Below are 260,000 nucleotides of genomic sequence, written 5' to 3' on the forward strand. Positions count from 1 at the left end.
AAAATATCCTCGTCCGTACCACAGCCTGTGAACCAGCGAGCTCGCTACACATCTACACCACCATCTTTCTCTGAATCAGTAACAAGTTTGATGTGCTTTTCACATTTCTACTGATTTCAACTAAGATCATTATGAGGCAATATGCAAAACCTCAAGATTCAACCTGTGGTTTTTATAGCAAGCTGGTTGGTCACAAATCTTGATGGGGAGTTGTGTCATTTTCAAGGCCTGGCAAAGACGACATTCTTCTGGCTGGTAGTGTTTGTTGGTTATGACCGAGGCAACCTTGGCATCACAGCAACTGCTATACGTAGCGATTATGCCATAAGTCATACCAGCCTTCTGGGAAGATTTTTGGAGCCCAATGAATACGGTTACATGGTATTTTTTAATTCTGAATGAATAATTCTGAATTAAATAATTCTCTAACGAGTTTACATGAAAATAATAATTCCAAATGAACGTTTACATGAAACATGTTCTCACTTAATTCCTCTTTAGAGCGGCGAGTTGGGAAGGGTTCTGATTGGACAGAAGGTGCATGTGACGTATGACGTATACCAAATACCAATAAACAAAGTTGGCTCCCTGCTTCTCGTCTTGTCAGTTGTAACTTGTAAAAACTACATAAGTACCATTTTTGCCGCGATTTTTATTATAATTTTAAGTACCAGCTCAACACGAGCAAACACTTCACTTTTTGCAGCAACTGAGAAGAAGAAGAAGATAAGATAGACCACCGAACAAGGGAGGCAAAAAAATGCGCGTCATCGGGACAGGACAAGGTAACGAGCATGTGCAGACTGGAATTAACTTAGAGCGGAATGAAGGTTTACATGACAGAGGAATTAAATAGATCGAAATTAGCCACCAGCCACTTACATTGGAATTGAGTTTAATTCCGAATAGAAATAAGCATTAGAAATTAAGTGTTTAAATGGTCGTTTTTCAACAATTTAAAGCGGAATTAACTTTTATTCTGAATTAAACAGGAAATAAAACTCCCATGTAAACACACGCATTCATGAGCATAAGACATCTTCTTCCATAAGGATCGTTTTGTTTTCTCTACCCGTAGAAATACAGAAACTGCTCTTTTTAAACTCAAGGTTCAACATTTGATGTCCTTTTGTATGTTTTCCATTGAATAATTAAAACAAAATATACAAATAATTCAATTAACATCAGGGTTGGGAGAGTTTGGCTGTTGAGCCTTATTTTAGTGTGTATAGTGGCTACAAGATAAGGACTATATATGTAAAAATAAATACTAATTTTGAATTTTACAATTTTATTTTTCAGTTTTTTAACTTGGTAGTTTTGGGAATCGTTGATTTAAAAAAAAAAAAAAAAAAAAAAAAAAAAGTATAAGGTTCATCCAATCCTGTGTGGGAATAGTATGATGTATATGAATGATGAATATGTATTAATATTATATAAGTAAAATAAAATTAGGGTTAAATTATTTTCAAAACCCTCATTTACTGTAAGTCAATTGAAGTGTTAAAGACTTAAGAAACTTTAATACTGAATGAATGTTCTGTAGTTTTCCACTGCAAGAGACAAGGACATTTCAGTTGTGGGTGAATTTATGTTTATGGGCACTCTCTAAGGATGCATACAGGCATAACGGTTTATTTTAGTATATTCTCTTGGGGTAACTTCAAACCTCTTGCTCAGACAGACATAAATCTAATGTGACTACACAGTGTGTATGCATTGCACATAGTACAAGAAAACAAACAAGTCATTTAGCATAAGGTATGCAAGTGCTAAACATCAGTGAGTCAATCAGCCCAACAGGATGCCATCCATTTTTATGCCCAAGCGTTCCAAAGAATAAAAGCTCGCTGTTCAACAAGGTATTCAAAACTTCAAGTCAAGCATGTTTCTCACATTATTAAATGAGGCTTTAAAAAAAAAAAAAAAAAGCAGACAGTAATAAAGAAAGACTGAGAAAGGTCTGACTTCTAACACAGAGCTATATTCAGTCTGATTCAAATGAGTATTTCAGATTGACCAGGTGACGTCTAGTTTTGAGATGACTTTCTTTAAAGCTGACAACAGCAGGAGCTCTGTTGGCGCTACAGCAGGAACACAAGTCTGGATAGGCCTGTTCTTGATTCCCAACCACATGAAACTTGAGGGGAGAGAACAGGAAAGCCTTGAGGAAAGTCCTTGAAATGACCATGTTCTCACAGTCAATGATGAAGGGCATCTGTCCCTCACCTACCCTTAAGTTTACCCCTAAGGTCAGTTCCACATTTGGATGCCAAAAACTCTGGCAACAGACTAGCTAATTAGCATTTTATGGCTGTGGGTCGTAAGAAAGGACAACAGAGAACAAGCTTGGAGGTGGAGAAGAAGGCAGGAAAGAGGAAGTTAAGGTAGTGGCTTGGATGTCTTTCACATGGTTGTAAAAGTGTAACTAAATATAAATGATTGGAAGTGGATGTAAAGGAACCGTTTCTCAATAAGTTCAATGGCAGTCATCCAAGGAAATAGTATAAAAAGGAAAGATAAAAACTAGCTTTTCAAGGAAACAATTTCTAAAACAATAAGTTTGATTAACATCCAGCGAGGGTTTACTCACTGCTGCTTTAGACTTTTGATTACTTTCAAATCCATCCAAAAGCCTGCAATTGAGAAAACAAGCTTCCTTTAAAATCACAACTTCCAATGGTTAATAAAGTATGAGTATTACATTCTTACCAGCTGATTACACAAGGCATTCATGAAAGATGCCAGTCTACAATGAGAATCTCAAACAGAAGTGTGGGTAAATTAAAACAAAGCTCCTCATCCATGCATACAGTGCACTCCTGCTGCGGTGCTGCTAAGACTACCTGCCAACTTCTCCCAGAGCTGTAGAAAACAAAACAGAACGAAGCTGATAAATAGAAATCTTTCCATCTGAGGTTTCAGGTCAAAGATGACCAGAGGATGCACAAGTAAAAAAATGTGCCTTCATATTTACAAAAAAGGAAGATGATTGGGAGTATACACGTGCACTTTTTCTAAAACCACAAGCTGTGGCTGAAGATGAATGTAAGCAGCACACATTTGTTTTCAATCAATTACCAAATAGAGAGGAAAAGGTACAATACAGTAATCTCCTGTTATTCCTCATTTAAAATGCAAAACTGAAATAAAGTATGTTTTTATGTCATCAAATTTGCCATCAAATTGAAAATGAGCTAATGCTTTCTATCAAAATGGAAAATGCCTTTGTTTCAATAACTGATTTATTGAAGCTCTATTTGGAACAAAATATAAAGCTTTTAAGATTTGTTAACCATTGTTTTGTGTTTTTATCTCCATTTTACACAGGGGGCCATCATCACTGGTAATTACAATGAAAAGCTCTTAATTAGCAAGTTGTGAGAACAGTGGTGTTAAAGAGACTTTAAACTAGTTAACCTTTTCATGAGCAGCAAGGACAACGCTAGACTGAGGGCATCTCCTGGCCATATGGAAGTAATGACATTAATATAATGGGTTAAAAACAGCAGGTCAGCTGATGTTGTGGAACCTAAACAATAAATACTTTGTGAAGATTCCCAAGCAAGCTAAAACAAAACTTTGATGATGGTCAGACAGGAAATACAAAAGAATCACACCTGAGTGTGGAGTCATTAGGTTAGATGTAATGGTTTAACATCTAAATGCTTTTAGCTAACACCTAAAGTTAGGTAATGTTGGAGAGCTAGCAAGATTTGAAAGTGGCGCCCTGTCTTGGTTCCCCCCTCACTGGTTTTGCACGTTGCATGATCCATGGCTTTTTTATTCGCAGCTTTTTCCACCAACAATTCTCTCTCTCTTGGCTGTTTAGAGGGAGGAGGCAAATAAACTGAGCCAGATCGGGGAAATCCCATGTTTGCCTTCTGAGTTTCTTCTTCACTACATTGTATTTTCATCCTAATGCGCCATTTATATGCAGGGTGTGGCTATCAGGTATGCGCTGCAGGCAGGGGAAGAGGGGAACCAGAAGAAGGAGCTCACGAAATATAAGAAATGAAAAACTTCCATTCGGCCTGAACGCTTTGATTGGTCAGAGTTTTACAGATTTACAATAAACAGAGGGGTCTAACTATATTTCTTATTGTTCATGATTACAAAATGTATAGACTACTATCAGAATGAGGAACCACTTCGATCAGAGTAAAAAAAAATGTCTCTGAGCAAGATTATCTACCCCAGCTTTAAGTAAGAGCTAATTATTTTTAGTCCTCCTGTAAGAATGACCAAAAGATGATTGATTAACTCTTGACCATTTGGTAAAAACTGTACATATTTAATTAGAGAGTTTGCACAAAGTGATGAAATAGCCATCCAAAAAGATGTCACCTCACAACCCTATACTGCAATCGCTACTTAATTCCCTTTTCTTCCATGCAACTGATACCTGGAGAAATATCTGACATTCTGCAGAGCTGCATTTTTAAGTGATATACATTTCCTATGTACTCTGACCCAGTTCAGGAGATGGTGGGGGTAAGCTGAGGTATGTTTAGGTCAGTCCACAGTAGCTACTTGGCTGTCACTTTTCAAAGCTGTTCTTTTAGCTCAAAAGGCCTCACACATTCAAAGCTGCAAAAAGACTTGTTTCAGCTTTAACTATGATTACTTCAAAACAAATCAGATAATTAACTAAACATATGACAGAATGAACAGGAGGGAAAGTAGATAAAAAAAAAACAGGCAGAGGAGCCACTGCTAACTGTTGTGTAAGCTGGCTTGGAAAAGCATCCTGTATAAATGAAGTCACTTTATAAAACCGGTATTCCTGTAGAGCAAGCACACGTCACAAAGCAAAATGAAACAGCATTGTTAAATTAACACAGATAATTCTAACAGTGTTTAATTAGAGTGACAATGTGATTATCACAGAATACGTCGTTGCAAACAGTAAAACAAAAAAAAAAAAAACTGTTTCCTGCTAGGCAGGATACAAGCTCTCAACTGAGATTACACACACACACACACACACACACACACACACACACACACACACACACACACACACACACACACTGCCACAGATAAGCATGCTTCACTGTCATCATATTCACACTGTTTAGAACCAGAAACTGATAGTTATCAAGTTGGTAACCTTGAGTAGCTGGTCATTTGGCTAACTGAACGTAGCAGATTTAGCAACACTGCCACAGGTAGTGTTTGTAAACAATTTCGACTTTCAAATTTCACAATAAAACTTTCAGCATCCCAGCAGTTCACAGAAAGAAGGGAAAATAATGAAAAAAAAAAATTACTTGGCAGTATTATCAGTGATGTGCGAGATGTCTCATCAGCAACAGTAAGGTTACTTTCATAGTGGAGCACATTTTTGTTGACACAAGTGAGGTAATATTTTCTTCAGTTGTTTCAAAGGGGTCATTTAAAAAAATAAAGGGCAAAAATGAATAAACATATGAATTAAGTTATAAATGACTTTTGAAAGCTAAACTTAAAGATGTAAATGCAAGACTTGCTTGTAAAATGACCAGCTGTTACATAAAACTATCAATACATCTGTTCCATTTCTAAAATAACTTGTCAAATATATTTAGAAAGTACAATAAGTCTTTTGAAACCAGCAAAAACAGTTGTTAAACTGGGACCCTTACTTCCTTTTCCATTACTACCACCTGTGCATACACAGATCAGCGCACGCTGACAGAGCAAACTCTCAGCCAATCTGAGGAGATGGTTTTGTATAAATGTAGGAGGACAAGTCCCTGTTGATCCCACCGTGCCCGTACTGGGATCCCCTCTTAAAGTCCTGGAAGCTAAGTAACTGAAGTACAAAGCTCATTTGGACTGCACTGCACCTTGACGACTGATGCAAACACAAAAGCCTGACATGCTGTACATCTACCCACTCCTTCCCTCATCCTCTGCTATCCTCATCACCTTCCCCCGCACAATCTGACTCCTTCCATTTCGTAAGCCTTATAAACAAACACTCCAAAAGCTAACACTGGATAACACGAGCTGCAAGCCAAGCCAAATGTCACCCCATTCACACACACATCACCACTCTGGGAGGAAAGATGTGTAAACGCTCTACAAACACAAATTCCAACAGCCACCAATTTGCTTATCATTTAATGTATCTGTTTGTGATTCCATCCACCCCCTCCCGCCTTGCCTTCATTTGCATCTTTCACTTTCTTGGCCAACATGTCCTTCCATCTGTTCGCCAGCTGGTGGATGTGGAGGAAGGGGGTGAAGGGGAGTGCTTGCTCCACCTGTATTTTTGCGACTCTCAGCGGTCAAACTTTCTCCCAATGACTGTAATGACTTTTCTATGGGTCTCATTAGGGACTGACCCAGCACCAGTTTCACCTCCCTGCATGGTGTCACATCCAGGCCATGGACACAGACCCATTCAAGACCCACCACTGTAGTTTAATGAATATGCAGAAATAATAACACCACTTTTTTTATTTAACTGGTGCTTTAGCTGGAGGCTGTCAAAAGATTAAGTACACAGGCAACTTGGTTCATTTTTTGTGCAATAAAATTATTATATTGTAATAGCGGATCAGCTCGGACTCGCCTGTCCTACATGCCCAAAGCGGGTAGCAGTGAATGGAGGCCTTTGAGCAAAGCCTGTGTGTCGAAACATGTCATTCATCAATCTTTTCTTCATTCTCCTACTCGTCGTTCTCTCTGACAGACTGGTTCGGGGCAGGTCTGGGGTTGACAGCTTGTAACTCAACCCTGCCCAATGCGCCCTCTCTCACTCTAATGATCTTGGCTCACTCCCATTCCCAATGTTGGTTTAACCTGATGTTAATGTGGCCCTTCTGTGCTTCTGAAGCAAAGTTCTGTTCCACCAGGTCTAACGTATGTCTAGCCTCTGACACCTCTGCTGTCACATGTAGTTTTTAAGTAGCACCATCTAAAACAAGACTAAATGTATTTGTACATCTGTAGTCATGTGTTATCACTTATCACAGCAGGAGGAAAACATGCGTGACTAGTTCTGGTGATAAAGTGGCAACCTGAGAATCGTCTTTTTTTTGTTTAAAAAAACAGACCCTACTTTTCACACTTTTTTCCCCACTCCCCCCCCCCCCCCCCCCCCCCCCATATCTCTCTTCAAGAGGTGGCAATCATTGAAGCTCAGTTACATTCAAGTGTATCATTAATTCAAAATTAATTCCCTGTTCTTAATTAAGTGATAGGAATGAGGGACATTTTTCCCACATTCTTTAATTCAGTGTCTAAAACACTCAGTCAAGTCGCACAAGAGCAAATTCCTCTTCTACCCCCAAAAGTCATTTAGCGTCATAAGCTTGACATATGACATAGATAAAAATATTTTTGTTATTGAAACTTGTTTTATTGGGCCTTTAAATGAAAATCAAACCTTTTTCTTTATGGATAACTATTTCCATGACAGATGCAGGCAAGCTTTTTAAAAATGACTGCCAAAGAAGTGCTTTTAAGTGCAGAACATCAGTAAATCCAGTGTGGGGAAGAAAATGTGTCCAGTTGCTGAGAACAGGATTTTAACTTTGTTTTACTGATAATGTGAATGGTGCAAGGGTCCTAAACTTGTGTATCAAATATGATATGATGTCATAGGGTTTACTCCATTTACTTTAATATGTCAGTCGTATTCAGTTTAGTAATTACATTTTTAGAGCTGAGTGTGTGTGTGTGTGTGTGCTAAAGCATTAGGGTTAACCATGTTTATGGACAAAGTGACACAAACATCTCCTAGTTTTAATTGTTGCAACTGGTTGTTTTCTTTAATTGTCAGAAAAAGAAATCAAATAAGTCCATGAAATAAGATTCATTTTACAAACAGAAATAATAGGACTTATAAAATGAACTTTTAAGACTTTTCTTTACATAATGTGTATAGTCAGTTTCCATTTTCTTTGTTACATTGGTGGCAGTTTAATATTGGCATCGATGGCAATAAAATATTGGTTTAAGGATCTTACAGTGTCAATTTGGGAATCAGAGTTGCAGATACTGTGGACAAATACAAGAAAAATAAGATGTCCTTCTGGATTTTTTTTTTTTATTGGGTACATGGCTATCAATCTTTCATGCAGCAAGTATTGACCAAGCGCATTTTCCACAGACGCACAGAACAGATTTATTATGCAATCAGTTGTGTGTGAAAGTTCAGGATTCATTAGTAATATACATTTCCATTTCCCTCAAGTGCACCAATGCATTCTCTGAAACAGACAAAAACAAAATCAAGTGAGCTTAAAAAACTGAACGTGTAGATATTTCATTTTTACATTCACAATGTGTGAAACAAGGGACAGCAATAGTCATGGAACCCCCCTTTCCCCTTCAAAACATAAGATTTGCTTCACCTGCTATTAAACACATCCAGTGAATATAAAGTTCCATCTATTTCCACTGAAACAGTTTTTTACTTACATAAAAACCAAGTCTGCTGACACTCATAAGTAAATACTATGGGGGGGGGATAATCTCCTCTCAAAAACCTTTTCAGATTTCCTAACCTTATCACAGTAAAGGCAACCCTCTGCCCTGTGACCCTTGGAGCAGGGCTGTCTGGAGCACTTAGCTTCTGGTAGGGTCTCAAATAGCAAAATCAACTCAGGCATGAGGCCAGACAACAAGCAAATGACAAGTTATGTGCGACTAAGACAAATGTCCTGGAGGTAACTTGGTGAATGACAAACTTTAGATGCCCATTCTGCCAAACTATATAGTGAAACAATAACTGGGACTATTTCGGCACATGATAACACGCTGGGAGACGTCAGCCAAACAGTTGTGGAACATGTGTTTCAGCGCCGCTGCTCCAAATGCAGCATATTGGTACTAAATTGTGATACCAAGTTTGCATTTCACATTAAAGCAGAGAATTGTTTCTCTTGGCTTTAATTCTCGATATGCTCTTTGTTTTTCTTTCAAAATGTGCTGCTGTTCTGCGAATCCCTAAACGACTCTTCAGAGGAAAGCAGAAGTACTCGGCGTGGAAAGAAACAAACCCAGATGATTTTTTAAGTCCAGCCTTTGAAGTTTTATGGTACTTTCACACTGAGGATCCTAAGAGAACAAGTCCCAGCTTGCTCGAGTTCTAATAACACGATTATGATACACACCAATATTTCCTTTCAATATCTCACATGCTCTGCATACAATACTAATCAGCTTAATAGTGGTGTGTGTCCTTGGTCATGAGAGAGAGAACAATTGGAGACAGAATAGACCAGTCACTTCACACTGACCTCATCTCAACCACCCTTGTCAACCTCTGTTGCCTGTCTCTCACATTCTATTCAGACAGTCTTGGGTGAAAGCCTTAAGTCGTCCCTCATTCAATAAGATGCCTGTCCATTCTAGTCGAGGTTTCCATGTCTCTCCAAACACAGGTCTGAAGAAAAGTCCACCACAGAGAAATCCCATCTGTGTCCTCATCTATTCTGCAGGTCTGGACATGTGCAAACAGAATGCTTTCACCACCTTGGCAACCCTTGTCACTTCACATGGGTGAACCACTGAAGCCTGCACATGAATCAAGGTTCCTGACAGCAGACCCAACACCCTCTCATGGACTGAAAGGCAAACATTTTGGTAGTCACACACAGAATGAGACTTTGTGACACTGGAGGCGAAGCTGCCTGAAAAGCCTCCATACAAACAGGATAAAATCCTGCCTTTTGAATAGAGGGGAGATCTAAGACCACAGCTTTATGAAATCTATTTCAACTATGACCAACTGAGGGCATATTTTCTTGTTTGCATATGGTAGTCATTGTCTGGACATAAAGATGCTCAAACTCTTTAATGTAATGTCTTAAAACAATAGCTTTTAATGCAATTAAGTACAATCAAAAAGCAAAATCTTTTCATCCTTAATACCCCTCCCATAAGTCTGAACATGCAAAAGAAAAGGGGAGCTTTGAAAACTCTGCCAAGACCATGTTTAGTCTAAACAACATCATTATATGAAAAAAACTAAATATAATTCATGTGTTGAATTTTGACCAAGTCAAAAATTTAATGGCGCAAGTGTATTATTTGTCAGCGTTCATTACACTTTACAACGGTTTGTAAACTCAAACGCTGCCTCCTACCCAGTTCAAAGCATTATTCCCCTTTCGATCACATGTCACACAGGCACAGAGCAATGTGATGGGAAAGTTCACTCCTCAATCGGGGTGTTTGCTTGGCCAGACTGGACAAATATTTCTTTTGTGTGGTTGTATCCTTGCCTCAGTTCGGTTCTGACAGCCACTGAAGAGGGAGTGAACAATTCAAACTGCACTATATTATGGGCTGGGTGGCTGCTCTTTCCAAGACACATGCCGTTCTCACCAGCTGTCCATTTTACACTGCACCACTAGCGCTCATATCAATCAGGTTTATGGGGAAACTGAAGCCAGACGTACAGTAGCGACATAATTCATGTTTCTAATGACAATATTTTATGCAAAAGCAGAGTTCTTTTTGGCTTCCCAGGACTAGAAACGGAATCATAAATAACATGCTGAGCTGAAAACATGAATTGTCATTGAAAGGTCATTTAAAAAGGACGTAATTTAAAACAAATTGCACAAAAGGATTATTGTTCATTGATGTCAGCAAGGAAGAAATGCATTTAAATAGCAAGTCAATGAAAATAATTCCCATCTCTAAAACAAACTATCATACTCACATGTCATTGTAAACTAAACTGCAGACACAGAAAGACAACTTTGCATGTCTTTTGCACCATATGGGGCTGTTTTAAGAGTCAAAGGTTCTGTAATAGCACACCAACTGCAGGGACAAACAGCCCTGACCACATGTTCCTGTAAATCAAACCCTGACTGCTCTTCCGTGTCTTCATCCGACAACCAGCACGGAATAGCCGGTTAGTGCATTATGATCACTTCATAGTCCTGGTTCACAGCCTACTCAAGGAAGCAGAGCTTGCACCTGTGTGCCTGGAAAGGCCGGAAGCATTTTAGATCCGTCAAACCTCATTTAGTCTCATTTCCTAAATAAATAAATATCCATGAAATACACACAAAACCAGTCTTCTCAGGCACACCGAGGAACTATAAAAAATAATCAGTTTATTAACTACCATGGCAATTTCAGCAAAAAAAATTTAAAAAAAAAAAATGGCTTCCTAAACTATAAAAGAACATTTATGGCCAGTTAACTAATACTGGCCATAAACACAAATAAACAAACAATACTTCACATAAAGGGTCCAGCAAAAATAAGTATCTTTAACATTCCAGACTTATTGGCCATCTTAGCAGCATCATCTGTGCCCTCTTGTGGAGGGATGCCACCGTTCGCCTCCCTAATAGCTCTCCGCTCCATGCTGATCTGATGAGACAATAAAAAGGCAGGAAGAAGACCACAGCTGCAAGTGGAACATGTTAAATAAACATTTTAAGCACCTTTTCTTTTCTCTTTACTCAAACCCTCTTTTTTTCTTCCCCAAAGCTCCAGGAATCCCCACACACCTTTCAGCTTTATGGAAACCCATCAAAAGTAGACAGCATCTGCCCAAACCTACATTGTTTGGCCTTGACTTGAAAGACCATAAAACTTCAGCATGCTATTATTCATATATGCAAGTCCAACTATGAGCTAACTCGTCACGACTTCATGGAGAAATGTTAACATTTCTTGGTTTTTTTTTTTTTTTTTTTTTTAAATTGTAATTCACTTATTTTTAACATGCCAATGTTTGACAAAATATCTAAATCAGCTTAAAAGGGGAATTCTTCAGGAAATGTCTATCTCTTTTCCAAAGACATGATCAAGCAGGAGGATGATTTAAAAAGGTAATGAAACTGTTGGAAAAGAGAACCCAACAATCTATGTTTTACACTTCATTTGTTAAATATTGAACAATTCTAAAAAGAAAAAAAAAAGAAATAAATATATTCTTTTCCATTCCAGATTGATAGAATTTTCACTTTTAAGAACTGTTCCAAGTTCCCAAATGTAAAATCTTCATCAGATGTTGGCCTGTACGACACTCTCAGTTATCTTTGTGGATCTCATCTCAAACTCATGTCATGCATTGCATTTACCTAGTGATGATGTATTTACCAATAAACCCAAAACTGCTTTGGATACCAAAAAAAATCTGTTTCCTCCTCATCCAATAAATCGATTTTTATTGTCATGTTTACTATTGTGTCGACACTAATGAGATCATTTAATATTGCGGCTGCCAGGTTTCCTACGTGCAGATCACACTTGGGGTTACATAATTTTACAAGACTGTATCATTTTATTTACCTTCACATCATGGATGTGCTGCTGCAAGGTTGTTTCAAACCCAGTAGTTGAGGCGTCCTAGCTGCTGTGAAATGTGCTGATCCTAAAATCTTATTTTAACTCCATCCCGCAGTACTGAAACTGAGGTTTCAGAAGAACTCGGTTTGCGTAAACATTACATTTACAACCTTAAGATGAAAACAGCTGAACATAAAAATGTCTTCAGGGTGGGTTGAGGGAGGATAAAAAAATTCTTTATTCTGGGACATCTGTAAGGACATCCAATCATTCTTTGTTCAAAATAATAAAACTAAAACCCAGAAAATGGAAAGTATGAGTCACAGTCGCAGAAGTTCAGAGAATTCATCTTCTATCTTCATTCTATCAACATTTAAAACAGCTCATGACAAACTCCCTCACAACAAATGTGTTCTGTTAAAGTCCCAGTCTCCTCATTATGCTCTAATACAAGCAAACCTACGCTAACATCATAATCCCTAAATAATTCCCCCTTAGATTTCAGTGCATTACTGGGAAACTGACATCAGACTCTTGGCAGCATCAGGGTTGGATGAGGGGAACCGGCGTCATCCTGGCAACTGGGACAGAAGAGAATCAAACTTTTCTAATATCATCCACTCTGACAATTAATCAATCTTTTACAATGTGCTGCGCTACAAGCTACAAAAAGCATTTTTTTTCCCCCCAACTTAAGGACATGATAATTTAGGAGAAAGGCAATAGGAGTGAAAAAGAAAATAAAGCTGCAGGTGTGAAACAGTTGAAAGCTGTCAAACTTTTCAGGCAGTGCTGCAGACAATATTTGGCCTCTTGTGCTAAGAAATCCATTTGAGATTAACAGTGAGCGGATTGCGCAGCCATTCCCATCCCAAAAGGTCGGTAACAACATCTTTCAGTCCTACTCCACCCTTTTCCTGTATGCTGTCCCTTGGAGATCTGATAAAATAACAAGAACACAATAAAAAGAGCCTTTAGTGCCAAATGAAATGAGTCAGTATTATTTGTACTGCTCAACTCGTTTTTGTATTATGACGAAAAGAGCATTAGATTACATGGATCTGGCAACTCTATTGGCTTAAGCATTCAGACGTTATTGCAGACAGGAAGGAAAACCTAAATCTAATAGACACTTGCGAAGGCTTCACCAAAATTTGTCATCATAAATGTCAGAAGCCCCTTCATACCAACTACTTAAGCACAGGCACTGGGTACCACATGTTGCACATGAGAGTAATTTTTATACTTGGTTAATAATCATGTACTCAATATGCCAGTAGATATCATTAGTAAAGTAAAAAGTCAATGTCATGGCTGGGAATTCTCCTTTGGAACCTCTCCGATTTCCTTTATAACAAAGTTTGACTTTGTCACAACTACCAAGAGACCAAGTCCACCTATCAAAGTTCAAAATGTCACAAACTTAAAAAAAACAAATACCTGCTTTCAAGAAGGAGGACAAATTATCAGGTGAAAGATTTATCCAGCACCATTTTTAGCAACACGTTAACTTTGTGCCAACAATGCAAAAAGCTACATTATCAATGTGACCTTGATTCACATCAGCTCAATGTCAAAGCCTCAGTGTGGAAGCCTTGGACCAGTCCCAGTTCCTCACTTTGGACCAGTCCCATTCTTCATCTTGGCGCTTCCACTTTCATTTAGACTGAGGTAAGGTGACCTTCAAACAGGGCTTGATAGCTAGACGACCAGTACTCCTTACTGTGCCCTATGTCAAAGGATCACCTTGCCTTTCCAAAATGGAGAGTTGAGAGTCAAATCAAATAGTTTTTTTGTTTTTTTTTTTAAATTTACTAGTGCCTCTTCATTCATAAACAGTCACTTTAACTCAGTGACCTAAAGTATCTGCTGTTGATACTGAGCATAATTACATCAAATTGTAATCGAGCACAGTATTGAGGAACGGTGCACATTACTGCGGCTCAGTTGAAGGATCATGTTCTTATGAATGAAAAATTTCCAAAACATGGTTTCTGCCAACCTGTCCAGGATGTAACCTGCCTGTTGCCCAATGATAGCTGGGATAGACTCCAGATTCCCCGGGACCCTTAATTGGAACAAGCAGTTAGGAAAATGGATGGATGGATGGTTTCTGTTGTAAGGCAGTCGACTCACAACAGGGGACACACTCTGGATCTGGTCATCACACATGGCCTGCACACCACTGTGTCCTCTGTTGTCGACTTGGCTGTCTCTGACCACTGCTGTGTTTTTTTAACATCACCGGTGTAATCCAACGGGAGACCTCAGTGAGAACGATGTGGAAGCGTCATCCTGAAGCGTCACCCCTGAAGTGGTTGCAAAGTTTCTTGATGTCGTAGAGAAATGTCCTCCTGTTTTAACTGCCTCCTGTGACTCTATTGTCAATCATTTTAACAGTAGACTTCAGTCAGCCCTTAATGTTCTTGCCCCACCCAAACTAAAAACCATCCCAACTAAACTCACTGCCCCTTGGAGAAATTATGAGCTGAAGCAAATCAAAAGGAAATGTAGGATGGCAGAAAGGCGATGGAAATAAAACAAAATAATCGTAAATCATATCATTTTCAGAGACCAACAAAAAATATACAATGATGCATTAAGGAAAGCACGAAATAACTACTTTTCAAAAATAATCAGCAGCCATAAAAACAACCCAAAAGTTTTCTTCTCAACAATAGACAAAATTTTAAAACCTAATCTAAATAAAACTACTTTTAAGCAAACAGTCACTCGTGAGGCATTTGCAGACCACTTCATGGGGAAGGTAGACACCATAAGACGTAATATTTTATCGTACCAAAGCAACATTATTTTAATGACATCTGGGTGTCTGCCTTTTCCAGAGGAAACACTGGACAATTTTGACCTGGTTAATGCTGGGATACTTGACAAGGTTTTCTCATCAGTGAGGCCTACCACATGCATTTTAGACCCAATCCCAACTTCATTTTTTAAGTCCTTCTATGAATATTTTAGAGACGAACTTTTAATCATGATGAATAGCTCTCTTCAGACTGGGGTCTTCCCTGCCGCCTTTAAGGGGGCAGTGGTGAGGCCCCTGCTGAAGGGGAGCAAATTAGACTATAATGACATGAACAACTTTAGACCGATATCTAATCTACCATTAAGTAAAGTTTTAGAAAAGCTTGCTTTTATTCACCTCACTGATTTTTTAAACAGAGAGAGTGTTCTTGAGAAATTTCAATCTGGCTTTAGGGTGAACCACAGCACAGAGACAGCCCTTTTAAAGATTTTAAACGATCTTAGATTAAATTACAACTTAAAAAAGATTACAGTGTTGGTCCTGCTGGATCTAAGTGCTGCCTTTGATACAGTTGATCACACTATTCTTTTATACCGTTTATAGTACATCGGCCTTTCTGGTACTGTTCACAGAGGGTTCACCTCTTACCTCACAGATTGAACATTTATGGTGGGTCTGGATACTTGCTGCTCCAAGGTCCATAAAATCACATGTGGTGTGCCCCAGGGATCCATTTTGGGCCCAGTGCTTTTTAACCTGTACATGCTCCCTCTTGGCGGGGTCATCAGGAGACATGGGGTCAACTTCCACAGTTATGCTAATGATACACAGCTGTACATCTCCGTGTCTCCTGATGACACCAGGCCAATGGACGCACTTTTTAACTGTATTTTAGACATCAGATCCTGGATGACAGAGAACTTTCTTCAGCTTAACCAGGCCAAAACTGAGGTTTTAGTTATTGGTCCTGAAGCCCAGAGAGAGAAACTTTTACCTAAGCTACTATCCTTGTCTCTCAATCCTTCCCTACAAGTTAAAAATCTGGGCGTGATTTTTGACTGAGCTGACTTTTATCCTACATATTAAGAACATCACAAAAATAGGGTTTTATCATTTAAAAAACATAGCCAGAGTCCGCCCCATTCTCTCTCAGGCTAACACAGAGATGCTAATGCATGCTTTTATTACAAGCCGTATTTACTATTGTAATGCCCTGCTTTCTGGTCTTTCCAAAAAGAGTATCTCAGGTTTACAACTCTTACAAAACTCAGCAGCTCGTGTCCTGACAAAGATCAGGAGGCGGGCCCATATTACACCAATCTTAAAATTACTGCATTGGCTCCCTGTGTGTTTCAGGATCGATTTTAAGGTTCTTTAAACGGTTTTTAAATGTCTTAATGGCCTTGGGCCCTCTTATCTCTCAGAACTGCTTTTACCTTACGAGCCCTCGCGATCCCTGCGCTCCTCTGCAGAGAATGTTCATGTTTTTAAGAGCAGGCTCAAGATCCACTTTTTTAGTTTGGCCTTTATTTGATTTCTTATTAAGTTTTAATTGGTTAACTTATCCACCACTTACCGCTGGATTGGCAGACTGGGGTGGTGGTCCCCCTTTTTAAGAAGGGGGACCGGAGGGTGTGTTCCAATTACAGGGGAATCACACTCCTCAGCCTCCCTGGTAAGGTCTATTCAGGGGTCCTGGAGAGGAGGGTCCGCCGGATAGTTGAATCCCGGATTGAGGAGGAGCAGTGTGGTTTTCGTCCTGGTCGCGGAACAGTGGACCAGCTCTATACCCTCTTTGGGGTCCTGGAGGGGGCATGGGAGTTTGCCCAACCAGTCTACATGTGTTTTGTGGACCTGGAGAAGGCATTCGACCGTGTCCCCCGGGGGCTCCTGTGGGGGGTACTCCGGGAGTATGGGGTACCGGACCCCCTTGTAAGGGCTGTCCGGTCCCTGTACGACAGGTGTCAGAGCTTGGTCCGCATTGCCGGTAGTAAGTCGGATTCGTTTCCGGTGAGGGTTGGACTCCGCCAAGGCTGCCCTTTATCACCGATTCTGTTCATAACTTATATGAACAGAATTTCTAGGCGCAGCCGAGGTGTTGAGGGGATCCGACTTGGTGGCCTCAGGATTGAGTCTCTGCTTTTTGCGGATGACGTGGTCCTGTTGGCTTCATCTGGTCGTGATCTTCAGCTCTCGCTTGAGCGATTCGCGGCCGAGTGTGAAGCGGCTGGGATGGGAATCCGCACCTCCAAATCTGAGACCATGGTCCTAAGCCGGAATAGGGTGGATTGCCCTCTCCGGGTCGGGAGTGAGATCCTGCCTCAAGTGGAGGAGTTTAAATATCTCGGGGTCTTGTTCACGAGTGAGGGAAGGATGGAGCGCGAGATCGACAGACGGATCGGTGCGGTGTCTGCAGTAATGCGGGCTCTGCGCCGGTCTGTCATGGTGAAGAAGGAGCTGAGCCAGAAGGCGAAGCTCTCGATTTATCAGTCGATCTACGTTCCTACCCTCACCTATGGTCATGAGCTGTGGGTCGTGACCGAAAGAACGAGATCTCGTATACAGGCGGCTGAAATGGGTTTCCTCCGCAGGGTGGCCGGGCTCACCCTTAGAGATAGGGTGAGGAGCTCGGTCATCCGGGAGGGGCTCAGAGTAGAGCCGCTGCTACTTCGCATCGAGAGGAACCAGTTGAGGTGGCTCGGGCATCTGGTCAGGATGCCTCCTGGACGCCTCCCTGGTGAGGTGTTCCAGGCACGTCCCTCTGGGAGGAGACCCCGGGGAAGACCCAGGACACGCTGGAGGGATTATATCTCTCGGCTGGCCTGGGAACGCCTCAGGATCCCCCCCGCAGAGTTGGCAAATGTGGCTGGGGAGAGGGAAGTCTGGGCTTCCCTGCTTAGGCTGCTGCCCCCGCGACCCGACTCCGGATAAGCGGCAGAAGATGGATGGATGGATGGATGGATGGTTAACTTATTCCATTTTGATTTTCTTATAAGTGATTATTCTTATTTCATTTTTATATTTGTGTGTGTATATATATATATATATATATATATATATATACACACACCGTATTTTCACGACCGTAAGGCGCACATAAAAGTCTTAGATTTTCGTCAAAATGTGCGCCGTGCCCTATAGTGCAGTGCGCCCTTTGTGTGCGTGTTGTTGTTGTAATCGGACGTAGTAAAGAACACCATGAGAACGTTAAAGGGTGAAGCGTGGGCGTTGATCGCATATAAAAGAACAGGTATGTGCGTTATGCAGAACACCTTTTTCTAACAACCCTGAAAATGGCAAAAAGACACGCTTATGAAGCACAGTTTAAACTGAAGGCCATCAACTACACCAAGCAACATGGAAATCGAGCAGCGGAGAGAGAATTTAAGATTAATGAATCGATGGTTCGCAAGTGGAGGAAGATTGAAAACGAGCTCTGACAGGCAAAGAAAACGCAGCTGAGTTTCAGTGGACATAAGGCAAGGTGGCCCGAGTTGGAGGAAAGACGCTTGGGCTAACATGTCTGCTGGCACTGTTGTCCGCGCTTTCGCAAAAGCCGGCATCATTTCAGAGGAGCCGCACGGCACGGAAAGTGACTGACATTGAAGAAAGTGAACCTCGCATGTTTGCTGGAGATTTAGCGCAGCTGTTCAATACAGAAACAGAGGATGAGGACTTTGATGGGTTTGACTGATGACGATTACCGGTAAAAAAAAAAAATGTGAGTACCAAACTCAGTTTTGGTCCCGGTCTATTTTTAAATACGCACACTTGTGTGCTTGTTTTATCCGTGTGTTTTACCATGCCCACGCCTATTGATGATTGATTGATGATTAAAAAATGTTAGTACTTAAGTTAGTATTTAAGTAATCAATACTTAAATAAAGCACAACCAAACTCGGTTTTGCTCCCACTCTATTTTTAAAAAGGCATACTTGTATGCTTTTGTGCATTGAGAATGTTAAAGGGGGAAGTGTGGGCGTGGATTGTACCGGTATATAAAACCCGCGCCCTATGGTCAGGTGCGCCTTATGTATGTGTTAAATACAGAAAGGACGCACATAACTGAGACTGCCCCTTTTAGTACAGTGCGCCTTATGGTCGTGAAAATACGGTATATGTGTGTGTGTATATATATATATATATACACACACACACACACACATATATATTTTAGGTTTATTTTTTAATTTTATTTTTTCATTTAAGGTTTTGTCTTAATACATTTTGTATGTTTTAAATGGTGTTTCCAGTGTTTCCTTTGTGGGAGCTGTCTGCAACCGGGGTGGCGGTGGTGGATAGGGTACAGTGCTACTGGTGCCTGCCATTGTGCTACCCCGGTGCAAACGGCTCCTCGGATGGGGTTTCCATGACTAGTCCATCTGCACTTAGCCTTCTCATTTAGATGTATCTAAAAAAGGGGGGTTGGAGGTATCTTTTTATATAATGTGTCTGTCTGTGTATTCCCTTAATGTCCGATTTTAAACTGTTAAGCGGTTTGAGTTACATATTTTATGTTGGAAAAGTGCTTCATAAATAAAGTTTGATTGATTGATTGACTGTTATTCCGAGAGGTGTTAATCCGTCTAAATAAACTGGCAACGGAAAGAAGTGTGATTAATTTATATAGACAAATCAAACTTTATTTATAAAGCACTTTTCCTACAATGACATGTAACAAAGTGCTATACACATTATAAAAGCAAAACAAAGAAAAATCTATCATTCCTGCCCTTTCCACACACTAATAGTATGAATGTGATTGTTTTCCTGTTTTTCTCTTTTGGCACTTAACTCCTCTTTAAAGGTTTGTGCCACTTCAGCAATTCAAATATTAAACTCTTTGGTACATTCATAAGCATTCTGCTATGACTTTTGTCATGGCAAACTTTTGTGGTTTTTGAAATATTTAGCATTTCGTAAAAAGAAAAAAACCTTGTGACTGGATGACAAGCCTTCAAAGCAAATGCAGATTGGACACGAAGAAATTTAGCTCAGCCATTGGTCAGTTTTTGCATAATGAGCTGCAAAGTGCTTCAATAGGGTTTAGAGTTCTGCACCAGTTTCTGGTACTGACAACCTTCTGTCTGTACCTTTGTGGAAGTGTCTCATAACAGCCATGTACACATGGAGAAGTTCCTACATATCTTTGGACAGCTCACTATAAGAGTTTTGTCTTTTCCCATTCATATATGCACGTTATAGTAGGTGGCCTAGTGTTAATGAGAAAGGTGTATGGCTTTGGAACTAATGGGTTCAAATTCCACAGGTGACATTTACCCAATATGTCTGCTCAAAACACTTTCCCACCTCCTTTCTCTTTTTAATCTTTAAGAAAGCATTTCTCACTCTGCATTTTTTATCACTTCATTTTTTCCATTCTTTCAATTTATTTCATACTTTATCAGATTTGAAAGATTACTGTACATCTGCTAGCTGCTGGAATGGGCTGCTGCAGTGTCCTCTGTCAGAAGGAGATACATCCAGAGATGCTTTATATATACAGTGATTTATTCACCATACAATGGTGGTGATAAGATTATGTTGTGCTTTCTATACACCACAAACAATCATACCATAATGAAATTAAAATTTCAATAAGCTGCACTAATGCTCTATGAGCAGTTCAAAAAGTTAAAAGTGCTTAAAAGTACTCCCTTAAATTTCCACTAGATCACCCGAAAACTATCACAACATCATGCCTCTCACTAATCCATGTGATTAGTGAGAGGCATGAGGATTAGGATGAATCCAAATTTATCTTAGTTTTCACTACTTGAAAATTAACAGGCTTTTCCCTAACTTCAGTGAGATCTTTTTTTTTTTTTTTTGCATTATACATCAGTAATTACAAATTATCACATTCACACTTGCAATTATGTAATAACAGCAATATTCTAGTTATATGTTGCTGAGCACAGAGGAACCCAGGAAGGAAAGACTAACACGGGAGGCGTCTGCACCAGGAGTCGACCAGACTACAGCAGCAAGGAACCAGCAGGGGCACTAGTCCAAACACCAAGGACATGAAAGCAGCCACAGCAAAATGACACCTGGCGCAGAGGGCTCCCTCTGAGGAACACTGGAAAATATGTTAAAATGATTAAAAAAAAAAAAAAACATTAAAATAATAAAACATTAAGTACTTAAAAAAAGAAAGATTTCAGCATGATGAATCATACAAAAGTGTTTTTATATCTCTCGACATAAAAGGGGAAAAAAATACAATCTTTTGTGAAAAAAAATGGTCAGTTTTGGGGAATATATTCAATGCCTTTACACCACTGTCAGATTCAGCCAGTGGATCACTTGTTTTTGGCTTCAAATGTTTTCTGAAAACATTTATGCAAGCCATTTTTTAAAATTATATAGCAGAAAGTTTCCAAACTATTTGCCATGTTGGCCAAGGTTTTAAATCTATGAGAGGACAGCCCATAAGAGAAAACATTTGTTCAGTTAGGTGTGGCCCACACTGGATTTGTTCAAAGGCTAGAGGATATCTGTATATCATCAACTGCAGAACTGCCTGGTTCCATCATGTTAAATTCAGAGAAACCGCATAACTTTATGTCAAAAATGTCCATGCAGAAAAACACTATTGATCTTCTTACAGTTTCAACTAAATCTCTGTAATAAATTGTCCTAGCAAAAATGTGAACAGAACTTGTTTGTGAATATACTAGTAATTTCAGGACTGTGATAGAAATGATCATTAAAAAGGGAATGTTTTTGTGGTGGTATGCCACTAAAATACAACAAAAGAATACAACGTATTTGCTACACAATGTTACTCCACTAAGAAGGCTCAAATTATAGAAGCATCTTCTCCAGCCATGCACCAAAAGCCTTCAGCACGACGCTTTGACAAATGGGTGAAAACAAACACATACAAAAAGAACACTGGTGGCGAGTTAGTATGAAGCAACGCGATAATGTGTTATAAATCACAGTTGTGTAGACTCAATAAATTCACTGCAACTTTATGTGTAAATGAAAACACAAAAGAGCAGGGTTCAGGATGGATTGTTGATGCTTTTTGTGAAAAAAGGACAGTGAAACAAAACCCATGACAGGAGAAATGTTCTATGCGACTGCGAAGAACCTTTGGAGGATACAAAGAAGTTTGACAACAGGTATAAATATGATCAGGCTAACCAGTTTGTTGTGTCTCTGTTTTGTTTCCATCTACTCCAGACTTGGATAACAACATCCACTCAAGCAAACGCAAACATTTCCAACACATGGTACACCACTAAACCAAGGTTAGATCCCTGCATTTGAAGGATTAATAACAATACGCATTCAGAGATTCCCTGGACCCGAAGACAGACACCAAGTTTGGGTGAGTCATCTGATCCAGGTCTAAGCATCACCAACTGCAAGGCCTTCTTTGAAATGATCCCCAAACGTCTGGGATACTGACCACATCATGGTGAGGGAGAAGAACCATAAATTAGTCTGTGTGGGACAAAAAGGGAGATGCAGACAAGACAGCTCAGACAGCCATTCACACAGGATGAACTCTCACAAGTTAACCTTAAAATGAAGAGCAACGCCAAGACTCAGAGTACTCTGGAGTCTGTTAAGATTTGACAGAAATGCCTCACAATCAACAGAGATCACAACAGGATTTATGATCATCCATCCACTATATAATCCCTCTGGATCTTTTTTGAAACGACATCACATACTTGCTGATTAAGTTGTTCCAAAGGCTCGGAAAAGAATCTGCATGTCGTGATTGTGATCCCTTTTCACTTAAAACACAACTCACAGAAGAGAATGAGTCACTTCCATGTTGTTTATCAGAAAAATTGCTACTGACTCCTTGATCGGCATGGAAAAACATTAAAATGAGAGTCAGAATAAATATCATTAGTGTAAAAGCAAAAGGCCAACAAGCTGCTGCAACAAAACAACTGAAAATCTTTGGAAGACTACTGACCTAAAAACAGCAAAACACTTGTTTAAAAACAGATAATATGTCTCTGCAGAAGTCTGGCCAAACTCAACAGTCTCAATTCCTCCCACAGCAATGATGCATTTCTTCTGGTTTACATTGGAGTCAAAGATGGCCAAACACTGGTTTAACTCAGCTGCCTGGTGTAACAGTTCACACTGAATACTGAACTGTTTTAAGATCTGTTCATGAAGCAAATGAAATATTTAAACCTGTATTACTCGGTTTTTCCCCATTTCACTGTGGTTAAATCTTACATGTTAAAACCTCTAACCAGACTTAAAGTAAATCTAAAACTAATACAGGGTATGCCCAAAGACAACTAAGTCCAAGGTCTGGAAATAAACCAATGCAATATATGTGAAAGATAATATCGCTTTAGAAAATAAGCTTTAAATAAGCAAACATGATGTGGCAGAACTCACCTTGGGATTAGCTTCATCTTGGACGCCACTGCGTCTCCTCTGGAATTACGCATCCATTTTTCCTTCTTATTTAAGTATAATAACAAATCTGACTTCCGATATAAGTCTCGTGGTGTAGGCTATGTAACACTGTGTATGGGCCAGCTGGTTATTTTTCCCCAGGTGCAAAATAAAAAGGAAACAGGAACAACAAAGCGCGTGCCGCTCGTCGCTTCGCTCGCGCTGAAATTACAGCAGGTGGAAATAATTGCTCGTTAAATTGTCATTCATCCCGGTAGCCACGGATTAAAACATTTTTTAAATGTCTCAGTTAGATTGTAGTTAGACAAAGTTGAAAATAAAGACGTTATTGTGAGGCTTTGGGATTTCCTCAAACACACATCAGACTGCTGTTTGGAGTCTAAACGCAACGTAAGACCACTTCAGTCAGATTTGTTTGAAAGGTGTTCAGTCAGAGGCTTCCTCGCGTTAGCTATTTAAGGTACTTTATACTAACAAACCCTCCACTGACTAAAAATAAATAGAGCTAAAAATAGAAAAAAAAAAGAACTTTAAAAAAAAAACATTTTCACTTTTATCACATTACTCTCTTTATTTATGTGGATCAAAATTCGGTCTGAAACAAGGGAGATGTTTGTATAATTAAAAATGAAAGACCTTAACAATTTTGACCAGTTTACTCAGGTAAAATTACTTCTCGGACCAACACTATTAGTATAATAACCTGTTGTGAACCTAACTATTATATTCCACTATGCTTAATTATTTGATGATTATTTCAAATTGATTAATTTTCTGATATATATTTGGTCTAAAAGTGGTCACATTTGAACAAGTGATGCCATACTGGTTAAACCCCTTTAAATTATTGATAAGCTGTAAACTGAGCTGGCCTCTCGGTGACTGAACATGAAGTTGTCTCTGTAGACATCAGTATGCTCTGGATCTGCTCTACAATCAGTCCCACAGACCAGACTCACTGCAACAATATCAACCAGTTTCTACATATTTTTGTGATTGAGGCCTACGAGTAGTTAAGAGTACAGCACAAAGCAACACTTAGACTCACACTGATTAAAGACTTGGAGAAGCAAACAGGAATGGGAGAGGTTGACTTTGTTCGTTCAGTGACAACAGGCAGTTCACTTCACAAAAACACACTAAAGAAAAAAAAACCCTGAGTAGTGATTTTATCTTTAATAACTGTTGCAATAAAAAAAAAAAAAATAAAAAAAAAAAGAGACCAGACAAACATCCCCAGGTCATTCTGCCGCAAAGGCGTTCATATAACATTTTTACATAATGATGCAAAGTGTTGTAGTCGTGTAGCTTGAAGTACAAACTCATATCTTCTTTCTTTTCTGATGAAAATGAATAGTTTGGACAAGTTGGTCACAGAGTATCAGAGGTTGCAGCATATCTGGGGAAAATAGAAAATGTTCAAAGTCATAAAAACATTTAACCTCCAACACCAAATCTAAACCTTAAGAGGCCCGTTCTTACCCTAAAGCAACAATTTCCATCCACAAACACCGTCCACAAAATCTTTCTGTCACCCACACACAGACTGCTACATTTCCACATACACACTCAACAAACTGGAACATTTCAAGCTATAAATGATACTAACTGTATATTCCCCCAAAGTGTACCCTCCATCCACCATAGAATTATTTGTGCTGTATGTCAGGATAAATCTCAGGGTGTTCAGTTGTAAATCAAGACCTGGGTCAGTCTGCTGACCATTGACGGTGGTCTAGAACTCCCAGTAAGTAAAGCAATGTCTGTCCCTCCTCCTGGGTGGCCCCCACAGATGCTTAAACGGGCCCAGTGTGTAAAGTCTCCACAATTCTTAGGACAATACAGACAAATCTGATTCTTAACATATGCAACTGTCATCCAGCTAAAACTAGTTGATTTGTGCAGCATTTGAGCAACAATAATTTTTGTAATAATCATAATGAAGTTATGGAGCAACAATCTGAGATGTGATTATGTGACTCTTCCAACATTTCATTTGTATAACCAATGACATATGGAGACATTTGGAGGAACAAAAAAAAGAAAGAAGCATCAGATTACTGCTTTTGTGTGGCATCTGTGGCAGTAACTGAAGTCTTCTTCTGTCGTATTGTCTTGCCTTGCTCCAGGTCGCTCTCCGCTTTCATATTTAGCTGACACTACGAACGGAAAACTGGAAGTGACATATGAACTCAGAGAAAATATTGATTGTAAAACAGAATTAACATGCTGATGATCCGTGGAACAAGAACAGATGGCAACCTCACTCCCCAATGCCTTCTAACGCGGGGAAAGGAGAAAATGTAAACTCCAACATGCAACACAAGACATTTCCTTTTTCTAACAGGAAAATATTGTTCATAGTGTTTTTAAAAGATTGTATCAGTGACTCAGTTTTGCCATGCCCTGCAATTCTTCCACATATCTTCTAACCACATCCTTTTCCAATGAGAGCACAATGTGCTTAAATACATGAGGCATTAATCCACATAGCATGTTTTACAGGATGGGGTTTTAAAGTGATTAGTCCTCTCACACATCCTTTTACAGGAATCATGAAATAAGACTGGAGATCTGAGCAGTGTGTTGACCACATCTAGAGTGACGGTCTCAGAAAAGCTGGCACCGTTTCGATTCATGTTACCACAAAACTCAGTAGGGTTTGAATGCAGGGATCAGACTGTATCCGTGATGTGTGTGTGTGTGTGTGTGTGTCTGTAGAGCTGACGTTGCCTGTGTAACCCTCAGACAACCACAGTATAACTGACACGTGCCCAGGCAAACACACAAGAGCACTGTAGTCATGGCCCAACAGATTTCTATGTCTCTGTCAGCGCCTCAGTGTGAGTCAGAAACAAAAGGTTTGATGGATGGTGCATGTGGGCAAAGTCCAGTTAGAGCCTAATGGAAAAACAGTTTTTTGGTCATTTTCAATTATGTGAATAAACCCAAAATGGAATCTGTTCAATTAAAGTAAATTTTATGTTAAAGTTAAAGTAGTTTTGGTTGTTTGGCTAATCTTTGGTTTAAGTTCTAAAACTAAACCTGAAAGCCAAACACACTGAGGTAGCGCCAGGCAAGTGTTAGAGGTTTGTAATGTACACCAAAGTCAAATTAGATTTAAAATTTTAAATAAATACTAAATTTGATCAACTATTCACCATTTTAAAATAGCTTAAGATAATTGCACATCCCAACCTTGTCTGATAACATTCAGCTTTTTGACAGTGAGATTTATGTTCTGAAATGCATTTTCTTTGTGTTGCATTGTCATTTACAACTCCTGCAGTTAAGGGGTGAGGCTCCTTGTACACAGCTGGGGGAGCAAGTTAGGAGCTGCAGTTCTGCCTTGTTCAACTGGCTGAAGAAAAGCAAGAAGCAGTACATTTTTAATACATCTCAGAAAATGATAGAAAATGAATAAATTAGCATATTGGTACTTTGTACAACCTCTTTAGACTAAGCTCATCTTCTTGGGAACTTCGTCTATTGTCAGGAGATGTGAGAGTGATGCCTGATTGAGGTTTTGAGTCAAACCAAAGTCATCATAGAACGACCTCTCAGGGAATCTGTAACTACTAGAGTGAGACTTTCAGTGTTTTTACATGTAGAAATTCTATACAAAGAATATTTAACAGAGACAATATATGGTGTGACACAGTACACGAGAGTCAAAAACAGAAAAATGCACCAAATCATTTTAATTAAAATAACAGCATTCCATGTTTTCCCTCCAACAACTTGCTTATTTGCTGACTGAAAAAACACAAACTTTTTAACAGTGCGTTTCAATACTACGTTCTTAATATAAGTGTGCTGTTCTCACAATGTGAATATGCATTAGGCCTAGAAAAAGAGTCCATGAACAACATAATGCATCTGTTTTTTGGACTCTATATTGAGGTGTAACAGCATGCTATAATAGCAAACAAAAATAAATGATATATTCTATAGTCTCAAGTAATAGTTTTCTCATTTTATCATAGTTACAGTACAATGTCTATGAAATATCTGTGAAAAAGTGTACAATCTTTTTTTTCATTTATATGATTTATAAAAATAATCGTCTCTGTACACATATTCAAAATGTCCAGTGGTTTGCATAATAGTTTGATTGGATCAGTGTCTCTGGTCTTCATCACTATAGGCCTGTGAAAAATGAAAGACAAAAACATTAGTCACCTAGAAACCAGAATCAGACACATTGAACCGCTAATAGGAATAATAACTGAGGCAATTACTGTGAAATAGCCTTTTAATATTTGAGCATGTCATGGACAAACAACATGAGGTGGAAAATGGGGGTTGGTGCTGCCCAGTAGAGGTTCCAATCACCATATTTCACAATACACTGAAGTTATGGGACAGCAGCCATGGGCTTTGAGTTTTGTTGCCATGGCAATGCTCTAGCCTCTCTGATAGACAAGCAACAGCAGCAGCCTGCTCTCAGATCTCAGTCCAGACTGGCACACTGACACTGGGAACTGTGGGCACCTTCTGAGCCACAAGAAGGGGAACCGCAGACAACCTCAAACCAGACAGACTTTCTCCTTCTAAATGTTGATGCTGTGAAGTGACGCTGTCTGCTGCATGTAAACTCAGAACCCAAGTGACTTAATGGAACTGGGCAACGGTGTTCCCGTCTCCACACACAGGCAGCCTCAAACCAATCAGCTCTCAGAGCTGCTGTGCCCTCCATTTAGCCTGTGACGGTAATTGAATGGCCCATAAATGAAGGTGGAGGCTTCTACAGCAAGTCAACCATTGGTGGTTATGTGGCTTACAAGCTGTGGCTCTACAAATGAGATCACTGACAGACACCGAGTCTCTTTCAGTCTGAAGTAGTTGCTTACTATAGCGAAGCAGCATTGCAGGCTTTTTGTGGCTCAGATGAAACAACAAATTAGGAGCTGAGCCCTTTAGGTCATGACACTTCAAACTGTTCAGAATCTTACCTGAAAACACTGATCTCATGTTGGCATCTCGTGAACCACCTAAAAGACATGAATTTAGAGTATTAGTCATAATCTTCCTTAGAAAATCATCAAGTTTTAGGAAATGCCTTGTTTGCAGTCTCACAAACAATTATGTTAACTGTAAATTACTGTCATAGTTTATCTAAATCGTTTAGCTAGACTAGAATCTGGAAGTTTTTCTGCTGCTTCAGAAATACAAAATACAGAACTAAAGAAGCAGAGTGGTCCCATTTTCTCATGCATCTCACAACAGGAAGGAAAATAAGCTCAATCTCATGGTGAGGGTATGTTTGTTACTGTTTGTGCCTTCCATACACTCACACGGGCTGTACATTTTTCAGCGTTTCTTTCAGGGACTGTATATTAGTGCACATGCTCAAAAGGTTCATGTCCAAAACACATTTTTCTGATTACTGGTGTATGAACAATATAATGGTCCTGTGAAGTATATAAATCCTCAAAACCATAAAGACTTGTAGCAGATTTATGATATTGACAGTAAATTTCTTCTAGGTGGACACGTCAGGCGCGTTGAATTCCTGAACATGCTGCGCGGACTTGCCAGGATTTAGACATGGCAAGTGGGGAAAAGGGGGCAACTTTCATCTGTATGGGGGAATGTGTGGCAGACACATTGTGGAAGTTTATGGAATAACAGGAAATAGCTACGGATTTTCCCCTATTATTTAGCTCTCAGTTAAGACACATCGGCTGAGATTCTGTGTAGACAGTTTACCGCACTAATGATGTGGACCTCAAACTTACTGACGCACAACAGCATACCAGTACATGCAAAAGCATTTACTTCTCATTTTCTTGCCAAATGGGGGTAATCAAGTGGTTTATCTTCAATTTGTTGGGATTTTCTATTGATTTTAAATAACAAAACATAAAGCAATGTGTCTTTTTTTTTTTTTTTTTTTTTTTTTTTTTACATTGTTGCAATTTATTTATGTTTGGCTCATTACATCATCGAATAATTTGAAGGAGTCACTAAATAGTTGCTCTATTTGATAGATTAAGCTAAATTTCTAGCTTTTATCCAAATTTCTCTCAAAGTTTACCGAAGTCATAGTCTTGGTTCTCTCTAGTGAGGCTGACCTTTGTCCTTAGCGATATAAAATGCTATCACATCATAAGTTATTCTGTTAGGCATCTGTGTGACCTGAAAACATGCCCCCCTGTAAACACCCCACACACCAAAAAATCTGATTAAAGGGGCAAACGTGACGTCTGAAAACAATTTTCATGTCTTGCCCTGACTAATACTATTCTCATGCACTCACACTGAAACATACGAAGCAGATTTCAGCGCTCAGTCCTGCGGGCCTTCTCTCACGCCAGAAGGTGCTTTGTCACGTCTTGTGGCTGTTTGGTCTCTGTCAGTGTCTCTCTCCGCTCTCTGAGCCACGTCTAATTCAATCTGTGCTTCATATCCCCTCTCAGCTTGCCATTACCGTTGCCAAGGCTTTAGAGCAGGCCCCCAGGGGCTATTAGGAAATCGTATCCATTCATTGCAAAAGATACAGATTTGGCAAAACAACGACCCTCCGGAGGAACATGTCAGGGGGTTATATTTCCATGTGACAACCATTCGCCTGCTTGATCTTTTCTTTGACTGGAATTCTTGTTTCATAACATCAAGGAAGTCTGTCTCTTTTTTTTTTTAAATCCCACATGCAGATAATTTTCAGTTTGGGAAGTTGATGAGGACTCTCATCTAATTCTTTGCACGCATCTTTCATTACGATCTAGATGCAAAACACTGGTGCGTAACTAGAGGTGCTGACAACTACAGCACGAATGTGAGTTTTGGAATTTAGTGTACTTGTGATTCCCCTTTGAAAAAACATGTAGATACATAAAATTAAGGAGCAGAATCCTGAGAATTTTGTGCAGAGCTCAAGAAAAATCTGATATAAGACCTTACATGGGCTACAATACATGGGTATTTTTATTTTCCACCCAGCAGGTCTGTAGAAATACGTAATGTTTACCCAAGTCATTCTTCATTTAAAGCAGTAAATTCTTCCCTAAATCTCAAAGGATCTGAAACATTTAGCTATATGTTAACTAATGCTAAAAAAGCATAAATCTGACAGTTCCTTTGTGCATCACAATGTATTGAGAAGTACTTAGTTTCAGTCTGGGGAGGCTTTGACTATAGGGCCTTACTGCCACATGCCCTCATGCAATTTATGGACCAGAACCTTCCAGGAGGTCTAATCTAATTCCGTCATGTTCGAAGCGAGTTTAATGTGCTTCACTGTATTAGAGCCAGTTCCTTACTGTGACTGGATTTATGACGTTCAGCTAGAGCCATTCAAGTCTATCGACTAGATCTTGATAGAGATAAATCTCTCGTATGATTCCAGAAAAGGACAATTTACATGGCAACTTTCCCCCCACTTAAATCCCTGACAGTGAAATTTTCAGCCTTCGTGTTCCATCTACAACTTTCACAAGGACTATTTTACTTTTGTCTCTTTAATGCAGTCATATTTCATTGCAGCAAAATGACATAATGAAATAAATCTCACATCTGACAGCGAGTGAAAAAAGCAGCTGTGAGAAGGTAAAGTCATTAAAGGGGCAGGTTTGAGAACTATGGATTCGCCTGAGACCAACAACTTAACTAGGCTGTGAATAATTACTTTCTCCTGTTACAGGAGTCTGGATCGACACATGATAAACAATCAAATGGAGAAAAAAAAAACATAGGGAGCAAGAGCAAGGTTGGTTCACTCACTCTTATCCTGTTCAGGAGGCTCCAGTATGTCACTGTCCGTATCACTGGGAATATGCCAAGGCTGACGGATGGCCATTAACTGCTGGTAAAATTCATCCTGAAATACAAAAGGAAAACAACACTAGTAATGAAATATGGGAATCATTCAGACTTGCTTAAACAAAATAAAATAGATGAAATGAAATAGTTTACAGCCAGCACATCTTCTTTGGCTAGAATCAAATTCAAATGAATCCATATTGGATGAAGGTAATAAACGGAAAATGTCTCTGTTTGCTTTGTCAAATGCAAAAAAAACCCCAAAACATATAAACTTGGAAAACTGAGCAACAGAGCTCATTCGGCTGGTCTCTTCAGTTTTTAGATTTCCTGTTCAAAGAAGGAAGGTTGGTCCACAGCTGTTATCATGACCACATCTCTACATTGCTGAAACACATAACTTCCATCAAATTTAATACAAATACAAAACATCCAACACTTTATATTGTTGCATTCTGTCTCCAAATTTATAAATTTACAAAAATCTCAACTGAACTCAAAGTTTAAGACTGATCAAGACTTAAAACATGCAAAAATATTAATATCAGTTTCATCAAGGCATAGCATGAATACTCGTTGGTCCAAAGTTTTATGACCACATATCTGGAAAAATATGTTTAATTTAATTACTGATTCAGTTTCTTTTTCTTTTCACTTCCGCACTAAGTTGTATGTATAGTTTTGTAAATGAACCAAGAGGCACTCACTGTGTGTATACTATGAAAGCAGCCTTTAAATGTACTGCATTCTTTAACTTAGATGTGGGAACTTACTATACTTACGGTACATTGTGAGAAGGTTCCCAAGACAGCAGCACTGATTTTCCAGAGGGTGAAGAAGGCTTGTTTTATTTTATTTAATTTATCTTTTAATAACAAAAATCAGTTTTAAACAAACTATACAAGTAGAAAAATAACACCATTATTTTTCCTTTAATTTCTGTTCACCAGTATTCGTGCTTTCAGGATTCTGCCTCTTTTTAACCAGACTTCAGTCTTTCTACAAGAGACCAGGTGGCCTCAATAAAAGCAGACTGGCTGCACTGAAGTAGGGTTTTGGATAATGTCACTAGGTGTCAACTGGTGTAACTGTCAAAAAGTATACAAAGGGACTGTAAAACTCCTGCCCACTTTTAAGAAAGCCTTCAAAAAAGGCTCATATTTAACAGTGCTGCTGTTAAGTAGATCATGAAAGAATTATAAGAAAGAAATCCCACTGAAACTACCTCTTTAATACCAGGCTCATTTTTCCACAGTAAAATGACATCCTACTGTACAGACCTCCATGGCTTGCCACCAAACCCCACACGAAGTGTGTGTGTGAGTGTGTTTGGCTGATCATGCATGTGTGTAAAGGCTCTCGTGTTTTATACTCATTTTAATTCTCTTCACATGCAGCGCACAGACTCATTGTCATCCTACTGAAACTTTATCATAAAATACCATGACCCAAAGTTTTCTCCCATGTTTTACGTATGTACGTACGTACACTTGATCTATTTCACTGTAACATGTAGAAAGTGATGGCCATGGGAGATACCAATCCCATCTGAAAATATCTGAATCTGCTTATTTGCTTTCATTTCTCTTCCATTTGCTGACAGTTGATCCCACGTGCAGCTACAGCCAGCAGACAGCGAGCTCAGCATCACGTAGACTGGTGAAGCAGCAGGAGTAAACAGTCAGGCTTACTGTCTAGTGGTTAAGCAAATATACAAAAACATAAGAGCAAAAATAACAATTTTGTGGTTTGGTGCGCAGGACTTTCTTTTCCTGACCTGTAATTTTTGCAGTCTGGTCATGACCATCTCCAGGAAGTCAGAAACGATCCTGTCCCTCTCACTTTTACATCTAACAGAGTCAGGCTCACCTTTTCAGATAAAATAACTTAACTGCTGGTAGTCTTTTAACTGACAGACATGAGAGTCGTACTTAATCTCTCATCTGAGTCCTGAAAGGTTAGGGCTCCTCCAGATGTGTTTGTATTGGAAGTATTTGAGTCTTTAAAGTGAATGTAGCCACAGTGCAACACAATCTCCTCTTCAGTGGTCATATGTTTTAAACACGACTGACATTAATAACTGCCTATATGAGCTCTCAACAAAGAGGGAAAATGTGGAGGTTTCAGCTTGGGGGTCTTACCTCTGACAGATATGCCCGAAGGCTGGCACCGAGGCTGTCTGTAGTGCTTAGCCCTGGAGGGGTGAGCAGCGGCCGGGGATGTGTTGGCTGACTCGTGGGAGTCACAGGGCGGCTCCGCGACCTCCTGAATGTCACCTCTTTGTGAGATCCAGAGTTGAAAGTGGAGCGTGTCAGCAAGCTATTTGGGGTCAGGGGTCTGCTGGGTGTTCTAGGGGTTTGAGTCCTGCTCCCAGGGTTGCTGGGAGATTGAGTCCGACCCATGACCAGGGTGGTGGGCTTGGGGTTTAGCAGAGGTAGGCCGATGCTACAAGGCTTGCCTGACAGGCTGCCAGCTGGAGACTGGGGTCTGGAAACAAGGCTGGGAAGAGGAAGTGTGTCAGGTAGCGTCCTGTGGCGCAGAGGAGTGTGAAGTAGACTACCATGTGGATTATTGGAGCTGCGAGTGGTCATCTTTCCTACTTCTGCGAGTTTGGCCAAGTCCTTTTCAACCTCTGTTGAAGAGAGGGAGAATGAGTAAAATATGTTAACAACTTCAGGTAAAACTTTCCCAAAAAATTAAATGAAAATACTTGAAGTGATTTTAATTGTAAGTATGATGGAGCCTGCAACACAATGTAAGAATCCCAGTTAAACGCTGTTAAATGAACTTGGAAGATTCCAGCGTGACATCAGGCTTGTTTGGATCACTATGCAGAGGCTGTGCAGTGAAGCTGGTTTACGTCCCACCGGACAGATGATTCACAAATTTTACTGAGCATTAAAGTGGGCGAGACTGCTTGCTTTAATCCTACTTCTGGGTAATGATGACAATATTTATAGACCTTGTAAACTGTGGTGAATCCGGCTTCCTCTGTTAGAAAAAGTCCCAAGCTGATATACAGTAAGTACAATATGTCTTTTTTCCGCCTTTCCCTGACAAAAACACATTTGTTTGCTTCTATTCGAATTCAGTTACTTTTCTTTTTTTTTTTTTTTTGCAAAAGAAGCGATGCTGCCAAGTCCTGTGATCAACATCTGGCTTATTTTTCTCCATGTCCGATGCTTTTATTCCAAACTTTGGCAATCTTTAATCAACAAAGCAGTCTGGGAGTTATCATCTGAGAGGCATACCTTCAGGAAAGACTCACCAGGAGTGAACATTTCTGGAAAACTGTCTACCTTAGACATTAAATAAACAGCTATAGCAAGCATGTCAACTATTTCACAAACCTTGACTTCCTTGTTTTTGAACAAATGATGTTTTGCTCCTACACAAACAACATTTTTCTACAGTAATATGCAACACATGTGTCTGCTCACTGACAAATACCATTTAGCATGCAAAGCAGAAAACGTCTGCAATACAACCCTGGGTTCACATTTGGGAAAATTCAATTTGGAGTGTGTTTACATGTGTATTCAAAATGGTTTACAGCAGCATCCTTTGGGGATCAAATTAATTTATTTATTTGACAGCAGATTACTGTTTACATGCTTTAGCAGCTCTGATTGCTTTTCTAATGTGCTCATGTGTGCTGAATGACTTTCATTTTGTAAGGGTTTGGTTTAAACACGTAAATTAAAAGGTTTAAGTTGGGATTTCTTGTTCATTTTTGCCCAAAAGCTACAAGATTGTTTAATTTGTTTTTGAATAATCATCTTAATGTGACAAGAAACCTCAGGGCAGTATTTCAAATCTATCTCTGGTTTACAAAACATCACCATGTCAGCTTAACCCAGTCCTGGCCATGGCAATGAAATCAATACTACATGATGTAAAAATGAAGTTCCACATAGAATATCCAATTCTTGAGTTTTTTCCCACCCACAAAAATGTCTGGTGTTATTATTATATCATGCTGTAAACAGGAAAAAACTAGTAAATCTCTTTCCGTAAGCCTGATATTTCCAGCTCAAGATATTTACCCTCCTAATGATAACACTCAATGTTTTAGATGGTGAAAATCTTCCTCCTTCCCTTAAATGGTCACTCCACTTATCATCCAGTGTAAACCAGTACTTCTGACTTCCTGACATTAAAGAAAGGCCCATCAAAAGCATTTTTACTGTGAAGTTTTGCACATTTCAGTATATTTTCTTGACTATATTTCTTACAAAGAAACTGTCACTGACATTGATTCAAAATTACAACTCCGGCTGATCAAAAACAGAACATCAAAAATACATCTGGAATGACAAGACTTGATCCAAAACTCAAGCAGAGCAAAGGAAAAGAAGAAAGCAGGGTGGAAAATGAGACGGCGAAAGAGACAAGAAGAAAAAGAAACAGATTGAATCTATTAAAGCCTTTGATCAAGAAGCAGTTGCACGTGGTGAGAGAGTACACAGCCACAGCACACTATAAAAGCATTCAGAACTCATGCAATCTTTATTGGGTCCCTCCTCTAAAAATAAACAAGCGTGCTAATGACATATCATTTGCCTGCAGCTATAGAGAATACTGCTTGCTTCAATGAATTAGAACACCACCCACTGTCCCTGTTTGGATGAGAAAAAAGTACGCTTTCATTTTGCAGAACTTCAATACTTTTTGTACCAAAATGCAATACCAAAAAGACTACCAAAATGCAAATCAAAACATGGCATTCAAGCTTTTGAGCTTAGAAAATATTAAAAATGGATGCAGTCATCAGACACATCAGGAAACTAACCATATTTGCACTTTAAATGGAGACACAAGCCTCGTTTCCGCTGAGGTAGGGTATTTCACTGCTCCAAAAATGAGGGTTTTCAGTATACCCCCTTTCCTACTTTTCCAAACTAAAAGTAAAAAACAAATTAACAGGTTTCCTGAATTATCTTCTTCATATTTACTAAGTATGGCAATTAAAATAAACTTTGTGAGAGTTCTTATAACCCATTAACATCTAAGTTTTTATTTAAAACAATCTTTGAAAGCTTTAAACTGTCCAAAGTGGTACCAAGCAACGAAACTGGTGAGCAGCCCAGTTTCAAGAATGACAAATGTATTTTTAAAAAGCTGCATATTTATTATGAAGCATCTGTTGTCAGACACATTCTCCTCAGAAATAATGGAAAGTTTTTATTTTTAAACTAAACGTCCAATGAGTGTTTATTTATATTTACACTGTGTACATTAGCCCAAAACAGGTGATGCAATAGCTACTTAAATGGGGTAACATTTTAAAAAATGAAACATGAGGGTCAGGTTCATGACATGGAACAGATTAGCTGCTACTGCAGGTCTGAAATATTTGGAATAACTTGCTGAAAGACATCAATGGGACATTTGCACGGCACTCTCAGTCTGAGCTTACAGTAAGTCTTTGTAGAACAATCAGAAATCAAAGCAATCTGATAATCTCTGAGGCCCAAGTTGGTCTACGCTTCACACAAATAGTCCTCTTTTGGTGGCTTTGTAAAGAACCACACTGTTTTGTTTTGATGGCAGGTAGTCCATTCACAGTATATGAGCAGAAGAGGTCACAGCAGCTCCACATGTGACTCAGCGGGACCAATATGCTTCGCATAACCCTGGTGTGTCACAGTGTGATGCTGTCAAACAGAATGGGAGGACATTCATAAACAAACAAGTGTGTGACACATGACACTAAATGGCAGCATTCCCCCTGGCCTCCACTTCAGACTTTCATGTGATTCATAAATGAGGAATTACTTGATCTTCGTGACAACAAAAGCAGACTCTGACTCACGCAGATGTCACATGTGTCAAAGACGATGCGTAAACTACATGAGGAATGATATATTTCCAAACTGCTGCACTTTGTTGGGAAAATCGGTCAGCAGCACAGACATGCTGAAGAACTAAGCTAAGTTTAAGAGTGTAACCGAGGAACCTGTTATTACTGGAACTATGATGAAATCCCACCATGACAAAATGACTTACTTTTAGAATGAAGACTAGTTTTTAATTAAGCAAAACAATCTTTTAGCCAAAAGTGGCTCATGCTTTAGCTGGATTCTCTCCTCAAGTGCTATCTAAACCTCTTTCAACTGCGTAAGTCATGATTAAAATGTGTCTGCAAAGTATTTAAATAAAGCATTTGACCACAAATAATTATTACAGCTTCTACCTCACACAGATAAACTCAGTTCCTCTGAAAGGCACACCACAGGCACATGTTTATCACACAAACATACACGCAAGTGCCTACCAGCGAGCTGTTTGCCCATGTTCTCCAGCTCTTTGGAAAAGAGGGAGTCACCCAGTAGCAGGCCCGTTGGCCCAGCAGAGCTCCCACCTCTCACAGCCTTCAGATCAGCCTCCCAGACAGCCTGACGCTAGTTAGCAAGAAGAACAGGGGAAAAAAAAAAAAGGGTAAGTTTCATTACAAGAAAGACCCTTCAATTAACTCTTTATGTAATTTTCAGCTATTGCTGGAAATATCTGAGCCATATCTGCTGGGAGGAAAAAAAATGAGCCAATTATTGTTTTATGGGCTTTAGAAAAACACAAGAAACCACAGCAAGTGTAGATGAAAGCATACAGCACGGAGTGAACTCTGTTAAGTGAATGTGGGGCGCTAGACAGTCAGTAGTGGTTCAAGACATTTTTGTGTAACTATCAATAAATCTGTAGGAGCCAGTATGCATACTGGTGCGTTGGCATCGAGCCTGGATGCAGCTGACCCACCAACACTTAAAGAACAATATAAACGGAACTGCTCCCTGCTGCACAAAATATATCTTTCTCTTTTTATTTTACAAATATAAAAATGATCATATTGCAAAGTTAAATGAAATCCAGCTTGGATCATATGAAAAGGTCAAATTTTGGGCAGTTTTTTTTTTTTTGCTCACACCATTTCTGGCCAAGTGTACAATTTGGAAAGGAAATTGTTAGATAGATTAAGCTTTGCCAAGTCCTGTATGGCAGCTAGCTGAGTCCTGCTTTTTTATTTTTTATTTTTCATTTGATAGCACAAGTGGCCATATGATTTGTAGAGTTAATGGACCAAGTGCACAAGAGCCCCAAGCACAGGTGAGAAATAAAACTAGATGGTCATAATTCCACCACATGCAAGTTCAGTTACACAGGATAAGTTATGATACCTCTCATGCCAGCACTGACATCATTTGATGTGCTAAGGTCTTAATGAAAGACAGAACTGGCCTGACAAAGTGCTGATACAGAGGAGGATTCTGGGACATCTGGTGGTGTATGTATGGCGTAGTCTCCCAGCAATATTTAGGAACCATGCAGTGAATAGCAAATAGTAAAACCAAAATATAAGCAATATCTTGGGTATTTGATCTTGTCCAGGACAGTTAAACAGATACATACTGCACAATGAAAATGGAGAACAAAACAAATTTTGTAAGTCCACAAGTTCAAGCTGCAACAAGCCTGTTAAAGAAACCTGCAAACATTTCAGCTCCCCCAGGTCTTGCATTGTGGTATTTAACTTAATGTGGACTGAACCAGCTGAAAGACGGGAGGTAAAATAAGAGTCATTCACATTGGTGAGATCAGAATTTCAGTATAAAATATCACTAGGGAAAATTAAAAAAAAAAAAAAAAGAATGCAACAGAAGCAGTGATGGAAATAATTTCACTGATGTGGTTCAGCATGCTTAGAACAGATATAACCAGCCAGGGAATGCTTTACTGGTTTTCACCAGCAAAAACCAGGTGCTGGTTCTGGGATGGTGCTGACGCTGGCTTAAAAACGGTTAACTTTTATGTAAGGTAGCAAGCTATAGATACACATCATTAGTTCAATGTAAACATATCTTTTTACATTTCTGAATGGATGACGCACGGCTTTCAGCAAAGACCCCAGTGCAATAAAAGCTTTGTCCCCCCCATTGTTCACTTCCTTTTCCTCACTGTACTGGGTTTTAATGTCACCAGTTATTGTTGAGGTTTTGTGGGCTTTTTCCTGTGTGGGTTTTGTGTCTTGCTCCTCTTTCTTGGGTGTGGCTTCCAGTGCTGATCTGATGGTTCATGCAGCTAGGTGGGTCTACTGACTGCTGCTTCCTTAAAGGCCTGGATCTGCTCTTCAGCCAGTGCCAGTTCATCTGCTTTCCAGTAGGACTGTATGGCCAAGTCTGTTACATTTCAATGTCTGAAAGATGTTTTTTGCCTGATACAGCTTACAGAATGTTTATTAAATATGACTAGATGAATGATGGGGTTTTCTCAGCTAAAGTTTTGTAGATGAATATTAACTATTGAGCTTGTCTGTGAGACTGGAGTGAAGGCCAGTTTAACAGTGGTGGGTACTAAAAGAAGCTCCAGTCATGAAACAGATAGCATCATGGTGACATCTACTTTGTAAAGAGTATTTCAAGGCAAACTTGTAGACATCACCATAGACCAGGATAGGGAGCAGTGTCATTTTTCCAGGCATTGTTTTGTGGAATGTGTCAAAGAGGATTTGTCATGGGAGAGAAAACCAATGGGGGATTTGACCTTACTGAGCTGCACATTTGCATGTATTTCAGGAGATTTTGTTGCCAAGCCAGATTCCAAGATACTTAAAGTACTAAAAAAAATCTATCTCACAGCCATGCTGGGACAGATACATACATTACAGGACAAACAAAGTTTAAACCAGAACCTGGCCAAGCACGTCTCCTGATACATGTTTATCAAAAAAGAAAAAACTTCCATGGCAATTTGAAGTTCAATGTAAAGAAACAAGAACTCTCAAGCAAAAAGCAGCAGGAAGGAATCTATGTCTGTGAAAATGGTAATATAAAGATGAACATATTGAAAAGCAGGGGAATGTGTTTGTGCTGTTAATGTGGTCAACATGATGTGCTCATCTTTAATTGCATATGAGAGCAAAAATCCTACATCACTGTGAAATTAAATGTTTATGGCAATGTGACATAATTTACCATCTCTCAGAAAAGTGTGTTCAGTTTTGCTCTGTAACGCAGTGTGTTATCGTTCTAAGCTTTCCACAATTCAAGACTGAATTTTTTTTTCCCCCGTGGAGGTAAAGTCTGGTGAAAAACAAGAGAAGATGCTATTCTCTGATAAATGACTGACCATGAAACTCTGGGTCTACGGCATTGATCTCTGTGCCTGTCAGATACATGAGGCATTTTGTGGCTGCAGAACCACAACTCCACAAGCCAATCCTTAATTACAGCCCTCATAAAGCACCAAGTGGAGTTGAACATTACAAGTGGATCAACTCCCCAGCTTTATTTCTTTTTCTGTGGTGGTATCTCCCCAAATCCAACTGCATGACATCACCTACTCCTCCTCTCGCTCTGGGTCTTCTCAGATCTGGCAAACAAGGCCACCAACAGATCCCCACTTTTTAATTTACCATACGTTTTATAATCATTATTGAAGTCTTAAGTCATTAAATTTGAAGGCGTTGCAGGGAAAATTCTTTGAGAAAACCAGATCCAGATCTCTGGATTATATTGAAGATCAAGTTTATTACAGTGCTTTAGAAACCATTCTTTGTTCAAAGCAGCAACTGATATAGATTTACTATTATAAACATTATAACATCTGCACTAACTCTAAAGCTTCTTGTTCTGTCCACACTAATTAGGACCATGCAGTAGGTCCTGGAGACAGCAGACTTAGCAGCGCTATGACCAGTGGTACTGCATGGTCCCCGAAGTCTGACAAACAAACCAAATTTACTGAGGCTGTAAACAAGTCACATCCACAGAGCACATCAACACAGAAATAAACATGTTACCAAATATGTAAGAGCAGTTTTGATGTGTTTGGTGAAGTCATACATATTTAAAAGGTTAAAAGGAATATATCAATGTGTAAAATCTAACATTACAATGCAGAAAGAAAAGCTAGACGGTAGATAGGAGCAAGAAGCAGACTGGCTTGATTAGAGTCCCAGAAAGGTTATAATGAAGCAAAAAAAAAATCCCCCCCCCCCCCCAAAAAAAAAAAAACCTCCACTCACTGACAGTTATTGTTCTTATCAGACAATATATGACATAAGCACATACGGGTTGAACTTTGTTTCCCTTTGTTTTGTTGCTTAGATTGGATGCTTTAATCTACACAGGAAAAGAGACGAGAAGGAATGTCTTTTCATCTCCAAAATAAAGAGTGCCTATGATTTTCCAATGACTTATGGGTATATTAATGTCAGTGGGGCAAAACCCAACTTTTATAATCCCCCTCCCACTGTTGCAAAAGTTTTTTTAAAAAAAACTGAAAGAAAAAGGAGGAGAGCCCTCTAGTGATCAGCCCAAAATGACAAATATGGATCTTGTTTTTCACTAAATTAGTTCCACATTTTAAGCAAAGAAGACAGAAAGGGATGTTGGGAGTCTAATGTTAAATATTTTATAGTCTGCATGTGTGCAGCTGTACGTGTGTGGTCAGCTGTAATAATCACCGCAATCTAGGGTTCGGTCCAATATTATCCTCCACACAAGGACTGTTTGGTATGTGTGCGTGCGGGAGAAGATCTAAAACATGGTCAGTCCAAGACACGCAACAATGAGCAACGCAGACATCTGAGCTCATTTTTGTAATTGTTTTTCAGTTTTTATCTAGGTTTTACGGTTTGTTTTTTCACCGTCTGAAGCTCCCTTTGGTTGATACGTCAACTGATAATGATCAGAGGATCATTAGTTTTCTAAGAGCGTGTGAACAGTGTTTAGTTAAGAGTCCACAATACTGCATACACTTGAGGTACTGTCTCTGACTGGTACATGGATATTACTACTAAATTAACATTTTCAGGTATGAGCTGTTAAGATGAAAAACAGCAACAATGCACAACTAGAAAAAGGTTCATTGTTCCTTTTTGATAAGGTTACTGATTTCAGTTCCAACATATATATGTGGAAATCAGGGGCGAAGATCAGCAAGAACCCAGCCAGAAATACTTCTGGGAAAAATACAAAATCCTAACATTGTTGCAAATGAGAGACTGCTAACACAAGATTTGCACAGATTTTTTCTGAACAAACATTTTTCACATATGCTGTCATTAAAGCACATGATCATGGGCCAGTTGCATCAAATCTTCTTGTTCAGCTCTAAGCCTGACAAGCTGGATTATTGGGTAAAACAGTTTTAATAGAAGTATAATGGTAAAGAAACAAAAATATGATGGCTTAGATTTCCTGTCATACAGATTCATAACATGACCGATCTTCCAACCTTCACTGTGAGAAAGATGAGTGTATGTGTTCCTGATACCTCTCAATTTGTTTTTGTAGCCCCCCGCTGGCATGCATAGCTATGGGAGCATGTTGAATATGAGAGTTTACGCTCCACTTTTAATGAATTCCTGTTGTTTTGGCTCACTGTGGAATCACCTAATGGATTTTATGGACTTGTGTACAAGGCTCATAGGCTTACAAGCCCCACTGCAGCAAAAAGCAAACAGGATATTGACAATAACACGGTTAGATTTTCATTCAAGCATTCCAAAGACACTTATATGACAATCTGCGTGTTTCTCCGTCAAGGAGGATCAGCTGGTAGAGAAAGCTGCATGTCAATAAGTTGCAAAAGACATGAGATAAACCTAAAAATAGAGGAGCAAATTATCCGTGTATCTGGTACCAAAACTGTGTTTAACACATTTGATTTTTATGATAAAGTTCGTTCATCTTCATGTAGATATTCCCAAAGGAGTTGTGTGAAGCTTTCAAACTTCCCCAGCATATTAAACATGAACGACTAGGAGTTTATGCAATATTGTATAATTAAAATGTTATTTAATAACCTGGTTATACCTGTAAATCATGTATATAATAAATGAATGATTATATTTAGATTACGTAGAATTACTAACTTTTGTGTAACAAACATACACTTACTCCTCATTCTTCAACTGATGTTTGTCATTTTTAGTTGATCATTTAATTTTTGTTGTAAAAACTGTTAATCCACATTTGATTATCTGGAAATGCTCAATATAAAGAGTGACAGATGGTAGAAATCAAGCATGTATATACATCTCATCTATAAGGCTATGCTGCAAGATGTTCTCAGAGGACAACCATGCATGCACAACTGTGCAGAGGTGAGGGGAGTAGACCATGCCAAACATAAAAAGCCATGCAGCGTATCAACTCGGACTCTGCCAAAATCCCCCTGGAAACCAAAATAAACCATCATAACAACTCTGCTTTGTATCATGACTTGAATCGTAATCATTTTTTTATTTCGACCAGAGAAGTGAGCAGTTTCCCCTGACAGGTTTTACGACAGTAACAGCCGTACTACTCAGAGCTAAATGTGATTAAAATGTATCACTCAAAGAAGGCCGTAGAAGAATTTCTTTCTTGGGGAATTCGCTCTGGCTATCGCTCCAGGAAAGTTTTGGTCTTTATGGGGCAATTATCACCTAAAGGAGCTGGCAGAAGCAGGGGGTCTGTCAGACTAATAATAATAACCATTAACAGTGTTTACTTTCCAACATGGTTGGGTATTTACAGCCCCAAACTAGTGCAGACTACAATACACCCCATGTTTTATTTATGGACAGTCATAAACATACTAAAAATAAACATCTCCCCTAAACTTCCTAAAGAAAAGACGCATGCCAATTTCTCTGTAGATGGAGCAAATAATGAGATATTTCTTCAAAAGAAAATACATTGAAAATGCATTGGTACTTATAAATGATAATTATACGACATTTGGGGCTACAACACATAAATTGAGTTTACCAAATAAATACTCAACTAATGTTTTTGCCCCCACCAAACTCATAAAAGCATTATAGTGTTTCCGTACTGTTTAGAGACTTTGGCCCATGAGCCCCTGAAGGGCCAGTTAAACACTTACAAGCTATTACAAATTACGTTTTCAAAAAACAGCCAAACATGTGCAATTAAGCACAAAGCGATCACATTAGTAACAGTAGGTGACAGGAGATGTGTGCACTTTCAGTTCCCATATGGTACACATTTAGTACATTGTTCTTGAGTGCACCAGACAAGGCTTAATCTGTGAAGCTGTAACATTGGAAAGAAACTGTGTTTAATCTCTTAGTATAAACAGCTACAAATAAGTAGAGGCTGAGGGGATCAGCTTAAATCTCTGAGTATTATAAGATATTTAGTATTGGTTGCAGCCTACAATCACAAATCTGTTACAACAGTGGTTTTCTGATGCAAAGGCCATGGTGTTTTTAAGTTCAGGGTGGTGGGTGTTGCGTTTGGCCTAATGTATCAGACCTCAGTTTTGCTCTTTCAATTTCTAAAAGTCTGCTCCCAGTTAGTGTGGAGACTCTCTGCATCTGCTCCACACACGGAGCGCAGCCTCGGCTCCAAACCCCTTTCTTTAAAAAAAAAAAAAAAAAAAAAAAAAAAAAAAAATTAAGTTGTAAAAAACACATCTAACACTTAGATTGGGCAATTATGAAAAAGGTATTGGCTTTTTTTTTTTTTTTTTTTTTTTTTTTTTGTCATTATACAAAAGGTACTGCCGTGCGCTTTATTAACAGCATGTGAATGTCTGCCTTCATCTGAGTCTGGTGTGTGCCACATTAGGCCACTATGGATTTCTTCCCTCCAGCATGTGAGGTTTATCCCACAATCCTTCTGTTAAGTGAAACTTAGTGCTCTCCTACTGCCCATAAATATTTAGCTCTATAACATAAAAGACACTTTCCATTTATTCTTTTCAAGACATGACACAAGTGCCCTGAGAGTTTAGCAAAGTGATACAGATAGATTTCTTATCAAGGTATCATTTGTGTACTGCAGTCAGTTGTGTGGGCTGAAATGCGTACATAAAGATGGATTGTATGCTTGGGTCTTGTCTTTTCAAACTAGAAGATTCAGGTGGCTTTCGCTCAGTTTCAGACAATAGAGGCTGCGGACGGGAAAGCGACGAGGTAATTGATGGCTGTAAAGTGATCTTAATTGTTTGGTGATGGATGCAGGGAGGATACTTACAGAGCCTGACACTTGAGATAAAGCCTCGCATTCCTGCAGTCGAGCTGCCACTGCGTCCACCCCGGGCAACAACGCTGCTCCAGACAATACACACAAAATGCAGGAACATGAAGGACAGAGAAGAGGAAGGGCAACAAGACAGAAAAAAAACAACTTGTAGATATGTGAAAGAACAACAATATTCTGGGATTAAACTTTTCTGAAACTTACAGGAGATGTCAGGAACAGCTTGTTCAGATATGTTAGGCTTGTGCTCCTCTTCTGATCGGCTGTCTGATAGAGAGTCCCCCTGCAACCTAGAAACAACACGTAACACATATACAAAGTGGTACACACTGGTGACGAACTACATGTGCACCTCAGTGTCTGGAAGCTGAATCTCAGAAAACACGTCATGCAAGTCTTTATCAGTCTGAGGTGATGAGACAAAGAGGAAATGTTTGACAAGTTTCTAATCTCTTCTGCAAACCTTGGGATGGTAAGAGAGAAGACCTATGAGGGTCAGTTTGAGTACAACAACACACAGTTTTTTGTTTTTTTTTATCTAAGCTTATCATATTTCTAAAATCCTATCTGAAATAGTGCTTTCTTTTACATAAAATCTGAATAATGCACTTGCAGAACTATAAAGAAAGGTTTTCCATGTATCATTCTTTAGCTGTTCTTTATCAACATATGTTCTAAGCCCCCATTGTTTTGGTTTTTTTTAAGGTCTGTAATAGAAGCGGGTCTGAGAGATTTGGCTGTGTCCCTAAGATACTAAAAGATTTATGTTTCCCGGAGATAGCAAAGTAAACTGTGGGTGAAAGAAAAACAGCAACTGCTTTGTTAGTGAGAAGGTAAAGATGCTCATCATGGCTTCTCCCTGCATTCATAATTCATCCACAAACTATTTCACGCACTACAACTGAAGTACAGAATCAAAGATGATCCTTTTTGTTCCCCCCTCGAGACATCATTTTAACTGTAAGTCGTACAACATATTAACTGTAATTACACACTACTCCAGCTCCAGTCTTTTGCTGCATGCCATTTTCATGTCATCAGCCCAGCTATTAAGCCGAAGACAAAGGAAAGCAATCCCTTTGCTTTTTATTGCGCAGCTGCATTCCCAGCCGTAGGGTCTCTCCGTTCCTACCTGTGCAATGATGGTTCAAAACTTTTTAAAACGTATTCTGTTTCTTCCCTTCTTTATACATCCCTCTCCTTGTCTTCTTCTCTTTTTAATGATTCTTAGAAAACCATTAACTGCACCCAAGATGACAATCGTATGGCCTTCTCATTCTCTGAAAAAAAGCCGCTCATAGCCGCAAGCCCTGACTACTATTCCCTCACCACATTCCTGATATGAAAGCAATTAATTTAATGAGAACTACAAGTCCAAATTAAGGCTTGTGTATATTTATTCGTTTCCTAGAACCACACTGCCAATACCCTCCAGAATAGGACTTAAATCCTGGATGCGTTTGCACGCAGGTTTGGCGGCAGGAAAGGAGCTGATTGGGCACATGATGGAGGTGGATGAAACACTGGTATGGCCACAGCTAAAGACCGAAAGACAGACATGGTAGGCCTCCACAACACTTTACATGGGAAGCAGCCAGCAGAGAGCAGGAGGAAGCAGAGCATTTTCTGACCTATGGCTGCTAGTTAGAAGCCACACAGGCTGACTGGACGTTCTACTGTGAACAGTGTCTGGATAGAAAGGAAGGAAGAGGGCAAGAGGTCTAACAAGGCTGGGGTCAGGTTCATTAGGGGGTCAGTCGGTTCAAGAAGATAAGAGATTCTGCCAAGAAGTGTCTGCATTAAGTTTTAGTTGTGGTTTCCTAAATATCTAAATATAAATATAAATATAAATATAAAAGTAGATGTTTCCCTTTAATCGATTTTAATCGGTGTGGCTGTTTAGTCTCTTTATAACAGAATTAATTAATTATCTCATAAACACGCAGTCATGCTCAGTGCTTGTAGAAATTAAAAGAGCTATTCAGGAGACTGAATTTGACTGAATCGGATTCATCGGCTTCATGGTGCGGGTGGGAAAGTAAGTGTCACCTTTTCTTGGCTTTGGATCAAGCCAAATTGGGTGGTACATGGCAACCCTAAGTGGTCCAGTCTTGTTTGCCTAGGCGACCAGATGGCGTAAATGTGGTGTACATATGTTTTAACAGTGTAACGCACTGAATCGTTGACCTGTAAGAGCTCATAGGTAAAAACACAGAAAAGGAGAAGAATTCTTGTGGGTTTTTTGGGGCTGGCAGGTATGTGAGGAATGCTTGTCCAGTTAGGGCCAGCATTCACAGCTCCATGCAGAGCCAAGCCAACTCTCTATTGTCTTTGTGGCACTTCCATTATACAGGGAAGATGAAGTATTTTTGTGTTTTATTCTTAACTAAATTAACTTAAAATATACATTTTAAGTTAAACATTTCATCATCAGGGTGAAGTGATCTGCTGAATGTAAAATGTTTCTGCAGGGGCACAAAGTAAGCATCAAGACTGGCCCCATACTGAATGGTGTTTCAGGTAGTCCAGTAAAACCAACAGAATGGAAAGGCACATATTGATATAACTCCCCTAATAAAATCTTATGAAGCTAAATTAAGGGGCATTCACACCAGGATAGTTCGGGAAACTGATTGGGCAGCGATTTTCAAAATGTTTCACACCTTCACTTTCACCACTTAGATTTAGTTTGTGTTCAGATTGCACAGAGCAAACTGCTTGGTCTGTCTCACATATATTAAACACATGCTGTTGGTTCTGCTTTTCCTCCTCCTCAAACAATCTACATCACTTATTTCTTCTTCTTCATGCTTTATTGCAGTTGGCAGGTATGACTCTTTTTGGTGGCTGGATAGTCTGTTTGTAAGCTAATCGAGACCCCCAACCTTTAAGTAACCCTGATTTTACTTTTTCAGTGAGCACCAGGGTGCAGTTGGCGTTCATACTGTGCCAAATAAGTTGTACTATCCCTTAAGTGGACCATGGTGCGTTTAAAGCAGACCAAACAGCCACAGTGTGAATATACCCTTTTTGCCATGAAGGCCAAAAATGTTCATTCTAAAAAGTGGAATGAACACTTCTGAGGACTTCCCATGAAAATAACTCTGGATACTTGTAAATGCATGTTCAAACACATACAACCATGTACATGTGGCGTGTCAGGAATCTTTTTACACTCAGCTTTTTACCCATCTACAAATTCATTGTGTGTTAAAACTGCTGTAGGAAGGAATGACTTGAGACATTACAATTGAGCTGAAGAAGCCTCTGACTGAAAAAAGTACATTATCCAAGATCTATGTTGTGCAGTGTTGTCCTTTATGTTGAGCAGCATATGAAGTATTTTTTGTTGCAAAATTAGCTTGAGGGGGAGCAGTACAGAACCAGCTATAATGTTGCTTCTGCATGTCCTTCACAGACTCGTAGAAGGAAGACCTCTGCCTCGACTGTCCTCTGTTCACAGCTCTCTGCATGTACGATTTTAAGGACAATCATACGTTGCTATCTATGTTGGTGGACAAAAGATGCCATGCTAACATCATTTTTCCCTCTGACTGACTATGACTGCCATTTTTTCTCAGAAATTCCTGACAAATACTACATATCCTTGGCTAATAAAACGAGACAAAGATGTAGTTATAGAAACAGAAATAATGAATGAGGAATTTTATCTGAACCAGCAGAAGAGAGGAAGACAGAAGAAAAACAGAAAAAAAAGAAAGTAAAGTTTGCTTAGTAACATCAAGTCAATAAACTACCAAAAAGAACCCAGAGATAGCATTCATCCTCTTGCAAAACCTGCAACAATATCCCAGAGCGTGTGTGTGGAACAAAACTGATAAGCTGCATGAATGAAAGAAGATTGGGAAACAAACCCCAAACAGTGATGGCTACACCGGCAGATGTGTGCTTGGTGTCTCATAATGGAAGATACTCGTTTATCTTCGACTGGCATCAAGAAAAAGTTCTGCCCATACTTGCCTGTGGTATTACAACCAAACCTTAGAAATCTGAGCACTACACTATAGCTGTAGATCATGAAGGGGATCAGGAAATGTGTCAGAAGAAAAAGGAAGATAAAGGGAGACATGATGATAATGGAGACGATTATCCGTGTAAGAACTGTGAAAACAAGCAACACTGGAATGGACTAGAGACATGACACTGTTCTTCTTTACCTGGGATACAAGTGCAGATTGAGGGGAAATGGAGGGTGGGGACTTGGAGAGGTCATGACCCAGAAAAGAGAAGAAATAAAGGGTTGGGAAAAAAATCAAAACAGTAATAGCATCACCTTATCAGAAGAGAAAGTGTCTCATAATTGTTTTATTCAGGAATTCTAATGTTGCAGGCATGTCTATTAAACCATGACTGTTTTCTGAAACCAAGCAGTTTTGGTGCCTAAAGTTAACCAAATACACGAATGTGAAAGTCCTGTATCTAAGCCATTCATCCAGTGACTTGATGCAGGGGACAAATGGTGGTACAAAGGAAAGCTTTCACTAACTGTTTATATAAACAAAATTGTTTCTGCTAAACTGAGGGAACATGCAGAGAATATGCAAAGATTAACCACATTAATGTTTCAAAGTAGGGAGTTAATGAAATGTGTGATGTTTATTTGAAATGTCTTTATATTAAAATGACAAGAATATCCAAGTTTAACTGTAGTTATACCAGGAAAGGACCAAGAGAATGTTGACACAGTAATTATCAATTAGTGCTGTACAGCTTGCTTAACATGCAGTCACACAGACGTGGAACCATTTGTTAAATGCAAGTTGCACATGCAGCTTGAATGTGTCTGTCACAAGTCTGTCATTTTTTCCCATTTTCATGATGCCTCAAGAGCATTACGGCAAGTTTTTCATCTCAACTGCTGTCAAGACTTTACACCCGTGTGACATTAGGCTGGGACTGTTTTACTACCCTTTTGTGCTCATTCCTATATCATTCAACAGTATAACTTGCAATCGTATGAACAACAGCATGATTTGTTGCTGACATCTGCATTTTTATCTTCTTGTATGTCATGTGCATATTTGTGCTTGATTCATTAATCTATCTTTTTTTTTATTTTTTATTTTTTTTATCTATTTAACATTTTATTGTTTATCTATTGAGCATTGCTTCTCCTGCTTAAATTGACAAGCCACATTTTTAGCTCCCCATACTGGGACATAAATGTGTTTTGATTCTTGCAGAGTTTTTGATGGTGAGGACATTTACAGGTCTGGTAAACACGACATGTTGCAGTTCTACATGGGTATATAAACTGAACTGTTTCTTGGCCAAGTGCAGTAAAAGAACTCAACCCTCTGTAAAACAGCTGCTTGTTTTGTTTATGCCTCCCTCCAATCTTAATACAAAGCAGAGTGGACAGCTATGCGAGTGGTATTGATCCGTTTGTCTGACTCTTGGCAAGAAATCAAACAGGAGTATTTTTGTAAATGTCAAACCACTTCTTCTAAATCTTCGCAAGAGGTGATCAATTCTGCTGCAAAGCTACAGAGAAGGGGGAAACATTTACCTGGCACACCTAGAGCAGATGTTGAGTGTAACTTTGGCCTGTGGTTCCGACTGATAGGAGCTGCGTCCCTGGCTGAACTTGCTGCCAGATGGAGCCAGCCCTGTCACACCCTCCATTCGCAGGTCATCCAGGTCCTCTGAGAGCAGAGGGAGTAACACACAGAAAAACAAGAGGGAGAAGCAAAACAAGGAAGGTGGAGAGAAAGCATGAGACAGAGAGGACAGCCATTAATCATACTTTGATTGCCTGTGCTGACAATCAGCTAAGAGCCAAAGAAGCAAACAGGGCCATCTTAGTAGGTAAACATTATCGCTCTGGCCAAAACGGAGGTGTTCTCTCATATGCATGCCATCCCCACAGGCATTCTCGAGAATGTGTCAATATCTAACTTTATGACTCCTCTTATCACCCAGAAATCTCTTTCTAGAGAAACGATGTTGAAGAATTGGCGACAGTGCCTCGTCATGGCAAAAGAGAAAAAGGAAGGGCAACAGGCTGAGGTCAAACGAGGGTAAACAATTTAGAGGGTGAGAAAATATGTGTGAGAATACGGAGGTGGGAGGAAAGTGGAGAGCTGGAAACTGGCTTCTTTCTGATCTTTCTGTGTCCTCAAACAGTCCCTGTGGAGCACTCGCACAAACTGTAGAGCCTCTCGTCTTATACTAAAGAAGTCCATATGTGTCAAACACGCTAAAACTTTAAGGGCTAGTTTCTTATTGTTTATTTTCCTCTGTTGTGGACAAGCAGCTGTTTTGAGCATGTAGAGTTAACAGGTGCAGACAGTATTTAAATACTTTTCTCAAACTTTCAAATAAAATGCATTTAATTTTTTTCCCTACATTCCCACCATTTTCGAAGACATCTGCTTTTTCTCGAACCACAGCTGTTTCCTACGAGTTGACACACTGTCCACATGAAGCAACTGAAAATTGAACATTTGAGTAGAATTTAAGCTTGAGCAGAATCAGCTGTCTTATCACCCTGGTGAATTTTCAACATCAAGCCAACATCCAGAGCACATTTACACACCACTTCCTTTGACACGCTACAAGGATGATAGTGAGAGAAAGATCAAATTAAACCAATAACCACATTTATGACAGAACAGACTTGCAGGATAATACGAGGTCAACGTGTCTGAAGCACAGCAAAGACATGTAACTGGTAATTAACTGGTAATCAGAGTCAGAGTGAAGCATCTGAATGAGCCAAACCATTCTGGTTTTTAATGCATCCATGGGATTAAACATATTGCTGTACTTTCTGTCACACATCTGTCTGTGAGAATAAATACCAAGTGTGTGTTTTGGACTTCAATGACTTTTTCAAACTTTTTTTCTTCACACTGTTTAATGTAGAATTAACTATTTTAATGGTGACCATAATAATATTTGTGCCTGAAGGAAAAAGTCACATTCAGGACACGCTTGCCTTTTGTTGTTAATTAGTTTTTCTTACATATGAAGTGTCAGACGTGTGTTTCTTGTTATTTGAAACCAACACTGATGTTTCTTTGGGATAATATTACGTTCCCCCTGGTTTTGACAGGGGTTGGGGGGGCTCACACCTTGCAATAGGAGATTGCATGACTAATCACCTGGATTAGATTGGGTGGCACTTGCTCATGAGAACTCTCTCCCTCCATCCATCAGCACGGCAGAAATCCCAAAACATCCTCTGTCTCCTGTCTCCATTGGACATTAGGAAATAACTGGGAATGAGACATCTAAACACAGTACTTCAGTATAATCTGTCAGTCTATCCTGACTTGTTATCGTAGGCTACTATGAATTATTTAACAAACTCCAATGCACAGGCAAAAACAACAAGAAAGGGCTGACTAAGCAACAACCAGTCTGTTAGGTGTCATTTTTGTTCCAGTTGAAGAGTTCTGTTGACACTGGTGAGTTACTGATTCTTCCTCTGTTGATGCAATTTTTTGGTGTTCCCGAACCCTGTCTTGAGTAAGATAACAAAGTTAAACTTGAGTAATTCTGCGGTGCCACTGCTTGTTTGTGAGAAAAAACAACCGAGTCAGCTTTTATGAGAAACTGGTAGAGAATTGTTTGAAGTGCCTTTAAAAGAAACTTCTTCAAGTTAGAGTTGCAAAAAGAAAGATTAGCTAATTCACCTTGTTTTGTGCTACCACTTGGTCATCGCAAATTTTGTGGGGAATTTTTAATAATACATGAATTACTAAATGATAATTGTTGTTTCGTTTTGCCTACTTTACAAAAATCAACCATCAGACAAAAAAATGACAAATGACAGTTCTATTCTTCATACTTGTGTCCCTGTATTACAATCCACAGCTTAAAATAATCAACAACAAATAAGGTCCTTATTTAGTCTTAAGCTTATTAGTTTTCTTACATCATGATCTTTGACATCAGCGGTGTCCCTCCTACACACACCACCAGAAAATGGTTGTTGTAGTGTTTTGAGAAGGGCAGATAAGCCACATTCCGGTAATACCCTTAAGCAGGGCAATATTAAATGTCCCATTCATCATGGAATGCATTGAAGGGGGTGGGGACAAAGACAGCCACCAGCGATTTGGGCAATTTTCTGGTCGTGGGAACTGCTCAATTTGGTGCCATCACGCGTTTCCTTTTTTCTCCTCATTCATTCCCGCTTCTTTCCCTTCTAGCTATAACCCCTTTTTTGGCGACCATCTAATGTGGCATGCCGGATTTTCTTTGGGTCATAACCTGTGACACAAATCATTACTTGACAGTTGGAATTATTCACTTGCGAGAACAGAGCTTTTCATGAAATACAAAACGAACATCAGCAAACGGCCCTGACCCTGAAAAAGAACATGACCTCAGTGTGCACAGCTGCTTGTCACCTCAACTCCCGCTTTGTCTTTTCGACTTATTCCATCGGGTGCAAACAATGCAACACACTAAAGCTGAGAAAGGCCTGTGTGTTTGAAGGAAAATAAAACTCATCTCAGACACTCAAAGGTCACCGAGGTAAACAGAGTCTTTTGTCTGGAGTGCATCCCATACAAGAAAACAGATTAAAGGTTCCATGAAAGAAATATAGCAGAAGCTGAAACAAGTAGAATTCAGTAGTAACATTTTCTTCTCAAACACAATAATCTAATCTAACCATTTTAGCTTGACAAGAGGACAGACGGTAGCATTTGAAGTCAGGCAGATAAACCTGCAAATGGATTTTTTTTTAGTTTATGTGTTTGTAACAAATTAGACACAATGCTATCTCTAACATTGTGTGTGTTCGGATTGTGAGTGTCGAGCTTTTGTTATTGTTATTAAAAAATGACCTATAAGTTTTACATATCAGAACACAAAAAGAAAGCATTTGATCAGATTAGCTTTAAAATGGATTAACTACAATCTCGGATAAATGAGAAAGAATATATGCATTAAACCATATGATTTTGTATTTGACAAAAACTAAACCAAATTGTATGAATAAATTAGACCTAGTTCACCCTGAATGGAGCCAGGTCCTGATAATCAAATATACTTTGAGCCCCTCTGTTGAAACAACGACTTTGTCAATATATTAGTCTGGAGTGTTCAATTGTGTTAAGTCAATTTAATAATCCTAACAAAGAAACAGTTTTTTGGCATACATTATGTACATTATCTAAGTATTATTTGCACTGAGGACCGTTGTCATTATACCAATTTGAGGCATTGGAGTGGACTATCAGGTAAAAACTATCACAAAAAACTATCACAAAAAAGTTAGATCATATAAATTCAGAAAAGATGAAGAAGCTGCAAAATAGAATCCAAAAGTTGTGTGTCAGACTCTACAGCCCTTAGTTAACATGTTATATGTATAAACTAATGACAGTACAAACAGAAAAAGCATAGAGACAGCCCTTTCTCCAACAAAAAGCTTGCAAAGTTTATTCTGAACAAACCACAAGATACACTGTCCTTTTAACCGATGAGACTAAACTGGAGATATTTGGACTTGATGCTAAGCGCCACTTGCTGAAAACTGAAAACAGCATACCAGCACAAACACCTCATACCAGCTGTCAAGCACGGCAGGAGAGGGCTGATGTTTTGGGACTGTTTTGCAGCCACATACATTTATTAAGTCAACCATCCTCTGTTTAGCAAAGTTTTCTGTCGCTAACTGTGAGGGTAATCTGGTTGACAGCTAAAGCTTAGCACAAAGTGGGTTGTGCAACAGGACAATATTTCAAAGCACAGCAGCGAATCTACAATAGCATGACTGAAATGAAAAAGAATAAAGATGTTGCAGAAGTCCAGTCAAAGTCTAGACCACACAACTGAAATGCTTTGGTGTGAGCATTAGAGTGCTGTACATAAAGAAATGAACTGAAGCAGCACCGTAAAGAAGAGTTCTTGTATGATCTAATAGATCAGTGAGTGCAAAAAGTACAAAGCCAAGATGCAACTTAGCATTTTGGCTTTGTACGTTTTTGTACTTGAGTAAAAAAAAAAAAAAAAGTTATTCTGAATCATTCTAGTCAGTTTCTTGACAAGGGTCCTGAACAGTGCTGCAAAAATATTTTATTTTTCAAGAGGACTTATGCTGAAGTCAAGTTTGACCTTCTGAGCATTGATTTGTTATTTTCTTGGTTCAACAAGGATTTAAAGGAAAGTTATTTCAAATGTTTACTGTTGTCTTGAGGTGGGGAAATGAATAAAAAAAAAAAAAAATCGAAAATCTGGATTTTTTTGCTTCACAATTTTAAAATCAATATTTTTGTTCAAAAAGAAAAAAATATTTTCTTTTCAAATAAATAAAAATAGTTGATTATAATTTTTTTTGGCATTTGTATGGTTTTTATTGATCTTTTTACTTGTCTTCTTGGTCATTATAGCAGCAGAATGAGGGTCTGGCTACTGTGTTGTTTTTACTTTATTGAAATGAAGAAAAATGACTAGCAAAGAAATTTTTGTACATGTTGCAATTTAACTCAAATTTGCTCCCATTATTTCTCAGTTCTTTCTAGCTTATAGAAGAATGAAGTTACTTGGGAAATTCGCACCTTTTGTTACTTAAGTGTCTTGATCATGAATCAAAAATCTGTATGAACTGAGAATCGATTCTGAATCGAATCATCACCCCAAAAAAGAAGAATCAAACTGAATCGTGAGTTTTTGTTAGATTCACATCCTACTGTTGTCTAGGTTACATCATGCAACAGCAAAAATTAATGATAAACTGCCTAACACATTATGTAAACTGGACATAAACCAAGTCAGAATTTGCACATGAAAAGGCAGTTAATATTTGGTGTTTACACCAAATGCTCCATAGGTTGACACTAAAACGTGCTTTTTTTTCTGTCTGCTTGGTCAAGTGTTTGCATATTCTTTACACTTACAAGAGTGAATGTAAAGAGTATGAACTTAGTATAGCTCCCACACAATACCACCATGATAAGTGTACAGTGCCTCTCCTGCAGGACCAGTTTACCCCGGGACCATGACAGCTTCCCAGGCCTCTGTCTAGACACAACAAACATCTGTCCACACTTGCCTGTTTGTCAGCCCATCACATTTCCACTCCCTGGGCACCAAGGCAGCCATGCGTGCTACCCCCCCCCCCCCCAATAAATAAAATGAGTCTGCAAATGGTGGGTTGGGGAGGTGGGTAGGTGTACAGAGTAGGAGGAAGGAAGAAATGGAAACTATTCAAGCGATGCAATTCCAACAAAAGGCATGAGCGACGAGGAATTCCGTGCCGCAATCACTCACTCACAAGTGAAGCCAGAGAGAAGTGGAGCAGAGTGCACAGAAAACGTGTTTGTGTGCAGCTTCTCTGTAAGTTTCCATGTAATTTAATGTTGTTTAAATAGCGACGAACTGACTGGCTCTTTCTTGCTTCCGTATATCTAAAAGCAGAGCTGAAGTCATAATTAGCGCACCAACTTCACAAATAACTTAATGTACACCTTCTCAGATGATGCGTTGACAGATATATATATAGGGCGGAATCATCCAAAGCACTACCGCACACATGGAGGGACATGCATACCGAAACACACACTTCAACAGTCACCCCACATTGGTTCCACAGCGTTTAATCAAGTGGCTTGATTTACTGTGTCTCATCTGAGTGAAATAATTGAATTTTCCATTCTTTCATGAGCAGCGACGCCGCGTAACCACAAAACACTGGGCTCTAATTAATAGTCTGTATGTGGCAGATGCTTTGCTCCTTACGGTGTACAGCCAAAAGCTGTACTTGCTCACATGCAGCGACCCACATGTATGAGTGGCGCACTCAGACGTGCAGATAAAAAGGGCAGACAGCAACAAATGCAGTGACACTTGCAGACCTCACACTTCTGCTGCCCTCACACATACAACCAGCATTTGTGTTTCATTAAACACTGAACATAATGCCTCCACTTGGCGGTTTGTTGTCACACAGACATCTTTGATGGGATTCTCGACAGAGTCACATTTGTTTGGCTTGGTAATAAAAACAGTATTCCAACTTACATATTGTAATTATGTCTCGGCTTTCAATGGCACCCTCACTCTGAGCCTCTCTCTCCTCCAAGCTTTAAAAAAATATGACTGTTAGGCCTGAAGCCTTTGCAGCTCTGAGTGCCGCAGTAAAATCCCTGATCAGAATCAGATGGGGACACACATGAGCGGGGGTAACATCACAGCTCTGAGGTCTGTGGAAAGTCTTATCACAGGCCTTGGTGCAAGCCTCGTTTTAACTCACTTTCTAACCGCAAATATAACTGAGATTAGACCATTGCTGTAGACACAGCAGCTTGATGTATTGATGGATCACAATGCCAGTCATTATACTTGGCTGCAGTCCCTGAAGAAAGAATGTATGGCATCATGTATACCAAAACATATGTCTGCCAGGATAAAGGTTGCCATCTACAGTTCAAAACAAATGATGGTAATTATTGGCAGAATTAAGAAGAGAATCAGGAATCAAAGGAATTAAAAAGAAAAATGTGCCTTTAAAAAGGAGGCACGTTGAAAGGAGCAGCAGGGGGAAAGCTACAAACACAAAATGTATGTGGAATACAGGGTTTTTTCTGTTACACGAAAGGAGATGCCACTCAGCTTTTGCATTCACAGTCATAAACACACATTACACCCTAGAAATCCCTCTAGTCTATTCCTTTTCTAAATCCTAATACAGACACAGGATAAACCAAAAAAGCAGGGACGTTTTAAGCTGACTAACATAATGCATCTATTCATTCAAGTTCTTCATCTGTGACATAACAGCACTATCTGCAGATTACATACTTGCATGCCTATCTGTAATCTTTTGTTTCTGTCTGGTTACACTAGCCACAATACAGCATCACTGTATCCATTCAGCTTGCTTCCATGCCATTTATCTTCTCAGCTCATCTAAGGTGCACGCACACAGGAGGTGCTGGCTAGTATTAGATCACATGCCTCATAATAGCCAGCTCTAGATTTATAATCTGATCACAGTAGTCTGCTTGCCTGAACACAGTTGCTTCCAGTAATACTACCGTAACACCAGAGCAATTTGCCTCTCGATTAACGTGTCCATCTGCACCGTGGAGACTTTTATAGGCGTCAAATTGGCCGCAGTTACTCTTTTACTGGGGGAGGTTCTTTGTACCAACAGGCCGGCAAACCCTCTCAGAGGTCAGCCCAAGCTGCTACCTTTAGTAAAAGATTTAGTGTAGAAGAAATGTTCATCACTGAAATACGAGTGCTTTATCATGCTTTATCATGGTGCATTATCATGCACCATGATAATGCCTTGTTTTTGTCAGTGTAAATTGTTTCCAAGGTAACTGTTGTGGCTTTAGTTGTTTCGACAAAGGTTAAGGAGGCAGTGGAGGTGATTGAAGTGTATGCATTCATTCGTGTGTGTGTGTGTGTGTGTGTGTGTGTGTGTGTGTACGTGTGGCTGCTGGCATCACGAAATGCACCCATACCTTCTATGAATAAAAAAAAGTGCACCATCTGAAAGGTTTAGAAGATACAGTAATGAAGTTCTTAAAACCATGTTGTTCAAATGAACAAAAATGAAGCTAAAACGCAGAAGCAATGTGTGACAAACTGAATATATGTAATGATTTCACCTTGGGCAGAAGAGGTGAACCTCTGTTGGCCCCCAAGCGAAGCCCTTAACCTCCCAAATGCTCCAAAGCAACCACCAAAATATGGCTACCCACTGTTCTAGTAAACAGGTGGTATGGGATCGGTGTGCTGACACGCTGTGTTTAGTTTCAACAATGGGTGATGCTGTACATTGTGGGCCAACATCTCAAAATTTGCCTTATGCATCCAAAGGGCGCTGTTCCAGAAGTGTTGTAGTTTGTTGTGTTTGTGTGTTTCAAATTCTACCGTCATGCTTTAACCCATAACAGGCCTATGAAGTCTGATAGTCAGTTTTTGATTTCTTCAAAATTTACATGCCAGGATCCATCTTTGGGATAAACCTGATGTGATGTCCACTCCTGTTTTGTAACATTATTAAATTAATAAATGCTTCCGATCAAAAAGTAACGACTGTTATGAAAAGTCCTCCACAAATTTCATGTTTAATCTTATGGTCACACTTAGATGCTGGTCGACCATTGAAGTTACACAAATAACAATTCAGTTCAATTTCAGGCTGCTTTAAGATAAACTAAAAAAAAAAAAAGTCTCACTTTCCCTTTCCAGCTCAAACTCAGGTCTATTGTATCATACTGCAGGCAGCGCCTGATCAAAGAAGATATAACACACTGAAACAAAAGAGCCACACACAGCTACAGTAACTCATCCACCAAGTCACTGAGAGAGCTTTATCTTGCCTACATCTTGTCCCTGTCAAACCTTCACGGCTCTCCTTACATCCTCCTCTCCTATTTCAGGAATCACGCCAGAGAGATGACATACTGAAAGGGTCTACTGGCTCACACAGAGGGGTCTGCTCACTGTCATATACTGTTGCTTTACACAGAGACGAGCTCTGTTACCCCCTGGGACAAATAAAATGTATATGTGAGATGGTCTCGACTTCAACCCTCCCACATTGTCCATTCTTTAGGATGAATAAAGGTAAAAGGGAATGAAAGCTCACTATTCTTATCATGTAATGTTTCCCATTGTCAGCATATATCTAAATTAAATATATTTTAAACATATATGTATTTTTAAAAAGTATGTTTGAGATTTAAAAGCATGTGTCTGTAATGAAACAGTTCCACCCTGTAGCAGGGAGCCACCAAGCTTATAGCATTAACTTACCATAAAACATAAATATAATACTGCAAGTCATAAGATAGGGTGTTTCTCCCCACACACTGAACTAAGCTCTTTTTTTTGGACACAAGTAGAAAACGTCAGTCTCACCACCACCCAAGTGAAAGCCAGAATCCAGTTTTTTCTGCGTTTTTACAAGAATGTGTGACTCATATTTATTTTTAATATGGCTTGACTGTTGTATATATTAAGCGCAGAACTAATGAAAGCAACAGGGAAAAAGGGGTGCCTTACTGTTCAAGTGAGCGGAGAATGAAGGGAGAATTAACCCCTGAGCTGATATTATTCTAAATTTTTTGGAAGACACTGAAACAAATTCAAGCTTAAGTCATGCCTTTGGTTTTAGAACTGCATTAAATTGGGAAAACTCTGGCTTGCAGATTTATAAACCATTCCAAGAGATCTTATTTTTTTTCATAAGCATCTTATCCATGTACTGGCAGTAACACACCCAGCATGGAAAACCCTGCTCAATATGAAAATGGTGATTACTTTTTTGTATCTTATAAGCCTGTTTTTATTAGACATTTTAGCCTTTCAGAAAAGTTGTTGCCGTTATACACAAGGACAAATTTATGTACCTTTCCTGCCTCCTAGTGGAAATTTGTGTGTTTCAAGCTCACTGTACCATTGAGCTCCACATGTGGATGGCTCTGACTGATCACAGCCACACTGTTTTTACTTCCTGCTTTTAAGTTACTTGCCATATTGTGGTTTACAAATATCTTAACTGCAGAGGTCAGCTCAACAAGAAGCTAATCAGCAGGTGTGATGAACAAATCTGCAAAACTGTAAAACAAGGAGACACTTGTGATGTGCATCATGAGTAAATATTACTCCAAGAGCAGTTTCAAGATTTATTTGCTAGAAGTTAGAAAACCTGTGCTGATTTTTTTTCTTTTTTTTTCTTCTGTCAGATGTATTAAAATACGATTATGGAATCATAAACCTAATCTGCGATGCATTATTTCCGCCACTAGAGGTCCGCCTAAGCAAATGTTTAACATACATCCTCCAAGTTTGTCTGGTGCTGTAATAGCTGACCTGTTGCATGAGATAAGATATTCATCCATCCATTTTCCTGCTGTATCCCACAAAAGGTTAGACAGTTGGGGCGAATCCTAGATTACATTAGATGGGTTGAGTCCATCATAATGCTGACACAGAGATTCTTCCAACCATTCACACTTCAAAATTTGCTATATTCAAAATATAGCAAAGTATTTTATTACCATGCATGCTTTTTTTTTTAATGTTATCGGAAACCCAATGATACATAATATATAAAAACAGATTATTTAAGTGGTAAAAGTTCATTTTACAAGCCATACCAAAAGGTGCTTTTGCTGCATTAAAGCAAAGTTCAACACATCCTGGAGTCCTTGAGCACATAATTGAACTCTGAGCAGTTTCAGGAGCACTGCTGAGCCACTGACTATATGTTTTAACCTTCATGTGGACAGCAGCAGGGGAAGAAAATTAATATCTTCTTCAGGGATCAATATACAATCACAGGCTTACCATCTCTGCCAAGTCTCAGCAGAGATGCATTTGGTCACAACAACTAAATTTGTACCAAGCACTTCTTTGTTCTGAATGAAGCTAAGGAATCCTACAGAGGGTCTTTCATTTTTTTGAGCTACTACATGTTAGTAGTATCAACTGTTAAACTGTAATGCAGTGTGGCAGCCAACAACTGAAGCAGTATCTCTGGAGAACCCCATGACCAGGCCTTGACAAGGAATCAGGAATGACCTTGATTCTTTCCTCTGAATTACAGCTTTGGGCTGCATTGTAGAGCCACTGAGGGAATATGCCTATGTTTCAGAGTTATGATCAAGGAGGGTCATCACAGACCACCAGCATCGTGCTTTATGGTTATATTTATCACTATTATGTACTGCTGTCCTGGGTCATGACTGTGTGAGGCTGGAACAAAAGAGTAGAAAGCCTTGTGTTTAGTTTCTTAAAGGTTCCTTGACTCAAAGCCAAGGTGTAGATATTTCTATAGAAATCTTTAGAATGGTGCTTGGTATTGTCCACTGGTTCCATATTGGTTCCATGTTAACTGTCCATGAAGGTTTGATATTAGATGGGCTCTAAATTTTTTTCCTCTTTCATTTATTTGACCAATTTTCTAGCTGTGGTACACATTAACCATTTGTAATAAAAATTGACTGCTCACCTAGGGCACATTTGCATATCTGTACCCATTTTCCAGGGCATAACTAATGTTGGGCCGTAACAGAAACTGCAGAATATCACACATGGTGCCTTTTCTAAGTTTCATTTGTGCTTGTGCTGGAATGGTCCACATTACTCTCAGAAATAAACTTAATTCATAAACTTAGTTTTGGCAGTAGATTCAGGACTTGATGTAACTCTAACACCAATAAAAAACACGCAATCATGCAAATCTAAAACCAGGAATGAATCTATAGGATCAAACTGGATTTAAATTATGTAGAGAAGAGGCTTGATATGGTGTATATATTGCAGTCATTGGTCAAATTCCTCAATGATCTTAAAATCAGATTAACAACTACAGTTTTTTTTTAATAAACATTTTTATCTCTTGTTCCTTCTTTGCTGATAAAAAAAAACAACTAACAATAAACAAGCACTTCATTTAAAAGAAATCCGCACAGCTCTGACATCTGAGCATATATTGCTGCTTTAAGTATGTGCAACCCGCAGGCACTCACCACCGCACATCAATAAAGTAATGTGACCCTCTGGATGACCCTGATGCTAACAAGCAGAGACACATCAAAGCTGTGACAGAAGAGCAGGGAACAACGGCATACGTAGACTGCGTGTCACTGAAGAGCAAAAGCTCTACAGTGACAACTTGAGACACACTGAAGCACTATAATTGGAGCGCATGTCACTGTAGAATCTACAACCCACAACGTACTCTTTTAGCATTTACAGTGGAGATGCTAAACAAGTCTGTTGTGGGTTGTTATTCCTCAAAGTGAAACTGTCTCACCTGGAAGTCAGCTTGTATACAAGCTAAACTGTTAGCTTTGACTAGCGGTGAACTTTTGTTTAAATTTCAAATGTTGTAACACCTGTTGCATCCAAATATGTACAAGGGAGTGTAATTTTAAGCTCCTCTATTTACAAGATTCGCCCCTTCATATGAAGATTACAACATTACAGAGACAGAATGAGAAGTAGTAGAAGAGCTTCAAGAGAAAGTATTTTAGGTGTCAGATTTAATTTAGGGCCATTAAATCCTGGATCTGCATGACTGTCAGACCATCCAGTAAACTTGGCATAAAAGTACATATTAGGTGCTTTTTTTCCCACCGCTAATCATTTCAATTTGGCACAAGGTGACCTAACTGGCGTTAGGGAATAAAGATAGCATGTGCTCAAATGTGAAGACTAAATCAAAATAAGCTACATTGAGATTCTCAAGATGTCAGACTGAATATGTGGACTTGACAGACTATGTAAAAAGTTATTTCAACCGCCATTACAGTACTCGCATTTACTGCCTCTGCATTTGTGTACATCTCTAATACATCCCTCTTATCTAGCCAGTTATTCTAACTGGCGTGTAAGACCCTTACAGGTGACGCAAGATAATTTTAGGGGTTCGCCAGATAATTTAAAAAAAAACAAAAAACGGTAGCCTACATTTATCAAATTTACCAAATAAATGTATTATTTACCAAATAAATCTGGGATCTTTATCAAAACACAATTAAACCATTCATGCAGAGACAGATCTGTGAAATTACCACCCTAATTTGCTTAACAAATTAATAATAAAATTAGTCCACATGCCACAATAAAAATCTGAATTTAGCATAATCTCAGTGTTGATTTTGGGCATGTAGGTGCCTTGTGACAGTGGGGAACTAAGTCCACCAAAAAACACTTCATCCTCCTTATTTATGAAGATTCTTACAGTTTTCCTGCATTACACAAAGAGGATGGCTGCAAGATGACCATTTGATACATCACACAAGTCATTCAGTTGCTGTGTGAGGGTTGGGGTCACAAACACAAGTCTTTGTTATCTTGCTGGTCATGGCCCAAAAATATTGAGAACCAAAGTATTAAGTCATCTCCATCATATACATTTCTTTCATGTGAATGATTACTTTTACAATCTTAACTTCCCTGTCAATACATAACTTCCTCCTTTCCTCTTTTTTTTTTTTTTTTTTTTTTTGTTTAAACTGGAGAGCTGTGGAACCTACATGCACATGTGAAACCATCACAGCAACTTAGTATCACAGGACTCTTAGAGTTACACCGAGAGATCATGATTAAATTAAAATAAATGTGTGCAGGTACTTTCAGTTTTTGACATTACCCAAAAGCTCCATGGCATCATCCTCATCCTCGATCTCTTCTTCAACGACAGAGGGGGCAGGGCTGTTGACTGAATCAAAGGAATCCTGGGACAACATGGCTGCCAGCAGCTTCTTGTGATGCTGCTGCTGCTCCTTTAACCCTTTTCCCTTTGCTTCCATCTTCAAGCTGAAGGGGAAAAAACACGACATAAGTGACTGAATGAGCAAAACCGTTGAACCGTTTGTGACTTCAGATTGTGGCCCCTGACTTCTACAAAGTACATGAAAGATAAAGGAGTAATGTGGCAATGTCAGAACTGGGTTCCAGTTGTTACTGGTCTCATCCCAATCTGTCCAGTCCTGTATCTAAGCATTCTGCAGGTGGAACTATTTTTTTTTTTGTCAGCCATGTGGAGATGTTATGCATTACTGCATCCCTTTGTTGTGTTAGACACAAAATACAGTCTTTTGAAGTGCTGTGCAGGTGGAGGACATGTAACTGTAAATGTCTGGCAGTCAGAAGATAAGGTGGGGTAATTACTCAGAGACGAGCAACAGAGCAACGGTTGCACCACCAACCAAAAACTATTAAAAGTTTAGCGGACGTCAGTTTTAGAAGTAGTTGAGACAGGATTTTATAAGCCTTGAGATGTTGAGAACATCCTTTCAAGTTTCTGAGGTGGAAATCAGATCCAAACATGAGAACAATAAAGTTTTAATACTGAAGTCATCTGAGTCAAAGAATAAAAGGATTCTAGTTCTGTTTACATTAAATGTTCTTTTCCCATCATTTCTTGTCTCCTGACAGGTATCTGCTGACATTTCTCACACATGATCATGTGCTGCTGTTTTCTATCCTGATGGGATCCAGCTGTGGAAAGACCCGATTTCTCCGCAGAATGAATCTCCATTTCTATTTGCACGGTGATGGCTGAATATAGCTTCACATTTCTCCTCCTGTTTTTAATTAAAAACAATGAACATGAGCAAAGAAATAAAGCACTTCTCTTCATATTTCCATTCCAAAAATTTTTTTTCAGGTAAAAAAAGAAAAAAAAATGTCATCTCTGATTTATTAGGAAACAAATGAAAGATGTTGTAAGGAAGGCTGGTTTCTGAACAACCAGCATACTGAAGAAATTAATTTTCATGTCCCTCTGGCTGAGGGTAGGAAGCGTAGAGGCGGAAGAGTATTCATCTGATGCTAATCTTTGTTTAATGAGTTCTATTTAAGGCTAATAGGTAGGGGCCAAAAGATGACCTGTATTCCATTACAACCTCTGTGTGGTATTATTAATTATATTTGTTGGCCTAATTGTGGACATGAATCATTTTCCCTGGCTGTTTTTTCCTTCTCCCCCTCCACTTATCAAATTCTTTGGGGAGGGAAAAACTGGTCTGTTTTGGTGTGATTTTATACCGTCCTTCTGAACCTGAAAGCAAACCTTTACACAATGAAAGTGAATATAAACAAAGAAGAGCCAAAAGAAGAAGTTTTTGTCAGTTTCTGTTTCAGGCCTCAACAATAATCATGAGATTTACTGAAACAAGCTTCCCCTGAAGGGTGGTCAGGTTCATCCTCGCGGAAAGAGGTAGAAAGTCAGTCATCTGTGAGAGGCTTAGAGCAGTCACAGCTCCTCCACTTGAAAAAACCTTGTTGATCTGGTCAAGATTCCTTCTACATATCTTCAAGGGGAATTGATTCAGATGTATCTCACTGGGAAGAAGCCTCAAAACACCGACTATGAATTATCCAGCTGAAGAATTCATTTCCCTCAGCTGGATTGCTGGGAAACGCTGGAGGAGGTGTCTGAGAAGATGGAGATTTTGGTCTCTGCTTACCCTACAAACCAGTCCTGAGCAGGTGGTGAAATAAAACTGGATAGATGGGTGAATGGGCGGGATGGAGGTCTTGCAATTCCTTGTATGTGGGTTAAGAGCAGTCCTATCATTATCTGCTGCTCAAAATAAATAAAATAAAGCAAAAGTCACACCGGATTTGGAGCCTCTCTTTAACTTCATATTTATAATAGCCTTGATTTTAATAAGAATTGATTACAAGTTTTTAAGGCTCCAAATGACATAGTGGGCTGCAAGGTGGTGAAGTTGTTAGCACTGCAGCCTCACAAGAAGGTTGCCGGTTTGAGCCTCAGCTGGGGGAAGGTCTGAGCAGTGGCCTTTCTGTGTGGAGTTGCATGCATGACAGGTTAATTGATCACTCTAAATTCTCCGTGTGAGTGACTGTCCAGGATGTACTCTGCCTCTTACCTAATGATTGCTAGGATAGGCTCCAGCTTCCCTGCAACCATTAATTGGACAAAGCAATATAAAAATGAATAAATGAGCTAGTCCCAGCTTATACAGAGCATACGTTGCCCCCCCTTTAACTTAAAAAATATAAACTTTTAAACACCCACTGAATTAAATACCCATCTCTTTTCACTAGAATTTGTAGTGATCCATGTCTCTGCTGTGGTGGGTGTGCCCGTTTCCCTGGCAACCAGGATCTTCACCTGCACCTCATCTGTAATTAGCAGTAGCATTTATACCTGCTCCTTGGCCCTCTATCATCGACATATTGTTTGTTCACTGTGGTAATATTCCTTGGCCATTTCTAACTACCGCTACTCAGTCATTTCCCTCAGCCTCCGTCTAATCGGGATTTGTTTGCTCCTGTCAGGAATCCAGACCTACCTACCTACCTGCCTCCTTTCACACCATAATCATCTCTTTCCTCATCTCTGGGCTGTTTTTCCACAAGTGAATTACATCAAATATTTCTCATCTATACCCAGCTCTGTTACTGCACATGAATCCTGATATTAACCTGAACACGCAACAGAAATTAATTTGTGCAGAGTTTAACACCTTGTTTGGATCCTTTATATTCTATTCATTCTTTTTCACCATTTTTTTAACCATTTTCTAACCTTTCCCATTCCCATTTCTCCATTTTGTTATAATGTGTTGTTTCATTGCCCTCTTTCTTTCTCATGTGGAGTACTTTAAAGCTTCGGAAGTCGAACTTACGTCCTCAACTTTGCCCCTTTGTTCATCACAACCTATAACTGCTGGAGCAATCGGTGTTAGATGGTGGTAAAATGAATAATATAAAAAGATGTTTTACTGAATGAGGTCTCATTCCACTAGCTGATCAAAATAAACCATTTCCAATGAGCCCTATCCTCTATTTTACATACGGAGAACTGATACCAACTATCTCCTGACATTGGCCTGTGATGAGTCAGAGCAACATGATAGGGAAAAAAAGAGGCAAAATTGATGTGGCCAAAAATTTCAATTAAATGTGAAAAAACAGGAAACCTCCAGTCTGAAATACCAGAGGCGCCGTATCAAATGGGATTTTAAGAGAAGGTAGCGAAGGTTGTGCCAGTTTTCCAGTTGATCAGTGTAATCATTTTAACTGTAAGTCCACAAACAGACAAGAATAATAATGGACTCAAGACTTGTTGAAATTGTTTCAAGAGAAAAAGCATCACCCAAACACACAGCAGCACTAGTCTCTCCCTCTTATAGGTTGACACAAATGTGCATGGAGTTCATAAGTGAGCCCACACACATCTATATCTTCCAGCTCAGCTTCTAACTAAGTGATTTCTCCCCATAATCCAACCATACAGTGACCTAATGAGATTATCCGTATGTGTCAGCCAAGGCCTGCACATAGTTTATGGTTTTATTTTCCATCCTTCTTCAATTAGTCACATCAGCAGCAGCACTGCATGATGTACACATACATAGAAATATACAGAAGAGTTAGCATTGCTCTCCTTATCCAGACATCACACTGCCTCCCATTCATTTAGTTAGGCTGAACAAAAGCCACTGGAATTAACCAGAAACAAATCATGCATAACTATATTCTCAATTCCCACCAAAATAATGAACCATGAAACCAGAAATGACAGTTTGCCTTATTAGGACCTAGTTTAGGTATCCATGAGAGAGTTTCCAATGTATTATTAGTAATGGAGAAGTTCCTAAAGGGATAACAAAAACAAGTATAAACAACACCAACATCTGGCAGGGAAACCCAAAAGGAGCTCAAATATTTGCATCCTAAAAAGTTTCTAAAAGATTAATATAAAAAAAGAAAACACGGTAGATTCCCATTTTAAAAAGAAAAGATTTAATAGTTCGTGGTATGAAGCACTTTCACTGATGAAGACAAGCATTTTTTAAATAAAAAAGCAAACCTATCCTTTGGCCTGGGGGTGCAGAAATGCGGTTAGCTTTAATTTAAAACTAGGTTGAGGATGTTTTCTGGCAAGCAAGTTTGATTGCACCTTAGAAATGGGATTATCCAACCCACCCAGACAGGCATTCCTCAAACAGTCTAAGGTCTTTAAAAACAAATTCAAATCTATTTTCATAAAGCAAACATGAGCTTTGTGAAGTTTCATCTTAATTTCTAGTGAATGGATTCACAATTTCACACGTACAAATGACACAAATGAACATGGACACTGACCTTCGAGCTGGGCTGTTTTCTCTACTCCAGCATACTTCAGTTTTGGTCCGGGGAACAGGCGGATGCAACATCTCAGCTGCCAGTGGGTCTGCGTCGTCTTCCTCTCGGCCAACCCACTCCCCCACCACCCGAGGACGCAGAACAGAATTGTATCCCCCAAAGTTCTAAAACAACGATGTAAATAGAAAATCAGGGCAATCGGATGGACAGTAATCTGTATGAAAATGCAGCCAAAACACATTTACACCTGATTATTTCTGCTTATTCTCTCTATATCTAAACATGGTAAGGTGTTTTGTTTCTATTCGCTGTCCCCCCCAAAATACAGGATGCTGGACATGTTGTTATATTAAGATAATTGTGAATTCCCTATCAAAACACATGCTGGGTCTCTCTCCAGATCCATCGCTGCATCTCCAGCCTGGGCAGCAGCTGCACTATTGTCTGAGAAAAGAATTGGGACCAGGCAAGGACAAGAGACTTTGCTCAGAAAAAGTAATAAGAGAAAGATAAAGATACTAAGGACAAGTTAACTTAAGTATCACATTCATGAGATGGCGCTTGATCATCAGGAAAAAAAAAAGAGCAGTGCTGAAACTCAGCTATTAGACGAAGGAGTGAGAGAACTGTTTCCTTTCAACCTAAACTTTATTACATATCAATAACTCAGAGATTTCAAAGTATTTGATATGTGCCTACCTGGTCAAGCTCATCCGAGATGGCGATGCCTGCAGAGGAAAAAAGATGGTTGTTACAACAGCAGAAACAGCAGAAACCATAAGATTAGATATTAGAAAGCTTTTACCATTAACTTCTTTATTTGGCTGGTTTTAAGATTTGCGGAGTTCATTACAGCAAGTTTGTGGCTTTAATTTCGCAGCAGTGATTAAAAGTTTGGGTACCTTTAGGATGGTTTTAAAACATCTACGTGAATATTACCCAAAACGTTTCTTCTACCTGTTTCATGGTTGCTGCCTCAGTCTGCCTGATTCTGTCTTGAACTGGTTGTACTGGAAGAAAATTTGTTGTGCTGGGAAGTTAGTTCAATGACAATAAAGGTTAATTTATTTCTGTTTAGCAATAGCAAACAATTACTGAAATAAATTACATTAATTCTAAGTTAAATATTATAAGTTAAATATTATTAATAAATGTAAAAAGCATCACTGAATACATTTGTTAAAATATATTGTATTTAAAAAATTGTATTTAAAAAAATGACTGTTTCTCAGTAATTCATGCATAAAATGGTTGAAATTTACTTGTGTTATTTTTGTATTTATCTGCCTAAAATTAAATGTAGGATATAAGACAAACAAAATGATCAGCTGTGCTTTGGGTTTTTGAGGTATAATTAAGTCAAAAGACTCCAGTGTCTCGCAGTGAGTCAACTTTACCACGATAACATGTTACAATGTTTAATGCAAAAATGGATGAGTTAAAGAGAGGTAAACCTCTCTGCAAATACAAAGTTAGTATATGTGTCAGTGATCTGTTTTGTTTGACAACTTAAGGAGCTATGGCTTTGCATTTGTGAAATATTTTAGATCTCTGAACGTCCAGCAGAGGGGTCTTCAGCCTCAGGACATGCATGTTCTTCAGGACCTCATCCTGACCAAGAAAATAACAGTTTACACACTAATTAATTCCTGACCAGTCAGCAGCAGGAACATCTTCATCCTAAATCCTCTGCTGTGTGGTAAAACACATTGATCCAGAAGACTGGCCATCAGTTCTCTTATCTCTCATTATTTTGCATTGATAAGTAGGTACGAAAAAGCCCCATTTCTGAGCTGTTGATATTTGGTTTGTTTCACTTTTATTTGTGTTGCTGTGAAAAGCTGAGTTGTAATTTATTAGTCATATCACTTTCAAGGTTAAATTTAACATATAAAAACCACTGTTTCAGACATAAAGAGGATTCTTCTAATTTTTATAACTTATTTTATTGAGTGGCTCGTTATATCATGACCGCAGCCTGTTTAGCTCATATTCCTTCATTCATCATCTGAAACGCTTAATCCGATCAAGGGTCATGAGGGAGCTGGAGCCTATCCCAGCACCCTTTGGGGAAGAGGCAGGGTACACCCTGGACAGGTTGCCAGTCCAACACAAAGAGACAAACAACCATTCACGCTCACATTCACTCCAATTTTAGACTATTTAGGTGAACCAATTAACCTAGCATGCATGTCTCTGAGCAGTGTGCGGAAGCCGGAGTACTCGGCGAGAACCCACACGTAGATGGGGAGAACATGCAAACTCCACACAAAAAGTTCGAGCCCCCCCTATGAAACAGGATATGTTTTAATGTGTTTATTGGTCTCATTATTATTTTTTAAAGTTTACACTAAAGTTTGATGATGTTTTATGTCACCTTTATGCAGAAAACTAAAGGCTTTAAGTGATTCACAAACTTTCAAGCAGCACTTGGTGTGGGAAACTCTGCTCAGAATAATGTACATGTGCAGCCACTCACTACGTGACAGGCTCTCCAGGGCCTTGCCGAGCTTCTTGCTCTCCTGCAGGATATGGTTGAGCTCATCAAAGTCCCGGCTCTCCCTCCAATCCCAGGACGGGTACTCAATGGATCGCGGCACTAGACATCACCAACCCAAACAATTTATGTCAACAATTTCAAACAGATCTACTTGGCAGATATTTCCTAAAAGAACATAAAATAACATTGAATTAGATAATGCATCTTGTTGCACTATTTGTCTGACTGTGAGACTGAATAATTCATAGCTGGATGGAGTAAAATGAAGCACTGGCAAAAGAAAAAAAAAAAAAAAAAAGCTACTTTCAGTGGCCCAGAGCTTACTGATCTGAGGCCAGGGGACGGTTTCTGTCAGTCTGTTTGATTAACAAAACAAGTCAAACAGGAGCAGGAAATGACCCACATACTGTACTGACATCCTGCCAGTGTCCTCTTGCAGGCCCCCTCTGCAACTAAACAATGGTTACTTCACAGACTGTTGGATTCAGGCATTATTTATAAAAGGCCAAGAGCAGCAGTCTTTCATATGAGAGGGATTACTTGTAGTTTATCCATATCTAACACACTTATGCTGAATTTGAATCAACATGAAAAACCACTGGGTTATGTAAAGATGCCAAACACGTACTGGTTGTCTGCTGACTGTTTCTCACTCCTCAGACAGACACCACAAAACAGCATAAAAGATGTTAGAAAAAAAAATGTATGCATGTGTAAATCAAGCCCGTATGTCTGCTGACCGGTGCAGGAAGCGAGAATTGCCCTTCTGTCTGCTCAAACAACACACATATTAAATGAATGGTGAATATTTGACAGCATTGCTACTATAGTCTGCTTTCCTCCACTCCACTGTGTACCCTGACTAAGCCGCTTGGTGCTATAACAACAGTAAACACAGAGCAAATGTCACTGCCAGAGGAAAAAAAAAAAAAATCTCTCATTACTTCAATCCTCTGCTCACCTCGTTGTGTTGTATTGCATTAGGACTGTATCTGCACTGTATCTTAACAGCTTAGATTATAGAGGTTAAAAACTAATTTCCCACCAGATTTGCCCTTTGAAAGCATTAGTTAAGCAGAAGTGAAGCAACAACCCGTTTAGTCTTGTATTAACACAGCGTTCATACTGAGGAATTCTGGTTTAAAATGCAGCTTTTTAATGTTTCGACAGCTTTTGTTCAATGCTGCACGATAACAATGTGAAGCACCTTTGATTTCAAACTTTTATGAGCTCTGCAAACCAAAACACTTATGCATTTATTTTTAATGCAATGCGACTTCAGCTTCGAAGGCTTCTTGCGGTCTGAAAGGACAGAAGGAACATTGGTAATGCTCAAAATTTAAATACACCTTAGTATGCTTCTCAGGCTCTTCCTCTTGTTGTCATTTTGCTAACTTTATGCACTCATTTCCACAGCAGTTTCCTCTGATTGTGAGAAATGCTCCAACCACAGCTTAAAATAGACTTGGTCTGGCAGTGACAGAGCACGGTGTTAAATTATTGAAGCAATCTGTGGCTCTGCTTCTTCTCTATTTGACCCATCCTCATTGCCTCAGTCTCATGCTTCATTCTAACGTAACAGATGTGGTCATTTATTTCAAGCTTAAACTGAAAGTTTCCAACTTTGCACATATTTTCTACGTGCATGCAGGAAGTTGGTGAATAATTTACTAGAATGTGTAGCAGTGCAGTAGGAAGGGTATGAGAAATGGCACTTCATAATGAACTCATCTGCAGAGCTATGTGAGGCTGTAAGGAGGAGACTGGGCTATATACTGTGACTAACTTTAATTACATATAATTATATCTAATTAAAAATGGAGATTAAAGTCAATGGAGCATGTAATTGGGGATACAAGTGATACAACAGGTATCAAAACTGCACAGAACAGTGGCTTGAACGAGTTTGAAAATGTCATTTTGATCAAGATGAATGGGAAACAATTAGGAAGTAAAACACTTTGCCGTCACATCAGAAATTTAACTTACAGGATTTGGACTCTGGAGACGGCGGGGAGATGCTTGAAACAGCCAGGTCACTTTTGGATTTCTTAGGTTTCTTGGGGTGAATTTGCCATGGCTTCTCGAAGTTGCTGTACTCTCTTCGAGTGTTTTTGTTTTCTGGTAGGACACAGAGTGACAACTTATGTTCAGAATGGTTAAATATATGAACCACAAATCCAGTTTTATGTAAATCTTATTTCCGATGCAGGTATACCAATTCTAACAAGCATTTAGTTACTGTTTATATGGAAACTTTTTAGACCCCACTTTACACATTTCAAGGTTTTACTTGGTCTCTTCTTTTTCTTTTCTATCAAATTCAAAAAGTAATCAGCTTAGTGTTTCATAAAAGATCCTTTGGCAGCGATGGCAACTGCAAGTCAGCATGGAAAGAGTCCTACAAGCTTTGCACATCCTTCTAACAGAAATTTTACCGTATCTCTCCGCAGTGTGTGAGTGCACTACTATTTTCAGATCACACACACGATGCTCTACTTGGTTCTGGTCCAGAATTTCACTGAGTGTTCCTGAAACTCTGCCGATGCTTTCTTGGCAGAGTACTTTAAGTTGTTGCCTTGTTTATGTGTAAACTTTTTCCCCAGCCTGTGACACTCCAGATTTGCTGTATTTCTATATCTGCTTTTCTCTACCCTCATCTATCCTTACTTGTCTGACTGAAGCTCTGCATCTCTGATAACTCTGTTTGGCAGCCAGCTGGAACGTCAGATCCAGGAAGTCTAGTGATGGTTCTAAGCACCTTCAATTTTAGAATAATGGATGCTGCACTGCAGCTTATTCTGCAAAAAATTTCCTTGATCTTTTTCCCAGATAGTCTTGATGTATTATCTTGCAGGACTTTGGATAAGTTTCCCAACCTGTGGCTCAGTTTTTACTCCATTTTCAGACTTTAACTGCAGCCCTGCAGTGTTGAAAAGTAGAGCTGTTGACGTGTCAGAATGCTACTGCTTACAGCAGCTTATTGTGGAAAACCCTACCCAGGTCTCCAGGTAAACTGTTCAATATTCGATAGGGTGAGAGAATATGCAAATATAGGAGCAAGCGTTTAGAAGAATTTACTGCAGGTGAGCAAATGTGAGAAAGGCAGTAAGAGTTAAAGTTTCATTCTCCTCTGCTGAACTTCATGTTGCTTTACAAACACTTCTTGCCTCTTATGTACTACAGATGTTATTTACTGTAAAAAATGCAAAAAAAAAACCCAAAAAAAACTTCCTGCTGTGAAGAACAAGTGTGACCAGTAACTGCAGAAATTGATAACACAGCCTCCTTATCATGTCTGTTGTTTATATGTTAAACTGTTAGCCCTTATTAGAGCTGTGTGCCCCTTCTGCACAGATTTTAAAAGCATCTTAAGAACTACAGATTTACCTGTGTCATGGGGATATTTCAACCTTTTTATTTGAATTTAATTAACAAAACACTCCTCTTTGTTTTTCACCGTGCAGGATTATGTGCAGATTTATTAGAGAAAAGTAAATCAAAATCCATTTAAGTTGAGTCTGAAGCATAACGTAGCGTAGAAAATGGAGTCTGAAAACTTTCCATTGTACCTAATGCATGACTGGGTGTGTGTGCGTGTGTGCACAAACCTGGGGAGCTCTGTGCCCATAGTGCTGCTGAGCCAGAGAGAGCTCTGTGTAGCTTTCCATGGCTGTCTTGCTTGGTCTGCAGGTGATCAATGAGAAAAGGGATTGGATGGTCTGGAGTCTCAGTTATCAATTTGGTCATCAACTCCTACAGAAGCAGAGTAAAGCACAGAAACATCAGATGAAAGAAGCCCTATCAGAAGAAATGAGAGTGAAACCAGGACAGTGGACTTTCTAGCATGGTGATCCACAAAAACAAACCCAGCTTTGCATTACAGGATTTGTTTTGTGACTTAAACAGAAAGCAGGCAAACGTAGTGGGCATAATCCCATAGTCTCCTTTGTACATCCATTCATTTTCAAAGCTCAGTGTCAACATCTTGAAAAACAAAAAGTCAGGGCAAACGAGATAATAGCATTCCCCAATGGATGCTAGCAGTTCCCCTCTGTGTCAATTAATATATCAGCTAGCTTGTTTAAATTCAGATGTCAATGCACAACTTTGTATAAGTGAATAAAACTTGCAACATTTAGTTAATCAGTGGTGCTCTGGAGCTTCAGTTAAGGAAGCAGTATCTGATAAATTGATCCTGACGGATGAACAGACAAATGGAGCAGATCAAAAGTCAGGAGTCGTCTCCACGGGAACCTGTAATTCCACTCTGGGATAATTTCATTGTGTGGAGACGAGCTGCTGTGATGCTAGAGATAGTAGATATGTTGTAGTGATAAGGTAAAGCAGCCACAGAGGTAAGAAAGTTTTAGAGGCTTGAAAAAGGAAGGAAAGAACACAAAGAGTAACAGTGGCAGGTGTTGGTGGCATAGGCCATCTTTCACTTTGCATACCAATTTATAATCCATCATATACAGGATGGGAATTCAACAGCAAATGGGTAATCATGTCCTATCTAATCACATCTTACTTCAGTGCTACACCTACTCATACACACACACTTTTACACAAATCAACCTAGACATTGCACTGTGGAGGACCATGCATGTATAGTACAATGTAAAGACTATTTTTTTTTTTTTTGGTTCCATTTCAAAACAAATAGAGAAAAAAACAAAGCAGCTCAATGAGAATCATCTGCCCTTTCTCAGCAGATGGATGAAGTGAAATGAGCACACGTCTTGCTTTGTGGGAGTAGTTGTGTGTGCAGGAGTGACATGTTACGAGACTGAACTCTGTTCGACCATTTAAAGCTAGTTGGTGCAGCTGAGGCTGAATGCTGCAGAGAAGCAAAGAAGCCATTAGCGGACTGCAGTGAATTGGCAGTAATACATGGCTAAAGTGAGCATGTGTGTGTGAGTATTTGTGTGTGCGACAAGCTGTACACTAAACAGAAATGCGTAGCCATATGCTTGGTTTGCTGGTATGCATTTACTCTAGTGGACATGTATCTGCTTATGTGTGTGTTTTAAGGGAACGGGGAGGGGGGTGGGTATAAAAGAAGAACAGTTTTTGTGTGTATTATAGCTGGCTAGCCTTGGCTGTGCTACGTGTGCTCAGAAAACTAATCAGGTAATTGTACAAGGGGGACATTCCTGCCCAGCCCCTGCGGCTCTGACTGCAAACTGCATGTGAATAGACAAACAGGCATGTTTTCCTACAAACTGAAGGTCTCCTGTAAGAACAGAGTGACCTGTCTGGAAGAGCTGAAGGAAATTATTACACATGCCAAGAAATGCATTCATATGCTTAATAAATTTGCACTACAGTGCAAATGCAATAAGTTTAGTTGGGGGCCGCTCCTTAAAACTGTAAAATAATTCAGTAGTCTGTGTCTAACTGTTTCAACCCACTAATGAAGTTACTGTGTAAAAGCTGTAACTATTGCTCACTAGGTCCTGTGGGTAATTTAGCTTACCTATCAACAGCAGGTCTATAAATGAAGGTGGTTATTTGGTTGATTATTGGGAAAGCAAGTCTCTAAAGCACCGTGGGGTTTCCAAGTTTTTTAGAGGAATGTTGTGCAGTTTTTTAAAAGAGGGCTGCGGGTCGGTGAGCTCCACATTTCCCCAAGGCATACTCAGATGCAGAGGCTTGATCTGGAATCATGAAGTAAGCAATGACAAGCTGCAAAGACAGATGGACAACTCCTGAGGACTGCTTGAAAATGGCAGCAAGTGAGGCTACATCTGCATTCGAGCTACAAAACTCAATTGTGCCAGCATTTATTGACTGCATATGTTCTGGAGTGCTTTGCTTCCAGCATGTCGCAAGCTTCACCATCTTGAGGTGATAAAAAGGAAAGAATTCTGTATAGTAAGAAGCAGATCCCAACAAACACACTAAATTGCTCTTTTTTACAACACAAAGAGGAAACCATATCTGGCAATTTGATATTCTATGGTAATTAGGAGCTAAACAGCATAAATCCTGTTTAATACACACATATATCATGCATGACAGGTGATTATAGGAAGTTTTGTGTTCAGATTTGGGTCAGCAGTATCAAATAAGAAGTCTTTAACTCTGTATTACAGATAGAACCTCATCAGCACAACAGGATCCAGAGAGGGGTGAATAATTTGAATCTCTGCACCCACCAGCAGCCTATTACAAGGCCAACAGGTGACACAAGGCACTGAGACATGCAGCTCATATCTGTGTAGATCTGATGTTGCAGGGGGATATCTGTGCACCTCAGGCAGTTTAGTTTGGTCTTAGTAATGGACAAGCTGTCAGCCAGCCAAGAAACAAACTGCGTCCTTGGAAGGACCCAAGGACTCCCTCCTGGAACAATGACAGGCACAATACCCTCACTGATACTGCTTGCTACCCTGAAAATTAAACACACTCCCTAAATGGAAAGTAGAAGTGAGAGACAAGACAAAAAAAATTCAAAGTTCTGAAGTCATGCATGGGTGGCAGACTTGTAGACAGAGAGTAAGTATTTTAAATTGGAAGAAAAGGGGTGAATAGAAGAGATAACCTTGAAATAAGTGCTGAGAAAAGGTAAGCGTGGAGTTCAACCTCTGGTGAAAGAGAACACCCTATGCCGGTGCCCTTTGTATATGGCTATCGTCAAGACTCTTTTCTACTTGAGAATGTCAAAACTTCACAAACGTATCAGAAAATCTCACAGAATTTCAAGTGTAAATCAAAAACAACAAGTACCAGCAAATTAAATTCAGTTACTTTTCTTTGCTGTTTATTTATCATCTGCATTTTTAGCTTATATCCATCCACATGTACAGCATGGCATCTACCTAGACATGCAAACAAGGATCTACGTAGGAATATCTTTAGTATTTGCTGGTTAAAGTCAACTGCACCTCACAATCTCTAAAGCTGTGGCTCTAATCAGCAATAAAATGTCAATTTGTCTTATTTACCTGTCCTTAACTAAAGAAACAGTATTGTAGCAACCGATCATCTCAAGAGGGCTCCTTGTCGCTTGTACCTGAGGCCATCATATGCCATTTATTCCTTTTTACAAAGCCATTTCTCAGGTTAAGGTGAACTCTGTATCTGTTCTGTTTGAATCATGCGCACAAAGAAGTCATTACTGGACAAAAAAAAAAAAAAAGAGAGAGAAAGGTGTAATGTTCCAACTTAGGTAAAGACGAGTTGGGAGAGATGGAGAGAGATGCCACTGGAAAGGATCCAGACCTAAAGTAAACAGGCAGGCAAGAGCAGAGGAGATCATGCGGAAGAGGAGAGCGTAGGAGAGGCAATGTCACCTGACCGGATCAGCACTACCAGTTAATACTCAGAAGGGAAGCTTTTTATCTGCCAGGCTTATATGCACCACTCACAATTCTTCTTTAATTTTCATCATTATTTCTGTCCTGCGCAGCAGCAACAAGTATGGCCCCAGCCATCATCTTAGCATGAAAAGCAGGGGGCATCATCCTTATCAGCCAGTGACTGTGTTAGAAGCCACAGTGTTTAATTCAAGCAAAACTGGGCTCTTGAGGCTCTGGACGTGCTTCCTGTCACCCCTCATATATGTATATATATATATATATATATATATATATATATATATATATATATATATATATATATATATATATATATATATATATATATATATATATATATATATATATATATTTGGCTTTCAGGTGAAATTTATGGAAAATGCAATATGTTCATGCTACAGTGATATAATATCATAAAAGTAAGACATTTAAGTCTGATTTCCTCATCTCAAAAAATTCATTCAACACAAAAGATAACAACAATGGTAGTTACACCACAACAAAAAATTTGAACGTCTCAATATCTCGTCATGTGCCCTTGAGCATCAATTACAGCTTGACAACGACGTCTCATGCATGGCATCCCACTCTTCTTGAAGGGCAGCCCTCAGGTCATTGAGGTTCTGGGGTGCAGGGTCTCGAGCCTCTACACGACGGCTCAGCTGATCCCACAGGTTTTCAATGGGATTCAGGTCTGGAGAAAGTGCAGGCCATTCCATTTGAGGTACACCAGTCTCCAACAGCCGTTCCCTGATGATGCGGCCTCGATGAGCAGGAGCATTGTCGTCCATGAAGATGAAATTAGGCCTGTGCTGTTCATGTAGGGGCACAATCACTGGATTAATGATGTTATTCAGGTAGTATGGGCTTGTCACTGTACCATTCACAAAGTGTAGGGCAGTTCTGTACCAAGTGGACACCCCTGCCCACACCGTAACACCGCCACCACCAAAAGCTCGCCTGGTGACAACAGTGGCTGATGCATTGCGCTCTCCCTGACGTCTCCAACATCGTTGCCGGCCATCATTTCTGCTCAGTGTGAATCAACTTTCATCAGAGAACAGCACTGAGGCCCACTGGTTCCTCGTCCAGCGTAAATGCTCCCTGGCCCATGCAAGACGATGATGCCTGTGCCTGGTGGTGTGGTCAGGTACCCGTGCAGGTCATCTAGCACGCAGACCACGCTGATGGAAACGGTTTTGAATGGTCTGACATGACACTTGGGTGCCTCTCACCTCTCTTAAACGTGCCTGGAGTTGAGTGGCATTCATCATCCGGTTTCTCAGGGCAGTGTTCACAATGTAGCGGTCATCAGCACGGGATGTGGCCAAAGGACGTCCACTTCTAGGCCTTTCTGTGACTCTTCCAGTCTCTCCATATCTCTGTTGCAACCTGCTGATGACACTCTGTGACACTCCAAGCTCAGTGGCCACTTCTGTCTGAGAACGTCCTGTTTGAAGCATCGCAATGGCAAGGGACTGTTGTTCCATTGTTAGGTGTCGTCTTGGTCTCATGGTGTCAAAATGTGAACAGCATGATGAGGACAACTGTTTAAACACCAGCTCTAATTGAACCAGGACATTTATTGGTCAATTCAAGGATCACACACCTGCCGTGATTTTTGCCGTTAAGCTCCTTGTTAGAGAACAGCAACTTGTGCAAAATTTATTGAAACATTTAACAGTTGGACATGTGCATTTAAAAGCTTAGAGAAGATCACATTAAGTTCACCTGTACAGGTTTGAATGCATTTTAGGCTTGTTGTGAAATTTCACCCAAAAGCTAAATATCCCTAACTTTTTGTGAATAGTGTATATACATATATATATACATATATATATATATATATATATATATATATATACATATACATATATATATATATAAACAAACTTGCTCAGCACAACACAGCAATCAGACCATTATTCTGCTTGCTTTAATGCTAGGCAGGACATGTTCAACAAAAAAGGCAAAACTGGGTAAATATTCTGTAATGCCTTTAACTTACATATTAAAAAATACAATGCTCCTTCTATAGTAAACCTTTACAACAAGTTACATACCTAAACCCCTATCACCAGAGGATTAAATGAAGGTCTTCATCATTTGAACTCTGAACTCAAACCTGCGTCTCTGGATTGAAGGGCTTTCTGTAGACCCCATTCAGTCCCCATGTCATCATTGTTAAATATTGTTGCTCAAAATGCTTTGAGTCTACATAGCATTTTTTTTCAGCTGTCCAAAATGAGGACACAATAAAAAGAGCTGCCTAGATGGAAAGAAAGTGATGCACAAAGCATTTTTTTCAGCGCTCTGCTCTTTTTTGTGCAGCCTCTGCGAGCGCTTCGAGTAAAATATTGCTGAACTTTTCAGAAAATGCAGCTGGTATCGCAGGTTTTTCTGTAAACAGTGGTACGGACAGAACATGTCACCCTTGTTACCTCAAAAAATAGTGGAGGAGAAGTTTGTTTTGGCAGTGTCTGTCCAAACCAAGCTACGCAATACATCTGACAGAAATAGTGGCGAAAAAAAAGTGTGTGTGTCAGAGCATATCAGCTTGTTAATAAAATTAGTGTTACACTTTTTATTTTTCTCAAGTGCCTTGCCAGCATTTTTATGACAGTGTAAAACAAATTAAGGACAGATGCCTTTTCGTCACGTCACCAATGTCTTTTGGAGTAATGAAGCCAAAGTGGACAGCATCCATTGTCAGACATAGTATATTAAAAGAAAGCGTCAACAATAAAGATAGTTTTCTTAATGTTATTATTTAAACAAATTACTGAAGCCATTATGCTTATTTTGAGTATTCAGATGTGGGTAGAGTCACACCAGGATAGTCCGGTAGACTTGGTCAGACTGGGGACATGGTTCAATTGGAGGGTACAATATTTTTTCCAGAGAGATTCCTGTTCACGATGCACGTCTCAAGTAACCTGGATCTTTTAAATAATGTTTAACACCCTCCACAAGAAGGGTGGTAAACATTATCCTTCTTCTCCTTCAGTAATCTAAAAATTACTGAAGGAGAAGAGACAACAATAAAAATTAAAAAAAACAACAAAAAAAAAAAACTTAGATAATGAAGAAAAACTTTGGTTTCTAATGCATAAAAGCTAAAGATGAAGCTGTATCAGATCCTAACAGTCTTCGGTTAATCAGCTTCTTATCAGAATTTGTACCAAATACTTCCACATCTTATTCAGAGCTATTTGTCCCGCCTACCATCAATGTTATGCGCTGAACCCACAATGCACTTTATTTTGTAGTCTGCTTGTTGTATTTGGTTGGCTTGGAGCAGATCTAGACCCACATTTGTAGGCGGACAAAGTCGGCTTTTTGAATCGGAGTTTGTTCGTGCCATTCACAATAACCAAATAAACAGACTTTCCAAGCAAACACATTTGGATTTGAACCAAAAGACTGGTGGGGATGTGCTCCTACAAAAGTAAACGCTGCTCCCCAGCAACATGGAACTAATAATAACAACAACAATATTAATATTAATAATATTATTATTATTATTATTATTATTATTATTATTATTATTATTAATAAAAAATATTATTATTATTATTATCATCATCGTTGTTGTTAATAATAATAAAACATTTCAATTATAGGTGCCTTTTCAGACACCCATGGTCATCATAAAAAAGAGGAATAAAACAATACAGGAAAAGTGGTAAAGACACAATAACATAATAAAACAATAGTAAAATTAAATGCAACAGTGATGACATTCCAGTCCCAGAGCTGAAGGGAATATGCCTGTCAAAAAATATGTATTTTAAGATACGATTTGAAGGAGGTGAGAGACTGTAAATGTTTTACATCAGGCGTTTTTGAATGTTTTATTTAAGATGCATGGGCTGAGCAGCTGAAGGCTCTCAACCTCATGCTGGACAAGCGAGCAGGTGGGGAGGATGAGTTGAGTGACAGAAGAGGATCTGTAAGTACGGCAGGGTATGTTAGTATCATAGGCGGTTTTAGCCTATTTTGGGGGGTGCTGAAGCACAGCTACGCTGAAGCAAAGCATCCCTAAAATCTGGGTTGTTTTTTCTTTTAGTTAGTGTGATTTTTAAAATAAAAACAAACCAAACAAACTATAAAATTGTAGAACCTATTACTACCTGGTTTAAGTAATAATATTTCAATCCCCCTCCACCCCCGCTGTTGTAATGGTTTGATCTATTGATCTATTGTCCTACCTTCCCGACTCAGGCAGGGAGAAATCTTAGCGCTCTCTGCTGATTGATGTGCTGCCTGAGCTGTTGAACTGCGATAGTAGTGTAAGTGTCTGACTTTAACCAGGATTTGTTGCACAATGCTTAACTTCTACTTCATACCAACACAATTTTATGATTACCAGTTTTCCTGATTGCTCCTGCACTCAAACTTAGGTGTGTTGAGGTAGGAGTTAGCTGACATTTTTCTAGTTAACGTTACAGGTGTTAAGTACCACTATCCTGTTTGAACATGTGACAGAAGCTGGTTGCTGTGTCAATTGTATGTGTTTATAAAAGATAATGTGCTTATAATGGCAAGCTAACTGGATGCGAATTAACATTATAAATCCTGCTGCTGTGTGTGCATATGTGTACAGCCTCATCATGTATCAGGTAAGAGTATATCAATGTTGATATCACTTAATAAATCTAAAACACAGTTTAGGTATGTGCCATGAACAGCATAGAAAAGACTTCATTTTACAGTATCCTTCATTATATATATATATATATATATACATATATATACACACACACACACATGTATATATATATACATATATATTTGGTATATTCGGATATATAGGATCGGAACAGGATTTGGATCGGAACTTGCAAAAAGTGGATCGGTGCATCCGTAGTTTAATGTAACCAAACAAAGCATTTTTAGAACAAACACTTCATGCAAACTGTCAATCAAAGTGGTGGATGACTGGTAATTCAGATTTTTTTCATTAGGCCACTGGACTTGTCCCTGTTAGGTCACCTTCCAACTATTAGGTCAACAGTGAATTTCTCTGTGCATCCAAATATTCTAGCATCAAAAGACTGTCTGGGCCATGTGACTAATTAATGATACCAAACCGAGCATTAAATCTACAAAAAAAATGACTGACAAAGAGTCAAGATGGTGCAGCAGTCCACTGGACTAAAGTTCTTCATCTACAGTTATGTCAATGATAGATAATGTCATTCAAAAACAGTGACTTTGAGTCATTACTTTTGTCACTAATCACAGTAAGCAGGAATGAGCCACTCCGCTGTTCACTGTTGTAGCTGACATTAAAAGTCTTATCATCAACGCATTGTCATCTGATCCCCAAATTATGCACAGGTCTGATTTGCATTGAGTAAATAATGGCATTTTAAAAAGTGTCATAAACTGTTCTAAGTGTAGATATTGTATTTAGTCTTGATAGATAAAACCCTAAAATCTTGAAAGATGAAGGGATTTCTTTCCAGGATAATCCAGTATCAAAGTAGAGTTACGAAGAGATTTCTTTGTAAATAAACAGGACAAATATCTACTTTGAACGGTCCCACGTGTATGAGGGTATGGAAATGAAGCAAATAAAAAAAAGTGAATTTACCCTTTAGAGCCACGAATTCCATTACTAAACCAAAAATACATCCTGTATGTATGGATTTATGTTAATCCCACTTTCCCAACTGCACACACACTGAAACACACTTACAGTCATTAGTCACCAGCTGAATAATTTGAGGGTAACTGTCAAAGCTTTGTGTATAACATGATCAGCTCTCCCACACCACCAGCATGACTATCGGTTACACGCAGCAGTCAGTCATCAGGTTCCTTGGGCTGTAAGTGGACATGATAACTTGATTAACATGCACCAAAGCAACCAAACACTCCTTCTTCTCTTTCTGTTTTCCTTGCACACTCAAAACTACAAACACAGCCTTTGCCCCCACCAGACAGTACGTTCCACCCTCTAAATCTTCCACATATTGGCTTCATTCATCGGCTGATTGTCTAATCTTGAAGATATCCTCCCTCCTCGCCCCGTCCTGCAGCCCCTCAGGACCAGCCTGGGGTTGGGCTGTCTTCGGCTGTCTGTTTTGTAGTAATTACTCCAACTGTGTCGGCAAAGGGAAGCTGTGTTTATTAGCTGTGCATGATCTGATCACACCTCTGTCATTTCCAGCTGAAACAAAATAAAATTAAGCAAATTGTGAAACTAAATGAAAATCAAAAACAAAGAGTAGATGGTGTTAGGTTTGTTACTGAGCTTCCTAATGGTCATTGACATAAATAATTGCTTCTCTCCTTTGTGTTCAGATAATGTTCATACAGACCTGTTGTACAGTGCTGTTAGTAACTTATTTTGTAAATAATTTGCCTTGAAAACTAAAGGACAACAGATTAATTAACATTAATGTGACATAAAACACTTGACTTTTATTTCCCAGCTCATGATTGGTATTTCAACAATGAAGTTACTATTTCTCAAAGAGAAAGAAGAAATAACTGCATTTTGGAAACCCTCAGTCCACACAGTTTCTGGTGGATTCACAAATGCAAGTATGATTAAAAGATATGATATAATCATAATCGTAAAAAAAACAACAACAAAAAAAAATATTCAGTCTTTTCTCTGAATGAATTTATTTTAAAATGACATGAAAAAAACTGTCCTGTGATCTGAGAAAAAAACTTGTACGCATGTTGTTTAAGCTACTATGGACATTTCCTGTTATATATTGATTTTAGAAAACTGACATGAATTTAGTTTTAGATCTTAACTTAATCATCTTAACTCTGAATCAAACTGCAGAGTGTCTCCTGGTTTGATCACATTTCAAGAGCTCATCTACAAAATGGTGGAGAGATTCTTACATCTATGACTATTTATCTTTAATGGAAAAGAAAGAACTAGTGAAGGTCTATAGTAAATATACATCGCTATCATAAAAATATGGAGTTCCAATCCCATATAACTTGTCGTGCTTTAGGTGTCATCTTCATCTGATGATATCCAAATGTTAACAGTAGGGACACAAAGGCAGACAAACATAGCCACGCCCAAATTTTGGACAACAGTGTCATAACTTTGAACAACTGTAGTGTTTAAGTCACACAAGCAACTTAAATATGTCACTTTTAAAGGAGCTATGATCAAACTAATTACTGCAGTGTCTTAGACGAGGTGAACAACCATGCAACCTACAAATTCAAGTTAAAAATTAAAGTGAAAGCTTGACTGAAGGACTAAGATGAAGCTTGTCAGCTCCAGTCAGCAGGTACGCCACACACACTGTTGAGTAGTAAACTCTTCCAAAGTTTGGAGTTTATGGAGAATATGATGATTCATTCAGCGAGGAAATCAGTGACTTACTCAGCAACATGCCAAATGCAAGTGCTTTTATTAAACCATAAAAAAAAATTCAATGGAAGTGGAGAGAAGGTAAGTTAAAAACATGTCACCATCCCACCAGTGCTTCACAACCGTAGAGTTAAAAAAAAAAAAAAAAAAAAACAACAAAAACATAAAACAGTAACTTGCAATACATGTTAAGAGGGGTTTGGGAACCCTCCAACTACATTAATCCTTTTTTTTTCCCATGGTGACAAAATCAAATTTGATTTAATCATCGTCATAAAAGGAAGCAAAGCAGTCACTCTTGTCCCTGTATTATCAATATCTAAAGAGATTACACATCAGGGTGTGAGATCATTCTGGTCATCGATAAATGATGATACTGAGATTGCTACTCAGAGATGCAGTGTTTCTACAAGCCAAAAAATTGATCAACACCCCCAAAAAAGCCACTGCCTGCCTGCAGTATCCGATCTTCCCTCATCTGTTGATACCAGAGATGTTTTTGCGCGTGTCGACTGAGACTTTAGATAGTCTGGAATCAGCCAACTCAGCAGTTTCTCATAATACATAATGAAAAAGACGAAACCCTTCACAGTCATGGCTTACCAGAGAAGCTACACTGAAGGCAGGCAAAAACACTCAATACATGAGTAAGGCCTGCCTTTTTTTGCAGAAGCTTTAATATAGCACATAACAGAGATGGAAAAAAAAAAAAAAAAAAAAAAAAAAAGATGGAAGGCTCTACCCGACCCCTCTTAACAAGACAGACAAATCCAGACAAGATTGGGTATTAATTAGATATTGATAGTAATCAAGCTCCCCAGGTCATCTGCAAACATCTGTGGAAAGCTGCTGAAAAGGACTTCCTATAAGAGGTAAAATCTGGATGATAGAAATAAAGACGCACACGTCATCACATTTTGCCAACATACTCGAGACATGCACAATGTTGTCGCATCTCAGCATGTTAGGTTGACCTGCATGGTAAAAGTAGAAAAAAAGTCAAGTTGACACACTACGAGCAATTACTATAGACTTATACAATTGAATTCATGTAACTTGCCTGTCACCTGCCCTCTCCCCCCCACCCCTCTCTGCTGTGCTTCAGCTCTGGCTACGGAAGCACAGCAGGAAGATGTATATATATATATATATATATATATATATATATATATATATATATATATATATATACATACATACATACACACACACACACACACAGCAACCAGGAGCTGCAGTATTGACTGCTCATTTCCACCAGTGCAGAGTGGATCTTTAATTAAATCCCCATAGAAAGCTCATTTTTTCATACAGGATTGTCTAGTGTATTTTTGTCACTTTACATTTAAAATTTGGGTTAAATTTAAGATTATAATGCTTTCAGTTTTTATTTGCACAGAAGTTTTTCTGTCTATAATTGTATGATGTCGTTGAGTCAGATAAACATACGTAATGTAAGTGAACAACCAAAACCCAATCATGCCACATCCAATACACGACCTATTATGAAGATGTACTGTGTCATTAGATCACGATGTGTTTAAATCTTGTTTGGGCAGGGTTGCACTACAAAGACTCTGAGCACAGCACATAAGAAGAACTACGCAGCAAAGCAAGTTTGACTAATGCTTTTCTGTGTGAATAGATATATGAAATCAGGGGGCCAGAGGTGAAGTTATTTAATTTTACTTTAATTGGCAACACAAGACTGACTAGCTAGATCATAAAAATTCAAACCAAAGTGCAGATTCACCCCTTGTTTTTAAAAACTGATTTAAAGTCTGCACTTTCCCACTGTAAAAATTAACAAGATCTTTGTTCAAGTAAATAGGAGGCTATAAAAAGCTTTATATGAATTATGATATGACATCCAATAATGATTTAATGGATTATATTGATCTACTGATGTTTTAGGACCATTACTTTTTGCCTGTGATATTTCTTTTTCTTTATTTTTTATATGATCTCTCAGGTACAAAAAAACAGTTTCAGATTGCTTCCCGTCAACAAACAGTAGACACATTTTTCTCTGGCTCCTGGAGTTCATATTTTTAAACCCACCTTCTGAACTGGGTGTTGGTTTGATATTTTAGGCAGTTTTTGGTCATGCTTAACCCCATCATGTCACCTAAACATACAAAAAAAAACTGGACCGTAGGTTGAAGCTACTGCTGTGGCTGTTTGCAAAACCAACTTGTTGGACTCGCTTGCTGAACACAAGTCAGCCTACTAGAAAAATTAAACATCTTTCTTCAATGAACTGAACCGAAAACTTAATGTGTGTTCAAAAGACAACAGATAGTAATGATGAATGCCTGAAGTCATTTGAAGATTATGCAGAGACACGTCATTAGTGCCTGGCCACAGTGCAGAATAGCTGTGAGACGCTGCAAGTCGTTATTAGCAAGCTAAGGGCCAAACTGACTGACATGGAGGGGAGAAACGAGAAATAATGCACACCTTATTGGTCTACCAGAGAGGATTGTGGGACAGCAAATCAATTTTTTTCCTCAGCATTGCTGCTTTTCAGGCTGGACACTTTCCCCTTTCCACAAGAGATGAACCACAAACCACAGCTTCGCTGCAAAACCAGGACCCGGAACAGGACTGGTATAATCTTTTTTTTTTTTTTTTAATCAATATCAAAACAAGAAGCTGCTGATCTGACAGGCAGGAAAAAGGGCGCCTTGAGGCATTTGGACAAGCTGTTCAGAATTTACAAAGACTACAGCCGTGAAGTGGTTACTCAAAGGAGAGAGTACAGGTTGATGAGGTTGGCGCTATACAAGAAAGGACTGAAACCCTCACTGCTCTATCATACACGTCCCCACATCGTCAAAGCTGATGGCACCCACATCACGTTCAGCTCTGTAGCCAAGGTAAACAAGTTTGCTCAAGACTTCAAGAACACTTGAACATTTTAGGAGCATGTGAGATACGAGCCTTTTAACCTACAGAAGACTGTTAACTGCTTCACGGTGCTGACCATAGTAATGGTTTAGTCTGCACTTTTAGAGTGCAATATTATCAATGAGCCTCTTAAAGTTGGGGTAAGTAATGTTGGGGAGCTAGCAAGATTTGAAAGTGGTGCCCTGTCTTGGCTCCTCCCCCTCTGGTTTTACTCCTTGTGTGATCCAAGGCTTTTTCATTCGCAGCTTTTTCCACCAGCGGTTTTCTCTTTCTCGTCTGTTTAGCGGGAGAAGGCAAATAAACTGAGCCGGGTCGGGAAATCCTTCCTGCATTTTCTCAGCCACCTTTGCCTTCCGAGTTTCTTCTTCACTACTTTGTATTTTCATCCTAACACACTATTTATACGCAGGGTGTGGCTATATGTGCTGCAGGAGGGGGAGGAGGGGAACCGGGAGAAGAAGCTTATGAAATATAAGAAATGAAAAACTTCAATTCTGCCCAAACTTTAGGATTGGTCAGAGTTTTTACAGATTTACAGTAAACTGAGGAGTCTAACTATATCATATAAACATAACACTAAAATAGTATGCCTAATTCCCTCCATCACTGCAGCCTTTGTGATTTAGTGTTGCATAATCACTAAATGTGAATCTGACTCAATTGCAGTTTGCATCCAATCAGTCATTAAATCATATTAAACCAACCAGCACTTCACAGATAAAAGATACGTCAGAGCTACAGAGAATTCACACCATTAAAATCACTGCATAAGTCGGACTTTTTCTTGAAAAATTATACTAATTATTTCAGAGAACAGTGTTGTAATTCAGCACCTTTTCACACATTCCACTTCAACCCAGTCACATTTTTCTGATGTAGGCTACTTAATCCATCAGTTCACTGCCCCAGCAGAACCACTATATCCCCCCTGATATGACTGGCAGATCACAGCAGGGAAGAACATGAGAGTGGGTATTATGCTGCGTGATGATTAAGGCAAAGACTGCTTCATTTTCTACAGACTCATCCTGTTACACAAGTTTAAATGTCAAGTGGCTGCAGACAGATCTTTCAGAAAATGAATTTTAAAGAATTGTACAGTGATTGATTTGTTGACAAAAGCAAGAAAAATGGACACTTATCATGGTACAAGCTACAAACATATGCTACACAATAACTTTGGGCAGTTATACAAGTTGTTTTAATGATGCCCCCCAACTTCATTAACAAAGCGGGACCCCCAGAAATCTTGATTCATTCAGCACCAAAATGAGAAAGATATCCTGCTGAAGTGAAACAATTTGGGGAAAGGATTTAAGAGGAAGACCAGTTTACTCAAAGGTATCACAATAACTTTATGTGCAATTACTTCAGGTTTTATGAAAGTCGGCTGGACTGTTTGGAGGATATTCATTCAGTGTTGACTCAGCTTGTTATCTGTGCAAAACAACCGTTTCATTAGGGATGAAAAAAAATAAATTCTGTGGCAAATCATAAGCTGTGTCTCATCAGAGAGAGTAAATGAACCCCCCCCCCCCCCCCCCCCCCACTCACAGATACTCGCACCATTTCATGCTGCAGCTGCATGCTGGGGGCAAGAGATGGGGCTTTGCATGTGGGTGTGAAGAGCAATAAAATTATCATGATACGGTACAGAAATGAAATGGAAAACTTTATTGAAATATTGTACAGTACAAACACTGTGCTCAAATATATTTTTGCAGATATTTTTATTAGAATTATATAATTCCAGACACATTTAACTTCATACTGTAATTACTATCTGTTGCTAATGTGACATCTAATTTCTCACCTTTATTTCCCACTTGTATAAATAAACTTGTATAAATGTCCTGCATATAAACTTAGAAAATTTGCGCTGAAGCCTTTACTTTTCCTCTTTAATAGCATATTACTTATTAGCATCATTACAACATAGTATAACTTGTAGAGATTAAGCTTCTGTGGAATGAGTAACACAGTTAAACATGTGGGTAATAAATGTGCTAAAATATCATATGCTCCTGGTGCAAGGTTAGAAATACAATTTGAGTAGATGTGGCCAGGTGCACATGGCAAAAAAAACCTCCTTGCACCAAAAGTCATTTAGGTGTACCACCCAAATTTGGTAAATATTAATACTAAGCTTACTAAATTTAAATTTTAAAAAAAATTAGGTTGGTTTCAAAAGGGGATCTACAACATTTACTGTAAAGCCTTTTTTCACTTTCCAAACATTTTTGTCTACAGCAGAGCCAAAGGTATAAGCCGAAGGCCACTTGGGACCCCCACACCATCAAGGGGACCTCCAAGTGCATTTGAAATGTTGAGACATTTTCATTTTAATGTAGAAGTTGAGACATTACCTAAATAAAAACAGCCATACGTACAAAAAAGTCAATGTAATACAATCTTCATTATGGTGGCATACCAAATCATTCTGGTTTAGTCCATTTATGTTCCAAGGTACAGCCGTTGTTGTACAGAGCATGCATATGTTTTGGCAATATGGAGTGCTCTGGAGCAGGGATCCACTCCCCTGGTCCTCGAGGACTGGTGTCCTGCAGGTTTTCTAAGTGTCCCTGCTGCACCACACCTGATTCAAATTAATGGGTATTTAGCAGACATGTGCAGAGCTTGTCTGAGCCTAAGTCAGCTGTGTTCCAGCAGGAACACTTGGAAAACCTGCAGGACAGCAGTCCTCAAGGACCAGGGTAGGGGATCCCTGCTCTAGAGCTCTGTGCTGGTATTCACTTTGTCGTTTCTAGATGGACTGAATGATTGCTTCTTTCCAAGGATAAAAAAAAAAAACACAAGAGCAAATGTGGTATTCCAGTTGCCAGAACTGACCAAAACTTTACAGATAAAAAGTTAAAGCTGTAATGATAAATAAGAAGTCTGGCCTAATCTGTCAGTTCACTTTATTGTTGATAGACAACAATTTTGAATTATATCCCTTGGTAGACAGCTCGCTCTTAGAAATGAGACACTGTGTCTCAACGAGGCAATTCTGTAGAAATCGAAAAAAGGAAAAATAAAATACAATATCACCCTACACCTCAAAAATTTAAGGCAAGTTTTGCCTGAAAGCCTTGTATTGATGTTATATTTCTATCAAACTTTCTGCTAGTTCCTTTTTGGTTTGAGCAGTGCAGCAGAACAGTTGTATTATTACCTCTGCTGCACCAAGTCTCTATGCTGGATCAGAAACGAAATTACAAGGAGAACACCAGTCTCTCCTGGATTCTTCTGAATTCTGAATGCACTTGGATTTTTTTTTTCACTTGCAGTTGAATGCACTTGGATTTTCTTTGGGACGGCAATAACATGGCCATGGTTTATCAAGTGGAACAGCAGGGTAGCAACGAGTTCATTTCCTCATGAGGACCACGGAAGACCCAGGAGAATTTTCTCATAGAATCATCTCGCCACACCTCCTTTCTGCTGTTGGCTCCCCATGGAAATCTCCATATTCACAGCACATCATTCACTGCTCCCACAACAACCCTTGTCTGCTTTTTTGTGAAGACTAAAGGGTCATCTTGTTAGCTAAAGGAGATAATGTCAAACGCAGCATTTAAACAAGTGAAGCTTACTGACATGGTTTTGATCAGCATTGCCCCTACACTTCACTTTAACCATCCACAATTATCACATAAAGGACGGCCAATTTAACTGTTCAAAGAGGCAGAAATAAAGTGAAAGGCACAGTCAGGAGAGCAGAAGTGGGTGGGACAGGTGAAAGAGGAATATGGATCGAGGAAAAACAAACATGAAAAGCACACAGAGGCCTATCATTCTGCAGTTTGGACTCAGTGAACCACTTTGACCTGACCAGAAGATTTACTGTCCTCTTCAGGGGGATGAACTGCATGCGAGACTGAAAGTCTCTGTCCAGGGTGCTGAAACCAGCCTCGGTGCTGCTCTCACATCTGCTCTACATGCAAGCCATGTATGCCTCTTCCACAAATTCATCAATAGCAGAGACACTGCGAAACACATTATGTGAATACGAGTATGTGTAATGCTTGTGTCTTTTTTTTTCTTTTTTTTTTTTTTGCCTCTAAAAGTGACACCAATAAAACAGGAAACTGTCACCATATAACTCCTTGAAATTATGCTTTACTGATTTTTTTCTTTCACCTGTGCCTTTCCAAGCCTTAGTCAGCTAGTGAAAGCATTGTCTACACCAGGTTGCTTATATGTCACCCAGGTAACCTGTGATGAGCACACACACATTTGTTAAGTGACAGACAGCGAGGCTGCCCGTGTCATCTGCAGCGTCTGACAAGCCTGCTGTGGAGCCTGGTTTCTGAACTGGCTCCAGCTTCAACTTCAACAAACTGTAAATGTTGACTCAAGCAGTGGACATGTGGCGACATGAGCACCATCTGAAATGCAAATCGCTGACAGCAAGGCCAGTATTGGAGATGCGAGTGTAAACACACCACTGAGCGTTTTCTTTCTGCACCGCATGCAGGGCAGTATCATGCCAAACGGGTCTTTATGGGACGTTTCAGAAGGGTATCCCTCAGAGAAGTGTGAGCTTCTTTTTCAATTTCACCCGCAAATTGATTCAATTCAACACAATATATCATCATCATCAATAACTGATGTGCACTGAGCACAAAACTATAAATAAAACGGGTTAATGCAGTCCGCTGCAGTGAACATACTTCTGAGTGAGAACTCACCTCAAACAGGGGTCCGATTTTGTTTTTTTCCAGATACGACTGAATTCTTGACTGTTGAGGAGACGCCATGAAGAAACTGCTGTGCCTCACAAGAGCTTTTAGCAGAATGAAATCACGGGGTGAGCCGGCGGAGTCATTCGTCCTTCGAGAGGCGTCTCGGCGACTAAACTGGGTAAAAAATAAAGAAAGAAAGAAATAAATAAATAAATTAAATTAAATAAAATGTCACCGAAGCGGGCTGAGGTGTAGCCGCGCCAAGTTGGGAGCGGGTTTGCGTCAAGCGCGGAGAAGGCGGCTCTGAGACCGGCTCATCGCGGAGAGTCAGCCCGGGACCTTCCCCAGCTTGTCGCCTCGCTGACTCTCTGGCTGTAGCTTCTCCAAAGAAGCCAATGGCACAGCAGCTCTGTGACAGAGATTACAAATCTTCCGCTCACTGGCTGCTGGTGTTAAAAGTGCCACCGCCACTCCCATGTAGCCAATCCGCCGGGCTCAGCAGCAGTGTGCGGGTTCGATCCCTGCCTTCTACCGTCCACATGTCCACTAGTGTTTTAGGACAAGAACCCCGCCTTTTCTGTGGGTTAAAGTATACTTAGAGTAAAAGAAATAAAAGCTTTAAGTAGTCAAAAATACTAGAAAAGCATAAAATACGCTACTGCTTAATCAGGAACACCTGTTCAACTGCTCGTTAAGGCAAATGGCTCATCAGCCAATCACGTGAAAGCAACTCTGGCGTTCAGGTGTCTAGACATGCTCAAGAGGATACTGAAGCTAAAAAAAAATAAAAATTAAAAATTAAAAAAAAAAAGCATCAGAAGGGGGATTTAAGGGTCTGGATGGTTGTTGGTGCAAGATGGGCTGGTCTGAGTAATTTCATAACATGATCTACTGAGATTTTCAATATCCAGTGAGTGGCAGCAGGCTGGACTAAAATGTCTTGTTGATGTGAGAGGTCAGTGAAGAACTGAGCAGCCTGGTTACAGGCAGAATCTAAGATAGAAATGTAACAGCATTAACATAACCACTGGTTTAAAAAAAAAAAAAAAGACAAGTATGCATAATCTCGTATCAGACACTTGACCCTTGGAGCAGATGGGCTACAGCAGCAGGAGACAACACAGAGTACCTGCCTGTCAGCTGAAAATGGAAAAGTGACACCACCATTCAGACAGATTCAGAAGAAGGAAAAATGTTGCCTGGTCTGATTAGTCTTGGTTGAGAGATTTGTAGTAAATACTCAAATTTATGTGTGGTTACAAAGAGGTGATTCGCTGGGTGGTCTGGCTGTTTGGTGTCTCATCGGCACTTGGCCAGATGGTCTGCTGTCCTGCAGTTCCTGTCTCCTCTACTCTTGCTGATATGTTATCTGTGGCAGACTGAAGCCGTTTATCAGTTGAGGACTTTATTTTTGTCTTTGTCAATGTAATTTTGGTGTTTTTAAGTGGCTAAATTAGTTACTACTTATGGAACACCTTTGCTTGGCCCAGCCTACTGGCTTCTCAGAATTGACAGAATAGCACACTGTGCATGTGTGGATATTGGAATTTTGCTTACATCGCCATCCGAACAGTAACTGGGTAACATAAACTTGATGATTTTGTTTTGTTTTTGACTGTTTTTAAAGGTTTTATTTTGGGTTCCACCAGTCAATAAGACAGGGTTGTTACATGCACCATGTCACAAAGCTCTGATCAATCAAACCAGTTTCTTGCTAGATGGGTCCTGAATTAGCCGTTGATAGGGGGCGTGTGACTGTTCTGTGGTTTATTTGTATCATCAAACTTTGTTCTTTTAACCTAAACAAAATACTTTAAATGTGTAACAAAGCACAGCAGGTAAGTGAAGGAAATCGGAATTATAACCTTAAGAAAGGAAATAAAAACATTAACACCGCGGTTGCAGTCAAACACCAATCCAATGCTTGAGAGTCAAGGTCGGATGGGGGGTCCATACACAGTTTGTTATTGGTTGAGCAAGGCCAGTGCTACTACCTGTAGCAGTTTTTAGGTGAACAAGGTTACCCTGTGTGCTAAAAACTGATGAAAAGTTTCCAAGTGTCAGAGAGTGGCTGGTTGGGAATAAGAGTGTGTCTGTAAAAACAGCAGCCATGTGTTCCATAATTACCCAGACTTTGGTCAGCTCTAAATGCCCAAGCTGGCATTGACCTTTATTTTATATGAGATGTTGAAACTAATTGTATATTGCCAGGTCATCGTTGTAAGTGAGAAGTTGTTCTCAACTAATTTTTACCTGGTTATGAAGGTCAACCCTTTATGGGGCAAGTGACTATTTTTGATCTCTTTGGTTTTTATCATATTCAACAGGAAACAACAAAATGAAGGTCTTGCTACATACCAGAAGGATAATTTTAGGTTAAAATTTCTAATTTCAAGGTATTTCATTGAGTGCCCTGTAAAGAGTTAAAAAAAGAAAAAGTATAGTCATGGAGGGAGGGGTGCAGCAAAATGACAAAGGACTTTTTTAGATGAAAATTTAGGTCCACCCTGGAGTGAAAGTTGAATCAACATTTTCTTGCAGTTTTCTAGAATATAGAAAACCAAACACAATCCTGGAGAGATGCTAAGCATAACTTTTATATTACTGTTGGGGCACATACATGTGGGGCAGCATGTGCAGATGAGTTACTATATTGTCTAATGCAAACTGATCTGCATAAATCATCTAAAATGTATTAAAACACACTCATGAGACATATTAAACCATTAGTGTAATGGGAGACAAAAGGAAACAACACTGAGCAGTACATTGATTAACATCAAACATTGGCTTATAGCAGGGGTGTCCAACTTCGGTCCTGCAGGTTTTCCATGTGTCCCTGCTCCACCACACTTGGCTGAAATTAATCAGTCATCATGCAAAACTTTATTGGCCGTTGGATACTAATAATGGAAGCCAGGTGTGTTGGAGCAGGGATACATCAAGAACCTGTGGGACAGAGGCCCTTGTGGACTGACACTGGACACCCCTGTTCTAAAGTGTCCTGATGTATTCATTCTCATGAACAAAAACACAACAAGGCTGTCATCTGCTTTAATATATTCATACAAAACTGTATACATGTCATTTAGATCATTTAAAGGAAATATGATGGGAAAAAATGTAACACCATTGAAACTTTATGATGCATTTCATAACCTCTGTTTTTTATTTGCATAGTCGTGAGCTAATCATCCACTCTACAATGACAATGTCCGATCAGGAGTAATAAAGAGATGCTTTAATCCTCAGCTCTGTTCATATGAAAAACTAAATAATACCAGCAACTCTAGCTTCTGAAAACTACATTAATACTGATAAACCATTGAGAATTGTAATGTGCATGCAGTCCTCTTGTAAATCCAAAGACTGTGAAAAACAACAGAATGACTGATGATGAGCCAGTTTGCTAAACAGACATATTTACAGCGTCACACTGAGGAAAAACACGTTCAAATGTTTAAACCAATACTGACAGAAGTGATACAGCAAGTCCACAGTGAACAGAAGGAGACAAATACCAGGCTAATTTGAACAAGTATGATGCCAAATCCACTATCTTTTTTATTCAACCTGATCTCTTTTATTTGCTTCATATGCAAATTAAACTAATACATGAAATGCAAATGTCCTTTAAACAAACAAGCAGAAACCTTATTCTCAGTCCATTATATGAAAACAGTGTGCTGATGGGATTCATTTGATTTCACTGAGCTAATACAACTCCCTTCTGCTGTCTGGAGTGATACATTATACCATAAAAAATATATGTATAAAGTTCAACGGTAAAAAATATAAAGTATTAAAATACTATTTACGGCTTGGAAATTGTATTTACACTTTAGGCAGCTAGTCATGACATATAAAACATACTGTTTTTAATAAGGTTAACATATCGATGGAAGAAAAACTTTGATGATGGAGCCTCAAAGCTTCTCACGATTTCTTCAGTATCTTCCTGGACGCAATGCATTATGGATCACCATCTGGGGGTGGAGGCTGGCACAGCTTGTACAACCTGATCAGAGAAACGCATACACAACGTGACATTTAATTACATTCAACATGCAGTGCCTTAAGGCAGTTTAAAACGTGCAGAAACCCCGAGATCTGATCTGCTGATCGGTTTTAGTTCTCCAGGCTGCAAAGCTGCTTGAAGATAGTAAATTAAATATTGCTCCAGTTTTAGGCGAAGGCTGTCAGCACTGGAGAAAAGCTGCATGCTTTCACCTTTAAGCTTCAAAGTCAAATTATATCAAAGAGGTTAAAATGCTAAAACTGTGGTAGTTTCTGTTGTTACATCAAATTTAAGATGTGTAACACAGATAAGAGAAAAATTCATAGAATTTTTTTTTACTAAAATAGTTTTTATTTACAAAAGCCAAGAGCACCTGGGCTTGTGTTTTTAATTTATTCATAAAACATTCTTTTCTTGTAAAAGTGGGATAATTTATCTAAGTATTTCAGGAAAATATTCAATTGGAGGGGGGGTGGGAAGGTGGAGCTGTTCTTAGTCCATCACAAAACCAACACAGAAAAAACAACATTTAATCAGTCCTTGGGAGAATTTAGAGACTCAAACCGGCCTAATATGCACGTCTTCTGGAAGACGCTGGGAAAAAAGCTAAGCATTTATGGGGGGGGGGACTCCATGTTGGTTCCCACCAGAATCTCACTGCTGTTGTTAATATAATTTTAAGTATGTACATTATTAAATATGTGTTTTATTGAGCGTGTTTGTGCTAAGCAGTGCTGGTTGCCAGGAGCCCACTCACTACCTTTTTTCCTCTCCCAACACCTCAACTGGTGGGTCCAAGGTGCCAACCCAGTACAAAACTGTTTTATACTGGGATACCCCAGTACAGTCAAGCCAGTAACAGATTCAAGCCGGCATAAGTTCGAGGAAAATTCATAGTTTATCCAATTTTACTTCTATCAAATCTGACAAAGGCTCGCTATTAAGTTTGATCAGTCACTCGTTCAAAGAGTAACACAAACATTATTGTAGCCATTCTGCAGATGTCATTTTGATCAATGAAATCAGCCATAACACAGTTTAACACTTACTTTATCATCTCTGGATAATTTACTTCATTATCTCAAGAAAAAAGTTTGTTATCTCAAGCTTGCAAAATAAATTATCTGGTTGCACAAGAAAATGCTCTCGTTCTCTCAGGATAACAAATAAAAAAGAATAACAATCAAGCAAACTGAATGAATGACTTTTCAGAGGGTGATGATGAAAACAGAAGTGTAGGAATTGGTGGTTGCAGATCATGTTTGGCATGAGGGTGTATGTATGAAACATGGAAGATCACACTTAAGGATCACAGCAATGCAAAAAACTGAAATGTTTTTTGTGAGATGACCTGATTATGGATGCAAAAGGGACAGGTTCTGAGATGGGAAAGAAATTAAAACCCTGGTGTGGCCCTTCCCTGATGGAAACTGCTGATGTAAAACAAGCAATTTTGGAGTGACAGCAAAGTTACTTGTTTTCTCTCTGACAGGTAATTTAGCCCTCCACTACACCAACTACACTACGCCCATGATGTCATATGTAACCGGTGTAATCTGACTGCAATGCTCCCCAGAAACTGACACATTTCTCGCATCCAAATGCAAAAAATGTGTCCTCTGTATCAAACTGTATTGAGATCAATAGTTTAAAGGAGCCCAGGGTGAAATATCTCTAAAATTACATTTTTCTTTTTTTTAACTCACCCAAGTGGAGAGACAATCTCCATGTTCCCACAGAGCTACTTGTGCTGTAACAATGATGACACAAACCTTCAGAGTGCAGCAATTTTGCTGCTCTACCAGCATGTCTCAACACTATATCATCCTGCTATTTTAAGCGTATTTGTCAATTTTACTAAAAGGTTCAAAAGGGCTGCCTTTTCTCACAAAATCTATATGTCATGACTAAATGTCTGAGCCAGTCCTTGTCCTCCACTTTAGAGCTGCTGAGTGTAGCAACCTCACTTCTAATGGGAATTAAACGAGTATTTAGCTCAAGTTTTCTTCAACGTGTACAAATATGGAATGCAATCATGTGACTTTATTAATCCTAACTGGGAAATCAGGCTCTGCATTTTACCCATTTTTAGTAGACTTACTAGAGAACAGTGGGGAGCCATTAGAGCAGGAGTGCCCACAGGTCCTTAAGGGCCACAATCCTGCAGGTTTTCCATGTATCCCTGCTCCAATACACTTGACACAAAGGAATCAGTCCTTGTGCAGAACTCCATAGGCTGTTTGATCCATCTAAAGCAGGGGTCACCAACTCCAGTCCTTGAGGACTACCATCCTGCAGGTTTTAGTGTTTCCCTTGTACAACACATTTGATCCGAGTGAAAAGGTTCTCCAAGAACTTGTTGTCATCTTCTGCACCTGCCTGTTAATGAGCCATTGGTTTGGGTCAGGTGTGTTGTACCTGGAAAACAATAAAACCTGCAGGATGGTAGCCCTTCAGGACCAGAGTTGGTGACCCCTGATCTAAAGGAAGCCAGGTGTGTTGAAGCAGGGATATGTCAAACACCTGCAGGGCAGCGGCTCTCAAGGACAGACTTTGGACACCTCTGCATTAGCAGGTTAACGGACATGCTTAGGGTTCACCTCTTTTGCCAGCCTCGGGACTTCAGCCTACATCGTCCAGACCCAATTCCCACCTCTGTAACCACTAGCCTACAGTTTATACTGTTTGATAGACAGATATATGTCACACACTTGTCTGTGACATGAAGGATGTATAGTGGCTACATCTAAAAACTCTAATATTAACTCAAATATGTATGTGCCGAAAATAGACTAAATGGGGGTGGAATTAAAGCAGACAGACTACTAAACATGTTTGTGCATTTTTCTCCGGATGTTCTCATTTCAGCTTCGTCCGCATCATTTGTTTGGAAGAACAACTTGCTTGTTTTGGTCAGTCTCACACTATGAAGCACTTATTGTTGAGAATCAGTGTACAAAAAGATGCCTTAATACTTTGATTCCTAATTTTCCATGTACGATGAAGAATGCAGCAGGACAGGGTTTCATTTGCTTCCCATTTTAACCCCCTTTCTCAAAAAAACATCCACAAACTTTCCCAGAGAATTCCCACTGTTTGCTAATAAGCTCTACTCCAACAAGCAAAGTAAAGTTTCTGTCAGTGGCTTTTTTTCCCTGCAGTCCTGCCATGAGCTCGTAGCTGACCAATGTTTTCCTTGTGGTGGGTGCTTACAAACACATAACGAATGAATGACCTCAATGCTTTCTTTACATTTACTTTACAAAAACATGAATCTGAATATTAATCCAACGGTGTTGACCTCAATTGATCCCTCCTGATTACCCAAATTTCAGTCAGGCCAGAAGGGCCTCATTAGATAAAGCTTTTGTTTATCTTCGGAGTTTGTGTTTGTGACTGTCATTTTTTGACGGCTGCTAGTTTGAGTTTTCAAGATAACAGTAACAAATGTTATGAAGCAAAAAAAGAATTAAATAATTTCTAGAGTCACATGCCGACATAGAACCTTTAACAAGACCTTGGGAGCTCAGTAAAAACCAAAGTGCTAGATATAGTGAAACAACAACAGTGCCTTCTAGGTGGGAAATATCCGGATCCTTTCTGATGTTGCACCCAATCAGGTCATAACTGCACTTTACCTGGGGACTGAAGACGGTGTGCGATCCCTCACTCCTAGATTCTTGGCAGAATTCTGCACTCTTGCTCCCTGAGAGACAAGCAGGTGTGAAAAATACATGGTATTATGATTGACATGTTATCATGATGATAAAATAAAAATTTTAAAAAAGTTTTAAAATAACAGCCGGCAGAGGAGCTAAAAAAAATTAAAAACATAAGCATCAAAACATTTGAGTCTTCTCAAATCTCAAAGTGCTTTTACAAAGAATAATTGCACAAATGGAAGATGGTAATTCAGCTTTTGGAAAGTGCTGAGTAATTTCATTCAAATCATTACTATCTGGCGTTGTATGTGCTGTGCTTCCAACAGAACTTCTTTCGCTCAGGAGGCAGTGGAAAATTTTCAATCCTTTGCTGATTTTTATGGTCAAACTCTGAAGAGACCCGCTGGTTTCTTTCAGCATGTATTACCAAATATATATAATTGATGTCAGTAGAAGAAACTCAAGAACACCATATTGTAAAAGTCCAGTGGGCCCACTGCACAGCTGTCACTGGATATTGTCTTTCCTGAAGCAGATTTCTGGTGACAATTTTTGTCTAATGATACAAGTTTTCCCAGGTGAGATTGCTTCCTGTCAGGTTTTACAATAACTGACATTCAACCACATGGGAAATATATATATATATATATATATATATATATATATATATATATATATATATATATATATATATATATATATATATATATATATATATATATATATATATATATACATATATACCACACTGAACCACATTACATGCTGTAAAGTAGATTTACTGTGTTGTGTTGTTATGATTATAATTACTTTGAGTCAGGAGCCTTTTTAAGAAGTCTTTTTTAAGTTTGCTGGCTTTGCACAGCATCTGCAGATCCGGGGCCAGCTTCTTTATAATAAAGACACCAACACCTGCACTTGCAGAGACACACTTTCTACACCAGTGCTGCACACACGCGTAAGCAAAAAAAAAAACCCAAAATCAAATAATTTTTCTGAAGAGGTCATCATCGTCCCCTTTGAGAGTAGAGGGAGCCTCCGGCTGCAAGTGCATTAGCTGACCTCTCACTTACAACTCTGCAGTCTGCTGTTTTAATGTCGGCCCAGAGTTACGTCCAAGTAACAGGATAGCATCAGCAATTATTCGATTCCTATCACGGCCATCCGTTGTGATGCCTCCAGACAGAGATGCCCCCTAATGTCCCTGAAGGACGCAGCACTCAGAAAAGATCAAAGTTGAGTTAAAGTTGAAATGGCAAAACAGATCTTTTGGCTGTGATATTTAATTAGAAGAATTCAATTAACAAGGTTAAAATCTCTCTCACACCTTTTTTTTTTTTTTTTTGTATTCAACCAAGAGGGTCAAAACTCTTTGTGTCTTTAGCAGATTATTTGTAGATGATGCATCAAATGTGCATAAAACCCATTTATTTCCCCATCCATTTAGAGCTGAACAGGAGGAAAGTATCTGTATGTCAGATTTGATGAGTGGATCTTTTTGGGACCAGATGGGAGGAAAATAAGGTTAAGGAAGTGTACGCACACATCAAATCAGACTTTTCTCTGCTTTTTATCTGGGCTGGATATCTCCTCAGTGCTGTCAAGTTCAGCGGTGATGAAAGGAAATAGAAAATGTCTAATGATCAGGACAATTTTGTTCTGGCAAATCCACACAGTGGATTATACCTGTAACTTTTCATTGTCAGTAAAAATGACCTCAGATCAGGTTACGTGAAGTTACATCGTCCAGACTGCCATCCTTTTTCTCTAAGGCCACATCTACTTCTGCAAAATTTCAGCCTCTTGATGAACCTCTCCTCTCATTGCAAGCAGCTCCATAACCCTTACTGCCAGATCTTTTAAGGAAAACATAAGGTACAAGCCAAGATTCAGTCAAGGCTGAAGGCTTGGGGTAAAAATTAGTTGAAGCCAAAAGACAAAAAAGACCTGAAAGAGACATGCAGACAAACAAGTCTGATGCAAACAACCACCAAACAGTCTATTTCAGATGATTTCTGGAGTAGATTTTATGCCTTTATTTTCCAAAGCCAGCGAGTAAAGGCAGGCAGTCTGAATGAAGAGTCAGAGAATGACATGGTGCAAGTGGTGTGGGCATCTGGGAAGCAACCCAGGGACATTTGTGCTTATGCTGAATACCAAACCACCAAACCAATGACAAGTTATTCTGTACTTTAGGTTAAATTCACACTCTGGCTGCCGTGGATTTACAGTATATGTGGAAAGACTGAGAGCCGATAAACATGTTTTACGTTAAACATATGCAAAGGGAAGTTTACAGGAGCTTTGACACCTTTCTAAACAGTAACTGAGAGCTGTGAGGCCAGTCAGGGTGGTAGACAGTGAACTGAACCACCTGTCTCAACTGGGATTTCCACCTATGTTGATCAAGCCTGCAGTTCATTTAATGACTGAAAGCAGAAATGGAGCAAAGGAGTGAAAAATACTATATGTGAAGGGAAAATTTACACAAAAGCTCGTTGCAGCAGCATGAGCAATCTGTGTATGCACAACGGAGCATGCAATGCATCAAATAAGCTCTGCTTATTTAGTCTTGCATGGTTTCTGTTGCAGCCAGAGAGACCAATACTTCCTGCTTCTTTCAGTGTTTTTCAACTGAATGCAGATCTTCAAGTAAATAAATAGCTAAACTGTTGTCAAATTGCAGTCAGTGGTTTAATGAGATTTACTCCTCACAAAACTTTCAACATGCATTTGACCAGAAAGCATCTGGTTGCCCAGCTGTGTAGATATTCATGGAAAGATGTAAAAAAAGTGGTACCTGTTTCCTCATGACATCAGTGGCCTGCATGATGCAGCGAGGGGGAAGGCCGTGGTTTCGAGCCAACAGGATGGCCTGCTCCAGTGTCACACTCAGAGTGCAGCTGATGATCAGACAGAAAACAAAAAGGTTTAGTGAAAACATATGCTTGTCTGCCTGTAAGACAGGTTCTTAGTAAGGGAGGATGCGTGATTGTCAAATAAGCCAATGATAACGGCACATTTACAAAATACTGTCGAGTCAAAAATAGAACGTCTTTCACTGGTGCTGCATGTTGAGAATATTATACCTCAATACAATACTTAAAACAACCAGTGACAGCTATGCATATTTATTCACAGACTTGTGAAAAAGGAACTTGGAAAAACATCAACAGAAAGCAAAGACACGTGCACCTCTGGCCTTCATCCACATTCAGTATGTGGCCAAATTAATTTCAGCCTGATCCATGACCACATTTCTTCTTTTTCACACCTCGTCATTATCCTCACAGTCCTCCTACTTGGCCTTTGCTCATCTCCTTACCAGTGAGTCATTTTTCTTGAATTACCTTCTTTACAAAAAAAAAAAAAAAAAAAATCAGGCACAGCTGGCAAAAATGAAGCATTGGGATAATAAAAAGCCTTCTGCTTTGGCTTGAGCAGACGGAGGGTCTGAAACTGTTGTTGCACCTGAAAAGTCCTTTCATCATCGTTGTATCAGTTAGAATTAATAAAGAGCACTGGAAGAGCACAAACCTCCACCAAAGCAGCTTATTTCCACCCATACTGTGATTTCCACCCTTTATTCTAGTCCCTCATTCATTTTATATGTAGATTCCCAGATTAAGTGTTAATAAATCCACAATGTCTTGGCTATTTTGTGTTTTGTTTTGTTTTGTTTTTTTTGTATTTGTATATCATGATTTTTTCTCTTGCAGTGATGCAAGTACAAAAGATCCTCTATATTTCCTGTTCTGGTTGGTAGTATCCAGAATTTTGTCGCAATCCAGGTCAATATTTGGTACTGTATCTTGTAAAACTTGTTGGGAACTTCTGCTGTATTTTTTTGGTAAAGCACCCAGACCATTTATTGTGAAGTCATACGGACTTTACCGAAAATGGCCCAATCTCACAAAATTCCCTTAAAAAAAAAAAAAAAGAAAGAAAAATGCCATCTGGATTACCATCTGGATCTAAATAGTGATCCAGATCAAAATTTAATGGAATCTCAGTGAGACCAAGACCTATTCCCAGTTTTAAAAAAAAAATCATGAAAATCTGTCCAGCAGTTTTTGCATCAAGTTCTAAACAAACAGACAAACAGATAAATGGCTGCAAAAACATAACCTCTGCCACCTCCTCAGCGGAGATAAATAAAAAAAAAAAAAGTCCAAGGACAAGCCGGCGTATCTACAGTGGCAGAGGTAATATGCTTTCTGTAAACGTGCGATGTGTGTAAAACGACTGTTGACATGAGTTTGTGATTTATTAGTCTCAGCTAACTTTGTTTCCCGACACATACGGTGCAAAGACATTCATGCCTACGCAGCCTCCCTCCCTGGAGAGCCGGTGACAAGTGTCAACAATTCTTGTGACCTTTCTTTGATAACGGCACTAGAATATCGATCCAGTGTATTTCCACTGCAAACTGTACTGTCCAACTGTTTGATTTCCATTTAACAATGCTGCCATGGAGTCACTAAGAAATCTGAGCTGTTTCCTTAGTAGTTGTTACTTTCATGGAACAATTTAACAAGAAAAACAAGAAAAATAGGCAGATGCAGAAGAGGGTGGGGGCTTACTGATGCTAGACGCCAGCACTTTAAGTCAATCAGATCTGGTTTTAAAAGTCTCTTTTGGGCTCCAGTTGCATATCTTTACGACAGCTTAACATGATGTGGTAAATATAATGAACACAACAATTGTTTGACCGACATCCCAACAGAGAACTGTCCTTTCACAGGCCATCCCCAGAATACTTCCAGTACCCATTTTGAGCTTCCCACTCTGACAAACAGGGAACGTTTGGGGGGGAAGGGGTCATCCAAAGAGGATCTTTAAATATCTATTCAGCTGGAGCAGGATGAAGGAGCTGCACAGGATCTGTATATGTGCGTGTGTGTGTGTGTGTGTGTGTGTGTGGAGCGCCACCGTTTTTTGTTTCATTAGGGCTGGTGAGATAGGAAAAGATGATTTATACCCATCTGTTTTATGTCGTTCCAACCCATATCCCATTTACACTCTGTTTCTCCAGAGCCGAGTACATACTGACAAATGAGAAGAAAGAAGAGAGACAAACATAAACGAAGGGGAAGATGGTGGGTGCAAAAAGAGGAACAATGAACAGACGGTGGGATGTGGGGTGGGGTGGGGGGATGGGGGATAAAAGAGCATATAAATGCCAAGCATGAGTATTAGCTGGATGAACAACAGATGAATAATGAACAGAAACAAGGGAAAATATCAGTTCTTTGGGAAAGTTAGTACACTGAAATGTATATAAATATATCTCTTTATTTTTGTAAAAAGACAGTTTTCTTTCCACTTTGTTGTTTTACTTCGCTGTGAGGCTGTGAAATTTGCCTTTCTTGTGTTTTTGTGGGGCTGATGGGACAAAAAAAAAAAAAATATGGCGAGGAAAGGCACGTAGCAAACTGCAAACTGCTGATACTTCCAAAATATCCTACTTTCACTGTTATTAAAACTCATCCATCAAGCCAACTAATCCAATCAATGGAGCCTGAGAAGGCTGACACACTGATAAAGTTATTTCCACATTACTAATTAAGTGTCTCGGCTTCATGGGTTTCAACAATTATTACAGATTTAGTTTGTGTGCTCACTGTTTACGTCGTTTTGACAGGAAAAGTAATGCCATGTATTTCGATATAATCTCTGTTCTGCCAAATGTAAAGGGGGGGTTCTTTATAAAGCCTTGGCTGCCAAAGTCGATTTTTAGGATACTTGCATTTGTGATTCACTCTTGTAATCCCAACACCAAGTTACCCATCACTCTGCAGCTTTAGAGGGTGAAACGGTGCTTTAGGAGGACGCTGGTACACAAATAACCCTAAATATGACAAGACTTGCCACCTGCTATGTCACGGTCCACTTAGCCTGCCTGTCTGGCTGAGTTGTGGCTAGTGTGTGCGATTGCACAGACACATGGGGGAGATATACACAAAACTCAGCCTTGTGGGTTAATAAAGTAGCAGAACTCATTGCACAGACAGGAACTTTCTATTAGAGCTCAGGCAAGGAGGCGTCTCTCTCCGCAGCACTTTATCAAGCCATCAGTCACTTGCGGCGGAACACACGAACGCGCGGGTGTGCGACTTTGTGCGTGTGACTGAGACGCAAAGATATGGAAACTGTCAGGGGGTGAAGAAAGAGGGCATCAGAGAGATGGGTGCGCGGATGGAGGGAGAGAGTATGAGGCAGAGATGAAAGCTGGAAACAGGGATCAGCGGTGACAAACGATGGGGATATTTTTGTACTTATGCATTGATGAATGGTGCCCTCAGCAGTAGGTGAATTAGAAGGCCGTATATAGAATTCAGTGAGAGTGGAACTAATTGACCCCGTCCTCTTCCTGAGTTAAGTGCTCTGCCTACTTTAAATCTCTAATTTGGTCTGAGGAACAATGGGCCTTTTAAACTACAATATCCTTCTGCTGATTAATGCAGAGAAATGTGTATTCACAGAAATCACCACAAAGCACCGAGCTGGGCGCACAAATAGGAGGTAGAATGGTATAAAAGGAGTTTGAACAGCATCAGGAAAAAAACTGGCATAAAACATCTGAGGTGAGAACATGTCATTGCCATTGAAATGGAAGTTACAGTAAAATCACAAGCAGATAAGGTATAATTTACCTTGATGAGGCTCATGAAGAGAAATATATGTGCCCACTCACTCACCGATGAACACCGCTGTTGCACATGACAATGTGTGTGGCTCCCAGACGTGAGCAGAGCTCAGAGGCCACAGTGAGCAGCCCCACTCCAGAAGCCCCGCAGGCGGTGTGCTGACAGGCAGCGGTGCGGCGGCTGCTGATAAAACTTTCCATCAGGCGGTAGAGCTCCTCTAGAGCATTGAAGGGACGCATTAGCTGGGCAGGAAACAAAGAGAGCGCAAGTTGTTACAGCGGGCAGGATTTAAATACATAAAAAAATTAGAAGAAAACTAATGTTTTGGGGTTTTTGTTATTTCTCACATGGTCATACAAAAGGTAAAACAAGACTTTACAGTACAAAAACAAAACAATACAGAGCACCATGCTCGAAAAGGAGCAGGAAAAAGAACATTTCTTGTAATATCTGTCGTCCCCCCCCCCCCCCCCCCCCCCTTTTTTTTTTTTTAAATGAAACAAAACGCACCAATAAATGGTGATTTGATTTTCTTAACAATACTAAATGAAAAGAAAAAGAGAAAAAAACTGATTGTCATCGCATAGCATGCCATATGTCTGAAATTATTCACTTTATAGATAGATAATTTCCCACATTTCAACTGTTTGCGATAATTTCCACAAATTAAATTAAATTTCTCATACATATAATTGTGTACCGTCACATTTACATGTTGACATGTGGTGAGATGGTTGTGAGGAAAAAAGGATTTGCAGATTGTGAGACACTCAAGGCTCATCTTTCAGGCTCATGCAATGTTAAAAGTCTGAGTCAGAGGTCTGAACACATCACACATGTTTTAAAATCTTTACACTGACTTCCAGTCAATCACAGGGTAGATTTCAAAACCCTGCTGACTGTTTACAAATCCCAGAATGGTTTAGGACCAGAATACATCTGTGATATGTTCAGAGAATATCAACCAAACAGAGCTCTTCAATCCAAAGACTCAGGTCAACTAGTCCAGACCAGAGTCCAGACTAAACATGGAGAAGCGGCATTTAGCTGTTACGCTGCAAACAAGTGGAATAATCTGCCAGTGGAGATTAAACTCTCACCAAATGTAGAAACTTTTAAATCCAGGTTAAAAACATTTCTTTTCTCATGCACCTATGCATGACATCTACACAGTAACTTTTACTTAATTCTGCTTTTAATTATTTTAATATAATTTATGATTTTATTATAATTTTGTTATTTGTATTTTCTTTTATGCTTTTTTTCCTGTAATGCTTTTAGTGTTTCATGTAAAGCACTTTGAATTGTCTTGTACATGAAAGGTGCTATACAAATAAACTTGCCTTGCCTTAAAAGTTTTAGGTAGTAACTTCAGGTAATCACAGCTGGAATATGGAGCATTTGTTACCTGTACAGCTTTAAAAAACCTAAAAGCGCACCTTCTGAAACTTAACATTTAATTTAATTCCAGTCATCTTGATGTGACGGATAGTTTTTGATGCGCAGACTTAATTATTTTCCCCCGAGGGATCATGAACATGGTGTGACGCCGTTAAAGATGAATTACCTTATCTATGAGGGCGGCTTTGGGTGCAGCACTGGGCGGCATGTTGGACTGATCAAGGAAAAAGGCCCTGGAGAGAGAAGATGAGAAGACATTACACATGAAGGCTGACATAAAATGGATATTTGTGCAGCTGTGTTAAGTTCACACATGCTGCTGTAGAATTTTTGTTTTGTTTTTATTCAGTAGCGTCATAGCTTGAGATCCTAAACATTTCTCTGCACCATTAGGTCAATAGGCGTGCTGGCTGGCTTGCTGGAAAAAGTAGGCCAGCTACTTATTATGGAGCACCAGCCTCTAACTATCAATCATGAGAGTAACTTGGGCACAGCAGAGCAGAAACACAGACTAAGCATCTCTTGTCCTGGGCATCGCTCCAAACGCTACTGCCTCATTCATTCATGGAGTAAAGTCAATTTAGAGCCGTTTTCCTCTTCCTCCGCAGGAGGCAGCACTGCACTGGCGTCCCTATACAGACGATGGTGGACCGTATGCCGCAATGAGTCCTTCTGAGGTGGAGAGCTGCTGCTGCAAACTCAGCACTTTGTGACTCCATCAAATCTGAGTAATCCAGCAACGCGCTAAAAATAGGTTCACAACATTGCATTAAACCCCGGGTAATAAAGTCACATACTCCATTACATCTCGCCAGAGGCAGCAAGAAAATACAGCATATTGTACATCCAGTCATTAACTTCTCATTTCTGGTATCACATGTCTAATAATTAAGGAAAAATCTTTACTAAAAGGTAGACTTTGAGGAAGGGAGATTGTTTACAAGAATCAGTGGAGCATAGCTCATTCATCTGCATTGATTCTGCTACTGAGTGATTAAAATCAGGCCAAGGAGGCATTCATTATGAGGGTGGTATTTCTGTTTGACATAGTATTAATGAAATTAATTAATCAGAGTTAATGAGTCCAGATTTCATGGTGATGATAAACCATCTAGGCTGGAATGAAGTCGCTGGGAGTGCAAACTTAGTCAGGAATAAAGTTACAAATATACACTGCTCACATAAGCATGTCCACTCAACATCAGTTGCATTAGTGGGACATCAGCTTGTCCAGTCGCTTGTGGACTGATTGTGAATGGATTCTATGTGTTGTAAATCCAGCATGACCGGCTTGGCAGTTTGTCTGTGATGGTATGATGAGTCATATCTGTGGAGGGCTGCTAAGACCCCCATGTACTAGTCAGAAGTTCCCTGACTGCCATTAGGTACTGGGATGAGATCCTCAGACCCGCTGTCAGTTCATATGGGCTGCAGTGGGACCTGGATTTCTTCTGATGCGTGACAACGCTCATTTATGGCGATCTCAGATGTGTTTTATTTTTTTAAGCATGCGTGCCTGCATCCACCCAGGCTCGTGTCCATATTCAAAACAGATGACTAAACCTGCAGAAAACATTGCCGTTAACCATCTGGCTAATGAGGCTATGAGTCTGAAGTCTGACAAATTTACCCAAGCCCACTCACAAGCTGAGATGAGCAGCTTAAGCCTTTTACACATTCACTTGTTACAGGTGTCCAGGTTTTAAATCCATATCTAGCAAATTATTCATTAACCTTACGGCGTGCTCCACGAAATGACTACAAGGAGAGTCTGGTAAAGGTTCACAAGGAATTAATAGCCCATCTAATTGGTTCAAGATGGCCTTAATATTCAAAAGATGCTCTAAATAAACTGGAGTTGTAAAACTGGAATATGCGCCGTTTTCATTTTCAGTTTTTCAAAAGGCTTTCTGAGCTGTTGTGTTCATCAAAAAGTTTCTGTAATTTCAGTTGTGTTTTGTGAAATCTCGAACTTTTCTGCAGTAAGTCGTCTCGAGTTTTTATGTAGCACCACAGGGCTGCTGTAAAACATAATCGCACTGGTTGAGGGAAATTTAAGTGTGTGCATACTTCCCTGTGCTGTTGTAAAAGGAGAGTGGGGAAAACAAACCCGCTGAGTAAATAAAAGATACAACCTCCAACCGGAGCATCAATCTTCTATTGAGCCCAAACAGAGATTACATGAGGAAGACTTGGAGTGTGAGCACAATGCAAAATTAAACTCATAGATCAAAATCTCTTCCTGTACAGCCCCTCACCTGGCTCTGGCTGCAGACTTAGTGTGTTAACAGCTTACTTCAGCTGTAAATTGACTACAGTGACTTGTCCCCGTTATCTGTCAAATGCTCTGATTTTGATCAATAAACCACAATGTAAACCACAATATGGCAGATAAGATATGAGTTTTGCATTTCTGCACATCTCCCCTTCATCTGTATACATTTATTCATCTCTTTCAGGCTGAATAAAGGACATTGTCTGACTCTTGGACATTTTTTTTTGCCTTTACAAAAGAACGCCAAAGTACACACCACAAAGGTGTCTTGGAGGTCTGCAACGAGGAAATATTAGCATTCAGGCTGCAAGTGAGTAGAACTTGTTATCTCCAGAGCCAAGTCAAAACTTTGGAATGAAAGCACCTTTTGAAGCATTTATTATGGATGTAAATGTAGCTTTTGGGCTGTTTGAATGGCACACTTCTGATCTTGTTTATCGTTTTTCATACCTAGTAGCATTCCTTAACATTTTCCAAAAAGCAAAAAAAAAAACAAAAAAAAAAAAAACAGCTTTGTCTTTTTAATTCTCCATTTCTTATAAGAAAGTCCTGCCGATGCAAACCCCTGCCCACCATCTGGTCGTCTTAGTGCAACAAAATCAGAAGTTACAGGAGCTTTGAGATCACGCTTACCATGGTTTTTTCTGTTACGCAAGGCCCCCCCTTCCCATTAGTGTTTTTGCTTTTACCGGAGCTCAAGACCACAGGTAAAGCCTGCCTTTGGCTCTTCCAGCAATGGCCAACCACCCACTGACCACACACATTCATCCAAAAGGATTTCTCATGAGGCGCTAATGGAGAATTTGGCTGCAGGCCAAAGATGGCGTGTTCTGCTTGTAGCTGGTTGATTTTACGGAGCCAATGAGAACACTTTATTCTCTTTGTTTCTTTTTTTTTTCATGACAATGGGACACTCAAGGCCCTTTTTGCAGCACAAAAGCAGAAGAAGTCAGCTGCTGCATCAAAGAAAAGGAGGCACACACGTGTTCAAAAGAGCTGCGTGGGAATGGTTTTATTAGCGTCATTTCCTTCATTCAAAGCATACAAAAGAATCTTAAATAATCCCCAGAATATCCGGAAATACATGACAAACGTTACAATTGAGGTATTTTGGTTATAGACTCATTGGCACAGGGGGGACAGAGGTAAATTAGCTTGAATTTATGACAGTGCGTGTTGATCCATGTATTTTACCCACAAGGCCATGATGAATGACACTCACTGTTATTAAATTCCCCATCTGCTGGGGAGGCAGTAATGAGGGGCTACATGGAGCCCTCACATGCCCCACAGTGAGGCTGCTGCATTGACAAAAGCAGAAGTGTGTGAATGAAATGTGTTGGAGGTCATTTCTTTACCTTGTGACTCTCTCTTATGCAAGCAGATACATATTTATGACCAAATATATGTCAAATGTAGCACACGCCAGGGGGGCTGGCCTTAAAACCCACCCGAATTATTGTATATTCATATGCTATGGCCCTGATGAAGGGAGGAGGGGGGGGACTGAAAGTATGAAAAGTGATCTAATGACAAAAATGGTGCATTTTTAATCATATGAAACACGCTTAACAGTCTTCATACCTAAAACAGATTTGTATTCACAGTGTTTTACTGACAAAGTGAAATAAAGATGTATTATCAACAGCTAGGCATATGCAAGGTTAATAGCTAGCTTACAAAGGTGAACTAGTTTATTACTCTTTACCCTGCTTATGCTGTAAATGAATACAAAACATTCTTGGCAGCTTAAAAAGGTGATTTCAAAAAAGAAAAAAACTAAACCTAAAGCAATGAATCAAAGTCTTTATTTTACACCATGAAGCATCACTAAACGTGGAGCGGTAATAATTAAAGCCATGCAATATGGATGAGAAGTGTTAAATGGAAGCAGCTCAGCCCTCCAGGCTTAATAAACAGGGGTTCAGTGCACAGTAGCTGGAGCAGAACAAAGCCTCACCACCTTCCTCAGAGATACTGAGCTCAGATCGGCCTCCCTTTACCACTGCAAAGTCTGCAGCGTTTTCTAAAGTGAAGAAACACCAGAAAGAGAAGGTCTGATCTTGTTCAAGAGAAATATACAAGCAGACTATGTCAGAGGCAGGAAAATATACAGGGTTGTTTTAATATTGTGTTAATACACAGTTGCTGAAACGAGTTAAATTCTTAAACCTATAAAGGTGAAGCCATCTTTGTCTTAGATAAGCCAGACATAAAAAGTTAAAAAGTACATTCTCTCAAGGGCTATACCAGTATTGTTTCTATGCACTTGTGTTATTTGAGCATTTCCTCTCTCTGGCATTTCAGGGATAACCACTGTACTTAAGCAGGATTCCCGTGGATGTGATGCTTTAACACGGGTCTTTCTGCTGTTGGAATGACTGGAGCTTGTCTCAACTCTCCAGAGCAAACTCCACTAAGCAAAGCAAACTTCGAATTTTTATTCGGCAATGCAAGATATCATCACATTTAAAATGAACGGGAAGGAAAACCGCTGTTTTCCAAAATGCTTTTGCAAGAATCTTGTTTGATGTACTTGACAACTTTAGGTTGTTGGTTTTTTTTTAAAACTTTTATGGTTAACATTTCACACATTAAATAGCATAAGCGGTTTTATAAGAGCATAATGAAAGATTAAGCAGCAGTTTCTAATGTTTTTGCATATGCAGTAGTCGTACATATTATGCATGACATTCTAAACAATCGCTGACATCTTGTGCACTGCCTCCACAACACAGATTTTTCACTAAAGCAACTCACAAGCCCCTAAATTCATCTGCCGAGTCTTTGCATAGAAATATATATATGGTAGTTTAAAGTGCCACTAGTAGACTTTGCCGCCTAATGAAGGCTAATCCAGCATCTATACAGCATCCTGCTCTCTATAGCAAACATATATATATATATGTACATATATGTACATATATATATATATATATATATATACATATATATATATATATATATATATATGTACATATATACATATATATATATGTACATATATACATATATATATATGTACATATATATATATGTACATATATATATATGTACATATATACATATATATATATACATATATATATATATATATATATATATATATATATATATATATATATATATATATATATATGTATATATGTACATATATATATATATATATGTACATATATATATGTATATATGTACATATATATATATATGTACATATATATATATATATATACATATATATATATATATATATATATATATATATATATATATATATATATATATATATGTACATATATACATATATATATATATATATATATATATATATATATATATATATATATATATATATAAATATAAATGTATATATATGTATATGTACATATATATATACATATATATGTACATATATATATGTATATGTACACGTACACACACACACACATATATATATATATATATATATATATATATATATATATATATATATATAGAGAGAGAGAGAGAGAGAGAGAGAGAGAGAGAGAGATATACACACACACACACACACACTCACACACACACACATATTCACAGGATGCGTTTTTTATTGGTGCCACCTCATCGATTTTAGAGGGCAGGCTCAGGTAGCTGGGGGAAGGTGTGGTCAATGACAGTATCCATTAATGGGGGAAATGGTTCTTTCCCTTAATGAGGTCACAAAAGGAAAGACTCCCACATGTTTGCTAAAAAGTGGAACAAGCAAGAGAGGGGACAGAATTTTGCCCCTTATACATACACAGGCTATGGGGACGTATATGACTGTCAAAAAACCTCTAGAAAGTGAATTTAGTATAATATGGGACCTTTAAATCTTCCCTCGCATAACCTAAAGCCATAACCTAACATTAGGCTGGAAAGTAACAATGGGACTAATGTCTGTTCCAAATTCAGCAAACAGCAGCAAAGACACAAGAGAGACAACTGAAACAATCACCTGCTACAAGCATTTTCTATTCCTGCTTGATTTAAACAAACAAGTCAAAAGCAGTCTGATTACCAATTCCCAGTTGCTTGTGTAGGAGAAGGGACTCAGCACAAATGACTAAGAGGCTGTGCTCAGTGATGACAGATGAAGCATGATATTTAACAGCCCATAATAACACTATACATCAACTGCTGGGCAGAGCTATACATTATTATTGCTGAACTTTCAACCATTAATCAGACTGTAGAAATTACATGATGAAAACATAACAAAGGTTTTGATTCGAAGAGGAGCAACGTAAGAGTTCACCACAGTTAATAAAATAATACCCAGTGGCGACAGTAAAAGCTTACAATTTCTCCTGCAAGCCAAAGATATAGATTCAGAAAAGAGTGCTCAGAGTGCACCTGCAGCACCGATATGTGCTGCACATACAGCTCACCAGCAGACTGAATGCAGTGATTTTACCCTCCATTCTCTCATACTGCTGCTCTTAAATCAATAATGAGCAAGCAACTGAGGGGGGGAACCCAATTCCCTCCTGAAAAGTCCTGTCAGTGAGAGCAAAATGAGACAGAATAACAAATCTGCAAAAATCGCCTCCCTTTTTCTGCTCTATCCTCTTTCTAAAACACTCCTTCCCTTTCCCAAAATCCATTCTATATTTATCTTAAAGGAGTACAATGAATTTTGCTCACCAATTTTTGAGTTTTCTTCCACTTACAATAGGATTTTTTTTCTTTCTGTCTATATGCACATATCAGCTTGGGACTAAATCTTGCAAAAGTTCAGGCTCTGGACAACCACTAACAGGGTGATTTGAATGTTTGTGGGGAGCTTTTGTGAATCAGGGGAGCCCACCATCCCCACAATGATTGCTGGCAAAAGCAATGTAGTACAGCATTTATTTATGATTTTTGGATTTTAATATAAAATGCAAGGCCTGCATTCACTTATACAAGTTGCCCAGAAAAAGCATATTTCCCCCTGTTATAGTGCAGACAAAGCATGAGAATAACTAACAAAAATCCTACCTCTACCAGGAAGTATTATTAGTCCTCAGTATATTTTCTCAACAAAGTTAGTTACCTTATTTTTATTGATTAAAAAAAACATGTCAGGTGCCTTAAATTCTAAGGAGTGACTGCAATCTGTCTTGCAGCATGAAAACCTTGAACACGGCTGTGCGGATCATTCGGTTCAGTGCTGTGTGTGCAAGACTGTCTGTCTTTCTGTCAGTCAGCCTCTGGCTCTGGCTTATAGTGTGGGTTTAACCCAACACTGCTGTGGCTCAGCTCCAAGCATAACAAGGTGTCTGAGGTTGGAATGCCGCAATGGAGAGCAAAGTGACATCACGGTCTGTCCTGTGGTCAGCAGAAAGACGGATGGCAGTAGGCAAAAGAAAACTACTGGTAATGACGCTGTTGAGAGAGAGTGGGAACCCTGACTGCTGAAAACCAAGCATGAAAATGTATGGCATGTAAAACAATGAAAATGTTATGGAAATACTGACTTCATTGTTTTATTATCTTTATTTGTCATTCTGAAAACTAAAAATGAACTAAATGAGTTTAAAAGACAAAGCAGAGAAAATGTAAGCTAACTGAAAAAAGGGCAATTAAACATTGAATAATCTCATTCTCCCGAGAGCTGAATTAATAAAAAGGTCTGACATAGTGAAAACAAAGGCCTATTTCATCAATTGCCTGGTGGTAAGTTCATCATTTATTCATACATTGCCAGGTTATAAACAAGTGTTGAATGTCAAGTTCATTAAATCAGTCGATCACCCCTTTACTCATTTTTTTCTTACTCTTAACTTTATGTGCACTGAAATGACAAATATTTATATGTATATTTATTTATTTTTTTAGATTTTTGCCTTTTAGTGCGATCTAAAAAGGCTAACTGGGCATTCATCTTGCATCCTACCTCTTCTCGGAACCCTCACAAGTCAGTAAAAGTCAGTCTGATGCTGTGTCTTGTCTTTTTTTCCCTTCATGATTGTCTTTCTTTTCCTTACTTTCACCTACCCTTCTGTTTTTCTCTAAAATTAAAAGAAGAAGGAATTTACATGTAATGTAGTGCCAGAAAGCAAATAACAGCTGTCATGTGACGCCCCAGGCTGCAACACAAAGTTGTAAAGTGCCGTTTCTCAGCCCAGGGATGCTGTAGGGCAACAATGGCTGCAGGAATTGGCATAGTGAACGGTAGTGTGCATTAAAAACAAGTTAGAAGCACAAAGTTTCATGGTCTGAAACATATGCAGTATTTCTTTAAGACTTGGCAAATAATAAAGCATGACACTTAATAACACTAAACAAAGATCCACCTTCACTTCTCAGTTTTTTTTATTTGATTAAAAAAATTTATAAAACATTTTGTGCAACTTTCTCCCCTCAAACTTAACTTTGAGAAGATGTTTTGTCATCATGTCTGTGCAACAACAAAAACAAAAGCTCCTGCACTTTATCTGCTTTGAAAAAGTCTATTTTTTACTTGGATGAATGCTTGTTCTTTTGGTGCATATACATGCCAGTTTAACTGCCACTGATACACCCCACTGCAGTGCGGTATATGCTCAGTAGGAGACCTAAGAGCTCAGAGAGCTTGTTTAGTTTACTCTAGCTCCTTCCCTGAAGCATATGGTTTGTCTACATCCTTACCAAGCACTCCTAATACCACCCCAAATCACCAGCCCTAGTTGTTTGTGTCTTGTTAAACACATCTGCTCCATCTCACTGCTTGGGCCTTTGTTGACAAATCAATTAGATTCTTTCCACACGGGTCAAATTGTGCAGGATTTGGCACTAAAACTAAAACCAAAGGTGTTTCTGGAAAACATATGTATGGTTTTCGCTGCTAAGCTGTGTAAGGATTGGGATGACTTTGTGCTAACAGGTAGCAAGAACTAAAATAAAATGTTGGAATAATGACATTTTAAACACTGGTGAGAACAGTGTGGCCCAAAAGGAACTCCACTAAATGAAATGGATGAGACAAAATGCTAACTTTCTTCTACAAAAGGTTATAGAGTCCCAGAAGATGGAGCAGAAAATATGACACAAAGAGACAGAAGGGCAGTTAGAAATGCCCGACGAACAAAAAGATTTCTGTTCCAGCACAATTTGCCATTCACAGCTGTGAATTGGGAAACGCGCGCTCACTTTTCAACCATCAAGACGAGACACCACAAACAAATTAAAAAGGGCTCTACAGAGAGCAATGCCTGTAAATGAATGTTCTGTTGTGGTGGGACGGCACTGAAGATGCACCAGTGCCTGAGTCATAAATCATCCAAACCTCCACAGCAGATTTTCCCTTAACAAGATCAAAGTTTATCTATACTCTCTACTCTCCTTTTAAACCTAATTATTCACACAGTCTGCAGCAGGTATTTAGGTGAGGCCCACCGGTTCCCCTCCAGGTGCTTGATAAAGAAAACAGACGTCTGAGGTCACATTGAGTTTCTATGCTTCCCAGCTCTCTCCACGCTGTCTATACGAGGCTGCTTTAAACGCTAGACTTTCCTTACTCGCACACTCAGGAAGTTAGAGAGAAATTTTCTTTTCATCTCTTTCCATCTCATTAAATTATCCACACCTGGCCAATCACAGGGGGTCTTCAGTGTACAGCAAACCAATGGGGCGTAAAGTAACTGAGTGCAGCAGCTGTACAGAGGCGCTGCACCAAACTTGGGGACACGCTGGGTGTTCTCATCCAATCACCGCTGCCCCTGCTGGGCGTGTTCACAGCCAATCACAAAACATTCCCACTGTGCTTCTTCCAGCCAATCACCTTGAGGCGCTGCTGGGAGTCTTAAGAGTCAAACCCAGCAAAACAGAAGGTCGCCTTGATTTATATTAGATCTAAAACGATATGTGTGTGCATCTTGCATACCATACCTCAGTCTCTTGTAGTACTGTTTGACCTTATCCAATGAGGCAGCATTAATTTGGGCCTGGTATTCCTCCACTGACACGTTGTCTCTGTAGTAGTATCCCTCCATACTCTCCAGTGCTAGACAGGGAGCAAAAGATAAGAGTTAAAGACACAACGAAGCACTGTATTCATTTTCCTACATCATCTACAGTAAAATGTGGTTTGCATCTACTTGGTAGCTTCCTGAACTAGGCTCACTATACCTTGGGTGAAGAGCACAGGGTAGATTTTGATGCCTCCTCCGTTTTTCAGCCTGTAAGGCAGTTGTGAAAAGTAAAAGCTCTCAAGGTAGAAGGAGACTTTTAAGGCCTGGCGGGTGCCCTCCACCTTGTATGAAATGGGCATGTCTGCCAGAGGAGAAACACATAATTCACAGCACTTTTTTAATTCTTTACCCAAATGTCTCCTGATTTAAAAGCTTATTTTAAAAGGGTTATCTTAAAGAAGTGAAACACATTTTGTACAGATTTTAGAGTACATACTGGCAACCAGTGGCTCTCCTTCAAACTCCAGGAAGTAGAAAGTAACCTTCTCCAAATCGATCAGAGCAACCTGAGTGTCTTCCAGCATGGCCTGTTCATCAGTCTAAGGAGAAAAACACATTACTAACAATGCAGGTTGAAAGGAAATACTCCAATTATTTACTTAAAGGAAACAAGCTGTAACAGGCGAGAGGAACTCCAAACTTTACTCTCACTAATTTTGATTTAACCTAATTTATTTTTACATGCTGTATTTTATTTAGACCCACCAACTGCTGTTTCTGGATCAAAATATGTGTCATTCATGCTCTGTGAAGCAGACAGAGTTGGGAAAACCATTTTAATTACTTTTTACTCCCCCCTGACAGTAGCTTTATGGCAAACTGTAGTATCTGAGGCGTGACGTTTTCATTTTTCTTTATTGTCTGTCTGAAAAAATGAATATCATAGAATTAATTTAGATCCTAATATTAACCATCTCTCTATTACTTCTCCTCCTTGTAAAGGTTGATAGTGTGGAGGCTGCTTAACAAGTCCCCAGCACTGTATAAATGCACAAAAGTCACTCAAAGACTAAATTTCTGTTTATATTCATGAAAGCAGGGTCGTCTACAACAAAACATTTTTTTTTAGAACTTAGTTATAGATAGACTTGTTTCAGAGGTTTAAAAAGAAACTTGTGTTTGTGCATTCTTGTGGAAAAAGAATACTGTTCATGAGTTCACACATGACAGCGTGTTTACAGGCACGTCTTTGTCTGCCTTCATGTTTACTTTCGCTTACTTGTGCTTGTTTACATCTTCAAATGAGTGTGCATACATGGTTCCTCTACAAACATCCACTAAGGGACCCAAAGCAAGCAGACATCTGCTTGTGGCCACGGCAACAGCAGTTCAACTGCTACGGTTTGTGATGCTCTGCACTCCTCTCTCGTCCCATTTTCCCCTTTCTGTTTTTGTTTTCCTTTATTTCCTACTCCCCGCCTCCCCATCCGCAGCATGCAGAGGTCTAAGCCAGAGCAGCAGCAGTAGTAGAACAGGATTAGGGGCTTTCTCTAAAGACACACTGGTGCCCACCGTCCCGCCAAGTGACGCCTTGTGAAAGTTTATCTCAAAGGGTGCCACACAAACACATTCCCTCCTGGCACACCAGGATTCAGCCAGCACAAAAACACAAACATGCAGCAGCCACAGCTCTTCTCATGCTGCCTTTCATGTGATGCCCCAAGCTGGACGGGGTTGAGAATTCTTTGTAATCACCTTTAGTTACTGAGCGGCAGTTCTGTTCCACACGGACACTTGATATGAAAACGTTTATGAAATGCACGTCAGGCACAGAGAGATCAGACAAATCATAGTATTCCTGCTGATTCTGGTAGGTGAAATAAAAGTTTTCACAAAGACTACAAAATTTAAGAATTATAATGAAGATTGAATAAAATGCAAAACCGATAACAAAACAAGATATAAAACAAGAATAAAATAGAAAAAAAAGGCCAAAATAGAGCAAAACAATATAAGAAAAACACATTCAAATTAAATAAATGCAAAAAAAAAAACCAAAATATAGGGATTTTCATCCACAAACGCTACTGGTTTCCAATGGCTTGCTAAGTTTACTACGTGTACTTTTTCTTCCAAATGGTGACCACTTCTCCCTGTATCGCAAGATCAAGTTCGTATTTATTGTCCATTCGTTTGTGTTCCAGAAAGGTTAACAAAATCTATTATATTATTATTATTATTATATTAATGGTATAAAAATGGGTCTGTTGAAAGTACAGTAGAAAAGCATCTCAAGATGTGATACCACCCCATAGTGAATGGGGGGATTATAAAAGAAAACATGGCTCCTACCCAAACAAAAGTAAATAGTATAACAAAATAAAAGAAAGCAAAAAAACACGACCAAAAGAAAAAGCCTTCAAAGCAAAGTCTTAATCTCCATTCACTTTATACAAAAACTATTACCTTGATGTGACATTTTAACCTTGTGAAAGTTTGAATTACGGCAGAAAAGTAGATGATTACACATAAATACACAGCAGGATGGATGAACTTTAAATTAACTCAACATCCATTCACCAACAATCTTTTATTGTTTCTCTGTTTTCCCCAGTTTTACTGACAGTTTTTAGCTGATTTACTTCATGTAATGTCGTGATTCAAGGTTTCATGCCTTTGATATGGCCATGAGGGAATTTCACATTGATGTTTTTGTTATATGTGCTTGAGACAACCTTTCCAAGTTTGAACAGCTCCTGTGCAGAGGATGAAGAAGCTGTCTGCTATATAAAAAAGAAAACGCAGGGATTTCAGCTGTGGGATCTGGCTCTGCAAATCAGTGGTACACCTCAATGATCCAGACTTCTTGGTTACAGTCACTGCGGGCAGACTGTGTATCAAAGTCAGCACATTTTGGGGTTTTTTTGTTTGCGTAGCCTGGTAGTGACACTTTGACTGCTGATTTTGGCTCGATCCAAATGACAGTTTGCATCTTTTTTTTACTGAGCTTCACCTCACTATTATCCATAGAGAAAAACAGAAATATTAAAGCCTGTGTGATTCATTATCTGCAAGCTTTGTAATTCAGTCACTCATTTTCTTTGACATACAAATTAGTATGTTCTAGTTTTATCAGAGTATGGATGCTGCAGAGGGATTGATATTTTCAGTTAAAGGGAAAATCTCCATGAGCAACTACAGTTTTCAGTGTCTGTCAACATGAATAAACCAATAGCCAGCCTGCTGCTCACCAGATTGGGAGAGAGGAGGGACTGGAAGTGGAGAAGCAAGCCAGCGCTGGCAATCTGCTCCAGCCACCGACGGCTAGCTTCCTGAGCTTCTTGAAGTTCCTGAGGGTCCGGAAAGTCCTGGTCCAGCTCTTTCCCTACATTGTGGAACTGTCAGCGGATGCACAAAAAAAAAAGAAGAAAAGATAAGCTGAAAAGACTAATTTGATCTTAACTTGCAATTTCTTCACAACACACGCTGTTCATGTTATTAACCTGGTTAAGGACAGCCAGCAGGTGCTCTGAGAAGGCACACACAGCTGCAACTAGAGACTGACAGAACACCATGTCTCGACGTAACTGGATCTCCGAGTCTAGAGAGAAAACAAAAGTAGATCAACCAGAAAGCCGTCACAAGAGAGGAAAAATGTCCAAATAGTAAAAAATTGACATGCAAACAGATTTTACAAAAGAACAAAAGCGACAGAAATAAGATTAAAAGCTGCGGTTCAAAATGATAAGGCCAGAGATTAACAGAAAGGGAGAGTCATCTTGAGTTTGTTATGGTAATTGGACACAAATCCTTGGGTGAGACTCTCAGGAAGGTGACCAAAAGGTCTAGCAGTTTTTGCTTTTTGATGTAATGTTCTGGGTATCAAATATCACATCAAAAAAAATGAGCCAATGACAGGTGCACTCAAGTGGAAAATAATTGGATGCCATAATTTCCTGAGAAGTGGACCCTTTCACAAAAGGTCAACAATCCACTGAGTTTCAAATGAGTTCATGAACTCCTTCAAATGAGCAATGTGTCACAGAGAACGATCCACGCTTTTTAACCTAAATACTAGTTTGTCATTGATGGAGGTCTGTAATGGACCATAACGCAGAAACTGCATCAGCATTTATAGCCAGCCATGAATTTTCTAATGTGCATAGTGCAATTACAGATCAGATCCATTTTCATTTCCAGAACATAGTTGGGGAACAGGTGTCTTAATGAAGCTATTCCCAAACTTTTTAATCAAGGATTTAGAAACTCAGTGTGATGGAGGATCACTTTGTGAAGGCAAGTGTTGTGGACATGAAGGCTCAAACAAAACAGCACTTGCTGTCTTTTTATGAGACAAGTAAAGTGTAGATAACTATAATGGGAACAAATTTTCATAGTCGCTCATCAAATAAGCAAATAAGCATAGCTATTATTCCCACAGTGGGAATAATAGGTACGAATCTGGCACAGGTAACACTAAACTCTGTGCTTTGTCAATTATTTCTCTTTTTTAATAATATAAATGAACCATGTAAAGTCTGATTAGTCATCTTTACAACAAGGTGTAAGTTGAAGGTACCTGTTGTATAATCAGTAACACACAAATGTGTGGGTACATTTTTGGGAGCACTACCCATATGTTTAGATGCAAGGCCTTATTATCCAGTGGGCATTATGGGCACAGGACCAGGGGCCCACACCCACTAGGGGCCCATGTGGGGCCCATGTAGGGCAAAAACACCAGCATTTTGGATATGAAACAAAATGTATATAAAAGCCAGGTAGTTACACCACAGTGTCTAGTGTATTGCTACTGGTACCACTGGCTGAGAGATGTTAGAAATGTCGTTCCACAGTGTATCATTCCCACTTTTCACAATGTTGAGGTGGGGAAGAGGGCCCTTAGAACATTCTGGGCCCAAGAGCCTGTGCACTGTTAATCCGGCCCTGTTTAGATGACTTACCTACTCTATAGAAGTACAACCTTTGCAAGCTCATTGGCAAGGTGACTAATCACGCTTTTTAACTATGTGTTTTCAACCACTTTCAACCACAGTAGGCGGTATTACTAAAAGGAAAAAATAATCAACTACACACAAAATAATCAACTTTTTGTGCCAAGTTTATGTGCGTCACATCTTCAGATACAATTAATTTTTGCTGACAGAAGCGATGCATGTCAGATGTCACCCTCCACAGTTGTAATAATCACCATAATAACTTACTCGTATGAAAAATAAAATAAAATTTTAAAAAAAGAATTTGAGTAAGATGAGCAACATCAGCTGCATTTCTTCTGTTTTCGACTGCTTATACTTATTAAATACCATCTCTTTTTTTTTTTTGTTACTTATATCTCATTACTGTTCCAGTAGCCTTTTCTCAACATGCATCGTTTAACTTTTCTGGGTGCAAGTTATCTTTTTAAACAAAACTTGATTTTAAAGAAAAAACAAGACCTGGCATTAAAAAGCGTATATTGGCACTATAAATGCACCTTTTTCCTTTGCACTTAGATCTGATATCTAAAACCTTCTAACCAGTGTTGCACTTTAACTTTGCTGTTGCAAAAAATGTGCTTATGATTTCTAAGTATCATATTATCTCTGTATTATGTAATCTTTGTTTCGTTATTTAGATAAAGCAAATTCCATTCTCGCTCTGTGTCTTCGAAGACTATCATTTTTTGATGCAAAAACAATAACTTCAAGTTTAAATGTCATCAGACAGCACAATTTATATTTGGTCGCAGACAGAAGATGGTGGGACAAACCTGTGTACTGCAGTAAGACCAACAGGAGTCGTGTCTTCACCTCTGAAAGCAGCAAATAAAAGTAAGTGAGCCAGCAATTGACGTTATGTCACACTGCACAGAACCTCTCTTCTTAACTGCAATACTTTGACCTAATGTGTGCTAGAAACTCAATCCCTTAAGGTCACAAACAGGACAATGTTGGAGAACTTCAGCCCAGCTCCACAGCTGTTTATCTTTACAAACATTAGAAAAAAAGCACAATAAAATGTAACTTCCAGCATAGATAACAGCATAAATCCACATTTGTTTAGTCATAGTTTAGCTTTGGGTTACACGGCAAGAAGCCGCACTGTAAAAATAACCATCCTGGGGAGGAGTTTATACAGTCATGCTTCATATTACTAAGAGCTCTGCTTATTTTCATTTTCACCGTTGTGACCAGCAGCTCACCTTTCCCAGGAGTGTCATGTGGCTTTTTGTTTCAGCTGTTTGTGTCTGTCTGTTTAGCTGTGTGCTTGTGTGTGTGCACATGCTGCATCTCCTTATGTGTTTATGGATCTGATCACTGTGTCAATAGTCAAAAAGGCTTCTCCAAATTAACAAAAATAAAAAATAAAGAAACCCTACTGCTCCTTGATTCTCAGCTAGTTTTCATTTCAGGCTCCAGTTTATGAATCCCAGGAGGGTTTCGAGTTTAGTAGTGGCTGGGACTGCTTGTACTTTGACAACTGAAAAAGTCTACTATTTCGTCTGGTAAATTTGATGAGGCGTACTGAAGAATTGGCCGATTGAATGAGCATTTAATCCCAGGTGGCTTTTTATTATCTTCGTGCACACACTGACAGTGTTAGCACGCTGTGAAGACTTGAACGTCATTGCTTTTGTGTGTGTTCGCCATCTTTGAAGTGGCTCAGGTACACACTGACCTTCCACATATTTAGAAATCGTTTGTGTGAGAGCCTGAACGCTGCCGGGAAGGTTCCAGGGATCCTGCTTGACGTGGAGACGCAACTTTTTGGTGCAGTTCACCCTGGGCTCCATCTCCTGCTGAAACTCTGCCAGAAAAGATGCAGACAGACAGAACACGGTTCGCTGGATGTGACAGCAAGGCAGAGAAAACTAGGATTAATTTTTTTGTTATTGTAGTTGAGTAAGAAAAGTTTAAGTAAAAAGCTAAAAACATGCAACACGTGAACAGTTTTTAAAAGTATTTAATTAGTGTAAGTTTACAGTCACTTTAAGTGGGTTTTTATGAAAAGTTATCACGTGTCAGCGTTAAAGTATTTACATTCTAATCATACATAAGATTTCTTTCTTTAAAGGCAAACACAAAGACTTTTGGGCAATTCTCTCCATGGTACAATGACAACACAAGTTTTCTTTACAAAGGGCCAGGAATCCATTACACTGCTCAGTTCAGTTCAGTTTGACACCGCAACACCATTTATTTAACTTCATCTCAGTTCAATCCAATTCAACGCGACCTAATTCAGTTCAATAATGTTTTATTCATTTCCAAAATGTATTTTCATACATTAAAGCGGTGATCTGAAACTCCAGTCTTTGAAGGCCACTGTCCTGCAGACTTTAGATGTTTTCCTGTGTTAGCATGATTCAAATGAATAGGTCATGGAGTGAAACTTGAGCTCAGCTCTCTCCCATGGGCTCACCATCTGTGAGAGGAGCCATGGGGTGGGTTGCAATGCCAGCTTGGCCATAGGCTTCGTCTGGGATTCTCTGCTCAGGCTACTACCTGAGCCGGGATAAATGGAGGAGAATAGATGGAATGGATGAATGAGTACATGATGACAGCAAGCTGTTGAATCAATTGAATTAACGTGTAAAACCTACAGGACACTGGCCTTCCAGGACCGGAGTTTGAGATTCCTGGACTAAAACATTCTTAAGATATGGTTTCCCTTTCTATTTGGTAAGTTTTCTCAGTTTGATTGGTTGTAATGGATCAACGGTGTCCCTCATCAATAAACCACATGTTAGCTTTCATTGGGTTTGATCTGACAAGCTTCATCTGCAATTGTTGAGAGGGAGGAGGCCTTTCCGTAAGATCCAACACGATTGAAATTGACATTTGAGGGTGTTTTTGAAACATTTCAGCTGGAACATGAATCAGCTTTTAGTCTTTGAAGATTGAAGTGTCCCCACTCCAACACACTTTAGGAAATAGATCCAACAGCCTATGAAGTTCTGCCCAATGACTGCCACATTTGATTCAGGTGTGTTAGAGCAGGGAAACTGAGAAAGCCTGCAGGACTGCGGCTCTCGTGGGACCGAATTGAGTAAACCTGTTATCGAGGCTTCTCTCAGTAAGGCAGTAAACGGATCTCTTTGTCCTGATACGTCGCTGCAGCAGTTACAGCTCCTCAAGCTGTATTGTTCTGATTCAGCCTATTTAGCCTTTCTCTCTTTTTATAAAAGATCTGAAAAGAAAGGCTGAAAAGATCTCTGGTCTGTCAGCTCCTGATGTACTGTTCTTTTGTTTACTAGTGGACAACCAGTTGGAAATCAACTACAATCAATTTTTACACCCGCTTGCATTAGCAGTGATAAAACGTTGAGTGGAAAAACCTTCAATCTGACGCAACTCCTCAAAGCAAACTAAATGACTTGTAATAAACTTTGAAGATTAAACAGGGGCTTTGTGTGTGTTTGTGTGTTTGTTTCTCTGAGTGGCATACAGAGTGTGAGGTCAGTTGCAGGAATGCTCTACTTGTAAGATAATCCTATTTGCTGTCTTATCAACTACACACATAACTGAAGCTGAGATGGATCAGCTCTGATCAAGGCCTTATGTGCCTCCTGAAGGCATTCATCCATTCAAACACACACACACAAACACGCAGGGAAAACCCTGCAAACACAAGCAGGCCTATTTTCAGTTTATCTGCAATCACTAGAGGATAGCTGGAGATGAGAGGGGAGTCTGTGCACCAAACAGGCCAGAGTGTTTGGAGGCTTGAATTATCAGAACGTACAGAATAAATGGATAAGCTGTTTTGTTTTAATGCACATCGCTGTGCATCACAGTCAAGGAGACACAGACTTTGTCATGAGTTTAGTGAAATTCAAAGCAGATAAATGGAGGACACTTATGCTTTCTTGCACCACACTTAATACCTTTGAACAGTTTTTCTTTTTATTCCAAAAAAGAAAAAAAAAAAACAGATCAAATAAAGTTTCAGAGATGATGAAAGGTTGCTGTAAGCGAGTTTCTATTTGTCAGGAAAAATAATGATAAATCCAGCCCTTCCGAGCCACATTTTCTGTTAAGAGAAAACAGACTACAGTTGAAGACCAAGACCAAAAATGAGGTCAGGTGGCAAATAAACAAAGAAATAACACGATTAAAGCTTTCACAAGGTCACATTTTCCATTGACTGGGAAGTAGAAACAACAACCGTAAAGTGAAGATGAGAAGGCGGCTAAGTGGTGCTTTTTAAGCGCTACAACGAAGAGGAGCAGGAATAGCTCAGAGGAAAAACAAGAGGCGAGTCAGAAGGGGAGGGTGAGGGAAGAAGAAATAGCTGGGAATGATTTTTTTTTTCCTTCTTTCTACATTCTGGACTTGCAAAACACTCCCCTCTTCCCTCAACCACCACATCTGTGCAGTGTGCACACACACACACACATTATGCAACAGGAAGTCACCACCCCTGAGGCATGCGATCTATTTCATGTTCCTCCTGGGCCAACAACAGCAACAAACCTCCCAGAAATAGTAGATACCATTAAAAAAAAAGTTTTATTTTACCAGGACAATAAACACTCTATAATATACATTTTGTGACAAGAGAAATGTTTGAATATTTTATGCAAAGAGAAGTTGGGGGAGGCAATAAGTATCCTAATGCTGGTGTTTTACCTTGCAGTCCTCTTCCAGGTGTGAAGCACTTGGTCTGCTCGAACGCTCGAGCCACCACCGCTCCTCTTAGCATGCTGGTGATCGAGTCCACCTGGAGAAAGCACTCAGGTCACACTGGGGAATTTGATACAGTTTCACACTGGGCTGAGATCGAAAGTATGTGCAGGGAAGGAAAAAAAAACTGCTGCCCACACGGAAGCAACACTTGCATCGCCTGCTTTCCCTGCAGCACACACTCGCATTCCCACAGAGCCCCCCACCCCTCCGGTGAACATGATTTGCTATGCGGCGCATGAACAAAGGTGGGGACAATGATGGGAAACAGGGAAATGGAAAGAAGTGCAAAGACAGCAAAGCCTAGTAATTTTGCTGCTACTGCACCGATTGGGGAAACATCCTCATGATGCTCCTGCGATTCCTCTTCCCCACACACACTCATGAACATGACTGTTAAGCTAAAACCTCCATCACATGAAAAATGATTTATGTCTAATCAAAACCAGACAACAGCAAAGTTACATGTATTCCTCTGGGTATCAGCTCCAACAATCATGGAGCCTGAGAGAAAATACGTAATAATAAGTCATTTTAATTTTACCTAACAAGTCTCATTAACCACGTCAGAAAGTGTTCAGCGGACTTACCTGGCTGAACAGATGCTCCAGAAAGCTGTGAAGTTTCTTCTGCTTATCATGAGACAGCCACACGCTGGAGGGCATCTCGTCTCCTGCAGAGGTGCAGTTACTTGTCATTATTACCTCTACAGTGTTTAACCCTCCGCATTTAGTCTCAGCCGACTGATCCCAATCAACAACTTTAAATTGTAGATTTTTGTGAAGTTTCATATGAAGAAAAACAGATGATACATGTCATTGTATTATGTGTGTGCAGCAAGACTACAAAGCAGTGTGAGGTGCTAACAAAACCAGTTCAGATGTAAAAATGTCTTGCTGTTTGGTGATTTTTATTTTGTTATTATTTTTCAACTAAAAAAAGAAAAAATTAAAAATTAAGAAACATTTTTTATTGGTTATTAAGTCAGATGTAGCTTTGATCTTTTCACCTGCTAGGGTTTGATCACAGTCGAATTATAATTATGATTTATTTAAACTCATTTGCAGCCTTGTGGTTTTAGGTATTTAGGACAATTTTGAAAGTGTATGAAGACGTTTTAGTGATGCTACAGTGCTGATGTACATCCCTCATCCGTCAAATACAACTTCTCGTGTATGAAGTCATGATGCAATTACTACTAATACATAAATGTAAAAACAGGATGGAGCTGTTTTAGTAAAATCTAAACATTTGGGCATTTGAATAGAACTACTGGCATTTTCATTATGAATTTCTGTAATGTTTAAATGTTTGGTTAATAAAAAGAGAAATACAACCTAAAAAAAAAAAATCATGTTTTTTTTCTTAAGAAAAAATAAAATTAATTGATGAATTGACAAGTTATTTTACCTGCACAGATGTAACATAAGCTTTTAGGGTAGTTTACAGATGCTAATATTGATAAATATTAAATATGTCAAGTTAAGTTAATAATAAACCTTTCAGATCATTTTATCCATGTCATTCATGTCCATTGTCAGTCCTCAAGGGCCACAATCCTACAGGTTTTCAATGTATTCCTGCAGGATTGTGGCCCTCGAGGACTGGAGCTGGACACCCCTGATGTAGTTAACTAGTAGTTTGAATGTTGCCTGTGTTGCATTTGCGTACCTGAGTCCATCTCGTCGCTGTGGACGTAGGAGCTGCAGTGGCTGCTGCAGATGCTGGTGAAGGACGCGATGGAGTTTCTGTTGCTGTTGCAGTCACTGATGACAATTTGGAAGGAGAACACAGTTTAGGACACCTCATATTTAAAATGGCATAAAAACTTGTTGCAGTACATCCTCATATGTTCTCTTTTCAGTTAATCTAGCTGATCTTTTTTCTGTTTTTCAATTGAAATCTAATGTTATCGTTTCATGCTCCTCTTGAGCAGTCTTCATCAAGTTTGAAGAGTTTGTGTTACTGTTTCAACTCTCTCTCTCTTTGGTCTTACCTGTACGAGTCTCTGTTACTGATCGTGTCATGTCCAGAATCCTCCTGCTCGTCTCCTGCCACATTGAAACACACCTTCTTCCCGTTCCTCTCCCCCCTCTCCCCCTCGCTCTCAGCAGAAATGTAGCTCTCCGGGGTCCTCACCTCTGGCACAGGAGGATGGGTGATGGAGGATAAAAGGCTGATGGCAGAAAAGAAGCAAAGGAAGAGAAAAAGGAGGTATTTAAAAATATGATCCCACCAAAAACTTGACAAAATAATTTTAAAAAGTGATTGGTTGCTCAGACTAATGCTTCACAATAAGGCCTTACACATGTCCGAGTACGATACAAAGAGCATGTACAGTGTGAACCTGAGCCCACACATGTCTCTGATAGCTGAATGAGTGGGCCAAACTAAACTCGGGTTTCCGCACAGCAGCTTCAGATGGTCAGAGGTTCGCATCGTTTCAGACGTGTAGCAGAGCGCAGCTGTGTCAACATGCTGCGATGCGACTGCACCGATCAGCTCCGCTCTCCGCGTTACCACCGGCTTGCATTCTGTTAGGCGCTGATCAGAGGAGCAGGAAGAGGGTGGACAGGATATTTTCACAGTTGAGGCAACACATGGTGGCGTTTTAAGCCAGATCCCAATAAACTCTACGCTTGGACGTTTTTTGTTTTTTTTTTTAAATCTCTCCACTACGCAGACACTCTGACACGCGATGCCTGTTTATATTTCTGAATCATTTTAATTCAAGTCTCCTTAAATTTTCCATTACGTCACAATACTGGCCCTCCAGATATTTTCAAGGCCGACTGGGAACAGAGGCGCTGCATAGCTCTGTGCAGCATCAAAATAAACAACCTGCCTCGTTCATGCTGGCCAAGCATGCCTCAGTTTTACATCCCCTAAACTCTCCCCCTGTTCCCTCTCAAACTGACCTCCTTTCTGCCTATTCACGGACGGACAAAGCTGCAAAGATTCCCTCATTACGGTTCTCTCCAGGAACCACTACAATGCCGCTCCAAAGCAGAGTGGCATTCCATCGCCATGGAGAAGCTGTCCTAACGCTGTGATTGGCTACTGACTGATAAAGAAGTGAGCCCTGTTTGGGGCCTTTGGGGCACCAACTACTGGAGAGCGTATGGCAAAAATAACAGTTACCGGATCAGAGAAGAGGGTCTAAAGAGAGGAAGTGAACGAGAGTAGCCAAAAGTGCACTATTACTTTGCTTAGCGCAACAAATCAGAAAGATCTCATAATCTCTCACAGGAAGCTGTTTCACCTACTTTGATTTATCAAGCTGTTAGGCTTCAGCTGCATTGATAGTATCTTCAAGTGCATCCGCACAACAAAGCTCCCCATCAGGTTGTTTAATGGAAAGATTTGAATAATGATTCAAGCCACAGTGAAATAAGCAAGTCGGAGCGCCCTGCAGCTTGAAATCACTGTCAGCTACTGTATTTATAATGTGTGCAGATTAAGGAAGAGATATGAAAATATGAACACGGATGAGTGGGGGCTGGTATTTGATCCAGGAAGGGAGGAGATCCTGATTTAAAGCACGTCCCAGAGTTTGTCCTCGCGCAGCTGTGTCCCCTTTCCTGTAGCCCTGAGACAAAGGTTCACAGGTCGCTGCCTCAAAATGAATTCCTCAAAGATCAGCCAAGAAGTTATGCAACATGGAGCTCTGTCACTTTTTTTTTTTTTTTTCTTTTTGACAAATTTATTATGAGGATATACAGTATCTAATCTGCTGTGAATGTACCCCAGACTTCCTTTCTTGTCACTGGGAACGGAGGAGAGTTGTGTTTGCCATAATGCACAAAATAGCCACTTCAGCTTATTATTAAAATATGATTAAAACACGAGCTGCCTGTCAGAGCGGATCACACCCAAAACAGAAAAAGGAAGAGACACAGTGAGGAATGCCTGTGTCCGTGTGCCTAGATAGCTATGTAGATGCTGAAACGTGAAGGAAATGAGAGCGAACAAAAAGATCAGCAGGGATTTAAACACAACCAGGAGACCTGAGAGGAAGGGGCAGGGTGGGGGGTGTAGTGGTAGACGTAATGAGCCTTGGTCAGGCAGCAAACAGGCTAATATGCAAAGTAATCTAATGAAGAGCGAAGAAAGGCTAAACACCCCCACAAAGGTCAAAGCAATGCACCAGACGGCCACAAGAAACAGAGCTTATTAGTTTCTGTGCTGTTCAACCTTAACAAGCTCCTGAAGTGTGTAAAGTCTGCATGTTTCAACTAATGCCACATGGTAAAGGTCATTATCGCCTCGCCAGATCTGTCTTGGACCATTCGAGTGTGAGAGAAAGCCAGTGTGTTAATTGGCAGTGACAGGAGCATGACAAAAATTTGTCCACACTCAGTCATTACCAGCTCTGCAGTGGACTCATCTCATTATTACCACAGAGAGGTGACAACTTGGCTCCATTTAGCAACTTTTAATGTCTCTCTAAGAGGAGCTTCTTAATGACTAAATCAATCAAATGATGATCTAAGGACTTATAACAGACATCAGGGGGTGTTGGCAAATAATCAACAACTGCTGCTGCAGAAATCTGGAAATGAAACATCCTTTTCAGTAATTCTTTGTCAGTGTGTGCAGGCGTTTAGCAGAAGTCCACTGTTTGGGAATGGCTTTTCCAGAGGGCGCCTGGCTTTGTGTCACACCTTTCTTTATTGAGATTGTATTTCCTGTTTGGTCATGGTGGTAGAAGTGGAGCAGTGTTTTCCATTTGCTTTATTTCTTGCAAACAATGACCCCAGCATCAATGCCAAACACTGAAAACTGTGCTGAATACAGAGTAGCTCAGCAGCAAAGAGTGAATCAGCACAGACACAAGCCCCAACCCCCCACCCCTCTTCAACACAGAACACAAAATATTCTGAGCAGACTTTTTGCCAAAAAATAGACAAGTAATAAGGTAGAGAAAATTACCACACAATCTCACTTGTGCTTTTTCTTCACCTTCTGTCTAATTCACATGCACAGCATGCACACCCAGGTGTTAAAGAGTATTGACCACATTGTATGCCCAACAAGTACAAGATGCAGCACGCAGACCTCACATTCTGAAAAGGCTACAGCTCAATCCAGAAACAAACTGGTTAAAAAGAACATCCATGCATCAATCCATTTTCTTAACCACTTAGTCCAATTCAGGGTTGCGGGAAGCTGGAGCCTATCCCAACAGTCACTGGCCAAGAGATAGGGTACACCCTGGACAGGTCGCCAGTCCATCACAGGGCTAAAAAGAACATTTCAAATGGAAAATACTTTTCATTATTACTAAAGCATGGTCGGAAATGGGGTTTTGCAAGAAGTATGTCAGAATGAATTTATCTAAAGGTCGAGCTCATCAAAACAAAAACAATCATGACTGCAATGAGGACTGATAAATGAAGCCAATGCTGAAGTCCAAAAAACTGCAGTTCACCTAATGACCACTGGGAGATAGCTATCTTACTGCTTTGGGTATCATGTTTCTTTTAATTATTTCTTAACCCCTTGGTCCCAGACATCTCTTGGGTGGGAAATGACAAATAAATATGTATTTTACTCCATCTATCTTCAAAGTACCTACACATGTTATTCACAATTGGAAAGCTAAGAGTCTTGAGTTTTTAAGGATGGCTACAATCGTCACTGTTGATTCAGTAAACACTTATTTCTGACCAGTCACCAATGCAGTTTATCTTTCTATATTGAACTATACTGTTCTCCAGTAGTAGGTGATGCTGCAACAAAAACAGTCCTAGTACATCGGCAAAGGTCCAGTAAAACAGGCAATCAACAACTCTTATCTATAAAAACCTGGTTTAGGTGAAAATTGAGGGATTTTATGGTGTTAATTCTTTTTTTTTAATAGCTTAACTATTATTGCACTGAGTTTAATTTGATGCCTCAAAACAAAACCTGGAACGCTGTCCATAAACAATACTTATTTCCACTGATACATGTATTTAAAAACGAGTGAACAAGCTGTAAATCCATTCCTTCGGATCTCCCAAACCCTCAACAGACAAGTAAAACTCTACTGTCTGTTTTACTCGCTCTAGAACTTGCCTCCTGTACATTATGGTGGACAAATTACTCGTCAGGCAAAACAATTTCGTAACTTGCCTTTAAGAAAGGCCTTTAAGAAAGGCAAGTTAAAAAAACTGATAAGAAAACTGTTCAAATCCATTTTTCTCATGGGTGCAGCAGTTTTTTGTAATCTATCCTAAAAGAGTGAATCCCCCATCATTGGAAACCGTTTGGAATTGACAGCAGATAGAATTACAGGCATTTCGTGAAAAAACTAACCAGAGCTGCAAATAAACAAAGCCAACAATTGCTAAATGCCAAATTCTCAGCCAACCAATGCATGGCATCATGGTAGGTAAGTCAGTCTTTTATGTGAGGTATTTGCCCCAATATCACCAGGATTATTGAGAGAAGCCTGTGCATGGGTTACTTTGTGAATGTGTAGTCACTCACTCGTCGATATGGGCACCATGTGTCTCCATTTCCTTGACAACAGCAGTAAGTTTGTAGAGAAGTTTCTGATACGCATCCAAGGTGAGTAGATCTTCCTCTCTGAGCAGGAACCGAAGTCCGTGACCTTCAGTCCGGCCCAGGCTGTGACCAGATGGTGCGGCCATAGTGGTGATAGTGTGCTGTACATTCACCATAGGGTTCAGCTTCCCTGAACACAAACCGATTTCATCAGTAACAACTGTTAAACCATGAAGCTGTGTGACTATGTTAAATTGTTCTACCATGCAGGTGTTCTTCATGTTCACCTTGTTCAGCACTGCTACGTCCACCTTTCTCCAGAGTGTTCTTTCGGCTGTCCAGCTGCACACCAAAGGCACTGCCCAGGGAAGATGTGGTCTTAGGGTAGGACACTTCCATCACGTTGATATGGCAGTTTGTGGGGCAGAAGTCGCTGCTGTGCAGAGGGGAAACCTTGGCCTTGGCCTGCTTAAAGGTGGGCCATGCTCTGTTCTTTAGTACTCGAGAAAACTAAACCGGAAAACAGAAAAAAGTTTCTTTATTTCAAGTTTTTTTTAGTAACTGTAATAGCAATAAAAACCAGGAAAACAACCTTTGGTTACATTTAGTAGATAGATAATGGGTTTGTTGAAAACATCCATGAAAGTCAGGGACTAGGAAATGAAATATTTTCAGAACTTGCATACTTCAAAAGTCAGAGTTCTTGCATTATTTAGCTGATCCATATCTTAGGAAAATCCTAAAAGGTTCCATGTGAAACACAGGCAAAGCATTTCTGGCTACAAAATGTGCTGTACTCTCTGAAATATTTGACAACTGGTTGTAGAAGAAAACAGCCATTACTGGGTATTTTCAACATTACATTTTTTTATGTAGCAGCTCAAATAATCAAACCAAATCAAAGATTCAAGGCAGACTCGTGAGATTAACATTACTCACATATGTGAAAAACTCCAGACCCCAGTGTGAACTCTCATCTTTTAGCCGATATAAACAGAGCAGAAATGTTGCGCAGCAGCTCATATCATCATGTGATAATCGGGATTTTTCATGCGTAACTTCAAGAACATTCAAAATTTAAATATGCGTTTCAGATTGGTTGCAGAGGAACTGAGAATTTATTTTTTCCAGACTAATATCTATTTTCAGCAGAAACACACATTGCTTCTGCTGAAATCCGGACAGATTTTCCACTGGATGTACAGTTAAATAAGGGAAAAATCTTCTGACTCCGTCTCATCCTGTCATGCAAGGACATTTCCTTAACCTGCCACAAGATGTAATCACTGTGTAAAACTGAACTCACAGGCAGGAGGAAGGTCCTCACGTCCAGGAAAACTTGCCTGCATTTTTGTTGAACTTTGTGTGACAGAGTCTGCATCCTGTCTTGTATATTTACATCATAAGCTTTAAACCACCAGACATGTTTGGAGCAACTAGGAGTCAACACAAGCATAACGTTTGGGAATACATACTTTACATTAAGAACTTAACCAAAAATTCCTCCTTGGTTAGTTCTTGTATGAAACTGTAGCTTATGTCACCTTTATATTCTTCAGGTCTGCTATTTCCACACCTCAAGTCAACATATCTTTCTGATTTTATTTATCCCTTCTCATTCCACCTCTTTTGCTCCTCTCCCCCATCTCTCTCTCTATCCCTCTGTCTCACTCTCTCTCTAGAGGTCTGAGGAGGAATGCTGTGCTGTACGCAGGGATCTTACACAACAAAAAGTCCTGGCTGTGTCTGTGCAGAGATATTTATAAGTGGTAATTAATCCAAGCCCCCCTCTGATGTCAAGTCATTTTTTTTCCTTTTCCTCACGCACACTTGCATGTATTGCACGAAGAAGCATGTTTGAAGTTGAGGACCTCTTCACATCATCCAGGACAAACTGGGAGTTTTATGGCTAGGTGTTTAGCTAAATGTTTGGGTGAAAGCAGAGGAGAGAGCTGACAAGATTTTCGCACATCAGCTTTGTGATTGCTGCGTTTTCTCTGCTTTGATATGTTGATGTCAACACAGACGGCACAGTGAGAAACCAAGCTTCCTTCAAGGACATCTGGGCCTTCTCAGTGTGTTGTGTTCCTTCTGGTCTCGGGTAAGGTTATGCAGACAGCGGGGGTCCACATAAATTTTCTGTCAGAGCATATCTATGTTATACATGCTGCAGGTTTTTCCTTCCCATTCTTTATTTTCCCTTTTCCACTGTTCAGGATGAATCAAAGAGGATGTTTCAATGCAATCCGCCTTCTATTTTTTTCAGCTAGGCTATATTTTGTATAAATTATTTTGCATGAAAACAGTTATTTTTTATTGGAATAATTTATACATTGACTATGTGTAAAAAAAAAAAAACTGCAACATTGTAGAACCCCCCCCCCAAAAAAAAAAATAATAAAAACAAGGCAATATTGCTTTAATTAAAGAGCTGAACAGCAGTACGGAAGCAATACGTAACCATGACCATTCCCAATTGATATGCAATATCAGCTTGTATATTGTTTCTGTTCCTGAATAATAATGTTTCTGATTTACTTATTTGCCAAGAAGTCTGCAGTAGTTTGGAGAAAAGGATGCATTTACATGTGCAGCTCTTTTTCTTGAAATCCACCTGCAGAATCACTTGAATCTTTAGCACTTTCAATAAAGGCATTCAAGGACTATTTTCCTGACTTAAGCCCTTTTTCCACTAGTACGTACATGGCTTGACTAGACTCAACTCATCTTAGTTATAAGAGTTTTCAACAAGGCAATAGCAAAGATTACCAGCTCCTTTTCCAGCTGCGACTCTGCTGGTAATTATTTCGAATGTGACGTCGACAGACTGCAGGTCACTGATTGTTCAGGGATTAATACCAGTGGATGAGTCCTGTGAAAGACTTTTTCCACAAGAACTCCTTTTAAAATACATTTTTAAAAATAAAGGGGCAACAGAAACTGTACAGTTTTATTATTTCTATGGTTGTCATCAAGGTAAATGGCTAGATGCAACACCATGGTGTATTGATGAGGTGAAGCCATTTCTGGATCTTTAGGGAGCTCGATGAAGGGTGATTGTGTTGCAATTAAATGAGACAGCAGGACTTTTGAACCTCTTTGAGTCATAGCAACTCAGTTGTAATAGAAAATGATCTAAACGGAGTAAAACAGGAGGTACTAGTGGAAAAAGAGGCTTGACGGAGGCAGTAACTCCAGGCTGCAGACAGCTAGAATATAAACTTTGAACTTATTTTTTAACATGCATTCAATGAGGATATTATTGACATATTTTATGTCTCATTAGATTAACTTGTATTCTTCTAAAGTTCACTCATTTACCCAGTTTGTGCATTTTTCTGCTTAATAAACATGAATCAGTAAATGACCTGTCTTTAAACTTTCCAAAGAGTAAGAAATGCACCTCCCAGTAAATAAAGCAGATAGCACAGTTAATTTATTCTAATTTTTCCTCAGAGAGTTACCTTTCTGTAGCTCGTGATGCGCCGGTTGATGTGCTCCACCCTCTCGCCATACATGGCGCTGAAGCGTACCTGCAGTTCCTCAGGGATCACATCACAGCTGGAACTCAATCTGCTGCACATCTGCACCAGCATGTCATCATTACGCGCCATTGCCTCCAGAATCTGAAAACAAAAAGTTTTTTTTTTTCAAAAAGTAAAAAGATGAGGAAGAATAACTAATATGCATATAATTCTAAAATTATCCATGCGGTATATAAATGAAAGACCAGGCATGCTAAACCTAAATGAGCCTGCAGGCTCATTTCTCTGAGCAGTTAAAGTGGCATATTTAAAATTCCAGTGTTATCCATAAATCCAAAGATTATGATACATATGCTGCACATGTGAAGAGCAACATTTATGATGAGGGATTTGAGATAAGGAGAACAAGGATCTCAAATCTGAGTTTTGGTGATGAGATAAGAAAAAGACAAATGTAACTGGATGAAGAGACCAAAGCATATGACAACACCAGACAAGTCTAAGAGGAAAACGCGATATGTTGGAACAGATTTTTACAATTATGGTAAAATTACTTTTCACTTTGGGAGGAATGGGACACAATGCTCTGAAATTGGGTTTTATTTGCTTCATTTACAGTGAAGATTCAGAACACAGTGACTGTAAATCTAGATCAGCTGCAAAACAAGTACCAAACGTATGATTTGAGCAAATTCATTACAAACGAGGAAAGATGTTGTTCATTGTGGGATTTGGCAGAAAGATGCTGCAAAGTGGTTTCTATTTTCCACATCAGCAAGTGCACTTTATGTCTGAGTGAATCTTGTGTCCTCTGTGTGTCTTAAATCAATAATGATCATTCTGTGAACATCACTGCTGGGATGTAAAAAGCAGACTCTTTAGCCAAGCGGGAAATAAAGTACCTAAAATAAAGCTGTCACTTCTAACTAGCTTAAAGCCTCTCAGGCTCCACACTAAAAGAGCTGGTGGCTTTAACTTACAGACCCCCCCCCCAAAAAAAAAACAGCAAATGTTCAACTTGATCTTTCTGTCAAACTCGGAGAACAATGCTTACAAATCTTACTGAGACTGAAATCAGATCCAAACAGCAAATTTAAAGTAATATAAAAAAGGAATAATAATAACTTTTTACAATGATTTCTAAATTAATCTCCAGCCCCTCTTGAGCTTGTTAAGACTGAAACACTTTCATGAATTGTTTTCATGTCAGCTGTTATCCCTCATTAAGCAAGCAGCAGCTCTGTGGTGAAAAACACCACCATCTATCATCTTCAATTCCTTTGGCTTATTATTCCCCACAACCAGCAAGGGTTCAAATACGACATCATATTGTCAAAGCCTGAACACATTAAGAGGAACCTCCACTGGGATTTTACAAGGACGGGTAAACCGATGTGGAGACCCTGGAGTAAAAACAAACTGTAGATACCTCTGCAGCTACACCATAGATGAAGAATCATCAGCTTCATTCATTGTATTTTTAACGATGTAATGAGGCCTGTACTCTCCTATGATTCAGGATACATGCCCTGTGCACATGTGCACAATAATACTGGCACAGAATGGAAGGATGATTAACATCAACCCAAACGCTCCAAGGTCTTTCTAGTATATTTCGGAAGAATGACATCCTATGAAAGACTGTACTTGAAATTAAGGTGTATGAACAATTATTTTGTGCTGCGACTGTGAAAATGTCAAGTCTACTCCTGATTCCATTTGCTAAAGTACCTCTACAACTGTGACAGGTCTGTACAAGCGGACCTATGCCAAGTCAGACTCAGATCGACAGACAAAGGAAACCTGGGGCTGGAGATAATGAGGCCCTGTGGTGACAAACACAATGCAGGTAAGGTAATTAGCAAGCTAAGAACTGATGTGTCAAGAATGTCAAGTAAAGATCACAGAATACTCAATGGATCAAAGTAAAATGAAGATAATATATACCAAAAAGGAAAATGAAGGACAAAAAAAGGCAAGTAAGATTTATGAAAAGGCAAATGTTAAAAGACAGTCCACTAAAATCAAAAATACAAAAAATAAAGCAACCACAAGACACACAAATCAGTTAAATATAAGTAAACTAAAAAAAAAAATTTAAAAAAATGAAAACCACTAAGACCAGACATGATTCTACAGTGAAAATCATGGATATAAAAGTGCTGCAATTACAACCTAAAATAAATTATTTTCCCTGGACCTGACATCATTTCTGTTGAAAGTCCTACAAAATCCTAAAATGTTCAACTGAACGTCAACAGAACTTCTTTAGATCCAACTAGTTCTCAACTTAGTTCCAATGCACTATTAAAGCAAGACTCCATAAGTTTCTTATTTTAAGCTCTGTACTCTGACTTGTGTTGACGACAACGTTCATTATGTAGGCTACATTCCAGCAGCTATGGTTGACCTGCTGCATCTCAGGGGTGAGAAACTGTACTTTAAGAACTTTTTCTGTCCAGACCGAAGCATTATGTGACAGCTGCTACAACTAAATGATATCCCAATCTCTAATTTTGAGTTTCTCAAATGCTTAGAGATGCCAAAAGAACAGGTTGAATGAAAGTTGAGTTGTTGGGTTTGAATCTGACAAAGGATATTTGGTCGTTTGTAACCAATGCCACCTTTTTTTCTTTTTGCACATTTTTGCAAACAGAAGTGTGAATAAACCAGCAAGTAACCCAATTTTGAACCAGTCAGTTTGGTCAGAAAAAAAATACAAAACATGGAAAATGCATTGTTTTTATCGACAGGAATTTCTTTCCTTTCAAAGCAAAAGCTGCAAAACTGAGTGGACAGGATACCTTAGCAGTGAGGCTGAAGAATCCCTTCGGTTCCACCATCTTCTCCAGCACGTGACACTTGATGCCTGCTGTGCTGTCATACTCATACACCACTCCATACTCCAGGTGGACATTGTCTACTGTCAGACTTACATGGTCTTTCTTCCCATCTATGATGGCAATGGTGTTGAACTTGTCCATTGCCTCTGAGGAAGGAAAAATATACCAAATAAAACAGAGATGCTACATATTTTGGACACAAACATGGCAGCACACAGGCTGGAATTCTGGGATGTAGAGTTGCAATGTTGCAAGAGTTTTCCTCATCACAGTCAGCAAACAAGGAGGTCTCAGACCACCGCAACTGTGCAGAATTTCAGAGAAAGACCCTCCACTCATGGCTTACATCCATCTCCCTCAGCTGAAGACGATGAGCAATTCCAACAGCACAGAGTTAACCATACTCTAACGCAATGACTTAATATGGCAATAAATTGTGCTCTGGAGCCGTTTGCTGTGAGGGGAATAGTTTTCCTGTTTTACTTTCTCATTGGGATCCATAAATTGGTTGGGGGAAATTAACGCTTGATGAGCCAGAGAAGGCGGCTGTTCCCAGACTAACACGTTCCAGATGAGCGTGCTCTGAGCTGCATAGAGTAATCCCAACGTAGCTCTTGTGCGTTTGTGTGTGGTCACCTTCTACTTTGCATTTGAAGCCGTCTCCGTTCTCCTCAGGACTGGGTTTCTGGTTCGTTTTCTGGTTGTCCTCCTGGGCGCTCTCGCTGTTGTTGTAGACCCAGTTAATGGTGTCTTGCTGCATAAATAATCCAAGAAAAGATTTCCTTTAGAATTATAATGAAGATGGTTTTGCATTTCAGGAATTACAAAACATTTGAAAAGGAGAGATTGATATTCATGTTTTGAACTTTTTTTTTAAGCCGTCACACACACACGTCATTTAAAATTAAAGTGATGGGAGCCGTTAACAGTCACACATGCATCAGTTACAGCACTCTTATTGTTTCTGCGTTCTTATTTTCTGCACTTCTACCACTAAATCTTTAAATAAAATAATCACTGAACTCTAAGCTGAGGGTGTTACAGCATGGTCAGTCAGTTCAGCCCAGAGATGGTGTTCAGTGTCACAGTTGGGTTGGCAAAGCAAACAGCGAAAAGCCTTCACAAACATATGGAAACATAGTGCTTGGTGAGACCGCAAACGCAAACCCATGCCAATCTCATCAAGCCATTCTAGCGTGCCTCACAAGCATGTGTGTCTGCATGCGTATGTGTCTGTGTTGGTTCTCCACACCCAAACCCACACAGGGTTGTCTGCCAAGGCTACATGCTGTGCTTGCTTACTGGTCTGTGGTCTTCCCATGTACAACTCCACACAAATATACATAAACATGCCGAGAACGAGAAAGAGAGGGCGGTTCCTCCGAGTCTGCTCATGATACAAACCAGAGCTCCGGTAGTCCTGGTATACTGTTGCGCATCATTAAATTCGAAGAACCAGCGGAGCTCAATTATATCGACATACTACACTAACTCACCTCATGCACAAACCCTGGGGTTGCTATTTTTCACTCTTTCCCACCTTTAACGGGTGGCCTGAGCATGCCCTCTCCTCCTACACTCGTCTGCTGTCAACCTCTTATCCAGACTAAAGAAAGCTGTCTGGCCCACCAACCCCCTCTGTTTCTCCTATCCACCTCCAGATCCTTTCCAACCCCGCTCTGCAGTCTACCAGTCTCCCACAACAAGCCCACCACTGTGAGCCAGGGGTCAGCGCTGTAGGAGCCAAAACTACTATTATTTCTGAGTAATGACCCAAGAGAAGGAAAGATGGAGTTAGAAAGAGATGTGATGGTAAACGGGAGCTAGTGTGTTTATAACACACCATTGTTTCCATTCTTTTCTGCTCTTTTTCACCTCTGCAGGTTCTCATATTTCTGTCCCTTTCAGTTCTACACCAAACAGACAGTATACAGTTCCAATACAATTCAAGGACATAAAACTGTAACTACACTCTGCATTTCTGATTTCATCGCCATGCTTATTTTGTTTCTTTTTTAGTTTTACTTGCCACAGAATAAAATTATTTTTTTTTAAAAAAACATTGGGAAATCTTAAATCTTTTTGCCTTTCATGTCTTTGCCTGCCTCACCTGTGTCGGTCTCCGGTATTTCCTGCAGGCAGTGACATGAGCGATGACACTGGCGTGGCTCTCCTTACTCACATTGATACCATTCACCTTGATGATGCACTGGCCTGGGTGGAGGCCGGCGGTAGCTGCCACGGTCCCTGTTGTGAGACAAAGAGAAAGGGGGAGCATCAAGGGTAAAAGTTAGCATGCATTACACTGCAGGAACAAACTCCAACAGGATAAAACAAAATCACACACACACATATTAACAATCTTGTTTTTCATCGCTCAGGTGTGCAGAGAAGGGCAGCGGTGTGTTGACGAGAGACATCTCAGAAGGACATGATTCAGACTGCGCTTCAAGCCTTACAGATATGAGAGAGAAGGGCAGGGCAGACAACCATATATTCCTCACATTTGTTTACATAACGCCATAAGAGCTCACCATGCACATCTTACATTGTATTGTAAAGGATCTGAAATCCTCGAACACCAAATATTTCCAGGCTTCAACCATTCAGCTGCACTTTTTTTTTTAAAACTAAATTTAAATGTCTGCAATGCAATAGGCCAATGTGGCTCTTAATAAAGCAAATGGTCATCAGACCAATACAAAAAACTCAATGAGATTACACTGTAACTGTAATTACACTGTAATTACACTGTAAAAGTATATGTAACATTTGGATGTTACTGCTGATATTCCAGCTTCCTTGCAGAGGCTTCTCAGCTTATCACAGATATGAGAAACTCCAGTTTACCCATGTCTGTCTAAAAACATACACCATCTTCAGGACGGTTTCTTCTTTAATTAAAAAAATCTTGTGGTAAATTCACAAAATGAAAGTTAAAGCATCAGTAACTATCTTACTTTTGCTTTACAGACATATGACTGAGTCTGAAGGCACTTACCAAAGGCAACATTTTAACATCGGCATACCATTATGTTCATTCATAGGCTTATGTTGAACAGGCTTCCTTTCAGCTTCAGTTCGTACCCTTTAAGATTTTTCAGATAGCAGAACTCCTCGCTGTTCTGGTTTATGCTTTGAACTGTGTCTACTGGCTCTCAGAAACTGATCTTTGCACGAAGCTCTTTAGCTTTCACAATGGTTTGTAATCTATGTACTTCCAAAAGATCATATTGAATTTGGGTTGTTATGACATTTGATTTTCAATATACTGAGATTGCAGGCAAAAAAAAAAGTTCATAATGATATTATCACAATTACTATATACTGCCTATATTGGTTTAACACAATAATGTGGTTTGAAATGTCATGAAAGTAATTTGTAGAAATTTGGATGGATATGAAAGGATTAGTACTAAATCAAGGAAATTATGGCGAGAAGCAGTAACTCCAACAAAAACAAACAAAGCTGCAACTAAAATTGAAAACGTGCTGTCTTACATAATTTATAAATTTTACTGGAATAAAACTAGGCAAATCTGCACAGATATAATAAAGCTATCTTTTGTCCATCTCTAAGTTCCTCCTGTCAATCAATTTTTGGTCTATAATTGGCATTTCCTGCTCCTGGTGACATCGGACACCAGGGGACAGTGGCTGTTGTGACAATCCAAGAGATAAGACCTTTCCTACAATATGGGCTTTGTCTCTAAGGATCAGTGCATCTGCTTAAACACACAGCGGGTTTCCAGGCAACATCCTAAACGCAACACATGAGCAAAACACATGCATGCACGTACCGACCCCCTTTTCATCCTTCTGTTCCTCACAGATTGCTAAAAGAAAACCAACCAAAGAAACAATAACAAAAAAAAAAAAAACTTTCAAAGATTCAATTCCCCTGAGAGCAACTGGACAAGGCTGTGGATTGGTTTTTGATTGGACCCAATCTTGCGGCAGCCCTGGTCGCAGTAACAACAACATGTAGTGTTAGGTAAGTAGAGAGAGGGACTCTAATAAATGCATTTCAAAGATCCAGAAGGCTTTTTAGACTTTTTAGGAAGTGAACCCACTCAAAAATAGGTGCATGGAAATCATTGTGATCACATTATGCCACGGCCAAGTCACGCACATCCCCAAAGATTGGTGTAGCAGCTGCTTGCCAGCTGTGCCACAAAAAACACAGAGCTGATGGGAAGATTTTTGCTGATGAAGCCAGACAGCTATCTCTTACCTCTTCCAACAGCATGAACCACAGATGGGCCAAATCCACGGATCTGGAAACCCAGCCCGTCAGCCGAGTCTGGGATCTTTACAGTCCTAGACAGAGAAAGACAAGGAGGAGGAAATGTAGTCATCTATGCAAACAACTACACGACTTGGACAGTGCCTGAGCTCACACAGATTTCCCTTACTCTCTTGGCTTGGTGCTGACCAGCACCCTAAGTGGTCCTCTGCTGTTAAAACATTGTTTGAGCAGAACCTCTACTTCAGAGAAAGGCCTGAGGAACACCAGGTCTCCATTAATGGCGAACAGCTTCTTTCCCATTTCCAGACCAGCCATCTTATAAGAGAAAGAAGAGTGGATAGAAAAGGGAACATGTGTAAAAGCCACTTAATATCACAATAAAATATATGTCTTAACGTTTTTGGAATCAGGATTGCCATTATAACCAAGAAGACCGCACACATTCCCACTAATCGAACACAATGTGGGATAACTTAGTCAGTATGCAGCTGGATCCTGTTGTGGTTTCTTATCCTCCAGGATTGAATATTTAAAAATGTACACACATGACAGTCTCTATTCAAGCCAGACCTTTAAGGATCATTCAGTGCTTCTTTGTGACTGGAGGGTATTATGGGTCATGTGCTCAAACAGATCATATTTGCCCCAAAAACTCTCTGTCCCATTTCCTTCAACCAAATGCAAAATGTGGCAAACCTCAGAAATATGGTGCACATCATCTCAGTTCATTTCTACTTGAAAATGAACTAAAACAGGTTTAGCTTTGAAGCAAATTGTCTGATGTTTTAAGTCCCATTTTGGAAACAAAAGAGTTCTGCCGATCAGCATCAGAGCTTTGCCAAGTAAGCCTGACAAGGCTGGCACGTTAACACTTTATGTTCTAGATCTGTTACATGAGAAGACACAAACAGTGAAGACGAAGTTTCCACCATTTATCATGAAGTTTAAAGTTGTTTTTGCATAAAAAGTTGTTTAAACCAAGGTTAAACAGGGATTTCTATTTGACGGTTTATAAAACCTGTTTATTTAGAGGATGTAAAAGTCATAGAACCACCAGATGCAACAACTGAAGCTTAATAGTCAATGATACTGAAAAATACCAATAAAACAAGTAATTTGGTTAAAGGTTTTCCTCATCATCGACAAAGTATTTTTTTTTGCATAGCAGTGATTAAAGCCATAGATCAGACACCAAGTGGTTTCAACTTTCTCTGTCCATTTATAATTTCAGCTAATATTTTGACCTCCACTACCATGACTACAGGCAATGTCCCTGGATGGGCTTTTCCAGCTAGTCAACATCCCTGTTCCTCATAAAACCCTTAAATTATACCATAGACTGCATGTAAAAAAGATGGAGCCTCCATGATGTCACTCATAGGTTTCTGAAGAGCTGAATTGAAGCTTGGTGGGTGGTTCCAACCATCGCCATCTTGGCAGGGACATGTGTGTCGTCTCACCCGAAAAATATAAATATGGGCAAAGAGGTAGAGCTGAGAGGGGGGCTGTGAGTGTCATGGTGGATGATTGACTTTGAGCGAACTCCAAGCTGCCTGTAGCTAAGAGCTAACCGAGCTAATCCAGAGATAGCAGGAGCTAACCAGCTAACAAAGGTAAGCGGGCTAAAGCTAAGTCATGTTGTTAACCAGCTAAAAACTGCGATTGTTCTACGTTATTCATACTTCAAGCGGAAAGTGGGTACCTGTCAATCCAAAAGACATGTTACTTTACTTACTTTTAAATGGGGGTGGGGTTAGAAAAAAATTCACTCCCCCTACAGCTGTCATGGAGGTAAACCTGACCTATTAAACCTAAAATGGATTTTTGTACCAAGCTGTAAACATGTTTATTTCTGCAGTGAAGTTGGCCTTTTTAACATAGGAGTCGATGGGGATTTGCTTTGTTTTGGAGTCCTTAGTGGATGAGGGGGAGAACTGCTGTTTTATGCACTTCCGCATAGGCGTAACTTTTTACCTTCGGAGGTTGCTGCTTGGATTGTACAGTATGTGCTACCTGAACATGACGGCATGTGTGCCTGACCGTTTTTAAATGCTCCCTGCTGTGCAGACATCTCACCTCCGCTTGGGAGCCCTTCTCCACAGATTTGATGATGGGGACTCTGTTTCTCTCCTCCAGGGTAAAGCCGTAGCCTCCATCACTTGGCCTTATCTGGGAAAATAATATGTTTTGCATCAGCAAAGTCCCATGAAGGCAGGCAGAGACACTTTCACAAAACACACACACCAGATGAAGATGCTGGTCCAGACAAATAGCAAGCATTGCAGCATTTCGCTCGCTCCCCTGAATTCAATCTTTTGTTTAGTTTAGTTTTTTTTTTTTTTTTTTTTTGCTTAGTGAGGTAAAAACATGGACTTTTGCAGCGTTTTCCCTTTTCGCAGCTGTGTTCTCCATAATGATTTACTGTGCTTTCAGTTTGCTTCCAGTTGTAGGCAAATTATGGAAAATTTTGGCACATCAGACAGAGTGGGAAGGAATACGTTAGGGAGAACTCACCAGGAGAGACTTAGCAATGACATTTTCAACTATTTTCAGGTCATGCTTCATAGGTTTGTGTTTGGTGTTGGATCCCTCCATCTCCTCATCAGCAAAGAAACGGAACAGTAAGGGCTCATCCTTGAATTCACTCTTCTCCAGCACTGGAAAGAGCAACAAAGCCGTCAAAACATCAGCATGTAAACAGGTACAGAAGGAGTCAAATAGTATAAACTGAAATTGTATATTTTATATTATGTCTGCCCTCTTAAATTCAGACCACAGAACACCTTTTACCATGGAGCTATGGCACTCAAATGCCATGGCCAAAACCCTGAACAAACAATGTAACATCCAAATAGCTAATATTTTACCTGTGTGCAACATTTGGGTAATATTTATCAGCATATATCAGGATCTATCTATATTTTGTAGTTTTATGCCTGTGTTACAGTTTTATCTGCATTTTATTGCATATGAGATTATGTATAGTGGGCAATCATTTCTATTTGATGTGTGCATTTGCAATTTATGCAAATTAGCATGATTAGGAGAATCTCATGATTGATATTCGTAAAGATCATTTATGTAACAAAAGGTCTGCTATCTGTTAGCCTGGCACGCCAGACTTGCACTTGGAAACCCTACCCTTCACCGAGATTCCCCATTGGTCTTTACCAAATCAGCCACTCTGATTCGTTGATCTGAGGAGACTCTTGCCTCTTGACTTGCGTTCGGGAGTTCATTTCTTCTACAATTTCTACTATTAGGTTCAAGAAGCAACACTGAGTTACCAATAACACCATGTAGCCTCAGGTTTTTACAGCAAAAATGACACAGGTCATTGATGTCTTCTGTACTCCACGCCATGTTTATTTTCTTCTGGTGTGTTCGCTCTACTGAACACTCCCAGTCATTATAGGCTGCCACTTTACCGACGTCACATTTGCCATTTTTCTGACTGGTTTACTCCACACTTGTTTGTCCCATCCTAGAAATCCATTGATGCGAGTGAGTCCCCTGACTTTACGCTGGTACAGCAAGAGTCTGGCTTGCAAGGCTAGCTATCTGTAGCCTTCTAAATCAGACTGAACAAGCATAATGTTCATATGGATCAGTTGAAGTGGAAAAAACACAGGAATGAACTACTAAAAAATACCGATCATAATGCAATAACACTAATTCACAATAAATGACAAAATAAAAAAATCTTTGTAGACTGGGCATTTTATAAAATGTTCCCTGTTTCTCGTCTTTTCAGTCGAAACTTGTAAAAACTACATAATAAGTACCAATTTCGCCACTATTTTTATTATAATTTTGAAGTGCCAGCTCAACACGAGCATACTACTTCACTTTTTGCAGCAAATGAGAAGGAGGAAAAATATAGACCACCGAACACGGGAGACAAAACAACGCGCGTCATCGGGACATGACAAGGTAACGAGCATGTGCAGAACGACCGGAATTAACTTATAGCGGAATCCAGGTTTACATGACATAGGAACTAAATAGTTCGGAATTAAAATGTGAATAAACCAGCCACTTATATAGGAATTAAGTGTTTATATGTTCATTTTTTATCAGTTTAAAGCGGAATTAACTTTTATACGGAATTAAAGAATTAAAACCCCCATGTAAACGTAGCAATTGGGACTGTTGCAGTGACCTGTTGAACCTACTCATCACTTCTTGGGAGTATACCCATCGATTTTATTATGACTTTTACAGTTACAGTGCAAAGACTTGAAGCTTCGATGAAGGGCAAAACTTTGAGCTATAAATCATTCTGCACTAAATGAACAAGTCCAAACCCTTAACAGTGTCCGACGTCCAACATCCACATCACACGCCATTTTTATTATGTAAAAGCACTTTGAGAAAAAAAAAAAAAATCCTTACATGGTCAAATGTCACATTTGAACAAACCCATTATCTGCACCAGCATAACACACTTTTCACATAAAAAAAAGACCCCTTCAGGGAAAAACAACAGTTTTCTTCAAACATTACCCCACTTCATTTCCCTCAAGATCAGATATAGTGCCAGTAGTTTTAACAGCTACATCATGAAGCCAAATAACTTACAGGCACGAATGGTAAAATTACCCTGCAGGCTGGGGAAGTGGAAGGGAATTTGATGTCTGAGGTTATGTTCTATTGATGTGCTGGTAATTTGTAGTGTGCGCTTGAACTGTGGGCAGTTAGGAGCAGTTACATCATGACGGCACAAGGATACAGGCTGTGACTCATACTATAGTCAGTATGATGTGGAGTTTGGCACGATGGAAGCGTGGAGTTAAAAAACCAATTGACTCTTGCAGACAAACTGTAACCATGGCTACAGTCCATTTCGGATTAAAAACGGAAAAACATTCGTGTGTCATTTGCCAAGTACTCAAAGCTAAAGCAGACCGAGCTAAGGAAATATGCATGCATTAAAGTACAGATGGAGTCGATGACTGTTTGCATGAATGGACCAATACATGAAATAATTTATTTCCTGCATTGGAAATAATAATAATAATGAAAAGTATTTTTAAAAGTATAAATAGAAAAAGAACAAGAGTTGTGTTCTGAAGCAGGATGCTGAACGCCAGGCGCCCTATATGCAGTTTCTCCAAAGTGTTCAACTTTTATTTGGTCTTTGATCAGAACTTTTTCTCTGAAAAGCCGTACCGTGATGCATGAAGCCATTGTCACACAGTTCCACCCCCAAGATTAATGCTTCCTCCCTCGTTCTGCAGTCCCCCTAAACCAGAAGACGAGAGAAAACGTTTACACACGAGTGAAATGAGACAGCATCGAGAAAGACCAGAGTAACTGAGACGAGATAAAAAGCAAAACAGTAAACAAAAACATAAATGAGACAGACAGAACAAAGCTAGTTGTTTGCTTTTCAAAGAGCAGCTTTGACACACTTGAACCATTCCTTTGTTCCTGCATCCACATGCCCTGAGGACACTCAATGGTCTCCCTTAAACACGGCCAAAATCATGTCTACACTGAACAGTATCAACTAGCTCCACTAGTCCTGCTGAAAAGAGTGGCCTAGGTCGATCACATTTATATGGAATTAGAGGCAGACACAACCATGTGCTGCTTGCTTTTCGTTCTGTGGTGGTTGCCTTGCATGCTTCAGTTTTTTTGGGTTTTTTTGACATGCTGTACAGAAATATCAATCTGTCACCCTTAAAGCTTCTTGTCAGTCAATAAAGCTTGGCGGTATAATCAATTCTGCTTATATTGCTTCATTTCCTCCCTGCTTCACTGCGAGCCTCGGGTATGATGGCTTCCTTCTCCACTGCACATGTGACGTGACTGACCTGTTATGACAACAGCTGCTTCCATCATTCTCTCTGCAAACATGTTTCCCATCTGATTACGAACCAGTTGAGATGATTTCTAACATAACGTTGTGACAGTTTAGCAGAATCTAACATGTTTTATTGCTTATATCGGAGACATCCAGCAAAAAGTCATGTGAAAGGGCAATGAATGAGGTAGTTTCATGCTTACCTGTGCTATAAGCCAGTCTATCAGCTTGTTAGCCATGACCACGGATTTGTAGGTTCGCAAATGATAGTCCTTATCCCTAGATGGAAACAAAAAGAAAAAAATAACAGGTTTTGTTGAAGGATTATAAAAACAGTTTGCTTTCACTGTAATGAACTAAGACAGGGAATTTAAGCACAAATGTCTAAAGGCGGCTCAATAATTCCCTCTGTTAGCAAGGCATTGCTACATTATAAGCACTGGCAGTATAGTCGTATATCTAAGGGAGTTCCTGAAGTTTTTGTGACAGCAAACCAGCATTCCTCAGAGCAGGGCTGGTATGGTGTTGCTCTTCTCCGTGTTGCCCATACAGCCGCACTTTGCCAGACCCCGAAAATGCTGTTTGAAATGGAGCCGTGACTTTCCCATGAATGCAAGGGCCCCCCTGGGGACACATAAGGGCTGAGCTGCTTGGCCGGGAAAGTCCTGAACCACCGTGACTTACACCATTCGACCGCAAACACTCACCCAGACACACACACACACACACACACACACAACACTTTCCCTTACACACGATCCAGACAAGTTAAACAAGGCTTCTGGGCCAAGTTGAAGTCCAATCTCAGCTGTATGGTGCTCTTTAGATTGTAAAGCGTGAAAGGGGCGAATGTTGCCCTGTTTCCTCCACAAGGAAACCCTCTGTTATGTAAGCGCATCCGACAGCCTGTGTTTGTGTCTGATGAGGACGGTACTTGTTGATGAGGCTCGACGCCCTGTTAGGACACGCTGAAACCACTTTTACCAGTAGAAGCAGGAGGCCCCCTGCATTTCTCTTGAATGGGATACCAAAACCAGAGAGACTGAGGCTTCGGCGGCTGGTGCAAAGTGAGCCTGTCAAAGTGAAAAATGGGGGATAAATAGCAGCCCAGTGGGCAGCCATATGTCGGGGGATGAAAAAACAGCAGTGCGAGGAGTAAGAGAGGGAAAGGTCAGAGAGGTAGTTTTTAACTTGCTGTCTGAAGAGGAAAGTTTTCTTTGACATTTTGAAGGAGGGGTTACGGCCAATTGTATTTTCAAAGCTAACTTTGGAATTAATTAAACAGAGGAAACGAGAGGTTCAAGCTTTAATCAAGTGTTCAGCCCTGATAAATTACAGAAACACAAGGTACCTTGTCTTTTTTTTCTCTTTGTGATTTTGGTATTTTCATACATAAAAACTGTTTCTGGAGAATTCCTCAACATATTGAAGAAAACTGAACTGAAATGTAGTTTTTTTTTTCCCTCCCATTCTGTATGAAGATAATTCAGAAGTGACCTTCTCTGTGCTGTGTAGTATCACTACTTCTGCTCTGCACATTAAAAATATCTTCTCATTATCTTTCAACGAGTTGCTGTGTAAGTCTTCAGTGGGCATTTGAAGCAGTGCAATGAGATCCCCTGGAATGAATGGTTTGACAGATTTCTCAAGGACTTGAAGGAGAGCCCCAGAAGCAACACAGTGGTGTGGGGGCTGAATGGTGTATACTGCCCTCCTTTGCTTCATCCCTCTCGCTCTGCCAGGAAATTCCACCTAATTAGGCAGGGACTTGTTGCTCCAATTAAACTCTGGCATTCCCAGGCCCTGTGATGCATTGTACTGGGCTTTCAGAGAGACCACAATGCGCAGATAAGCTGGCTTAAAAACACACAGTAGTCCACCGCACCAAAAAACAGTTCTTACGTCAAAACGTTTGGCACACAAACACCGATTGACTGATGGCTGAGACCCCAAATATTCACACATAGATTCATGATTTAGACTTTTTAGCATTTGGATCAAACTGAAATATGGGAAGATTCATTCAAGCTTGAATAAATGTAGGATCAGCATGTTCCTTCTGACAATAATGCAGTTTTAAAGGTGTGAAATTAAAGCTTTTCTTCAGGCTTTTTCGGAAATCCTGCATAAACAGTCAGCTTTGATGTGACTGTTTACGCAGCAATACATGTAAGCCGCCTGGAAACACAGTCCAAATAGAATTAGAGGAAGAAAACCAAAAAGGAAAATAGCAAATTAGTTATAATTACTTTTTTTTTTCTTTTCCTCATGTGAGCATAAATGCTAAAGAAAAAAAAAAGGAAAACACCCCGAAACATGAATATTTAATTGGAAATGTTTCTGCTTTTACATGTTTTTCATAAGTTATAATCTACTTTAAGAAGTGCTATGAATGTAATCACAGAAAGTTTTAAAAAAAAGTGTCATTTTTTTGTTTAAGACTCAGGATCAGTGCTGGTGGCCTGTAAGATCAATACACACCCAGCTGCACTTTCTGAAATGGGTGTAACCCCTTGTTTGTTACTAAACACCTACCACCTATTATTGTTGCACTTCAGATGAGCAGATTGAGCCATGTGCCCAACTAGTACTGATCCAGAACATGAAGAAATCCTGTCAGTAATTCCAAAGTAAAGAAATGCACAAAATCAGTTCATATTACTTCACCAAAAAAGGAAAAACAAAACAAAACAAAAACATAACTTAAAGTGGTCTATCTGGAGATGCATCTATACCACTGGTCATGAGTTTTGGGACACTTTCCCAATTAAATTAAAAGGGGAAGTGTTCCCAAACTTATGACCAGTAACATACTGACACAAAGGCTAAAATCTATGTGGACTTTAATATATGATCTGGCAATCAAGACAGCAATTAAAAGTAAAGAGGTTGTTGACAAAGGAATTAATAATAATAAAAAAAATTAAAAAAATTAAAAAAAAAAAGAGCATAGATTGGGATCATCCTTTTTTAGCAGATTATCATCCATGAATTTCTATGCTTATAAAGATGATGTAACATGACTAAAATTTAACAAAATATTCTGAGCAAATTCAATTATTACTATAAAATATTGTTTAACAATTTTTTCAAGATTGTCAAAATAATTGTGCACGCCTGCAATGGACTGGCGAGCTGTCCAGGGTGTACCCTGCCTTTTGCCCAAAGACTGCTGGATAGGCTCCAGCTTCCCCGCGACCCTGAATTGGAATAAGCGGTTCGGAAAATGAATGAATGAATGAATGAATGAATTTTGCACGCCATATTCTCAAAAGCAGAGGCATAGAGCTTCATTACTGCATTTCTGTTCATGCTTTTTATGAGTGTCCAACACACTTTGATCCATGTAACAGATTTTACGATGGCATGATCCCCAAAGCAGCAATCACTAAAATGCAAATTACCAGCTGTCAACACGGCAAAATAAACACCTAAATCCATCTGGATCTTGTGAATTTAACAGTGTTCAGCTGACATTCAACATCACAAAGATTTTTTTACCACATTTAAAGCAACGCTACATACGTTTCCAACTTTAAAACTATGTTTCTGACTCATTTTGATGGAACATTGACATTTATTACGCACATTCCTGGAGCTGTAATTTCCTTACAGCATTCCAAGGCTGAGAAACTGAATTTCACAACTTTGCATCTCCAGCCCAGGGCATCATGTGACAGCCATCTTTTGCTTCATGGCAACTGGATATCCACACACTTGCCATTGTGAAAGTGCATCATGGCAGATTCAGCACAGCATTAACATTGGGACTGACTTTTACTGGCTAAAGAGTGCTTAGAGAAAAGACAGGATGCAAGGTGGATCCCGTACTAGTCTTCGTAAGAGTGCCACAGTGTGACCACCTACTAAAGTTAAGCAGTGCAGCTTTAAGAGGCTACATCTACATTTAGCATTATGTGCTTAGTTTACCACAAACTATGGAAACAATATCAGACAAAAACTGTATGCAGTCAACCGTCCATCTACTCATCTATATCAGTCATGTATCCTGGACCAAATCACAACGGCAGCAGTGTGAGATCCCCACACCCCCATCTTCCTTGTCAGTTCCTCCAACTTTTCTGATGGGAATACCGAACCAACCAATAGATACACCAAGTCCTGGTTCAATCTCTTCTCATTTGGACACCTTAAAAAGAGCTTCGTGATGACTAAACCAACCCAACAGGTTCCTTTGCTGCTTGGTGCTACAACTCTACTCTCAGTCCCTGGTGGATGAACAAGTTCCTCACCCTGTTATTAGTTAATGCCCTGCCGAGGAAGCTTATGTCAGCCACTGGTATTTGCAGTCTTATTCTGGTCACTACCCAGAATTGTCAACTTAAAAAGTATATTTCAAGTAACTTTTTTTCACCTGTAATTTTACCTGAACTGCAGTAAATCATTTGGTAGTATTTCCCCTTTCTGACCCCATGTACATGAACATAAACAACATCTGATAAACTCCCTCACATCTGTGCTTTGAAACCAACAGATGAAGCCTGACAAGCACAGGAGATACCATACTCTATCAGCATCTGTACAAACTCCTCATAAGTCAGTTTCTCTTTGAAAACAATGAGTTCATAGTTCACTGATACAGCTCTCCTCCAGTCTGGCTGCTCTGTCGCAGGGCTGTTTTTGAAGACACATAAACCAGATGCTCAGCTACCGGAGTCCCAACTGATTAGCTGAGATTTGTTGCAAAGACGTGTAGAGTTAAGTAGACATGTACCTGATGACAGGAGTGAAAAGGCTGTGAAGACGGCAGAACAAACGAACACCCTGGGGGGGGGGGGACAAAGCAAGAAAAGTGTGAGGGGTTTTGTGTAGAAATAACATTTTTTTTTTATATTAAACTATAGTCTCTTCTGTTGCACCTTTACCTTGGATATTACATCGTGCATGTCAGTTCTGGGATGGTAGGTGCCATCGTCGTAGCGAAAGCGGTACAACACAGGCTCAGGCTTGAACTGGTGCTTGTCTGTGACTAAATTAAAAAAAAAATAGAACGATAAATGAGGCGGCTTCAAAAAAAAAAGAGATGTGCCAGAGTCAGTGAAGGAACATTTACAGAAGTCAAAACTCCAGGGTGAATTATTTTGTCTGGCTTGAAATTTGAAAGTATAACAGGTTTCAGAACATATTCAAGGCAAAGCAGGGCTGCATAAAGAAGCAAGCAAGAGGAAGACTCCCACTTCAGACAAAGCCAGGACAGATAACACAGCTACTCAGAACTCCATGCCTCCCTTGCTTTAGGGCACTTTTACACAGACCCTTTAGCAGTAATAACAGTTGGCTTTATATTCTTGGCTGTAGCCATGCAGGTTCCATTAAAGGCTCTTATGAAAAGATATTCTATCATTTTTCTCATGGGCACTTCTGACTGCACCGACAGAGCGCAGAAGGGCTCGGAGTTATTCCTCTCTGTCAGGGGTGGCTCTAAAGCCCAATCTCATTTCTCAGTGAGGAAGTAATAAAATGTCCCTGAGTGATTAAAGATACGACTCGACTTAGAGCCCTACTCTTTTGAGGAAAAAATACATGCAGAGCACTTTGCACCATTTAATCTGAATGCAAACCACTAGCTAACTTAACTGCCAACTGCTAAGACATAATTAAGACAGCTGCATCGACATTGTAGCCTTCAGTCAAAGAGAAAGCGCTGCAAAACGTAACAGTTTGCAAAACAAAGAGCACTTTTCAAATATATTGAAGTGTTAGGTTGAGCCAATGTTTCTCAATTCCATTCCTCAGGACCCCTTGTTCTTCGCAGCCTGTTACCTTGTTTTATTCAGGTGTGCTAGGGCAAGGTTGCCTTTAAAACATGCAGGTCAAGGGGTCTTGAGGATCAGAATTGAGAAACACTGGGTTAAGTATTGGCAAGCTCTACACTGCGGCACAAAGTAAATTAGTAGAATATTTGGTTTAAAGCCAGAAACAGCAAAGGTTGATGAAGCAGGTCTGAATGTATGAAAGAACCGACCATGGTGGATGATGCCATTCTCCAGTAGAGCTTGACCCAGATGGACCCCTTCTTCTGGGTTGTCTGTTTCACCAATTTCCATCAGCCAGGACACAAACTCGCTAAGGGAAAAGAAAAACACAACATTAATGCAGATACACACTTGCCAACTCACACGTAGAACAACACAAATACATGAAGAACCCATGGGAGATTACCAACATAGAGTGTGATCAGTGACTAAAGCTTTAAATTTATCTTTGGCAACCTGGGCAGGGAATGATAGCGCTAGAGATGAGACAGGATTATTAACTGGAAGTTATAAACATTTACTTTTAATTGACAGCCAACACTGTACTAGCAGAAAATATTTACTGATAGGTGTAAAGTTTATTAAAACAACCAGTATGTATCAGCTCTTGTGTTTAGTCTTATTTCACTTTATTCATTTTACACTCCAAGTACAACACTATTAAATAAAATTATTTTATTTAATCTTGGAAATTATTTAATGGAAACCCCAAGAAAGAGGAAATAAACCAACCACCAGAAGCAACAAACAAAATCTGATACTTTGATAGCCTAAATTAGCTAAATGGGATCATTTTTGCTGATTTAATGTCTCATCGAAAGGAAGACTCACAGGAATTGGAATACAAAGTTAAAAAAGATGGATATAGGACAAGGGGTAAGTGGCAACTGTAGAAATAGTCTGTGTGATTTCTTTCCTGATGACCCGTCTCCCCACAAAAGCCAAACAAACACAGCTAGCAGCACCAGTGGAATTCTCTGGAAATCTTTTAGGCCACAGTGGAGGCAGCCTGGTGTCAGAGTTAAACCAAAAGGAGAATTTTACAAGTTTCATCAACACAGGTTTTAGGTAAAACAAAGAGCAAACTACCCTTCTCCACCATCTTACACTTTTTTTAAATCTTTTTTATCTTTGATCTTTAATGTCTTTTTTTTAACCCAACAGACCACTGGAGCAAAACATGAGCCTTTCACAAAGTTTTTGTCATTGCAATTAGTTCATACATATTACTATTTGTCCTAAATATTCTGGTAAATATGTTTTTCCTTACCACTTTATTATCAATCATATTTAATTTGAGGAAATGTTAGGGTTATGTAAAAAGTTTTAGTGTTAAACATTTGAAAAAAAAAGAAAAGCACAGATAAAAACAAAACATGAAGAAGAGAAGCAAACACAGACTATAACGAGGCAGAAAACAGTGTGAATGGGGCTGTGACTTTTTCCAGATGTTTGGACAATAAGAAAAGTAACTTGTTTTTGGGGGGTTTTTTTTGGGTTTTTTTGGGGTTTTTTTTTTTTAGCAGTTATTCTAGCTTGCTGAGACTCACTTTTTTGTGCAATGAAGGCTACAAAAGCCTTTGAGATTAGTGCTATCTCCAGCTTGGCCACTGTTAACAGTTACTAACAGTAACTGTTAATGTCACTTCAAGACTGGACACAGCTAGCCAAATTAGCAATATAACATTTCTAATGATTACTATTCAGCGTTATAGTTTAAAGCGATATGTAAAATCAATTTCTTCACATTAAGGTTTTGTCTGCACAGAAGATACAAGACAGTTGATAAGTGAGCCTTCAAGGTGCTGCAAACAGCTGAGTAATTACTCACTGATACTAGCATTTATGCTGAACTAGCCATCTGATGCCTAGCTTAATTTTTAGTAAACATATGAGAACAGTACCTTTTCCTGTCTATCTCATAGCCAGAAAAATGAGACGATTTCCTAAACAACAAAACAGTTGGTTTTCCTTTGACTTACTACCTGATAAAATCCTAAAATTTGATACCATTTTGCATCAGTGCAATGTTAACAGAGATGCTACAGCTGTGTTAAAATCTTCTTTTCAGTGAGCTCTTAAATTATTTTAATCCAGATCATTCAAGAAAAGCTGACACTAATGTCACAGTAGAAAAGCTTCTTGAACCAACATATAAATAAAAAAATCTGTATTAGAAAGTCATCAACAGTTTATTATTTAAAGCTGGGGTAGATAATCTTGCTTAGAGACATTTTTTTACTCAGGGTAAAGTGATTCCTCATCCTGATAGTAGTCTATACATTTTGCAATCATGAACAATAAGAAATATAGTTCGTTCCCTCAGTTTACTGTAAATCTGAAAAAACTCTGACCAATCAATCAAAACATTCAAGTTGAATTGAAGTTGTTCATCTGTTATATTTCATAAGCTTCTTCTTCCAGCTCTCCCCCTCCCGCAGCGCATACCTGATTCCACACCCGCATATAAATAGCGGGGTAGGATGAAAATACAGAGCAGTGAAGAAGAAACTCGGAACTTAAACATGGCTGAGAAAATGCAGGAAGGATTTCCGTGACCCGGCTCGGTTTATTTGCCTCCTCCAGCTTAACAGCCAAGAAAGATAAAACCGTTGGTGGAAAAAGCTGCGAACTAGAAAAGCACTCGGAAAGCGCAAAGCTTAGGAAAAAATTCCTGGATCAAAACAGTGATCCGGATCACCACCAAAATTATTTCCAACTTCTGAAAACATAATTAAAATCCGTCTGTAACTTTTTAAGTTATCTTGAACACAAACAGACAAACAGATAAAGCCCGGTAAAAACATAACCACTTTGGGGGAGGTAAGAAAAAAGTCTTGGATCACACAAAAAGCAACACCAAAGGGGGAGGAGCCAAGACAGGGTGCCTCTTTCAAATCTTGCTAGTTCCCCAACATTACCTACCCCAGCTTTAATCTGGTAAAATCAATAAATACATAAATATTAATGTGAAAGTTAGAGCTAGGTGTGGTTATTAAAATGTCAAAACATTATTTAAAATGTGCAAAAGCTGCTTATTTTGTGACGAAAGCACAACCAGTGGTAAAGGTAAAGGTTAGATGAACCGTAGCAACGACGTTCTGACAAGAGAGAAATGCAGTTAATTTCATAACAACAAGCCTGTATTTGTGTAGTTACATATATTCTGTTTTTGTTCATATTGTAAACTGGATGTTTTATGCTAAACTTTAAAAGAACAGTGCGGGTAAAGACCATACGGTTGTCCTCTCAGTGTGAAAGTAGAGCATTGACTGAAAGTTTTTGCCCAATTGATTCCTTTGCACTGGTTAGTGGATATCTTAGCAGAAAAGTCCACTAGCTGTAGGAACAAGTGTGGTTTCTCTTTCATGGTAAAATTACATTGCTTATTTGACATTGTTCTGAATTGTGTAACTTTGTGATTTTATTTTGCTCACATGTGGAAAGCAGCATTTTTTTCTGCTTTAGTAATAAATTGTCTAACAAATTTAGAAATTCGAAATGCAATCTGTTTAATCTGTGCTTGTTATCAGTAATGTTTATAGTAAACTCAAAGCCAGAGTGTAATCTAATTTTGACCTAATCCATAGATCAGGTTTTTTTTGGTTAGAGCTTGAGAACAAGAGACCTGGAGAGAGAGACAGGATCCCCTTTGAGACCTTCTAGATAACGTTCCAGTCATGGATGTCAAGCCACTGCCTGTACTGAACCGTTTTTCTACGTATCTGCAGTGCAGTAGGATGCGCTGCATTCTGACACTCAGAACAGAGGACACTTTCCCAAACATCACTCTAACTCAGAGTGAATCTTCTTTTTGCATTGCAGAGACTACATTTATTAAAACCCAGGTTTGCTTTTATTTAAAAATTTTATTACAATTACAAGTTTTATTTCTGTCTTCTCAAAGACTGTACATATGGGTCTTGTTCTAATATTGTTCTGCTGACCTCCTAATACATACTGTTTTATAAGATTGCATGTATTTAATTACGGTTACTCATCCTCTGGGCTCCTGTTGTGCCTAGACCTTCTGACAACGCTGATGTAGATGTAATTACCATTGCAGCAGGTTGTTTACTAACAGAGTGAAGGGTTACACTAACGTTTATAATACATATAAAATAAAAACGCTTGTTTTTCCTGCTTATCCTAGGTTTAAAGTGTGGCTGGAACATTTGGCTAGGTGGCTGTCACACACATTTTCTTTGATGAATTACTCTGCTACAGAACTAAAACCACAAATAAGATTGTGCCATTTCAAGTGGAGAAGCTGGAGACCCAGAAATAGCCCTCAGCCTTAAAATAAGAAGGTTAAAAAAAAGGAGTTGTGGTAAGAGAATAAAGGCAGAGCATTTCACAATGGAAGGAGTGGGCTCAGATGAAGCCATAGGCAATGTGGTTTTCATCAGAGACATACGATGCCGTTTCTCATTCAGAAATTACGCCTACATGTAATCATCTCCAAAATCATCGCTGGATGGTAAAGTACAGCGGGGCTGGAGATGTCTTTTTACCCAAAAGTGGTCATCCAGGTGTTGTATTTAAAAGGGTAAGTTACCAGAGGGTACTTCTTTGAGCCGGTTTCTCACCACTTGATCACTTCAGACTCGACAAGATGACCGCATAAGACGAACATTTGATCCTTTTAATCATTCCAGCTGACAGATCCATTCCTTCTCCAGACCACAAGGGATCTGGTGTTGTCTGCATGGACCAAAAGAGAAACTAACTCCTCATTCCAAACCAACATGCCATGTAGCTTGGCCACAACTATGTCTAACCAGACTTTTTGGTGGTTGTTTTCTCTCTCTTCAGCCCTTTAAAAATAACAGGGATTTTAACATGATTATTTAAGCACTGGTGATTTTTCAACGTGACTGTTACAAGTCAAACTATTGCTTTAAAGACTTCAAACTAATGGGGAAAAATAGGAAACTGGTGGATTACAACGCAAATGTGTTCAGAATTTCAATGGTAAAGACAGGAATATGATTTAAACAGCAGTAAATCCAGGTTTTAAGCAGGTTTTTTAATCTTATTTTAACATGCTATTTTTATTTTCTGAAGCTGCAGCCAGATGTCTGCAGTTTTTATTTTTTTATTATTTCACATTGGCCTGCAGTGTGAGAGGCAGACACTCGGAGAAAAAGCTGACTAAAAATGATCCGATTTTAAAGTAGGCTGCATATTAATAGTGTTACCTCAACCACCTTCAGCTTTACTTTTTACTCATGTATTTGCAAGAAAAACTGGGAAACGAATCTGACACCAAGCCTTCTATATCTTGCATGATGAAAGCAACTGAAATGTAGGAGCCGAGTCATGCATACATAAAATAGCCCAAGGAAGAGTTTGAATAAAGCAACACGAAATATTTTAAGCAAATTTTCCCAAAATGCAGGGTGGACAGGCATACTCATAAAAAGAAACGTGGAAAGAGAAAAGATTATTTTGTGGATATTTAGAAATGTACAAATGATGAGCACAACATGCTTACAAAATGACCCTCCATTAGCTCTGACAGCATCTACCTCACATATTCCTCAGCAGGGAGCCAATTGTAATCCAACATGTTTAAGAGAGAAGGCAGCCCGTCAGCTGAGCCTATCTACCTCTGATTTATGGCTGGCATTCAATAGGTGGTTCTTCCCCTGACACCACACCAATAATCCTTAAATAAAATTCATAGGCTAAACCTGGCTGGATTGGATATTCCCATGACTGAGGCAGCATATATACACAGTCTTTAAAGCTGCTGTCTTCAGAAACCTTTGCCAATTTAAAATAAAATCTTAACATCATACTAAATAAAGCTCCTCACTGCAGATTTTACAACTAGAAAGTGCGACAAATCTTTATAAACACAAACACAGGCAAGATGCTGACATTCATTCTGGTCTTTCTATAAAGGTCAGCACACAGTCATCCAGTTTGGCACTCGTTCACTGCTTTGTCACTGATACACCACAGAGGGAACAGCATGATTTGAACACCCATTTGTTTTCCAGCACTAGTTTTAAGATCAGCAGCAGGGTCCTTTACCTTCCCAGGAAGCACTTGGGGAAAGTTGTAAGCTTGCGTTTCCGGTCCTTTATCAGGTTCCCTTTGGTCATAAGGTGGTAGAGCTTCTCTCCTTTCTCTGAGACCATCACCCACGTGTCTTGCTCCATGCCAAGCCTCAGATCTGAGAGAGAGTAGGAGAGGAGGAGGAAGGAGAAGGCTCCTGGGTTATGCAATAATCACACTATGGAGAAGGTCAGTGTCTCCTAATTTTGGAGGATTGTTAGCAAAGCAGTGGCCGGCATAAAGGTTTTAGGCAGTGTTAATGTCTTAGGACCTGAAATGGTTGTCTTGCACAAATCACAAAGCAGACATAAAATATGCACACTTTGCTGTGTGTCCTTACATGTAAAACGCCCACTACTAATCCTTCAAGTTGTACTTCTATTGACTGATTTCCCCCAAACACAACACACAGCATATTCTCAGTCATTTAATACAGTTAACCTTCTTTCATCGACTGAATTAAAAGTGAACCAACTCCAGCCCCAGTGTGGATAAACCAAAGCAGCCTCTTACTTTTCCTCCGCTCCCTCTCTTTCATGATGGCTTCCAGCCACTCCTGTTTCTCCTCCGGGGTCTTGGCCATGCAAACGAACCACTTGTTCTTGGCTGTGTTGTGGATCTTCCAGCCGTTGTTCACAATGTTCCCACTGCTGTGGTAGTCAGCTGTAAGGGAGAGGAGGAGGCACACACACACACACACACACACACACACACACACGTAATCTTGACTCTGCACGTTTTATAAAGTCCTCTCTTTGCAAAGGGTGGAACAGCACAAATCCCCTTTCTGAAGTCATGCAAGCTCAAAGTACTTTTTCCATGTTTGAAAGTCTGCGGCTGCACTGCAAACAGAGTTTTTTGGAGGTTAGGTGCACAATAAGTAAGAGTTACCACATAACACACAGCATTAATGCAAAAAATTGCATGAACTGCTTCAGAAAAACCAAAGCATGTGAACATTTTGACAGCAGTTACATCTTATAGAAATAAAAATCAATAGAAAAGAACAGACGTATCAGATGAGTCAAGGCTCACTCATAGGGGAAGTTTACATTAAAAAGAAAACATCCATAATAAATCTACTCAGAGTACCTTTCTTTCTCTGTGCAAAATCCTGGCCTCAAACCATTCTCCACTCTATTCTCATCCTAATGGCTCCCTTTACTAAGTGACTCATTGATTATCGCTTTTGCTTTTCAGCGAGATGAACGAGAGGACATGCATGTAGCAGAAAGACTATCAATCAGGTTTATTAACTACCGAATTCTCAGAATACTCCTTCATAGATGATGACTACTTGAAATTCACCACCTACACTCTTTATATATATTATATAATATTAAGGAGAACAAACTATGATTTTGTTTGTTTGTTTTTTATAAATGCACACGCCAAAGCAAGCCATTCTATTCTTCTTCTCAAAAAACATTGCTCCTTACCCATATATTTTGGTCATGTCCCAATATCAAGCTGTATTGGGAGGATATTTTTACAGCCATCAACATGGTCTTTAAACAATCTTTTGACAAGGAACTCCGCTTGGCAATCTTGGGCCTAATCCCCGATGGCTTCAACGGAAGGGACAAAAAATACCTGTTGAGGATACTATTGACTGCTGCACTCAAATGTATAACCATGAAGTGGTTGAAACTGGAGCCACCCACTTATTCCATGTGGATTGAGAAAGTCAGAGAAATATATGTGATGGAAGGCATTACCTTCTCACTAAGAATACAAAGGGAGTTGTTCATTAAAAGGTGGGGTCCTGCAACAGCCCTGTTGTGTCAAAAATAAGTCAGATGTGCGTGTATGTGTGTGTATATGTATGTATATGCATGTTACTGATACTATTTTATTCATTGTCATGTGTATATATTTTTTTTTTGTTTTTATTTAATTTTATTAATTTTTTTTTTTTTTCACTATTTGTTTTGTGGTTTTTTTCTTTTCAAGTCTGCATTACTTCGCAAATATTTAACCGCAGACATGCGGAGGTTGCATATTTGTATTTCTTGAGCATTGCAAAATTCAATAAAAAAATAAGTTGGAAAAAAAAACATTGCTCCTGAGCTATTAGACACACCTCGTTGCACATGACTCTTTTCTTTCCTTACTCGGCTACATCACCACGGCGGCCGGGCAGCTAGTTTGGCCACCACACTGAAGCCTCTTGGCAGAGTCAGAGAACACTGGGCCTTTACGGTTTTTCCTATCTCAGAGCATTTTACACATAAGATGAGAAAAAGGAAAAGTACCCTGCTTTTTTTTTATTCATAATAGTAAAAAACATTAGCAAAACCTGAGATTTTTTTGGGGGGATGTTCACAACCTCTAATATATGGGATTGAATGCTTGAAATTTTACAGTATTCAGACCATTTTTTTTCACTTGCCTCCCCAGTTGGTCTTTGTTTTTTGTTTTTTTTTTTTCCTATGAGGCCGCAACAAAATGCCAACCTTTACTATCATTAATTATAACCATGTCTAAAAGCATATATAGACTGGTGTCCTCTCCGTGGAATGCCTCAAGGACATGTTTGAACCGCAGTTAGCGAGTGTGTGCCTGGGAAAAAGTTGAGGCGCTTTCATTACATAGGAATCCAAGCTAAAATACTCCTGTCGCCCTGGATTTCAGATTGAGATCTCCTGCCTGTGGTGCAGAACACCCACGAGCTTCTGCTCTGCCAACTGCTTCACATATTTATCTTCAACTCCTGCTCGCTCCAGACCTAAGCCAAGCTATGTCACACCAGAAACACCAAATACTACTGCCCGGCTGAGTCTGCCGGGAGGAAAAGATGGTTTCTACAAATATAAATGATAATCAGTGGCTGTGAGAAGCCAAGACACACAAGGGTAAAAGTTCACCAAGGCACAGCAGCACAGTTCCAAGGACGCACAACCTCACATGTTGAAAGGCTCTCACATGCAAATGGTAACTTTTAACTGGACGGCTTACCTGTGCCATCATCCACATTTTCAACCTCCATCACCTCAGTATTGATTCTTCCTCTGAACAGGTAGCGAGGACCCTCGGAGGATGTTTTGCTGTTTTTTAAACGCCTTTCAAGATGACAAAAGCAGCCACATGAATAAACCAACAAATGGGAATATTTCATTGTCAGTGTATGCTGTGTAAGTATTCCCAATATTGTTACATTCAGGTATTTTTAGGAGAACAGTCACAACAATCTGATATAATCCTTAAACACTAATCCTATCAAATGTTATTCAATTTTAAGTCCCGGCAAGACATTTTATTATCCTTTTTCTTTCCTTTGCATGGATCTGCTTTGTGTATATAAACTGACAACACTGGTTTTTACAGCACATACAAGCAAATCAAAGCAGGTGCCAGCTGCGCCGGTGGTGGAAAAACAAAAGCTGTCAAAAAAAAACACATTGAATAAATGTAGCAGGATTGTTAACAGCTGTATCAGTAGTTCAGTGTGAGAGCATGAAAACAGAAACTACTTCATCATGAATTTTGCTACATAAAACGCAAAAAAACAGCAGTCAGCTGCAAAAATTTCTCATTTTAACTTGAGTTGATGGCAATAAAAATGTATATAAATATATTTAAGGAAGGTGGTTAATTTCATTAGCTTAAATAAAAAATATTTCTAGGTAAAAGAAAAAGAAAAACTGGGGGAAAAAAAGCCTTGTAAATCCCATTTTTCCCTTTGTGTTCCTTCTTTAGCAATTCTCCCTGCAACAATTTCCATCTATTTTCTTTACAAAAACTAAAGAAAAAAAGCTGCATTGAATAAATTATGAAGCCTGTAATGTGCAGGACTGCTGATAAAGGGTGGAATCATACATTAGCATCTAGAATTTTCTTTCCTTCTTTCTTTTAGAAAACTCTAATAGGATACTAAATTTATCTTTTACCTTCTGGTATCATGTAAGGAATAGAAATAATAGACAATAGAAAGACCTGTTTTTCTTCTTGCAATAGACCAGAAGCTTGTCAAACAAGAAGAAAATCCTCTCTTGTATGTTCCCAGCTGAAATCTTGAGCAAGACACCCTGCATTAGCATCTCAGTGCACGTATCTGTGATGTTGGAGCCCTGGAGACGGAGATGATGTGACAAACATATAAGGAAAAGAAAATAGAAGAAGGTAAGAGGACAGAGATGAAACGTGTGAGCAGGAAGTTCATGTTAAATCTGTGAAACAATCCCAATGTTACTTTCACATTTTTATATTATATTTCTATTTAAATAAAATATCTCTGTTATAGAAAGTTTCAGCAAAATACTTCTATACCGCTGAGTGTATACAGCCGCAGTAAACGGCTGAGGAGGAGGAGGAATGACAAAGCCCAGCCCTTTCCTGCTCCCTCTCTCAGGGGTCTGTGAAAACACTCCCTGCTTCCTCACAGCAGATTGCTGTGGGACTTTAAAACATGGGGCGGTTAATAGCTTCTATAGAATAACATCCCGTCCAGTCAGACTATGTGTTGCATTGTTGCGCCTGGTCACCATATTGGTTTGGGGTTCCTGTTGCAAAGTGATAAAGCGTGCTGTCTCTTCCCTTAACTTGCCTGCTCTGGGAATTTATGTACCCCGTTTGATCAGCCTGTAAGAGCTAAAAATAACACCCATGCGCACAGAGGCGGAAAATGTGCTAAGCATTTCCTCCTGCTGGAGACATCAGCGGGCCAAAACTTATCATGTTTTTTCCTTCACGCTCTCTTCGCCCCTTTCTCCTCCCTTCCCTTCATATGATCAGTTCTCACTTTTCTTCCCCTGCTCTGATCCTCTGGGCTTTTTATTCCTTCCTCCACACTTCTTTGCAGGTTCCCACTTTTTTCAAGACCCTTGACCAGATGTTAAACCAGATGTGCACACCAGGCAGAACGTTTGCTGAGCAGTATCATACCCTTCCTAACCATGAAGCTGCATTTCCTCAATGGTAGAACCAACCTTCCTTTTAGTGTTTCATGCAGCTGTTACTCCGTGCAGTCTTTCTAAATTTATTATTTGCAGCATTTTTCAGTCACTCTTCATATCAATTCAGCCAGAGCTGTACTAAGCGGCACTTTAAACCCCAAATGATCAGTTTCATCCTTTTTTCAACAATCTATTGCTTTAGTCTGAGCATTTCCAGACTTTTTTTTTTTTTTTTTCTGAGCATTTCCAGACTTACCAGTTGCAAGACTGGATGAAGAATTATGAATGAGAGCACAGTATGCTATTAATCAAGTAAAAAGAGACCTTTTTTTGCATCTAAAGAAGCTATGTCAAGCAAACACCACAACACAACAAGATAAGAGGATGTGAATTGAAGACCAACTGGAAACTACTAGTCTTAGAAAGGAAATTACAACATTACCCTGGCACACTGTGAGAAAGCACAGACAGTTGCAACACGAACCTACTGGCAATCACCAGCCTGACAAAAAATTGGCAGTCATCACCATGGTGACCACTACGAGCCATCGCCCTGTCTTTCCCACGCGATGTTTGCGAACCTGCCAGGAGGCCCCAAGGGTGGCGGGCGGTGGAACAGGTCAGCGCTAACAAGCAATTATCCCGGACAGAGGAGCAGGAACGGAAAATCTCACAACCACTCCTCATCCCTCCATCATTCCTCAAACACCCACACAGAAAAACAAAATGCAGCTTTCGCTTTCCACTTCTTTCACTTTGCTTTTCTCCTTTCTCCTTCTTAGTTCCATCTCATTTGGAGCTGCAGAGCCTGGCGTGCAGCAGCCAGAACATCCAGGTCCAGAATGAGCTAATGTTTATGATTAATAAAAAGTGAGGGAAACCGCATAGTAGCTAGAGCCAGGATTATGTCGAGTACAAGAAGTCACCCCACCCAACGCTGTGCCTCCTTCTGATTGCACTATTCTTAGATTTTTGGCTGTTTATGTAGTATGTATTATTTTCTGACTCTTTATTTTAAACTCTGTCTGTATATGCTAACAGGTCTGAGACTGGGTTTTAGTTGTCATAAAAAACTATTTATGTTTCTGCAGTGCATTTCACTCTGAAGTGTAGAAGTGCCTCGGTAATACCAATGCAACACTGATGCTGTCAGCGACTTCAAAAGAACAAATCTAAAAAACCAGAACATCATGGTCAAATGGAAGAAAGTTTAATCATGCTGCTAGATTTTTTTCATTCTAATATCTGGTTTGAAAGCCTTATTTTTGGCTAGTAATTACACAGAAGCTGGATCAACGCCATGTCTCTATCTGAATGTGTTAAGGAAGACTTAAGGGTTCCTTTATACAAAGCCAGGTCAACAGAATAAGCATCCTGACCTCTTGTCTTACAATTATTACTACTGCTCCCCCTTTCCCACCAACACAAAGCCTGCTGGCCCTTCCTTCATGAGGCATCTAATTGTTTAAGAAGAAAACTAATCAAAAGATTACCTTAAACAGTGCAATCTACTATCAGACTATTGGACTGGTCACCTCAAAGCATGACAGCTCTGACTATATGATCATCCATGCAGAAAGAATTTGGCCATTGTGAATACGAGTCATTGTTCTCAGAGGGAACAAAAAAGCTTAAAAGGCTACAAAAGTCACAGCACTTGGAATTCTTGTTGAATAACTCTAGTAGGGCAAAGTGGCTTTAAATTAGTCATAACTTTGAGCTTTGGAAGAGAAAAGTTAGGCGAGTTAAAAGGAGACAAAAATAACAAAACATATCAAATCTGATAAAAAAACAATCTTCAGTATTGGAGGAAAGAAGATTATAATCAAAGCACTGTATGGCCCACCTCCCAGCCCTCGATGTGGGACTGCCACTCCTCTAAAATCTCCAACTTTTCCATCTGTCTTTTGGCTTCATTGATGCTGGAGCACACAGCCTTCATCACCTGCAGAGACTCTTGTACCAGGGCGTAGTCATTGTGCTTTTTGGGTGTCCTCTTCAGCAGCTCCTAACACATACACAGTAGTCCAGATTTGCTTATTCACACACATATAACTGAACAGTATTTTTTTTCCAAGATATCAATCATCTGGCAAATTTGGAGCTTAAGTTTAGTGCCACTGCATGCCACGGTCTAGCAAAAGTGGTGGGAATTTCATACTCTAAACACACCCTTTCAGCATGTCAGCTACCACAAGACTGATTTACACTCCTCTGAATAGATCTGCAGCCACCGATGGCTATCTGTGTCACTTTACAGAGAGGAGGAGGCCCTGGCAGCTGGAAGCCTTCAACTTGCAGAGCATCAGATTACCCGCTTATTATTATAACATCTCTGTGCACATGCTGGTGGCCGTTTAGAGAACGCCTGGGCGAATTAATAGATCATAACGAGATAAATGGGATGGGACAGCTCAGATAACTAATTCAGACAAGCCTTTGAAAATGTATTGCATTTCACTGATGTTTTACATAGGAAAAAGGAAATGTCTAAACTAACAACTGGGGGGTGCAGGTATGAATGAGTCAAATGTCTGAACATACAGCTGGTCAGGGGAGGTGATGATAGGCCTTGTGTTATTCATGTAGCTCTGCTGTGCCGCAAAACTAAAGCAGAGATGTGTCAGAATACGAGGCCAGTTTTTAATTTAGTGAGGGAGAGACTGATGTGAGGAAGACAGGCCTGCCCAAACTAATAACTGGGGAAAAGAAGGTGCCCTACAGCAGCGGCACATGGGTGTGGTAGCTGAGGAACACATGGTTAGCAGGCACAAGAGCATACTTACTCTGAGCAGCAATGGGTACTTGCAAATCCTCTGAATAGGAGCTACCAAGTAACCTTCGAGTGGGACCTCTGTGTTTTTCCTGCCTCCCAGCAACATGCAGTTCTAGAGGAAAGGGTTAGGGAGAGGAGGAGAGGAGAGGGAGAGGAAAGAGTGGAAGAGGAGGAAAGGAGAGGAAGAGGAGAGGAGAGGAGGTTAAACATTAGCAGGGTCTGGAAGGTTGTAATGCCCACTGCCAACCCCTAAAGTCCAACATCTGTGTTTTGTCTTTGTACTGTCAATTTACAAAAGATAAAAACTGGTTTAAAATACTGTTACAATGTAAAAGAAAAACCTTCTAGCAAACAGTTTCTGAGGAGTTTGTTGTCAAAAGCCTCCTAAAATATCATCATACTTAGTCGTTTACCAATGTTAGCTTAAAATGTTAGCAGTGCTAACATTAACTTATCAGCAAAAAGAACAATTAGCAAAAGTCAGCAATGCTTACATGCTGGCGAATGTCAGCAGCAATAACAGCAGCTAATTACCTCAAAGCACAATTAGCTAATGTTATCAGTGCTAACTACTTTGATATAAATAACAAACACACTGCACAGCTAATGTTTGCCAATTAGCCCAAAGTAGTTCAGTAAGTTGAAAAGCTGAACAACTGATAGTTTCTTCTAATGGTCAAATGGAAATAAAGAAGTTTCTACATTTGTAGCTGCATGTATGAAAAAGTAGCTTTAGCTTTTATCACCACGTACAGGGTGGCAAGTTTAACAGTTTATGTTATGATATTTTGGTCCTTCCACCAGTCAAACCCAAATTGTTATCATTTTTCTTAACAACTCAGCAGGATATATCTGATGTATCTGGTCATGATTTATAAGATATTTTAATAAATTGTTTAATTTCTAATTGCTAATTACTTCATAGTTTGGTAAAAGCTGAAACATGGCTGCAAAATTATGTAACATATTGAGGCATCTTATTTGTATGGGTTAGATGGGTGGCGTGTCTGTGGCAATTCATTCATTTGTAATTTTGTAATGCAGTGGAGTTGTATGGGGATCAATAAATCTAATCTTGTGACTTGTATTGGAATAAATTCTCTAAGGCTCAGAGAAGTATAGCTGCCCACTCTAAACTCATTAAAATCCAGTCTCTGCCTGTGCTTTCCCTTCTTGAGATAGGAGGCACAGGACCACTGGGTCTTTTCTACATGCTATCCTTCACAATATCCCACTACCAGACTGCAGAGAGTCCATCTCTGCAGTCCTGCCTGGTTGCACATTGAGAAAAACTGACTCTGCTGTGACCTTGCCCATCTTCTGCAGAGAGCAGCATTAAAGAAAATGGTTAAAACCAGAAGACGGGAGAAATATTTATAACCTCTTAGTTCGAGACGCAGCAAATTGCACAGTGTCAAGTACCCGCCCCCCACTCCAAAAAAGAAGATAGAGGCAGCCCAGTTATCCATAAAAGGAACTTAGCAATGACTTTGCCCTTTACTTAATCAAAGTGACCCTTCTCTACATGTGGTAAATTAAAAGTTATTAGGTCAACCAGTAATAATCATTCCCAATTTCCCTCTCACCTGTAATTTGAATGTGGCACTCCTGAGTTACACTGTAAACACTAAACCAGACTTTATAGCAGTCAGAAGGCCAAAGGTTTATTAGAGGTTAGTGGATCTCCCTGTCCTAGGTGACCTGAGCAATAGAAACACATGGCTGGGTGCAGCTTGGAGAGTAACAAGAGACCTAAATGGCCCTATGGAAGACTTGGTCACCAAAGGGTCAAGGCTATAAATCAAAGTCAATTAATACCTTTGCCTCCTCTGGTTGCCTAGATTAAATACCAACACCAAGAGGAAATCACACACAGAGATTTTGCTGAACTGTTCTTTGATGGTGCACAAAATACGTGTCACATGCTTCCCAACATAGGTAGCTAATTAACACATCCAAAACTGGTGCAGACCCCCCTAAGGGAGAGTGATGGGATATGTGCAGACTGTTTAAACCAGCAAGGAAAAAGGAAAAAGTATGAATGAAAAGATGCCTTGCAGTTTAAGTATTTTAAAACATTGAAGGAGAGAAGGGTAAGAATTTTCTCCCCGTTGGGTGTGAGCCAACAGTGGGAATGCAGTCATCTTTTGTTTTAGCAACATGATGCTCCCCTGTGGAAGTGAAAGTTTCTAAGGGCGACGGGGCAGGAAGAGGGAGTCCGCCTACGCATGGAGTCACATCAGCTGTCAGACATGCTGGAACATGGAGTACAGGGTTTGACACTGTCCAGCTGCCTTGTGTGGGTGACTGTGTGTTTGTCTGTCTGACTCTGTGATGAGCTTCAAGTCCAGATTTGTGAAGCCTTGTGAAGCCACTTGAACAATAGGGCTTAGAAATGACCAATACTTTCAGAATTTTAATCTTAAGTGTATGGCTGTGTCTCAATCAGCGCACTAACACTACTTCGCGCACTATGTTTCAGTGTGTAGTGCGTTTACACTGACTTTTGTGCAAAAAACTCAGTGCACTGAAAGTACCCGGATGCTGCCCTAAACCCGCCCATAAATGCAGTGTGGAACGATGGACACTTCGCGCACTAAATCGACGCCATTTTGCTGACGTAGCGGAAGAGGATGGACTTTTCATCAGTTTACCAGGTAAATAATGGCGGAGTTTAACGCCGGTCCAGGCGGGGATTCATTTGTATAAATGTAAGTATTAAATTATTCCGTTATGATTGTGATGTATACTGCAACCTGCTAATATATCCCTGACGACAGTTATGGATCTGATCATTTGTCAGACTCGGTAGTTAGCACCGTAGGTTAGCACACTGTTAGCGGTTTTTATCTGCTGTAGTGGACGTATACAGGTTATATGTGTTATAAATGATGAATGTTCTGTATGTTCATTGATCCTCGTTGAACATCCAGATGAAGCATTGTGGTGTTTATAACGTAAACTATTAATACCGATATAGCGCCAGTTTTTAGAGAGCGGTCCGTTACTATGGTTACTACTGATGCCATAAATCTGCATCGTATCGCCAGATCTGAACTGCTGAGACTGAACGAGAAAATATAGATATAAAATAAACATAGTGAATTTAGTTGGTTTGATTATTAGAATGCAAAGTGTGAGGTGTGTAACTTTCTTCTACATGGCTCCACCTCGTCTGTCCCCGATTGAAAATCGATCAATTGTGTGTGTGTGTGTGTGTGTGTGTGTGTGTGTGTGTGTGTGTGTCTGTTTGTGTGTTAGTTTAGTTTACGTTGTAGTTGGTGTCATCTAATATTTACTGAATGTTTAGTTTGTTTTCTTTATGGTAATAAATTAATCATTACAAATATTTAATTATATTTGAAAAATGTAAAGAGAAGTTCATTGTAGATCTTCATTATATAGAGACAGACAATTTGTTTCCCTTTCGCCAAATTATTTATTGTTTAGATATAAATGCAGTCATGATCTGGGGAATAACACATCATTGCCATCTTCTGCCTCTCATCAGCTTCACAGACGGTTCCTGGAGATGCTGCTGGTTCTCCTGCTGGTTGTTCCCCAGCTGCCCTCCTGACATCTTCATCATCATCTGGCTCCAGAAGGTCACCGTTGCTCATGCAGATGTTGTGGAGGACGGTGGACGTACTTCACCTCCTTCCAGAGCCTTTAGGAAGACAGACCTCCACCTGGTCTTTAGGATCCTGAAAGACGGACCTCCACCTGGTCTCTAGGATCCTGAAAGACGGACCTCCACCTGGTCTCTAGGATCCTGAAAGACGGACCTCCACCTGGTCTCTAGGATCCTGAAAGACCTCTCCACACACACCTGGCTTCTGACAGGCAGCAGTTGAAGCAAGCTTGCAGATGGTTTCAGACAGACTGCCTGAGGAGCGTCATGAGGAAGATGGACTGCTACAAGCAGGGGGGGATTCAATAAAATGTTTCTATAACAACTTTGCTGCGTCCCTGTGTCTGAGCATCTTCTTTACAGCATTATATTCCCTACATTATCATTTATAATCCGTTTCCTGTTGCCAAACGTGCACAACATCAGAGTAAACACCAGTTAAAACAGATGTGTTTAATGTAAAGGACATTTTTTACACTGAAAATATCTTTGCATATTTAAAAGCTGTTTTATTAGTGTTTTTGATTTGCACTTTATTATACTAATAAGCATGTGGGAGACATGCAGAGACACATGACAGTCTGATGTTGCTTTGTACAGTTAACAACTGAGATAGATCACTCTAGTGTAGGCCATAATATATGATATGATACATAAAGTTATGTTTGCTGGATTTGTTAATTTATTTTTTACAAATTCCTAAAAACAATTTAGTGGGACGAATTGTCCCTGAAACGCTGAGCCAATAATGAAGCGAGGCTGGCAACAGGTACGCACTCTGGGCACGTATGCAGGCGGATCATACACGTTACAAGTAAATAAATATACGTACCAACTCATGTTCAGCCAATCAGAAGAGGATCCTTCGTCACCTTTAATGCGATGAAGTTTCATGAGAGAAGCTAATTCATTCTCGTAATTTAGCGCTTTGTTTTACTTTTGGCGGCAGAATAATTGTGGTCAAATGCGAGTTTGTCACTACCGGTTAGTGCTCTATGTCCAGTGTTCCATTTGGGACAGCACTTACCCACCGTAGTGCGCACTACAGAGAAAAGTGCGTAGTGTGCACTACGCACTGCATTCCAGTGCACTAACAAATTGAGACACAGCCTCTGATTTGTTGCTGAGCAGGAAGTGTTGTCTTTGGTGGTAAAAAAAAGAAAAAGTTTCTGACTCTTAAAATCGAAACCCTTGCATTTACCCACTTCAACGTAAATAAGTTATCCTCATTACATATATATTTAGGTCAAGGTTTGCAGTCTTTTCTCACCAGTAAACACGTCCTGACGCTCCTGATCTTATTGAGCTCCAGCAGCAGCCTCTGGGCCTTCTCATGATTCCCGCAGTATTCGTCATAAATTTGAAAACGCCCCCTCTGCACAAGACAGAGAAGTCAAGGTGAGAGGTAATAAAAGAAACACATTGCAGACATTAAAACTAAGACAAAAACCAAGTCAGAAAAAAGAGGAAAAGACAAGGAGATCATCAAGAAATACTTTGAGCTGCCATCTTGGCGGGATGTGCCTGGAACACCTCATCAGGGAGGTGTCCAGGAGGCATCCTAACCTGATGCCCAAAACCACGTCATCTGGTTCCTATCAATGTGAAGTACCTGCTGATCAACACTAAACCTTTCCCAGTTGACCAAGCTTCTCCCTCCATCTCCAAGGGAGAGCTCGGCCTCCCTTCAGAGGTCGTTCATTTTGGATACTTGTATTCGTAATCTTGTTCTTTCAGTCACTAGTTACAGCTCATGACAGTAGGAGAGGGTAAGAAAATAGATTGACCAGTAAATTAAAGGTGCCTTCACATCAGGATAGTCTGCTAGACTCGGTGCGATTGGGGACTCGGCTCAGTTGTAGGAGGTTGTATCCATGCAGACAGAGATCGTGTTCACGCAGCACTTTGGTCAAACGAGTCAAACCATTAGAATATATCCCCATCCCCACCAAAGGTGGTGCTGGACTAGTATTTAGTGTAAAGAAGAAAACTCTAGGGTTGCACAGTGGCATGGTGGTTAGCACTGTGGCCTCACAGCAAGAAGGTTGCTGGTTTGATCCTCAGCTGAGGCTCAGCTCAGATGGTGGCCTTTCTGTGTGGAGTTTGCATGTTCTCCCCATGTATTGCAGTTTCTCTCCAGGTGCTCCAGCTTCCTCCCACCATCCAAAGACATGCATGTTAGGTTAATTGGTAACTCTAAATTTCCTGTGAGTGTTAGTGGTTGTTTGACTCTGTGTGGCCCAGCGATGGACTGGCAAGCTGTCCAGAGTGTACCGTCCCTTTTTGCCTGAAGACTGCTGGGATAGGCTCCAGCTTCATCGGACTAATAATGAATAAATGAACTCTATTTCTTCTACAAGCAAGCACTTGCAAGAATTATCCCTGTTTTGGGTTTTTTATTTTGTTTTATGCAAGTATACTGCAGAAATACACTGCAACAACGGGCAAAGTATGAACAACAGACGAGGCAGAAGACCCGAAACACGATTGCTATGTATTTACCCACAATACAATACTACACCAAATGCAGGACGTGGCTTTTATTGTAGTCCGCTTCCTGTATTTGGTCTGCTTGATACAGACTGAGAACTGCCTTTTTAGGCAGACTGGGTCCGCTTCTTTAATCCGAATCAGAATTTGTTTGGCACATTTACTTTTCTCCAAACAAACTTTCCGAGCAAGCAGACTGGGATCCGAATCAAAAAGGCTGATGTGAATGTACCCTAATAGATTCACCTTCTGGTTCAACTCCCTCATTGAACATGTCACATGTCATGCCACATAATTTGACATCAAGATGTTAAAAGTTAAATATAAAATATTGTGAAAACTGATAACATGTTTGTTAGGATCTAATAAACTCTGAAAGCTCAATTCTATTAAATTTTGAAATTCTGCCCTTAAAGTTTAAATTGATCAAACCCTTTCCAAGCCTCATCAGTCACTCATGTTTTTATTGGATTCGTTTCCGAGTTAAACTGGATATCTGCATATCTCTAAGCTTGCTGCTCGATTGCTGCTGAAGATATTACAGTGTTAAAGCTGATAAACTTCTTTGAACTGAAAACCAGACATGAACATTATAGGATTCATAATGGTGGATGAATTCTTCTTTTCATTCCCCATAAAAATACATAATGTATGCGGTGTGTGCATGTGTGTGAGTGGAGCAGTTTCCATGACATCCTGTCATCTGCCCTGCAGCCTAACGACCAGCAACTTTCCACCAAAGCTATTCATATGACATCCATGTTCAATTGTCTTTAAGAGGGAGCAGTGAGACCAGACCACACAGCCTCTAAATCAGTCACTACAAAGTCAGTACAGAGCAGCAAAAATAGTTCAATCTTCAGCCACGCTGCTCCTCAGAAGACAGAACTGTCACAATAACAAGCAGGGCACTTATAATACATATTTGAATTAAGTGAACTGCATGCTACGCTTATTGATTAATGCTTTCTACAAAGATGGTTTATAACCCCGTAAACTGGTTATTTATTTGCTGTCGGGGCTGATTTTTCAGTCAGAGAGGATGGAGTCCATATGAAGCAGAGGGGCTGACATTTTTAGCAATCAAAAGTCCAGATGGTTTTACTTCTTTTTGTTTCTGTAGTAAAATTCCAGTGTTATTCCACTTGGAACTTTTACAGTATGAACCATAGAAAAAAAAAAACAAAAGTTTAACAAAGCTGCATTGGAAGGGAAATGAGTCTAATTTGTTTGCTTTAACTCCGGACTCACATGATTGCTTATGACTGAATTATGGTCACGAATCATGAGATTTCGGTTTGGCTTTGAAGTGTGTCCCATTTTCCCCAATGAAATCATCTCATCATCTTCGCCGCCACTTCATCTCTCTTTCACCTGTGCTAACAGCAGCGAGCCACGACCGACACAGAAGTTGCCTCAAGTCCAACCGAGAGATAGTTAGATTTATTACACTTTGAAACCTATTACATGCCAGTGGGCCTCAAGGCTCTGCATCAAAGAAATGTGATTTATGGTGGCTGAGATCGGTATATCAGAGCCACATCAAGCATATCACACATGTGCACTGTCTCATCATGAGTAATCCAGAGAGATGAATAGACAACATGTGGAGTTGCTTATCATTTTCAGGAGTACTGGTGGAACCAACACGACAGCTTCTTCAGACCACAGTGTGCAAAGGAAGAGAATACATCAGTGTGACTGAGATTCAAGAGCTTGGATTAGATTTTATATTTAAAGATTTTAAGATTATATTTAACCCGCAGAGAAAGATGCATTTAAATGTTCGTGCAGAAGTTACCCACAAAGTACAAGAAGCAGCGTCCAATTTCATGATGAGCGTGAGGGTCGGGCTGCAGTAGCTCCTCCACCATGGACAGGAAGTCTTTGTGAACAGCAAGAATCTCCTCAATATTGGAAAATAAAACCTGAAAGAGAGAGAAAACAAGCGTTTGAGAGCAAATATGTCAGCGTTTGCATTCTGCTCTCTGCTCAGTTAACAGATCTTAAATCAATACTTTGGCATGTGCTGTATTTTTTGTGGTTTGTGGTGCGAGACAAATGAATGTCTGAAGCCACAGAATTAAGAGTGAGGTTTCTTTGTAACAAGCCCTCCGCCTGAAAATGCTTTGATATTTGTATTTCAAACACTATTAGAGATACTTCAACAGAAAAGCTAAAAGAAGAAAACCACATTTTTAAGAGCTGTCGTGGATGTAGGCATGACTTTTGCCCTCATTTATGTCATTTTTGTGGCAATCTTAAAAGGACAAAGCATATAACTCTGGATGAAAACAAGAAACAGCAAAATAAAATCAAAGCATAAAAACCAGAGCTCTTTTATGGGTGTTCTGGGGCTAAAATAATCCTGAGTGATACAAAGCAAACTGCAAAAGAAATCTGGACAAGTTTGATTGCTGTGTTTCCATTCTGGAGGACTGGATGTCTTTCAGCTCCTCTGCGACATTGCACCCATAATAACCCCCTGCTATCTGAGGCCCTCGCTGCACAGCATGTTCCCAAACAAAACATAGCATGAGAGGACTTATTCCAAAACATAGGATGTGCAGTAAATATCCACTGAATGCATGTTTACCTACAAAAAGTAAGCAGAAATGCTCCCACTGTGAAGGAGCATCCTTTATTATCCTCCAGATGGAATCATTTATAAATAGATTATATTTGCAGCTGCTTCCTGCATCGCCCACGACTTCTTTCTCCATTCAGAACTCAACTATTTTAGGTTGAAACAAGGCTTTATTTGGCTTCCAGTGTCATTTCTGAACTTTTTATGGATCAGGTTACTGAAGGAAACTTGACTGTTTTTTTCTAATTCCTATAATAATCTATAGTCTTATACTTCACACGCTGCCAGCCTCACCTTAACCGTTTCCTCTGTGATGTTCTTGTCAATTTTGGTGGCGGCGTACTGGTTGAGACGATGTAGAAACACCTGAAGCGGAACGGGGGGGGGGGGGAGGAAAAGCAGCAGTTAACACATCTGAAGTGGCCCCAGGATTGAATTACCTTAAGCCATCCGATCGCTCATACCTCAAAAAGTCTGAACAGAAAGCTAGATTTTAGGCTTTTGTGTGCAGCTGCAACACTTTGCCGCCACAGCAAATTGGCAACCCTCACAATGGACACCTGATATTCTCAAAACACAATCTTTGTACTGTAGAGGGGAGAAAAAACTATAATTGCAGTGCATTGTATTTCAAAGGTGGCATTAAGTGGCTGTAGATGTGCGCTTGCGAGGCCATCAGTGTGTGAACTGAGGCTGATGGAAAGCGCTCTAACGTTTCCTTAGTCCCTCAGGATGCTGGTTCCCAGGCTGCTTCACTGCACAGAACCCTCCACAACCCATTTAATGCTTCAGGGCACTTTCTAAGGATGGCAAATTAAGAAAGGTGCGCTTCAAATGTGTTCTTAAAATTAGACCAAATAGAAATGAGTTATGTCCAAAAGCCCTGCCTCCAGGAGAGGTTTTAAACATCACTCAACAGGTAATACACATGAATCTTTGTTTAAATTTGAAGGAGCTGGAGTGTAATCTGGCAGACAGAAAAACCATCCTCACCTTTACTCAGCTGCATCACTTTTTAATTTGAACACATTTCTGTAAAAGCACTTTACTGCAATGGAAATCAGTTCCGACGAACATGAGACAGAAAATCCAATAACTCAAAACTTTTTCCTTGATCGAACCAGATGTTAAACAAAGACACCGTCTGCAATATTTATACTGCTAACAAGCTTGAATGAGAGCATGTTAAACAGTAGCAAAAAGAAATGGGAAAAGATGGCAAACATGCATTTGCTTGACATTTCCTTGACTTTTCTGTGTCAAACAACTAATTCAATTTATCCTTTTAATGGCACCATATAGGCAAGAACTATGAGAAAAGAACTATGAGCATTGGAGCTCATTTTGTGATTTCCTCCATATATTTTATATATACAGATATGCGTAATATTAGATTATATTAGATATAGTGTCTTGGCTATATTGTGGTGTTTGCTGCATGTTTATATCTTAATTTTTCCTCTCAAAGTGATAAAAATTCCAAACATCCTTTTATTTTCTGGTGTTTTGGATCATAATATCCAGAATTTTGTCAGAATCCTGGTCTGTCTTTGATATTTTGTAAAACCTGTTGGGGATTTGTCCTGTAATTTCTGGCTAAGCACCCTGACCATTTATTAAGGAGTTATGCGCACATATAGTAAAAATTGACCCATCTCACAGTGATAAAGAATCCCCGAAGAAGTTCCTGGATCTAGATGATGATCGCTCCCAAAATGAAATGAAATCCAAGTTTGACTGAAACCCATTCTCAGAAAAATTTCATGATATTCTATCCAGTAGTTTCTGCATGAAGTCGCTAAGAGACAGACATGTAGTCAAAATCATAAGCTCTTTCACCTCCTCGGCAAGAGTAAAAAGTGAAATTAACCACACTTTCTGCAAAAAAAAACATCACTAACATTAATAATGAGGAAGGTAGACACCAAAAATTAAATAAAACCTGGCAGGTGAAGATCCCGACAATATTTATGCAAAACTCTAATCTAAGCAAATCAAAGGTCTGCCGCAGATCACACATTTTGTCACACAAAGCTGATCCAACATGGCAGACGGCGCAACAGACACAGCAGGCAGCGGCACAACACAACAGATTCCAAAGCGGATGCTTCACCAGCACAAATGCTCATTTCATGGTGATGCAAAGCAACAACAGCAGTTCTGTAAGCACATGACAGACGTGATCAAACTAACTGCCTACAGTCAATTTGACCACAAAAGGAAGTTCAAGTCTTTGTAGTTAACTTTTAACCATGGACGCCCCTTTGCAGCCACATGGAGCACCATAATGCCATCTGTCGCCTGCTGGAGTCCCCCACCAGGCAGCCTGACCCAAGCAAACTAACACAATGCATCCAAAAAGCTTGTAAACAGGTTGCTTTCATAAGTAGGCAAGTAAAAAAAAAAAAAACCTATTCCCTGACACCAACATCTAAGAGCTCAATTTAACCTACCAAAGTTTCACTTGATGGATTGTGAACAGATGGTGCGGAAGCTGTACTAATTCAGGGGCAGAAATCTCCTATTCCTGCTAATTGCAAAGCTAATCTTTTCCTAACTTTTGTAAGAAAGCAAGTTGACATGAAAAAATGAATGAAATCATCTTAATCACATTGTATTTACGTCAAGCAGCACTTCAAAAGGGGCTGCGCATGCGAATGCATGGATCTGGGTTTGTGGTTGGAAAAAGCGCGCCGAGATAATCAGTCTCTTTGTTGTGGGGCAACTGCACGCTGATTACCATTCTGTGGCTGCCTTGCCTCATAACTCTGCCGCTCACAAGCATTAGCATCTGATTAGCAAGTCTAATATGTACAAACACTGAACAGAATTCGTCAGAACCTCACAAAAAGGCCTGATAGGGCTTACAGTATTGAGTTAACCTGAGCAAAAGCTGGGTTAATTTCCCCCAGAAACATCCTCGTAATGTTGGTTTAAAACACTGGATGGTCAGGATGTTCATCACTTCAGTTTTAAAGACAGAGAAACCATTTCTACATCTGCAAAGAAATAGTTATACTGTACATCTACAGCTTTGGGGGACTGGGCTGGAAAATGTAAAGAGCCACACTGCAGATGCGTATCTGATGGAAACAGCTTAAGAAAAAAAAAAGCGGCACAGTGGAGTTCAACGAGTCTCAACTGTGTTATCACTCAAAAGACAAGCATGCTGCAAATAGAGGTGCTGGTATAAAATTGAAAACATCTTTCATGTAGCTTTTACAAGTCTGCCACACAGAAAACACACTTTTAACTTCCTGAAGTGTATTTTCTGTTACTGTTTGAATAGCGCATGTTCAAGGCTTAAATTTGTTGTTCATATGTCTTCAGAAGTGACTGCCGACACAGCTTTGTTTAGCGGCTGGTTCTGGAGCAGCTCAATGGACAGTGAAAGGGAAGCTGACTGACCTAAGTTTATGTACACAGTAACAGTACACCAGGAAGTTTGTGGTACCCAGCAGCACTACAGAAATCTACCAAAAGCACCATGATATAATACAGCATCCAAAGCCAGACTTGTAATTTGGTGTTAGAGGAACAAATCCAGGGTTTGTTTCTGGATGTCATCACAGAGCAGAGCATGTGTTTTGTGGATTTAAGCTTCGAAAGCAAGATAGGGTTCTCTCAGAGAGCATGGTCATTACAGAACCTGAAAGTCTGACTTTTTGGAAGCAGAATCATGGAAAGGTGCTGGAGGTTCAGCTGTGATTCTTTTGTTCCCCCCCTAACTTGCAGGAAAGTGTTGGATTTAAATCAGAAACACTTCCACCATCCTCCTCCGGGGTTGCTCTTTGTCCTCACAATTCACGGCAACAGCTGAAGTCCAGAGGGATCCGGTTTTCTCTCTCTGGATGTGCTTTCCGGCAGGAATCCATCAAGTCTGGGCAGTAGCCACAACTGAACCACCAACAGACCTCGCTGCACTTTAAAGCTCTGCAAGACGTGAGATCTATGCCCCAACGAAGGGGCCATGAATATGTTGGACAAAAAAAAAAATTATCACTTAAACATCTTTTTCTTTCTCATTAACATGCTTCTAGGATGTTTAGCAACATTATAAAGGAGATCTGATGAGCGAAGTTGAGGTTTTAAATTTGCATAACTATAATAAATCATTCTCTTCACTGACAATTCCAACAATCTTTCCTCATACAGGCGCATTCACTCTATTTACACCATGTTTCGTCAATTACATTTTCTCTATAAGGAAGAGGAAGAAGCACAATTACGCTTTCCCTGACCTTGATCTCATGCTGTGTCAGCAGCTTACAACAATGACATAAACCTCTCCAAGACAGTCATTTTGTTCCCTGAGGCCCAGGTATAATCACCTGGATTGTCATTGTGATAGCTGAAAAGAAAGACCACACATTAAAACCCCATTAACGTTTTCATTATTGCACAGAGCATATGAGTATGATGAATAGATTGGTCCAATAACTGCATGTGGCCTTCTATGCCATTAATCAACAAGAGCCCACAAGCTGTGGGCTATTAAGACGTAAACGTGATAATCATGGCTGTGCTGCCTCGAGCAGCATTGTTCCGACTTTAAAAAATATAATCATAATGGCTTATTTTTGCAATCATGTTATCAGGTTCCCACTGCTGATGGTTAGCAGAGCTTCATATTGCAGACACAGCCTGATTGAACCTGCCTCAGTCTGACTGACAGCTCAATCAATTCGCCCAGTTTTCACAAATGTGCTTCCTGACCAGAAGACGGGCTGCTGAAATTACTCCCTGTATCCTCAGGAGTTTTGGGCCATATCCGAACGGAGAAGGGCAAACCAACTGACCAGAGGGCCAACATGGTTCAGGATATTTTGTGAATGGACATTATGTAATGGTCCTCTCCCAGCATCACTCCCCAAGACTGAAAAGATACAATCAGCGGAAGACTGGGCCCTCCCCCCTTGCATATGTTTACCTCTTTGTCAATGAAACAGATGAATCACCACAAGAGCAGTTTGGCAAAAACAAGAGAACAGTTGCTTCCTCAAAAAAAGTAAACTAGCAACGACGTCACAGGAGGACAATGGGGGACATTGTCACGTTTCAAAATACAGTCTGCGCCCAGCTTGTTTGAAAAGTCCTAGCTGCATCGCATGCACCTGAATCAGGGAAAGGCCACGGGGATTGTAAGGTGAGAGGAAAAGAAGCAGAAGGACATGTTGATGATGAGCATCTATCGCTGCACGTTGGGATGTGATTAGAGAAACATTCCACTCTGCAGAAAGAAAACCTCAAACATCTGCGAATGACATTCAAGTCAGAACCGGTACACAAGTGGACAAGAACATGGGTGTGTGTGATGTATTACATGCAACAGAATCCTTATAGATCCTTGTGGATAAACAGCCAAACACCAGGCCATTGCTTAACGTGGTGACGCAGCTTTGCTGAAACACATCTGTCAGTGCTCTTTTAAAACTTCTGCATGGTTAAACTTCTTTTTCTGGTTTGTGGGATCAAATAAAAAAAAAAGGTCCACAGTTCATTGGCACTGTCCATCAGTATAAACTGTCACATTAGCAGAACAAACAGGCCTTTCCCGGAGCCCATTAGAGCAAATGCCACTTTTTGTCTACTGACAATTCACTGATTTGTATTGTTGTCAGTAGGTTGGCAAACAAATACACATAATCCATGTTTGCAATGTGCTTCCATTTCCATGCAAAACATAATATTTTAAATCTGTTGCAACCTGTAAAGAAATCTTTTTGCGCTCAATATTTTTTGTAAAGTTAAAACAAAGGCCATTCAAAGCTGGAGACAGACACACAAACAGCCTCTACACAACAAAGCCCAGTGGAGTGAATCACCAGACTGTGAAGTTCAGCTCATTAACAAAGAGCGTTTTGAGAACAACATGTTTTGTTTTTTTTGTATGAGTATTTTTTCATCATCTATCCTTCCAGTAGGGACTGCGAGATTTAAAAAAATAAATAAATAACAGCAGGTAAAACAGGTGAAAACGTAGTTCAGCACCCTTAGGCAACAAGATCTCAAAGCACCAGTGGACTAGCATTATAAGCAACATATCTCAGATGGAGAAACTAACCTTCATTATTAGGTTAAAAGAATCTGAATACAATAAAAAGTGGATTTCTTTTGTAAATTTGGATACTAAATTATCAAACTTGTCTGGAGCAGGTTATGTATATATGGTAAATTGCCTCCTGTGGACTTTGTGATACATTTGCATATCATGGTATCCTGTCTTTCATATTTTATACATGAGTGGCCTAACTTTAAAATACTTTTGTGAATTTATCTTCATGTACTGTACATATATCAGTCATTTAGTTGTTTTTTTTTCTGAATATTGGATATGACCTCCTCTGACTCCACACCTCGTTCTTTTCACTGTTGTTCTGTGTTTGTCTTATATATGACAAAAACTTCAATAAAAATTAAAGTAACAAAAAAAAAAGCACCTGAGCCTCTAAATGTGCTTTTTAGAAAGTAAGGTAGCAAGAGATGGAAAGGGAGCAGACGGGAGAAAAGATATAGAAAAGAAGTGGTGGGAAAAGGGGGTCTTACATAAACAACTGTGCAAGGAAGATGTGGCGTGTTTATTACCTGCACATTGGAGCCTGCTTTTAAGCCAGAGTTTAGCATTGCAGGGTTCAATCTCCTGCCCAGGGGCTTCTCATTTACACACCTGTGCACACAGACTAAATTCTTGGCAGGGTAACAAAACTCAGCTTCCCCTAAAAAATGAACAGAGACAGACAGCATGCAGGGAGGCATCTGAAACAAAGAAAAGGCTCTTTGTATTGATGCTCTCCTAAAAGCCAGGACCCTGCTGGTTCCAACAGGTCCCAATGACGCCTTCCAGAGTCCTTCTGGGTTTCCCATCTCATTAATACTTAACTAGTTTCCCTAAACTGACCTGCTGGTCTCCATTTAAAATATATACAGGAAACATATTAGAAGTCAAGAAAGGAATGCTAGCATGTCCACCTTCTGACAGATGCTACTGGGCTCATCTACTAGGCTCTATAAAAAAAAATGTCTGGTTTTAATTAACAGTGACGAACACAAGTGATCTTTTTATAGACTACTTTGTTAGCGTGTCTGTGAGAGGAAATAAAAAAAGAATTTGAAATTCTCATTCAACATACAGTACAATATGAAAGGTTTAGAAATGACTGTTATGTGATAAATGTTAGGAATAAGCTGGCTCGCTCTTTGAAGAGTCACTAAGAATTCATTATTAACCGTGAAGTTTCGAAAGAGTCTCTTCTTTGATGTTACAGCTGTCTCCTCTCTGATACTTCCCCCAATATACTCAAAAGCAGCTGGAACGAAGAAGTTTATCTAATGAATATGTCTGTGTCCAATGTCTGCGACTGAGTCCTGGTGAGGCGCTCGTACTGTTGACACTTGAGTGAAACGAGCACATGTGCATTAAATGATGCTTGCAGGAAGTGGGTCTGGTCAATTTCATCCACCGTGGTTCTACAAGTTCCAAGAATCTTTCAAATATTACGATAAAAAAGCTTTTTAAAGTGGAAGCTGGATATGATGTGTGAAGACGAGTCTCCGGTAGATGAGAGGCAGTCTTTAGAGACCATGTCCCCCAATCTCAATGTGCAGCCAAGCATCCCATCACCCACTGATTTGCTGGCAATTCCCAGCAGGGCCACACACCAGCACACTATATTGATCTCCAAGATGACTGAGCAGAACTGTCAGTCTCTTAATCCATGGCGCACTTCCAACCATGACTGTCACACACCCCAATTGTTCATCTGATTTAAGGCTTTCAGACCATCTGCACAGGGGCCCCCTGCCATCCATTTCAGCAGGTCCTGGCAAGGAAAAATTAAATCAGTAGATTCAGAACCGGCACTGTCAGTGGAGAACTAAACAACTCTCCAGCCAGTATCTCCCATTACAGCCACCCGGACAAACAACACTTCCTGCCAGGCCTAGGGCTGCTCGATTATGGCAAAAATTATATTCACAATTATTTTGACTGAAATTGAGATCTCGATTATTTAACACGATTATCCTTTTATTTTGAACAACATGAATTTTTTTTTAACATTAAACTGTGACTTTTACAAAAATGCCTTTGGGATTTTAGAAAACAAACAAATAACATGAAGCTTTGTTTTGACAAAGTGCAAATACCGATGTAAACTGAACAGATAAATACAAGTAAGGATTAAACGATGCTGCATGTCGTGGTGTTCTCAACTCCACGTCGGGCATTATAACCATCTAACGCGCGGTTCCTAGTTGTTTAATCTGTTTATGCCGTGGTCCCACACTGTAAATATTTTATAAAAAATTTGTATTTTTTTTTCTACAACATTTGCTGAAGTATAGGAACTATTTCATGTTGGCCTGGGTGCGTTTTTTATGCCAAACAATCGCTGTCAGGCTACAGCGTGTTTCTCTCATTCACCTGTTAAAAGACAGCTGATCTGAACGAGCTGTTAACACGTTGCTATGGTAACGCCCCGTAACGAAGGGATACTACAGTGATTTAACTAGCCGAACTATGGATACAATAATGCAGCTAGTTCTCACTGACCATGGTATAAACTATGTTGTAGTGAACTTCCACAACCTACTGCAGTTATTCTACATCGACCTGCAGCCGGAGCCGACTGAGACTGGCCGCCTGGGAGTGCTTTAGGACGGGGAGGGACTCCCGCTGCTCGTTCTTTACAGTAACTGCAGAACAATATGTGCCTTTAGGTCAGTCGCCAAAACACCAGGAAAGTCTCTAATAACTCCAGTAAAAGTTGCTAGATTTGTCGCTAGTCGCTTTTAACAGAAAAAGTCACCAGATTTAGGGAGAAGGTCGCCAAGTTGGCAACAGTGGCTGAATGAAACCAAAGCGGCTGTAGGAGGAGTTTACAGCACAGCGCTGCAATGTCAGTGACACTCGAATAGCAACTGAAGACAGTAGGAGAGGAAACTGCAAAGAGAAAAATAACCGCAGCCATTTATTTTCATGATCGTTGAAAACCCAGATCGTAATTGAGATAAAAATCCGATTAATCGCCCAGCCCAGCCAGGCCTGTGGCTTCAGGTTTTTGCAAGATTAAAAAAACGTGAAGCAGTATTTATAATTTCTTTATGTTGTAATGGAATTTTCTCCTCTCAAAGATAGAGAACAATCCAAAATGTGCCCTGTGGTCTCATGTAGAAGGTTAGACTTTCACCCTCATACTTATGGTAATTTTTCTTTTAGTTATCATTTCCCTAAAATAAAATCAGAAACTGCCTCTAGGCCAAAGAGGACTAGACAGTAGGCAGTAAAAAAAAATTTAAACAAAGCAAAAGATCCACAATGAAAGAAAATACAGAAAAAAATGGAAAGGATGTCTGCATACCGAGCAAACAGAGAGACTCTTATCTAAAGCTTTAACAGAAAACCCGATTCAGCGGCTTAATTAGATGATTTGTGGAATGCCCCATCATGTCGGACAGCTGCTGAGTCCTGACATTAAGCCTGGACCGAGACACGAATATCATGGAAAGTGTGAGTTTTCTTCTATCAGCAAAACATGCAAGCATGAGACATTAAGTTACATAATCAGTAAAACTGTTCATGACATTAAACCAAGACCTGGAAATGAATTCATTGAGCTATGACTGTTTTATTCATTTTGCCAACCATGTCTTCAGACTACTGATCTGAGCATAAGTAAGGGTGTGTTAATCAAATCAGAGCGTGTCAGCTAACACAAACAGCCCCCTTGTAATGATGACCCTCTCACACCTCATGAACATCCTGACAAGTGTTTACCACGGTTCTACTCGTCGCGTGCAGACACCATGTGACCAGGCAGCTGGCACCGGCCAAATCAAAGGCCTCCTTCTCCTCTGGGCACAGACAACAAACACCACCTCCACCTCCTGAACTGGAGCCACTCGGCGGTTTTACTGCTGCCCTGTCGCACAATGCAGCAAATCGTCACATAGTTAAGTGGGCATCTGTAGCCATGACATGAGAGCGTATGTGTGTTTAAGCAGGAAAACAAGCATCACAATGTAAAGACAGGGAGGTCCAGGAAGGAAGGAAATCCTGCTTGAAAAATGGTCTCGGAGACAAAAGCTAAAGCACTCTCTCCTGTGTAAAAAAAACTGCAAGAGAGGACAGAGAAAATGTGTACAGGACTAAAACCAACTCTAATCAATGCAGCTACACCAGAGAAAAAGATTTTACGCACAAATCCCTCTAAGCTCACATATTCTCAAGCACTTCAACAGCTGATGTCCTTTTTTATTTTTTCATATAAAGTTTAGTGGGGAAAGAATGGTGACAAGTATGTAAAACTGAGCAGCTCCCAACACAGCATTGCTCAACTGGAAGATGAAGAACAAGCCAAAGTTTTAACTGGCATTCATGGCTGATGCAAAACTCTCTGCAGGAGACGATTCCCATGATGCCAAGTTCATTCCCACCATCATCCATCACCAGGTTTTCAAAAGGCAAACTCAAAATTTACATTTAAACAGGTTTGTGCATACATACATTGCTAAAATGCATGTAATCATTGTGCATATGCAAGATCTGAAGAGCAAAAAATAACCACCCACCACAGTATGGTCACCAAGGAGGAGAATCCCTTTCATAATGAGGAAGACAGAAAGAGGTGCAGAAGTGAAAGGTGCATCCTTGAAAACATAAAATGTAGGCCAATCATGAAATGGCAGCAGTGTGAAATTAAAATGCACTTCATTAGTTCAGAGGCTTCATGGAGAGTGTGGGGGGGGGGGGGGGGGGGGGGCAGACATGAGAGAGAAACAACCCGCATACTCCAGAGTAAATCCAATTAAAAAGAGTCAAGAAAAAATATATATCCTTTCACCTCTACTTTCCGTTAACTTGCTGATAATGCACATCTGTACATGTGGAAAATGCCTAAGTTGGAGGAGATATTAATTAAAATTTGCCATAATTAGTTCAACTTTTTGCTCACAGATAAGGGGAACCATGTAGCTTCAGCATAGACTGTATAAAAGATTGACAGAGTCTCCGTGACGTCACCCGAAGGTTTCGGAAAAGCTGAAGTTCATTAAAGCCCATCACTTTCTTATCCTTTATCTATTTTTATATTCTATATTTATTATCTCTGTTTATTTAATGCCTAGTCCTTTTTCCTGTGTGTTCTCTTCGCTGCAGTTGCACTGTAAATTTTCCCGCTGTGGGACAAATAAAGTAATCTTGAATCTTGAATCATGATTTTGAATTGCTATCTTGGCAGCATCATGTGTGCCGTCACTCCCAGAGATAACAAAAATAGCCAAAGAGGTGGAGTTGATGGAGTTGATGACAGGCATCTATCAAACTCCAATCAGCCTGTAGCTAAGAGCTAACCTGCAGCTAACCAGGTAACAGATAGGGGTGTTAATCATGCTGTTAGCTGGCCAAAAATCAAGGTTGTGCTACACTATGTGCTCAGGTACCTGTCAATCAGAGGGACATGCCCCTAATTATGCCAAATTTTGAGATTAAATTACTTTTAAACAGATCAGTTATTAAAAAATTCACTCCGTCCACAGTTGTCATGATGGTAAACCTGACCTAATAAACCTAAAATGTTTTGTGGTAAGCTATAAACATGTTTAATTCTGCTGTGAAGTTGGCCTTTATTAACATCAGAGTCTACGATTTTTCACAGCTGTCCCTGAAGGCATCCTCCTGTGCTGATTAGCTGATGGATTCCACCTGTGCCTCCCTCTATTTAAGCAGCAAGCATTAGTGTGTCCAGCCTACACTAACGCTCTAGAGCACCCTGTATTCCTGCCCTGTTTCACCTTCTCCCGAATACCTGCCTGCCTGACATTTTCCCTTATCGCTTCCCCTCGTGAGTCAACTCGGTGTATGGACCCTGGACTGGTTTTTGGATTTGGATTTTGGATACTGGACAAACCCTCAACTATCTCTGGTGAGAGGAACTCCTTTTTCTTCTTGGACATCATTTCTCCCTGGAGTTGGCTTCTCCCTATGTGCAATCCCACTAACTATCCTGTCGTCACCAGCCGAACCCAGTTTAGAACCTCTAAGGGTACTTCAGGCCTTTTTCTAGAATTGGCTTCCTGCTTCCTCGACCCCAGTAATTGGCAATAAAATCTTTAACCTAGTCCTGAGGTCTTCTGGTTCTTTTGGGTCCTATCTCCTGAGCCGTTCCAATCGGGGTTTGCTCTGTTTCTAATCCTAGTGGATGATGGGTGAACTACAATATTTGGCACTTCTGCATAGGCTTCACTTTTAACCGTCAAAGGTTGCTGCATGAGCTCCAGTCTCATAGGTAGCACAGTTATTAAGCAGGAAAAATGGAAAAGAGATACTTCCTCTCAGAAGTGGTGAGAAACAAAAAGAAAAGCAGTCTATGGTAATTTTCAATCAGGCTTTGTAGCGTCTTTGCACAATCAATAACATTGACTAGTATCTAATGTTTAGCTTTTGTAACAACGGGATGATATCACAAAATTGCTATATATTTATGGACCTGCAGTCCGGAGAGTCCAGACACATCCCAAGTATAGCCAAATCAGAAGGAACGAAAGATTTATCAGCAGAGGGAGATTTTTTTTTTTTTTTTTTTTTTTTTTTTTTTTTTTTTTTAAAAACAACAAAAAAAAAAACTAGTTATCATAAGACACAACATGGGGGCTAAGGCCTCTCTGTTCTTGTTGGGTATGCACAAGCTTTGAGTTTCATATAAGACCAGAGATATTGGCCTTGGTCTGCTTTAGATCCTCAACAAGCATCAGAAATCCAGTTCTCCTTAAAGTAAAAACTGGAAGCTAAAATGTCAGTAGACAAACAGGTGACGTGATAATAGCTACACCTATCATGGATATCCATTCTACTGTTGTTCCAACCCAAATTTTTGGGCTGAGTTTGGAGAAGTAAGGGCTTTATCATAAAACAAAGATAACAGTAGTTCATCTGCCTGCAAGCGACTCCAGACAGGTCTTATCCAGGCTTCAAGGGTAAAGCAAACAAAGGAAATGCACCACATAGATGGTAGATTCGCATTCAATTCTATTTCCATTCACAAATCCGTTTTGTGCATCTTGCATTGGACGTTCGTGCAAATGTGACTACCGGAGGTCTAATCTTGGATACGGTCTGAGTTTATTCAGTCTTTTGCACTATTAGCCTTGCTTCTTCCTAAAAAAAAAAAAAAAAAATTTTTTTTTAAAATTAAAAAATCCCAAAATAATCGCATTTCTCCTATCATGACAGTTGTCTAGGTACTCTCATACAGGGGTGTCCAAAGTGACTCCTCAAGGGCCGCTGCCCTGCAGGTTTTCGCTGCATCCCTGCTCCAGCACACCTGGCATGTATTAAATGGATTCAACAGCCAATGAAGTTCTGCCCAGTGGCTCAACTTGTTACTTGAATGAAAGCAAAATATGAGTTATTCTTAGTTAAACTGGGTCTGAGGAGCTACAGTATGACTTATTTTCTATATGAAATCATTTTCAAATGAGAAAAACAGCTGAAGTTCAGATGCTTGGGGTATTTCAAGGTACATGACTTTGTGCTATTTAGACACCAGCCTAGGTGTTGTACGGTACCAACACATGCCAGTCCTTGCGGGATTCTACTTGCTTGGTTTCTGATACAAAAATGAATTGCAACTAATAGTCTGCTCCCCTTTTTTTTGGACCATTGTCTATTTGGCATTTTACTCACACGTGTTGCTAGTGACTGATTAAATAGATTTGATTCATCTGCAAACTTCAGAAATTAAATAGCAAACAAGATACCATAGGAATAAAGTTTTATACCCCTGCTATAAAACTGAACTGTCTTTGGTTCCTTTTATCCATTGAGGACAATAAAAACTGCCCTCTAAAGAGGATAAGAGGGAGTCTTGTGACCTCTTTACCATCATCACATCTGTACACCAGGCTACACATTACTACTTTTACTAAACTTTGACTCGCTAAAGCAGGGGTTTCAAACTCCAGTCCTCCAGTATCCAGCTGGTTTTTGTTGTTCCTGCACCAACACAGCTGATTCAAATCAAATGGATCCAGTTGCCTCTTGTCAACCTATTTGTGAATTTTTGGTCAGGTGTGTTGGAGCATGGAAAAAACCTGCAGGATACTGGCCTTCGAGGACTGGAGTTTGACACCCGTACCCCTAAAGTATTCACAACTTAGCTTTTCACTCACAGTAAAATACATATTTTTGAGTATGCATCATTACATCTCATGTCATTTATCATCTAAGTGATTTCACACATTCCTAAATTTGATAAGGTTTGGATTCTGATTAGACCATGAAATGGGCAAATTTAATCTCATAAACATAATACATTTCCATGCATGTAATTATGTTCAATATCGTTTTTTTTTTTTAATTACATCAAAAATCCTCTTTCTTTGTTTCTGTTGTGTAGGAGAGAGGTGAAAGGCAAAATGTTGCCACCACATCTTCAGATTTGGAGACGGGAAAGGAAAAAGAGCCTGTAACCTTCAGGATCATCCGCAGCATGTCCAGAGGATATGAGCCTTCCCGTTCCCCAGACCTCAATCTGACCCCCGTCGGGACTGCCCAGGGGTCGTACGCTACTAGCAAAAGCCCAGCGGCCTCTGCTGCTGCAGTGACTGTTCATCCAGGATGTAAACAAAGCCAAGTCCTAAGAGAGAGAAGTGGAACATCCAAATGCAAACACACACAAAGCACCTGAGTCTCTAAGAGCCTGTAAAACGCTCCGTCTCTGATTTCTCCATTAGTCCTGATTTTTCCAACTTCCTGCAGTTCCAGAAATAATACAAGCAAGCAGTTGTCTAGCAAATCTTCCAAATCAAACCCAGGATATATAAAAGTGCAAGTTCTATTTGAAAAGTTGGGGAACTCACATCTGACAGAGAGGACTTCTTTGAATTTCATCTTGTGATGTTAAATAGGTTTTCTTTAGAGTCTAACAAAACAAAGGATTTTGAAGCTTTACAATATCTATAAATCTCATCTATTGCAACTTATACAAAGGACTAAATATATTTTAAACATTACACTCATTACAGAGGCTTTTGTTGGAGGTGGAGGGCAGCAGCTAAGGGACCACTTAACGTACTGTACTGCAGAGCTCTTTGCAATATATTAATAATAACTTGCGGCTCAGATCTCCCTCCAGAATCAGGACATTCCTCTCCTCAGATTACCATGCAAGCCAACGGCTTTGTGTCTCTTAGTCAAGTCTGAATAAAGCTTTTCCTCTGAGAGTGTGAGCTGAAAAACTGCGTAAATGCGTCATTATAGTGTCTGTTTACATTACATCTTGATTATTTTTTTTGCTTTTTATTGCACTGTCATTTTACTGGCTCCTATCTTCTCAAGATAAACAGCCCTGTTCACTACCGCCCACTATTAAAACCTATAATTGTTCATTATGTAAGAAAGGAAAGAGATATCTCAGCTTCCCTGGAGCCTTCCTTTTACTTTGAGAATACTGTGGAAGTTGGTACGTTCTGCACAAAAGGTGATCCAAAGCCGAAAGAAGTTCAAGGAAAGTCACATTTAGATTTCCCAACACTGACACCTTAAAGATGCAATCTGCATATTTTCCCAGAAGAGAAGGAACACTGACACAATAGGCTGAGATTCTCCTAAAACAGAATCGCTCCAATCATCTGTTGTTTTCCAATACCTTGATACTAAAGTGGGCCTTATGGGGCATTGTGTTTAGGTCCCACGGATCAGCAGCAACGATCTCTGCTCTTCAGCTCAACTTCGTCAACTAACCGGAGCCTCATTGTTCTGTAGCATTTCCCAACCTCGGAGGAATTCCTCCTCCAGGAAATATGGTTTACAAGAGAAGGCACCAAGCCCAGCAAATCACAGAGACCACCCCTCTATGCCCTTCACCCTCCAGGCAATATCTACCGTGTGATCTGCCATACACATTTTCCCTTCACCCCTCTGGCAACATTCAGCCTGCTCCTCTCTGTGCTGGAACTTGGAATCCCCTTGGATCAACCCACCCAAGAGTCATACAGAGGAGGAGGAGGAGGGGAGGTGGGTGCATTGTGACCTCCAGACACAGAAACTTGTGTTTGTAACTGGCTGTAGTTAAGCAAGCGGGGGAAGGCACGTTTGTGATTCTCTGATTAGATGAAAAGTCTTCAGTATGACCCCTCTCCACGGTAGAGCCGGTCTTTGATCATCCGTAGCGACTTCCACAATGCTCTCTAGGATCTTTAAGAAGACACAGCAGCAGATAAGAGTGACTCTTTGTCTCTGGTGTTCTAACCCTTCTTTATCATGATCCAGCTGTATCAGCCATAACCCACAACTAAAGCAATAAGCTATCTCTCACTGTTGGATCTCAATCCGGTGCTTCCATCTTGACATTCCCAGCCAGAACAGAGAGGCCTTGCAAAGATCAGTCACCTCTGAAATGAAAACCAGTTCCAGCACAACAGGGGAGATAAAGGAGGGGTAGTTGCATTCCCCCAAAACCCCCATCTCTAGGACAGAGGACACATTCCCTCATGTAATCTCCTGGGATAGAGCTCCTTCCCTTTTCTGGTTCCTCTGCCACTCCATTGGAAACATCTGGTGGCAGAGGATTGGGGCGAAACACGTTCATACTGTACATGTAGTCTGGGGAAATATCAGGACGTATAAATCCGCCTGCATCTTTTCCCTGCAAAGTTGAACCACTTACAAGGCACACAGCAGCCCAACTGCTTTCAACACTTTCCCTCCCTCTTGTCTTTGATGTTCAGTGATATTTAACGTAACGGCATCAAGCTGAGAGCACATGACTCGTGTGATGCAACAACCAGGTGTTATCCCAAATGTGAAGCTGGAAATGTGCTGCCAGTGCCAATGGTTTTCATTTGCGTCCACCTGCCCCGTCTCTGGCAGGACTCGGGCCATATGGATCCGATGAGACGTGAAATGCTCCCCTGTGTGTTTACATTCAACATAAGTGAGGTAATTATGATGTGGAGTATTAATCCAGTTGTAGAAAAATGAGTGTAACCGAGCGTCCCGTTTGCGCGCCTATACTTGTAATGTACAAAATAAGGACACGGAGCGTTTCTGCGGAACTGGCACAGCCGCCGTCTTTATTTCCCTACCGTCCCCTCCTTTTTTTTTACCACCACATCACAGCGCACACTTCCGGTCTGGCTCCTTCAAAACAAAATCACCGGAACACAGTTTATCGAACACATTAACTCTTTTACATGAGTTTGCTGTATTATTTTCTAACCAAATTCCCATTAATGTGAGGCTTAACTTAACAAGTGTGCAAACCTTAGCAGCATTATCTTTTTACTTTTGCCTGCTTTTTTTTATAACTGCACAGGACTTGTGAAACTAAACAATTTATGTGCATGTGAGCTCTCACATAAGCCCCCTACGAGCCTCAGACATCCCATGAGCAGGCTGAGAAGCGGATTAGACATGACACTGGCTGTGCAATGCCTCTTTGTGGCTGTTCTCCCAATTTCACACTTGCAAGCAGAAAGGTTAAGATCTCCATCAGTAGGATGTGTTCACAAAGTGCTGCAAACAACTCCGTTAATTGTTAATAGACATCCAGCTAGCAGAAGAGGGGAACCTGACACACTTTTAGTGGTCTTCCTCCGGCTCTGCAGGCTGATGCATCATGCATACTAAGCAGGCTGGACCTTTTCATTATTTATACTGAGGAAAGGAGGCTTTTTCTGAGTAAAAGTGTATTTTGAAAGGGTTTAAACTTTTCTGACACTCACCGAGAGAAACTCTAGCGTCCCAACATAGTCGCGTTCAGTCTTTAAAAGTTCGTTTAAGACGCACACGCGCAGCCGGAGCTGTTTCTCCAAATCCTTCCCGCTTTCAGCTCTGTGCTCACTCCTCTCATCTGTCATTGTTGGTGTTTTTAATAAAAAAAAAAAAAATGCAAAGGAAAGAAAAAGGTATTCCTTTCAGCAGACCACACTTTCACATCAGATACGAAGGAGGGAAGCTCGTAGCATGGTCACACAACTCAAGGAGCAACCGGTGTCTGCGCGTCAAGTCCACGAAAGGCGGAAAAATACCGAAAAATCCAGGTAAAAGAAAGGAGAAGTGTTTGGATTAAGCATCGAAAAGTTCCACTGCAGTAAGTTACTGGTTCCCACTGAGGGTGTGACTGGGCTGCGCGCAACAGCCGGACTCAAGTTAAAGTTTGGTCCATGTGACTCCTTAAACCTTCATCCTGCTCCAGCCTCCCGACGGCGTTAAGGACCAGCTGTCAAGTAAGACACGAAACACAGCAGCCACTTCCGGTTGATCTCTTCAAAATAAGACGACGGTAACTGTTTCGAGTAGAAGGGAAATATGTACTGAAAAAACCTGCAGGAAATTCACTATACCCTTAAAAGCTCAATTTTCTTCAAATGTAATGCCATGAAATGTTTTTTGTTTCTGGGAGTTATTCACTTAAAATAAAAAAATTATATTTTTGTTTGATAGCTTATTTCTAACTTAAAAAATACCAATCAGTGTTGCATTATAGATCATTTATATATCATCATAAAACTTATAAATAACCATTTATAACTTATGAGGTAACAGATGCTTCTGTTCAATGGGCAATACAGCCTAACGTGTCCCCCTCAGTGGCATGAAGAATATCCTTACATGGACACTTTGGTACAACCTCCTCCTCATACTGGTCTCTGACATAAGTTGAGTCCGAACTTTAGCTCTAAGACAGTTTCACCTGATGAGTGAGACACCTTAAACAACTCAAACCTGCTCCAGCTAACTTGACTCAGCTTATGTTAGATAATATGACTTTGATGAATGAATATCTTCACAGACATGAGCCTGGTCCGATTTTGCTGTGGAATGGTAACCCATTCCTTTACCAGGAGTTGTTGAAGGTCAACCATTGTGACCATTGATTGTGTTGGTCGTTCTACCATGTGCAGGATTTAAGTTTGTACTCCCAACAAGCCGCTCTTATCCCTGGCTCTGTAGGGAGAGAATGTTGTCATCCAGGAAGATTGATTTAGATCCCAGATTTTGAAGAATCTAATTCCACTATCAGTATATGAGTTAGGTGCCGCTCATTTTCCAGTCATACATGTAGGACACCTGGCAGTGATTGAATCTCAAAACAAGTGTGAATACCAACAGTAGCATGTTAGAAGGGAATTTTGGCACGTATTTGCGGGACACTAACCATGCATTGAGCCTTGTATTTCATTCCACAAAGACAAGATTGATTCAAGTTATACCATCCTGCAAAGGTGACTGTTAAGCTTTCAAACAATGGATAATACAACACCAGTTGGTATTATTACAGGGGAGAAATAATCAACCAAACACAAATTTCCATACATTTTGTATCAAATCTATCTAATTCCTTTAAAGTTGATTCATTTGAATTCTGTACTAAACATACAGATGGCCATTGACCATTGACACATTAACCAAACTGAAAATATTGCTAAATAAAAAAAACAAGAGAAAGGAAATATGTAAGATTGTATTATTTGGTGAGGTTATGATGCAACTTACTGAAAAATGCTTTGGGTCCCTTGAAATCTCACAAAACTCTGCAGGGATTGAGGAAGTTGAAAATAGTGAGTGCCGCTGCAAAAGTTAACCATGCAAGGTAGCGTGGATCCTTTTCACGACTTCAGTCGCCGTTTTTGTCCCTGCACCAGCTGCTTAATGGAGTAGTGAATTCCAATCATAAAACGTTTAGTTGTACCATTAAAATGTAGATGAGTTTTCCACTCTAACATAATGAAAATAAACTGCACACCCCAAAATACAAGTAGTTATTCAAATAATTTGTCATGGCAACAAGAAAAGCTGAATGATTTAACATCTACAGGCTGCTCTTCACCTGTCACAGAAAACACTGACATGATGCAAGCAGAGCTCACTATGTGCAGTCTGGATCGTATGCAGTCCCACATTTGCTGTGTTTTCAGACTCTCTCTACACATTCAGGCTGAAATGAAACTGTAGTTAATTATAAAGGTTGTATTATGCCTGGACTTTCCTTTTGGCTCACTTGTATAATAGCTTTTCTATGTGTGTGTTCTCCAGTAATCAAACCTGAAGTTTACTCAAAAGACAGTAATGTTCCCCCCTCAGAAGACACAAGGACGTCTGAAACACATCCTTCTCAGAACAGTTATTTCTTTCTTTCTGCTTTTCTTTATTTCTTTCTTTCTTTTACTCAGCAACATCATCATGAAACATATATCATTGTCCTGGTTGCTAATTTGCAAACACCTCAAACAATTAATGTGCAATTCATTTTCTTTCTTTCTGAAAGCAGATGGAGACTCCTATGCATGAATAAGCAAAGCAATGCTTTTCTTTCGCAATTTCCAACTGCAATCAACAATGGATGGTGGCCACAGTTGTCAAAATTCTTCCAGACATAAAGATTTCTTTTACATCTGCAAGTGGATCCATTGGATCTAGTGCCTTCAGCGACGTACCTACTTAAAAATTGTGTACATGTGTAGTTTCTTCTTCTGTGGACCTTTTAATCTGTTAGTCATCCCAAACAGTGTTGTAGCACCAATCAAATGAAGCCAGTTCTGCTGTTCTAAACCATTTAGAGACACCATAATAAAAATGGCGACACAAATACTGCAGCACCAATGTATGAGGACAGACGGCAAATTGATGGCTAATTCTAAGAGGATAAAAATAGCTGTTATAAAGTGTTTAAGTACAAATTGAAACCATTATTACTGATATATCATAATGTGTAGAATGCTGTACTCTTAACATGTCACTATCAACAAGGCAAAAATGAGCATTTACTGTTTTGTGTATTGGCTGCTTGTATGGCCTCTATTCAGCATTTCAGAAGAAACCAACACGTGGGATTATTAAATAAATGCTTAACAGTGTTGTGGAAACTTTCCAGCTCCATAGATTTTCTTCCATTCTGCATTATTGGTGCAGCGCCTGTGAGTTGTGCTGCTGAAGCAGCTTCTCGGTAGAAAAAGTGTTTCTAGATAAGATGAAACACAAATATTTTCTTTGGTTTACGACAACTATACCCCTTGTAGCCACTACAATAAAGCACATGAGAGCAGGAAGCCAATCAGATTTCTTTCTTGCCCATACGATTCAGCTGACCTCATCCTTCATCTGTATCTTTTACACAATCACATTGTGCATGTATGTAGAGTGACAAGCTGTTGTAGGAAAACTGAGTCAATAAGGGCTCTGTAGGCGACACTGTTTGCAGAAATGTTGTTGAGGAAAAGTCTGAACTAACCAGTGAAGAATAGTCTCGTATTTCAGAACTACTAAAAGATTAACCCTTTAAAGCCTGACCCATGGAAAAAATGGTAAGAAAAGTCACAATTTCTGAATATGAGTTGTTTATTTGTCTCTTTAGCTAAATGTTCTCTGTAAAATGTACTTTTTATCATTTATTACAATGAGACAAGTTAGTGTGATGCTTTCCTGGTGTCTATTAGGGGGCAGAAGATGACTATCAGATTGTGTTTAACAGGATTTTGAACAAAGTATTTACCACACAGTGATGCAAAATGTCTCAGAAACTGTGTGTATCAATTGTGATGAGTTTGTCTTTATGGAGTGAAGTCGTCATTATTACACACCTCATGTCAGAAAAGTGTTGCAGCAATTACTAGAAAAACAATAAGCAGGTGAATCTCTCTGTAATCTTGTTGAGGGACGAGTTCAAAAGAAGTTGTGGCTCCTGGTTACATCATCTCCCCTGGACCGCTATGCTTGTTTAAATGTTTACTTTGAGCACAAAAGAGCTCTGAGATGTTTCAGTGTTGATTGATAGCTCTGATTTTTCATGGTGGGCTCCTATGTCAGTATGAAGACAGGAGAGGTGCCTATGAAGGTTAAACATTATTGATTAAATCAATCAAACCATCAAAGGAAAACTGGTGGAATTGCAGAATGGAGCTCTTTGAGCAGAAAACATCAACCTCTATCCATGCAATGTGATGGGAAAATGACAGAAATAAGTAAACAGAGGCTCGTGATGGCGGCGTCTCGTCATGGCTTGGACATACAGTACAGGACTGCCAGTGGCATTTACTGATAACTGCACTGCCGACAGAAGCAGCAGGATGAATACAGAGGAGCATTCTGTCTGCACGGATACAGCCAAATCCATCAAAATGTGCCAACTGGCATCGAATCAGCCATCAAAATAAGATCCCCAAGCTTACAGTCTGCAGCTCCTCTCCTGGTTTTAGATCTGGGATCATCAATCTGTACTAAAGCTGAATCACCTTTTTTGCTTTTGTATTCTGCATCCAGTCGCTGAGTATTGTATGTGATACAGTAATTAAAGATGTGCACATTACTGATGTTATATATCCTTTCATTTGTAGTGTAAATTATAGCATGTTTATTATATGATAGACTGCAGCAGATTATACACCATATAAGCTGTCTAACTGTTTATATTAAAACAAACAGCGCTTGCAAAGGATACCCCACAAAATATGATTTATTATGAGTTTGTTTCTTTGCAATGTCTCTGCTCAATTATTTTAACCCATAAACTTTGTGTCTCATTCAAAACTGCAGCACTGAGATGGGAAACAAAGAGTTTGAGGGGGGGCGAAGCGTAGCCTTTGCAAAGTTTCATGAAGTTTTGCTCGGTAGACTTTTAGTAAACTTGCAAACAAACAGGCAAACAGATTGATCTCACACTGCACCTCTGTCTCTGCTGCAGCCTTAATGGAAGAAGAAGTCATTTTTCTCCCACAATGACCACCTCTCTCATCAGACTGCCTCCTTGCTTTAGTTTGCTCTCTGGGTGAACGCAGAATCCAAAACACTTATTTTCAGAGGAAGCGAGGCACGGGTGGCTGAAGAAACAGACAGAAAATGTGTTTGCAGTCATGTTGTGATCTCTGTGGGGCTGTAATTCTCGAGGAGGCATGGAAGAAACGTTATCTTTTGCCTGTGAAAGAGAGCCTAATTTGAAACACGTTCAGCTGCAACCCCTGCAGTACTGCTATAATGTGCTTTCTCATTAATGTGAAGAATTAATTCTAGCTCATGCATGTTGAAATTAATGCAGTTTGTTCAGTTTTGTGTTTCAAGCAGGGAAAAAAAGACAAACCAGAATATATCCTAAGTAAACCGCCCTCTTGAGGAGTCTCCTGCCTCCATTAAAGGTTTTTTTTTTCTGCTCTGCAAATATTTGCTTGCACTTACATGCTTGCGAGTCCTGTTGCACTGGGCAAATTATACAACCATTGATCTCCAAAGATCCAAACAGAGATATTTAATTAATCAGGTTGTGTTTAATTAGAACAGGATTTCCACTCAGTGGGAACTGAAGACGTTACGGCCTCCCTGCTACCACTCCAGCGCTGCAACATCCTCCTGAGACAAAGACTAAGTGTTTCTGTATTGAATTAGATACAGTCAGAGTCGTGTTGTGCCTGAGTCAATATAAACAAGATGAACACAACACTAAAACCGGCTTTACGGCACGTTGTGAACATTTTACTGGAGCCATTTTTTGCAGCCCACAATAATGAGGCAGGGATTAACATGTCAACCGGTGAGGATTCAGCTGACGTGAATTCATGCACTTTGTGTAATGTCTGAAGTATTTTGCATAGACATTCACTGGAAGAAAAGGGAGAATTTAACTAGTCTAGCTTAACGGCACCAGAAGGAGTCTTTATGTTATGAAAGTGCTGGAGGTCTCAGTTCTACGTTGGTGACAGTTGTGTGAGGTGAGACAAGGATGTGGCTCTTTGACACGAGTAATTCTTGACATGTGCTATACTCTGGTGCTCAGACGTGGTACTGCATGTTCTTTGGTGGCTTGCCAGATCGTGTGTTGTGCTGCTTTTGTGATGCCACAAGAGAGCACTGTTTCTTTTCTTTTCTTAATGGAAAGACTGATCCCAGAATGAAAGAGGAGGTTTTCCATCATTTTGAAGACTCATAATGAGTCCATTTATCAGTAAAACCCCCAGTGGACAATAGAATGTGCCAAAATTGGTTTCTAGCTTGAAGAAAGTTCAAAAACCTTCGTGACATTTGCAGCAGGAGAGCTTAATTGCAGTTTTATATTCCAGCTCAGGTAAATTTCCAGTCCATCAGATTTTATTACCCATGAGTTTAGTCTGTTATTTGTGGTTTGGTGCCTTGCAGAGTTCTGCCAGAAAGTCCTCCATTCTTCCTATTCTGAGACCAGCGTCAGACTGATATGAGACGCTTTTCTTTTTTGGAGATTATTTGCAGAAAACTTCAAACGTGTGGTGATAACATTGTTTCTTTACCCTGATATGAGCACGAGCCATTATTTCCACCCACAGGCCTTATAGTTAATCAGTTTATGTCTGCAAAACAAACAGCAACATAGCTCACATAGCTGCTGTGGTATCAGTCCCACATTGTTCACATCATTTCCTTTCCATCTGAATGGAAAGGCTATTTCTAGACACTTTTTAATCAGATCAAACCTGTTTTTTCTGGCAGAATTTCACGTCTGTAAATCACATAAAATTGCAGTAAAGGAAAAGAAGATTATTGCTAAAAGAGACGAAGAGAGAGAGTGAGAGAGGACGCCATTCTGTCTCATTTATCAATCGAACAGGCACGAGTGTGTAAATTCCTGCTGTAGAAAAAACAAAAGGCCGCTGGTTTTCAACTTCAAGCTGTAGCAAGTCACAATCACTGCATTGTGGTTAATTTGCAGTTCATATTGCAATGGTGCGTAACAAGAGGTCAAGATAAGTGGTGTAATAAAGTCCTGGTATGTCAGAAACACAGACCTGCTTGTCTGCAAATGCTATTCTTAACTGTTTGTACCTCCTTTCTACACAGTTTTTTGTTTCTAGGTACCTGGGGGATCAAAGCTTAAATAAAAAAGAAATAAAGGTAAAGATTTGAAGAAACCAATAAGAATGGAGATACAGTGTATCGCTTCTTCTATACTGGAGGAAATAATAGCAGCTCATTGTCAATTTGATGACAGCAAGGTGTCTATGTCCTGAGAAGGCAAAAATTTGAATTTGATTTGCTATAAAGGTTGATTTCAGCTCTGCAGATATTTAAAAAAATTGGCAAGTAGTTGTTGGAATAAGAATATTTTACTTTTTAGTCATTATTTTGTGCTTGTGGGTCTGTGCTGTGGGCCTTTTGTTACAGCCTAGGTTAGATATGTTGTCTTTTTTTAGATTAGTTTGTTTTAGCTAAGTGTTTCTCGGTTCGCGATTGAACTGTCAGATCAGCTGTCCAGTTCATCCCACTGCCTCGTCAAGCATTTAACCCTGTAAAACCCAACCCAAGAAAAAAATGGGGAGAAAATTCAGATGTTCTTTATTATCTTACGTTCTAATTTTGCCCTTTAACAAAATGTTTAAAAAAAAAAAAAAAACATAAGAAAGTTGTATATTTATAGATTTTATTAATGTGTGTTATTTTTTTTTTAAAAAAAAATTAAATTTACTAATCAATAAATGACTTCACTTTAATTATTTCATTCCAGTCTCGATGTTACATTTTCGTTTCCCCTGGCTGAGCTGAGCCGGGGTTGTAACATTTTTGTCTGGTTAAAATAGGAATTGCTTGTTTTTTTTTAATGTACTGAAAGAAACAAATCACCATCAGAGAATAAATGTTGAACTAAAATAGATTAAAACTGGAAATTCATGTTGCTCCATCTTAGGTAGACTCTATTACATAGAACACAATTTAAGATCTGTCTCTCCCTCTGTGTTACACCATTACTATAAAGCTAATTCAATCATGTGGCCTGTCCAGTTTGCAGTAAATGAAAGGTACACACTGCCTTCTTTTTCAATCTCTGTCTTTAGTCTGCTCCCATAATTAGATCTTCTTTATCAGCTAAAAGAAACCAAATTTCCAAGGATACCATGAATGATCATCCAACGACACAAACACAACACACACACACACACACACACACACACACACACACACACACACACACACATTATTCTTTAAATGACAAACCCACAGTGTATGAATCTGAATTTAAACTATTGTGGAAACTTACTTCTTGCCAGAATACTCTAAAAGGTTTTATGATAGGTTTAAAGGACAAAAAACTCATTTCAGATTTTACAAATTTAAATAGTTTTTTCAGGTGTTTTTCCGACTTATTTGCATGATTTATGGATGGATTTTATGTCCCAGATTTTGTAAGAGTAACTCTAGGGACAAATCAGCAGAAGTTCATCATAACCACAAACATATTCCAATGAATGTGTTTTTTCCTCCTCCATTTTACTGACTTCTTTCCTCTTCTGTAACCACGACTCTCCTCTGCCAAGATCCATAATGCTCCGCAATTTGTATTACTGTAAGCAAGTCTCTGTGCTTTGTAACCAAAGATGGAAGCTGAGCTGCAGATGTCAAAGCAAAACTTTAAACCTGTTTGCCTCACAATGATGCATCATTACTGAAGCACCCTGCTCTACCATCTGGGATCTTTGGTTGAACATCCTTATGTTTGTTTTCTTCATTTAGTACATCTTTTTCTTTTTTTTACTGTTTTATTTATTCTTTTCAACAGCACATCAATGACACAACATTCAAGCATTGTACAATTCTCTGCTGTTTGTTATATTATTATACACATAAATAAAAAACTTTAGGAAAACAGTGCAAAAAATTAAAAAAAAAAAAAAAAAGATAAATTTGAATACATAAAGCAAATAACTTTACAGTCAACTATGGCAGTTCAGCAGTGAGTTTGGTTTCAGGTTATGATATGGTGCCCACCTTCAATGTTTCCATATATTTCAAAAATGGTTGCCATGTCTTGAAAAACTTAGCAGTTGAAACAATCAACACACCACATCTTTTCTGATTGCAAAAACATCATAAGCTCTGCAAGCCATTGCTCGTGTGTGTGTGTGTGTTTGTGTGTGTGTGTGTTTCCTCCTCAATGTAGCAAATGCTATCGAATTTTAATTGTATTTTGAATGCAAAATATCTGGAGGTATGACTCCAAAAACTGCAGTTAGTGGCTGTTCCATCTTTAATCCCTTCTCTTTTCACTTCTTCCCTCAGGGTCATAGAAGTGCACTCACAGCTGAGCTCAGGGTCAGCTTCAATCTGTCAGATCCTGCAGAGGCCCCATAGTTTAACCAGACCCCCACTCATCACCACAACCGCGAACCAAGCCGTCTGACTGCTGGCTTATCAAAGAGCTCTTTCACATCCCTTGGTGCAGTTTTATACTCAGGGAAGAAAATAGTGATTTACTGGCTCTGAGTGCCAATCCCCTACAAGATTGTTGGGATTTAGAATTAACTTGAAAAAAGATCCTCGGTCCTTCACCTCCCGTCAGACCACAGCCCAAAACTTAGAGCAGTGCCGCACGTCCAGGAATGTCATCTTGAGCACTAAAAACAACATCAAACTGACTCCAGTCAGAGCCATACATCACTAATAAGATGCAGTTAAATGACCAGCCAAGGTAACAGCCTTTACACACCAGTGTTTTTGCTTTCCCTAAAAGTCCCTGGGCATGATATAGATGGAAGGCAAAGCAAGCATTTTATGAATATGCTTCTGTATGCAGCTGTCCCGCTTCTCAGACACCCTTCACCTTCATGGTTTTAGGTTATGTCTGAAATGCCTCAGACTAAGCCAACCGTCCTCCTTTTAACCATGATGCATTCAATTTAGACTTACATGAAACTTTCCAGTGGGTGGAGGAGCGACTTTTTATAAACATTTAAACCAATTCCCTCCTTAAATTAACTTGGACGTTCTCATCACATCCGTCTTAGGCATGGAAAATGAAGTCCAATCACAGATTCAGATGCAAAGACGTTCTGAAACTATACTGTTAACTTTTAAGACGATGTAAGCGTGTACAAAAAAACCCATTTTGTGTCAGGTTTGTGACATTTATCACTAAATGTCTGTTGCACAATAAGAGTCTAATTCCACTTTTCAACAACTCCTCTTCATACTGTACTGCCTCTGTTTAGAAAGAAGGAAAGGGAGGTAGGCTGACTGGGAGCAGGGTGTGTTTGGGGTCCCGTTGTACAGTAATTGGTGTAAAACAGGTGGCACACTGTTGACACTAGAGAAAAGCATGTGAAAAATGTGCCGCTAGCATGCAATCACAAAAGGAAAAGGCTGTTGGTTGACTTAGACATTTAATCACTGTGTTGGGTGATAAGTAGAGGATCAAACGGAGGCACGACAAGCCCAGAATAAAAGGAAGAGCAGTGTACAGCTCCACAGAGGAATTCCTGGTGGATCCATGCCAGGGAACTGACAGAGCTCATAGTCACTCATGATACAAATATACAACATTGAGATGCTTGGTACATCATTAAAATTTAAATAAGCATAATTGTTGTTTTCCTCTATCTTTGCTGTTACAAAGGTGTGTAACATATGACATCAAACTGGACATTTTAAGGTGGCAGAATTACGCCCATTAAAGCAATACAAGAACTGTGATGGGTGAAAGTCTTACTGATATTAAAATAAATGATGTGACCCAGCATCATTCAGCAGGCACCTTTCATGTACAAGACAATTCAAAGTGCTTTACATGAAACATTAAAAGCACTACAGAAAAAAGCATAAAAGAAAATACAAAAAACAAAATCATAATAAAATCATAAATTATATTAAAATAATTAAAAGCAGAATTAAGTAAAAGTTACTGTGCAGATGTCATGCATAGTGCATGCAGAGCACATTGAAGGGGGGAAAAAAAATCGTTTTTTGGTGAAATGAAGCCATGAAGTCCACTTCTTCCATCTCCTGATGCATCACTTAAAACACTGAGACATCATCCGCAATTCTGAGAATCAAATTTCATGAACGTGCACACACAAGCGCACGAGGCGCGCCACAGAAAGGTCCTGTTACCAACTTCGCCCACTCCAAACCACGTGACTCAGGTCCTCCACGTTTCTTTTTTTTCTTTTTTTTTTTTCTTTCTTCTTTAAAGAGTTGCTACCCTGCAAATCATTCCAGACCTCAGACAGAGGTGGTAGAAGATCTCCCTGTGCCTGCTGTGCGACTTCATTCTTTGCTTTTGCACCTTTCGTGCAGAATTATGCGCGAGCGCAACGCAAAGGCTTCACCATTCTGCTGATGCTGCGCTGGAGCGGAGTCCGTAAAGGTGTCTCTTTGTAGCCGACCTGCATGCTGAAAAGTTTTCCAACGTCTTTGATGTGGGGGTCAAGGATGGCTCTGGGCCATAGGAGAGCTTTTCTCGCCTCGGTTTTACTTGCTTGTGTGATAATCTGCAGTCATGTGTCATGTCCCGTCGGTGGGTATCTCTACAACAACCGCTACGCAGGGTGAGTAAAGACCCCTTCATTCATTTCTCAGAGAAAGATGAGAAGAGATGAGAGAGGACGGCGCTGTCCTAAGTATTCTGAAGACATTAATCTCATGTCCTGCCGGAATGAACAAAAAAAAAAAAGGTCTTAATGTTCACCGCAAGAATTCCTGCTAAAAAAAATAAATGTTTTAGTTTACTCCTTGCAGACTGCAGACTCTTGTTGTCTGATGGCGTTTGGATAAGACTGTATAGGAGGCATGCAGTTGCATAGGAGATGCTTGAGTCTACTGTTGTCTCAAGATAAAAAAAAAAAAAAAAAAAAAAAAGGAAAGAGAGGGCTGCAACTTAACTTTCTTTGTGATATGTTTCTATGGCTACAAAAATACAAAGATCTAGTCTCACCAGTGTATGTGACTGGAAGAAGGGTGAATTATTCCACTTTCCAGTCTGTTCTTTGACATGAAATTCTGGATTCAGGAGGAAGCTGGTGCCACTTGCAGAGTAATCTGAGTAAATGTGTAGAAAGCAGGACTGAAGCATGATATTTATGGTCTGTTTCAAAAGCCCCTTTGATGCAGTCTTGCAGGGGGCAGAGGGAGAGATCACCGCTGGAAATTCCCTCCTTTTCTCTTTCGCATCCCTTACATTTGACTTTTTATTCCAAACACTGCAGAAATATTTGGGCCAAATAAAAGTCTGACAATGCAACACTGATTGCACATGCATGAGTGCAACGGCGTGAGCAGATGTGATGCTTGGATGCTCATCACTAGTATGATATTCTTCTCAAACGATGTCATGTCAGTCAGTGAAAGTGCATGTTAGTGTCAGCGGTTAACAAAGACCTGCGAAGAAGAAATGCTGAGTGTGCAAAACGCTCAACTTTTCAGTTTAAGGACCAGCTCATCCAATAAACAAATAAGCTTTCTCCTGTGAGAATCAACAGACTGACAGCTTTATCTTGAATGTGTGTGTGTGTGTGTGTGGGGGGGGGGGGGTGCAAAGCAAAAGTAGGTGAAATATGAGCTCAATAATAACACTATTCAGACACACACACTTTTAAATCCACTTTTCCTCCCCTTAAAAAAAAAAACAAAGAACAAAACAGCAAATACAAAATAAGTCTAACTGTTTATCTTCTATCTGTGCTGCTGCTGCTATGGAGGCTGGGTATATTTTGGCAGTGGACTATGATCACTGAAACAGGGCAGCCACTCATGTGAGACACCCCGACCCTTTTGTTCCTCAAACCTCAGAATTGCCTTCTGCCACATTTCTTTAACGGGGCTCAGCTTCCTGTGAGACAAGTGGTTAAAAGCTATTTGAAAGAAGTGAAATGTGTGAGAGAAAGACGCACAAAAAGAAAGTGGACACTTGTATTTTATAACGTGGCAGGTAACCGTGTGGAAGATGAACTGTCGGTGAGAGATGTCTGTTGGTGCCGTTGCGAGGCAAGATAGGAAGTGTAAACTGCAGATTGAGCATCTATTCTCACAGTTTTTGTTCCAATTATCTTGTTAAATATGACAAAACACCTTTAATTTAACAAATGCACCTTTTTGCAAATGAAGTGAATTTTTTTTTTTTTGCCATTGACTAAATACAATTCGGCTTCATTCCTGATGAATGAAACAATAAAATCCTCAAAATCAGTAAGATTACGTCATATTTTTTAAACTTATCACATATGTTCATCTAGCTGTATGTTTTAATCCAACACACCACATGACGGCTCATCTTTCACTCCAGCATGTCACTGAATAAAGAAGTTTTATTTCTGTTCGAACGAGGCACTTTTACCCAAAGCAACGCTGCATTTTGCAAACTATTTAAAACTATAATTGCCATTCGTCTTCTTGTGAATAAGATTTAAAAAAACGCTAATATTTGCCATTGCTGTTTGACTTGTAATCACCTCAGTAGATATTTGGAGTTGTAACATGAAAACATAGACAACTGCTGCTACTGTATCTGGCAGAAACCTGTTCCAGGTGCTACCTGTCCTGCAGAGCTGGAAATATAATCCTATAATGATGTGTTAGACTGATTGTTCGGCAAAGAGGAGGGGGGTGGGGGGGTGGTGGCCTTGCCATCTATAGGACTCTGAAAGAGGAAACACCCATTCCACCATTGAACATCTGCGATTATAAGTGTCACCTTCAGTTGGCACAAAAGGCCGTTTCTTTACCTGACTCCATAACCCAGATGTTTGTGAGATGGTGTGTGCTCAGAGTAGATCAAAGTGGTCGTAAGTGCTGTAAAAACCCTTTGGGGCATTTTTGATTCCAGTCGTAACCTGATACTTAGCGGAGTTGTGTTGTTTTCCCAGCGATCAAGTCTTCAGGATTACTCCGAGGGATTATGAAGAGGTCCGAGCCCTCAAGAAAATTCTTGGACAGATGAAGGTTGGAACTTTTCTTGCTTTTTTATTGTGTGTGTGTGTGTGTGTGTGTGTTTGCTTTGTTTATTTAAGTGCTTGGATGTACTGCAACCTACAAATTCAACACAAAGATATAGAAATTACATGGGAACCCCCACAGGACACAAAGGCCTTTCCTTTTTTTTTTTCCCAAAGTCATTTGGAAACAATTATCCATGAGCACCAAGAGTAAGAACAGGCTAATTTGCAGTGTTTCAGTTTGCAAATACACACGCATCAATTGTTAGTAAAACCTAAATATATATGTGGAAAGATGCAGAAAACCTAAATGCACAATCTGGCTTTAATTTTAGATATTCAAAAAGGGAGGCTCCGTAAATGTTTTTGTGTATTATTGCTTCAGGGTGTTGCATTTGATCACTATCTTGCATCTAATCATACTTAGTGAGGAATAATGTTAGTCACAGGAAAAAGGGTGACTAAGTTATGTTTAAGACTAGCAAAAAGAGGCACCAGCAGAGTGCAGTGAGCACGGTGCTGCAAGGTCAACCGATGCTGCAGCAGCTTCTATTTGGACAGCTGTGGACGTGTGTTCTTGGTGACTTAGTCACACTGCCATGCCTCCATGCCTACATAAGTCGGAGTTGTTAGTTTCAGGCCACACATTGCATCAAACGCTGTACACTCCCGAACACAGACTCATCATCAACAGAAGTACATCTGTAATGCAAATAGTTATTATTTTGCTTAACTTCCATCCCCCCTTTTTCTTAACCGGTTAGTCCAATTCAGGGTCGCGGGAAGCTTGAGCCTATCCCAGCAATCAGGATTCCAAGATAACTCTATAATTTCTTTTCTTTTACTTTTGCTTTTTTTTTTTGCTGGTTGAATCCTTCACATGATTCTGTGGTGCAGCGAAGGTTGTGTGTTTTGCTTTGAAACAAACATTGGTTGATAGTATTAAAACACAATGAATATTTTAAATGAAATTAAATGAAAATTTTAAATCATCTGTATCTGGATGCAGGATCTGGCCTTGTAAACAGCTTTAATGGAAAATTAAGTTCAGTTTCTCATATGAATCTACTGTAATTTATTTTAAAAGTATATAACTGTATTGTGGATTCAGTGACAAAGGGATGGCTGCAAGTTTTATGTAGTATCAAACTATTTACTAACAAGTTACTATTTCATTGCAAATGGTAAATATACTTGATTTATGTTTTTTTTTTTTTTTTTAGTAATTCCCATAATCAGACAAAAAAAAGTTAAACAAAAGCAATGTGTTATTTGAGACATTTAAAAAAAAAAGCATAATCTAAAAGTATGAAAAGAATTGGATCCACAAAGATGATGTATTGTCACATAAAAGTTAATTATTCCATACTTAATAAAAGATCCTTTGTGGTTTTATCTCTCATTCCAAATACCTCAGGAGCAGAGCACCACTTTATACTGTATTCAAACACACACTGGAACCAGTTTAGCAAGGAGCTGCACTCATGGTATCAGTGGTCCTGTGTGCAGTAGCACTTCCTTTATTCAAATAAATGAACTTTCTACTATTCTGCATTGACTGCTAGCCTACACGTGATGTGTGTACATTTTAACAGTCTTGAGTTGGTGTGTCCATCATTATTAGCTCCTGGCAGACAAAACCACACTGGATAAACCACTGGTCCTTTCTTTGTTGCAGCGCTAGCAGTTAGCTACAGTCTGCCAAGTAGTTGCTTTTCAATGTACCTAGGCTTTGACAGAGTTGGAAAAAAACGTATTTCCTCCTGTGTCCTGGCTATAATAGTAATTAAAATAATAATAATAATAATAATAATAATAATAATAATAATAATAATAATAATAATAATAATAATATGCAGGAAGAAGTGGGATTATAACTTTTTTTTAGCTATTGATGTATTTAAGGGCATCATGTAAAATATGATGACAAACATGCAGTATTTATTTTTGAAAAATCACAACTTTATGAGTTCCTTGGTGATTTATTTCACAAGTAAAAATCTGTAAACCATTTTCAGTGGAACTGGAAATAATATGTTATTTCAGTGATTATTTTTCTTCAATAGTTTTAAAAATACGACTGGTTTTCTCTTAATCAGCTCGAGTCAAACAGCTCAATTTTCTACTTGTAACAACTGATTACACTGAAAATAATTTAAGTAAGTAATGGCTTTTTTTTGGGTAAAAAGTTTTGTTCAAACTAACCCCACATATGTGAAGCTAAGTAAAGTAAGGATTTGCAGGGTAGGTTAAGCATTTGTTAATAAGGCAAATCATGTCTCTCAGGAGCAGTTGGTGACTTTTTTATTGCACTCCAGTTTTTTGGAATATGAAGAAATAAAAAACACCAGTCACATGAATAAAGTTCTCTTTTTTCCCTCATTTGACCAAGTTTGACCACCTTTTTTTACTTGACTCACAAACAGAGGTGCAGCATCACCTCATCTGCCCTTAAAAAAAGTCATCCCTATTTTTTTTTATTGAACGATAACTTTTTCTTCCCTTTTCTGAGCACATCTGTACCACATCAAACAAAGCATCACACATTCAATCATTTATAGCTACCCTGCATATACAGATGCATAAACAAGCAAGAGATAAAAACAAAGCTTTATAAGAACAGACAAATACTTCATCTTTAGGGCTCATAAATTCAGCTATAAACTTTTAACTTGAGAAGTCGTATAATCTGATGAGGGATGGTAAGTGCCCTTTTGGCATATGTGCTTTGGATTTGTTTTGCCAACAGAGGAGCAATGCTCAAACATTCAGGGTGCTTAACCATTTGGAAACGCCATAAAAGTGCAGCGGTAGAGAGTTGTTGATACTCGAGGGCACCAGGCACTCCAGCTGAGAGTTTTCGATCCGGCTCCAAACAAAGCCAAATTAATCTGGTATGCTTTCTGTAAACTAATAAACCAGTTGACACATTAACAAGCATGTGCTCCAGCCTGCATGCGTCTGCCCCCATGCAACAAATAAAAGCCAGATGGGGAAACTCACATGCATGCACAGACAGAGGAAATTTCCAGTTCTACTTAGACCACTGCATGCATCTTGTTCACCTCTTCTTTATTCAAACACTCTATCTCCCTCTACTTTTTTTTTATCGCGGTATCACATGGTGTGTGTGTTTATTAGGCTTAAAAATCATGTTTGTCCAGAGGGCTGTCTGGATTAGCTGGAGCGAACAGCCCCAACTAGGCCCAATAACATACTGAAACACAGGTTAGTTGTTGCTAAATGTGAGGTCACACAGGAGGGTAGAAAGCTGAAGGGGCTAGTTTATTCTGGGCTGTTATTGGGTTTTGTCCCATTAAGGTTGTAGAGCCATTAGCGTCCCACAGATTTACTTCCTCACTTACTGGAGGAATGTTAAACTGTCTAGCTCTTACCTAAACAGTTTAGGCATTATCACAAAATGTTTGACACAGTTTTCACAACTGAAAATAAATTATTTCTCCAAATTAATTACTTAACAATAATATCATATTGTTATTTAGATTCCAGGCAACAAGTCACAGAGCTGATTTTGGATAATAGGTCAAGATGGCTTTCGCTATCAAAAAAATGATTTGGACTTGAATGTTTTGTCAGCTAGATTATAGCAGTTTAAAATATAATGAAGATATAAATATGTACATACTTATTATTATTATATTGTTATTACCTCAATAATTAACATTCATTGTTATTTATCAAAAAGTTGCTTTGATCAATTTTTTTTGTCCACTAGTTGCAAAAAGTTCTTAATGTGTGTCTATGTGATTTTTAGGGGGGGGGGTTTGTGTGTAAACGTAAACTCTAGTCTAATATTAGTCATATGCTTATTGTTGATGCCAGGTTATTGCCAGTTAATGGTGTCTTTACTTCCTATCATGCTTAAACATTTCAAGCCTGAGGTCCCCCAGATGCCCCAAAATTGGAGCTTTTGGGAACAAATGGTGTCATACTGTGCCAAAATGGCCTTTTGGTGACCTTGCTTGCACTACCTGTATGAAGACTTCTCTTTATCTTCTTCACTTTATCAGAGTTCGTCTTTGCTGACACAGTGACACAGTCTACTGTGATTTCATAGATACTTTAAAGGGAAAGTAATCTTCATCTCAATGGTATTTGTATATTTATTTTTGGTGAGCCGAAAACTTCTTGCATTTTTTGGTAAACTCTTCATTTATTCTTCACTAGTAACATGTATTATGATTTCACATCTTAACAAATATTACAAGCGTTCCCTTTACTATAATTCTGAAAGTATCCGAATAGACCATGTAGTTGCAAAAATTCACTTAATTCATAAGGCATATACAGTTTTTGAGCAGAGGTTTAAAAAATAATCACAAGTGTCAAAGGGTTTACGCTTGTCTCATCTACGATATTGATACCGATGCAAATATTAGTTTGTCATTCATATTATGTCCCTGCTAAGCCATTTTATTTTAAAGTGCACAAAAATCTCAATGTTCTCTATGTTATTGCAATATAATTTCATGTTTTATACTTACTTAAAAGTTTTGACTAAACACAATTAAATGTCATACGGTGGTGCAGTGGTTAGCATCACAGCCTCACAGCAAGTAGGTTTGAACCTTGGCTCGGGGAAAGTTTGAACAGTGATCTTTCTGCGTGGAGTTTGCATGCTCTCCCCATGTATGTGGGGGTTTTCTACGGGTATTCCGGCTTCTTCCCAACGTCCAATAACATGCATGTTATTGCATTTAATTCTTCCTAGAAGAATAAAAAGAACCATTCTCCCTGAATTTGTTTGTCTCTTTGTGTTGGCCCTGCGATGGATTTGTGACCTGTTCAAGGGGTACCTTGCATCTCGCCTGCTAGTTGCTGTGATAGGCTCCTGAATTGGACCCTGCATTGGACTAAACGGTACAGAAAATGAGTTATGTTATTTAGATGCTCATCAGTTACTGAGGATTTTTCCCAACATCTTCTGACTAACCTTTGAAATAATTTTCCTCTGCAGTACAGTGGGCTGCATTATGAAAAACACTTGAAAAGCATATGTCAGAAGATTATATATAATGCCGTCCGAGGTGTCCATTATCAGAAATTAATGGACAACGCAGAGGTGAGCATGGACACCTTGGAGGGCATTATCCCACTGATACCATGGTCACTTGCAAAGGAAATAATATAAGATCAATCACTAATGTTGTTTTTACTGTTAAAATCATGTTTTTAACAAGAAGCGGCTGAGCGGACTACTTAATGTCTCTTGTTGTGGTGTTGCAGAGGTAACCGCCGTTGGCAGCACCTGCAGCTTGTTCTGCAGCAGATACTATTGCAACAAATCACCAATGATGGTGAAATATGATAGTGTCGCGGGATGTGTGTGACTGTGTGGTCCAGGGAGCTCAGTGTGTACGTGAACGTGAGTGAGTGTGTGCGCACGGCGAGCTGTCAGGTGATCAAGCCTGAAAGATAAGAGTGTTGAACAGAAGTGCCGCCCCCTCCTTTTAACGGATTCTAATGAAAATATGGTGATTTTCTGAAAATGGCTATTACTTCATAATATGAAGGAAATTGGGGAGGATGTGCGATGGTTGGTTTCTATAATAGCATAAGAAAAATTTGGCTGTGAAAAAATCTAAATGCAAACAGCACGGACGTTTTTAATTCTTGAAGATTGCTGTGAAATTGGCGTAACCACTGGTGCATTATTGCAGAGAAACATGCGCCACTGCAAGGTGACATCAGAGTCGCTCTTTCTCCCTTTTCTACTCTGGTTATTGTTCAACCGATGGTCTAAATTAACCTGAAAAAAAAAAAAAACTTAAAAACTGGCAGATAAGATACATTCATTTGTAAGCATGGGAGCTATTTGACATACCGGTAGTCCTTCCAGATATTCTTTCTGCTTTCTGTTTTGTCCGTTTGTTGCTAACAGTTCAGTTGCCACGGTCACCAACTGGCATTTGAGCCAGCACAATGATGTGGAATTATTGGGCTATTTGACTGAACTCTTTTTAACTGGTGTCTTATATCATTTTTTAATGGACACCCTGCAACCAATCAGAATCGAGTCTTCTCCCAGAGCATCGTATAACTGCAGTGAGTCTACTTGAGAAGTTTTAGCATTTGAATCATTCTGGCGTAGCCTTTCCTTTATTATATTCATCCATTGTTCATACCTGCTTATCCCATTGCAGAGTTCTGGAGGGGTGGAGCCGATCCCAGTAGATTTCTTTTAATAAATGTAATATAGACTATAAATTAAATCATATCCCCACTTTTATTTATGCTGTACGTAAATGATCTATCTATCTATCTATCTATCTATCTATCTATCTATCTATCTATCTATCTATCTATCTATCTATCTATCTATCTATCTATCTATCCATCCATCCATCCATCCATCCATCCATCCATCCATCCATCCATCCATCCATCCCGAAGTTAAGTGTGCAGATTGCACTGGGTTTTTTATCCATGGCAACATGGATAAAGTTCAGGGCAATCCAACACATTATGAAGTTCAGTCTGTCAGACTTAAGATACTTATGCAAGTGCATGTTCACACAGGCTGCAATTATATACATGCATCCGATCACATACTGTTTGACAAAAACAATGTGAAAAAAAATCCTATTCTCTGTTTTAACAAACCTTTAATTGCCAGCAAAGAAAACCCAAACCCATTAAATTGTCCTAACAAACTAGAAATGATTAAGTTGGGACACTCTGATCAAACATACAAACCGCTGTCGAGTATACAAGTTAAGAATTGTCTTGCTCTGTTTGCTCTTGGACAGTTTATTACCATGAAGTCATCAGCTTAAAAATCTACATGGAGCAGAGTAAGAGGGACCATATGGTTCAATTTTGAAGCAGCAGCAGGGAAAAACTATTTTTTCTATTAGAGCTCCACAGTGGTGGAACGCAATACCCCCCCACCCTCCCATCCAGACAGAGACCAGTGGGTCCAATATTTACAGTTCTGCCTCATATTTCATGTCTTTTATTTTTGTATTTAGTGCTTATTTAATCATTTTCTGCTACTGTCTGTATGAGATGTCATTTACATGTGACTTTAGGTTAAAGATTTTTCCTGCATGTTTTTAATTCAGAGTTCTCTGACTTTTTAACATGAGTTCTTACTAATTCCAGCACAATTTCCACTTTGATATTTATCAGTGTGCGCTCTCCATGTAACAAAAATCTTTAATGTGTGTCTATGACATCATGCTTTGCAATGTCACAAATCCACGAGGTCTCGTTTATGGATCAGTTTTGCCTTTGCACATCACTTTATTATGTAATTTGAAATGTCACCTACTTAACAGGTTTTTTTCCCCCTGATATATTTGCTCATTTTAGTCAATGAACCATTAGTGGTGGCTGCATGTCATACCATAATATCCTGAGGATCTTCCTCTCACTTTAAAATCCTGCTGGGTGTTTGTTGTTGCTTTTACCTTTGATCTCTGTTCATTGTGCTGCTTCAGGTGGACTTTTGGCAGCCCAACAGTGTGTCACTAATCCATCAAAATGCCACAGTGGACATTCATGTGAAACGCAACAACACACAAGGTTTGCGTGTCCTCTTAAAGCGGGAAAGAATTGATTATCGGTAAGTACAGAAACAGCACACATGTCTACTCCCTCTCATTTATTTCATTACTCTGAAAGAGTTTCCATAACCAGACCCACATATCTAACACATCTGTTATCCAACAGCCATTGCAATTACCAAGCTTTCTGCAGACGTGAAATATGATTTGCACATGCAGAGTTGGCTGTAGCTTTCATACTGCCTCCAAGCTGACACATGCAAACACACTCAAACAGTATATCAGAGCCCCTTCTTCCTATCTGCTCTGCAAGGCAGCTCTTTCATCTCCCTGCGTCCCCCCTTCATGAAAATTAACATTGAAATGATCTGGTTTTATCAAAGCAACCGCAACTAGAAAGACGTCCATTGTCATCTCACTCCTAAGGAAAAAATTTCAATTCTGGGGATGAGACTAGAGGAAGGTGGGGGGGGGGGGGGGGGGGGGGGGGGAATGGGTGGATGACTGATTGGATTTTTTTTTTTTTTTTTTAGTGGTTTACTCTGCAGTGGACACTCTTTGGTGGATGATTGATGCTTTTAGGGAATCAAGCAGTTTTGAGTCATTTCTGGGTAAAACATGTAAAGAATGACAGAGGAGGAAGAAGTGTAGGCAGATTAGCTGCATATGTGACTCCTGACAAGAGATAACATCATTCTTGTGTGTCTGGAGCGGGAAGTGAAGAAGAATGGGGTTGGATTAGACATAAAATGAGTCATTAAAGAGATAATGTGATAATGATGGTGTGACTTGTGCGCCTGCTGTCAAACTTGTCAAGCACTGATGCAGAAGAGTCAACATTAAATCCAGGTTACCCAACCACTTCCACCACACCTCGTTTATATTGGCGTGACACTACAGTAACCTTTTATCTCATCATTTAAGCAAGCATCTGTAGACTCCACACATGTCCCATTAGATAATTGCTGACTTTAATTACATGTTTATACACTATAAGGATTTTGCAGTGGTTTGCCGTCATCTGCATGTTTGTCTTTCCCTTACACAGGGTGTTTATATCCAATCTACAGAAGGAAATTGAAAAGCAGACGGGATATCGCTCCTCCCGCAAGCGGAGGTCGGAGTCTCAGTATGACTACGAGGTTTACCACTCTCTTGAAGAGGTAGATGTGAAACCAGTCATCTTCCTATCCTCTGCATTTCTCACACTCCCCTGCTTTAACATCTAATGCATCCACAAAATAAGGCAAACTGCTCCAGATTACACCCTTTGTCAGGATGCCTCTCCTGCAGCCTTGTAGCATTGTATACAAACACACACAATTCCAAACACATCACAGATTTAGAGTTTATTTATCCAGGTCAAGCCATGTGAGGAAGAAGAGCTCAGATCTTAGATGTTCTGTACAATACACACCTCTGTATGCCTGAACACACAGACCACTCAGAAGATTTTGTTGATATTAACTCCTCTCAATTATTTTCTACCAAAGATCCAAACCTGGATGTTTGAGATGAACAGAACCCACCCTGAGCTGGTTACTATGTTCTCCATTGGGAAGTCATATGAAAGGAAGCCTCTTTACGTGCTTCAGGTAGGAAAAAAGGCACGAGGAGCACACAGGGGAGAATCAAAAACATTCTTGCCTTGTAAAACTGATGGCGCTTGCATCTTGTCAGCTAGGAAAGAGAAGTCGTCCGCAGAAAAAAGCTGTGTGGATCGACTGTGGGGCTCACGCCAGAGAGTGGATAGGACCTGCCTTCTGCCAGTGGTTTGTCAAGGAGGTTGTATTCATTTAAAGTCTACGGGATTTACAGTTTAAATTGCCATTTTTGCAAGTAACAAATATCTTGCTGTTAGCCTGAATGGTGGCCTTCAGCAAGAAATCTGCGATACGTGAGGTCTTCCATAAAACATCTGCTCAACTTGTCATCCACAGACTTTTAATAAAGAATGAGAGAAGAAATGTCCTTAATAGCTGAAACATCAGACCAGCCATTTATTGAAGCTTCATCCCACCCTTTTAGTCTGAGCTAACACCCTCTGAAGTGAGGGCCAGACCAAACCCAGACACTGACTTTAAGAATGTGGCTCTTTTATAAAACTTGTTCTTCAGACGGGTGGGATTCGAAACAAAGTGAAAAATAATGAGTACCAGAAAGTTAGGACAATGAAAACTTTTTCTGTAAATGCTAAGGACTGTAACAAAGTCCTCCTGTTAAAGCTAGCAGGGAGACAGGCAGGAAGTCGCAAACAGCAGGTAGGTAAGGAGAAAACTATGTGTATGCAGTTAATAGAGAATTCTGGAGTAACAAAGTAAAATAATAAAAAAAAAATGAGGTAGAGGTGGTGGCGGTGCAGCAAGGAAAACACGAGCTCTCAAAGAAAAAACAGATACGTTCGAAGAAAATCGCCACATCCAGTGTTGTAGCGCTTGGTAAGGCAAGAACCCGGTGAAGAGTGGACCACATGCTAAATGTTAAGAAGGCAGACTGAGGTGATCTGCAACTGGTGAGTCAAATCTCCCATTTGCACTACCTCCATGCCAAACAGGAAGTCCCTGAGCCACAAAAAATAAAAATAAAAGGGAACATAAAATAAAAAGCAAACAAAAACATGAGTCCTGACACTTCCCGCTTCACGTGTGGATAAATCACCTGTTGGGTACTTTTCAAAATGTGCTGCAAATGTTGATGCCTTTAAAAAGCTGCATTTTGATTATCTTAAAACTTCCCAGCCTCTCTTTCATTCATAAAGCTTTCCTCCTCTTCTCATGCTCTAGTCCATAGGTGTCAAACTCCATTTCTCGAGGGCCAGTATCCTGCAGGTTTTTGTTGTTTCCATGCTCCAACACACATCGTTGGATCCATTTGATGTGAATCAGGTGTGTTGGTGCAGGGAAACAGCAAAAACCTGCTGGATACCGGCCCATGAGGATTGGAGTTTGACACCTCTGCGAGTCTAGTCCTTCTCGCCAGTGATGCAAATAGAGAAGACCAGGAGGAGTTAAAAGGAGGACAGGATGAAATGTCCCTGCTGTGGATCTTTTAGTGAAAAACCAATGTCAGTTTAATAAAGTGTTGTGTGGATCAGCTGCATCTTTCCAATTTTTGCCGGCTTGTTGCTCCTCCAACAAACTTCCTCCAAATGTGTTTTAGATATTGAGAAATCCTTCAAGATGTTTTGCTTAAATTGATTTTAAGGTCACAGGCAAGAAAATGAAAAAGAATCGAGACAAGCATGCAAAATGCAGTTATATTAATAGATGAAAAAGTCATGGTTTTAAAGGCAATGGAAAGAAAAATTTCTGTAAGAGAATAGCATCAAATTAATTTTGAGAAATTTACATTTTGACCTTTGATGCAAGTAATAGTATTCAAACATGAATGGTAAAAGAAACATGATGCAGTGACTGAGGGAGTCCACTGGAGGTCAGAGTGCCATCTTTTCTTCAAGGCTTAAGCACATTAACCTTGGCCTCGGTGTGGTTAAAGAGAAGGTATAATCAGCATTATCCCTGTGCCCAGATCACCCATCCAATCCTCATTTGTAGACAGAGTATTAACCTGCTTCACAAATGCTTTCAAGGAACTGCATTAGACAACAGGAACAAACAAAAATATAACTACAATATTGAACTCCAAGTCATCTTGTAAAACTCACAGCCTAATGTGCTTCATCATGACTGTTGTCATTTCAGGCTGTCAGCTCATACCAGTTTGACTCTGTGATGACACGACTCCTAAACCAGCTCAACTTCTATATCATGCCTGTCTTCAATGTAGATGGATATCGTTTCAGCTGGACCACGGTACTCTTAGTTCTGCACACAGATTTTGGGATATTTTGATAACAGTGAGCAGAAAATACTTATATAGCTGGAAAGCTTTAGCAGGGAGATGGTATTGTGATCGCACAGATCTTATCTTTATGTACATTTGCTTCTGAGGAAAATGATGCAAGAGTCTGTTTCACTACTGTCGTCTATAAATCCATCAGGGCTTGTGTGTGATTAGAATTGGGGCCTGAAATGTTATTTCTGTAATATATGTCAGTAAAGTTGCTGAGTTTGATAGTAAATGTCAATTTTTTTCTGCAGGATCGATTCTGGAGAAAGACGCGATCCAAAAATCGTAAGTTTCACTGTAGAGGAGTGGATGCAAACAGAAACTGGAAGGTGAAATGGTGCGGTAAGTGTTCTGAAATCAAAGAAAAATCCGCTGAAATCACATCGACAACATAACCGCACACGCTGTTAACAATTTGACAAACTAAATTCTTGCTGTGGTTTTCATTAAAAAGTGTAAGCCAGAGATAATGTGTATGGTGACATTATGTGTGATGTTATTAAGTACGTTTGTGTGTGTGTGTGTGTGTGTGTGTGTGTGTGTGTGTGTGTGTGTGTGTGTGTGTGTGTGTGTGTGTGTGTGTGTGTGTGTGTGTGTGTGTGTGTGTGTGTGTCTGGGGGGGATCCTCTGAATCATCATCATCCCTCCATGGGTCAGATATATGGAAATTAAAGTGAGATAAAAGACAGGGAGTGAAAATATGTGCTGGATCCTTGAGGGAAATTATTTGACAGGTTAGCATTTCTGGATTGAATTAAGAACTTTTCTCAAAGCGAAACTCACTGCAAGTGACGAGTTTGAGAAAATACACAGTGCGAGCGGTTATGATTGGTAAAAACACAATAATTTTCTGTTCTGAACAGGATAATGATGGGGGAAAAAAATCATGCCTTGTTTGTGTATGTTTATATAGGTGTAATATACATGTACTTGTGCAACATATATAGGAAATTTACCACGATTAGACAAGTAAAATGTCATTTAATGTGACAGTAATGGAAAATGTACCAGTATTAAATAAACTAAAAATAATCATTCATCTAAATTGTATTCATGAGCATTGTGTTAACTCTTTTGTCTTAAGATATCATTTATTTCTAGAGGATTTTTCTCTTGCAAATGGAACCGGTTTTTTTTTTTTTTAAATAAACCACTAAGAGTCAAGATCCAAAACTGGGATGCTGTCTAACTTTTTGCATTTTTCACTTATTTCAGATATTACTTTAAGAAGTTTTATAATGCTAAGTAAGATATGTAAAATATCAGCTTTGAGATTTCTACAGTGCGATTTGATCTGATTATCACTGATTAAGAAAATAGACTTTGATAGATCAGGCAAATCATTTCACTTCACTTATGTATATGTAATTTCTACATTTTTTGTGATTTTCAAAACAATTGCATGAATTTTTCTTCTCTGTGTCGGTTTAGGCATAAATGGTTAATGTGTAATCTTGCAAACAGGCAGACAAATGGTACAGAAAACAGTTTCATGAGTGAACGGAATATCATATCCCACACAATTTTCCTCATGTTACAAAATTAGCTTTGCATTCAGGCATGATAAGGAAGTAAGCCCTGGCCTGATTTAAAGAAAAACACTTAAAAGATTTAATAAATACTCAAGTAAATGAAGAATTTCTCTACAATAAAGTTCATGCATGTTCTTGGTGTTTAGGAACATCTAGGGACCTCAGAGAATGTCAAAAATGTTACGTTTGTTATCCTTGCCTGCTGTTTTTTCCCTTATTGAATCTAACAATGATTGCATGCACATAAATGTAATTGACCACTTTCAACAATAGATTAATTTCTAATTATTAATGTTTGCATATGAAGACGCTCCATTCTTTTCTGGAATAACATTAGGGTGAGAACTATTTTACAGTCACTGAGCAAAAGTTGAAAATAAACACCTTTTCTTTTATACATTATGCATGTAGTTTTGTCTGCACTTATAAGGAATGATAGAGCTTTTTTCCCTGTATAAACTTTAGGTCTTAAAGCCCTATGGATCCTTACTTATACTGACTCTTTCTAATGGCACATCTGTGATGTGTTTCACCACAGTTGCTACATTTCATGTCTATATTAGTTTTACTTCACAATATTGTTGCCCATCTCAACACTTGGTGCTTGGCAATGGTTGCTTGGATCCAGATGAAAGTACTTTACAATTTTTTTTTATCATATTTTTAAGATTAGAAATATGAGCAATACATTCAGATTTTTATGATCCAATCTGGTGTTGATTTTATCTTCATGTGATGCTTCCTCTTTCCTTCTCCAGATGAGGGGGCCTCCTCTCACCCATGTGATGACACATATTGCGGCCCCTTCCCTGAATCTGAACCTGAAGTCAAAGCTGTTGCTAAGTTCCTGCGCAAGCACAAGAAGCGTGTGAAAGCATACTTGTCTATCCATGCATATGCACAAATGCTTCTTTACCCATACTCCTACAAATATGCCACAATCCCTAACTTCAACTGCGTGGTAAGACATCCATGGATTAATAATCCCAATTAGTTTTTTTTTTTAATCCATCTGTCACAGGATTTCAACTACATGAAAATGTTCAGTACATCATTTATGTTTTGTAATTCCACTCTTTAGGAGTCAGCAGCTCAAAATGCAGTGACAGCCTTGTATTCTGCGTATGGAGTGAGGTACAGATATGGACCTGCTTCTACTACTCTGTGTGAGTTGTATTTTTATAACCAGGTTTTTTTTTTTTTCCAAATACCAAGAGTTATAAAGTCATAACTGCATCATTTTGCATGATTTCTTACTTTATGCTAGTAAGGAAATGAGCTCTAACTCATAAAGTTGTAAGAAATCACAGTCTTGAAATGATGCAACATAGTTTAACCTTGCCTTTGGTGTTTTCCAGAGGGGCATCATTTAAATGCAGAAGTGTATATGAAACATCTTGCCTAAAGCCAAAGCTGTTTATAGTCAGGTGTCATCATTCTCAGGTTTCTCTAACCTCCGCCCTCGCCACACCCCCTTTACAGATGTTAGCTCTGGCAGCTCTATCGACTGGGCCTACAGGAATGGGATCCCCTATGCGTTTGCTTTTGAGCTGAGAGATACAGGATACTTTGGTTTCCTCCTCCCTGAATCGCAAATCAACCCCACCTGCACTGAAACCATGAGAGCTGTAAAAGCCATCGCATCAGGTCTGCTGAAGAAGTGTGACCCAGACAGGGAAAGATTTCCATATATATGAGCACAAGTACACAAAGCCTTGTACTTCTTCTGACATTTCATATTCCTGTTAGATGTTATCAGCTGAAGGACAAAATTGGATTGTTTTTTTTTTGTTTTTGTTTTTGTTTTTCTTTGGTTTGTTCACGTTATTGTTTATTTCTGTGAGAAATGATGGTGGTCGGTACAAACTGTTAACAGGTATTAAATTATAATGTGTTTGTTTTTTTTACAGTGAATGGTAGTCGTGAGCACTTGCCATTATTTAGCAGCACTTTTTTTTGGTAAAAGTAGCAAATATTACTTTCAAAAGAGCGTTTTACTAAACAACCAGTTTAGGACTGTTTTGATTAGTATAACTCTCTTCAGCTGTTGTGTAACGGTAGTCAAGACATAATAATATGTAAGTGATTCATCTTCATTATGTCTCGAGTAGGCATGAAGACATGATGAAGATCAACCCTCTAAGCTCCTGGTCTACAATTTGGTGGAAGTAAATTTGCAGCAACTTTAATTAAATTCTTTTTTTAAAAACTGTGGTAATAAACCTGCCTGAGCCATCTCCACCAATTGGTTTGGTTATTTAAAACCCAAACTATGTGTTTGATATAAAATATATAAAATTACTGTTTCTAATTTCCCCTGCGATGGACTGGCAACATGTCCAGGGTGTACCCCGCCTCTCGCCCGAAGGCTGTTGGGATAGGCTCCAGCTCCCCCCACGACCCTTACTCGGATTAAGCGGGTTCAGAAAATGAATGGATAAATGAATGTTTCAAATTTCAACCATTTCACTGTTGTTATATTATTATTAACTTCTGTTCAACATCTCAACCATTTGCTAAAAGAGATTTATTCTGTTTATTCTTGTCTAAAACAAACAGAAAAACAAAGAGAAATATTTTCCTCTGGCCTTTTTGTCAGTGTGAATATTAAACAGTTTGTTAGAAATTTTATCTATGAGGAAACAAAAAGTCCTGCGATGGACTGGCAAGCTGTCCAGGGTGTACCCTGCCTTTCGCCCTAAGACTGCTGGGATAGGCTCCAGCTTCCCTGCGACCCTGAAATTGATTAAGCGGTTAGGAAAATGAATGAATGAATGAATGAATGAATGAATGAATGAATGAATGAAGCAATAAGTCACAAGGGTCAGGATGGAGTTCAATCTTATGTCAGGAACAACAGCAGAACAACTTATCTCCCTGGGGCAAGAAAAACAGGAGATTATATAAAAAGAAAATGACAGCCTACCTGTACAAACTCCTGGAGGACAATAACGACTGAAAATGGAGGTATAAGCTAGGTGTGGTCACTCAGAGGGAGGCAAGTAGCTACTTTGCCCTCAGTCCAGGTTTTTTATAGAGAAACCGTCCTCCACAAGCTAATCCCTGAATGACTGGAAGATGCACCAATGAAATCCTGGGGCCTGCATACCAAAAGCTACATACTTAGTCATAGTAGTTATAACATAAACCTGTTTTAGTCATTTTTTGTTGCTTTTTTGTGTATTTATCTCACCAGGTTCCAGTTTAGCTTTTCAGTGCAATTAAACATTGCCTTACTTATTGCAAACATGTTGTACATAATATGTTATTGCCAGACATTTCTATTGATATTTTGTTACGATGGTTTATTTCATTGGTTCAGAGTGGACTATATAGATGTTGATTTGTCCCCTCAGTAGCTTCCTGCATCATTGCTCAGGTACAAATAAAAGATAGTGTCAATGTTTACTTGTGACTGGTTGTGTGCTTTTCATAAGTGTATAAAGTATGACCTGAATAAATGTTTTATAAAAGTCAGTAATTTAGCATCTTGTCGGCTTTTTATGCTGTGTTTTGGTTATTTACTTTTGTTTCTTGCAGCAACTGGCATCACTGGAAGTCATTTCATTTTCCTGCTTTTAGAAAATTGCAGAGAAAAAGGTGAGGTGTCATATTTTTAGCCCTTATTTGTGCTCTAAATGTTTTGAACACAAGTCCACGGCTATGTTTGATAATAAACATTAGTCTTGACAAGTGGCATTTGTAATAATATGCCACTTGTCTTTTCTATTTTAACAATGTTGGGGTGTTGAGTGCTTGACTCTTATTTATGGATTTAGAAAATGCTTGGAACTGATACGCAAGACAGTCCAAAGTAAAAGTGAACTATGCCGCCCACAGCTGCCAAATCTGTGCTGTCAAAGTGCCAGATTTCCTGGATGTATTTGCTGTTGGACTCTGTTAAATGTTACTCAAAACTTCCTTACAATATATATATATATTGTATATATTGTATATGTGTGTATATATATATATATATATATATATATATATATATATATATATATATATATATATATATATATATATATATATATAAATATGTATATATATATATATATATATAAATATGTATATATATATATATATATATATATATATATATATATATATATATATATATATATATATATATATATATATATGTGGTCCTATTTTGAATAAATTGGAAAAGGAAGCAGAATCAAATAAACAGGTTTATTTTACGTTTTAAATGGCATACTTTGAGCTTGGTGTAAGGCATATATAGTGTATTAAGTGTATTTCCAAAATAAGCATCAAAAAGTAAACTTTTTAAGGGGCACAGGATTTTTTTTGTGTGTCAAAGGTATGCATGGTGTATTTAAATAGTAATGTCTCAGAGTCCAAGTCATGTGGCTCGTATTAACGCATTTTGAACAAAATAAAAAATCATAACTCAAGTTGAATTACCTATAAACTAATTTTACCGACTATAGAACTAAGATTAAGCAACATCTACACATTGGTTCTTATTGTTTCAATGTCAAAGTTTATTCTTTCTTATTTTCTAGAATAGACTACTGTTAAACTTGTGTCCCCCGCTGATTCTCTAATTTATCATTTACCATTCTTTATTTTATCATAATTTAACATTTTCAAGGACAAACTGTAGAGCTCACTACTTTTTCTAGTTATGGAGCTACAGAATTTGATGATAATCGATTATCATCAAATTGATAATCGATGATAATCTTTAATCGATTCTTAAGATATATTTATACCACCTTTGTTCTTTTTCTTTTTTTTTCTTCTTCTGTATACGCTCATAATAATCACGAAAACTTCAAAGTAATTCAAATTTTATTATAACGGTTTTTTAAAAAAAATCAGATTGACTATTTTCTATGCAAAAAAGTATCAAAAAGTAAACTATAAAGGGCACAGTACTGTTTCCGCGTCAAATACCTTTATTCATTTAAATAAAAAAAGAGGAGGTTTGTTTGCAAATGCACTTTTTCCAGTAGCTTCATTCATATAAATGTATAGGAAACAATGCATTTGTCCCCACATGACTGTAACATGGTTCATGCTTGGACTTGCGAGCAGCTCGCCTCCCTCTCCCTGCTGCCTCACTGCGGCCGTTCTCAAACGTACGTGACGTCGTTTCCTCTCTCCAACATGGCGCAGGAGGCAGGTCGTTAATGGCAATCTGAGGGATTTACCCCACCTTCTGTGTTTATTTATGTTTGTCTGTCAAGGTTTCTGTGGCTGACATTTGTAACGGAATACATCTCCATTCGAGGCGGCTGCAGCCTCCCTTGGGACCGAGCACACCTCGCTCCAAATTCCGGTGCGACATGTATGAAGGCAAAAAGACGAAAAACATGTTCCTTACACGAGCTTTGGAAAAGATCCTGGCCGACAAAGAGGTGAAAAAGGCTCACCATTCACAGCTGCGCAAAGCCTGCGAGGTGGCACTCGGTAAGTTGGGCAGTTTTAGCATCATAGTGTTCCTGTCTTTGACTCATTGATTTAGACACGTCATGCACCCTTTCACTTATTAACCGGGCGACAATGTCGCAGTGTTCGTCAAAGGAATATATGTAATATTAATCACAAATATGATCTTGATGGGGATATTATCTGTTTATAATAAAGCGCAAAACCCTGCATATAATTTACGTGGCAAGAGCTCGTGGAAATGATTCCGTGTAAAACACGGAAATGGTGCAGGAGGGGTGGGTGTTTGCAACAACGATGCTGCGAAACTAGTAGCGACGCGAGAACAGGCCAAACATTGTCCAAAAAACTAAGTTATTCTAGGCTTTGTCATCTTTCAACACCAAAATAACACGTCTACAAGCTAGACGTTTTCAAGCTGAATAAGTATTTATTAAAACAGCGCCGTAAAGGTGCGATGTTTGTGTCTCTTCCTGGAACACGGTGGACGTGGACCCGCTCGGTCATCGAAGGGAGTCCACCTTGTCCTTCATAGTTTCTATCATTCGTTTACAAGATTGATTAGGTATTCTGTATTTTAGTTACACCCTTAAACTAAAGGAAGTAAACTGAACAAGAGGCAAAAAGTGACTGTGGACCGAAGCACGTTAAATGTAAAACTGTCATTCCTCTGAAATTAAGATTAATTTCCGGTCCTAACTAAAATAAAAGTACGCTCAAAACACACCTGATACTAAAATTTACAAGTATGCGAAACCTATTAAATTGTATGTAACATAACACATAAAAGATTAATTATAAAATATTTTATAGTCTTGAGACATGTTGTTTTCTTCTTCCAAGGTCACTCCAGTTCCTGACATATAAGCTGGGGGTTATTTTGAAGCGGCCACTGTTAACATCCGGTTTTGGTGTAGCTGCATTTGCTAGCTTTGTGAGCGTATGTTAGCAGGTGTATTTTCTCAAAACCTGACTCTAGGTGACTGCGTATATTTGATATAATTTTAAAGCAGATTTGACCAAATAAATATCCACATTCCAACCAACATGAAACTGAATCTGAACTTTATTATAGTCATACTTTCTTTAAATACATGGTTATTAAGACCTAGTTTGTGACTTTGAACAAGCTGAGGTTCCTTGAGTAACACGACACTGCAAGAGAAACAAAGAAGTCCATGTCATGGACCAGCCAAACATCTTACATATCCTGACAGAGCTGCCATTATCCTTGTGCTCGGCAGTTGCAAGGTTGTACAATGACCAAGGAGGCTAAATACACCATGTATCTTTGCCAAGGCCTGATCTGATGTTTTGCTAAACCATGCCACCCACACATTTGATGTATGCCTCATTATTCTGTATTGTATGTACAGATAGAAAATACTGAGCACCAGAGGAGGCCCTATGTTTATGTGCTTAAGGAGAATAGGATTTGGATTGTACTGTACCACTTATTTGTGAACAGATAGTTTTATTTATTTGAACTTTGGAGTCTGAGCATGAGAATATCAATTAATTTTATTCTCATGTGACAGTTTTTACATATTGCTGGTGAATTGGGAACTCACTCTGAAGGACTCACTCTTTAAGAAAAGAAGCTACAACTTTAAGCATGATCTATTGTTGATCCTATGCACAATTTTAATCATCATGGCCTCAGCATCATAACTGTTGTTTTGTTATTCACTATTTCTGCAGAAAACCTCACATGTTTTCTGAATACTAAATAGCATCAAAACAGGCTTCTTAAAATTCACAAGTTAACTTTGAGTTTTAGGATGTAGTGTTACTTTCAAAAGGCATACATTTTATGGTGGCAGCAGCAGTTTTAGGTAATACTGTTTCAACACCGCATCAGTTGAGTACAACAATTAGCTCAATGGAGCAGCATCATACTCAGAACCCACCAAATGAGAATATCTGCAATGTTCATGCTTTGCTACAGTGGTAGTGTATATCTAAAACAACTGGGTGACCCAGTATACTGAGTGACTTACATAATCCCTTCCAGCTCCTGGGACTTTGAGACATCTCTAAGAGAGTGCCTTTGTCAGTCTCATCTTTGCTGTCACTGAAAGTCTTCCATTTAAAAATGGTTGCGGTTTAAAAGCTTGTGTTTGTGTCATGCTTTTCATATCCCAAACAAAAGTGTCTGGACGAGTTAAAAAGCTTTATTTCATTGCCTTTGCTGGAGACTCCATCGTCATGGCTCCCACTCTGACCTTTTTCCTGGATTATCAAAATGTCACCCTGTACTTTCACAAGAATCATAGTTTCTCTCATGCTTCAAACTGCAGCAGTAGCAGGGTCCTATTACCATTGGATCACTCAGTTGCCTTCTTTGAAAGGAGCAGTCTAACAGAAACTGACTGAAATGGAGTAAGACAGACAGGTTATTCAAAGTATCCATAGCCCTCAGATTGCCATCTTCCCACCATCTCTTTGAAGGAGGGACAGACTTTGCTTGATTGTCAATAAACAAATACACATTCGTTGTGTCTTTGGGTGTGGATGGTCACACTATCTGATTTCAGAGGGTTAGTTGGGTTTATAAATAAGCTTCTCTAATGATGAACAATACCAGCCCTGTTAATTGAGTAGTATAAGTTTTTAGACTTTGTACAAGTTACCATGCAAAAATACAAAGCTTGTTTCCAGTCCAATAGTTGCTTGAAGTGTTGAATCCTCCTGGGTACAATGCTCATTATCTTTCCCTGTTGAAGTTTATCATCTAAGGGGGTGGCTTAAGAGGTCACAGTAACCTGAAAAAACAATGCCTCCCTTCAATTTTAGTTGGCGTAGTATTTATTTGTATGTTGGAGACAACCTCTGGAAAGAGAACTGCACTATTTCTGAAGTGCTCTAATGAAGGAACTTAGTGTTATGATATAAATTTGTGACACCTCCATACTGCATCTTTTGTATGTGTAGCATTCTTTTCTCATATGTGTCGGAGCTGCTATGCACATGCAAAAGTGTATATAAAATTAAGTGTATTCGTTGCCTTTAATATATCCTTATGATTAGTTCTTCATTTAGAGAGTTGTAAGTATTTACAGTAAAAAGTGAGATAACAGGGGAGGAAAACCAGAGCTGGATCATTGGGGAGGTTATTTGGTTAGGTAATCTTCTAGATAAATGTTGTAAAAGCATTACATATAACTTCACAGACATTCACCAGAGGACACTGACAGGTCTTTGTGGTACAATCCGATTCTTTGTCAAAATTTGACAGTCATTAAACCAGAATTAGTATGGACTTGTGTGAAAGAGCCAGAGTCTGCTCTCTGATTGGACATTTTAATTTGTCATGATCTAATCACAGAAGTGTAAAGACGGAGCCAAAAAATCACCTTCTGGAACTTCAGTCTTGCATGCAGGTTTTTACGTTGAAACTGAAAAGATTTTTGCAGAAGGATCTCTATTTTTCTTAAATACAAATCTTATTTTTTACAACATTGCAAATCTTTTTCTACACCTTCTCAAATTTGAATTTTTCAGGCAGATTTTTCTTTATTTTAAAATCTTTTTTATTTACATGTTTAAAAAGCTTTATTTAGAAACTTTGAAATTATTTGCAAACATTTATTTACAGCTAAAAAAAAATCTATATGGTCTTCTATAGAACCCATAGCCGACACTGACAGATTTAAACTGGCTTAAGTCAACCAAGTCAACCACATTAATGGAGCAAACTTTGTGGAGTTCTGTTTCACTAGACCTGCCCACTTATGTGTTTTTTAATTGTTCACAATGGAGATATTGATCATTTCGGTCACTCTCTAACTGTATAATTGGCAACTAATATGGTTTAATTCTGTTTCATACACTCACATTATGGTCAGATCCTTTCCAGACCAGCAAAAATGTAAATGCTGTTTTTTGTTTTGCAACTGTTTAAGATGATGCCGTATATAAACAGCACAATCTTCTGTAAGTTTCTACTCAAGATATTGCCTCTTTAAGTTGGTTTAAAAAATGAAAAATTTAAAATAAAAGACATGCTGTCAGGGTTTTCTGTCACTCTGTCAAATTAAGTAAATTGAAAGAACTTCATTTTCTCATTTCTTAGTAATGGTTTCTTTTGTATGTGTGTGAAGCAACCCCTGATATTGAGATGCAAATTTCTTTATTCTTAAAAAAAATCTTTCCTCTGCTAGTATTTAATCAAACTAAAAGACAACCACCAATATGCTTTAAACAATCACATTTTTTAATATATAGAGATCCTATTCGTCAATATAATAATTAAAAAAAGATAATTACTTTCTCTCAAACTTTGTAATTTTGCATAATTATATATTTGTTTTTAGATTTCTCTTTTAACTGTTTAAACAGCCACTGCTGCAGCATTTGTTACCTGACTGTGGCTAAACATTTCTGCATATATGCTCAGGGGAACCTTGAACTATAGCTGTAAGCTGTGCTTTCACACAGAACTCAAAAACATCACCTGCGTGTACAACCTTCTTCTTAGAGTTTGGCAGGGAAGCCGCAGGGAACCTGGATCATTATAAAAATGAACAAATGCTCCTCTGTGCTAATCTCCTCTCCTCCTGACCATGACTTTTTAAAGACTTGACCAGACCTTCGGAGATATGAAGCGTAGAAGTTGTGGGCGGCTGTCGTCGCAAGCCTTGAATGTTCGTGCTTTAACAGGATAGTAAAAACTTCACTCATTTGTCTAGCAGTAAAACTTTCAAAAACGTTTCATATTCCTGAATTTAGTAACCTTTGATTTCTGTGCAGCTGAGGCACACCTGGTAAAGACTTGCAGGCATTGTTAGGGGACAAAAAGCTAAATCAACTAGGAGTTGGCAGCAGTGGGTAACTTTTTAATGTCACTTTTACTTGCCAGGGTGCAGTAAAATGTTCATGACATTGAATGATTTTTCTATATTCCACGGCTATTCCACGGTTGAAGAGGAGTCTTATTCATGTGCATGTGTGTAGTTTAGTTCGCGTCCTTAAAAGTTAGAAAATGATGCAGTTACGCTACAGGCAGATGGATGAAAACAATAGTTTTCCTTAATAAACGAAGTGAAAAAAAACATCACACAACAAAAAACACTATTCTGAATATGCTGCACTATGTATTTGTGGGAATCTCCTGAGTATTTTTGGAAATTAACATTTCCACATAGTAATTTCTACAAAGGTGTGATGGGGCTCTGTGATGTTAATAAGATGATGGCAACGTTGGTACTTTGTTGAGGCGGTTTACTCCCCCAGTGCAGCGATTATATACAGTGAAACACCCAAAATATGTACACTATTTACAACGTTGTCCACGCTAAATCCACTAATTGCCAGTTTGACTGAATCCATCCAACCTTCTCCCCATACTACTCAGCTCAGAATGAGCTGCTTATAAACCTGAAGCTCCTCCCTTCACAGGAAGCTTCCCAATTAGCATTAATAAACATGAATTTCTTAACCATACATTTGTCTACATAATTAGTCATGGATAAAAATTTACCATAAAACATACATTGAAACAATGTCGACATCACAACGCTAAGCAATGTACAATGGAAACAAACTCAATAACACGCCGTAATGTGGCGTTTCCGGGCATCCCGCAATGCGGCGTTCCTCTGCGTCATGAGCGCGACTCTCCTGTTAGACCGATTTCCTCAGGCGTCTGGGAGATAACAGTCCGGTAAGTTACCGTGTACATGTGACAGGATGAAGTAATGTCGGTCCGCGGAGCAATTGACAAAGCCGCTTTGTCACAAAAGGAAAATTGAGAGAGTAGGTGGTGTCTGCCTGATTTCTCCTTTTTAGACTCAGTACACTTAAGACACTTAAGCTGCTTGTAACCCCAAAGATTGACTGGTATTCAGATAATGAGTAGTGGAGTAGTTAGCATGGCGGGGTCACTGCTCCCTCCCAAATCACAATTAAGCCTTTTCAGTCCTTGGGGGACTATTTAGAAGTTAGACAGAAACGTCTGGGTTTTTGCCTTTTATACTCTTTTCTTTTTTTTTTTTTTTTCTTCCCCTCCTACTCTGACAGTGCCATACATAATATCATAATGATCTTCTCTACTGATTCTTCCTGAAAAATGTGATAAATTAATTACACTGGAGACCAATAAGATGGCAGAGGAATCTATCTTGTTGATGATTTCTGTTTTATCTTGTTATATGTTTAGTGATCTATTATTTGTATTCATCTTTGAAAATTTTAATGCAAAGCAAAATATTCATCACATATACTAAAGAAGGAGGGGGCTTTAAAAGGAAAGTGTAAATGGAGGCTGTTGTACGTTTAAGTAATTGGATTTTAACTCTGAAATCTTTTTGGCACAAAGGGGCTTTATACTGTGATTTACTTATTTAGGCATTTGATTGATGCACTATCTTTCTTGTGAACTTAATAAAGTAAATGTAAGTTTTTGGCTCCAACAGAAATATAGGGTGTTAACCATATATGTGCCATGACTTTTACAAGGGCTGTACAATATCAGGAATACATGCAACATGAAATAACGGTGTTTAAAATAGCGATGGTGATCTGCCTTAAAGAAAATTTCATTTCGCTTTGATGTTTTTCTTCATACATTGCTCCTTTCGCAAAACTCTCATGCACAGGCATCTGCTGTAGTTTAAAGCTTTTGCCATTATAACGTTATGAAAACATATAATGGTGTTATTTTAGCTAATAGGAATTATGTGGTCAGCAGCACAGCATGCAAGCAGATCACATACGAAGTCTAAAGATAAATGGAAAATTGATAGCAGTGGCAAAAGATGGAAGCTATTCCTTTACCAACTATTGATGAATTGTAAGGAGAACTGTGTTTTATATTGAGGTGTCGGTTATTAAACTCAGTTTCTGTCAGAGGAGGCAAAGGGTTACATTAATGCACTGATTTCTAACTAATATGGAAAAATAGAATAACTTTACAATAGACAACAGAATTCACATTGATGATGGCATTGCAAGATAGCCTAATGGCCCTTTTCCATTAGCACCCACTAAGCCCTTCCCAATTTTAGCCGACACCGCACAATATTAAATTTTTCTATTGCAAAGGCGACCTCATTGTGGGTGGGGTAGTAAGGCAGTTTGTAAGTATTGTGAAGGCAATTGCGACACACACAGAGGTGTTGAGGTGATGTTTTACCTGATCCCTCGGTCTGTGGCAAGTAATCAGGAAAAGAGTCCATGAACAGAGCCAGAGGATGCTGCTGGTCGAAAAGCCATTGTGCTGCTGATACTACCCAAAGTTGTGATGAAGGGTCGTGCTCATAACTTATCCTATGACATCAAATTCTGGCCAATGGTAGCCAGCAAACTATACATGTTGCATTTTCAGTCCGACTCCACACTGACTGAACCCCAATGGACCAGGTGCTATAAATTAGTCTTCGCAGCCCAAGACGTTCTTGATGGAAACACCTACTAACCAGGAAGAGCGGGCTCAGTTGGTGCTAGTGGAAAAGGGCTATAACACACAAAAGAGCTGCTGGATTTCTCAACAGCTCCTTTTGGATGTGCTGCGGCTTAGATTAGACTCGTGTCCCTATCTCGTGCTTGGTATGCCTGTTTGGCGTGTCTCTGCATCTACATTTTCATTGCATCCATCATCACAATGCTCACTCCATGTTAGAGCTGCAACTATCGAGTACTTTTGTAATCGGGTACTCTGTCGATTATTTTTGCCTGCCGTCACACGCTGCATGCAAAACATGTGCTTTGACTCTGCGTGTGTGCAGGAGAGACAGATGAGGGATGGATTACAAGACAGTTAACGTGCGTTAGCAGCAGACACCTCGCCATGCATTGTCACTGCTGACTAATATCACAGGTTATAACACTGTACATTTTAACAGCCGCTGCTGCTGTTGATATAAATCGCGAAGCTGAATCTCTGCATGGAGCGGGGATGTGGGGGTGTTTTCATTTCAGGTGCTGCAACATTGAGACCTGCTTTACAGCACAAACACTGCACTACATTTTCTGCCCTTTTCAGTGTGAAATGGTCCCACACTTGCAACTTTTTCGGTCTTTTCCTCCTCTCTTCTTCATTCTCTGCCATTAGAGACCAAAGCAACAAGAATCTTCAGACAGAAAGCGAGTTACCTGAGTAATCGTTGCAGACCTACTCCATGTGCTCTATTGCTGCTATTAGCCTCTACATGGAGCATGCAGGCAGTCAGGACATTAAGGCCACATTCACATCAGCCTTTTTAATTTGAATCCGAGTCCATTTGCTCAAGGAAAGTCCACTTCGTTTGGGGAGCTGTAAATCCGCCAAAAAATTTCGGATTCGGATTCTGACCAAAGAAGACTCAGTCCACCTACAAATTCAGGCCTCGGCTTGTTTCAAGCGGACCAAATACAGGAAGTGAACTACAAAAAAAGTCACTTCCTGCATTTAACGTAGCATTTTTTTCTTAGAAAATAAATTTGTATGGAAAAGTTCTATCCTTGTTTCTTCACAGCCACACCAGCAGCCCTGTCATTGCAATAAGAGGTGTGGATTTTTTCTATTCTAAGATGTAGCTTGATGCACATATAAAAGATTCTGCTTTTGCAACAAAATTATAATTTTCAATCTGTAGTTAATAACTTTTTAATTCATCAAACGCCAACAGAATTATAAAAGTTTTAATATCCTTCAATCACTAATTCTATGCTAAACTTGTGGAAAATAAATTGGCAAATAATTAATATGCTTTCAAATTAGTTCTCAAATGCTTTCAGTCTTTAATAGCTAGTGGTTTACGGCCTTGTTAATACCTCCACATTGTTTAGCTTCTGAAACTATTCTAGCTGTAGTCTAAACTCTTGTTTATACTTGTTGACTAAAACTTGTTGAATTGCCATTATGTGTGATTTGTGGACTTCTTTGGTAGCTGGCTTGTGTACATCACATTGCTATTATAGTACTGAAAAGAGTAAATCTGACATTAGTAGTGGAAATATGCAGCTTTTGGAGTGGACGTTGTTTGATTTGCTGAAATAAATGGAACTTTGTCCTAATCTGACTGATGTTTGTTGTGTATTGATACCAAATATCTGAACATTAACAGGTTCATTCTAAGGAGTTCATGAGTCATTTCAGATTCACAGCTCTACTAACCATTTGAACTATCACTGATTATTGTCAATTCATCTGTCATATGAGTCTGTGTTATTTGATATCATGTACATGATGTTTATAGTGTATGCAGTAGTTGCAGTGATTGACAGAATTCGGAAATGGGGAGATGGAGGCCATTCAACTAATATCCCCAAACTTTATGCTAAAGTGACACTTTTTGAATAAGCTGGCATTCAGAGCATTAGGCTAGCAGGGGTCCACAGTTTTCCTTTGAGAGTTCGCAGGTTCATTCCTATTTATGAGTAATATCCCCATGTTTTTCATTAAATATAAAGTGTATGACAAATGTGTGGCGCTTACTAAAAGTTGGCTTTGAAATAACGCAAATGAAAAGTATTTTATTAGAAACAATACTATTAAGTCTAGCGAATTAGGTTTCACTTTAAAAGCTACTTAGCCTAGCTTGTTTGCTTGCACTTTTTGGTTGCTGAAGAGGAGTGAGGGGGGCTCATTTAGGATGACATCCTAGCAACCTAAATGTGCATTATAAAAAAATAGTTAATTGTAAAAGCTTGAAAGGCTGACTGCATCCGAGTAAAGTTTCACTTCGTTGGTTTGCCTTTAAAGGCTGCCAGAAGAGAGCAGTTACGATGAGAAAAGGTCAGTCTGGCTGGATGATTTGAAGATGCTGCAGTTAACATTATAAATGCTACATTTATCCTCAGTTAACTTGCTATTTATCTGCAGCTGGTGCAGCGCGGTATAAAGACAACTCAGTTTCATAGAACCGAAAGCGCTGTTTGTTATATTAAAGCAGCAAAAAGCCAAATCATTTGTCCAGAGTGATATTATTAAAATAGAAACCATTTCAATAACTATACCAACAGCTGAGTAATCAAGGCCTCATGGAGGCAAAGTGCTTTGGGACTTTTTGGCTTGAAAATGAGAGCCTTGATTTAGCCATGGGAGTGAGAGTAGTGATTAGACAAGGGCTTATGCAAGTGAAAAGGGGGCAGGGGGATTTTATGGAATGTATGCACTCGCGATTAGTTGGCCTCAACAGCCTCCGACATTGTTGTCTTCTTCCCCACCAAATTTAATTACTGCTGTGGATCTTTTCCTTTCATCTCGGACAATGACAATGACTGGTCTGATATCTGTCAGGCTCTTCTTGGAGGGAGCAACGGTCTTGCATTTATATATTTGTCAGTCATTAACATAAAAATCATCTTTGTTCATCCAGTTTTGGCTCCTGGCTGTGGTCATCATTATGTTTGTGCACATAATCTTCTAAACTGTTCTCAAAATGTTGTTACTGTATTAATTGTTATAAAAAAAAAAGAGGTTATCATATACTTAGCTTAACAAAAACTTTGCTTTTTAACCCTTAAATCTTAATAAAGCAACCTGTTTCCAAGGCTATCTCAATTGGTTCCTGACTCCTTGACTGATTTAGCCCATATTTCCCATCACTTTTGGTCTTTTGTCTCTTCTTATCTCTGAGAATCATGTTTTGTCAGAGGCCCAGGTCTGAAAATGGTCACTGTGACCGCTGTTATTTAAAAGTAAGAAATATTAGATACTAAACTGAATTTTACCAAATTGCTACGTATGATTTTTGTTAATGTGAACCACGGGCTCCATGCCACATGCAGATGGGCTCCAAACTCTTTGAAATGGTAATAGTGGTGCAGAAGGCGGGATGCTATTTATCTGTCTGGCTTCCTCTCACAGGTGATGGAAACTGAGTCAGTGAATCACCTCTAACCTCTCTTGTGTCTGCGTGTATGGGCAGAGATTATTGCTGGAAAGAGATTTGCATGATCATATTGCAGATTTTTGACCAAACCAAAGGGCAGGAAACAATTAGTATGCATTGAAATAATTTCCATATTTCTCATTTCTGTCCACCCCTCTTAAGTTTTTCCCTGCTTTCTGTGCTACTGGGGATTAGAAAGTGTCACAGAAAGGTCTCTAAATGAGACTTGGCATACTGCCCTCCTTGCGATAGAAGCCTTGTAATACGAGAACATATGTTAATGTTCTGCACAGACAAAAATTATAAAGCTGATGAAAGACAGGTATACAAAACAGATTTTCATTCAGCGGCTACCATGGTTCTCGTCTCTGCTTTCTGTCTCTGTCTTCTTTTTCCCCTCCCAGTGAGCTGTTTTTATGCTGCTGATCTTATGACGTGTTGCAGAGCTTCTCTTGGGGGCCGTCTGTTTATCTCGCGCCCTCCTACCAGTTTAGCATCCATGTTCAGCCTCTATTGTGTCTTAATTGTTGAAATGCTAAAGCCCTCATGAGATTTATACTGTGTGTGTGTACATGCAGTGAATGTGCGTGCTGTGTCTGTGCATGTTTGACTGTGGTACAGAGTTGAATATCTTGTTGGCACAATAATTGGTTTTTGAATTAGAGTTGATCTAACAGCTTCAGTCAGCAAAAATATTTGGCCAGGTGAGAGGTACCTGTCCCAGACCTGTCATTGCAAAGCTCGACCTGCTGCGCACACTGCTGTGGCGTTATCTGAATCAAGATTAGGCTGAGTTAAGGTTTGGAGAAAGTCCAGCAAAGAAATGAGGGTTCTTTAACCCCACTATAGACCAATATATTAATATGGTAAACTAAGGAGCAAAAAGATATCTACCTAATTATTGACTTGTCTACTGTATTAAATGTTTTTCTCTGGTTGCTTATGCTTTTGCATAGAATACAAATCATTTCCCATCTTTCTTTCCCACCAGATCCATAAATGCTCTTTACTCCCTAGGAGTAAAAATATCTATATATCATCTGCAAAAACTAGTAAGATTCAGGAAACAATTTTTTCCTTGATTATCAAGCACACATTAACAAAATAATGCTATGGATGCAGCATGTGTTAACATGCAATGAGCTCTACCTCATGTCTTCCCACAGCTATAGATAGAAGAGTAGAACAATTTCAGTTTACCTGGATCTTAAGGAATTAAAGACATAAATCCCTACCAACTGTAAAAGTATTGTGCAGTGCCAGTGAATAGTGGTTTGTTGGGCAAAATGATATTAACTCTTTTACCTCAATAAGCTCTCCAAAACCTTTGTAGCACACTTCCCAGTTGTAATGGCCACACCAAAAGACAAATGTAAATCAACGCTAAGCTAACTAGACATGAACTGGTATATATGTGCTATTGTTGTCATTTTCAATGCATGCACATTGCTTTAAGTATTGGTCAGTATGCACAGAGGAGGATGTGAAGTCACTGTTTCCCTTAAGCTCATTTGCTATGTCCCTCGCTTTGGAAAGTTTATTAAAATTCATGGTTTCTCTTTGCACTAGCAAGGAGGCGCAACAGAATAAAACATTTCCTTTGCAAACTGTTATTTGACATGTTCTTAGCTGGAAAAAATATGTTTATTTTAGTTCTAAGCAGAGTTCCATCAGTGTGCATTTCTTTTTATTTAGTACCACCTGCTGTAACGTCTTTTCTGTCGCTGACAATAGACTGTTATTGACCCTCATACAATGGACTGCTTCATCACATCCCACTCTAAAAATCTCACTGGCCCATTAAGACCTAATGTTGAAATATTAAAGTATTGTAAGGACATTTTTCTGACATAAATTATGTCTTCTTTCACGTCAGTGACATATGCATGTATTGAAGGTTACTTATGGCATGATATTTGCTTAAAGTGCTGTTGCACAACACGCATTCCTTGAACCTAAACACGCCCGAGAAGGGCATGGGGCCTGCAATTCCAGCATTAATGGCCCTGGCAAGTTGTATCCACAGTGGACACTCCCAGCAGGTTTCTGTGCTGCTGCTTGGGTGAGGAATGCTTTGTAACTGGTTGGGTGGTGCCCAGTAAGAGGGATACTCAAGTTAGTTTGCAAGCAGCAGTGCGAAATTAAGCTTTTTTTTTTTTTAATTATTTTTTTATACAATGCATTTAGTGTTATTTATGACAAAATATGCTGTTTAATTTTTCTCATAGATGTTTTGTCAAAAAAATTGTGTGGCCACTGGCCATACCCTTCAGCACAGATAATATACTCTTATCTTTGCCAATATTTCTGTTTTCTGGAGGGAGTTAAACAGTTTCCATTCACTTGAAACTTGCAAACTGCACAAAAGAGTGTAACCTTTCACATTTATAAAGAACCATATTTAATCAGTCTTAATTAATTCAGGAAATTTTTAACTGCTAATACTGCTACAATCCAGCTTCTTACCTTTGGCTCAGAGTTCCCAAATGCTACCCATGCTGATTCATCAGCATTATCTATTATAGCTGCCTATGTGCATCCTGAGCGGCTGGCTACATCATTGTGCAGTTGATATCTAAGCCATGATCAGCTTTTGCTATAGCATGGTGTAAGCGTGATTGAAGAGGATCACTGATAAGCCCCTTTTAAACACATATTATATAAAGCTTGACAGAAACTTGTCGCAGCTCACTGTTAGCTTCAGCGATTGAGCGTGATGTTGCAGTTTTTTTTTTTAGCTCCCGATTAGACTGCTTATCTCAGTCACCTGAAGTTGTGAAGTTGTCATGCTTGCATTTGTCAGATTAATGTTATCCTTCTCATCAGATTTTAGTGGTTCTTGCATGTGTGCACAGCCTGCAGTCTTTTTACAGTACAATAATCTTTCGCTTTTTCTATAAATGTCCAGTTGCATGGTTGTGCGATGTAAACATTACACATTGAATGTTTTGTGTGAGCTGACTTCGTGCAGAGCTGCTGAGGCTTGTCCCCCCAGACGCTGTCATCATCTCATGTATTTTTCACAGACGGCGTTGTTGTGCAGGGTTCATATATCAGACTTTGTTTGTACTTAGGGACTTGAGCTATTATGTTTGCTTTAATAAGTCTGCCTCTAAAGTTGTGATATACAAGGATTGAAATGATCGGAGAAAGGACCCAAAAGCAGCACAAGAGATCTGGGCAGATTAACAGTTTTTATTTCAGCCACTTGGTGAGGTTCGGTGCTGGAGTTGAACTCTGGTTCCCAATGAGTAGAGCAGAGCAGGGCAGAGTAACTTTCCTCTGGGCCGACAGAGTGGACACCTAGCACGACAAGGTGAGTGAAGATCCACAACTCACGGTTGGGGGTCCTCCAGGACAGAAACCCAGTAACCACTGGGGAGCAGGCTCCAAGGGCAAGGCAGGAAGCGGAAGTCGGGGACAGATCAGGTCGGTAATGGGCAGGCAATTGCGGTCGGAGTGCTGGAAGGTCAGGCATGAGAGCAATGAACTGATTAGGGGTGTGGCAAGCAGCAATGCTGGAGGAAGCAAGGCTGATTGTGACAAGGATATTTGTGCAATGTTGTCTTCACTATACACAGACTTGCAGTAATATATGTGGTTATTAGTGAGACTTGTTTTTGTAATGAATCAAGCTGTAATGCTTGGCAGTATGGGCTCAGCAACTTGTATGGGTGTCATGGTGGACTGGAAGTTTTTTATGAAAGTCAGGAAGTATTTATTTTCCCTGTTAACACCACAGGTGCTAACAAACACTTACCCAGTAGGGAAGTACCTGATTAAAGTTTGTGTGATTATTTTGCTCCCTTACAAGTGTTTAGAAATCTCCCTTTTACTTTTGGCAGGTTCAGACTGATTAAGGTTGGGCTGACCCATGGGAAAAAAATGGGAAAAGTCAGATTTTTTAAATTTTATTTCTTATATGAGGTCTTTATTTTGTCCTTTTACAAAAATAGAACATTTACCATTTATTACCATCTGATATGTCAGAATTGTTACAGTGTAATCTTCTGTTTCCTGGTATCTATTGAGGCGCAGTAGACAAGTATCCGTTTGCTCAAATTCCAGTTGAACTCAGTTTTTGCCATGAAGTGATACAAAATGCTTCAAACTATATGTAAAAAAAAATGTCTCGTTGGACTTCATAGGGTTAAGGTATATGAGCAAAGGTATCTCTGGGCTGAATGATGAGTCATGATTGAGAGATTAGATGCATGAATGTTGCCGCTTAATCCAATTACTATCAGCAGCTCATCTTCAGAAGTAGTCCTATGCTGTAATACACCATATTCAAAGGAAATTTCTCCATATAGTTGACCCACTTGTCTCTTGATGATGAAAGAAAGGCTTAAAATGACTGTCTCCAAGGGGTTATTTGCTCATTTAACATCTTACTGTCATATCCTGTTAGGATCTGGGTCAAAGTCAGGGTAAAGGGGGAAAGTACAGTCAAAAATGAGAAAAATGTCGGAGGTGATTCAAGGCATCATGGGCTTAACTTACCAAGATATGTTGAAATATGGTTTGAGCTGCATTACACACTAAACAGTTCTGGAATACAAAATGTCATTGACATTGGTGTTTTCTTTTGACATCCCAACCAAAAAGCAGGATTTAAGCATCACAACCTTTTAGAGTGTGTTTCTTAAGTGGCCTATTAGAACATCTTTCGTCCATTTCCCAACTGCAGAAGCCTGGACTCAACAATGAAAACACAGGATAACAATAGACATTTTCTACACGGTTTTCTAGCACAAATGATCTAGATTCAAGATTTTCTGTGACTCAGTTGAGACAACCAGACTGACTTCATCTTGCTTTTATTTTGCAAATGTAAAATAAAATGTCTCAGAACATTTCTGAGCATGTTTTTTTAAGTTTCCATCTTATTCACTGATAAGATTATTATTGAGATTGGTAAGCAACTCTGTATCCACATCCCTGCTGCCCTGTACAACAGCATTGTGCGCAAGGTTTCGTACACTTAAGTGAAGTGATGCCTTTGCTGTTTCTCCATTGGTTATATTTAAGATTTATGAAAATCTGTCACAGAACAATGTCTATCTGAGGTGATCAATATTTACTGTAGCTGATTGCTTCCAGGTGGGTTTCCACAGAACAAACAACAAAAACTTATGGAAACATTGACTTGATTGTTTCATTTTAAGGTCTGTATTTTTTTTTTTTTATTCTTGAGTCTCCCCTGGAATATCTTTGTATTGATTTTTTTTTTTTTTTTTTTTTTTTTTTTTAATCTAGTTTTTTTTTTTTTTAAACCAAACATTTATTTAATCTCTATTTTTATTTTCCTTATGAAACTGGGTGCAAACTTGTTTATGTAACTAAGATTCAGCAAGACAAGTATAGACAGGAATCCATTATCTGACGCCACAAGAAGTTTATTGGTAACTTTCACCAGAGCCATTTCTGTGCTGTGATGTGCTCTGAACCCTGACTGAAACTCCTCATACAGATTATTTCTGTGCAAATAGCCTCATAGTTGAGCTGAAACAGTTTTTTTCCATCAGTAATTTTAGAAATAAGGAGGAGATTGGTTCTGAACATCTAACACTCAAGAGTGCTTTTTTCAGGCTTTTATTCCATCCACTTGAACAGCATGAAGTATGTAGCCTGTCAAAATACATTGATCCAAATCCAATGCAGAAGTGTTTGTTCAGGGAAACACTTTCTTAAACAGTCAGGCTGGGATGGACTTTAAAATACAAAGTTTGGTAAGTTTCCAAACCTTTTGGGTCACAACCCCACTTTTTTTTTCTATTTGATAAAAGTGAACATTGTTAATCTGAAGATTATTTTATCATTTTAAAAAATATTTATTTTAATTTATTTTAGTTTACTATTTAATAGTTTATTATTGTTTTGAAAGTTTTTAAATATGTATGTTCTTGAGTTCTACTTATATTTCATACTGGCCTTAGAATAAAGATAATACACACTATATGATCGTGATTTTTCCTTAAGGGGTAAAAATGATCAATGTTGTTATGCATATTGATAAAAACGTACCATAAACTAATACTATTGTATCAACAGGAGAAAGTTTGACCATCCCTTGATCTGAGTTCTGAAAAAAATCTATCAGTAACTCTTGAGTAGGGCCAGGTGGATTATACACAGACAAATAACACCAAGAGGTTGTGAATTTCCACATTGGGTGGGTGTAACTGAGTGTCAGGCATTCCAGAATACATAACTAATATTAGTTTGGTGTGGAGGATGCAACGGCTAGAATGAAGCTAGTAAACGTAGCAATACAACAGAAAAGGAAGTTCTGCCATATGACTTCCTTCTTATGACTTTGTGAAGTGCTGTTAATAAAGTGAAAGGGATGGGAGACATGCAAATGCATTCCTTGTGCTCTGTGATCCTTGGACTTTGCTATTGCACTGTGTGTTGGCAAATCCAATAATTACTGTCAAACAAACCTTTTCTTCTATTTACACTGTGCTGTAATCAATCATTATCATTGAAAATCCAATGTCTTCATGTCCATTATTAGTATTAGTGAGCTAGAAATGTATGGCTGGTTCAGAAAGCAATGCTGAAGGTGCAAACTAACAATTAGTCAACTTTTTCTTCCATTTTACACCTTTAGTGTCACATAGTCCAAATTAATGTTGAAGGTGAGTTGTAATCGTTACAAAGATTATTTGGCAGTGCCTGTAGAACACCCACTTCTGCACCTTTTTATTGTTTTTCAGTCATATCTCTTGTCTTTTACCTGTTCAGTTTCCATGAAAACTGAAGCTTCCTTTATACTGACTGAATCATGACATATTTCGAATGTGCTGACGACCCTCTGTCCTACTGTTACAGTGGTGCATTTAAACTTGTTTACGTGTTTGATTTAACCATCTTAGGTTACAAATTTGGCACATATACCTGATATGTTGAAATATTTCAATGTCTCAACAACACTTTTTTTTAAAAAAAAAAATTATTGAAAGCACTTAAAAATATATCACAATGTGATTAATATTGTAGTTACTTATAGTTTTCAGTATTTGGTTATGTGCATCACTTTGTTTTAGCAGTGCTTGTTCTAAAGTGCTTTAAGGATAAAGTTTGTATAGTTTGGGAAATGTGGAACCAATAGATTAATAAGTAAGGCCTTGTTTTGGTATTCTTTTACCTTTTGGAAAGTGATGATCTGGTGTAAGTTAGACCAGTCAACATACACAGTCACTCAACATCAGCAGACAGAAGATATCATGCATAACAAATCCCACATCATTTGGAATACCCACAGTTAAATGGTGATTAATTAAAATTAATTAATTAAATTAAAAATTAATTAAAATGATTAGAATAGTTTGTCACTCTGTGCTAATTGATTTCATGATTTTATCACAAACAAAACCATTTTTCTTTATATTATCAACTTTTGGAACCAATTGCATGTTTAGTCATTTTATGTCATAGGTTTTTTAATGGTTTCAAGCTTTTGGAGAAATTTAAAGAGATCAGTTACAACTTTTGTATTATTTTACTTAACTATAAGGAATCCAAAGCTTTTTTCCCCCTACACCTTTTATCATCTTTTCTTTAATTTTTTGGAGTATTTTGTGATGTATGGGTTGCAGCACAGAACTGGGAGATAAATAACCTGAGTAAAATTCCTTTTCAGTCTGTCTGCAGAAAATGACTTGATAAGTTGACAAGATGATTCATGTTTGATTTGGATCTGCAGGAACACAGAGCAGTTTCACAAAAGTCTTTAAGGCTCACTCTGATGGTTTTTGATTTGATGTATATGGAAGTACCTGACGTATTCAAATCAAAAATGGCAGTCCAGTTCCACCTTTCTTCTTCCTCTTATGAGTTGCACAATAAGACTTGGTTGATACCAACTTTAATTTAAATCCACAGTGTCAGGTGCTACATATTCTCGCCAAATAGCTTTTCTTTGAAAGGACTCTTAACCTTGAAGCCTTGAAATAATTGAGGCGTCATGGCATGACTGGGGTTTTTCCCGACTGCTGTGGGCAGGTGCAATTCACTGAGGACGTTGCTAATTGTAACGGTGCTCTTTAAAAGCTTCAAGTGCCAATCTTCCTCCCTTTTTTTTTTGCCTTCGCTTGCTCTATTTCTGTCTCCTTTCATTCTTATCTCTCCCTGAGTGCATCTGTATTTTTTTCTGCTCTTCTATGTCTGAGCTCAGTAAGTTCATACAACTGCTTTCATGCTTGGAAATTTGTGAAATAAACACTAATGTTGGTCTGGCTCAGGGATGTGGCTCAGAGAGAAGAATGATTACTTGTATTTATTTATTTTTTTGGGAGTGTGCAGCAGCTGAGGCTATACATTAACCAGGCTCCCTTCAGCTTGTTGTTGGGATGTAAACAAACTGTCACCTTGACAACAGAAAGCGTTCAAGCAGAAAAGAAAATGCACAGCACCCACATCACCTTAAAAACGATCAAAATATCTTCTTTTGCTTCAAAGGTATCCAGCGGGTCATTATAGAAATGATAGAGGTGTCTGAGCAGCATCTTTCTAACTGAGGTTGTGCATTCTGAAGGATTTTATCGAGACAAATTCCCTGGGAGCCATTTCTCATAAATAGGTCAGATTCTTTCTGCTGCCTGTGCCTCTGCTCCATACATGTTCAGCTTCTAACGGTGACTTTTTGCTGAGTGAGAAACTGCAGGATTAACATTCCCAGAGACCTGCACTTGACTAACTTAACACATTCTCTCCTTCTTCTTTCTCTTTCAGAGGAAATCAAGGAGGAATCAGAAAAATTAAGGTAAGCCATTGATCAAATATGTAACAATCTGAGAGCGAGGGTCATTTTATAGGTTTTGTTTCTTTGTGCATGTCGAGGCTCTGTAAAATTCATGGCTCAGTCGGAGGCCTCTCCATTGCTTTCTCCTGTGTTCCGGCTAGTAAAGGGTATTAGAACGCTGTGTGTGTTTTGTGTGCTCGTGCATGCACACAGCCTCCAGTGTGTTTTTGTTTGTCTCTCCGCCTGGCCCATTCCCAACAGCCCCTTTTGCTTTCTCATTAATGGATTTCCTCATGAAGCCATGCCCGTCGTTGAACTTGTTTTTGACTGTTTGGGTTTATTCGTGGCGTGCTCTTGAACGGGCTGCCAAGTAACGCCGGCTTTGGAATGTGACATAGGATGAGAACCACCTCTCCTTTCTCTCTCCCACCCTTTCTTCTCTCTGTCCACTCATTTTTATATCATAATGCGTTTTTGTACCGCACCATTTCCCCTCTCAAATGCAGTGCCTCTCATAATTTCTCTCCCATTTCCAGAATTTGATACACCAGTCCCCACGTTATATTCGAAATTTCACCGTTCTGGTTTGGATTTTGAGGTCAAAGATGGATGTCAAGACTGTCTGCAGCCACACCCAGCTTGTTAAAATGCTGCTTCTTTTGGTTTCACCTCAGATTCACCACTGCTCCCTCTTATTTTTCTTATTAAAGATTTAAAAGTCTGATTTCTTCATTCATGAATACAAATACACTTTTAGTTAGTCTGCAGCCTTATATAAATAGCTTCCCTTTGTGCATTTGTGGTTACATGCAAGGTTGTAGATTAAAAAAAAAAAGACTTCCCTGAAATCAAAAAATGTTGCAAAACATTTACCACAATGTGTTTCATGTCATTGTTTAAAATCCTACGTCAATGCAATCAATGTCCTGTTTATTTTAAATCAAAGTAAGTGATTTGTTCTGTTGATGAATGAACCACATGAGAATCGACACAACCCTTTTCTGCAAAAGATACACTGCAAGCGAAATACAACCTTGACATTTCAAGGTTGTAATTCTCTACATATTTGTAGAGACAGAGAAGGGAATATTATTCACGGTGTAGACAATTCAGTCACTCAGCTGTTGATCTACTGAACAGGCTGGAAAATGACAATGTTAAGCTATACAAAGCAGTGAAAGGCGCACACTTAGATGCTTGTCTTTGGGTCTTCAACATATAACGTTTTTTTTTTTGTTTTTTTTTGTAAATACTTGCCTAGATGTCAGAATTATCACATGGGCAGAATTAGAAATTTCTCATTTCTCTGATCATTTAAATGTGCAACACGGTAAGATTTAAGAGAAGTCTTATAAGGATATTGCGAAATGAACCATTTACAAAAACATTTACAGCAGGGCAACTCCGGCCCTCGAGAGCCGCAGTCCTGCAAGTGTAAGCAGTTTCCTCGTTGCAACACACCTGACACCGATCAGACTTAATAAGCAGACTTGTGTTTGCAAGTTACCCATTGACTTGTGTCAAGTGTGTTGTTCTAGAGAAACTCCCAAGACTTGCAGGGCTGCAGCCCTCAAGGACTGGAGTTACCCACCCCTCATTCAGAGCTTAAAGTAGTTCATAGATTTCTCTACTTGTGGCTTGTTTTCGCCTGAGTGTGAATGCAACCAGGGCTAAGGTCTCCAGAATGATGTAAAGTGGGCCGATAAAGAGGTTTGGGTCTTGGTTAGGTTTCAGGGTGAATGATCAACTTTCAGCCTTAGTGTTTAACCTTTAATGTTTGTGTGTTTTGTTCATTTACCTCTGTACAGTAGTCTTCTGCCACACAAATCCCATACGGTTGTTTTCATTTGGACCACCTGTGATGGCAGCATGGAGGTGTGGGTTCAGGCTTACTGACTGACTGAAACCCAGTTTTCTAAGGTTTATGCTTTATAAGTAGGATTAATCTGACATTGGGCTGATAAGGGAACCGAGAAGGCCAGGTGACGTTAAGCACAGAAACGTAATCGCTGAGGGAGTAGAGATGGAGTCAGGCCAGGCAAGTGAGCTGACACAGTTGCTACTTTTTGCTGAATCACAGCTCCATTTTTAAGATTTAGGATGGGGGAAAAAAAAAAACTTTTTTGAATTTGTTTCTTCTAATACTCTCTCCTCTTGTTTTTAAGGTTCTTTTATTTGTTCTCTCTTTCTGCTCAGATCCCTGTTTTTCCTCCCTTTGTCTCTTTCTTTACAACCTCTTGATCTATTCCTAACTCGTGCTGCTTGATGCCTGTTTCCTCTTCTAATTTCATCACCCCCCGCCCCCTTAATAATATTCCCCCACTTCTCTTCCTTTATGAGGCACTTCAGCGAGGTCGCCATTCTCATCTTTTATTTCTCTCTATGATTATGCTTCATACTCTGTGAGGTCGTCCCTCTAAAACAGCTGAAGTCATCCTTTTTCATTGCCAAGACATAAACAATGCCACCCCCTCCTTTGCTATCTGTCTGCCTCCCGCCCTCCCTCCCTCTCTGGCTTCCTCCCACCCTTTCTCTGTTTTTCTCTTATTTCAGCCAGTGCAGTCTGGGTGTGGTAGTAGTGCTTGGGGAAGCTGCGAAGACATGGATGCAGAGAGCGACGGTGCATATTTTATGTCTGTGTCTCTGGTCTTTTTTTCTACCAAAAAAAAAAAAATTGCTTTATCATTTGATGTACTATTCATTGGCCAGCAGATGCTTTGTCAGCATGAACACATGGCAAAGTCTGAGCCCGAATAACAAACCTCTGGGATTACTGCTCTCTCTCTGTAGGAGAAATCAAGTGAGAATTCGAAGCAGTCAGGCACTAAATTAAATTCAGTAGAATAAGGAATTTGTTACTCTGCATTTTTCCTGAGCAGAAGGCAGAGGGAGACACTTTTTCTGTGTTTAAAGTGTTTTAATGTCCTGTTCCAGCTGTGGAACAAGACGAGGTTGTTCAGTGTCAGATATCCACTTTCTATTTCTTACTTTTCATGCACTGTTAGTCGTGTCTGGATGTCAAGGGAAGCGTGAGTGTGTCAGAATGATTCTTGAATCCTTCGTTTCCCCAGTTTGACAGGCTGGACCAAGGGATCGCAGCGCTCGTCTCATAGTATATATCTTTTTGTATTGTTTCCCACTAGTCCACCCACTGGAGATGGCAAATCGGGCTCCAGCACTTTACCGCCAATCAAATCAAAGACCAACTTCATTGAAGCCGACAAGTACTTCTTGCCATTTGAGCTGGCATGTCAGTCCAAATGTCCCCGCATCGTCATCACCTCACTCGACTGTTTACAGGTCAGTGGCAGGACATGTCAGACTGCAGAACTCCAACTCTTTATATGACTGGTCCGATATGGAAAATCCTTTGAAATATTTTTGGACATATTTGCCGAGTCTTACTGAGTAGATTTTTTTTTTTTTTTTTAAGTGAATTTAGTTGTTTTGCAACTTGCTCCAGCAGTAAAGGTCAACAGGTCACGCGTTACAAGCATTACAAATTGCTTGTATGTGTTTAAATGTCTCCGCATGCAGAAGCTGATAGCGTATGGCCACCTGACGGGCAGCGCTCCGGACAGCACAGCTCCGGGCAAGAAGCTCATCGACAGAATCATCGAAACCATCTGTGCTTGCTTCCAAGGACCGCAGACTGATGAGGGTGTGCAGCTACAGATCATCAAGGTGCGCTGCTCTCCTTGTCCTCCGAATCATCTTAGTTCTTTATACATGCACTTAAGATACTGTTTACGATTCATGTCACATCACAGCGATGTACGTTACATTTTTAGTGTCATTTTCAAAGAATAACCAGAGTAATAATCGTGAGAAGTTCTTCATCAGGATATGAAGTCATCAGGTTGGGTCCCATCAGGTAGATGCTTCAGGTTTACTTTTCTTGCAGGAGGAATAAACAAAAATATTCATTTATTCTACACTGAGGTGGAAGTGGCTTAGGTGGCGAAGCTGCTTGTCTTGTGACCTGATGGTTTGCGGTTCGAGTCCTGCTCCCCATACCCTGCAGCAGCCGTGAGGGGGACTCGATTGTTTTCTGAGGGCTGGTCTCAAGCCTGAATAAATACAGAGAGTTGTGTCAGGAAGGGCATCGGGCTTAAACATGTGCCAATTCACCCATGCTTTGATTTGCTGTGGCGACCCCTTCAGAGGGTCAAGCCAAAGGGGTCACACATTCATTTATTCTACACACCAGTAAAGCTGGGGTAGGTAATGTTGGGTAGCTAGCAAGATATGAAAGTAGCAACCTGTTGAAATGAACAAAAGCCTTTCGGAGTGGAAGAAAGCATTTTCATATCTGATTGTGACAACAAAAAAAAACTGCTTGCTGTACTAATAATGTCACAAATCGTGACATTAAAAAAAAAAAAAAAAAACTAATCTGAGGAACTCCAACACAAGAAAAGAAAAAAGCTTGGAGCCAAAGATTTGTAAGTTAGTTGTATCATTGGAGCTCTGAGTCATAAAGAATAAGGTAGAAATGCAGAATGCACTTTGCAATACTGAAAGGAGAAGCAAGCAATGGTTTAAAGTAAATAAAATCGACAACATTTTGAGGGTGAGAAGGACTAAGATGAGTAGTCTATAAACTGAGTTCTGCAGAACCAGGCAGATCATTTCGCATCTCTCTCTCCCTCTTTCCCTCCAGGCTCTGTTGACAGCCGTGACCTCTCAGCACATAGAAATCCATGAGGGTACAGTGCTGCAGGCTGTCCGGACTTGTTACAACATCTACCTGGCAAGCAAAAACCTCATCAACCAGACCACAGCCAAAGCAACGCTCACGCAGATGCTAAACGTCATCTTTGCACGAATGGAAAACCAAGCAGTATGTCCAAACCTCTAAAAACACTCAAACACACAGTTATGTTTATGTGAACACAGACATTAGAGGCAGCTCCTGTCTTCAGCCACTGTCTGAGGAAACTCTGCACTTCTCAAAAATTAATTTTACTTTAAATCAGTAGCTTTTAAGCATAAAACAAAAGTGCAATTTAAAGAAATGCCACAACAGTTTGGCACAACTATTTTAGTAGGGAATCCGCCTTGGGTCATAGCATAATGGCATTAAAACCTTTGGGAAAGCTTTCTATTGATTTATTAAACCATTTTCTTACATTTAATTAAAGTCTACAGTTTGCTTTGTGTCCAGAAGGACATTTTAAATGTTGCCTTTTAAAAAGAAAAAAAGAAAAAAAAAGCTTGCTCTAATCATCTTTTTCTTTTTGAATGACACTTTTCCCCTCCTCACCTGCCTCCCTCCCTACCTTTTGGACACATAGCTTACAAATCACAAGCTATCTTGGTCTCTGGCCTCCAGAAAGCGTGACCGCCAGGTAAAGCGTGCAGGACTGCCGTGACATTGCCTGATCAGACTTCTTCAGCTCTTCTCTCTGTATCTGTGTTTGCGCATTAAGCTTTTACCTCATCCATTCATGCACTCATCCGTTCTCTTTTTTTTTTTTTTTTTTTTTTTTTTTGCGCTCCTACACTGCACAGGAGCACATATGCTGTGTTGTTATTCCACCATGTGCTTGCTGTGGCTTTTCTTGACTTGCTTACAAATCATCTTGCTTTCCTGCAACACCTCGGTTTATAACCACACCCCGGGCGTGGTAAATGTGTATAAATGTCTTGTGTCTCTTGCAGGACAATGAGCAACTAGTAATTAGCCAGATGCAGATTGAGAAATTAAAGGCAGCAGTTGGGGTAGAGATAAGAGAGACAAGGCAGTCTTTGAGGCAGAGTCTTGTTGTCGTGTTGTCACTGTAGTGCTGCACTGCTGCACCAGGAGATCAAATTTCTGGATTTGTGTGAAGATGTGTCTTCCTGGCTGCAGCTCAGCATGATAGAATCATTCATGTACATGCACGCACACACAGACACACACACACACACACACACACACACACAACGCAGCCTTCACTATCCGACTGAGGTGGCATTTAAATAATGAGCTTAGTTTGTTTGCGCTGCCTCACCTGTCCCCTCTAGTTGAGGTGCGTTTGTCTGGTCCTATTATTGCTCGTATTCAATGCTAATCATTCCATTCAGGCAGTATCATCCAGTTTACTTGATTACATGCAGATGTGACTACAGCAGCAGCTTATTTAATTAGAATTGAGCAGCTTTTGATGGAAGTGTGCTTTGCAAAACAAGGCTTAATTGGTTTGATAAAAGGGATTAGTTGACATGCAATTCATGAAATGAAACATGAAATAGAAAATGCCATGAAACAGATTGTCAAATTGTGTCCTGCAGTTAAAAGAAAAAGAAAATTGATTCTGCTTTTAAGAGCTGAAAGAAATGTTAAAGCAAATTTATATTTGCCATCCATCATTTTGCTCCTGGCAAATTTGCACTCTTGATTACAGCTTTCTCAAATCCCCAGTGTTTTGTGTATGTCACATAGTTTATACTCTCATTTGTAGTTCATGTCCCTCCCTCTTTCTGAGTCATTCAAATATACTTTTATAATTTGATTTTAACCTTTGCTAATCTACAAATGCACTGGAATTGCAAATGCACCATAGGCTTTGATTAATTTACACTGGCTGATAAAAAATTCCCACTGCTTGTTATTGTTTTCTCTAGTTTGGAGCCTGTGTTGGTGTTTGCTGTGAAACGGTGATGTGTCTATCTGTGCAGATGATTATTTTCACACTGAGATAAAAAGTTGAACTTATATTTCCTTCTAGAAACCAATTGTTAAGCCATTAAAGAGGCAGTCCAAGAAATGAAATATTACCAAATTCACCAGCAATTAAAAAGAAAAGAAAAAAAGGATCCTAACTGTGTGCAAATGTCTTGTGACCCACTTATGGCTCGTGATTTATCGAGCTCAAGCGTGCCAACTCTTTCCATCGCTCCCCTCTTTGTGGAGGAGACGTAACATGCGTCACCCCTGACACATCAGCCAGGGCATGGCTGTACAAGCCATTTTCCACCAGAAATGCTTTCTGCCACCAGCAGACTAAAATAGACCCCAACACACACCAACCAGCATGAACTGATTCCACAAAGTGTCTCATTCCCTGTTTCAATAGCATGTCCTACTTCTCAGTACATATTCATGTACATTTCCATACAGCCTCGCAGCTGACACGTTAGATGTCTTAAAGATCTGTTTTAAAGCTCTGCCGTCGGCTCTGTGCGTCGACAGGGAAGGCAGTCAGGTTGATCAAACTTGTAAATGCTGATGAATTTCTTTACATGTTGCTAACACATGTTTTTGTTGTTTTTTTTTCAAATTTTATTTCTGTGTGTGTGTGTGTGTGTGTGTGTGTGTGTGTGTGTGTGTTTTGCATGTGCCTGCTCACTGTGAATGTTTTTCCTGTCATGTCTCTGGAAATCTTTTTTTTTTTTTTTTTTTTTTCCTTCTTTTGGTTTGTGTGCATGTACCACTCCCCCCTCAGCTGCAGGAAGTAAAACAGCTGGAAAGAGAGCGGCACCGGCAGCACTCCCCAGTCACCCAGCACACTGAGCCAGACTCCCCCCAGCTCCAGACTCACATTCACCCACCAGCCAAGGCTCTGACCCAGGAGGCCAACGGGCCTGTCAGCCCTCCAACTCCCAGCATCACCATTCCATCCACCCCATCCACCCCTTCAACGCCGGCTCCAGAATCCAGCAAGAGGCCTGTTTCTGGGGAGCAGGAGGAGGAGGAGCAGGGAGAGCAGGCGCCCGTCTATGAGAACCCCGACCCAGAGAACGGTTCTGAATTCTTTGTAGCTGAAAATGAACAGACTGAGGCAGACCAAGCTACTGCAGCAGCACAGAGTAAGAAACTTTCCTTTCTTAATGGTGAAACTCTAAAATAATTTTTTATTATTAACTCCTTTGAATATAATTAAAAGGTCACTTTGCAGTTTAAAATGAAATTTCTCGCACATATTTATTTCACAACCTGTAAATGATAAGAAAACAAACATTCTTGCAACTTAATCCTTATTTAAAATGCTAAGTATGCAGTTTATCGCATTAATTCCTAAGCGTCACAGTGTATTCCTCCCGCTTGATGATTGGTGCAAGAAGAACCAGCATTTGCCTTTTGTAAATGTTTATTTAGCATTACAAGCATGCTATTTATTGGATTCTGCTAGTTTTAGTTGTACATGAGTGATCATGTGTGCACTGAAGCTGGATGTGTGTTTTTTCAGATGCAGCAGCCCAGCATCATGAAGGAGCAGGTGAGGAAGAGGAGGAAGAGACTCCAAACTATGAAGAGAAAGCCCAGGAAATAGTCCAGAGTATTCTGCAAGAGGTGGTCAATACTGTGGCAGGAGGTGAGGATTTGCTATTAATTTACTCTTTGTTTAAAGCAGTGGCTACTTGCACTTAGAAACAGGTGGTTGGGTGTTTGAAAATTATGGAGCTTAACCAACTACTCTGGTGCTGTTTGTTGAGGAAGGTCCCTAAAGCACATTTCAGTTTGCTCACAGCTCTGCTGAAAGATCCTACAGTTCTTACATCCCCACAAAATACCTACAAATCGGAACCTGCTTTGTGTGCTACACTTAAGTTATGCAAAACTAACTTTAGCTTTATTGGTGTGACACCAGGGGAGCGACCAAAGGTAGCGACAGGCAAAATTCATCGCCACCCAGGTGACAACCAACACACGGGATATGACAAACAGCAGCGACAGCTACAATATCACACATAACACTCTCAGATCGCTTGTCTCCAAGAAATGTGATTGGTTATGATATTGAAGAGGATTTAGGGATCCTTACTGCAGTGTGTGACAGGTGAAGCCTCAAGAATGATGAGTTGGAAGATTTGGCTCGATTAGACAGAAATCTTACTGTTAACTCTCTTTTACATAAGAAAAAAACCCAAAAACGCTGGGTTCACCCTATTTTAAAAACAGTGAAGCACCCTGGTGAGTATCGTCATTTGATGGCAGATCTCGAGGCCGATCCAGAAAAATTCATGTTCTACTTAATCAGTCAATGAAACCCTCACTGATTGGTTGTAGCGCCACCCGTGTGGACGTCTACGGGAACGAGACGCTTGGCTCTGTTGCTTGGCTGACGGAGGACATTGATTTTCACTGCATCTCCCCAGTTTTATAGGAATTAGTGGTGCAGTAGGGTTAGTGCAGCTAAATAACCGGCTACGCAAACCATTTCTCCTTGCATTTTCCTTCTAATTCTTTCCTTAAAGGGGCTCTATTATGCTATTTCTAGTTTTCTGAGCTTTCTAGTTTTCCAGCACTCTCTTTGATTGGTTTCCATGGCGGCAGAAACGATTGGTTTTAGAAAGTTTTTTCCACTCAGAAATTTTAGCAACGTCCCCGGGGGAGGGACTCAGTGATTGGTCATCTTTCTAAGTTGTGTACGTTCACGAGAAGAAAGTCACACCCACCTTCACTGCTCCGTACAAGTACTCCTAGCAGTTGACCAATCAGATGCAGCCTGCAGGCAGGACATAGAGCGGAGCTTTCTCTGTTCGCTTGTTTCTGGCAGAGGCTGATCTGAGAGGATCAATAATAATGCTCAATAATGAAAAATGCTTCATTGTTTCTTGACCTTCTGGACTTTAATATTAAAATAAATTAGACTAAAATGTGCATAATAAAGCCACTTTAAACACTGGTGGGGAAAATGTTTCATGCAAGTTCAACCACTAATGCTGACAAACTGTCGTGTCTAACTAAAAGCCTCCTTTAATAAATCAGCTCCTAGGACAGTAGGATCTCTATCTTTAGGTCATGTCAGGCTCTCTTCACTTCCCTCACAAACTGACAGAAAGAAAGCTCAACTCTTTCTCTGCATGCAGAAGTTACAAATCCATTTTTTTTCTTCCATCTGGCAGGAAAAAAGCTTTATCAGCTTGTCCACTCAAAATAAATGGGACTTGGCCTTCTTTATGAAACATGTTTTTACCCTCAGGCAGAGGTTTGATAAACAAGCTTTAGGAGTACGACTGAGCAGACTGCATTCTAGTATCCTCTCATATTGTATCATCAGAGTTCTTTTAGATGTTGTTAAACATGCTGCTGACTCACGGTAATCCCATGTTTTTGTACAAAATCTAAAGGTTTCTTTCTTTTTTCCTTTTGAAATAAAATAAATACATTTTTAAAGAAAAGATCAAAAGGCTTTCTCAAATTTAAGACTCAAGGGTGTGAAGTTGCTGTAATAGTCACACAATAGACAATATTTTGTTGAAGATTTTTAAAAGTGTTTAAGCCTCCATTG

At 39.4% G+C, this 260,000-nt stretch overlaps 4 protein-coding genes across 6 annotated transcripts in view; 2 read left to right on the top strand and 2 right to left on the bottom strand.

The window, feature by feature from the left end:
* Positions 1–27,785: 27,785 nt before the first annotated feature.
* Positions 27,786–93,609, bottom strand: cUnh8orf34 (chromosome Un C8orf34 homolog; the record flags this gene model as incomplete). The annotated part of the gene is given in 18 exon segments (XM_079259634.1): positions 27,786–27,881; positions 27,885–27,922; positions 28,384–28,422; positions 31,154–31,250; positions 33,334–33,824; positions 37,470–37,596; positions 45,181–45,254; positions 45,391–45,476; positions 46,818–46,868; positions 46,870–46,875; positions 50,717–50,852; positions 64,286–64,452; positions 68,758–68,921; positions 69,457–69,485; positions 71,237–71,356; positions 73,247–73,378; positions 74,869–75,013; positions 93,541–93,609. Coding segments are annotated over 18 exon segments (2,067 nt in total).
* A 3,043-nt stretch (positions 93,610–96,652) lies between these two features.
* prex2 (phosphatidylinositol-3,4,5-trisphosphate-dependent Rac exchange factor 2) lies at positions 96,653–198,329 on the bottom strand. 2 transcript variants are annotated; one of them, XM_079259835.1, is made up of 41 exons: positions 197,949–198,329; positions 180,522–180,593; positions 179,446–179,568; positions 176,421–176,525; positions 171,530–171,631; positions 170,590–170,751; positions 167,785–167,918; positions 166,807–166,910; positions 164,362–164,511; positions 163,825–163,966; positions 157,992–158,092; positions 156,892–156,995; positions 156,741–156,790; positions 152,209–152,284; positions 151,369–151,441; positions 148,711–148,853; positions 148,273–148,365; positions 146,363–146,511; positions 146,182–146,267; positions 144,058–144,194; positions 142,584–142,701; positions 141,909–142,093; positions 139,084–139,245; positions 135,907–136,129; positions 135,602–135,809; positions 131,124–131,303; positions 130,799–130,893; positions 129,718–129,800; positions 129,074–129,164; positions 126,120–126,248; positions 125,212–125,253; positions 122,942–123,039; positions 122,690–122,836; positions 119,935–120,037; positions 119,656–119,799; positions 119,416–119,530; positions 109,432–109,498; positions 107,916–108,106; positions 104,015–104,117; positions 101,191–101,258; positions 96,653–97,552 (listed from the first exon to the last, which is right to left on the bottom strand). In XM_079259835.1, the coding sequence occupies exons 1-41, from the start codon at positions 198,081–198,083 to the stop codon at positions 97,507–97,509; spliced, it is 4,839 nt and encodes a 1,612-aa protein (XP_079115961.1). In that variant the 5' UTR covers positions 198,084–198,329; the 3' UTR covers positions 96,653–97,506. The 2 variants fall into 2 exon arrangements, with proteins under 2 accessions (XP_079115961.1, XP_079115962.1); XM_079259836.1 differs by lacking the exons at positions 96,653–97,552; positions 101,191–101,258; positions 104,015–104,117; ... (2 more) ...; positions 119,416–119,530; positions 119,656–119,799 and adding an exon at positions 121,194–121,231 and having other exon boundaries at positions 120,007–120,037.
* An 11,056-nt stretch (positions 198,330–209,385) lies between these two features.
* Positions 209,386–226,490, top strand: cpa6 (carboxypeptidase A6; the record flags this gene model as incomplete). Its single annotated transcript, XM_079259837.1, has 11 exons — positions 209,386–209,501; positions 211,815–211,890; positions 219,347–219,471; positions 220,461–220,575; positions 220,906–221,007; positions 221,093–221,197; positions 223,114–223,224; positions 223,513–223,603; positions 225,552–225,754; positions 225,875–225,959; positions 226,276–226,490. 11 exons carry the CDS (start codon positions 209,386–209,388, stop codon positions 226,488–226,490), a joined length of 1,344 nt encoding a protein of 447 aa, XP_079115963.1.
* A 3,551-nt stretch (positions 226,491–230,041) lies between these two features.
* arfgef1 (ADP-ribosylation factor guanine nucleotide-exchange factor 1 (brefeldin A-inhibited)) overlaps positions 230,042–260,000 on the top strand; it is a 53,785-nt gene continuing 23,826 nt past the window's right edge. Inside the window, exons 1-8 of one of the 2 annotated variants that reach the window (XM_079260045.1) lie at positions 230,042–230,235; positions 249,771–249,801; positions 252,924–253,080; positions 253,318–253,464; positions 254,444–254,623; positions 255,078–255,131; positions 257,211–257,574; positions 257,955–258,080. In XM_079260045.1, the coding sequence (XP_079116171.1) occupies positions 230,112–230,235; positions 249,771–249,801; positions 252,924–253,080; positions 253,318–253,464; positions 254,444–254,623; positions 255,078–255,131; positions 257,211–257,574; positions 257,955–258,080 (1,183 nt within the window). In that variant the 5' untranslated portion in view covers positions 230,042–230,111. The remainder of the gene's footprint in view (positions 230,236–249,770; positions 249,802–252,923; positions 253,081–253,317; positions 253,465–254,443; positions 254,624–255,077; positions 255,132–257,210; positions 257,575–257,954; positions 258,081–260,000) is intronic. The other variant, XM_079260046.1, reaches the window with a different exon arrangement.

Source organism: Telmatherina bonti (assembly GCF_933228915.1).
Source record: "Telmatherina bonti genome assembly, chromosome: 20".
NCBI classification, from domain to species: Eukaryota; Metazoa; Chordata; class Actinopteri; order Atheriniformes; family Telmatherinidae; genus Telmatherina; species Telmatherina bonti.

Bases quoted from the DNA above. Each gene is read 5' to 3' on its own strand.
- prex2 (XM_079259835.1), bottom strand. From the start codon at position 198,083: ATGACAGATGAGAGGAGTGAGCACAGAGCTGAAAGCGGGAAGGATTTG. The intron at 129,165-129,717 runs GTAAGTCCGCTG...TGCTTTCTCCAG, and splicing joins TGGAGCATCTGTTCAGCCAG to GTGGACTCGATCACCAGCAT. The intron at 120,038-122,689 runs GTGAGCAGCAGG...TTTTCTCCTTAG, and splicing joins CCCTCCTCTCTCCCAATCTG to ACTGATGAACAGGCCATGCT.